This window comes from Taudactylus pleione, unplaced genomic scaffold, assembly GCF_031769625.1.
Source record: "Taudactylus pleione unplaced genomic scaffold, aTauple2 ptg000381l, whole genome shotgun sequence".
Taxonomy (NCBI): Eukaryota; Metazoa; Chordata; class Amphibia; order Anura; family Myobatrachidae; genus Taudactylus; species Taudactylus pleione.
In genome coordinates this window covers 1,723,253-2,011,610 of record NW_028284782.1, presented here as the reverse complement: position 1 = coordinate 2,011,610, position 288,358 = coordinate 1,723,253, and the positions used below count along the sequence as shown (strand labels likewise).

The 288,358-nt window shown below is 46.2% G+C and overlaps 3 protein-coding genes and 1 non-coding gene across 4 annotated transcripts in view; 2 read left to right on the top strand and 2 right to left on the bottom strand.

The window, feature by feature from the left end:
- Window positions 1-12,775, bottom strand: part of NONO (non-POU domain containing octamer binding) — a 14,380-nt gene extending 1,605 nt beyond the window's left edge. The window contains exons 1-8 of the mRNA XM_088445536.1: window positions 12,634-12,775; window positions 9,657-9,822; window positions 9,294-9,487; window positions 4,701-5,002; window positions 4,184-4,279; window positions 3,458-3,654; window positions 326-410; window positions 147-249 (exon numbers count right to left, since the gene is read on the bottom strand). Coding sequence (XP_088301662.1) covers window positions 147-249; window positions 326-410; window positions 3,458-3,654; window positions 4,184-4,279; window positions 4,701-5,002; window positions 9,294-9,487; window positions 9,657-9,816 — 1,137 coding nt within the window. The 5' untranslated portion in view covers window positions 9,817-9,822; window positions 12,634-12,775. The remainder of the gene's footprint in view (window positions 1-146; window positions 250-325; window positions 411-3,457; window positions 3,655-4,183; window positions 4,280-4,700; window positions 5,003-9,293; window positions 9,488-9,656; window positions 9,823-12,633) is intronic.
- A 65,358-nt stretch (window positions 12,776-78,133) lies between these two features.
- On the top strand, window positions 78,134-264,326 carry ZMYM3 (zinc finger MYM-type containing 3). Its single transcript, XM_088445535.1, has 25 exons — window positions 78,134-78,199; window positions 135,246-135,989; window positions 136,927-136,973; window positions 142,412-142,484; window positions 166,195-166,486; window positions 166,648-166,825; window positions 170,003-170,215; window positions 172,778-172,928; window positions 180,306-180,421; window positions 186,551-186,637; window positions 186,728-186,878; window positions 188,934-189,106; window positions 190,023-190,197; window positions 230,957-231,015; window positions 237,501-237,660; window positions 238,018-238,133; window positions 238,369-238,540; window positions 238,787-238,933; window positions 239,024-239,124; window positions 243,700-243,877; window positions 249,764-249,915; window positions 261,864-261,978; window positions 262,186-262,440; window positions 262,620-262,737; window positions 263,046-264,326. Exons 2-25 carry the CDS (start codon window positions 135,272-135,274, stop codon window positions 263,242-263,244), a joined length of 4,146 nt encoding a protein of 1,381 aa, XP_088301661.1. The 5' UTR covers window positions 78,134-78,199; window positions 135,246-135,271; the 3' UTR covers window positions 263,245-264,326.
- On the top strand, window positions 128,773-128,954 carry LOC148507810 (U2 spliceosomal RNA). Its single transcript, XR_015869663.1, has one exon. It is a non-coding gene; the product is annotated as a U2 spliceosomal RNA (small nuclear RNA).
- Window positions 264,327-265,639: 1,313 nt separating the features above from the next.
- On the bottom strand, window positions 265,640-267,095 carry LOC148507808 (gap junction alpha-3 protein-like). The gene is made up of 2 exons (XM_088445473.1): window positions 266,959-267,095; window positions 265,640-266,884 (listed from the first exon to the last, which is right to left on the bottom strand). Exon 2 carries the CDS (start codon window positions 266,859-266,861, stop codon window positions 265,809-265,811), a length of 1,053 nt encoding a protein of 350 aa, XP_088301599.1. The 5' UTR covers window positions 266,862-266,884; window positions 266,959-267,095; the 3' UTR covers window positions 265,640-265,808.
- Window positions 267,096-288,358: the final 21,263 nt, after the last annotated feature.

Below are 288,358 nucleotides of genomic sequence, written 5' to 3'. Positions count from 1 at the left end.
GATTTTAGAGTTTTGTTGCAAAGGGTGACAAGAAAAGCATCTATTCGTAAAACATTGTATGGTAAGACAGAATTGCCTAATGGCATGAAGAACCATATGCATAGCATGCTTTATTATAAGAAAAGAACAGTAACATTTTCACTCACTGTATCAGGGTAGTTGCTTTTGAAGCCCTCCTGCTGACGTCTGAGCATCTCCTCCTGTTGCCGGCGAGTCTCTTCCTCACGCCTTCTGCGTTCTTCATCATGTCTAAGAGAACACAAAGGAAAACTGCAATTATTGCTCAACTAAACAGCAGAAACCTATCTTAAGGGAGCTGCCTTACCTGAGCTCCATCTGTTTGCGTTTCTGAACATCCTGGTTGTGTAATTCCTCCAGTCTGCGCAACTCCTCCTGGCGCCTCATTAGATCTGAAGAGATAAAGAAACGTTTCTATATGTTAAAATATATATATATATATGCACATGCTCAACTGCATTGCCTGTAACACATTTCTCATTCATCTAATTGTGGGCTGGGACTGAGGAGGAGCATCTTCAAGGCAACACACTTCCTCCTTGGCTTCTGTTACTTGACTAAAGCTCTGCAGGACAAACCACATCAGCAGCTCTAGCCTCTCCTGGATCACCAGCTGCAACAAGTATTCTAGAGAGGAGTATGGTTGTCAGTATCAGTTTGTACCTTGTGTTACCTGTAGGATGTACTATGTTGCTGTGTTCACAGATTGTTTACCTTGTGCATCTGTTATGTCTGATAATGGTAGCAATTCTAGATCCAAGTCTGAAATTGTTTCATCAGTAAGGTTTTATAGGTTTGAAATGTCATTCTAAGTTAACCAGTGGACCTCATGACCCTCAACTACTAGGTCATAGTAAACAGATTCACAGCAAGATCCATCAATAGCATAGAGCAGGACTAGTTAATGATTTCCATGGAAATAAAGGATGCAGATTTGAATATTCCAAACTGAGAAGATCAAATTTATTCTCAGAGTTGTGCTTCAATCCCACCATTTTCAGTTTTGAAGCTCTGCATTTCGGTCTGGCTACAAGCCCTCAAAGGGGGTACACAAACATTGTGGTTGACACAGCAGTTCTTCTGAAGTCCACAGCTGTGATTATAAGATTGTCTAGGTAAAGTTGATAATCATAGCATAGTCTCAGACCAGGAGGCAGCATGAACACTTCCCAGAAGCTGGATTTCTGGGTGTACTCAACATAGGCATACATCGAGCATCTGGGAAGTACAAAGAGCAATGAAGGAAACTAGCAGGACCATGCGCTCTGGGCAGAAATTAATGTTCCAGCAATCTCTACACTGTTCAAAAGTAGGCATGGAAACCCAGTAGGCTGATCATTTCAGCAGGTAGTCCTACACACAGGAGAATGGTGCTTTCACCAGCATATCTTTAAGCAAGCTGAGATGGGATCAGTATAGTAACCCGGTTGAACCACAAAAACGAGTGTTACTGCTACAATACCATGGACTTACAGGCATCCTTGGTCAAAGCCCATTCAGTCCTGTGGGAGTTCCACAGGATTTATCAGTTAACTCAGATAGCAATGCTCCTTGAGCTCTAAAAAGGAGGAGCGAGGATGGGGGTGGGTCCATGAAGGTGAGTTTATTAGCGCAAGCCTAACCAAGATAGTTCAGATACTCTGAGGGGAGAGCACGGAGATAACCGTATGGCAAGCATCCAATTTTAACATTAACGGAGCACAGTCCCAAGGAATATTTGAGGAGCTACACTCATATGCACTTCTCTATCAAGCACAGATTTGTTAGATACCATGGAATCTAATTTTTGGGACTTGCAGCCCTACCCCCTATATCCCCATTCTTAGCAAAGCTAGCACCAGGATTGTAAATTCTTAACTATGTGTCAGTTGAAGCCATAATTATCTCTTAGAAAAAGAACTGCAGAATGGAAACATGGAAGATGACGGAGCTTAAACAGTTTGAAGATATCTATACCCCACGGCTCAGAGTGCAACAGACTAAGAACAGGTTATAAAGTATAAAAATGCAGTATTAAATATAGGACTGTTACAGAAAAGTGTTGTTGAAAACAGAGTAAAACAAGGATGGAATCATACAGTTGCACTTCATGTTACAGCTGGTCATACAGTTTAGAGTCACATTATGTAAAGGCAAAACTGAATATCCATATCATGGGTATACGCTACTCTTTGAAGAGCTGTCAAAATAGATCTAAATTTTTTGCATTGGGAGACAAAAACAGTGGGTTTAGGACCTGACTATTACAGATTTGGATACCAAGTAAGGAAAAAGTTAAAACTAGCCTAAGGCAGACATAACCCCCTTCTCTAGTTTATAGCTTCCTAAAAGTGGCTATTGGCCATCTCCGCAGAGAGACTTCCCAGAAACGTCCCTACAAATTTCCAGGATTTACTAAAAGTGCACAAATCCAGCGAGTTCCTATTTCATACATTAGACCTCTTAGCAGGTGAAGCACTGCAAGAAACCAAACCACAGACATGCTTCAGGTGACAGCTGATCTACAGCCACTTACATAATTAGTAAATCAACTGAGGCCAGAGTGTGTTAATTAACATCAAACATGGCCCATCTCAGTACATGTGCATTTGTGAGTGGGACTAGTTACTCCTTTGTCTAAGGCAGTTTGTATTTAAAAATCAGTGACCATTACCCCTTATAATACTTCTGGAGGGAAGTTAATTGCACTAGTAATCTGTAGATTTAACCTGACCCAGCTTCCAAACGTGAAAGTTGTTTATACAAAAATTGAGGCATCACAGTGACCACTCATCAGAATTATAAATGGAACCAAGTTCTCTATGCAAAACTAGGAAGGCTGTAATATTTACACATTTCAGAAAGTGAAAAAAGTACAACGTACAGCAGATCACACTTTCTGGGCCTGGCATGTGAGATTGCGTTTATGAAGCGCTTGCCAATTAGTTAAACTGCTGTGGTTCCAGCTCGTGAGGGGAGCCATCTTGGAAAAGCTCAGTGTTATTGCTGGTCACGTGATTCACGTCTCAAACAACCAAAGAGCAAGTTTATATTCTAAATACGTGCTGGTCTATTCCACAAGTTGCCTCCAACTGCCAGCACCTTTAATTCTAGTTTATGGACCCATACTCTACTGGTGCTTTGTGCATTTTGATATTCCATTTCAGCAGTTGTCCGGGTCAGATTGTCCGACATCCACATATTTGTTAGTCTGTACCCAATATTCTACATCTACGCCCTAACAACCTCACCTACTGCTAACCCAGAGGGCCACAATCTGCAAGTATTGCAGTGGAGCCCAAAACCATTTGCCCTGTGGATAAAACCTTTGCCCCGTTTGCTTCCCCAAAGGTGCGGTGTCAAAGAGGAGTAGACTGTCAAGATTTGAAGTCTCACGGTGCTGCGAAATATATCCTTAAAACATTTCACCTTTTAAAAACAGATTAATAGACAAGCTAACCTTGACGCATAAGCATAACTTGATGCTCATGTCTTGCTGCCTCCATCTCTATTTCCATCTTCTCCTGGGCTTCCTTAATGTTCCGGTCAACCTGATCCTGCTGCTGTTTCTCCATATCAATCAGGGCTTTCCAGCGCATAGCATATTCATACTCAAAGCTTCCAGGCTGAGCAAAGCGAGGAGATTGCTCTCGCTCCCTAGAACCAAAAGTGATTAGACAATCATTAATAACTCTTTTTGATAAGACCTCTTAAAATAGTTCATCCCTGCCATCCATTTTCCTCCTTTTTGGCTACACAGACCCAGGAATTACCTGATCATTGCAACTTCTTTAAGCAATTTGGCTACTTTCTTTATTAAAGCCCACAACTTTAGATACCGATATTAAATAATATGAAGGCAGCGTTTGAGCACAGAAACAAAAAAAACAAACAAAAAAAAACACAATCCTCAAACAGGAGAAGGCGAGAGAAAAAAGGTACTTTTTCCTATGGTAACAATGGAAATTGTGAACAACTACTAACATTGCATAAAACTTTATAGATTCAAATTGCAATGGAGCCACCAATAAGGTTAAGTAGGAAAGAAGAAAGTGTTCCCTGTCCTAAGTAAGCAATGTACAATCAGCTTCATGTTTCAAGTTACAAATCACCAGAATATCTAGTGTCACCACCAGGAAAAGTATACAATTGCATTGATATATCAGGAAGGTAATCAATGACATACTTATGGTAGGACTGAGACTTGGCAATAAGTTTCTCAGGTAAGCCTTCTTCATCATCAAGCTGCTCCATAGGCTCCACAGTTATAGGACGGGGAAACCTGCACAACAAGAACACAAACCAATGACTTTCATGTCACACCAAATTGTAGGAAGGAGAATAGAACATGGCTGTGTATCTATTACATGCAGCCAGCTGTCTCCTGATCACATCCCACAAAAAAAAAATAAAAAAATGCTTCATACACTTTATAAGGCCAACACTGTGCCTTAAAGAATAAAATATACGGCATTGTTACCAAGTGTATGTGAAGGTTACAGAAGTGCTTATAATGTAAGTGTGTATTTAGGTGCTGCCATTGCACCCTATTGTTGTAGGATAAATAAGACCTATTCATATCTATGAAAGCAGCTACATCAAAACATAAAAGTTAGTAATATTTTATAATCAGTATTAGTGGTGGTCAACTAGACTAGTCAGTGAATGTGTCACGGTAGTATAACAGGGCACCAAGTACTCACGCAGTGAGAAGATAAGAGCCATCAGCACAGCGATCTAGAGCTTTCCGAGCTGCTGGTTTAGATGCAAATTCAACAATTCCTTTGCCTGTGGGTCTTCCACGATCATCCACAATTACTATAGCTCTTTCAACTTGCCCAAATATGAAGAAGGATTCCTCCAACAACTCATTAGACACAAACTGGGGAAGATTCCGCACAGACAGAGCAGCACTGTGGCAGGCAAAACGAACACGCAGCTGTTTCCCTCGCAGAGGAAGATTATCAAGCTCTGCCTTAGCTATCTCTGCCAGCGTACGAGTTTCCTGTGGAAGACAAAATGGGAGCTTAGACCTGGTAAACTAAACTAGTTCAGTGGTTCACAACCATGTCCTCAAAGTTCACCAATAGGACATGTGATAATTGCCTGTGCTCTTCTGAGGCAGTCTAGTCACCAATGAAACTTATTTTATACGTTACTTATTTTTGCAGACTTCCTCAGGAGGTTGTATATTACAAGAAAACAGGGCTGAGAAACTCTGACAAATACAATCAGGTGCCACTTTATTAGGAACGCCTGCACAACTGCTCATTGATGCAAACATCTAACCAACTATCCATAATGCAGCAACGTATTGCATAAAAGCATGTACATATTGACAAGAGGTTCAGTTGTTGTTCAGACCAGACACCAAAATAATGTAAATAATGTGATCAGACAGTCAGGGTGGTTTAAAAAATATAAATGTGGGCAAAGGCGCAACCTCCTAAGATGTTACCAGGTGAAGCAAAATACAGTCTCATAAATTATGCAAGTTCATTGAGGATTGAAAAGTCCTTCTTCAATTTGGACAACACCAAATCCAACAGATGTATCCCTCGTAGATCACATATAAAAAGAAGAGAAGAATCGCACTATAGCGTAGTAAAATTTAATCACATGAAATATCACACATCTAAAACACAAATCCTTCACCAACATATAGAAAGCGTACCAGAGATGGCGGTGTATAATGCACACCTATTCACATATAAGCCAGTATATCCCAAAGTCTCCCGGGAAGGACCTGGAGTGGCAGTTCTTAGGTGTGTGTTCCTCGCCAAGGTGGAAATCCTCTGGTGCTATCTCTCTGTCACCAACGCGTTTCAACTCCCTTCTGGAGTCTTTTTCAAGGTGTGTTTGGTTGGTGCTAGAGCGATCTTTAAATACCCCTCACCTCCCTCTGATAGGTGGACAGAGGAGGAGGGGCTAAATAGTTGCATTCATTTATACAATCAAAAAAATATATATTATATTCCTTTCTCCAATCTAACATATAATGACTCACTGTAATGGGTCAACAATAATTAAAAATACATATTACATAAAAAATATCTCCCTCCTGGAACGCAAATCCCAACAGCGCTACGTCACTTCCTGTTTACCTTGTATTATAAATCCGGGAAGCCTTTAATAAAACATCCTTCTCTCTGTATGCTAAAAATAGCTACTCGACACCTCCACATTAAGGAGTAGCACTCGTGTACCTTCTAATATCCTGCATGGATCTAATTCAGACCCGGAAGCATGACACGCGCCTTTGATCATGAGGCGTGGAACGCATAATAACCACGTGTCCAAGAGTCGCGCTTTCGCCTCTCTTACCACGACGCAGGAGTCTACCGGAAGTCTGGCGATATATCACACGCCTCTACTTCCGAGGCGTGGAACGCAACGCTCCCCTAATCCCGGAAGTTAGTCTCAAATGCTTTCCAACATCATATAGGGATATAGAAAAAAGGCCGGAAACCATATCGCATCCCTTCATCATTCGGTATACAAAGAATAAGTTCCAAATAAATAACATAAAATTTCATAAAATGATCCTACAAAAATATTTAAAAGGCATAAAATCCTCATAGAAACCATTTTAATTCAAAATCAAATGGTTTCTATGAGGATTTTATGCCTTTTAAATATTTTTGTAGGATCATTTTATGAAATTTTATGTTATTTATTATATTTATAAGAACTGTTTATATCTAATGTAAAATATGATGTGAACTTATTCATTTATTTCCTTTATTGTTATGATTTATTGCTTTTATTTGGAACTTATTCTTTGTATACCGAATGATGAAGGGATGCGATATGGTTTCCGGCCTTTTTTCTATATCCGTATATGATGTTGGAAAGCATTTGAGACTAACTTCCGGGATTAGGGGAGCGTTGCGTTCCACGCCTGGGAAGTAGAGGCGTGTGATATATCGCCAGACTTCCGGTAGACTCCTGCGTCGTGGTAAGAGAGGCGAAAGCGCGACTCTTGGACACGTGGTTATTATGCGTTCCACGCCTCATGATCAAAGGCGCGTGTCATGCTTCCGGGTCTGAATTAGATCCATGCAGGATATTAGAAGGTACACGAGTGCTACTCCTTAATGTGGAGGTGTCGAGTAGCTATTTTTAGCATACAGAGAGAAGGATGTTTTATTAGAGGCTTCCCGGATTTATAATACAAGGTAAACAGGAAGTGACGTAGCGCTGTTGGGATTTGCGTTCCAGGAGGGAGATATTTTTTATGTAATATGTATTTTTAATTATTGTTGACCCATTACAGTGAGTCATTATATGTTAGATTGGAGAAAGGAATATAATATATATTTTTTTGATTGTATAAATGAATGCAACTATTTAGCCCCTCCTCCTCTGTCCACCTATCAGAGGGAGGTGAGGGGTATTTAAAGATCGCTCTAGCACCAACCAAACACACCTTGAAAAAGACTCCAGAAGGGAGTTGAAACGCGTTGGTGACAGAGAGATAGCACCAGAGGATTTCCACCTTGGCGAGGAACACACACCTAAGAACTGCCACTCCAGGTCCTTCCCGGGAGACTTTGGGATATACTGGCTTATATGTGAATAGGTGTGCATTATACACCGCCATCTCTGGTACGCTTTCTATATGTTGGTGAAGGATTTGTGTTTTAGATGTGTGATATTTCATGTGATTAAATTTTACTACGCTATAGTGCGATTCTTCTCTTCTTTTTATATGTGATCTACGAGGGATACATCTGTTGGATTTGGTGTTGTCCAAATTGAAGAAGGACTTTTCAATCCTCAATGAACTTGCATAATTTATGAGACTGTATTTTGCTTCACCTGGTAACATTATCTTAGGAGGTTGCGCCTTTGCCCACATTTATATTTTTTATTACTGTGTTTGAAGTGTTGTATGACCACTTCAGTGGATCGAAGAGCAGCATCCATTTATTGAAGCTCAGGTTCCCACTTAGATATTCAAACCACCCTGACTTTTAAATAACAAAGAAACTGAAGATCTCCTGGGATTTTAATGTACAGCAATAGAAACTGAAATATCCATGCATTATACCAGTGGTATGCAGAAAGCACAGTACAGGTTGAGTCTCCCATATACAAATTGCTTGGGACCAGGGGTATTTTGGATATCGGAATATTTCGTATTTTATAATATTTGCATACCATAATTAAATATCTTGGGCATGGGACACAAATATACAGACAGAATGTATTTGTGTGTTATATACAGCTTATACACACAGTCTGTAGGTAATTTTATACAATTTTCAATAATTTTGTGGCTCAAACAAAGTTTGTGTACATACATGAAATTCATTTATGTTTCATATACACAGAGCTTAAAAGGTAATTTTATACAAAATGTTTAATAATTTTGTGCCTTAAACAAAGTCTGTGTACATTGAACCATCAAAAATCAAAGATTTCATTAGCTCAGTCATGCCAAACAAAATCCGTATTTCGGAATATTTGGATATGGGAGACTCAACCTGTTTGTCAAACCTTCAAGGTGGCAGAAAACCACAGTAGAGGACCACATCAGGTTCAACTTGTGTCAGCTAAGAACAGGAAGCTAAGGCTACAGTGCATACAGGCTCAACAACACTGGAAAAATGTTGCATGGTCTGAATCAGACTCAATTTCTGCTGCAACATACATATAGTTGGGTCAGAAATTGGAATAAACCATAGAGTCATCCTGCCTTGTGCCAACAATTCATGCTGGTGTAATGGTTTGGGGAATGTATTCTTGGCACACATTAGGTCCTTTCATACCAACTGAGAATTGTTTAACTTCCAATATCTACATGAAAATTACTGCCGACTATGTGCATCCTATTATCGCAAAATTTTTCCCATAATAGCTACTTCCAGCAGGTTAACATGTCACAATCTCAAGCTGGTCGTACAAACTTTACTATAGCAGTGTCCATGAATGGCCTCCACAATCATCAGATGTCAATTCAATAGAGTACCTTAGGGATGTGGTGAGAAATCCACAAAATTAATGTACATAAAACAAATCTGCAGCAACTGTGATGCTAGGAGGTCAACATGGACCAGAATCCCTAAATTTACAGCACCTTGTGGAATCCATGGCACATAGAATTCAAACTGTTTTGGGGGCACTTTTCCCCCAGTACAAGAAAGGTGGGAGAGATCGATATATACTGTATATTATATGTATATAAACAATATATGTATGTATTAAGAGGAATTGATACTATTTTCATAAAATTGTAATGCAATAATGTCATAGGTTATAATGACACCTGCAGAGCAAATAAATAAACTCACCAGCCTGATGAAACCGAAGCCTTTGTCTTTGTGTATAAAGATCTCGCCTGCCTTGCCATATTTCTCAAACATTTTACGTAGCTCCTCTTCTGTGACATCGGGAGGCAAATTGCCCACAAAGAGGCGGCTGCGTTGAGTGAACGTCTTCTCTCCTGGCTTCCGGAAATTCTTTAAATCAATTGTCACTCCATCATCTAGGCAGGAAATGGCATTTCATAAATGAAGTCAACACAAATTTTCTATAGATTTGCTCAATAATTACAACTGTTAGGAGGAGCTCTTAAAACTGCTGTAGCTACAAAAGGTTCTGTCTTTTGCTGACAATAACATGTAAAACTGTAAACACCACAATAATACACTTACTGGGACTGGTTTGTTGTCCATTGGTAGGGGAAGGAGAGTCTGGTGCTTGCTGTTGATATTGCTGCTGATGATGCTGTTGATGATGCTGATGTTGATTATATTGAGGCTTTCTATGAGCATGGTTTTGCTGATCGGATTTAAAGCCCCTGTTCCCCTGCATTTTCAGCTACAAAAATAGATACATACAGTGAAGAAAAACTCTGAAGCATCCTGCCCCTTACCAGCACGCAATTCTTTTTCACAGAACATGGTTACAGAATTAAAAAAAAACCAGATAATTTATTTTAAAGGATTGTGAATATGCTGATCTGAAGTCCCCAAGTGGCACTTCTCTTGTTATTATTGAACATTATTTAGTTAGAAATTTTACACAACACAGAAACCAACAGAGTTGCTTCACCTAGCGTGTACCTGAAGTGCCAAATGGCTAAAATAAATAAAAAATAAATTATATATATATAAGGGTTCTATATATTTTATAGATAGATATATCTCTATCTATGCACTATAACCCTTCCCCCCCATGTTAATGATTATGTCACACACCAAATGATGGGTGGGGTGTGACAGTTATTGAGCACCCTGAAAAGTGCATCAGTTCGTGACCGCATGCGCACAGCATCCATTCACATTGACAGCAGCGCTTGTGGGCAGCCCGGCAAGTCTAAGTGCCAAACACGCCCTCATGTGTCACTAAAAGGGGGCGCATCTCAAAAGACACGCACTCTTCTTGGCCTCGCGCAGATGTTCCCTTGCTCTAGGTCTGGCGCCCCACCCAGCACTGGACCTAGAGTGAACACTACACACACATATACATACACACACACGTAGACACGCTCATCTATGCCGCAATTAGCATGCCTGCACAGCATAGACTTCAATGGGGTAATTGCCGGATGCGAGTGCTGCACTATGCGTGCACATCGCGACAACGATGACGCTGGCTACATCTGTATATATACACGCATATAGAGTGAGGGCTCTGCTGACTCATACATGGAGGGGTGGGTGAGTGGGGGGACAAAACGCTGCTTACACCCTGGCAGCTGCATTGAGGACAGAGCAGCCACCAGTGGACATTTATCTCTGCAGCCACCGGGTTGCCTCTAGCTAGGCAGCAGTGAGGGTAAGTGGGGAGGTGGAGAGAAATTCGTGGAGGACAGCAGGCTAACTTTTTTCCCCCGGCGGTTGCCCCATCCACTCTGCAGCCGCTGGGTGTTGGATCCGCGGAGCTATCTTCTCTAGCCAGGCGGCAAGGGGCTAGAAGAGGACAGAGACTGCATTTGTCTATTTGCTTGACAGCTGCTCCTTCCTATTGCAACTGCCAGGGGTGTGTGGCGCTGGGCTGTCTAGTTAGGCGGCAGGGGGTAGGGGGAGAGGTAGACAGTGGGCCATTACTATTTTTTTCCCTGGCGGCTGGTCCTTCTCCTCTACAGCCGCCGGGTGGGAGTGCGCCGTTACCAGGCTTCCCGCTTACTGCTTCCTAGCAGTGATCGGAAAAGGAGGAGGGGCGATGGGTGCAGGGGGACCAGGAGGTCCCTCAGATATGGGCGGCTGCTGGAAGTTAACTTCCAGAAAGCCGCCCACTCGACGTTGACAGGCCGTATTAGATGCGACCATGGCAGGGAAATGCCTGCCTGGTGTGGTCGCATCTGATGCGACTGTGCCACACAAGTGGCTAAAGAAAGTATTCCCGCTATGCACTAAGGGAAATTCGCAGGGACAGTGATTGCAGTAACCACTGTCCTTGCGAGTTATATCCCTGGCATTATGTGGAAATCTCATGTTTGGTAAGACTTCTCCGGGAGAAGTTGACAGTGCACACTGTCACTTTCCACCACCAGCCTGAAACCGCAGGAGAGAGATCGGAACATCTCTCTCCGGCTTGTAAGACTCCTTAGGCTTAAAGCAGTTTACACCATCTTCAGATGGTGTACACTAAAGCCGGCTACACATGGTACGATGTGTAGCCGGCGATGCGACGGCCAACATATCGGGTGGTCACCACACGCTGAGCGATTTGCTGCCCGACATGCTGGCACACCCCTCCCACCCACATAGCACTGCATGGAATCATACATCACTGCACCAGATCTCTTGTGTAGCATGAAAGATCTGGAGGAGCGATGTACAATCCCACAGGAGAGCACACTGGTAGAAATCATGCCCACACACAGAACGATATTGCAGCCATATTGTTCCAATCAGTCAGATCGGCCGCTATATCGTTCCGTGTGTGTGGGGCCCTTAACAGAACCAATCTCCTAAAAGCTTACTTTTCAGAATTTAGTACACAGAAGAGATTGTAGTTCCCATTGAATAATAGGTAGTGACGTGGAGTTGAGGGCGGAAGTGCGGTTTCATGTCCATAAAGGCCACCAAAAGAAGAAATTTGTTCTCTCTCCACGCTTCGGGCACGTTGGCTCACCACAGTTTTATATCCCCCCCCCCCCTCTAGGTCTAAGTGGATAGTAACTAGTGATGTTGGACAGTACCTGACAGAGTATATCTAATGAAGGGGGATCTATAAACTACCATTGATAATAATGGGGCCTATGATATGCAGTGCTATTAGTACATAGCAACAATTATGCAGAAACTGCAGCCTCTACATCATTTATGAAAAAAATAGCTTGATAAATAGGCCCCTAAATGTGATGGAAATGGTTTGAAAAAAACAATAAAAATTAATAACATTTTCGTCAGATATAGTAATAACTCTTCCATCGGAGCTCACATGTAAGTGATCTGATGGGAATAGCCTTAGGATTTCATACACAAGCAATCCATTCACACAGCAACCGCATCCATCTTCCCTCACAATGGCCCCCTCCTCCCCATACACTGCATGCCAGTTCTAGGCCTGGAGATGGAACCCGGACCCAGAGAGCTAGCTAGCCACACGCTAACAACCGGACGGTGCCCGCGTCTCTTTCCCGTCCCACACACAGCTGTAACCGAGACGTAACCCGTTTACCTGGCCTGATGTCCGCTACGCAGCGCCCGTTGTTCAGATTCAGCCCACGACCTCCCGCGCACCAAAGGAACCTCTTGCCCGGCGGAAAGAGACTTCAACCAAACTACAACAAGGCCAAAGCCTTTCTCCTCCTCCTATTGGTCGATGTGCCCGGGCAAGTCCTATCCTTCATCACTGTGATTGGCTTAAGAGTATATCATTCATGGCTCAAACCGACGTCGTGTATTAATTGGCCGATATGAGCGACTGTGGGTGTGGCCTGCTAGGTCGCAGTAATGTCGGAGCAGCAAGCTTGTGTGAGAGTTGACGGAAGGGAATAATAGGCACGTTAGTGCGCACGCGCCCATGGGGATCAGTCACTGGTGGAAGCGGCAGGTGGCGTCGGCGACTTGGCACAAAGCTGGTTACATGGCGGAGGTGGGGGCAGGGTGGACTGTGTAATGGCTTCTGTATATTTTCACAGCGATCGTCATTAAGTGCTGGGGGCTATTTCAGACGCTTGCGAACGTCCTTCGTCAGTACCGTCCAACTACATCTCTTATACTCCTATTCCTCTTGTTAGCAAGGTCACATTTTGCTTTTATATGAAAAAAAACAACCAATAAACCGTTGTAACCTGAGTGCTCCTTTGTATAGCAATTTCTGTTTCATTAAAATAATATTCCACCTTCTGTTTTGGAAGTGCTTTACAATGGAGATTTGAAATGCAATTGCTCTTACTACGGGGCTTGTCCAGGATGATAAATATGTCAGTAGTGATAAATGAATTTTGAACTTGCTGAAAGAAAATTGTAAAAATCAGAGCTATTCATCAATCAGCCATTCACAAAATAACTACCGACACTTCACCTTTTCCCTTGCTATTCCATTGATATTCGCAGGATTTTTTCAAACTGCATCATCTATCTAATATTTTCAACTTGCTAGTGTCCCTGCAGCCCTATCTCCCATAAGTGTACCCGCAGCCCTCTCCTAACCTGCCGGTGTTCCATTGGGCATGTAGGCTTGCGGGTACCAAGGAAGAAGGGAAGGAACTTCAAGGAAGGACGGAGGTGGTGCTGGAGAGACGAAGGCAGTGGAGACACAAGGGAGGGATGATAATTGCTGGTGGTTAAGGCTTTAACAGTAGGACGTTAGCCTTGCCCGCATTTAACATCATTTGCAGGAGTTCTGGCAGTGCTAGCCAGCCAGTAGTGCTACTACTGTACTTGCCAGCCCTGGGAGATCCTGTGTGCAGCTGGGTATGGAGACTGTGGGCAGAAGGCGGGATGGGCATGGGGGGCAGCACACTCTGGGCACACAGTGCACCCCGGAGCGCTTGGTTGCCTGCCTGGCTGCTTCTGAGTGGATATGGTATGGGCACCTGTCTGCAGCTGCTGTTCAGTGTGTGGCGGCTGGAGGGAGAATCCTGCAGGGTCTCCAGTCCAGAGAAATGCTGTGTGCAGTGGGGAAAATAGAGGCTGCAGGCAGGAGGTAGGGTGGGGGCAGCAGACTCTGGGCACACAGTGCAAACCGGTGGGCTTGGCTGCCTGCTCAGCTGCTTCTGTGTGGATATGGTCCGGGCACCAGTCTGCGCTGCTGCTCATTGTGCACCGGCTGGAGGGAAAGTCCTGCAGAATCTCCGGCCCAGAGAAATGCTGTGTGCAGTGGGGGAAAGAGTGGCTGTGGGCAAGAGGTAGGGTGGGGGCAGCAGACTGGGCACACAGTGCACCACAAAGTGCTCGGCTGCCTGCCAGGCCACTTCTGTGTGGATATGGTCCAGGGACCTGTCTCCGGCTGCTGTGCAGTGTGTGCCGGCTGGAGGGAGAGTCCTGTGGCGTCTCTAACCCTGAGGGAGATCCTGTGTGCAGTGGGGGGTGGAGGCTGTGGGAACGGGAGAGGGCAGACTCTGGGCACAGTGTACCCTGGAGCGCTTGGGTGCGTGCCCAGCCATTTCTATGTGGAGTTGGTCTGGGTACCTTGCTGTGGCTGCTGCTTGGTGTGTGCCCGTCAACAGGAGACGGGCAATGAGGGATAGATACTGTTGGTAGCAGGTTTGTGCAGGGGGCAGCAGAGTATGCACTGAGCTGGAGGCAGTGGGGAGGGATCTGAAAAGATTGTGTCGTGTAAACGGCAGCTTGCATAGATATTCAGGTGCTGTACACCATCTCAGGATGGCGTATAGTTTCACTGTCAAGTTCCAAAAAAAAGCATTTCCGGAACTTCACGAATCACATAATTTCTACGTCCCAAGTATGGGTACTGTGGAAATTATCGGGGCAGATCTGCAACCAGGAGATGTGAGTGATAGCTCCTATGTTTCAGGAATGATGAATGGCCCTCATACAAAAGTACGTGAAAATTTGAATATTCACCAGCTTATGTATAAATGAAGTGAAGATGAATAGACCCCTATATGGTGCGGAAGGCCTGTATAGTATGCACTGTTCTGCAGAAGAAATAAATTGTTACTGTGCACAAAAATGGCGAACAGCAGTTGTTTAGTCTAATACAGTGCATATCGTTATTACTAAATATAACATTTTTTTCATTTAAAAAGTTTGCTGGGCCTGATTACAAAATGAAAGGATCATAAAGTAGTTTGGACACTTGTGGTTGCCCAAATCATATTAACCAGTATTCTTAATGAGAACTCTATTTCACATTATCAGTGGCTGTGTTTTGTATCCCAGCAATACAGAACACAGTTTTTTTTTATTTATCTAACCAGGGTTCCTCTTGGATCCCCTGTGAAAACCTTGCTTCTAATGGGAGGGTTTCTCCCTATCACTGGCTGCCTTAAGCTGCTAGCAAAGGGTCCCAGTAGTATGGGAGATCTAGCTTAGCTTCTCCAGCTTTGCGGGTCTCTCATTGCTGGGTATAGGTAACACCATCTCAAGTTGACGTTACCAAGCAGCAAAAAATCTGTTTTTTTTTTAAATGCTTTTATTGAAGTCATCAGATAAATTATGATACACAAGCAAATATATTACAAAAGGTATGTCACATTCATAACAAAGAATACAAATCACTTGTGGTTTTGAAAATATAATCAAGAAATTATTGTAGTGACTTCAACTATAATAAAGGTAATATAAAGAAAACGGGTAGTAGAGGGGGGGTTGAAAGAAGAAAGAAAGGGGAAAAGAAAGAGGGGATAAGATGGGAAGGGGGATATGATCCATGCACTCCCAGGCTCAGTCTCTCTCTACTTTGCTTTTCTTGATCTTTTTTTTTTTTTTATGAAGTGTAATTTATTGGGGGATTTTGTAGGAGTAGTCTAGTTTCGTACCATTGTGTTGATTTGAAACATTTTTGTATTTGTTGTTTAATCTCAGGATTTAAAGTATCAATAAAGCTCTCCCAAATTAAGGAGAATTGTTCTGTTTTCTTTTCCTTATTGAGAGAAGAGTCAACCCAATCAATTTTGAATATATAGAATCGTTTCTCTTTGAACATGGTTAATGAAGGAGGGGTAGGAGTAATCCATTGTTGCAGGATACATTTTTTAGCTACAGCCAAAATAATTAATAATAGTTTTCTACATCCCTTAGAAACTAATTATTCCTGGAATATATCCCAACACTGCCCATTCTGGTGTTAATGGAAGCTAATTAATTAGGTCTGCAAGCACATATTGCTTCACTTCGAAACAAAATTTCTTAATGACCCTGCAGTCCCATAGGCAGTGATGCAAAGATGCCTCTAGATGGGCACATTTTGGGCACACAGAGGAGGTTGTGATACCGATAAGATGACAACATGTAGGAGAAAGATATCCCCTATAAAATAGCCTGTAAAACATTTCTCTATAGGTTGTAGCTGTCAATGTTAGGAGGGAATACTGTAAAGTGCGTAAAATATTAGCTTCCGTTAGATTTGGAAAGCAGGTCTGCCACTTAGTAATACCTGTAGAGAATGTTCCCTTAAAGTAAGGAACTCTTAATAGGCTGTAGAAAAGTGATATAGTTTTATACGGATCGCCAGCAGACAAAACGGCAGCATCTAGTTTATTATCCCAATCCAAGGGAGATAAAAAGGATAAGACTCTACTGGTATAGTGTTGTGCCTATAGAAAAGCCAAGTTACAGGATTGGAGAAAATTGTATTGTGTGTGCGCCTGTTCAAACGTTAAGGGGCGCTTAAGCAAAAAATTAGTGAAATGTCTAACTGCGGAGGCCCAGTGAATCCCATCTTCAGAAGGGGTGTGCGGCAGAAAGTCATTGTTTCCCAGCAGAGGGAGATGTAATGAGTAAGAAGCATGGAGTTTAAATTTATTACGTATCGAATGCCATGTTGACCTCGCTGACATCAGGAGTGGGTTATCTAGCAGAGGTGATGGTATATCATGCTTGGGCATATGTAAGAAGTAAACCAGGTCCAAATCAGGTAGGAACTGTCTCTAACTCATAATGAGCAAAATTATTTCTATGTAGAAACCAATCTTGGATGTATCTACAGATTGCAGCTTGATTATAAAGGAGAGTATGGGGAAAGTTAATGCCTCCCTCTTCCTTAGTGCGTTGGAAGAATTTTCAAACTAAGCTTTGGTGTTTTGTTATTCCAGATAAATTTCCGAAATGCGGCATCTATCTTTTTTATGTCAGTTAAAGTGAGAAGTATCGGGAGGACCTGTAGAGGGTACAGCAGTTTAGGGAAAATTATACATTTTTATAAGATTGGCCCTTTCTAAGTATGAAAGCTAAAAATGTTGCCAGCTTTCCGTAAAAACATTATTCATTATCGAAGTAATGTTCAAAGAGTATAAATTATGAATATTTTTGGGTAATTGTATACCCAAATAAGGTATACTAGATGACGCCCACCTCAAACTTCCTAAATTGTCTCTAGGTCTAAAAGGTCTATAACTCAAGGCTAATGCCGTAGATTTGGTAAAGTTTATTGTAAATCCAGAAATATGGCCAAATTGTTCCAATTTTTCGAATAAGGGGGTCAAACTTATTTCCGGATTTGATATAAAAAGGAGAAGATCATCCGCAAACGCCATGAGCTTTAATTCGTATTCTCCAATAAAAGCTCAGCACAACAGCGATCAGCTCTGAAGAACACGAATCAGCGGGTCAAGTGCTAGATTAAATAAGGGGTGAGAGCGGACATCCCTGTCTCATACCTCTAAACATATGTACTGTATTACCAAGAAGGCCATTGACAAGTAACCTGGTACGCGGATTCAAATAAAGATATTTGATCATGTTTATAAACAACGTCCCAAATTCCCTGGAATCCAGGATTAGGAACAGATATTCCCACAGAATTTTGTCAAAGGCCTTCTCGGCATCCAAACTCAACAGAATAGTGGAAGATCTCTGATCCGCTGGGGAGAAGGCAAAAACTGGAACCGCCGAGCGAATAGCCAATACAGGATGACGACCTTTTGTGAACCCAAGTTGATGTGGGGTAAGGAGTGTCGGCATCATATTATGTAGCCTGATCGACATTTTTTGCCAAGATTTTATAATCCTGATTAAGCAAAGTGATGGGTCTATATGAAGATAACAAGGAGGTGTTCCTATCTGGTTTAGGTATCAAGATTGTCATTGCCTCGTTAAATGAGGGATAAGCAATGTTATCTGAATAAATTTGTTGTAATAGATTAGTAAGAGTAGGTGCAATATCGTCTTTTAATATTTTATAATAATTTGCTGTAAAGCCATCAGGGCCAGGTGATTTATTCAATTTAAGCTGGGGGAGGTTGTTTACTACTACTAGGGGCATTGCTGGGAGGGAGGACTACTACTGGGGGCATTGCTGGGGGGGACTACTACTGGGGGCATTACTGGGGTGGAACTACTACTGGGGACATTGCTGGTGGGGGGACTACTACTGGGGGCATTGCTGGGGGAAGACTACTACTGGGGGCACTGCTGGGGGGTTAGTACTGGGGTCACTATTTAAGGGGGTCTACTACTGAGGGCATTATATAAGGGGCACTGCATAGGGGGATGACTACCTGGGGCACTGCATAGGGGGCACTACTGTATACTGTAAACTGTCTAGGGGGGGTGGGAGCACATTTTTTACTTTTGCACTGGGGTCCAAATTGCGTATAAATGGCCCTGTAGTTATTTTACCAAAATGCCGAGGTGTGGGGGCGACAGAAACATTTTTGGCAGGGGGGAGCACAAATTATAGTTACGCCACTGCATTAACCTACCCCAGTTCTACAAAGAGAAGACCAGCCGAGAAACTGCGATGGATTGTCTTCCGTCTCATACCAGCGAGTAAGACGAAAGAGGATTCTAGGAATACAAAACCACCAACTCCTAGGAGTGCACAGCCCAAGGGGAAAAGGGAAGAGAAATAGAGGGAAAAACAAAAACATGTAATATATAAAGAACTGCAATATCAGTAACTGCTCTACACTGTAGAGACAATTAGTATTAGAGGTCTCATACATCAAAATGATCAAACTGTAACCACATGTTATTCACGCCTCAACAAAATGAAATTGATTATATATTAGCACTGAAAGAAAAGCAATCATCCATTAGGGGGTGGATTGGTAGAAGATGTGTTCTAAGAGATTTGAAAGTGATTTCTGGCCAAAAGAGGGTCCTCAAAAAAAAATGGGTTTACCATCAGCCATGACCCTGAGCTTTGCTGGGTACAGTAAAGCAAAGCGAATATTGTTATCAAACAAATGTTTACAGATAGGGGTGAATTCTCTACGCTTCTGGGTGGCAGAGACCGAAAAATCTTGAAATATTAAGACCTTAAAGTCACTTACCATTAGTGTAAGTTGTTTCCTGTGTGCTATCAGGATGTTCACCTTATAATTTAAACATTTTGCGATCACTGGTCTAGGATTTGCATTATGGGTTTCACGTTCAGGTCCAATGCGATGTGCCCTCTCTATAGCTACCGTACCAGAAGTGGTAGGAACAGTAAGTGTATTAATAATATCTGTACTAAGGAGGTCGAACAAGTCAGATCCTCTAACATGTTCCGGAATACCAATGAACCTTAGAACATCGTCACAGACGAAATAACCTAAGTCATCTAACTTTCCATAGTCGTTATATATTGGGCCTGTTCCTCAACTGTGTTTTGAAGAGCCAAAATGGCATCTTCATTATCATTTGTATGTTGTTCAACCTCAGCAAGTCTTTTGGTATTAGACTTAAGGTGGTTTAAGATTGCGTTTATGGATGATTGTATAGCATCCAGTTTTTTATCAATTTGCAAATCCTGTGTTGAGGAAAGTACCTGAGAGGATTCTGGGATATCTTGAAAAGGAAGGCTCTCAGGGGGCGCATTTGAAAGGGATGCGGGCCCTGAAGTTGATGAATTAGATAGTGTGAAACCCTGGTAGGAGCAGGCTTGCTCAGTTGTTTCTGCGGTTTCCCCATTTTAGGTGGTTGAATTTTATTTAAATATCTGTCCATACCATGTATAGAAATATAGGCCAGAAAACTTATATTGGCCCCCTTGGATGACACTTAACGATTACATATTTGTAGTAAAACAATAGGGTAAGTTATAAAACAAATCACCTTATTCTTCTTGGCAGATATCCGTCAATTTCAGGCAGAATGTAACTGTGCTATCAATAAGTCGCCACTAGATGGCAGACCTGTATAAAATATCAGGATGATTGTAGCAGGTTATAGATCAATATTCTATGAAAATATACAACGGTCACTATTTAAAATGGAACACTTGTAAAGCCCTATAAGTTTAACAAAAAGATTGAGTGTTACATATAGACAATGTAGATTGTCATACAAATATGGCAAAAATATGCAGAGTAAATAAAGATAGCGTGTCACCTCTAAAGAGATTATTAGTGTTTAGGTTCAGATAGTTACCTTTTATATCTAATAAGTAATAACCAATTATGTCAAAACTAAATAGGGTGTCTTACACAATAATCACCATACAGTTTAGTAGCACTATCATCTGTGAAGGTGCTACTATATCTAGATGAAGCTAGTATTACCACAATTGTATAATGTTTAAGAATTGTGCTTGAGGGATAAGATTGGTAAGGGAAAAGGAGTAAAATACATCAAAGGAGAGGGTAGAGAGAAATAAATGGGAAAAATCAGCGTAATTTATAATATTACACTACCAGGAGCGAAGAACATCTGGCCGGCATTAAGTTCCACCGAGTAGCAGTCCCGCAAACCACTTCAGTGTATCAGCAGCGCAACAGGCACGGACCAGAGGAGTGCACTCCAGGAAGATCTCCACCCAGGCGATGTCCTGTTTCACACGCATAGGACTATGAGAAAGTAGGTAGTGGAATTTTGTTATAGTGCAGCAGACGTCTATTTTCTCTATAGGCACTTGCCTAGTCAAGTCTGCCTCCTCAGCGTCTCCAATTAATGTCCCCACTGAACGACAATCACAGCGGGGAGTCCCAGATTGAAGCAGCCAACAGAGGGGGGCCAAGGGATAAAAGCAGCCGTGGTAGTAGGCGGAGAGGATCAGCCCCAACACAGCGCTAAGTCCCGTCAGCTGTTCACCAGACAGCTTCCCCAGCAAGAGCCACTGGCCTCCTGTATCACCGATGAAGACCTTTGGAACACCGGCAGGATGTAGAGAACACTCCTCACATTCCGGAGAGTCAGCAGGTATATTCCTCTGAAGATGAAGGGGAGAGGCAGCAGGTAAGTACCACGCAACTATAGACAGGCAGCCGAGTAGCAAACAAACAGACCCGACATATGTCTTCCACGCATCCACATTAGACTCCTTCATAGCACCCTGCAGACTCCGCAATCCCCGTTATTAACAGCAGCAGGGAAGTGCAGTAAATAGTTGCACACCAGGAGGTATTCAGCAGCATCTCCCACACCACCAGGGTGCCGATGCAAGGAGCACTAGTTCACAAGGTGGAGAAGGCACAGCTGCATGTTCACCGTCAGTAGTTGCAGCTCTATCCACAGGCAACAGCGAGTATGGGCAACAAACAACTGTTGTCCGGCCGGACCAAGCTACGCCTGTCGCTCCGCCGAGGCACCAATGTGGGTCCGCCCGCCGGTGGAGGGGTCTCAGCCGATCTCGCACAGTAAGCCCGTCCCACAAGTGTAGGCAACCATCAAACGGAACCCAGGTGCAGTATAGGCAGGCAAAGTGATGGTGTAGGGTAATAGGAAAAAGGTGAGGGAAGCAATGAAGGGAAAGGCGTAAGCCTCGTGGCGCCAACTTCTCACTCCAACAAGGCGTTTGTAGGCCTCAATATTTCAGGCCGGATTCCGGTGGTAATATGCTGTCACGTCTGAGACTGGAGGAGAGGACGTGATGGGCCTAAGTTGGGGAAGGAAGCGGAGACGTGGGGCCTGGATATATGTTCTCCTCATCCACAGGTCTTGAGTGTTGGCGAGACCTGGGCAAAGGTGCGGAGTCTAACCCACAGGATGGTGTTCGCCAGTGACCCCCCCAATTGGGATTTGGGCTTAGCTGCACCCCGTGAGCAGGTCGCGGTCCTTTGACCAGGTACCCAAGCCCTGCAGGGATAGAGACACTACACCCGTGGCCCAGAGAGGTTATGCCTGCTTAGGCACAAAGCAATTCCTTTAACACACTGTACAGTAATACACCTTGACACGAGGATCAATAATAAGGATTACAAGTGGAGAGCGACTCACGGTTACTTGAGAATTCACCAGAGATAGAAGGCACACAGGTAGAGGTGGCATACGCTGTAGCACGGATGTTCACTGGAGACGTAAAGGCACACAGGTGGAGATGATAACGCTGCTGCACGGGTATTCACCAGGGACGTAAAGGCACACAGGTAGAGATCGTAACGCTGCTGCACGGGTATTCACCAGAGACGTTTAAGGCACACAGGTAAAGGTGGTAACGCTGCTGCACGGGTATTCACCAGAGACGTTTAAGGCACACAGGTAAAGGTGGTAACGCTGCTGCACGGGTATTCACCAGAGACGTTTAAGGCACACAGGTAAAGATGGTAACGCTGCTGCACGGGTATTCACCAACCAGAGACGTTTAAGGCACACAGGTAAAGATGGTAACACTGCTGCTGTAAGGAGAATAGGAACCTGGACCGGGAACTCACTAAAGCACGCTAGGAGACAACCGTTGTTCAGGCAATTTCCTATAACCTGTGGAACAGTTTTATACCCAGGGGAACCCTTAGACAGGTGCACAGCATCAGCTGATCACGGACCTATCAGGGAGAAGGATACAGTCACATGGGCCGACTGTCATGGCGGCGCCCATGTCCGGACTTGCGATCCCGGACACCAGCCCACCAGGAAGCCACTGCATGCGGGGAGAATACTCAGCTTCTCCCTCGCCGTCGCGCAAGCTGCCCGACCACCCAGGATGACAGGGGAAGCCGGCGGCGCGGTAAGCGGGAGCCGATCCCCGGCTGAGCCCTGACATATGCATCCGTTCAGAAAGGGGACTATACCGTCAGGTTTATTAGAGTCTCCACTGCCAGTAAATCTCCTTTATGTGGAGATAAGATCAAAGGTAATTTTGGATGAAGTTAGATTAGGCAGGAGGAAGACGGAGCTTCGGTAAAATGAGGCCATCACGATGCTCCGCCCACCGGAGGTCCAAAATCTATGCTTTTTGCTGCTTGATGAAACACTTAATTCCGTTGTCCACATGGGGAAAGTGGTAATTACAGGTAAATGGGTTAAATCTGATTTCTCTTATGGTAACCCTTTGATAAATGGCATGAAGCAGTGAAGAGGCTATTTTCCAGCATTTATTATGGAAAATAGGCTCTTGGCTGCTTCATGAATAAACACTGTGTAACAAGCTGATCTGCTCTCATGTACACAAATGGATGTATTTATTAAACAACATATAGGATCAGATTCTGAGTCACACGCAATGCAGATATATGCACAAATGGTCAATGTTTTTCAATGGCACGTGCTGTAAGTTGCTAAAAAGTCGCAAAACACTTTCATCCAATGGTGTGTATGCACAGATACGTAGTTGCAATTGAGGCACATGGTCTCGGAATTACATTGGGCGTTCCTGGGAGGTGGCTATTCAGATGCATGGAGATGTACCGTATTATGGGAGTGCCACCGGCATGTCACATAACTTGTTGCAAACTTTGATGCTTAATCGCTTACATTAGAGGCCATACCTTGCACGGGGCAGGTACATGTTTTGATGGTAGCATCTAAAGACGCACCAACCAAAATTGTTGCATCTAATTGTTGGCACAAAGTAGGTGCCTCAACCCTTGCACATTCAGATGCACACTTGTACACCAGGGGAAGAGCTTTTACTAGCATTAGCATAAAGTCACAGACACAACTACACAAAATTAGATAAAGCTATTACAACAGCAAGTGACTCAAAATCAGCCCCATGGGGTCCATACCTACCCTAGAAGGTTGAAGTTTACTGCAATGCATGGAAAAACAATTAAATATGAACAGCGCTCAATAAGTGTGCTGGAACTAGATAGTCTCCAACAGACTATATGGAAAAGAGGAGCACTTCCTCAAAATAGTAATAGAATTCACAATAGGGCTGATTCTGAGTTGGGAGCAAAGCAAAAAAAAAATCATAACTTTTCACCTTGGCAAAACTATGTAGCACTGTAGGTGGGGCAGATGTAAAATGTGCAGAGAGATTTAGATTTGGGAAGATCTTGTTAAAATGCTAATTTAAATTGCAATGTAAGAATAAAGCTGTTCAGCCTTTGTGGGCTACATGCAAAAGCAGCAAGAACTTTACCCTGTATGCAAAAATTATAAATGTATTTGCACCCCTTGCGATATAACATGGTTTGTTCCATGTTGTTTTTTTGTTTTTTCTTTGCTAAAAGGGGCCCATATATCTAGTGGAGGATTTCACCATCCCCCGATCAGACCGGAACCGCAGTGGGTGTTCTGAGTACCCAGAAACCCCCCCTGCCCGCAGATCACTTAGTGCAGTGTGGACTGCAGTGAGTGCGGTCCGCACTACACAGTAACAAACACACCGCCGCCATCGGGTACTACACTGGTACTACCCAGCGGCGGTGTGTTTGTTTTAGCAGTCAATGAGAATCAGGGAGACTCTCTTTGGCTGCTGCATCCACTGAGCGAGCCGGGTTGGAGCTCACTCATGAGTACCGCCTTTCGGCTCCCGCAGTGGGTGATGGGGAGACATCATGACGTTTCTCCCATAGTGCCGAGCGGGAGGACAGAGGAGTGGACGGTGGTGGGTGCAGGAGCGGGGATTCAGATAAGTAATCTGTGTGTGTATATTGTGTGTCATATATGTAAGATGGGCACTGCATAGGGCAGACCACTACTGAGGGCACTACATAGGGGGCACTGCATAAGGGGCACTACTGGGAGCACTGTAGACCATAGATTAGGAAGAATTGGGGGATCGGCAAATTACGGCAATCTGTCGCTAGTGTTTGGGGGCCTTTACTCCCATCTCAGAATCAGCCCCAGGATATGGCTCTTCAAGATTCTCACATCTACTGATTGTGGGCCTGATTAAGATTTGGGAATAGAGTACATACTATACAAGTATTGAGGTGATTAGCCAATAATCGGGTGATCGTCCTCATTTACTGTATAGTGTGTATGTATACTGTGAAATTCACCAGGTATTTCATTTAAATTGTATAGTGTGTAGCACAGATATTGCGGACGTGATTTTGACGAACAATCGTCCCAAATATCGGTTTGATTAAAAAAAAAATCGCATAGTGTGTACATAGTTTAAGAAAGTGCAAGTAGTACCATTTACAGACAGAAGACGGGCTTGAACTCGGATTTTTCAACCAGGGTTGGACCCAGGTGACCGCTCCTACCCCCCTTTCACACACCACCTTGGACCTGATATATTCCTCGATCTACCCCTTTCACACTGAACATGGTTCAGCCCTGCAATATATTGTGTGTCATAAGAAAGTCAGTGCCCCACAAGCTGAGCCAATCAGCACTGGTTACTGCAACCCGACTTCAAAAAACCCGGGTCACACAGTGGGCAACCTGAGTCAGACCCTGCTTAGGCCAGGGCGTCGGAGATCAGCCATCAGATGAAGGGGAGATCACGTCCTTAGCTGAGCTTGAAACACATAAAGAGATCAGTGCCTCCAGAAAGGGGGCATGGTTACCACACCCCCCATATGTATGCCCTGATCTCTTTATGGGCTCTATTTACTACAATCCGCATATTGAATGCGGATTGTAGTGTGATATTACCGAGTGAATTCGCATTGCGAATTCAGGTAATATCACAGGGATTTACTATAAATCCCTTGCAGGGACAGAGCTTGCGATAAAGCTCTGTCCCTGCGGATCCCATCCGCAATCTAGTCGTGGTATTTTCGGAAAAAATACCGCGACTAAGAGCATGCGCATGCGCCGACCGACCACCGCTACTACCCCCACCGACGCTAAGCCCCCCCCCCGGCGCTAAGCCCCGCCCCCCACGATCGTGGACCCCCGTGACCACCCCTCCCCCCCCCCCGCGACCCCCCCTCCCTTCGTTTCACTTACCTGCATCCTCCTGGCCTCCGGTGGTCTTCTCCCGGCTTCCCGATCAGGTGATCTCCCATACTGCACTGGGGCCCGATCACCTGATGACCGGGCCCCAGTGCACTGTGGGAGACCAGCTGACCGGAGAGGAGCCATCACCGGAGGCCCGATCACCGGTCCCTGGATTCAGGTAAGTGAAAAAAAAATGTTTAATTTTTTTTTTCTTTTTTTTATAGCAATCAGCTTGCGGTCTCTTTAGACCACATAGCTGATTACTGGTACCGGCTCCCGCCTCTGCTCTCCCAGTTAGAGCAGAGTGGGAGCCCGGTAACCGGGGGAGACCCTGGATAACGCCACCTCCAGGTGGCGTTATTATCACAGGGCTTCCCCCGGTATTTTTTTACAATTTATTTTTAGTAACTTGCACACAGTTCACATTTCCCATTACAATTATGGGAAATGCGATCTGCTTTACTAAAAATAAGTGATACTGGGGGTTGGAGTAGAATTTTACTAATTCTACTCCAATTGCCCTGTAATAAATACAGGTGAAACTAAAATAATGTGAAAAGGGTGTGAAAACACCCTTTTTTACTTTATTTTAGTAAAAATAATGTTAATAAATAGAGCCCTATGTGTTTCAGGTTCAGCTCATCAACCCTAACCCCCCTTCCCCTAGCCTGAACCTAACCTCCTGGGGGGGTGCCTAACCCTAAGTCCCCCCCAGGAGCCCTAACCTAACCCTCGCCCCCCATTCTACCTCTGAGGTGGGTCCCACCTACCACCCTGGCCCTGATGTCAGCCGACCCAGAGGAGCAGCTGTGTCCCTGCTGCTGAGAGGAGGCCTGAGCCGGGTGCTGATGCTGAGAGCCTGGGTCGCGGCACCTGTGACTGGGAGAAGCCTAAGCAGTGAGTCTGGGGAGGTCACGTCTGACTGCTCTGACGCCAAATGCCAATAAGGGGCACTACTATGGCATGTGTATACTCAGGGCCAGATTAACAATGGGGCGGATGGAGCTACAGCTCCAGGCCTCCACATAAAAATAGGCCCATCATCATGACAGCATGATGTTGATGGGCCGTCTGCTGTCCACAAGGTCAGCCATAAATCATAACTAGTAAAATTGTATTTCTAGTTACCTCACAAAATTAAACTTTTTTTTTTACATATGTAGGAAGACATTGGGGCTGATAGTGTAGGGTGTGTACACTCCCATATGGCACTGGCCACACCTACACAGTAATGGTCACACCTCCTCTGCTTCTAATAATAGGCCCTTGATCATTTTCAGCTCCAGGCCCATGTGGCCCTCAATCCGGCCCTGTGTATACTGTGGCATAACATAAATAAGGGACACTATTGTTAGGCATGATGTGAATAAGGGCCATTACTGTGGCATGCTGTGAACTATGGACATTACTGTGACATAATATGAACTGTGGGGACTACTGTGTACCATAATGTGAAAAAATAGCCAAAACTGTGGCATAATGCAAATTAATGGGCACTAATGTGTGGCATAATATGCATTGTGGCCATTATTGTGTAGCATAATGTGAATAAGGGGCACTACTGTGGCATAACATGAATAAAATACCCTACTGTGTGGTGTAATGTGAATATGGGGCACTACTGTGTGGCATAACAGGAAATTGTGGGCACTACTGTGTGGCTTATCTTTAATTGGTGAAATTACTTTAGTGGGTTGGATATAATATATCTAGCCCTCCATGTCCCAGTTTAATACTGCCCCATATGTTCATTTTTATTTCCCTTTAATTTGCCCCTACATGCTACCTGGCACACTTAATTGTTTTGGCCTTACTAAAAAAATCATGTTTAATCCGAGGTTTGTTCCTGTACCAGATATATTGCTGGATTAAGACATTTATCTAACGAAATCAAGAATCAGGAATCTGAATGGGTAGAGACTGAAAGAGGTAAAGCAACTTGGGAAGCATCTTCATCTTTACCACATTAATTCTCCCCAACCATGAAAGGTGCTTCAAGTGCCAATGGGAATAATCTGTTTGAATAGAAGAGATGAGGGGGGAGAAGTTGGTGGCAAAAAGTTGCAACATGTTTTTAGTAATTTTAACCCCTAGATAAGTGATATGGGAGGGATGCCAAGGGAAAGGGAACGCGACAGCAGACCTGAGATTACAGAGGTGTGAGCGGACAAATTTAAAGCCCAGGATTTTGAGAAATTAATCTTGAAATTGGACAACTGTCCAAAACGTTCACTGGATGTGAAACAATAGCTAGTAGGTCATCCGCGAATAGGGCCAGTTTGTGTTCATGTCCACCTGTTAGAATCCAGAAATATGGGGGTTAGCTCATATAGATATTGCCAATGCCTCCATGCAAAGGATGAAAATAACGGCGGCAAAAGGATAACCTTGTCGTGTGCTATTGTGTATGGAAAAATATCCAGATAGTTCACCATTGACTCTCCCACTCGCCAAAGGACAGGAATAAAGGGTCAAGATCCTATGAAGGGCTAGAGGACCCAGGGCCTGATTCAGACCCGTTCGCTGGATGCGTATGCAAATTTTTCAAAGTGACGCCACAGGAAGCGATCGCTCGCCAAGGCATAAGCACGCCCACCATGTCTTAGCGAGTGGCCACTTTGTGTATGCGTACGCCCAATCACACAGGCAGAGCCGCCCACCAGCACCACGTCATCTCCAGGAAGTGTATTAAAACATTGGTACATCGAGCACCATCGTATGTGAACGCAGTGCTTGAGGTAGCTTTACCCTACCGCAAGCATTATGAGGAAATAAGTGTAAAAAAAAAGGCAAGTGACGTGTACTATGATGCTGCCTATTATGCACGTCTCTAAAATGGCGTTGAAACACTCTGGCACGTCTGCGTTCGCATCTCCAATCCCCCGGTATTAGTGTCCTGCCCCTGTTACCACCCACAAACGGCCTCTCCTGTCACTCATTACACTGGGCTGTCTTTGCAGGGCGAGCGAGCGGTATGCGATCGCAGTGAGTAGTTCGTGCACGCGCAGAACGAAGCATGCGCATGCACATACGCAGAACATCGGGCTGCTTGCAAGCGCATGCCTACAGCGAACAGGTCTGAATCAGGCCCTATGTCGCTTGTGGACAAGCACAGACCTCGCACAGACCTCATAAAAGACCAATTGATTCCATCAAATGCTTTTTCTGCATCGGTGCAGAGTAAGATAATTGGGATCTTTGACTGAGAAGTAGCAAAATGTACCAGGTTAAGGACTTTCGTGGTATCACGTGCCTCACGACCCTTGACAAGTACAACTTGGTCATTGTGGATCAAATGAGGGATAAGGGGATTTAGCCTATTGGTTATTAATTTGGCATATAATTTAAGGTCCACATTTAATAACGAGATGGGTCTATAGCTCGGGCACAGGTAGGGGTCTTTACCTGCTTTGGGAATGACTGAGATGTGTGCTTCCAAGAATTGCTTAGAGAATTGAGATTCCACTGAGACATTGTTGAAAGCATTTAACATCACAGGGGCTAGTTTGTCTTGAAAAATCTTGTAAAAGCCTACGGTTAGGCCATCAGATCCAGGGCTTTTACCCACAGATGAAGAAGCTATAGCTAGCTCTAGTTCTCGCATGGAAAACAGATTTTCCAAAGCGAGTTTATCTGATGCGGGGATAATAGGGAAGGAAATAGAAGAGAGATCGTCTAGAACACTTTGTGAAGTAAGGGGATTAGACGAGACAGGATTAAGGTCAGGCAGGTTATAGAGGGTAGAGTAATACTGTTGGAAGCAAGAAGCAAGTTTGAAGGTCTCAACATGGGATATTCCCTTATTATCCTTAAGTGTGTGTATGAATCCAGATGCTCGCTGGGCTCTCAGCGCTCTCGCCAAAAGTCTTAACGGGTTTGTTCCCCCATTGTTAAGAGCGACTTCTACACTTTATTAAAGACGATTGGATGTTGTCCGAAAGTAATTTACTAAACGCATTGCGAGTTTGCGAAAGCTTATCATAGTCACCTGTACAGTAATCAGCTAAACTATGGTATTTAGACTAACGGGGTCCCACTAAAGTATATGTACAGTATATATACATGTCGAAGTACTTGGTGTGTTATTGTTATATTGCATTGGTCAGTTTAACCAATATTTTGTTAATGTTGAATACATTTTAAAGGTATTGTGAAATTTACTAAAACCATTACAATGAAAACCATATGCTGTTGTAAACAAACATAGATGCTTTATTTGTCATTCTAACATTGCTTCATAAATAAAATTACATCTTCAGTTGGTGCATCCAGATGTGACACCCTCCTCACCTCTCTGTGGGCTCTATTTACTACAATCCGCATATTGAATGCGGATTGTAGTGTGGTATTACCGAGTGAATTCGCATTGCGAATTCAGGCAATATCACAGGGATTTACTATAAATCCCTTGCAGGGACAGAGCTTGCGATAAAGCTCTGTCCCTGCGGATCCCATCCACACTCTAGTCGCGGTATTTTCGGAAAAAATACCGCGACTAAGAGCCCGCGCATGCGCCGCCCGACCACCGCTACTACCCCCCCACCGATGCTAAGCCCCGCCCCCCGGTGCTAAGCACCGCCCCCGCGATCACAGACCCCCCCGCGACCCCCCCCCTCTCCCTTCATTACACTTACCTGCATCCTCCTGGCCTCCGGTGATCTTCTCCTGGCTTCCCGATCAGGTGATCTCCCATACTGCACTGGGGCCCGATCACCTGATGACCGGGCCCCAGTGTACTATGGGAGACCAGCTGACCGGAGAGGAGCCATTACCGGAGGCCCGATCACCGGTCCCTGGATTCAGGTAAGTAAAAAAAAAAATTTTAATTTTTTTTACAGTAATCAGCTTGCGGTCTGATTACTGGTACCGGCTCCCGCCTCTGCTCTCCCCGAGAGTGGGAGCCCGGTAACCGGGGGAGACCCTGGATAACGCCACCTCCAGGTGGCGTTATTTTCACAGGGCTTCCCCCGGTATTTTTTTACAATTTATTTTTAGTAACTGTGGTCGGATCACATTTCCCATTACAATTATGGGAAATGCGATCTGCTTTACTAAAAATAAGTGATACTGGGGGTTGGAGTAGAATTTTACTAATTCTACTCCAATTGCCCTGTAATAACTACAGGTGAAACTAAAATAATGTGAAAAGGGTGTGAAAACACCCTTTTTCACTTTATTTTAGTAAAAATAATGTTAATAAATAGAGCCCTGTGAGAGTTAGATGAACCTGTGTTCAACAAACAAGCTAGTAAAACTGGGTAAGGTGTTAAACCACACTAAACCATACATGTTATACCTGAGTATCACACATGGACAGGTAGCCTGTGGATTTCTTTGCATGAGCAGCATCTAGGAGATCTGAGTGACAAATGGTGTGTCTGCCTTGAGAGCATAGTTATAGTTTCTCCATACATAGGTACAGTTTCTCTATCTGAGTATGGCCTGCTAGGTGAGCGGTCAAGCGTCTGTATATGCAACCACTTGGCCCAACATGCCTGTGACGCTCCCATATGACAGATCATCTCCGTGCATGCGCTAAGACACCTCCCTGTCACCACCCAGGAATGCCCACTTTATTTTTAATAAAATACTTGCTGCGTGTGTCTGAAATTAGAACTGCAACTCTGCACGGACTCAATCAGGACGCATGCGCTGTGCAACTTAGGACACTTATAGGCTCTGGACATTTCTCTTGACATCTAACTTGACGTTCTCAAGTTTTTTTTGAGGGGCTGAAAGATAAAGAGAGTAGGAGAGTTTTTAGAAGTGAGTTTTAAAAGAGATGTTGCCCATAGCAACCAACCAGATTCTAATTAACATTTAACTAGCACTTTCTAGAAGATATTAGCTAGAATCTGATTGGTTGCTATGGTCAACATCTCTTCTAAAACTCACTTCTAAAAACTCTCACTTTAGTAAATTTACCCCCTGATGTCTAAAGTAAATCCATACTTGCCAACTCTCTGTCACGCTTGCCACTGGGGTTTTGGAAGCTGAGGTCCGAGGTTGAGGAAGGAATCAGAGACGAGGGGCCTGAATGTACGGTCTCCTCATCCACAGGACTTGGACGTTAGTGAGACCCTACCAAAATTGCGGAGTCTAACCTGCGGGAGGTGTTCACCAGTGACCCCTACCAATCGGGATATGGGTTTTGCTGCACCCGGCAGGCAGGTCGCGGTCCTTTGATATGGTATCCAAGCCCCGAGGGAATGGAGAATTCCACAGATGGTGGCCCGAGGAATATGCCTCCCTAGGAGACACAACTACACAATGAATTGGTACTTGATGTATCCACTGGTAGAAGTGTGTAGGCACACTAGTTATGCTGATAGATGACTCCTTGATATGAAGTACAGGCAGAGGGGAAAGGACGCACTGTAGCTCCGGGAGGAGATGCTAGTTTGCGCACAGGTTGAGGTAGTAAACGCACTGGTGCTCTGGGAGGAGACGCTGGTTTGCGCACAAGCTGAGGTGGTAAACACACTGTTGCTCTGGGAGGAGCCGCTATTTTGCACACAGGCTTGAGATGTTAACTGCACTGCTGCACTGAGGATAGCATGGAGTTGGTTCACTGGCACAGATGGTAGTTCAAAGTTACACACAGGCTGAGGTGAGATATCGCACTGTTGTACTGAAGAGAGGCACAGAGTGGCACTCCGGCAGAGATGGTCAAACGCACTAGAGAAAACACAAAGGAAATCTCAGGGGAACCTGGAACGAGCACTTAGCTAGTAACACTAGGAAGGACAATCGTTGTACAGGCAACTTCCTGGTTTATTGGGGCAGACTATATACCCAGGGGTAGCAGCTGACAGGAGGACAGCGTCAGCTGACCCAGATCATACTACCATTGGTTGGAAGCACTGTCACATGAGAAAAGACTGTCATGGCGGCGCCCATGCCAGAAACCACAATCCCCAAGACACATGCCCGACCATGGAAGTCAGTGAGCGCCTAAGGCAGAATACTCAGTGCATCACCCGCCTCCGCATCAGGCGTCTAACCGCACAGGAAGTCAGGGGAAGCCGGCAAGGAGGTGAAAGACGTCCGATCCTAGGCTGAACCCTGTCACTCTCCCTGATTGTCAGGAAGACTCCCTGAAATAGTAGCAATCTTCCTGACTCCCTAAAGAGTCTAGCAATCTCCCTGATTGCACCTTCCACCTATTATGAAGTTGTTATATATATACACTGGGGGTGTTAGGTTTAGGGCAGTTAGCGGGGTTAGCTTTAGGTTTTGGGGGGGGAAGGTTAGAGTTAGGCACCCCTAGGGGGAGGGTTAGGGTCAGACACCACTGGGGGGGGTTAGGTTTAGGCACTAAGGGGGAGGGTTAGGTTTAGGCACGAAGGAGGGGGACTTAGGTTCAGGATTAGGGGGAGATGGATACAAACCATCGGGATGCCGCTGTCGGTATTCTGACAGGAGACATCCCGACAGCTGGCATATCATACATATTCTGATCCCTATGGCTACATGCATTTTCTGAAAAGTATCAGTGTGTTTTCATCAACAAGTAGATCTTACTAACTGCTTTGGGGCTTGTTTACATGTGGATGTAAGGCAATGTTATGACATGCCTCTCAGATGTAGCAGTACACGTGCACTTCATAGGTGTTGCTTTCACAATCTCCCTGAAAAGCTTTTTCAAAAGTAGGCAAGTAGGGGGAAAAGTCAGAGAGGGTCTGAGAGAGGATTTTTCTCTATTTATTATGAACCTGATGTTTTGAAACAAGGAGATGGGTAGCACCCTGTGAGCAGTGATCGCCTGGCTGTCTAGATGAACAGTTAGGATTTATAAGCATATACGGCAAAGGATACCATTCTGGCCCAGGTGAGAGGTAATTACCTTCATTATTCTAGTGCAGAAAACTGGGGCCATTGAGAGGACAAAAAACACTCCTAGCCCAGACTTAATTTTCTTTAGCATCCATTTGTTTGAAGTAAATGAATGCCTGGGCAGGTGTGGAGTTGCTATGATTGAAGTTATACTTGCGGTGGAGCAGTCCTTTTCCTTTGGGAAGCCTGAAGCTGGTACCATCACCTTTAGCGGAGGTGAAGACCATATCATCTGGAGTGAGAGGAATCTTTGGTTTCTATGATTGGTCAGATGGTTACTATCCCTCTATCAGAAAGAGTACTGACCCTTGTAATGTAAGGTCTTCTAGTTTGATATGTAATGGACTAGCGATCTGAGAAATATCTCCAAGCTTTGTTTTCTAGGGAAACAACAAAGAGAAATGGGAGCGGGTCTCACCAGTGACAAAAAAGTTAGATGTACTGCTGCACTCTAAAGGTATTGTCGACCTTCAATCAAAACAGAATTACAAATTTTATGAAGATGTGACGCTTCAAAAAATAAAGAGATCGCTGTGCATCTAACAGGAATGATAGTTAATCAGTTTAGAAGTAAAAAAATATATATTGTGATAAGGTCGGGGTAGCAGGTCGTCTCCTGGGATAGATGGACACCACCTTACACACGGCAGCCAGGAAACAGCACTCCAGTCGTGGATTTTCGTACAAGCTGGTTGGCGCCAGTTTTTATTGTGCAATTTCAACAATCAAATAAACAAAACATAAAATAAACCATAGCCCGGCTGGGCACTAACTAGACAGCAAATTCCCTATTTAACAGAACACTAAACAAAATCCCTGTCCACAGTACCTTCTGGATTACAGCCAACAGTGTTTCAGAGCAAGCTAACCTGCGGCCTGCTCTCCCAGGTATGAGACACTCAGCTACAACTTAACACAGCTTAAATCAGCCAGTTCCAGGTGTAACCCTGATGAGCCTGCTACCAGGCTGAAAGGCCCAAAACCTGGAGTGGCCTATGGATGAAGCCCTTCCTTTCCTCACATCCACACCCCAGGACCCAAACCGGCTTTTCCAAAAGCCGATACTCTGGTCTGTTTACAAAACAGACTTCTCCTGGGGGGTTTTAGAACACATATGCCAAAAACCTAGGACAAACGTACCTGCCATTGACCACTTTACCAGTGCTTCTATCACAATATATATTCTCATAATATCTAACATAAAGAATATCACATAATATCATATACACAATTTAATACATAATTAGTAATCACATATAATGAAATACAGAACTTCAAATATAAAACTGAGAACATTTCTAAGATTTTTTTAGTGGATATATTGCATATCATATAGGAATCATTAGTCCTTATATTTTTCTTATATTTGATATACTGTATAGTGTTAGTAAGAAGATTTTTTTTATATATATATATTAGTATGCTCCTTTCATCCAGTTTAGGAGTAATTCTTTGAGAGTTTTGTTAGTAGAGTTAGTAACTCCTTATCAACTGTACAACGTACAAAAAAGTCACATCACCTGGATAGTGGGTAGATGGGAATTTCCTTATGATGTAATCGATATTTTCCTCAGGTGAGTATCCTCTGTGACAAATCCTCTTATTGTGAAATAGACCTGCTATAGCATATAGAATATGTGATCCAGCAACCGAAAGCTGAATTTTCAGTATACCATGTCCTTTTTCCGGATTCTGGCCAGACTCAGTCAGGAGTGTTTAATAAATGCAAGCATTAGGTCTTGCCTTGTTGATATTGTTGAATACTCCTATTCATATAGCCTGATAACAGAGCCAGACAGGAAAAAAAATGGCCGATACGTTTCCTCAATTGCAAGTATTATGTCCAATGGTGCTGGATCTGTGCTTAGCGGTTGTATTCCAAACACATGGGGCTCAGTAATGCGTTTCTCCACCTCCACCTGGTATCAGCGGCTTCCTCAGACAGCTGTCTAAGGAAGCCGCTGATGCCAGTTGGAGGCGGAGCACCATTGGACATAATACTGGCAATTGAGGAGAAGTATCGGCCATTTTTTTTCCTGTCTGGCTCTGTTATCAGGCTATATGAATAGGAGTATTCAACAATATCAACAAGGCAAGATCTAATGCTTGCATTTATTAAACACTCCTGACTGAGTCCACTGGGGACACTGCATAGGGGGGACCACTACTGGGGACACTGCATAGGGGGGACCACTACTGGGGACACTGCATAGGGGGGACCACTGCTTTTCTCTGCTTGGAGGCATCCTTACTTTGGACTCTGAATCCTGTTCTTCATGACGCCTAATGTGAAACTCAGGTATACCATGTATGGTTTAGTGTGGTGTAATGGTTTAACACCTTACACAGTTTTAGTAGCTTGTTTGTTGAACACAGGTTCATCTAACTCTCACAGAGAGGTAAGGAGGGTGTCACATCTGGATGCTCCAATTGAAGATGTAATTTTATTTATGAAGCAATGTTAGAATGACAAATAAAGCATCTATGTTTGTTTACAACAGCATATGGTTTTCACTGTAATGGTTTTAATAAATTTCACAACAATACCTTTAAATGTATACAACATTAACAAACTATTGGTTAAACTGACCAATGCAATATAACAATTATAAGTTTAACACACCAAGTACTTCGACATGTATATATACTGTACATATACTTTAGTGGGACCCCGTTAGTCTAAATATCATAGTTCAGCTGATTACTGTACAGGTGGTACACTGTTGGAATGATACTCTTCCTTTTGCTGTATATAGAAAGTAAATAGCACTGTGTAGTTGCTATTAAATTACGGTTGACTGGTTAACAGTCTATTTGTGCTTGTTCCTGCCTGAAGTGAAATAGAGATGCACTTTCTTAATCTTGGCATAAAACAGAAAGCTGCCAGCAATAATCTCCTAGTAGGTCCTCAGTGAAGCCTGGCAATGGTATCAGCATCTATGCTTGGTAAGGTAGATTATTCCTATGTAGCTATCACTAGATGAAATGGGGGAGCTGAAGGAAACGTACCCTCTTTTATAATGATTTTCCGACTAATCTGCACTGGATACAGCCGGTCTCTTCTAGCAAACTGTAACATTGGTCAGTTGGTGTGTGATGGCCGGGTGGAAATCTGCAATACCTCTCCTGCTGCCTGCAATGTCCTCAGAGCTAAGGGAGCCTGTCAGGGGTGCTGCTCCATCTCACTGCTGCTCACTGCCCCTCTGTGGGTTTGTCATCCAACCACCTTCTAGGGCAGGGGTGAGGAACCTTTTTTCTGCCGAGGACCAATTTGATATATATAACATTATTCATGGGCCCGGTACAGGCCATGCCCCCTCCGTGTGACATCACACGGTGTGGTCACAATCGCCGGTGATTACAGTACTGCCCGGAGCATCCTGAGGATGCTCCGGAAAGCTGTAAAGGCAGCGGCGTGACCATCTGAGGTGTCCTAAGGACGCTCCAGGTGGCACTGCTGCATAGATTCTGGCTGCAGGGTGCCATTCTAGGCACCCTGCTAGCCAGATGAGGCTAGCAGAAAAAAGCTCTGAGGGCCACACCAAATGATTCCGCGGGCCTTATATGGCCCCCGGGCCTGAGGTTCCCCATCCCTGTTCTAGGGTAATGGTCTCTGCCTCTTAGCCGGACTAGGCCGTGCCCCTGGTCTCTGCCGCACACTCTCTGCTGCTGAGCCTGCTGGGATGGTGGTGGAGGACAGTGATCAGCCGAGACTTATAGCTTCACCCCCTGGCTTCTCCTGCTCCTTTATCCTCCTGCCGCTCCCCTCGAAGCATCTGGGGAACCACTGGGACAAGATAAAATGCACATACCATGCAGCTCTGCTCTCACCGGCAGTTACCTCACCACAGTGCAGCCACCAACTGCTGTTTTCTCTAATTCAATCCTTGAGCCTGCCACAGTACTAACTGTCCCCTAATGTCCACCACCACTGCTGTGGGGGCCAGTGCAAAAAGGTCCCTGAACCCCAAAGAAAAAAAATAACATCATAGCCTACATTAGACAATGGCAGGAGGCTCCTTATAACTTTACACTTTTGTAGGAACACCTCATCATGGTTAGGCATACAGGGTCTTAGTGGGGTGCCACACGTATTGAGTTGTGCTAGGAATTTGAAATAGAGGGTGCTGTAGCCTACATAAATCATAACTAGTGATGTGTCATAATATGCTTCACACGGCGGGAGCTCCGAGTCCGCTTGGAGGTGATTGACCACCATCTGGGGCTTGCGGTGGACTACTTGGGCAATGCTATGAAATTTGCGGCCGACCCACCATAGTCCAGCTGGTGAGGCGATGGAGGGACCTGCGTCGTCGCCAGCCAGACCTCCTGGCCCAACTGCGGGCCTTCATTGTGCGCAGTAAGGCCCTCATTCAGACCCACTCGCAAGCGCTATGCGCTTGCAAGCGGATCGATGGTGGGGCACTGCACACGCACCACGTGCACAAGAGTCGGACCGAGTGAGAAATTCACTTGATCTGGGGCTTGCTACAAACGGGGTGGCTGTTGATGTTGATCCATAGCTCGCCCGTTTTATAGGCGGGGAGGGGAGTGGCTGGACAAACAGAGGCATTCCTGAAGGTACACCTGCCGTTTGTGGGCGGCCCTACTGACATCACTCGTGATGTCAGTAGTGAGCTTCCTGCTGTATTAGAGCAGGAAGCTCACTGGGGCTTGCGGCAGACGAGACCCTACCGCAAGGGTCTCGTCGCAAGCCCGATGATTGTAATAACATGTATGGTGAAGATACTCATTTATCAAGTCTATCTTAGGGCCTGATTTAGAGCTAGTTGGATTTGCACAGCCGCACACAAGCGGCTATGCAAATCCATCCATCTCAGATGCAAATGCAGAAGGAGGTGTCAGACACCTCCTTGATGCATCTGCGTGATTCCATCGCTGTGACTGAGTTTGCAGCCTTGGATCACCATTGGAAGAATCGCGACCATCTTTTGTGATTGTTGTCCCTTTGGCCAGGCTGCAGGAGCTAAAGTTTCCCGCAGCCTGGACGGTGCCTGGTCACGCAAGAGGCCATGATTCTGCCTACATCGATGCAGACCCTGGCCTCTTCCCTCCTGGAAAATGTAGCATGCCTCCATTTCCGTGAACGGCGGCCACACACACCCTTATGCTGCAGCATGTCAATCATGCTGCTGCTTGGGGGGTATGCAAGGGTAATCGCAGGAACCATTTTGCACATGTGCATAACGTATGTTAGAACTAGGGGTGAGCGGGTTCGGATTTCTGAAATCCGAACCCCCAGATCCGAGGCAGATCCAAGTCAGGCTCGACTTTTCCCGCCTGACTCGGATCTGAAATCGAGGCAAAATGTCATCATCCCGCCTTCTGGATCTCGCGGGTTTTGGATTCTATATAAGGTACCCGCGTCGACGCCATTTTCTCACTCGGCTGTGGACAGTGAAGAGGGAGGGTGGGAGTTAGGGCTGGCTGGGCTGTGTAGTGTAGTGTAGTGCAGTGTAGTATTGTGCTGTGCTGCTGTTGTCCATAGGGGCTGCGTTCACTCCTCCAAAGTCCATAGGGGCTGGCTGTGTTGTGCTGTGCTGCTGTTGTCCATAGGGGCTGTGTCCACTCCTCCAAAGTCCATAGGGGCTGGCTGTGTTGTGCTGTGCTGCTCTTGTCCATAGGGGCTGTGTCCACTCCTCCAAAGTCCATAGGGGCTGGCTGGACTGTGTTGTGCAGTCAGTTGTCCATAGGGTCTGTGTCCACTCCAAAGTCCTGTGCAGTGTCCCAGTCCTAAAGGGGTGCTGTAGTGTTGTCCAGGGGGTGCTCTGTCCATCAGGGGTGCTCCCCCCAAATGCAAAAAAATAAATATTTTTTCTGTGTTTGCGAATTGTGTGCGCAGTAGCCGCACGTGCATCAACAAAGTAGCGCCAAGCGTGCGCCTGTGTCCCATAAGTAAAGGGCCGGCTGGCTTGTCCGTTAAAGGGTGCTGTAACCCCCAAAGTGCACTCCAAAAAAAATAAAAAAATATATTTTTTTGTGTTTGTGAATTGTGTGCGCAGTAGCCGCATGTGCATAAACAAAGTAGCGCCAAGCGTGCGCCTGTGTTATAAGTAAAGGGCCGGCTGGCTTGACTGTTAAAGGGTGCTGTAACCCCCAAAGTGCACTCCAAACCAAATAAAAAAATATTTTCTGTGTTTGTGAATTGTGTGCACTGTGGCTGCACGTGCATCAACAAAGGAGCAGCGCCAAGCTTGCGCCTGTGTCCCATAAGTAAAGGGCCGGCTGGCTTGTCCGTTAAAGGGTGCTGTAAACCCCAAAGTGCACTCCAAAAAAAATAAAAAAATATATTTTTTTGTGTTTGTGAATTGTGTGCGCAATAGCCGCACGTGCATCAACAAAGTAGCGCCAAGCGTGCGCCTGTGTCATAAGTAAAGGGCCGGCTGACTTGACCATTAAAGGGTGCAGTAACCCCCAAAGTGCACTCCAAACCAAATAAAAAAATATTTTCTGTGTTTGTGAATTGTGTGCACTGTGGCTGCACGTGCATCAACAAAGGAGCAGCGCCAAGCGTGCGCCTGTGTCCCATAAGTAAAGGGCCGGCTAGCTTGTCCGTTAAAGGGTGCTGTAAACCCCAAAGTGCACTCCAAAAAAAATAAAAAAATATATTTTTTTGTGTTTGTGAATTGTGTGCGCAATAGCCGCGCGTGCATCAACAAAGTAGCACCAAACGTGCGCCTGTGTCATAAGTAAAGGGCCGGCTGGCTTGACTGTTAAAGGGTGCTGTAACCCCCAAAGTGCACTCCAAACCAAATAAAAAATATTTTCTGTGTTTGTGAATTGTGTGCACTGTGGCTGCACGTGCATCAACAAAGGAGCAGCGCCAAGCGTGTGCCTGTGTCCCATAAGTAAAGGGCCGGCTGGCTTGTCCATTAAAGGGTGCTGTAACCCCCAAAGTGCACTCCAAAAAAAATAAAAATATATATTTTTTCTCTGTGAATTTTGTGCGCAGTAGCCGCACGTGCATCAACAAAGTAGCGCCAAGCGTGCGCCTGTGTCATAAGTAAAGGGCCGGCTGGCTTGACCGTTAAAGGGTGCTGTAACCCCCAAAGTGCACTCCAAACCAAATAAAAAAATATTTTCTGTGTTTGTGAATTGTGTGGCTGTAGCTGCACGTGCACCAACAAAGGAGCAGCACCAAGCGTGCGCCTGTGTCCCATAAGTAAAGAGCCGGCTGGCTCATTTCTTAAAGGGTGGTGTAACCCATAAAGTGCACTAGTCTCCAACAAAAATAAAAAATTATTTTCTGTGTTTGTGTGCGCCTTAGCCGCACGTATATATCAATATAACATAAATGGAGGACCAAACTTTCTCCGATAAATATAAAATAGGGAAAGATCAAGAACCACTTCCTCCTAGTGCTGAAGCTGCTGCCACTAGTCATGACATAGACGATAACATGCCATCAACGTCGTCTGCCAAGGCCGATGCCCAATGTCATAGTAGAGGGCACATACAATCCCAAATGACAAAGTTCAGGAAAATGACCTTAAAAAAAACATTTAAATCATCTGAGGAGAAACGTAAACTTGCCAATATGCCATTTACGACACGGAGTGGCAAGGAACGGCTATGGTCTTTCCCTATGTTCATGACTAGTGGTTCAGCTTCACATGACGATGGAAGCCCTCCTCCCGCTAAAAAAATCAAACGAGTTAAGCTGGCAAAAGCACAGCGAAGAACTGTGCGTTCTAAGAAGATATCACAAATCCCCAAGGAGAGTCCAAGTGTGGTGGCGGTTGCGATGCCTGACCTTCCCAGCGCTGGACGGGAAGAGGTGGCTCTTTCCACCATTTGCATGCCCCCTGCAAGTGCTGAAAGGAGCACCCACAGTCCACTTGCTGATATGCAAATTGAAGATGTCACTGTTGAAGTACAACAGGATGAGGATACTGGTGTAGCTGGCGCTGAGGAGGAAGTTGGCGAGGAAGATTCTGATGGTGATGTGGTTCGTTTAAATCAGGCTCCGGGGGAGACAGTTGTTGTCCGTGGGATGAAAAAGCCCATCACGGTCATGCCTGGGCAGAAGACCAAACATTCCACCTCTTTGGTCTGGCAAAATTTCTATCCAAATCCGGACAACAACTGTCTTGCCATATGTACCATATGTAAAGTTGAAATAAGTAGGTGTAGGGACGTTAACCACCTAGGAACATCCTCCCTTATACGGCACCCGCAGCGCGTTCATAAAAAGTTACTGTCAAGTTCAGAAACTTTGGCTAAGACCGTAAGCAGTCCAGGGACACCTAAATCCCGTTGTCCTGTTGTATCCAAGCGCCTGCAACCACACCGTCAACTCCCTCCTCTGACTGACTCTCCTATCCGGGATTCCTCCGGCGGATCCTGCATTGCTACGCCTACTGCTGCTGCTGCTGTTGCTGCTGCTGGGAGTCGTTCATCATCCCAGAGAGGAAGTAGGAACACCACTACTTTTACTAAACAATTGACCCTTCAACAGTCCTTAGTGAGGAGGATGAAGTACGACAGCAGTCATCCTGAAGCAAAACGTATAACTGAGGCCTTGACTGCTATGTTGGTGTTAGACGTGCATCCAGTATCCGCCATTAGTGCAGTGGGATTTAGACAATTGATGGAGGTAGTGTGTCCCCAGTTCCAAATACCGTCTAGATTCCACTTCACTAGGCAGGTGATACCGAGACTGTACAGAAATGTCAGAAAAAGTGTCCTCAGTGTCCTGAAAAATGCAGTTGTACCCAATGTCCACTTAACCACGGACATGTGGACAAATGGAACAGGGCAAACTAAGGACTATATGACTGTGACAGCCCACTGGGTAGATGTATCACCTTACGCAGCAACAACAGCAGCGTCACCAGTAGCAGCATCTCAGAAACGCCAGCTCGTTCCAAGGCTGGCTACGCTGTGTATCACTGGTTTCAGTAAGAGGCACACTGCCGACAACCTCTTAGAGAAACTGATGGAAATCATCGCCCAGTGGCTTACCCCACTTAGACTCTCCTGGGGATTTGTGATATCTGACAATGCCACCAATATTGTGCGGGCATTACATCTGGGCAAATTCCAGCACGTCCCATGTTTTGCTCACACAATAAACTTGGTGGTGCAGAATTTTCTGAAAAGCGACAAGGGCATGCAGGAGACGCTTTGTGTGGCCTGAAAAATTTCTGCCCACTTTCGCCATTCAGCGACTGCGTGCCGAAGACTGGAGCGCCAGCAAACACTTTTGAACCTGCCCCGCCATCACCTGAAGCAAGAATTTGTGACGCGGTGGAACTCAACCCTCTATATGCTTCAGAGGATGGAGGAGCAGCAAAAGGCCATTCAAGCCTATACATCCACCTATGACATAGGCAAAGGAGGGGGTATGCACCTGACTCTAGTGCAGTGGAGAATGATTTCAGTGTTGTGCAAGGTTCTCCAGCCCTTCGAACTTGCCACACGTGAAGTCAGTTCAGACACTGCCAGTTTGAGTCAGGTCATTCCCCTCATCAGGCTTTTGAAGAAGCAGCTGGAGAAAGTGAAGGAGGAGCTAAGACGGAGCGATTCCGCTCGGCATGTGGGACTTGTGGATGAAGCCCTTCATTCGCTTTGCCAGGATTCCAGGGTGGTCAGTCTGTTGAAATCAGACCACTACATTTTGGCCACCGTGCTCGATCCTAGGTTTAAAGCCTATGTGGTGTCTCTCTTTACGACCGACACAAGCCTGCAGAGGTGCAAAGACCTGCTGGTGAAAACACTGTCAGCTGAAGCGGAACGTGACACATCAACAGCTCCTTCTTCATTTTCACCCGCAACTAGGGCTGCCAGGAAAAAACTTAGGTATCCTAAGCAACCCGCTGGCGGTGATGCAGGGCAGGCAGGACCAAGTTTGGACATCTGGTCCGGACTGAAGGACCTGGCAACAATTTCTGACATTTCTACTGTCACTGCATATGATACTGTCACCATTGACAGAATGGTGGAGGATTACATCGGTGACAGCATCCAAGTAGGCATGTCAGACAGTCCGTACCTGTACTGGCAGGAAAAAGAGGCAATTTGGAGGCCCCTGTACAAACTGGCTCTATTTTACCTGAGTTGCCCCCCCTCCAGTGTGTACTCCGAAAGAGTGTTTAGTGCAGCCGGGAACCTTGTCAGCGAAAGGCGTAGGAGGTTGCTTCCACAAAAATGAATGATCAACTCTTCCAGGGAGACCAGCCTCCAGAACGTACAGAGGAACCTGTGGTGGTGGATTCCAGCAGGGACAAATTAATATTCTGTGAGGATGAGGATGTACACAACACTGAAGAGGGTGAGGAATCGGTGGATGAGGAGGATGAGGACGACATCTTGCCTCCGTAGAGCCAGTTTGTGCAGGGAAAGATTAATTGCCAGCTTGTTTTGTGGGGGCCCAAATGAACCAATCATTTCAGCCACAGACGTGTGGCAGACCCTGGCGCTGAAATTATTGGTTTGTTAAAGTGTGCATGTCCTGTTTATACAACATAAGGGTGGGTGAGAGGGCCCATGGACAATTCCATCTTGCACCTCTTTTTTTTCTTTGCATTATGTACTGTTTGTGGCCTAGTTTTTCAAACTGCCATCCTGTCTGCCACTGAAGTGTCACTCTTAGATGGGCCACGTGTTTGTGCCGCCCACTCGTGTCGCTTAGCATAGTCATCCAGCTACCTCGGTGCAACCTTTTGGACATAAAAACACTATTGTGAGGTGTGAGGTGTTCAGAATAGACTGGAAATGAGTGGAAATTAAGGTTATTGAGGTTAATAATAGCATAGGAGCAGAAAAACCCACAAATTCTGTGATTTTAGCTGTTTTTATGCTTTTTAAAAAAAAAAATACAGATCCAAAACACAAAACCCAGAACCCAAAACACGAAAGGGTGGTTTTGGCAAAACCAATCCAGATCCAAAACACGAAGAAAGATCCAGATCCAAAACGAAAACACGAAAAGTGGCCGGTGCACACCCCTAGTTAGAACGTAACCTCAATTGAACATATATCTCTGAGCCATGCCTTTAGTCTATAGGCAAAACACAATTTGCTTGTATTTATCACCAAGTTTCTAACATTCACAATAAGTGTTCCATATGATTATGGTGCTTAAGCTAATCAGCTACTAACTGTCATCTGTTGCTTCTGCACCATTTATCAAATGCAACAAGTTTCATTACTAATTGGGAATGTTAAAAATCAATTATAAATGAGGCCATAAGTTATGTACATGCACAAAAAAACATTCTGAACATGTGCAGAATGGGTCCAAGCAAACTTATAGCTCTTTTACACCACAACTAAAACCCAGGTTCCTGTAAATGGGGCAGCAGTCTGAATGGGGTATGTCCCAGGTCTGACCTGGTTTGGAACCTTGTGCAAAATATGACCCAGCAATTAAGTGTAAACCATGAATGTCCTAATTAACTCAAGTGATAGATTAATTTAAACAGTATGTTTTATTTTTTATGGTAATCTTTACAATACTTAATTTTGTGCCCAAGTTTCTATTTTAAGTTAGTGTTTGCATTTGTACATAAAGTGACAAGCATATTCTGATGGTGATTTTTTTTATTTTAATTTGCAGATGCAGGATGTCAGAGTGGCAAGAAACCCTGGTGGCAGAACTAAATAATATAAAAAATCATCTTGGCCACCTACAGAATTCAGTTGATAGAATTTTAAATTTATACCCCTTTTACACTGCCAGCAATAACCCGGGATATTGCACATGAGTGCTCAGCAACCCGGGTCATTGTGCTGTGTGAAAGGGCTGGGTTGATATAAGCCAGGTCGAGTGACTCAGCATTTCAACCCTGGTCACGAGAAGGGTTGAACGGCGTGTTCAACCCTGATCGTCAAGCAGTGTGAACGTGTAGCCCAGGTTGATGCGACCCAGGTCCCGTTCTCTGCATAGGAAGAGCCTGCGCTTGAAGATGATCTCATCTCCAAGCGCCGGCTCCCGATGCCGATAACATCGTGCCAGGTCGGGCCGCCAATCTGTATGGGGTCTCAACTGGGTCGCGCACGGGATGGAGCGTGAACATAATCCCGGGTGCGACGCGGTGATCTAATGGAAAAGAGGTATTATTTATCTGTTATTTTATTTTTTATTGATTTTTTTTTATAAACAATCATTAAAAAAATTGTTTCTATTTGTTAAAAATAAATAATGTTAAATTTATTATATCGTGTTGTGTGATTATTATAGGTTAGCTTAGCATAGGTTACAACAAAGGTTCTCAAACTCGCTCCTCAGTACCCCAAATAGTGCATGTTTTCCAGGTCTCCTCACAAAAACACAAGTGAAATAATTAGCTCCACCTGTGGATCTTTTAAAGCATGTCAGTGAGTAATGAATACACCTGTACACCTGCTAGGTGACCTGCAAAACATGACCTGTGTGGGGTCCTGAGGACCGAGTTTGAGAACTACTGGCTTAGAAGAAAGGATCACACAGCAAAAAAATAAAACATAATAAACACATAACTACTAGTATTGAATTAATTTAAAAAATACACTTTATTTAAAAACCAGGGCAAAATTACTAAGTGGCGGTTTGACGTCGGTTTCTATTCTATTCTAAACCCCGATGGTTTGGTGGCGGTTTCTTTTCTATTCTAAACCCCGAGGGTTTGGTGGCGGTTTCTTTTCTATTCTAAACCCCGGAGGTTTGGTGGCGGTTTTGCAGTGGTTTCTAAATGACATCCCTGTTCTATTCTATTCTAAAATGTGTTTTGACTGTGGTTTGGTGGCAGTTTTGCTTTCTGCAGATTTACTAAGGCCAAAATTGCTGCAAAACTGCCATCAAAACATATTTTAGAATAGAATAGAACAGGGATGTCATTTAGAAACCACTGCAAAACCGCCACCAAACCCCCGGGGTTTAGAATAGAATAGAAACCGCCACCAAACCCCAGGGGTTTAGAACAGAATAGAAACCGCCATCAAACCACCGGGGTTTAGAATAGAATAGAAAGCGCCGTCAAACCGCCGCTTAGTAAATTTTGCCAAGAATTTAAAAAAAAATGCGCCTTTGTACAACTAGTCTTTTAATTAGGTCATTAGCAGTAAATTACCCAGATCAAAGGGACAATTTGCTTTGATTATGTCTGCACAACAACATTGAATGTCTTGATAGAACTGGTTCAGGTCCAGGATCTGCAATCCTTTGTGATCGAGGGTGGTTGCAATTGTATTTGCGACCCTGTTTGCAATTGCGAGTGTCTACGCAAATGCGTACTATGGGTGTGTTTAAGTTCTTTCTCAATTCTGTGATTGATCACAATTTTGTGCAATCGTAGCATCTGCGATCCGTGCTGAATCAGGCCCTTTATCAGATATATCTTCCGTTCTGATAAGCTCCTGAAACATTTACATATATTTCTTTTTCTTTTGCCAACTCCTTTTTGGCTAATACCCCTTTTACACCAGAGCTAAAACCCGGGTTATTGCAAGGTAACCCAGGTAGCTCCTTGGTGTAAAAGGGGCTAGGGTTGGAATCCCGGGTCGAGTGACCCGACAATCCAACCCAGGTAACTTGCAGGGTTTAACACAGGAATGACCTGTGAAACCCTGCAGTGTAAACGGTGCGATCCGGGTCACGATTCAGTGGCGCTTGGAGATAATGTCATCTCCAAGCATTCACTTCCACGCCGGAAGAGCCGTGTCACTGCAGACCCGGCTCCGGTGTGAACGGCGCTGACTTGGGAATTTCCTCGGTCCGCGCCTGCTAAATTCCGGGTCTGATCCGGTTTGGAACCCTGTTCCAACCTCCCGGTCAGACCCGGAATTTAGGTATAAAAGCAGTATTAGTGATCCTTTATATATCAACCAGGGAAATTGGTTGCGCTGTTTGGTGACTGAATAGTAAATGCAATATAACTGCATCTACTACCTTAGGCCCCCAAAACAAGCACATTAAAAATACAGAAATAGAGAGTAGAAGTAGATGTAAATTAATGCCAGTATGGCCCGTATTCAATTTGAGCCGAGCCGCGTTAACTTAACGCGGCCCGGACAACGCTGGCTTCGCCTGTTTTCCAGGCATTAAAGTATCGCGCGAGTGTCCGCGTATCCCCGTATTCAATTTGAAAGTAGGCGAAAACGGGACCCTGCGATACTTGGATCGGCGAAAACAAATGGGAATTTTTGGGAAATAATTGTAGGACCCCCCCTAAAGATGTCCAGACATCGGGGATCACTATGGGTACCCCCGTTTTTGCCTGCAGGAGAAAGTCTGGGTTTTTAAATAGCCGCGGCTGGTGTTTTTTTTCCCGACATTGAAGAAGTGATGCAGAAGTGCATTTAGCTTTTTTTTTTCTTTTTTAAAAGTGGTCCCATCAAATTTGGGGTATATGAAAATGGGTACTAACATATTTTTAAGTCCCTAAAGGTAATTTTTAAAAATCTGCAAAAATACACCTGCCGCTACTCTGTGCAATAAAAATAACACCTGCCACATACTTGGGGACCCCACCAGTATTAATTTCATTAGTTTGGCTTTTTGTTTGACATTTTTTTTTTTTGTCACCCCCCAATTTTTTTTTTTGGGGTGTCCCGATTTTTTTTTTTTGCAACATTTAATTTAATGTGGGGCATTCCCAAAAGTACAGGCTAATTTTTCATAAGCCTGCACCCCTAAACCCCAAATCTAAACTTTATTTCACTTGCTATAGTTAATTAAAAAAATATCCCTATTTTTTAAAAATGACCCTTGACGCCATTTACGAAAAAAAACGGGAATTTTTGGGAAATATACCTGGGACCCCCCTAAAGATGTAAAGACATGGGGCATCACTATGGGTACCCCTGTTTTTGCCTGCAAAAGAAAGTCGGGTTTTTAAATAGCTTTGCCAGGTCTTTTTCCCTGCTGCGGCTATTAGAAACCCCAACTTCCTTCAGTAGTAAAAAATGGGGGTACCCATAGTGATCCCCCATGTCTACACATCTTTAGGAGGGTCCCTAGAATATTTCCCGAAAATTCCCGTGTTTTTAAAGCTGTAAAATAAATTAGTAAAAAATTACAAAAAAAATTACATATGGTCCCCCCCCAAAAGCCAAACCAACCCCAGGCTTGCCAGCCAGTGGTGGTTTCTAAGGAATGGGTATGATATACCGCTGGCCGCATGTTCGATTAGTCAGCGGCAGCCCGAGAGCGCTGGAAATCCCGATCGTGGATAGGTAAGTATAGACCAACCCTAACCCCCTAACCCTCCTTAGGGGTGCCTAACCCTAACTTCCCCCCCAAGTGCCTAACCCTAACCACCCCCTTCCCCGCTGCCTAAACCTAAGTCCCCCGGAGGGGTGCCTAACCCTCCCGGGGAGGTGCCTAACCCTAAGTCCCCCCCGGGAGCCCTAAACCTAACCCTTCCCCCCCGCTGCTGTCCACTCGCGGCGCCCGGCATCACTACGATCGTGTTGCTGGTCGCCGGTCTCGGGGAAATGCGGGCATCTACATCTAGGCATTACACCCCAAGTCGGTCAGCGCAAGCCGGTGACCTCGGGGGAGTCAGGGACCCCCCCAAAAAAGGGTCCCCCCTCTCCCAAGCACCACAGGCTTACGCTGAAGCCTGGGGCTCGTCCCCATACCCCTGGAGAGGTGGGTATGGGGGTAATAGGGGGGCCAAATAATGTAACATAATTGTACTTTACAGTGAAATTACAAGTGCCAGCATGCCTGCCATTTTGCACATGTGGAACTAAAAGTGCCAGCAGACATGCGGCACCTGTAATTTCACTGTAAAATAAATAGTTAAAAAAATACAAAACACACACACCGTGACAGTATAACTTTATTACACACACCTACCCATTCACACATACTTACCTATACCAGATGTTCGGTCCCCTTCTCCACGTAGAATATCCAAAAAACATGGCCCTGCAAATAAGAAATCATACTCACCTATATCCTGGCGCTGGTCTCCGCAGTATTCCGCGTACTTGGCAAAAACAAAAAAATGACTTTACTTTACTGCCTATTACATTGCATCGACTTAACGCCTAGGCGGAAAGTCTTTCAAATTGAATACGGAGGAAAACTAAAACAGGCAATAATGACGTCATCTGCGGTAAATTACTGTGAATCCGGACTTAACGCCTCAAATTGAATACGGCCCTATATTGTATACCAGAAACTGACCTAAATAACAAATTACATATATTAAAACATTATAAAAAAAAAATAAATTAAAGACTGACTGCAGTCAAATGTGTAACGATGTAACTATGGGCCTGATTCATAGTTGCACGCAAATATTCATATGCCGCAGGAGGTGTCTTGTGTAAACTGATGCCTCCTGCCGGTTTCTCTGATCTGCTGCTGTGTCCAAGGAAACACTGAATAGGTGGGCATGACTTAGTCAGTGCAGCTACCCTCCCAGCCACAGACTAGACTGTGCTGGCAGGGTGACTGCAGCTGCATCACCAGGCTGCAGCTCCCTGGCAATAGCCTGCCCCAGGGGCGTAACTAGCAAAAATTTGTAAGGGCCCCTATGTACCACCCAATGGTAAAACATGTTTATATATCATGTAACTTTGACAAGGAAGATGGGCCCTCCTCAGCTCTGGGCACCATAGCAGCTGCACCCCTTGCATCTATGGTAGGTACACCCATGGGCTGCCCGTTATGCCGCCCCTGTCAAGGACCATTTAAAATAATTTATTTATTTATTACCAGTTATTTATATAGTGCATACATATTCTGCAGCGCTTTACAGAGAATATCTTACCATTCACACCAGTCCATGCCCCAGTGGAGCTTACACTCTATATTCCCTATCACATGCTCACACACATACACACTAGGGTCAGTTTTGTGGGGAGCCAATTCACCTACCAGTATATTTTTGGAGTGTGGGAGGAACCCGGAGTACCCAGAGGAAACCCACGCAAGCACAGGGAGAATATCCAAACTCCACAAAATAATAAAAAAAATTGGTGTAGTTATTTATAAGGTGTACCAGCCTAGGGAAAGAAATCCAAAACACATCTATCATGTAAATCTTATAAAACTTTGGAAAGATAGAGTAACTCTGTCAGCCACCCCGGTCCCTTTGGTAACCACAGTACCTTTGGTTCCTGAAGCAACAATAGCCCAAACCCTCTGAATTATTCAACAGCATGAGGCTAAAGAATACCTGGTTAAACAACAGTCCTTAAACATGACACTCACTGAACCAGGGGTTAAGGTTAACTTAAAGCTATATAGAATACTAGAAGCCCAATGGGAATCAGTGTCCAAAGAAATGTAAAAAATGTTGGAATTAAATATAATTGAAGAGTCACATAGTGAGTGGTCAAGTCCCATTATACTCATTTTGAAACCCAACAGGAGCTTCTGCTTCTGCAATGATTTCCATAAATTGAATAGTATGTCTAAGTTTGATGCCTATCCAATGTTTGTGTGGATGAACTCATTAAAATTCCGGTAACAGCATGGTACATAACCACTCAAGACTGAGACAAAGCAAAAAAAAAAAAAAGACAGCTTTCTCTGCACCAGAAGGTCTGTTCCAATAAAAGATTATGCCATTTGAATTACATGCCACCTGCCACCTCTCAGAGGATGATGGATACAATAATAAAGCCCTATAGAGAGTATGCTGCTGCATATCTCAATGATGTAGTCTTCTATAGTCCTGATTGGCAGTCTCACTTACCCAGGGAATAAGCAATGTTGGACTCCATCCATTAGGCAGGATTGACAGCCAATCCAAAAAAAGTGTTCTTTAAAGATGGAAGAGGTGAAATATTTTGAAAGTATGTGCCTTTCTCAAGGATGACCGTACTGTTGGTAGGTCTTGAAAAGTAGCTTTTGGTATGCTCTTATTGGTTCAGAGGCCATGGACCCCACCCCTTCTTATCTGCATACAATTAGATGAGTTGGATGCTGCAATGTATCACTCATTTTGCTGTGTTAGATGATTCTTGGCATTGTAAAATTTTAAGTTTTCAGTAGAGTACAGGCCGGGAAGCCAACTGGCCAATGCAGATGCTTTGTCTAATTTTTTTTGCTTAGGGACTACAGGTGTTCTGCCCACAGGTCTATACAGGAGGGGGATATGAAACATAAACACTTGAAGGGTTGTCAGGGGGAGATAACAGGATTTTGGTACTTACCATTAAATCCCTTTCTCCGATTCCACAGGGGACACTGGAGTCTCAGGGTCTCATTCAGACCCACTCGTGAGCGCAGGACGCTCGCAAGCGGGTTGATGTTACCCCAATGCGCATGCGTACGATGGAGGGAGCTGAAGCAACTCCCTGCAGGAATAGCACAGAGCAACATAGTATCACAGGCACTGGAACAAAGAAGTTGAACAGCAGTTACTTGTTCCTGGAGTCAGACTTAAATACCCCTGGGTGGCTGATCATTGGATCAGAGGATCATCTGAGTGACCACAGGACTATAATTGGGAGAGACTAGTTAGGTGATATGAGCCAACATGGCTGCGCCCATGCCCGGCACCCCAGAAACCAGGACGCATGCATGGAAGCCCTAGCGGACCCCAGGGAGAATACTCAGTCACCACTCACCTCCACTCCCAGCGTCTGGACACCTAAGCCCAAGGACACCAGCGTAGAGGTGAGTAGCGCCAATCCCAGGCCGCATCCTGACAGTACTCCCCCCTTTTTAGGGTGGGCTCCGGACACCAAAAATGTGCACAAAATTTCCTTCCAGAAATACAAGAAAGCTTCCAAAAAACTTGAAACACCAGGACAAACTTGAAAAACTTCCACAATCTTGACTGAACCTGTCAGATATCTTCAGGAACATAAAACTTTGAGGAATGTAGAAGGTGTTGGAATATTTGCTTCCTGAAGTGATTTGCTCAAAAAAATTTTCCTTGGAGAACAAAATCAAACAAGCCATCCTCATTAATAACCTTGACCCCGAGACTCTTTGCTTTCACTCGCTTGGAGTAACTGTCACGGTAACGGCCCATAATAAGGTAGTCGATTTTACTGCATAACTTCCCAGAAACTTTGCCTCCATAGCTCTCAATTAACAACTTGGCTTCATCATTTTCCATAGACTCCAAGTATCCCGCGATCACAAAGGATAATCCCTTCAAGCATCTCTCTGTTCCCAGAGGAATTTGCTTAGTGTGAAGAACAGTAGCTGAAGAACTTTCCTTTTGCAGCAAAGTAGTTTTTACTGGTAATTCTTGGGAGAACGTACGACTAGGAAGAGCATGGTCTGATACCAAATGGTTGTCAAGGAAAGGAGTATTGTCATGCACAGGATCGAATTCAGAATCAAAATCCATGACCAAAGGAAGATCATGACTTGAAAACCTAGAGGACTCTGGAGATGGGCAGAGGGAGACACAACCAACTCTCATGGTATCATGTTGTTGGTCTCTAATAGTTCTTTGAGTCTGCTTCTTACAGACTGATTGATCCTGTACCATATGATTTTGAGAAGGGAGTACAGCGGTGTATGCAAGTTTAATATTTGAAGGTGCTGAAATAACTCTAGAATTTTTATCAGAAAATGTATCTGAAGACGGACACATAGGAGCAAATTCTTTAAGCAGAGCTGTACTGAAGGCTATTAAGTCTTGTAGAATCTGATCCTTGGACTCAATGAGTGGGTTGGCCCACTCCAAGGCTTTACCTCTAAAGTGCATAAAAAGAAACATGACGATGTTGGTGGGAGTAATACCACAAGTTGGATCGGTTCTCATTAGGGCATCATAATGCTTAAGAAATATGGTGTACTGGGACACATCATCATCGAAGGTCATGGACACTATAGCATCCTAAGTTACAGCATTCTTTTCAGGAACTGAGAAGGAACCACTTAGAGATTCCTTAATGCGATGATAGGATGATTTAGCCAAAGTTGATTGATGATCTTTTGTAGACATGACAGTGGAATCTTCCACCAAGAGTGTGTAACTTGAAATCTGCTCCTGGGGTACAGGACTTGAAACCCCCTCCTGGGGTAGGAGACTTGGGACCCCCTCTTGGGCTGCGAGACTTGGGACCCCCTCTTGGGCTGCGAGACTTGGGACCCCCTCTTGGGCTGCGAGACTTCGGACCTTCTGCTGGGGTGCGAGATTTCGGACCCCCTGCTGGGGTGTGAGACTTGGGACGCCCTGCTGGGGTGCGAGACTTTGGACCCCCTGCTGGGGTGCGAGACTTGGGACGCCCTGCTGGGGTGTGAGACTTGGGATGCCCTGCTGGGGTGCGAGACTTGAGACCCCCTGCTGGGGTGCGAGACTTGAGACCCCCTGCTGGGGTGCGAGACTTGAAAAACTCACTTGGGGTAAGGAAGTTGGGACCCATCCTGGGGCTACTGACTGGAGTCCCGTATTGGGAAAAACAGAATCCGGACTGGGACCGGAACGGGCAGAATCCGGGCTGGGACCGGAACGGGCAGAATCCGGGCTGTGACCAATAGAAATGGAATGAGTAGTGTCCCTGACTTTAGAAGGTTGAAATAGCCTCCCAATGTTTCTTAGACGAGGGTTGAAGCATCTTGTAACAGGACCCCAATAGAAAACTTGAACTTTCTTTTGCTTAGTGGACATCACCTCCTTATCTGTAACTGAAGAAACAGAAATCACTGATGGATGATGGGGAGAACTGAAAGTGCAGACATTGGGAGTCACACACTTGCCACCACTTCTCAGTGGGCGCAGAGTACAGTCCTTAAGAAAGTGATCGTCATAACCGCAATATAAACACAGATGCAGTTCCCGGCATCGCTGACGTTCAACCTCAGTAAGTTTAGGGCGCAAGAAACTTTGATGCTTTACTGTAGTTTGCTTGGAAGGGCTGTTAGTCAAGTCAGGAGTAACACTAGGAAGCTTGGGAAAAACTTGAAAAATTTTGGGACGGAGATATTGTAATTGTTCTAGAAGCCAGTAGAAACTCTTGAAAGGTTCAGGGTCACAAATATCAGATATTTGGGGAACCAGAGGACACTTGAGAGCTTCACTAGCATACACAGAAAATTTTTCATCAGTAGGGGTAATTGGAACTTCAGAACGAAGCTGTGCAGAATTCACTGTTGAACTTGTGGTGTGTCTGGGGACAAAGCAGCTAGAACCGAATGAATAACCATCATTTGACTAGAGAGTTCTTGCAGCTGCTGTCTGACGGATTGCAGAGCTGTCTCCAGTGCAGTCACACGAAAGAGTAAATCCTGAAAACCTGCATCACCCTGGAACCCAGTGGCTTGCATATTGGCTGTTCAAACTGTCACGATCCAGTGCAAATGTTCCTCTGTGGAGGATGGTGAGCCAGGGGGTTCAGTGACTATGGGAGTGACTGGACTAGGTCTCCTAGTTGCGGCCAAACCCAGGTTTGGCTAGACCTGCCCAGAGGCGCGGAGTCTAACTCACTTGGTGGTTTTCTCCAGTGACCCCTCCAATTGGGATTTGGTTTTCGCTGCACCAAGTGAGCAGGTCGCGGCCCTCTGGACAGGTACCTGGGAATGGCAGAAGACCGGAAACTATAATGAATGCTGTAATACTGGAGGTGAACCGAATGCTTGAACTCTGGAGCTGGATCTGAATACTTAGAAAACAGGGAAAGAATCTGGATGCTAGAACACCAGGCATGGACTGGAAATAGTTAAATATATTGGTGCTGATTTGCACAGACAAGATACAGAGTAGAGTGGACAAAGGCAAATACTGGGAGTGCTGGAAATGCTGGTACTGCTTTGCGCAGACAAGACACAGAGCAGAGTGGACAAAGGCAAATACTGGGAGAGTAACAGATTCTGGAGCTGATTAGCACAGTGAGACACAGAGAGAAGACAGGCATATACTGGGAAAGCTACAAAGTTGGTGCAGATTTACACAGACAAACACAGGGCTGGGAATGCTTAAAGAGGCAGCTGGGAGCTAATTAGTACTAGCAGGTAATCTGACACCTCAGTAGCACATATACAAAGACACACAGACATAGAAAAACATGGTACTAGGAGAGAACTAACTCTCAGACTGAGAATAGCAAGGAAGCTAAAGCTGGAGACTTTAGAGAACTGAGCAGGCTGAAGCAACTCTCTGCAGGAATAGCACAGAGCAACATAGTATCACAGGCACTGGAACAAAGAAGTTGAACAGCAGTTACTTGTTCCTGGAGTCAGACTTAAATACTCCTGGGTGGCTGATCATTGGATCAGAGAATCAGCTGAGTGAACACAGGACTATCATTGGGAGAGACTAGTTAGGTGATATGAGCCAAAATGGCTGCGCCCATGCCTGGCACCCCAGAAACCAGGACGCACGCATGGAAGCCCTAGCGGACCCCAGGGAGAATACTCAGTCACCACTCACCTCCACTCCCAGCGTCTGGACACCTAAGCCCAAGGACACCAGCATAGAGGTGAGTAGCAGGCAATCCCAGGCCGCATCCTGACATAGCAGAGGCGAGCGCCAACAGGGGAACCACTTTCCATGATAAAAATTTTAATTCCACTGTTTGTAAGGTTCAAATAGGGAAGATTGGAGAAAAACAGAGGACAAAATCCAAATCCAATGGGGCCGGAGGAGGTACAAACGGAGGTTGTAATCTGACAACCCCATGTAGAAAAGTCTGGACATCCAGTAATAATGCTAGTCGCTTTTGAAAGAAAATCGACAAAGCCGATACTTGAACGTTTAAAGATTCCAGATGAAGACCTGCTGCTAAACCAGCCTGTAGAAAAAGAAGCAGCCTGGCTAAGTTGAAGTCTGATGGTGGCGCACCCTTGCGTTCACACCAAACGACATATGCCTTCCATATGCGATGATAGTGCTTAGAGGTAACTTCCTTTCTAGCCCTTTACATAGTAAGAGTCACCCTGGAAGGGATACCCTTCTTTTTTAAGATAGCCGCTTCAACAGCCACGCCATCAAATGAAACCGCTTTAAGCCCTAATAAATAAACGGACCCTGTTGTAGTAGATTTTCTTGCAGAGGAACAGGCCACGGGGTCTATCAGTAGAAGACATAGGTTGGAATACCATGCCCGTCTGGGCCAGTCTGGAGCCACCAACAGAATCTTTACCCTTTCTCGTTTGATTCTTTGCAGCAGACGAGGAAGGAGTGGGAGTGGTGCAAACAGGTAGACAAACTGAAACCGCCAAGGAGCTGTTAGAGCATCCACCGCCACTACCTGTGGATCTCTTGTCCTGGATCAGTAACCTGGCAGTTGATGGTTCAGTCTCAATGCCATAAGATCGACCTGAGGGAGACCCCAATGCTGAATCAGTTGTTGGAAGACCTGCGGATTGAGCATCCACTCTCCTGGATGAATGTCCTGTCGACTGAGGTAATCGGCCTCCCAATTTTCTACCCCTGGTATGAAAATTGCTGATATTGCTACCGCATATTTCTTTGCCCAGAGAAGAATGCAGCTTACCTCCCTCATGGCGGACCGACTCTTGGTACCGCCCTGTTTGTTGATGTACGCCACAGCCGTGGCATTGTCGGATTGCACTCTGATGGCCTGGCCCTTCAACAGAGGATGTGCCACCTGAAGAGCATAGAACATGGCCCTTAGCTCCATAATGTTTATGGGCAGTATTGCCTCCAGCCGAGTCCAGCGGCCCTGAAAGTGGCTTCCCTGAGTCACTGCCCCCATCCTCTCAGACTGGCGTCTGTGGTGAGGAGAATCCATTCCCACAGGGCAAACCTCCCATAATGGATGGACTCAAAAGATGCAACCATCTTTCCCAGAAGGCAAATACACAGGTGCACTGACACCCTGCGATGACGCAGTATCAATCGCACCATGTGTTGGATGGAGGTGACTTTATCCTGCAGAATAAATACCTTCTGCTCCACTGTGTCCAAAATCATCCCTAGGAAAGGCAGACGCTGTGTAGGCTGCAGTTGAGATTTTTGGTAATTCAGGATCCATCCGTATTGCAACAGCAGACTCTGTGTTACCCGGATGTCCTGCAGTAATTGAGAGACTGACGGAGCCTTGAGGAGTAGGTCGTCCAAGTAAGGGATGATAGTAACCCCTTGTATCCGAAAGAAGGCCCATCATTACTGCCAATACCTTCGTGAACACTCTTGGTGCTTATGAAAGACGGAAAGAGAGGCCCGCACTGGGAACCGAAGGAATGCCTGAAGTGGAGGCCAAATGGGAATATGGAGATAGACATAAAGGATGCTTAAGAATACGAGAAACTTGCCCCTCTCTAGCCCTGCAATGACAGATTGCAGGAACTCCATCTTGAACTTGAAACATCTCAATCCTTATTTGCGGACTTTCAAGTTCAGAATGAGTCTCACCGAGCAGTCTGTCTTGGGAACCACAAACAAGCTGGAATAAAATCCCTGCTGGTGGATAGGGACATGCACTATTACTCGAGAAGATAGTAGCTTTTGTATTGCCTCCTGTATAACAACCCGTTTGTCCGCAGATGCCGGAAAACCGGTTGTGAAAAAACGAGGAGGAGGTTGGATCTGAAAATCCAGCTTCAACCCCTGAATAATGATGTCCCGGACCCACGCGTCCTGGCAAGACTTTATCCAAACTTCCTTAAAGTTGCAAAGGCGAGCTCCCATCCTGGGGTCCCCCAGGAGAGAAGGGAGCGCATCATGCTGGAGGCTTAACTAAAGCCTTATCCTGCTGGGAGGAGGATGCAGTGGCTCTACCCTTGCCTCTGGGACAACAGGAGATAGCGGCAGCGCCTCTGCCATGGCCTGGAATATGAAAGGACCGGCAAAGGGCTGCCTGGGGGGAGGAGCAGCAGATGGGTGATAAGTGGACTTACCACCTGTGGCTTGAGATATCCACTTATCCAGTTCCATTCCAAACAGAGCTTCTCCTGTGAATGGAAGCGCTTCCACGGCTCTCTTGGATTCCGCATCCGCCTTCCATTGTCACAGCCACAGGGCTCTGCGGGCTGAGACAGCCAAGGCCAAGGATCTAGAGGAATGACTACAAATATCCTTAGAAGCCTCTCCAAGAAAAGCAGCAGATTCTGCAATGCTACAGTGTACACTAACTTCAAGGTAGTTTCTAACTTCCTGTCAGAAGGCTCCCTTAAAGACACTGCCCCTGGAACAGGGAGCACTGTCTTTTTTGACAGACGTCACACTGAAGGAGGAGTTTCACATAAATGCCTGCTTTTTGCAGGAAAGATAAAAGCTTCCTTGAATTCTGAAACCTTTTATCAGGGTGTTTCCACGCTGAGGTAAGGATCTCGTCCAATTCCTCAGACACTGGAAAGGAGTCTTTGCTTTTTATTAAAGATAGATGGCCTAACCTCTACAGGATCACTGTCTCAACATGTAACACCTAGCGTATCACTGCAATCAGCGCCTCTACACCCTGAGATACAGGCTCCGCTCTATAAGATCCTGTACCCCCCTTCCTCTGTATCAGGCATGTCGTCCTGTTCCAGATCATCCCACATAGGGGGATCGGTATTAGTCTCTTAGCAGGGACACTAGAGGACGATGCCATGGGAGGAACCTGGGCTAACATAACCCTAGTGAGCCCTTCTACAGACCTGGCTAAAGACGGCGCCCAGTCTAGTTCAGAGAAGGCAGACCTCTGAGATCTTTCAACCTCTCTCTCCCTGTGAGAAGCTTCTAGCTCTGCAGACATTTGAGACATGACTGATGTAATTTGATCAGTCCATGAATTTTGTGTAGATGCTGCAGTCTGTGTTTCTGAAACACACTTCTCACACAACAGGGAACTGGATGATAGTCCCTGTGTAAACTTCTCTGCACAATGCTTACAAGAGAAAGTTTGTTGTACAGCCTTAGACCACTTGAAAGTCATTTGATACAGACAAACACACATGCAGAGAGACTGTTTAAAGAGATAGGGGCATTGAGGGAGATTATGCTATCAACCCCACCCAAACAGCTCTGCTTTAGAGACCAGTGCTATTAACACAATAAAATGCTGCTATTAACACAATATAATGCTGTAATCACTGTGTAAACACAGTTCAACCTGATCTTCACAAGTCTATCCCTACGGTGCATGTACAATCTGGGCAGATATGTCTGTTCTCTGCATGAGTCAGCGGCCTGTGTTTGTAAAATGGCCACCAGACTCCTTGTGGAAGCTCTGGGGCTGCTGGGAGGTAGGAGCAGAACTGTGTGTTAGGCTCCATCCCCTCCATTCTTGCTGCTGCTGTTTAAATGCCCACCTGTCATTTTCTCCTGGTCACCCTGCTACTCAGAGTGCCAGGAGTCACTAACCTTTCTGCTGCCAAATGCTGCCGGCGTTGGGGTTGCTAATGGGGGGAGCGCGACGAACGCCGCACGCAGCACGTCTGGCTACCCCTAGAGACAGTGGTTTCTGTAGCTGAAGACCCCAGCACGCGCTGCAAGCAGCAGCAAAGAGGTCTCTCTGCAGCTCCAATGAAGCAGACAGGCAGGGGCAGTATATCCAGGGGCAGTGAACTGCCTGTCTGATCCTCACGCTGATTGAGGATCCATAGATTTTTAGCAGAGAGCTCTTGTATGTGACCAGCTACCTTGGCAAAAAATATAGACTGGGCTGTAGGGGGGTATAGAGGGGGAGGAGCTAGCTACTATTCAAATTTATTAAAGTGCCAGCTCCTGGTTATCCCACATCTATACCTCACTGTACTGAGACTCCAGTGTCCCCTAGTGGATGAAGGAGAAATACAGGGTGGCCCATAAGTGTATAATAAAAAGTAAATGAGTAAGGAAATATTAATCCAGTGTCTACACATATGATATGAGAGAAGGGACCCTCCATTAATTTTGTGTAGTTAGAGCCGGACAGGCCAGGATTTACTTTTGGGGGTTATGCCAGTAAGTGCTTTGGAACAGTTATGAGGGCATTCATTGCAAATGTATCTTTGCTCATTAGTCCTTGTAACCCAAGGAGGTGCACAGGAAAATGTGTGTCGATACATTACTGTTATATGTGACAATGTTCCACAGCTGGATATTGCATAGAATTAATGAACATTCAAAGCAAATCTGAGACTAAGTTATCAAAAACCACCAATCAAGGAACAGTAGTGTGATAGTAACTGCATTTCAAGGCATAAGGAGAGTATATACTCTGGGTTCCTTAGGCAGTTATGCAGTGAGCACAAAATGCCAGCCCTTATAGTTTTATGCACACACTGGTAATTAGGATGCCACCAGGTCTTAAACCTCAGGCAGTAGGAGCTTAAGCAATTGGCTGGAGACTGCAGGGTAAATGGCTGTGGAAACAAACGTCAAGGTACAGACAGGACTGGAGCACTGAGGGTAAAAGGACGGGTCTTGACTATAGCCGCAGCAAGTGAGGCACTGGGAGGTGGACTGTATAGCACCTTGCAGTTGGAAAACATTTGCAGGCTGAGCTGGGAAGACACAATAGGAACACAGGTCTCGGGCAACAAGACAGGCACAGGTAGGTTTCAGGCATGGGTGACAGGCAAGGCTTTTGACAGGCAGGGAATCCACAAGGCCAGGCAGGGTATCACAGAAATGGGCAGAGTGTCCACAGGACATGTACAAGTACAGAGACCTGGAACACAGACCAGCGACTTACACCAGAGTATAAGCTATAATTGGCAGGGAGGAGTTTGGCTGTGGCTGCTTTTTAACAGAGAGATCCACCAATCAACTCTAGCCTGAGGAGAGACTCTAAATTACTGATTAGGAGCAGCTGCAGTGCTGCACGTCCACCTGGAAGCCTTGACAGAGGGAAGAAGCCCCAGCAGCTTCCCGGTGCCCTTGTCTCTTGGCAACTGCAGGCGCCATCTTAGCCTGGTGCACCATTTTTGTTTAAATTGAAAAAATTAGTACGCACCTTCGATCATGTTTTGATGGATGAAAACTGGTCAAATCAAAGGATTACATCTTATGTGCAGTTTAATATTCATCCAGATTGGACCAAAAGTGCAGTGCATGCAACTTCGACTGTTCTTGCGATTCTACACTAGCAGCAGCGCCGCCTCTGTGGGTGGTACAATAATTTTCTCATGACATTTTGGCCATTGAGTTTGAAGATTGGCAGTATGATTGTATAGTTGTGTATGCACGTATCGGCACTGTGGTTAGGACTTGAGGGCCTGATTCAGAACCGCTTACTAAGCTGTGAACGCACGCTACGGGCGATTATCGCATGTTTGCGCATGCGTATGCATCAAAGTACTAATGCACGAACTAGTCACTGCGTCCGGGAATCGTACGCTCATAGGGCCTGATTCAGAGCCGCTCGTAAGCAGCCGCTCGTTTGCTCCGAGCGATGTTCGCACATCTGCGCATGTGTATGGGTTTTATTACGCATGCGCGAACCAGTCAGTGCGGCCAAAAATCGTGTGCTCGCAAAATAGCGAATGCCTGCTAATTTGAGTGACAGGATGAGGCGTTTGTGGGTGGTAACAGGGGAAGGTGCTTGAAAACGGGGAGTGGAGATCCGAACGCAGGCGTGCCAAAATGGGCGTTTTAAGGGTGTGCATAATTAACAAAGCAGCGTCATCGACCACGTCACTTGCTTGTTTCTTAGCCTGAACTGTTCGCATGATTGCGGTAGGAAAATCCAACCACAAGCACTGCGAGCAGTTCAGACGCCTTTCGATGTACTCGATTAATCTAATAAATAGCGGAGATGACATATGATGCGAGCGGCCAGGGGGCGTTTTTTACAAAAAAACGTCCGCATGTTTTGTTCGCTCGTTCAGACATAGAGGCGTCAACAGACCGCAAAGAGCGAACGGTCAATTTAAATAGCCAGACCCTTTTTCTGGACGAGCGAGCGCAAATAGCGTCCGGCTCTGAATCAGGCCCATAGTACACAGACTGGACGCTATTTTGAGTGACAGATAGTGCTGTTTGTGGGTGGTAACAGGGGAAGGTGCTTGTGAACGGGGGAGTGCTGCTGCGAACGCAGGCATGTCTCGGCGTCGAAATTGAATTCTATTGGTGTGCATAATTAGCAAAGACACGTCATTGTACACGTCACTTAGTTGTATTTTAGCCTGCAGTGATCGCAGTGCTTGCGGCAGAGTAGGGTCTTCCTCAAGCGCTGCGTGCAGCTCCGATGGCTCTCGATGTATTCGATTAATCACACACTTCCTGGAGATGACGTGTACTAAGAAAGATAGGTGGGCATCTTTATACTGGCGTGCGTTCGCTCTGCCATCACTCTCTAAGGCATAGAGGGCGTCCTTCCACCAGACAGTGCGAACGCGGCATTTGCATACCCGGCCCCTTTTAGCTGCGTGAGAGCGCAGCTTAGCGTCCGGGTCTGAATGAGCTCCTCAGTTAGGGAGAGAAGACAACCGAAACATTGCATCGAAAGAGTGAGTGCAAAGGTGTGTACACTACCCAGCTTACTGGAGTGAGCAGCATCACTGAATGCTGTAATAAGAAATTGTGTGCAAATGGTGCACCACCTAGTGGGTAAATAGCATACTTGTAGAAAAAAAAAGTTTTATGGATATCCTATGGGGAAATATAATATTGGCCAGTTTTGTGTGCAGTTAAAAGATGTACTATTTTCCCATCCAAATCACATGAGAGACGAAAAGTATCTGGTTTTACCGGACATTACTTTCCAGCCTAGTGCCACTCAGCAAAACAAATGATGGGATGTCTACACCTAAGTAGCTAAGTAGCTTTGGGACTCTTCTTGTACTTCTAATTCTGGCTGTTGTAAAAAAAGAGTGCACACACTCATTGTACGAGGGGTAATTGAAAAGTTTGTGGCCTATAGTACAAGGATTTATTTGTAGGCAATTTAACTGCGTTATTTTTCAACATAATCCTCTTGTCAGAGCCGGCCCTAACCGGAATGGGAATGATATACCGCCGGCCGCACGCCGTAACTAACCCTAACCACCCTCTTCCCCGCTGCCTAAACCTAAGTCCCCCGGGGGGGGGGTGCCTAACCCTAAGTCCCCCCCGGGGGTGCCTAACCCTAACCCTCCCTCCCCCTAGCCTAACCCTAACCCTCCCGGGGGGGACTTAGGGTTAGGCACCCCCCCGGGAGCCGTAAACCTAACCCTCCCCCCCCGCGGCTGTCCGCTCGCGGCGCCCGGCATCACTACAATCGTGATGCCGGGCGCCGGTCTCCCGGCGTCAGGGAAATGTGGGCGTCTACATCTAGACGCCCGGCATTTCACCCATGCCGGGATGACAGTCGGGAAACTGGCTTCCCGATGGCTTCCCCCCTAACCAATGTTATGCCCTAGGCAAGATTTTGTCTGGTGCCCCCAGCAGAAAATACCAGGTTCTCCCCTCATAGCACCCATCTCAGCACACTGCTGTAACTAAAGAGAAACCCAGAAGGCATCCTACAGGGCAAATTCTACCCTCACAGCACTCCTCTTCCCTCATTGCACAGCACCTCTCACCCATCACAGCACATCTCACCCAGCATAGATTATAGCACAGCACCCATCAAAGCACCTCTCACCCAGCACAGATTATAGCACAGCACCCATCACAGTACTCCTCTCCCAGCACAGATTACAGCACCCCTCGCCCAGCACCGCACCCCTCACACCACAGATTACAGTACAGCACTCATCACCCCTCTCCCAGCACCCGTCACAGCACCCTTCACCCCTCAGCCAGCACAGCACTCCTCACCCAGCATGGCACAGTCAGCACCCATCACTCACAGCACAGGCATACTCCCACACCCCACCTACTCCCCATATGTCTTTATCTCCCCCCACCCATAGCAGTGTCATCAGCCCCCACTCCCCATATGTATCTGTCTCCCATTCCTCCCATAGCAGTGTCATCACCCCCCACTCCTCATATCTGTCTGCCTCCCCTCATCCAGCTGTTACCTTTATGCTGTGTGGTGGGGCAGGGTCTAGCAGCAGCTCTGTGGGTGTTGCCTGACTTCTCCTCTGCACAGCTAGATCCCCTTCCGTCCTCTTCTGCACTCTGCAGCAGCTGCTAGTCAGCGAAAGTGAAACTAAACACTTCCTGCCTATGTGAGAAGTATCCTGCTGCTGCAGCCTCCTGACTGGCCGCACCGAGTCAGCTCAAAGAGATAAAATCTACATCTGGGCTTTGGATGTCCCTAGGCATTCCAGTTGCCCCTAGGCATTTGCCTATAATGCCTGGCATTCTTTATAGTTTCTGGTCTTCTGCCATTCCCAGGTACCTGTCCAGAGGGCCGCGACCTGCTCACTTGGTGCAGCTGAAAACCAAATCCAAATTGGAGGGGTCACTGGAGAAAACCACCAAGTGAGTTAGACTCCGCGCCTCTGGGCAGGTCTAGCCAAATCTGGGTTTGGCCGCAACTAGGAGACCTAATCTAGTCACTCCCCTAGTCACCCGAACCCCTCGGCTCACCGTCCTCCACAGAGGAATTCTTGCACTGGATCGTGACACTTTATTTGCCCACAAATTTGCTTTTTTTTTTATATAAACACTGAAAATGTTGCTTGCATGGGTATTTAAACCCAACAGGTAGAGCCTCTTTTAATAAATTAACACATCTTGAAAGCTGATCTTTCTGCAAAGACAGCTTTTCGGAGCTGCGAGATACTTCCCCTAGTTCATGTAACAACACCACGTCATCTGTAAAATTGTCCCATTGAGCACGCAATAGAACGATGCAATGAACGACGGGTGTCAACTACAGATTGGGTGTACACACTATACAAAGGTCATACAGTTTGGTCGAAAGTACCAAGAGTGAACCAAATATTGTATAGTATGTACCCAGCTTTAGCCATGCTACTTAGTTTTGCCTATATGTAGATTGATTGACACATTGTGCAGTATAGAAAAGCTAAGTGGTGTTTAATCAGAAAGTGTCATACATACAGATGTGTCCTGATACACCTAGCATCTATATGCCATACTGCACGAGATTATCACAAAAAGGTGAAATCCATTGGCGCCTCAGATAGATTACATGCACTTCTTTATAGTGTTGAATGAAAAAACAGCACAACCTTAATAGGTGGTTCAGTATCCCAAAGGTGTGGTGTATATAATTTTTGCATTTTTCTTGGTTACATTTGAGGGTCAGCTCCTCATTTGGTAGCAGCAGTCATCTGAGACCCCTCTTATCCACCTTTTCATTCTTCTTTACTAAGCAGGTCCTGTGACTTAATTGGTATTAATATCACTAAACTCTAATAATTTATCCTCCTCTGTCAGTTTAGCGCCCCGATTGTGTGTTTTATTTATTTAGATTAATTGCGCATAGATATAGGTTCTTTCTATTCATAATACTGCACGAGATGCCTGGCACGACTGAGACACCATGAGAGGAATAGTGTACAGTATTTTTTTACTTAAAATTTTACATCTTATTCACATCACAGACACAGCAAAAAAACACTCAAAGTGTACTACGGATGCTGGGCTGTGACTTTAACTGCACAGGAATTAGTTTTAAAAAGTACAAAGTAGCAGATGAGGCACAACGGTAGCTGGCGTGAGAAAAGGAGACTTATGTCTTACCTGTTCTTCGACTCCATAGGGGCACAGGGACAACTCTGGCTGTAGAGGAGAGACTGGGCACCAAATGCTTAAATTAATTATCCACAAACCCAGGCTCCTCTCCTCTATACCCCGCTCCCAGGCACTGGACATCAGTTTCGTTTGCAAGCCCACGGCAGGAGCGAGGCAGAAGAGAAGGAAGGCTGGCATACATACAGAACCGAACATATCATGGAAGTATACTGTCAAAGCAGAATAATTGGCTGAGACAAGTTCAGTTTAAGATTTAATCGCGATGACGCCATCTTGCGATTGGCCGCAAGACGCCATCTTGAAAATTAGATCGCAAGACGCCATTTTGCGAATGGCCGCCTAAGCGCCATTTTAGATAAACTCACATTTTAGTACATGTGGCGATAATACTATTAGCACCATGCAATTGCATCTTTCACCATTTCTCATACACACATTAATACACACAATTGCGCTGTTAACTAGTCGCATATTAGCGAATGCATAGGACTTTGTATGAAACCGCTGTTTTATTAGCTTTATGCGCATGCATCTGCCCCAAGTTAACTAGCGTCCTTATATCAAACTCCGAATACTCACATATTACATATTCACACATAAGGTTTAATAAGCTTTAAAGTATATGATTTAAGTTGGTTCAGTTAGTTTAAATGCTGAGAAATAAAGATCTTTGATAACTAAGGTTTTATACATGCTAAACAAGTCGTGTTTGGTTTCGTACTGATGCGTACTCTTTCCACAGTATTCCGGTGTTATCGGTGGGGAGATCGCATCATGCCTTCTCGAGTTATGGATCACAGAGACTACAAGCAACAAAATGTATATTTCATGAACAACTGTTTGGATGTTACAGGGGGCGGGAAGGGAAAGACCCCCAGCTGTTAGAGGCAGGGAGAGTCTATTTGAACCAGCCTGTTAAATGCTCTGTAACAGATGCTTCTCCCCTGGGAACCAATGACATTGGCAACAAACTTCTCTATTGTCCTGTCTATTCTGGGGGGGTATAAATATGTGTGCTCAAACGCTGGGTTCTTAGTCTTCGTGCTGAATGCTGAATGACGAGGGGTCTCTTGCTGATGCCTATCTTCGGGTCCGGAAGCGCTGCATATGTATACTGTACTTGGGTCTGTATAATTCCTTTTGCGCCTAAATTGTGTCTGGATCAATTGCGTGTAACTGTCTGAACTTTTACTTGAATAACACTTGTGCTTTGGAACCACAGATTCCAGGTCTAAGTCTTTATTTACTATATGACTGCGTATGCAAATTAGTGTACAGGTACTGTGCCTGACACAGAGCCCTGTACACAGCACAAAGCTCCAGAATGTTTATAGAAAGCTGGCTCTCCTGATGTGTCCAACGGCCCTGAAAGGGAGCTGACAAGTTACAGCCCCCCAACCCCGAAGGCTAGCACCGGTGGTGAGTAGGAACCAGTTCTGGATTCAAAAAGGGCGTCCCTTGTCTAGATGAGAATGCTGGAGCCACCACAGTAGGGAGAAACGAACCTCCTGGGAGAAAATTAGAATCTGAGCCTTGAGGTTCAGATGTGACTTAATCCAACGCCTCAGAACGAGTCCATGGAGAGGCCAGGAGTGAAACTGTCCGTACTCCACCATGTCTTTAGTCAAAACTAACGACCCCAGAATTTGGATGCATGAGTGAATGGACATTTGCCGCAGACTGCGAAAGTTGCGAATTCTGGTTTGCAATGACAAGATCTTGTTTGGAGGAAGGAAGACTCTCTGAGTTCTGGAATCCAACAAGGCATCCAGGTAGAGCATCTCCTGGGATGGAGATAGCATCAACTTCTTCCAGTTAATTATCCACTCGTATGATTGAAGAAGCCGTATCGTCAGATGGATGTGATCCCTGAGCACATCTGGAGATTGTGCTAAGAGAAGCAAGTCATCCAGGTATGGTAAAATTCTGACGTTCATGCATCGTAGATGTGCTGCCATGACCTTCGTGAACACACGAGGGGCTGTGGACAGACCAAATGGCAATGCTTGAAATTGGTAGTGGTTGGTTTGTATCGCAAACCCGAGGAAACATTGGTAATTGGCTCATATAGGGATATGCAAATAAGCATCCTGTATATCCAAAGACGCCATAAAGTCCCACAGTTCCAAAGCTAAGATGATGGACTGAAGGGACCATGCAGAATTCAGGAATGCGGAGAAACTTGTTTAGATGCTTCAAATTGAAAATGGGCTGGAAGTAACTATACGGCTTCTGAACTAGAAAGAGGTTGGCGTAAAAACCTAACCCTCTCTTGGACAAGGGAAAAGGAATGACGACGCCTGAGGCGAAAAGAGAGCGAATCGACGCCTCTAGAGCTTCTGCCTTTTCTGGTTGAGCAGGAAGACCGGTAGAAAAAAACCTGGAAGGTGGACGCTGTCGAAAAATAAGGGCGTAGCCTCGAGACACGACGTCCTTGACCCAATCATCCATTGTGGTCTGAATCCACACTGCCGAAAAGTGAAGAAGCCGGCCTCTCACTCCGAGGTCCCCCGGGAAGAGGCCCACCCCATCATGCGGCAGGCTAGTCCGCTGGTTTGGCAGCTGCTTACCTCTAGGCTTTTGGAGGCAGAACCCTGTGTTCTTGGAACCGGCAGACCTCTGGCCTTACCCTGCGAATGAAAGGAATGATCAACTGAAGTTCTGGGTCTTGTAGTGGTGACAGACGGCAGGAAAGCTGATTTGTAGGATGCCAACATAGACACTATCTTGGCCAGTTCCGGACCAAATAGGATCTCACCCAAATAAGTTAGAGCTTCAAGAGCCTTCTTAGATTCTGTGTCCGCTTTCCAAGTACGCAGCCAAAGGGCTCTTCTGGCAGCAACTGCAGAAGCAGTAACCTTAGAGGTTAGAAGTCCAGAATCTATAGCTGCTTCAGAGAGATAAAAAGCCGCTTCTCTAACATGTGCAACCATAGCAACTAAGTAATTGCTAGGTAAGACCGTCCTCCAAAGAGTCTGCCCAATGGCCTACAGAATTAGCTACCCAAGCAGATGTCAGGACTGGACGAGTGAGAGCTCCTGCATTCATATAAATGGTCTTCAGGAAGTTTTCCAACTTCCTATCTGTAGAATCTTTGAGAGATGCCGTATTTGGTATAGGTAGGAGGTATAACCTAATAAGATGGGTAATATGGGCATACACCGGGGGGGGGGGAGGGATGGACGTAACTGCTCTAATAAGAGCTTCTAAATCTACAGGGGACAGATTTCCTCTGGAACAGAAGTTTCCACATCCGAAGCAATGGGGTGCTAGCCTCACCATCTGAGGAAGCTACTGAATCCGAGCCCCTGGCGGTTAATGAAGTGGGACTTTCACGTGGAGCAGGCCTATGCCGAGCCTTAATGATCTCATTTCTCTCTGCATCAAAGTGGATATACGCTTTAGAGAGCGCCAAGCTGAAAAGCACAGAGCTGATCCTTTTGGGTCTCATCCTCTACATGCTCCTACCCGTTCTCGTCCCTCCTTTACAGATGGCGAACCCATGTAGGTTAATAATATCTGTCTTTCTAAAGAAGAATGACAGAGACGCATTCAAAAGAACCTTTGTCTATAATGTGGAGACACTGGTCACCTGGTGGCTTCCTGTACCCACAAGCCGGGAAACGCCCTTTCCTAACTAGTCCCGGGGACACTCAGGAGTAATACTTCCGTCCCCAAAGCAATATGACTCTGTCTAGCCCATAGCTCTAGACATTAAGTCTAGTCCTGCATTCGTATCTGCCCTCCTGGATTCTGAGGCAGCAGAAAATTTCATGTCCTCTCGTTTAGCAGATAAATTACAAATTCCTTGCATCACCTTGGATCCTGCTATCTCCTTGACTTCTATCGGCGGTAGGCCTATTTCTAATGGAACTGTGGGCCTGATTCTGACCCGCTCGCGAGCGCTGAGCGCTCGCAAGTGGGTCGATGGTGTCCAAGTGCGCATGTACCCCGAAAGGAGGTGGTACTGTCATGACCTGTTTAGCGGCGTGGAGGTTTCCGGTGCTTACCAGTGAGGGCACTGTGGCGCGGTCCTTCTGTCGGGGTAGCTGGCATGTGGAGACTAGCATTGGCTGTACGCAGAGGTCTGCCAGTATTGGACCATCCTGGCAAGGGTATGCTGTGTCACAGGTGTCTGGGTGCCACCATGTTGTCTTTGGCCATGTGACATAGCAGGTCAATCGTCTGTAGGTCACCTGCTCTCTCTGGCCTATCATGTTCCGCTACTGGGTACTTAAGGGTGTTTGGAGCTCCCTGTAGTTGCCAGTGCAACGTGTTCACAGCGTAGCTGTGAAAGAGAGTTCTCTGCGCTCCTGTAACCTAGACTTGTGTTCTAGTGCTAGCCCTAGCTCTTTGTCGGTCTCTGGCTCCCTGCATAGCCTGCACAGCTCTGCCTAGCCTTGCTCACTGCTGAGATCAGTCCTGTGCCTTCCACCAGACTCACTCCTGCCTGAACCTGTCTCCTCAGTTAACCCACTCTTGCCTGAACCTGTCTCCTTAGTTCACGCATCACAGCATTTCCGGATCTCCATTTTAGCCAGCATCACTGCATTACTGGATATCCCCATCAGCCACTATTCAGCAAACCAGGATTTCCACTTCACTCCCACAGTTCATCTGGATTCATCTCTGCCACTGATCTGGACATTTATTACTCCCATTCACTGCAGCTCCCTTCAGCCACATATATCAGTTTGTTTATTACTGGACTTTAGTTTATCTTTATTCATGTCTACAACAGTCACATTAAACAACCCACCTTTCAGTTTAAACCTGTGTGTGCTCCTGTTTCCACCCCGGGTCCTCAACAAATACAGACTCTGATACTGACACAATTCCGGAGACCTGGCCTTACTCGGGGGTGGAAGGTCCGAAATTACTGAGTTCCAGAACTCGAGGGTAATGGGGCCAAAGGTAAACAGGCAGACTTGGTAGCCGCCAAAGTGTCCACAATTCTGTCCAAATCTGGACCAAAAAGTACCTGGCCGTTAAAGGGTAAACCTTCTAACCCTTTCTTGGACTCAGCATCCGCCCTCCAAGATCGCAACCAGAGAGAGCATCTAGCCGACACTGCAGCCGATGAAATGCGGGATGTTAGCATACTAACATCCAGAGCAGCCTCATTCACATATGTGGCTGAATCTCTGAGGAAACCTACCAGTTCCACTTGTTCACTGGTAGCTTCTACAGGCAAGGACGCCTCCAGGGCATTAGCGTAACGCTCCATTGCCCTGGCCACCAAGCATATAGCCGTAGCTGGCCTAGCCACTCCCCTGAAAGAGAATAAATTTAAGCATATTTCCACCTTCCTGTCCGTGACCTCCTTTAATGATGACATGGCATAGGGAGTGTCGCGCTTTTGACAAGGCGCATAATATGAGAATCCACCTGAGGTGGAGTTTCCCATTTAGAGAAATACTTCTCCTCGAACGGATAAGTGGTCTCCAATCTCTTCTGTGGCTGAAATCTCCTGCTTGGAGTTTTCCATGCTTCTTCCAAGTGATCAACCAGCTGACCAGACAGCGGAAAAGCTGTCACTGAACTTTTAACTTCTTTAAAGTGAGCATGTTTGGATTTGGCTGCTGGGGTATCCTCATCCCCAATATCCATGGCCACACGGACCGCACGGATGGGCCATGCACATATATTTTGGACTTGGGCTATGCCTCTCTTAGAGGGAGCTCAGATTCAGATAAGTCCTGTATTTCCCCATCATCAGTTGACACGTCATCCTGATAGTACGTAGACTGGGAAGACAGTGGCCCTCATTCAGAGGCAGTCGCTAGGGCGCGATCAATCGTATCATAAAAGAGCGAGAAAATGCAAATCAAGTGCAAAATCGCAGCACACATCGTAGGTGAGGAAACTCCCATCACAATGAAAACACACCTCCTGAGTCTCGTAAAGGGTGAGCGAGGACTACAGTCACAGAAACTTGTCGGTTGCTGGCGCCAAGCTATGTGACCATCATGGTTTTTTGGCAGAGTCAAGTTTCCACATCTGCACTTTCGATGGTTCTTTTGCCTATTTCGATGCGGATGCAAGCAGCGTGCAATCGCTTTGGTTTTTTTGTCTGTTCTTCTAATGTAAATTTTGCATGTGTTTTTTGATGTTTGGTTTAAGAAATCTGGCTATGGGCTTTATTATTTAAAAAAAAACAAAAAACAAAGCATGCTGGGATGTGCAGTACCACAAACCTAAAAAATATAAAAAAAGGGAATTATGATTATTAAATGTATTTTAAATGGTCTTGCAAACAAATGTAATATAAATATCACATACCGAGACCAACCAAATATAATGTCCTTTTAAAAAGAAAAAAAAGCCAATTAACGCAACCACTTTGCTAATATACATTGCAATGACAAACACCTGTTACTTTGTTAATTGACTCCAGACATGGGCAGAGGCAGAAACCATCGCCTGCAGTCGCAGTGCTTGAGGTAGAACCTGGGCTCACTCAAGCACTACGAGAAGTAGCATCTTAAAGGCTGCGGTATGACGTGTGCGATGACCTGCTCAGTAATTTATGCACGCCTTTAAATCTCTCTTTTTACGACAGACATGCCTGCATTCGCAGCGCCACGCCCCCGTTCACATGCACCTTCCCCTGTTACCACCCACAAATGGAACTATCTGTCAATCAGAGCTACGACCAAGTAGTGACTGACGACAGACTCCATATAGCTCGCAAGAACTGGCTTGCGCATGCGCAATGCCGACTACACGCATGCGCACATGACAAAAAATCGCTCGTTGCGATCGATCGTGCCCTAGCGACCGCCTCTGAATGAGGTCCTGTATCTCTTTCCTAACAGAATGTTGGAAAGGCTCCCCCTGTAATACCTCCGTCAGGTTTTGCACTGTATTGGAGAGTGTATTAACCCACACAGGTTCCGACTGTGTTTGGTAGGGAGTAGGTTGTAAAGGCATACCACAGCCAACAGTCTGGGCGTCCCCTGTGACGCAGATGGCATAGCAAGATGCGAAGTGTACCCCAATGGTGGGGTCACTGGTGGTGCGGCAAGCCGACCCATCAGGGTATTTAGTGCTTGTGCAAAGCAAGCCCATGGAGGCTCTTGAGAAGAGCTGGGCCCAGTAGGTAATCCTGCATTCCTGGTACACAATCCTCCCACAATAATCTCTCCCTCTCTTATTCCAGCCAAACATCTGTTGCAGGACTGTATGAGGGGTAGATCAGTCTGACCAGACTCACTGCCAGACATTATAAATGTATGTGTCAAACTCCTCAGTACAATAATCGTTTGAACTGTGAAGCAAATTAACCCCTGAGCAGCACTGTCACCGCAATGGCTAGTGAAAGAGAAAGTACAGGGATAGATATAATGGCTGACAGAGAAATACAGGCAGACAGCACTAGCACAGACACATACAATGCCAGGAAAAACCTGCACTATCATCAACTAGCTAGACCTTGTGTCTAGTAGGAATAGTGCTACATACACTGACCTGCTTAGAGGAGAGGTATGTAGAGGGGCCCAGGCACCGCAACTCTTGGTGAGACCCGCGCTTCAGCATATATAAAATGACCACCGGACTCATAGGGGGCGTGTCTGTGGGAGGAGAGCTGCCTGCAACCGCCAGACTGCAATGGAAAGGCGCTCAGTGCATCGGGGAAGGGGCCAGCTGTGCAGTATCCCTGATGGTATAGTGTCAGAGCAGGCGCAATGCCTGTTAACACACGCAGCCGCTTCCACAGGACCCCCGCCTGGGAAGCCTACAGGACTGTGATGTCAGCAGGCACCCGCCGTGGACGCCCGCTGCTTACCTTAACGTCCCCTGTGATGTCCGGCCACAGTCCTGGGCGTCTGGGGGTTTTTGCTAGCCAAAACCCCCAGACACCCGCCGCGATCCCTGGCACCATGCTAGCGTCTCAGCGCCGGCGGGGTGTCGGAGTGGACTGCCCCTGCTGACCACTCTTGTAGTTTTTAAAAGTTTTCTGGGGCTGTCAATGCAGCCCCTCTTGAAGTGACCCGACTCCATGCCGAGCACCTACGAAACTGAGGTGCCTTGGCTTGGGGGCGGGGTATAGGAGAGGGGCCCGGTGCATCCTGGGAGCACAAGTACAACTATTGAGGTGCCCGAGACTGATGTCATCGCCTATACCCCCAAGGTCTCCTGTGGAGCCCTATGGACCCTGCCGTAGAAACACTGCGGGGTCAGGGAGAGGTGCTGGCCTACTGCTAGACTAGTACGTCCATGGAGTAGCTGGGGCAGTACATGCCCTACCCCGTTACTCACTAACTACCTGTGCTGACATGGTGCTCAGAACATAATACTCCAATGCTGTGATGTGATGCATGTGGGAGTACGGAGAATAGAGGAGAATCAAGGAGGGCAAATGATTAGAAAAGAGAAGCATTAAAGAGGATAAAGGAGACTAAAAAAGTATGAAGGAGGGCAAAAGGAGGAGAATGGAGGAGGAGAATAGAGAATGATAAAGTAGGGAATAGGAGGAGAAATGTAGAGAAGAATAAATGTGGAAAAAGGAGAATAGAGAATGATGGAGTAGGAGGATAACTCCATCCCCTGGATTTTGGTACCCATTGTTTGACTAGACCTCAGTGAGCTTAGTCTATGGCTCGAATGGGTGTGGTATAAGAGATAGACAGTAATTAGATAGACACCATACTGTATGTTAGACAGTCAATAGTTAGACAGAGACAAAAGGTTGACAGGGACAAAAGTCGACAGGTATAAAAGGTCGACACAAAAATGGTCGACAATTTTTTTTTTTCAGCAATAATCTTCACCTCCCCATGGTGCCTAACCCTCCCTCCAGGTGCCTAACCCTAACCATCTGGGTAAGTGACTAACCCTAACCGTGGGGGGTAAGAGCTTAACCCTCCAGTAGGTGCCTAACCCTAAAAAATAAATAAAAATGCGTTGACTATTTTCATGTCAACCTTTTGTACCTGTCGACCTTTTTACATGTTGAACTTTAGTGTGTTTGACTTTTGTCCCTGCCTAACTATTGACTGTCAAACATTAGATTGTCTATCTAATTTCTGTTTATCTATTTTCCGGAACCCTTACACAATGTATGGGTATTGTTACGGCACGCCCTAGTAACCGCATAAACTCTTAGAACCAGGTAAGAGAGCAGCAACCTTTCCCGTAGAGATTGATACTCTCTCAGGTACTCGGGTACCCCCAGGACGTACACTCAAAGTAGTAGGAGTTTATGCAGAGGACTGGTGGCATCAGCGTGAATGGTTGAAGAATGGATCAGGCAGCAAGGAAACCTGAGCCAAGGATATCCAGGTATACTGCTAGCGGCAGTGAGATATAGGACAAGGTACTGAGATATAGGTGGTACCTCAAGAATAAACACAGGCTGCAATCCAGTTAGTGATTCTGAGATGCACCGAAAAAGTGGAAACTGCTGAGATGAGGCAAAGGCTGGAACCCAATGAAAGGTTCTGAGGTGCAGGTCATTTCTGGATACTGCTGAGAGGAAGCGCAGGCTGGTATCTAAGGCGAGTAGTGCGGTGGCTCATAACAGAAATAATGGAAGATACTGTATGTCATGCGGTTGAAGCAGAGAGAAAATACAGCTGGATTAAAATACCTTGGGCAGGTAAGTAGCTGCGTGATTCTTACTAGCATGCTCTGTGAATTGTATGTTGGTCTGTATGATGCTCTCTGTATTGTATGTCAGTCTGTAGGATGCTCTCTGTATTGGGTGATTCTCTGTGTGACGCATGGGACATTTACATAAGTTCAAGTCCGTGAACTGTTTCTATTCCACATTTTTTTTTCTGGTGTCCAAGTCTTAAAATATTTCGTTGGTAGAAAATACACACTAGAAAAAATGTCACTACAGTAAACCGTTTCTTCTTGATTTTTTAAAAACTCTGCATGATGCACTGGACTGTCACTAGGATGCTCTCAGTATTGTGTGACTCACTAAGATGGTCTCTGTATTTTATGTGAGTTATTACGATGCACTCTGTATTAAATGGTGGTCACTGAGATGCTCTATGTATTGTATTATGGTCTGTAAGATGCCCTGTATTGTACGGCAATCACTAAAATGCTCTCTGTATTGTACAGCAGTCACTAGGATGCTCTATGTATTGCATGGCAGTCAATAGGATGGTATCTGTATTGTATGACAGCAGCTTGGATGGTCTTTGTATTGTAAGGCAGTCACTTGGTTAGTCTCTATTGTGCCTGGCAGTCGCTTGGATGCTATTCATAGTTCATGGTAGCAACTTGCACTCTGTATTATATGGCAGTCACTGGCATGCTCTCTGCATTGTATAGTGGTCACTAGGATATAGTGTTGCCTAGCACGTTCTAAAGTGCTAGCCAAACCATTTGGATGATGGTCATGCCCACTATAGTGCCATGACACAGAAATTCCCAACTAGATATTGTTGGACGCTGCCAGGGGTGTTTCAAGAGAGAAGGGGGCCCCCTCCTCTTTCTGGTGGCCGGCAGCGCACTGAGCGCAGCTCCTCAGTTGTACTTTGGTCACTAGTCTGTGCCCAGTCTACAGCGAATGCGCAGGTCTCTGTGTTTTCCATACTGTGAATGCGTAAAACACAGGGAATATGGCCGTGGCTGCCATTTTCCAGGCGTTTTTTTCAGCACTGTCACTGGTGCCGACGTGGGACCCAGAGTGGTAAGTATAATATGGGTGCAAGGTGTGCCCCCTGGACCCAGGGGCCTGTGTACACTGCACACCCTGCAACCATTATAAATAAGCCCCTGGACGCCACTTATATTAGCCTAGGGCAGGGTGCTCGTCCTTAACTAAAAATGGGCATTTGAACTGTGGTATGACTAATGTTAATTTGGCATTTGCAACTAAACAATTGTGTCACAATTGTGAAATTATAATAAGCAAAGGTTCTTATTTTTAACTTTCAATGTATAAAACATTTTCATATTTGTACGATTTAATTTCATATAGTTGCTGCTGCTGAACATGTGTATTTTAAAAACTCCAAACTACCTCTACATGGGGAGCAGATGGCATGAAGGTGTCTTGAATTCCATAAAACAAGCCACATGCAAAAATAATATATGAATAGAACTATAATCAACAAGAGGCTGTTTATCCTTAACCTTGGGACAACACTTAAGTCCATTTGGGTCCCTCATCCCGCCTGTTTTGGGCAATAATAACACCAGCTCATGCCCGCGCACTCCGCATTACCAAAAAAAAAAAAAAAAAAGACAGAATACTGCGCATGCGCTCCACCCACCCGGTGGCTCTCCAGGCGCGCGACGGCGCACACATATTTCCCTCCCCTCCACCCAGAGAAACGAGCTACTAATACATTATTTTGGGCAATAAGCCCCGCCCCGGTAAGCTAGCCGCGCCCCTCAGACGCGGAAGCGCGCTCTGCTTGCTCTCAACCTGGACTCACTCTTAAAGGGACCGCTGCGGGCGCGCGCATGAGAGAGAGTGCGCGAGACAGCCCGAGACAGCGCCGCGAGGCGGAGAGAGACAGAGAGAGAGTCTCGAGGAGACCGCGGCTGCGCGAGAGACTGCAGCAGGAAAAGCGAGAGAAGCGGCAGAGGCCCGCCGCCCGGTGAGACACCCTGTACTGTGTTGGGAGGGGGGGTGTGAGACACCCCGTTAAGGTATGGTAGGGGTAGAAGCGGTAGCAGCCAGATAAGTGAAGGGTGAGGGGCTATAGGGACACCCAGCCTGTCTCTGGGGAATAGGCAGGGCACCTTGCTGTAAGGATTCGATGTAGCGGGCACAACACCCGTACGGAGGGAGGCGGACGCCCTTAGGTGGGTGGGGCAATCTGGCGAGATTCGGGCTGGGGGTTGGGGAGCTGAGCAGCAGCACATAGCAGCATGTGAGAGGAGGGTGGCACATCACCGGCTGTGAGTGGCGGGAGAGAGAGTGCCTGGTGTGCGGTAAGAGGCGGGAGGTGGCTATGTATTTCTGGGGTGGAGTGCAGGGTGCTGAACAGGCACTGCCTCGTATTTTTTGGGGTGATCGTAGCTGGTGTGGAGAGGATGTGGCTGTAGGATCAATGGGGTGGTTGGTGTAGAGCCCTTTACAGGATGAAACAGATTGGCAGGAGTGATGCACCTCAGGGCAGTGGGAAAGCTTGGGTCACACCCACAAAATAGTGGGGTGCAACTGCCATAGGAACGTTCAGTGGATTACAGTATTTAGGTGAAACATAGCAAAAGGTGGCTCTACTTGAAGATATTGGGGTTGCAAAGCTGCAATGGCAGACTGATCATGTGTTATGCATGTGTGTATGTGTATATATATATTTATTTCACTAACAAAGTCCCTAACCGCTAAGGCTGGGTACACACTAGACGACCGGCAGTCGGTTTACTTTCGCCCCGGACCGTGAAAGATTTCCTGTACACGTTAGAAGATTTAATGAACGACAGAACGATCACTTGTTCTGTCCTTCATTAAACTACACAGCCCCACGTGCGATATTGTGTGATGGGCTGTGCAGCACGGCCGATCACACAAAATTGCTTTCCACCCGCGGAAGCGTGCAATGGGGCATACACTTTTGCACAATTTGTCCCAATTTGCCTCAAAACATCAATTCTTCCAATTTGTTGTGTAGGGTATGCCCAGCCTTAACCATTTAACTGGCTAATTTGTTTCCAACCGGTTTGAAATAGTTATTTTTTTTTATTTTGAAATTAAATTTAGTTTATTTAAAAAAATGTATTTAAAGATTTTATTGGGGAAAAATAATTCCCCCATCTCCATATTGCCCAATTGTAATTGTACTACACATCCCTGCATTAACACATCCCCATTGGCATTTTCCCCATCCGTTAGTGGTAATAGGGTTCCAGACCATAGAGAAACAGTAATAAGGTTGACAATGTCTAGATAGACACCAGATGTTAGACAGTCAAAAGGTTGACACATTAAAGGTGTACATGTAAGAAGGTTGACAGGGTCAAAAGGTCGACACTTAACCCCTACTTTTAGGGTTGGGCACTTACTGAAGGGTTAGGCACTTACCTTGACGTTTAGGGTTAGGCACCAGGAGGGAGGATTAGGGTTGGGCACTTACGGAGGGTTAGGCACCAAGGGGAGGGTTAGGGTGAAGAGCTAAAAAAAAAAAAAGTGTCAACCATTTTCATGTGGACCTATTGATCCTGTCGACCATTTGTACCTGTCGACCTTTTGTCCCTGTCAACCTATTGACTAACATCTGGTGTCTATCTAGACACTGTCGACCTTTTTACTGTCTCTGTTAATCCAAACCCGTGGTAATAACTCCCTAGTGGCAAAGTCCTTCCAACCTCCAGTGTCTTCGGTACCCACCCTGGTAGGAAACCCTTCCACCACAAACCATTTATTAAGAGGGGTAGTACCACTCCCCTGTAACATTACCCTCACACCCCACTCCTCCATACCATACTACAGAGCGTGGTTCATCACCGATCATCAGTCCCCTTTGCAGCAGCTGATCTTTGCACACGCAGAGGTCAGCCAGATAGTTCCACCCCCCCCAAGCACTAAATTACCTTCCTCACACTTTTGATTCTGGCGCATGTACCCCAGAGTTCTGTTTGCTTGGGATTCTGGGGCTCGATTTCGGGAGTGTTGTTGGTCATAGACCGCAATATCACTCCCAGTGGGGCTGGAGCAGCAGAAGGAAATCCGTTATGCACATCGTGTCAGTTAAAGCCCAGCTGACCTTGCCCGGTAAGTGGTTAATGATTGCTGCTACTCCTGTATGATTATGATTCACAGCCTTTAAGGATCCAACCTGGTATAACAAACCAGAAATTGTGGAGTAAACATAGTGTGTGTAAAAAAAAAAAACTGCACCATTTTGTAGTGGAAACTCCTAGAAATAACCTGCACTTTGTTTCATCTCGATCCGTCAAGTTAAAACTGAGCAATAACAAAAACAAAACTTATTCACATCATCAATGCAAGAGATAGGTGTGGCATCATGTGTGCGACTGGTAAGGGGTGATGGGAGAGGTGCTTTGGGGCTGCGTTCACTTGAATAGGATAGGCTACATATCAGTCTGTGCACAGGGCACAGAGTGATGTTGGTGTGGGTGAAGGCGCTGCTGCCACCAGTCTGCATAGCACTACTGGTCACATAGGCCACTCCTACGACACGGACCCCTCAAATAAAAAAGTTGGCAGAGAGATTTCATTTTGGGCGAAGTCGCGGGCAACAGCTAGTATATTATAAAGTTGATATTTTTAATATTAATACCAACTTCGCTAGTTTCCCTTGTATTTTTTCTTCTGGCTGCTATTATTTGATTATGGATTACCACCTCATCCAAAGTCATGTTACATATGATGTAGTAATCAGAGAGGCTTTGGAAAGCCCCTTTCACTTCTACCCAATGACACTCTCCTTGTCACTTTAAGTGATGCCTGAGCTGTGATGACCACCTCTTCCATCTGCCAATACATGACAAGCGTGAGTCTGTGCAGTAAACTCTGTTTGTTTGCCAACCAGAGTAATGTTGAAAAGGAGATAATGATTTGTAGAGCTCAGAAAAAAATAAACACAGGTGCATGGCTATTTAAATCGATTTTTAAAGAAAATAATCTAGAATTGCTGTTTTAAAATGTCAAAATGTGTATAATTAAGAATGACAGCCATTCTATAAAGGGAATTGGTATGAAATGCTGCCGGAACTAATCTCTGTGGATGTGATACCGACGCCAGAAGACAGAACAGTGAAGATCCCCACAGGGTTAGTACTTTAACTATTCCTAGTCCTCCTAACCCTCCTTCAGGGGTGCCTAACCTCCCGCCCTACTGCCTAACCCTATCCTCCCCCCAAGGGGTACCTAAACCCCCCCCTTCCTGCACCCTAAGCCTAACCCTCCTGGGGGTGGGTGGGGGGTGCCTATCCTCCCCATTCCCTAGCATAGCCCTAACCTTCCCCTGTGGGTTGGCTAACCCGTAGTCCCCTTGGGGGTCCCTAAACTTCAGCCCCCAGGCTAAGTGTTCTACTTACCCGTCGCAGACGATCGGAATGGCGGGGCTCGGTGTTCCGGCATCGGGATTAACATAGGCGTCGGTATTTCAACGCCTATGTTAAATCCCTTGCTGGGATTACGCTGTCAGGAAGCTGGCGGTCGGCATTTCGTCCTCCGGCTTCCTGACTTCATACCCTATTAAGGCTTTCAAAACACGTGATCAGAGCAGTGAAGTACTGTACAATGGCATACAAAATGCATCGGTCTTGCTTCATGTTCTGACACTAAGCAGGAACTAGAGTGGACAAGTTGCCCATAGGAACCAATCACCTTTTGAGGTAGCCTTTTATTATTATTATTTTTATTATCCTCCTTTATTTATATGGTGCCACAAGTGCTCCGCAGTGCCTTACAAAGTACACAAAAAAATAATTTGACAACTGATAGTACAAAATAGGACGAGGACATGGATAATAAACATAAGTGACCATAACACCTAGATATGCAACAGAGCGTAACCAACCAAGTGCTAGGTGCCCTGGTGGGGGGTAAGAAGTAGGTGAAAGTAAAGTAAGGAAAAGCACAAGAGGGTAGAGGCCCTGCTCGTAAGAGCTTACATTCTAAAGGGGAGGGGCAGACAAACAGGTGTGACACAGATGGAGTAAACGGAGGGAGGAGCATGTTGCAGCAAGTACATCTATAAGTTAGAAGTTGATTGTTTGCTATGGGCAACTTCTTTACTCTTTAGAAGGCTTAATACAGATGTTCCTCAATTAACCTACTTGTTTAACAACTGCTCGGACTTACGACCAGCGCTCCGACCAGCTGGAACCCATAGTACAATGACTAAAATGTTACTCTTTTTTTTATGACATTAATTGTACTGTACAGTATGTAAGAGTTATGCAAAGTAAAACAGTTACAGTATCAAGTTTGAGTTTCCTTTAGACCATTTCTTTATTCAGAATAAATAAAAACGATTATCTCTATTAAATATATATGGCTCCTCGTTTAGTGACCAATTCGTTTAACGACCTAGTCATGGGAAAGGACTTGGTCGTTAAGTGAGGAGCATCTGTACTTCTTCCCTTTGAGTGTGGAGCCAGCAGCCCCTAGGTGTAAGTGCCAGCAATTATGCTTCATGTTTTATAGTTCCTGGGTTGAAACTTGACATGAGATGAAGACTGGTACATTGTGAGACATACTGTGGAACATTGTGAGGCATTATGGTCCATTCATTAATGGCGAACGCGCACTGTGAAGTTCAGTTGCAATTCAATTGCAAAATCGCATCGCTTTTTCAAAAGAAATTAGCATTTTTTTTGTCCACACCCCCCTGAAAAGGTAGTGAGTCTTATTGTAAGGCAAGAATGTCGGGACATAAGGCCATGTTCCAGAGAAGGACGGAATTACACAGCCGCACACAAGCGGCTGTGCAAATCCATCCATCTCGCATGCAAATGCAGAAAAAGGTGTCATGCACCGCTTTGCTACATTTGCGATCCCAGCACTGCGACTAATGTCGCTGGCTGGGATCACCATCTTTTGGTCAGTCTGGAAGCTGAAGCCTCCCGCAGCCTGGCCGTTGCCTGGTCAGACACAAAAGGCCAGGAATCAAGTGTCTGAGGAGGCGACACTTCTCCCTTTTCGGGAACGGCACCCAGGTATGCCCCTGCTCTGCCCACCAAACGCCGCAGCATGTCATTCGTGTTGCTGCTTTTGGGGGGGGGGGGGGGGGGGGGGTCTGTGAGTGAGTGAGATCGCAGAACTGGCCCTACGCAGACCCTTCAACATCGGAACATGTACGTTCATCCTCGGATGAATATATCTTTGAATCAGACCCATAATGCAGAACCTCTGGTACACCCCTCCTAATGAATAATCATGCACTGGGAGGAATTTCAATAGCATAATTTGGCCAATAAAGGTGATTTTCTCTAAAAAGCTCAATAATAGGCTAAATCATCTTGGACAGGTATGTCATGGAGTTTTATTGATGGGAGAGGGGTTTTTGAACTTGCAGATGGGAGTTAAACACGTTTATTCTGACTTTTTACAAACTTGTATAAAAATACTGCAAAATCACTGCTAGAAAGACTTTAATTTGATAAAAAAAAAAAACTTGATACCTATCATTTTTCAACCATTAGCAAAAAAAGCCATTTTACACTATTTAGAAGCCACCAGTACTTACCTTATGACCACTAACAGCCTTCTATATGGTTCTGCTCTCTTTGTTGTCACTTTTTGGGGGGGTTCAGGATGGTTCCCCACTTTTTCATGGTCTTCTCACAGTTTGCTTTTTGTACAAAATTCAAGCAACCTCATCTCAAGTAGCATAAATTGACATTTCTAATTAGATTATGCGTTTCTTGGGTGCACGCATTAGTGCAAAGTGTGCGAGTTTCATGAAACAAATTCTCAAACAAGCATCTCGGTGAATTGACCCCATACTACACACTCTAGGTTTTTTTTCGGGCAGGGTGCTGATCACTGAGGTGGGCACATTAATGATGAATACACCGCATTGCTAAATCTTAAATATACAGTAGTTGATAATAGCAACTTGGCTAGCCAGGATTCTAAAACTATCACTAGTGACTGCATGGTTCACCTGGGAGCCAATTCGATGAGGGTGGAGCTGTCCAGGTAATGGGTCTTACAGAAGTCCAGCAAGGCTGCCAGGTTGTCGAACAGCTGGTCCCTTGAAGCCATGGCCGAACAGTGAGTTGACAAAGTATTTATGTAACATCAAAAAGTAAATATTGAAGAAATATGTCTGTCCAGGCCAGCTGCAATAGTCAAATTGCGGGCACAATGTTAACTGTGTGTCTCACAATATATAACAGTAAGTGGGCTACTGCTAACCTTATAAATTTGCAAGTAACCCCTTTGATGATGGCTCTGGTGGTGGAACAATACCGTTATAATGGGAGGTCACTGAGAGAGTTTGATTTTGCAGCTGTGGATCTCAGGGGTTGGAAGTTAAACTTAATGAGCTTTGTTTCGCATATTGTCCTCAAATGCAAAAGCTGTGGGTGATGAGAGCCGAAATCACGCCAGGGATTATGACCTAGTGAAGGGTGTTCCCATTGCCTCTGGCACGCCAGATTTTATTACCCTCGGGTGGAGGTGTGGGGCTAGCCAGCATGAACAGTGGTCCCATAATGGCTACTTGGAGGTAAAAGTAGAGCCCAGATACATTTGGGTAGTTTTGAAGTCACCAGCATTCAAGGAAAACCAGTTGAAGCAGTGTCTTCCCTGTAGCTACACGGGTATGTGCCAATGCCAGACTAGCGATCCCGCTAGGCTGTCTTAGCGGGGTGCCGCACTCTGCCCGACTTCAAAACAGCAGAATGTGCCCTGCCCTTTTGGTGACACCCTGCTAAAACTTGCCTTGTGCCATCCCCACTCGCTGCCCGCAGTGTCCCACGGGTGGGAAAAATTGCAGTGCAGCGCTCACTGCTGGTGAATGCGGCATCTATTCACAGAGAGGGGGCAGCCCAGCATGTCCGTAAGTGCTAGGCACGCCCCTATGAGTGGTGAAAAGGGGTGTGTCTTAAAGACACACCCTTTTCCTAGTGGCCACGTCCCCTTTTCGGTAAACACTACAGGCCCATGGATAGCAAGTTGGTGATTGAATGAAAGCCCCTTAAGGTTCACAGCATGACGCTCTGGAATAGGGCATGGTGCACTTCTACATTTAAAAAACCTGTCAGAACGCTGCGCCCTGCTGTAATAGCTTAATGGGAACACTGGAGTTGTGTTTTCTGGATCTATTACATATGTGGTCACCTTTATTAAATAATAGTTTAATTTCAAAGTACTTTCCTTGTTGTAAATTTCTATTATACTCCGGTTACTATTAACACTTACAAGTAAACACAGGTTTGGAACGTCAAGTGATCTGATTCTCCATACTTGGGGATAACTTTGTTGCTTTTCAAATTTTTTGCAATTTTCTCATATGCTTGCATTGTGAAATACATTTTATCGTTAAGATGTAATAGAGATTGTACTTTAATATACATACACATAAAGAAATTTTAAAAAGTTAAATACATTTATTTTAATTAAATAAACTCACAATTTGCTTGGTCTGTGCCCCCCATCAAATGTTAAACTTGTTAACTAAAAAAAAGAAATTCCTTAATCATGTCTTAAATATGTTTATTCCAGGGCTCAACAAATCCTCGTCACCATGGCGACTAAGATTTTGTAAGAGCTTGGGTACTAACAAAATTAAATTGTCAAATATAAATAAATATGCTGCACTCCTTGAGTTGGTTACAGGAGTAGGTGGGGCTTGACTGTCATGTGTGTCTGCCACACTCGGTGTGGCTCCACCTCCTTCCTTCTACCTGTAAAAGATGCTGCCAAGTGCCTGGCTGGCTGGAGTCCGTTCTGTTTCCCTGTCTGCCGGCACAATGAATGAGGAGAGTGATCCCTGGGGGAGCTGGATAATACAGGAGCAGCTTGTTGATTAAATCCTGCAAACAATGATCATTGTAACATTATATACAGTAATGTTTGTCTGCTAAAACAGATGTTGTAAACTTCGCACAGTGCATGCTTGATCCACAACTGGGTTCTCTAATGAACTCAGTCTGGCTGTCTTCACTGTTCTTCATTTTCTACACTGATACCCTCCTCTAGTGTTATTGCCATGGTTGGAGTTCTAATCTCTTCTCCAGTTTCTTCTTGGGATGGAAACATGTACTGTGTGGCATACTATGAATTTGGGGCATCCTGCGTGGCATAACAGGAATTGGGGCCCTACTGCGTGGCACATTTTGAATTGGCACAAATGCTTGGCATATTATGAATTGGGGCAGGTATGGGCATGTGGTAGAATATGATGACCATTGAGGAGACGTGTGATGGTATGATGGCATGTGGGGCACTGAAGGGGTATGTGTGGTGGTTTATTCAAGTTCTATGTTTTGGTTATGGACGATATTCTGACTCCTAGATTTTACAAAAATTAGTCTAACCCTAGTTTATTCAGGTGTTAAATATATAGTTCTTGTTGCATTGCTTCCCATAGTAACTGATTGAGTTCCCACTCTGCGGCCCTTTGTGTTTTTGCATGTGTTTATAGCGGCAACTGTGGCCGTGTGTGTGTATAGCAGCAGCTGTGGCTGTGTGTGTTTAATGGTAACATTCTGATGTTGGGAAACCTTTCAGCCAGTCACCAGAAGACACATCTCCTAGTGAATAGATTCAAGGTGCGTGTACATGGGATGATTTTCTCCCCAAATAAAAATCGTCCTGTATGTCCCTGGCAGGGGTGTGCTCAGTGTTGTTAACAACACTGAGCACAACAGTGAACGAAATCAATTAAGATTTTGTTCACTGCCGGGCTCCCTCCCTCATCCTCGAACATGTTCAACCTGACATTATCATCAGGTTGGACAGGAGGTTCGGGCGATGAACGAAAACTACAAGCTGCAAACGGGAGCGCGCATTTGTGATTTTCGTTCATCATTCTACCCCAGATACTGAACGATATTTTAAACGATTTAAGGATAATGACGTCATTAACGACAAATCGTTAAAATAAATCGTCCCGTGTTTACACTCACAATTAGGTTACTTAGTGACCTATCAGAGAGTGCCTACAGTGTGTCATTGGGCTAGATTTACTAACATTGCTAAAAAGAAAAAGTTTGAATTGTGGGCCCTTGCACACATCCGTACACTTGGGCAACAGCAAATTAATCGGTAACATCGGACCCATACGCACAGTTAAGGCAGGTCAGACCTCACTCAGGAATTGCTAACTGCAGTGCACGCTATGAGACCTCAGGCTGCGTATGGCCACAAAGTGGATAATTTATACACGCCCATGCAACGGCGCTGGCACGCCTGTGTTCGCCAGAAGTCACCACCCACAAACTGCACTTCCTGTCAATCACTCTGCTCTGGGTCTGCGTAGCCTCTGCAGGCGCAGTTCCGATTGCAATTACTAGTTTGCGCACTGCGATGCATGCGCAGTGTGAATTGATCGGCCTATTGCGTGCGAATTACCAACTGCGATCCTTACTGAATCAGGCCTTATGTCCATTGCAACCAATCAGATTCTAGCTATCAATTATCCATTACATTACTTAAAATGAAAGACAAGATCTGGTTGCTCTGTGTCGAAATATGCACTTTGCCTTTTTAGAAGATGTGGTAAATCTTGTCCATAATGTATGTTTGTAGCTATGCAATCCTCTAGGTTATATGAACATTCCAACTTAACAACTGCAGTGACAATTTATCTGTGTTCCAATATTTTCAACGTTTTTCCTTTTGGTCAATTAATATATTTACCCACTTATTAAATGGCACGTTCTAAAATGCTCTTTAGATAGATCTATCTAATTTGTTAACATTTATTTATTCAGAGCCAACAAGTTCCATTTCACTTTATAGTTGAGAACAAACTAGTAATAAAACAATGTATTAATAGGCATAGAGAGCTAAGGGGGCCCTGAATGCAAGCTAAGTAGTCTGTAGAATAATAGAGGTTTAATACGCAAGGTTAAGCGCAACATATTGCATATTAGTTCAGTCTGATTGCAAAGCTAAAAAGTGGCCAGTCTGAAGTTAGACGGTTGTTTCAGTTTAGAAAGAATACATGGATGTTTTGTTTGAACTGTGTAGCGGTCTGATAATCTGGAACGATAGTTTAGGTCAGTGATTCCCAAACTGTGTGCCGCGGCTCCCTGTGGTGCCGTGGGGAGACTGGCCAGTTATTTATTTATTTTTTAGCATGGGTTGGAGAGGGGTTGGCAGCGTGGAGTGGAGGCTGGAGCGGAGTTGCGATGAGCAGTGGGAAAGCTGTCACTGTAAAGCAACAGGTAGTGAATCCTGAGGCTGCATGTTGCTGAATGGAAGTGGATAGATCCTCTTCAGTATCTGTACCCTGACCTAATCAGTTACTTTCCAACGTCATTCCCCACTATCCATGTGGACAAAGAGGGGGATTATAAACCTGTGGCGAGGGAAGCAAGCCCGTGAGGGGACAAATTTCTTCTGGTGTCCTTCATGGGCATGAAACCGCACTTCCGCCCTCACTTCACGTCACTTCCAGGTACAAATACTGAAAGGGATTTATACTTTTCCGTTGCTGAATGGGTCCTACAATGCAGTGCATTGTGGGAGATCAGACAGGAACTATCTGATATTAGGAGCGATGCTGCAGAAATTGTTGACAATCACAACTAAAGGTAAGTAGGGGAGAAACATGGAGAGGGGAAAAGGGAGAGAGAGACGGAGGGGTCAACGGGAGACAGATGGACGTGCCAGTGGGTTAGAATAGCACAGTGTTTCTCTTTAATTTTTCTCTTTTTATAAATACTTTTTGCGTGATTTTGACCCAACTACTTAAAAAACAGGGCTGCAGTGTCTGGAGTGTTGGGAATAAAAGCTGGAGTAAAGAGGGTCCCATAAGTTGTATGATGAAAGCATCTGAGGCGAGCGTAGGCAAGAAGTTTAGAGGGACGAAGGAGGCGAGACTGTGTTTGACAGTTTTTCTCTGAATTTTGTTTGTTCAGAAGTGTTATCACTGCTTGCTTGAGTAGTGACTGAGATTACAGTATTTATTTTGTATGAACCCAGTATCCACAGATATTTATATATATTTTTTTAAGACCTTTAGGCACATACACGGTGCGATTCAAAGTTGGTAAGATGTCTTGTGTATGATTGCCCTTGAAATTCTTCATACGATGTGGTCAAATGATGTACGATTGATTTTTACACTTCTATGCATCTTAGCCTATGATCGTATCACATTGTACTCAAAATATCGTACGTCTCTCTGCAAAACCATCTGATCTGCGATCCAACTAGAGGACGGCGGGGACGCGCATCGGGGTCGCATAACACACAAGAAACACCTGTTTTCATACGATGGGTCTGTACAACCCGTCGAAACTGTCCATATCGCGTAAAAAATCGTACCGTGTATGGGCGTCTTATGATTAGGTTGCAATATTTTAGAGTAGGAAGATGAGAAAAAAACACATCAACTGAAGGAAAGATCCATATATATGTGTGTGTGAGAAAAGATACATTTCAGAAGTTGTCTTTGAAGAATGTTTGGAACATCAGTCAGGGATTGAGAAGATATTTTGAAGATTGGAACATCAGAGATTCAAATAAGAACACTTTCCATTATATTTAAATATGCATAAATTTGTTACCTAAATTGGTGTCATTTTGATGTAAATGTGACTTTGGATTGATTGTTGGTGCCAGACAAGGTAGTTAGAGAAACTGTTGGTTTCCTGTGATTTTCATTCTGTACAGTTTCTAGATATTACAGAGAATAGTGCCCAGAATAAAAAAAAACATTTCTGTGGTCAAAAATAGCTTATTAATTAGAGAAGTCCGTGGACAATAGCCATATTGGTTTAAGGCGATAGTAACTCACAAAAACATGCAGTGCAACAGTGGTATGCAGAAGAGCATATATGAAAGCACAGCACATAAAACTTTGACGTGGGTATGTTACAACAGCCAAAGACCACACCTGGGTCCACTATTGTCGGATAACAGTAAACTGAGGGTACAGTGGGCACTGGCTCATCATGAGCAATCTGGCCTGCATACCTGCATTTTTTTTATTGCTGCTACCTAGAATTATCCGCTTGGGACATTTCTCCCAATATGGGGTCAGTTCAACTGGGTCATTCCACTTCAGTTCAACCAGGTGTATCCACCACCCATTTCAGATTTTTACGACATTTTTTAGTTAAGAGGATGTCAAAACTATTTCTGCCAAATATGTCAACTGTCTTTCCGTTTCTGAAATATTGATTTTTCAAGTTATTAAACTATTTACTAATCGCGGCTTATGTATTCCAGTTTATTTGAAGTGTCACGGGTGTTTATTAAAATCGCCACGAAATGTAAACCCCTAAGGTAACTCTTCCTCCCAAATCCAAAAATCCAAACCAAGTTACTTTATCTGCCATATGTTTCGAGTTGCAGCAAAAATACAAGATTTTGGAACAGAATTTAAAAACCCTAGGCTAAATCAGCAATAGATATCCCATGATTTTTAGGTGCTTAAGTATACATTACCACCACAAATCAGCATGGTACTCTGTGGAGAAAAAAAATAATTAAGTTGACGTGTGATTACTGTTCCGCATACATAATTTACACAAGAAACCATGCTGTTTAAAATCATACCATAAAAGTGAACAATAGTGAGGTAAAAATCTGAGATGGGTGCTGGACATTTCACTTTTTTGGGGGTAATCTGATGTGAAATGACCCAATTTCTTGCAAGGGGGGCGAGTTGTCGTTGCAACAGTGTGTAAATGCTGCAACGTCATCTCATCTCCCTTCCCTCGCAGCCCAATCTTGCCCCTGACTCGTGGATTTTTGTGCGCAACCCTAAGCATATAGCCACACTTATTCACAGACTTGTGGGGTGGGTCTAATTGAATAGACTCCATAGAGCTGTCCCAGTACAGACTTCCGGATTTATGACCCAGGAGTCCAAATGGTCCTTTGGATCCCTCTGTGGTGACTTGTTTGCAAATAGAAGCCCACAGGCTTTTATAGGCAAAGCCACCTATAGATATGACGTAGCCTATCAGTCAAAAGCTCTGAAAACTTTTGCTTTCCGGAGTTTAATGCATCTCATTCAATTGTATGGAGACTGCTGTGCTACTTTTTATTTAATACACATGAGGATCCATATGACTTGCAGTAGAGTTTTCGGGAGGTTTTACCACATTTTAGGATTGATGCATCCAACACTAAATCTGGACAGTTGAAGTTTGGAAAACTGTCCCCTTGTTTGATGAAACTATTTTCCTTGCGATGTGCAGATTGTAAGGGCAACATTTGGTGTATACTACTTGAATCCAAGGGTGTATAGCATTCTGTCTCCTGTCAAATCTTGGGCTATTCTGGTGGCAATATGGGGCTCTACCCAGTGCAATCATGGTGTTACAACAAAGTATATGTATGTGTAAGTATTTAATTCCATTTTAAAACAGTGTGCACTTGTGGCTGCATATCCGCACCATGTGGCTAAGATGGCTACCACCATATAGGAAAATTGATAATTTCCTGTGAAGCCATCAAAGGGAAATGCCAACCCTATGCACTTAATGTAGATTCAATATGTAATGTAGCATATACATTTTTAATACCTATTGCAGTTAGCTGTGGCATCAGAACAGTGTCTGGTAATTGCAGCACCAACAAAGTTTAAGTCCCTGCTCAAGGACTTGACAAATATTGTTTTAAAAATAATTAAATTGTTGGCTAATGTTTTAATGTATTTTACAGTTGTATATTTAATTGTTTGCACTGCTATGCTGGAATAGTTTGTCAAGCACTGCAGAACTGACTGGGCTTTAGTCCCACTGCTATCTTCTGCACTTAGAGAAACATTTTAAAATATTTGATCTATATGTCTTTGCCATTTTTATTTTTGAGATATTCTGACATAGGAAAACATGTTAATTATCCTGACATTGGTAAAAGCCTGATTTACTATTAAATTGACCAAAAACATTTCTTTAAAATGTACAATAGTCGATCTGGTGTGTCTGGGTTGATTTAATCCATATTAGACAGCAGGTAACTTGGGCACAAGGATAGTTTCTGTTATTAGAATTTCCTGTAGAATTGAGGAAATGCATGGTTTACTGTTCCTCCTACTGTTTAAATCCAAATAGATAATATTGGTTAAGTGTCGTACTGTATCATAGCATAGGGGTATCATATGGAGGTCACACCCCCCCCCCCCTGTTATTTATTCAAAGGAAGAATACAATTGACAGTTTGCTGTCATTTGAGTTGCACTCCAAATTTGGAAGGTTTTGTTTAATTACTGCCAACATATGTTGAAAGTGTTTAAAAAGGGCTTCCGTGGCTCTGAAAATTAACATGGAGGAGTGAATATAGAGGGATGTTTCTGTATGCTGTATCCTTCCTAAAACTTTCAACTAGGAAAAATTCAGTTTTTAAAGACCTTTTATTGGATCAAATAAACATCTTACTGCTTCTAAAGGCATCTGTATCTGCTTGTATCCTGTGAATGCTAGATGAGCTCCAAACAATTGAAGAGGTCAGTGGATGAAGGTGTAATGTAACAATTTTTAAAACAATGACTTTTCTTCTTTAGGGTCCATAGGGCTCCAAAGGGAGACATTGGGGTGTAGGTGGGACCTGGGGGACCCGACACCAACAGCAAAGCTTTTCAATCCCAGGATGCTCCAGTCCTTCCCCCTATACCCCGTCCACAGCCTGAGGGCAGTTCAGTTTCGTTGGTGTCCGGCAAGCAGCTGGACCACCATTATAGCAGAGGGCTGCATTAAGCAGCCCAAGCTTTAATTTTATGATTTCATTTACTTTTTATTTTTTTACCAAGCGGGCGAGCAGCACCAGACTGTCCTCCGAACGTCTGTGCTTCCGCCCCATCACCACTTCGTGGTGCTGTGAAACTAAGCCTGTGCTAGGTACTCCCGACGGGGCTCCGAGTTGGACAGGTAGCAGGCTCCCTGGACCCCAGACTGCAGCCCGGGAATCCAGGGGACAGGTAAGGTGGAACTCTGTTTGCGGGGACCCGCGTCTTAGTGCAGACTTGCCTCCTGTCTCAGGAGACAGACCGGAGACGCTGATGTGGACACTGGTTCGCCCACTACTCCACTAGACCACTGGGGCATAACGATACTGGCGCAGAGGCATATTATGAAGGGGACCCGGTGGTTAACGTCAGCCAGGGGATAAAGCGCTCTCCCTGCAACCCCTCCTCCAGCTCAGGGGTCCTTTCCCTTGCGGTCTTTGTGTTCCCTGAGCTGCTCCTCCCTCACCCTCTGCGCCCCCAGAGACGTGCGGCAGCCATTTTAGGCAAGCAGGTTTCCGGGAAAAGCTGGATTCAGTCTCCCTGTATACCTCTCCCACGGGCCAGGTCATACAGTGCTATATCCTAACAGCCACTGTGGTCTGAGTAGTTGACTTTAGTGCCCATTGCAGACATGTAATGTTTTTTTTTCTGCGTTTGTATGTGACTGTCTAGCGCTAATCTCTATTTTCTATACTGTCAGTTTATACCTGTCCCTTTTTTTCTACTATGCTCTGACATACTAAGGTATTTGGGGGTTCATTGTACCTCACATCTGCTATTTAAGTGTGAGGACTATCGCAAGCTATATAGCGCGGTTGCACACTACATTGTGCCATATTACACATACTGCAAGGTGTTCATTACACTGTATCATACTGTGTATTCTATTCTTCGGGGTCCACAGGGATACCATGGGGATATTATGGTTGGAAAACCAGGCACCAAACAGATAAAGCTTTGGCTCCCAGAATGCCCTGGGTCCTCCTCCATATACACCCCACCCCTAGCCATAGGACTTCAGTTTTTTGTTTGGTGTGGCAGGTTTCTTTTATAATGGCTCAGGCAGTCCTAAGCTTTTATTTTATATTTTACGTTGAGTTTTTTGAGTTGGCAGTACCAAGCGTCTGTATTAAGACGCATGTACTGTGACTCCATCTACCTCCGCCGGGCCACAACATCAGTAATTGTGCTGGTGATTTCGGCGGGTTGTGGATGAGTTTTGCTAGCAGCGTTTCTGCGACCTGACAATTTGCTCCCATACATCACCAGATTTTCATTCCAACTAGCCAGATTGGACAGATATCTGACAGATCATTGTATAGTATATGCCCAGTATTAGTATATTATTTCTAATAGGACCAAGCTATATAGCACTGGAATCCTACTAACGTTTGTGTTTGTATAAGTTGATTCGGTGCCTACTTGTAAGTATATTTCTACTTCAGGGTCCATAGGGGGTACACAGGGTTGACCTTGGGGTATAGCTGTATCTGGATCCACGGGCACCACGCAGTTAAAACTTTTGCTGCTCCCAGGATGCACTGGGTCCATCCTCCTCTATACCCCACCCCCGAGCCATAGGCACCTCAGTTTAAGTTGGTGCTCGGCCGGAGTCTGGTCACCCGGTGCGCAGGGGGGCTGCATTGCAACCCCTAAGCTTATTTTATTTTTTGGAGTTTTATTTAATTTTATTTTTTTACACTCTTCAGAGTGGCAGCGTGACCTTCTACTGGACGTCCAAGCTGCTGCTCCTACACCCCGCTGGCGCCGCGATGCCAGTACAGATCTGGGGATCGCGGCGGGACCCCAGAGTCTGTACTAGCTGGGCTCTGAGGAATCCCACGACTGCTGCCGAAGCACCGGGGATCAGGTAAGACATGGGTTACCGCTTGCGGTGACCCGCGGGTATATGCAGTCGGCTGCCTCCTGTCTCTGGGGACAGACCGGAGGCGCTAGCAGTGGCGGCGGGCCCCCCTCTCTGGAGGAATACCCCGTGGGACCACTAGACCACCAGGGAGTAATTGCCGGCAGCTGGGACCGGCGTCCCGGGGGTTAATTGCTAGCCAGGGGAGACTGCCTTCCCTGTCTAGCGGCTCCTCCCCTCAGCTCAACACTTCTTTCTGCTCGGGTCTAGCGATGCAGAGCTGCATTCCTCCTTTGGCCACTCCTCCTCTGAGTTCTCCGGCGGCTATCTTCCCTGGCAGCATCGCAGATATCTCAGGCAGCATGCGGACCGGTCCCCCTGTGTACCTCTCCCCTGCTAGGACAGCATACACAGCACTATAGCCCTCCCAGACACTGAATCTGCGCAGGTTGATTGTAGTGACAAGGTGCAGTGAGTATTAACTTCTGCATTGTATGTGACTTTTGCTAGTGCTGACTGTCTGTGCTTTATTTCTCATTACTGTCAGTCTATACCTATCCCTTTTCTTCTCCTATGGTCCTGGCAGGTGTGGGGGAAGGGCTTATCTCGGGCCTCACTTACATAAATTCATGTATTTGCGAGGTCGGTCACATACAGTTGGGTGCTACACGGTACCATATCTGATGGCCTGTGTGCCGCATGCTTGTGGGTGCGCCAGGAGTGTGTTACTGGACTTCCCTATTGTGTTGATATTTATATCTGTGTGTGTGTGTATGTATGTATATATGTGTGTGTGTGTGTATATATATATATATATATATATACATACATACAGTCAGGTCCATAAATATTGGGACATTGACAGAATTTTCATATTTTGTCCTCTATTCACCACCACAATGGCTTTGAAATGAAACAAACAAGATGTGCTTTAACTGCAGACTTTCTGATTTAATTTGAGGGTAATTACATCCAAATCGGGTGAACGGTGTAGGTATTACAACAGTTTCAATATGTGCCTCCCACTTTTTAAGGGGCCAAAAGTAATGGGACTATGAACTCAAAAGCTATTTCATGGACAGGTGTGGGCTATTCCCTCATTATTTAATTATTAATTAAGCAGGTAAAAGGTCTGGAGTTGATTCTAGGTGTAACATTTGCATTTGGAATCAGTTGCTGTCAACTCTCAATATGAGATCCAAAGAGCTGTCACTATCAGTGAAGCAAGCCATCATTAGGCTGAAAATTGAAAACAAACCCATCAGAGAGATTGCAAAAACATTAGGTGTGGCCAAATCAACTCTTTGGAACATTCTTAGAAAGAAAGAACGCACCGGAGAGCTCAGCAACACCAAAAGACTCGGAAGACCACGGAAAACAACTGTGGTGGATGACAAAAGAATTATTTCCCTGGTGAAGAAAAACCCCTTCACAACAGTTGGCCAAATCAAGAACACTCTCCAGGAGGTAGATGTATATGTGTCAAAGTCAACAATCAAGAGAAGACTTCACAAGAGCGAATATAGAGGGTTCACCACAAGATGCAAACCATTGGTGAGCCACAAAAACAGGAAGACCAGATTAGAGTTTGCCAAACAACATCTGAAAAAGCCATTACAGTTCTGGAACAGCATCCTATTGACAGATGAGACAAAGATCAACTTGTACCAGAGTGATGGGAAGAGAAGAGAAGAGAAGGAAAGGAACTGCTCATGATCCAAAACATACCACCTCATAAGTGAAGCATGGTGGTGGCAGTGTCATGGCGTGGGCATGTATGGCTGCCAATGGAACTGGTTCCCTTGTATTTATTGATGATGTGACTGCCGACAAAAGCAGCAGAATGAATTCTGAAGTGTTTCAGGCAATATTATATGCTCATATTCAGTCAAATGCTTCAGAACTCATTGGACAGCGCTTCACAGTGCAGATGGACAATGACCCGAAGTGTACTGCAAAAGCAACCAAAGAGTTTTTTAAGGCTAAAAAGTGGAATGTTATGCAATGGCCAGGTCAATCCCCTGACCTGAATCCGATTGATCATGCATTTCACTTGATGAAGACAAAACTGAAGGGAAAATGCCCCAAGAACAAGCAGGAACTGAAGACATTTGCAGTAGAGGCCTGGCAGAGCATCACCAGGGATGAAACCCAGCGTCTGGTGATGTCTATGCGTTCCAGACTTCAGGCTGTAATTGCCTACAAAGGATTTGCAACAAAGTATTAAAAAGTGAAAGTTAGATTTAGGATTGTTTAGTTTGTCCCATTACTTTTGGTCCCTTTAAAAAGTGGGAGGCACATATAGAAAGCGTTGTAATTCCTACACCGTTCACCTGATTTGGATGTAATTACCCTCAAATTAAATCTGAAAGTCTGCAGTTAAATCACATCTTGTTTGTTTCATTTCAAAGCCATTGTGGTGGTGAATAGAGGACAAAATATGAAAATTCTGTCAATGTCCCAATTTTTATGGACCTGACTGTATGTGTGTGTGTATATATATATATATATATATATATATATATATTATATTATAGAATCATGTCTGACGAGGAAGTTGAGAGCTCCGCAGCTCGCTCTCCTGCAGACGTAAATAAGGAGGATTTATCACCGGATATGCTGTGTGTGAGGTGCCGTCAGTTACCTGGTCCCTCTAACCCCCCAAATTCGGGACAGGACACTCCTTGGGCGGAGTTTTCTCAGGTGCTGGTTTCCAGCGCGGACCGTCTGGCAGTCTCGACTGGTCTCCCCCATAGGGGGTTGCCCCAATCAGCCATCCCCCCCCTTCGCAGGGTATACTGCAGTTATTGCAGTCTCCCCCTGGGTCTCAGACTGTTAATCCATATACGGGGTTACCTATGTATATTCAGTCTCCTCCGGTGACGCAGCAGTCCGTCATTCCCTTTCAGGGTCTCCCGCAGGCGGGTCAGCCACCATGGGTGGATGTGTTCTCTAGTTCAGTCCAGAGTTTGGCGGCCTCATCTTCAGCCTTTCAAACTATGTTACGGAGTGACAAGCCTCAGAAGGCGTCTAAACGCCCTGTTATGTCGTCCCAGTCTGCGTAACGATCAGACTCTTGGATGCGTCCTCGGATGAGGGGGAATTGCCTGAAGACTCTGACTCGGATTACCCTGTCCGTGAAGTGGAAACGAAATCTTCCATTAATGTGCTGGCATTGGTGAGGGCGGTACGGTCCATTCTTGATATAGAGGATGACGCACTGGCCCCTAAGTCCAAGTAACCAAATTTTAAGCAGGCAAAAGTGACTTCGGCTGTTTTTTCTCTATCTGATCATATGGCGGAGGTCTGGCAGTCGCCTAGTAAGGTTCCAGCCGCAGAAACGTTTAGCATCTAGTTATCCGTTTCCTGCAAGTCATTGCAAAAAGTGGGAAACCCCGCCTGCGGTGGATTCTCATGTTGCTCGCTTAATCAAGAGTGCTACCTTGCCTATGCTGTCCATTTCATCCCTAAAGGATTCCACAGACAGGAAAGTGGAGACTTGTCTAAAATCTATTTATTCTCTCTCAGGGGCGGTGGCCTGTCCGTCCATGGCCATCTCTTGGGTGGCTAAAGCCATTGAGAGCTGGGCCAATCTTCCTGTCCCAAGCACGGTGACCGCATATTCTACTCTGTCTGTAGGGCCATCGTAGGCATGCAGTCGTGGGGCCTCTGCTGAACAATTGTGCAAGGCTGCCACGTGGTCTTCTGTCCACTCTTTTCTTAGGTTTTATGCCTGATACCTCTGCCTCCTAGTATGTTTTCTTTTGGGCGACGAGTTCTCCTTTCTGCTCAGGAGCGTCCCCCACCCTAGGGTTTTTTGGACATCCCCATGGTTTCCCTGAAGAAATATAGAGTTATGGTAGACCTAACTAGATAACTCCTTTTCTTTGAGGTCCATAGGGTCCACAGGGCACCCACCCTGACGCACCTGGCTTCATTGGATGATTTTCTTTTGGTCACAGATTCCCTCATCTTCTGTAAGAGTTTTTCTGGTGTAAGATTGTTCTTCCTTCTCTTTCAGTCTCCTGCCTTTAGGCTTGTTAACTAAACTGAAGTCCTATGGCTAGGGGCTTGGTATATATGGAGGAGGACCCAGGGCATTCTGGGAGTCAAAGCTTTAGCTGTTTGGTGCCTGGTCTTCTAACCATAATATCCCCATGGTATCCCTGTGCACCCTATGGACCTTGAAGAAAAGGAGTTATCTAAGTAAGTCTACCATAACTCTATATTTCTTGTGACTGTCTGGCAGAGGAAAGAACAACAAGCAGCCTGATGTTGCTGCTCCCTCCCTGATATCTTGTAAGTTCTGGTCTGCGGTCTTAGCCACAGAGGACCTCATTCAGGATGGTCTCTGTACTGTTACACAGCCCCAAGTCCTTCAGCCCCGGTGTCTCTCCCTCAGGACCCACCCAGGACTGCCTTTTCACAAATGCTGGCAAAACTTGTGGACCAAGTACCAGTCCTTGTGGTAGCTCCCCCTATGGATGGCCACAGCAGGTACCCCCTGCAAATACTTTGCCTCCCCATGGATAGACATACTGTCTACTCTGTACAGGTTTTGGCTAATACCTCTACGGTTTTTCAGCAAATGCTGTAAAAAGATAAACCTTTACCTACTAAGCCTATGATATCTTCTAAATCCACAGTTATCGGATTCTGAGATGTCATCTGGGGAGGCAGAAGATGCAGATCTCTCACTCTGACTCTGTCTGAGGAGAAGAGGAACCACCCTCTAAACTAAATATACCTGCTCTTTTGAGTTTTTAAGACTATTCTAGAAACCGCACCTATGAAAAAACATGCACTTTTTAAGCGGCAAATTGTTGTTTTACCAGAGTTTCCTCATTCTGACCAGCTATCTGATCACATGAGTGAAGCTTGGAATATGCCCGGTAAAAGGTTTCAAATTCCAAAACTGTTCATTTCCTTTTACCCACTTCCAGTTACTTATTGTATTAAATGGGAAGTTCCCCCAACATTGGATTCTAATGTAACACGTGGTTAAAAATGCCACCTTGCCCATTCATACTGCAACCTCCTTGAAGGAGACCACAGATAGACCTATTGAAGCTTGCCAGAAATCTATATACTCTCTTAGAGGAGCTATTGCTCGTCCTGCTAGGGCTACGGCCTGGGTGGCAAAAGCCATTGAGAGTTGGGCAGAGGCCCTAGAAGAGACTTTTCCCCCTAATGTTTCGAGGGAATAGCTGTCCTACATATCTTACATTAGAGATGCAGCCTCCTAGTTAGGTGAAGCAGCTATGGATACGGCTCTCCTGGCCTCCAGTATTTCTTCCACTTCGGGAGTGACCCGCCGTATGCATTGGCTACGCTCCTGAAAAGCAGATTCAGGATCAAAACTGGCTCTAGAGTCTCTGCCCTATGCAGCAGACATCCAATTTGGTCCAGAATTTGATACAACTTTGACTACTTTGGCGACTAATAAGACTGCAAACCTTCCCTCTGCATATAATACAAAGCTGCGGACGTCGTCCTTTCGCCCTCAAGGCAAAGGCAAGGGTCAGTCCTTTCCACGGAAGCAAACATCAGCCAAGGCCTCCAAGCCTAAGGCCAAACAAGCCTGGGCTACTCGATGTCCACCTGCCAAGTCTTGAGGAAAAACCTGCAGCCTGACTGGGTGGGAGGTAGACTTCTTCAATTTGCTCAAGTTTGGCATCAAACCATGTCAGATGCCTGGGTAAGAGAAGTGGTCTCCCAAGGATACGCCCTCTACTTCCTGATGTCCCCCCCTAACTGTTCTTTTGCACAGGTCCTCCCATTGGACTCAACCAAGGCCCTGCTGCTCCAACTTGCCATTCAGTCCTTACTGAATTCAGGAGTAATAATTCGGGACCCGTCCTCACAACGGGGCAAGGGCTATTATACCCTTTTCTTAGTTCAGGAGCCCAATGGCTCTCATCAGCCTATCCTCAACCTCAAGTCTCTGAGCAAGTTTATCAGGGTGCCCAGGTTTCGTATGGAAACCCTCCGTTCCATTTTCCTAGCTATGGAGTCTGGAGATTTTATGGTTTCCCTACACATTCAGGATGCTTACCTACATGTACCTATAGCGCTTTCTCATCAACAATATCTCCGGTTTGCTACACTGCAGCAACATTACCAATTCCAGGCTCTGCCGTTTTTGGTCTCTCAACGTCCCCTCGGGTCTTTACCAAGATCATGGCAGTTATGGCGGCCTCTTTTCGTAGTCAAGGGATCAGACTGCTCCCGTACTTAGACGATCTCTTGCTGTTGGCAAGTTCCCCAGAGACTCTTTACAGCCATCCGCAGGTAACCATTGCCTTTCTACAAATGCATGGTCTGCTGATCAACTGGAAATAGTCTTCCCTGACACCCGCTGAAAGGATGGTACATTTGGTACCTCCTAGACTCTCAAATTCAGAGAAACTTCCTAACGGTGGACAAGATTTCAGCACTACAGCACAGACTATGCAGACTGCTTCACAATCGCAGAGTGTGGATTCACTCTGCAATGCAGGCCTTGGGATCAATGATGGCCACCTTCGACATGGTGGAGTTCGCCCAGTTTCACTCCAGGCCACTACAACACCTGATCCTCTCCAGGTGGAATGGGCTACCCCATCTGCTCAAATGCCAGACGATGAGCCTGTCCCTAGCCTGGTGGCTACAGACAAGCCATTTGAACCAGGGTCATCCCTTTGCATACCGGACGGGGCTCCCCTCACCACGTATGGAAGCCTCCGAGGGTGGGGCACAGTAACTGGCCAGCACTCCTTCCAGGGCCGATGGTGCTTAGTCGATGCAGTGTTGCCAATCAACATCCTGGAACTTCGAGACATCTACAGAGCTCTCTCGCTTGCTCAGAATATTCTGAAAAACAGGCCAGTACAAGTACAGTCCAACAACGCCATGGCTGTGCCCTTCCCCAATCACCAAGGGGGCACTGGTAGTCAGCAATTACAGAAGTGTCCCGCATTCTCACCTGGGCCAAACGCAATCTCCCAACCATCTCCGCAGTGTTCATTTCGGGGATTCTCAATTGGGAGGCGTATTTCCTCAGCCGTCACGACATGTATACAGGAGAATAGTCTCTAAATCCAGAGGTTTTTCAGCTTCTAGTGGACAAATGGAGTGTTCCGGAGGTGGATCTCATGGCCTCCAGACACAACAACAACTTGCCAGTTTATGGAGCCAAAACAAAAGACCCCCGACGCGGCTTTCATAGACTCATTGTCTGTGAAATGGAACTTCCATTTAGCATATCTCTTCCCTCCAATATCCCTGCTTCCTCGAGTGCTTCGAAAGTTCAGACAGGAGGGAGGCACAGTCATTTTAATAGCTCCGGCCTGACCTAGACGTCACTGGTACTCTGATCTTAAAAGGCTTTCCATAGACGTTCCTCTTGAGCTTCCTCTACGAGTAGACCTGTTTGTCTCAGGGTCCATGTCTACATCCGGACCTAGCCCCTCTGTCTTTAAAGGCTTGGGTCTTGAGACATCCCTACTAACGGCTAAGGGTTTTTCCAGCTCTGTGGTCAAGACCATGCTAAAAGCACATAAACCAGGCACAGCTAGGATTTACCACATAATATGGCATACATATTTCCAGTGGTGTGCTCCAAGAAACTATGACCCTCAGGTGTTTAAGGTTTCTAGAATTCTTGCCTTTCCTCAAGCTGGATTGTATCTAGGCCTCCTTCTAGCATATCTGAAAGTGCAGGTCTCTGCTTTGTCTATCTGGTTTCAGCGCAGAATTGCTCCTATACTGGATGTTCACACCTACATGCAGGGTGGTTTATGAATATGACCTCCCTTTGTCCCTTCTGTGGCTTCATGGGATTTGTCAGTGGTGCTCCAAACACTTTAGGAACCTCCATTCGTACCCCTGGATTCAGTGGATGTCAAATGGTTCACTGCGAAGACTGCTTCTTCTGGCTATAGCGTCTGCCCATAGGGTATAGGATTTAGGGGAGCTTTCATGTTACTCTCCCTTTTTGATATTTCATCAGGACAGGGCTGTTCTTCAAACACGTCCAGGCTTCCTTCGAAAAGTGGTTTCTCGCTTCCACCTGAATGAGGAAATTGTGGTTCTGGCCTTTTAATTCACCAGACCTCTCGACAGGTGAGACCTCTTTGGATGTGGTCCATGCTCCAAAGATGTACGTGGACCCGTACTGCTGCCATCCGGAAATTGGAATCCCTCTTTGTCCTATATGGATTCCACAAGAAGGGATGGCCAGCTAACAAACAGACTCTGGCTAGATGGATTTGCATGACTATCTCACAGGCTTACAAGCAGGCTGGCCTTTCTGTGCCGACTACAGTCTCTGCTCTTTCTACTTGCTCTGTGGGTCCCTCGTGGGCAGCCCCGGTGTGGCGCCTCAGCTGAACAGCTATGCAAGGCGGCCACCCTTTCTTAAGTCTTATGCCTCTGATACAGTTGCCTCTCAGGATGCTTTGTAGGGAGTAGGGTTATCCTATGAGCTCAAGAGCGTTCCCGCGTTTGAACAACTCTTTTGGACATCCCCAATGTCTCCCTATGGACCTTGAAGAAAAAAGGAGAGTTATGGTAAAACTTACCTTGGTTAACTCTTTCTTCGAAGTCCACAGGACACCTGCCCTGATGCTCATAACTTCTATGTGTTTTCCTCTCTTGGTCACTTGTTTCCTTCTCTATGTGAGTGTGATTCCTCAGTGTACCAGTCTTCCTTCTCTCCTATCATACTCCTGCCTTGGGCTTGTTAACAAAACTGAAGAGCCCTCAGGCTGTGGGCGGGGTATAGGGGGAAGGACCGGAGCATCCTGGGATTGAAAAGCTTTGCTGTTGGTGTCCGGTCCTCCAGGTTCCACCTACACCCCAATGTCTCCCTGTGGACCCTATGGACTTCGAAGAAATAGTTACCCAAGGTAAGTTTTGCCACAATGCTCTTTTTTTTTTTTTTTTTATTCAATCGTTTATTAGAATTATCAGATCTAAACGACAATACAACTCAGTTTCACAGTAAGTATATTATCTAATAACAATATATGAAGTCATATGGAAAAGTAAAATAATCCTGTGACATCATAATAAGAATTCTTCTACTGAATTGAAATAACTAACATCGTAATTATTCAGCAAAATCATTGAGATAGCATGGTAGTACATAAAATATAATTAAAAGTTATCTGAGGTAAAAGGGGAAGAAAGTAAAATGGGAGGAGGGGGGAATATAAGCGAGCCGGGGCTATATAATATAAAATAACAAACAAACATCGGGAGCAAAAGTAGAGGTCATGGTTTACGTAAGACCGGGGAGAGTAACCCCTTGAGAGGAGTACCAAGGAGACCATATTGAGTGAAATTTATGCACTGTATTATTCAATAAGCTAGTAGTATACTCCATTTTAGATACAAACCAGATTCTGTTTAAAAGTTCTGGTTGAGTTGGTGTATCAATTTTTTTCCAGTTCTGGTTGAGTTGGTGTATCAATTTTTTTCCAGTTACGTGCCAATTGGTATTTGGCTGCACAGGAGATATGAAGAACTAGTTTGTTAGTGTCATTAGAAACCTGAGCAACCGGGGCACAGAGTAGAAGGTTGATGGGGGGGAGAGAGAGAGAGGTAGGGCTACAGCAGATTAGATAATGGAGCGAACCATATTCCAGAATGGAATAATTTTTGGGCAGGTCCACCAGACATGAAAGAATGTTTCGACATGACCACATTGCCTCCAACAAAGGTTAGAAGTGTTGGAAAACATATGATGGAGACGTTCTGGGACTAAATACCATCTAGTGAACACTTTATATGAATTTTCTCGAATTGCCACACTAATGGAACATTTGGAGATAGCAAAACGTATTGTTTCCCAGGTGTCCTCACCTAATGGGTATCCCAAATCTGCCTCCCAAGCAAGTTCGTGTGTTGAGAGTAGGGGGGATTCCGGTGTTAGAACATAATGGTAAAGAAAGGATATAGTACCCTTGTCAGTAGGTTGGTGTATACAATATCTTTCTAAAGGATAAGGGTTTCGAGGTGAAAGAGTAGAAAATAAGGAGGTGACAAAATGGCGGATTTGTAAATATTGGTAGTGCAATGAGTTGGGAATATCGTGTTTTTCTTGGATATCACTAAATGATAGTGGGGCAGATTGTCCTATAATGTGACGGAGGCGGGTAATACCTGCTCTGGACCAGGCAGATGCCATGGTAGGTGAGAGGCCTGGTGGGAAGGACGGATTGTTCCTTATGGGGGTCTGGGGAGACGGGTATGTGGAGAGAGAGAGATTTTTATTAAGATTATCCCATATGAAGAGTGTTAAAGCTACCGTTGGTATGGAAAGGGCAGCACGAGGTCTGTGTTTGCAGGGTAACCAAGGTAAGTGCGAGTCCAAACCCACTAAAGCATTTTCAATGTCAACCCAGCGTTTGGTAAAACTAAGAGCATGCCAAGCTACCATCTGACTCAACTGAGAAGCTTTATAGTACCGTAGGAGCAGAGGTAAACCCAGACCTCCATCTGACGAACGCCTAGCTAAAATATCCCGGCGTATACGGGATCTTTTATAGTTCCATATAAATTTACAATATAGAGATTGAAGTTGGTTGAGGACTCGGGTTGGTTATCGCCACAGGTAATGTCTGAAACAAATATAGCAATTTTGGTAGAACATTCATCTTTATTGCATTGATACGCCCAATCCATGACATAAAATAGGTCTTCCATTGCAGAATATCCTGCTCAATTGACTTAAACAAGGGAGGGTAATTAGCTTTATACAGGCGATCATACGTTTTGGTAATATTGACCCCAAGATCTCGCAAACAATCTGTTCTCCAATGGAAATTAAAATTCAATTGCAACAGCCGTTTTAGACCACTTGGGAGATGAATAGGGAGAGCTTCAGATTTAGTTTGATTGATATTGTAACCTGATAGATCTCCATATAGGGACAGTTCGCAAAATAAGTTCGGGAGAGAGGTAAGTGGTTTAGTCAGAGTAAGAAGGATATCATCGGCTAATAAAGAGAGAGTATATTGAGAATCTCCAATGGTCACACCAGAAATATCAGGGTTAGCCCGTATCCTAGCCTGTGGTTCTATAATTAACGCAAAAATAAGGGGCGATAAAGGGCATCCTTGTCGGGTGCCGTTAGATATAGAGAGAGGTTCTGAGAGTACTCCACCAGCAAGAGGCAGTTGGGTTAAAGTAAAGGGATTTAATGGCTTGTGAAAAGTTACCCCTGAGACCAAAAGCAGTAAGCGTGTGCATCATAAATGACCAGGATACCCTATCAAAGGCTTTCTCCGCATCCAGAGCAAGCACAAGAGAAGGAAGTTGATTATTATTTATATAGTGGATAATGTTCATTGTACTTCTAGTATTATCGAGTGCTTGCCTAGACGGAACAAAACCCACCTTATCAGGGTGGATAAGGTTGGGTAAGCAGGGGGTTAAGCCTATTTGCAAGGATCTTAGCGAAGATTTTTAAATCTGCATTAAGTAATGAGATGGCTCGATAATTAGAGGTGATAAGAGGATCCTTATCTGGTTTGGGAATGACCGTGATGGTTGCTCTGGTGGTATAGGGGAAAAAAGTTTCACCGTTCAAAATCTGGTTGAACTTCTCAGTAAATTGTGGGATTAGGGAGGATTGGAACGTTTTGTAATAGGATATTGGGAATCCATCAGGACCGGGTGCTTTAGATGATTTTCGTGTTTTCAGGGCGATACAAGTTTCCTCTTCAGTAATGGGAAGTCCGAGTGTTTCTGCCATTTGTGGGTCAATACTGTGGAGACCACAAGAGGTCAAGTAATCTACAGTTCGAGGGTCGACATTAGGGTCTGGGTTGGCTAAATCTGAGAGGTTGTATAGTTGGCTATAACAGGTCATAAAAATAGTATTTATGGTAACTGGATCGTATTGAGAGTCCCCCTTCTCACCTTTAAGGGCTTGAATAGCAGATCTGGCTTTCCGGGACTTCAATCTGTTGGCTAGTAGTGTGTCCACCTTATTACTTTTCTCATAGAAACGCTGATTAAGCCAGCGGAGGGTTTTCTCGTTTTTTTCAGACAGAAGGGCATTAAGTTAATTTTTAGCTGCTGTGAATGTTTTAAAGAGAAGGGGTGAAGGGTTGTTTTTGTGGGAAGCTTCTAAACGTTGAACTTCCTCAGTCAAATTAGCTAATTGAAGTTTATTCCTCTTATTTCTAAATGAAGCATAACTAATTATGTGTCCGCATATAACTGATTTATGGGCTTCCCAAACTAAAGGTGAACAGGGGGATTTTGTTTTATTAATGGCAAAATAATCAGCTAGAGCGGATCTAATTTTATCTTGGAACTGCGGTATTTTAAGAAGTGTTTCATTTAAACGCCATGAATGTTTAGACGTAGGTGTTTCTAGGAGATCAAAAGCAGTTGTGAGAATCGAATGGTCCAACCACATATTGGGTAGAATAGAAGAATCGATTAAATGTCCTGAGAGTTGGGTACAACAAAGAAACAGATCAATTCTGGAATAGGTTTGATGAGGGGTGGAGAAAAAAGTATAATCCCGAGAGGAGGGGTTAAATGCACGCCAGGCGTCAAAGAGTCCCGATTCTCGTAGGTGTTTATTAAGAGATTTAGTGAGTTGGTGTGTTTGGGGGCGATTTGGAGAGTGTGATTTATCTAAATCTGGATTGAGGACAGCATTAAAATCCCCACCTACTATAAGATAACCCCTTCTTCGTTTATTTAGGGCTCAAAAAAATTATTTGAAGGAAATTTGGCCTGTTAGGGGCATATACGTTTGCTATCGTCGAATCTAAACGTCCCAGTTTACCAGTCACAATAATGAACCTGCCATCTGAGTCGGTAAAGACAGAGCTATGAACAAATGGAAGTTTGTTGTTAATCAGTATTGCTACACCATTATGTTTAGTCGGACTAGAAGAGTTAAACACAGTTGAGAAATGTTTAGATTGAAGAGACTGGTGAGATGAGGCACGGAAGTGTGTCTCCTGTAGGAGTACAATGCCAGCTTTAAGACCACGAATAGAACGAAATAGCAATGAGCGCTTCTGGGGGGTATTGAGGCCATTGACATTCATAGAAGCTAAGGTCAGAGGCATCGTAATGGATTTAAAGAGCAAGGCTAGATATGGGGGGAGTAGAAAAGAACGTAGGATCCCGACTCGCTTAAAGGGTGGGGTAAGGGAAGAAAGGGTGAGGTAAGAAAAAGAGAAGCAAGTAAGAGGTCCGAGTGTGGAATCCCCGAGTCCAGCGGAGGATAACACACACGGAAATTAGGACTTTAGAGTCCAGAGAGGCTTAAGAGGCTTAGCTCCTATAACCTCTATGAAATATGGAAATAAAAAGAAAACCGATAAAAGAAGAAAAAAATAAATAAATAAAGGTTTTTTTTTTTTTTGTTTTTTTTTAGATTGTAGTATATAAAGTAGTAAATGACTCGACTCAATGAAAATTAATCTATACAAGATTGAATAGAAACCCTCTGGGCATGTTCTAAATAAAATGAATATATTGTAAGGCCAATATGATATTATAAAAAACATATAATTAGTGCATAAATTCCTATAATAAGGATATCAAGAACAAACAAACAAAAAATTTTTTTTTAAATATTGGTTATGCTGGCCATACACGCTACAATTATCGGGGCGATCCGCCTGATATCGGCGGATCGCCCCGATAATTGTAGCGTGTGTGCGGGCGACCGAGGGTTAAATATTGCTCGGTCGGGCATGCAGGATTGTCCAGCATGCCTGTCCGATGCGATATTTACCCGGTAACTGTCGGCCGCATCGGGCAGTGTATGCCCAGCGCGGCCGACAGACAGACATTTCCTGTGTTCCTTCCTACTTAAGGAACAGGGAAATGTCTCCTCCCACGGGGGAGGAGTGCAGATGTCAGGCTATACACTGTGAGATTTCTCTCACAGTGTATGCCGGCGACATCTGCGGCTGGCAGCCGGCCAGATAAAATGTCTGTCGGTCTGACAGACATTTTATCTGGCTGTGTATGCCCAGCATTAGAAACAGAAACCAGATTTTCGAGAAAACTATGGAACCATCTTAAGATAAATGGCGGATAACTAATAGCTAACCTGAGGATAAACCACAATATACAGGTATGAATAACAAAAACATCATAGTATATAAATTCCGCAATACTAAGGAACTATATTATTGAAAAAGGATATAAATCTTCTTGAATGTTGAAATAAGGGTGTACATCAGAGATCAGTATGATTGGATAGTTATCATAAGAAACAATAAAACCTGTTAGACAGGTGTTTGTACATTTTTGATAATGAGAAAACTCAAGTGCTGTCATTAGTTGAATGAGGAGGGGGTCCAGATTCTTCAAGGTGAGTCAGTAGATGTTTACCCTCTCTAGGATCTCGGATAATTATCGCTTTGCCGTGAAGATCAATAATAAATTTAAAGGGGAACCCCCAGCGGTATCGAATTCCACGATCACATAGGGCCCTTGTTAAGTCTCTGAGTTCTCTCCGTTTAATAATTGTGGTGGGTGCAAGGTCCTGATAGAACTGGAGTTTGGTATTCTCGTATAGGATATGAAGATTGCCACAGGTTGGGGCTAGGATGGATTCTTTGTCTTTAAAGCTGAGAAATCTTATAATGACATCTCTCGGGGGATCACCCTCTCGAGGTTTGAGTCTGAGTGCTCTATGTGCCCGTTCCAAAGGTATGTGATGAGAGCCCAGGTCAGGGAGAAGAAAAGAGAATATCTTATGTAGGTAGGGTTCCAGAGAGGTTATTGATTCAGGCACATTGCGAATACAGAGATTATTTCTCCTTTCACGATTTTCGAGATCTTCATTTTTCGGGCGAAGATCAGAAAGTTCTTGAGCTATATGATCCAGGTCTCTGCAGGCTTCAGTCTGAGCTTTGTGGAGGATGTCCTGACGAGATTCAAGTTTAGACGTTCTAGAGGCCAAGTAAGAAATATCCGATTTAATTGATGAAACTGCCTTGTCAAGTTTGGTCTCCAAGGATTCTTTAAAGTCAGTGATTAGTGACCTTAGGGCTAGGATATCATCTTTGGTGGAGAGGGCGGGAGAAGAGGGCCCATCCTAGTCTTGAAGTGGAAGTGAGGGGGAAGAGGGATTTTGCAATTGTGACATTTTGTCGTTTCTTGTGAAGTGTTGAGCAATGTCGCCACTTGCTGGTTTCTAATTTCTTGAATTGGATCTGTTCATGACGGCAAGGGTGATACGCCGTTGGTGAAAATTGAGCAAGATGGTTAAAATAAAAAGGCCAGTGAGTAGATTCCCAGAGGGTATAAAATCTGGTGTTTAGGGTGCCATAAGCGAGGCGCGAAAATATCAAATGTGGCTATTGAAGGGTGATGTAAGTTTACAGATAGAGAAGTTACAACAAATTGCCACAAGAGGGAGCCAGTTCCTCAGTAATAGAAGTTATGAATTTTGGTTACTGCAGTAAGTCGAGGTAGAGCTTTTTATTTTATCTATTTATTTATTTTTTCACCCTGTCTCTAGGATTTATTTGGAGAGGTCAGTAACCTAGCTTTGGGAGCCTCACTGCTGGCTGGATATAAAGAACGGGCTCCGCGAGGACAGTAGGGGGCTGCAGTGTAGGTTGCTAGAGTGAGGGGTGCTGGAAGTGGACCAGCCAACAGCCCGAGTGACACTGGGGCGAGGAGAGCCTTGTGGTGTGCAATCCAGAGAGGGAGTAATCAGCTCCCACCTGGCAGCATTACAGTAGCAGGAGGCCAGGCACTTATGTGGTCAGACCCAGAATGGGGAAGCCACTTGAGGTGAGTCAGCCGCTGTGGGGGTTGCTGGCGTGCCGGAGTATATAGCTCCCGTTGTGGGGTGTCCCTGGGATGGAAGGAGCCGCGTAGGGCATCAGCCGGAGCAATCGGCTCTCACTCGGCGGCGGTGCAGCAGCAATGGGGCCGCTGGAGGTCTGCCGTCTGTGCTGTCAGACCTAGACTGAGGATGCTGTCACGGATGAGGTAGCCGCCACAAAGACGGACGGCACGCAGGGGGGCAGCCGGTGCACGCGACTCCCGCTGATGGGCCCAGACTACGCTGGATTGGCGGGAGTATGGGAGCAAATAAGCAGGTACTCACAGGGTAGGGGGGGAGGATATCAATCCGGCTCCAGTGCGCTCCGTGTCAGGGATCAGTGAAGGTCTCCCACCGCATGCAGAGCCAAATCCAGGTCCCGGCTGAACAGAGGGAACCAGGCAACAGTCTGCAAAGGACTTTAAAAAAGCCCTCAGACTCCGTGGCTCTAGTCCCTCGATTGAGGACAGATAGGGGTGCAAAGCAGGAGCGTCAGAATATCTCCAAGGGGTCAGAAATTGCGTGTTTCCAAGGCTTATTCAGGAGCTGCTCCTAAATGCGACCACTCTCCATGCTCGTTCATGCTCCTTTTTTTTTTTTTAATGGGTGAAGGCGTTATGTTGGGTATACACTAGACGATATGTTGTCCGATCCCGTGGATCGGAGCGCTATTTCGGTACGCCGTCTAGTGTGTACCCATTATATGCGTGCTCCCGCTGGTTGTTAGCAACATAGCCCATTGGCCCTACTGCAGGGCCGACGTTGAATGTCGCTAGCAATGCCAAGCTGCAGAATGCAACATGATACTTGGTCAACACCCTCACCCCCCCTCCTGTCGGCACTGGGTACACATCGTCTAATGCACAGGTTCTCAAACTCTGTCCTCAGGACCCCAAACAGTGCATGTTTTCCAGGTCTCCTCACAGTATCAGTGAAATAATTAGCTCAACTTGTGGATCTTTTAAAATGTCAGTGAGTAATGAATATACCTGTGCACCTGCTGGGTGGCCTGCAAAACGTGACCTGTGTGGGGTCTTGAGGAACGAGTTTGAGAATCACTGGTCTAATGTGTACCCAGCTTAAGGGATCATAGTAACGATGTTATTTTGCATGTTGGCATTTTATTTACCAATATATTTTGGTGCTATGTCCATTTCTTAAGTCAGTTTTTTTTTTTTTTTTAGTCTAATAATTTATCTTTAACACACTCCAATTTTTCTAAACATAACACCTGCAACCATTTGCCTCTTCATTTATACATTGTCCAGCTGTCCTGAGGTTGATCCCAGTGTTTCAAAATTCAAACATTCTGCCCTCTATGCAGCACAGCACTGGTCCATAGTAAGTAGACGGGGAATTAGCTGACGCCAACCAGGAGGTGTTGCAATAGTTTGACAGCACACATACGCAAAAAGTAAGTAGGTCCAGGTGCAATTGTAGGAACTTGGAGGAGCAAATAGGCTGGTAGAGGAAGCTGTTGGAGGAAGTTAAACTCCACCGATGCAGTGGAATTAGTAAATAACAGCTGGTTTCTGAACTTTGGCGATAATCCCTGTGCCCCCCCCCGGAGTGCTGAAGTAAACCTACTCAATGTCACTCCAATGGTAGTTACCCTAACTCTATTTGTATTGCATGGCGTAGTAAGGTCACGTGGTAGCAAACTGTTGTAATTTCTATGTTTACATTTTCAGTAATTGTAGACAAAGGGGTACACAAGTAGGAACATTTGATGCAGATTTTGTCCACATGTAAATTTTTGTTTACTCCAAAGTGGGTTGAGTGCACATATTATGCCTTGATGTTTGTGTCAGTACATCTACACTATCTTTTTTTTCTTTTCTCATCCTTTCGTCTTCTTTGCACTATTAGTGCCCAGTGTCTCTAAAGTTCAGAAGACCAGATTCTCTTGTTACTGAGGCTAATAAAGTCTCTTGGCTCTCAAACGAATGTCTGTTCTTCTTGTAGACTATCTTCCCCAAGACTGTCATGAAAGAGATCATTTTGGGATTCTATTATGACCGTTTATCTGTTGAAAGTCCCTAAAGGACACATAAGTTTTGAAGGTGACTATATACACCTGTAAGGTGTGCCCCCCTTTTTCACACTGACCTACAAGTCCCTTTACCCCTACATAGGTTGCGCTGAACAATATTTTGTTATGTGGTATATCTTTTTTGGCTGTTAAAGGTGACTACCAGGTTTACTGCTGCACCGCTGTGAAGTGCATAACTTTATTTTCTGTTTTCTTTTGATTTGGTGCTAGCCCGCCAGCTGTAACCGGCAGGCAGACATGGAGAGATGGCGCTGCCGAACGCGAGGCAATCTGAGCTTGCGTACTGGCAGCCAGTAAGCAGTGGCAGCTCCTGATTGGCTGCTGGTTAGCGAGCTCCGATTAGCTCACGACTGGCGACAGATTCAAATTGCGCTGTCAATGTCTGTCAATGTCTGATGCCGGTGCACCAGCTGTAATTAGCCGGCTGCCCGGCCCCAGACTGGTCCTGGCCTCGGCCCCAGCCCAGCACTTGCCTTTACTTGCTGGCCGCTCCCGCATGCTGTCTGGATCTAACTAGATCCAGCAGGTGCTGGAGTCTGGGGGCACTGCATAAGGTACACTATTAAACCTGGGTGCACTGCGTAAGGGGCCAGCCTGGGGACACTGCATAAGGGATACTATTAAATCTGGGGGCACTGCATAAGGGACCAGTCTGGAGGCACTGCATAGGGGCACTACTTCAGCCAGGGGGCAATGCATAAGGACAAAGTTAAACTACTGGGGGCATTGCATATAGGAATACTATAGAGGGCACTGTATAATGGGCACTTTTGACTGAGAGCCAGTGGGGAAGCGGCCTGAGACCTGTCGGGCTGGATTGGTAAGGGAGATACCCCTTTCCCGGCGCGCGCATAATTGCGAAGGCCCCCACGTGGCTACTTTTGGATGCCACCCGGCTGGAAAAATTTCTGGGGAGAACACTGAACTATTATCCTGTGGAATAATGTGTTATATTGGGCACTACTACTATGTGGCTTAATCTGTAAATGGGAATTACTGTGTGGTATAATACAGTAATGTATAAGGGAAACTACTTCCGTGTGACATAATGTGTATGTGTTCCCACTAGGATGCGGGAAGGGCAGGGTACAGGGGGAGCCGGCGAAGGGGGCGTGACACGCCTCCAATTTTTCACACTTGGGGGCGTGCCAAGCACTTTCTGAGGTGCTGGATTTTCCCCCAAGCTCTTCCCTTATGGTGAATAGTTGCTATGCATGATTATTCGCCATGACTTCTCCCACCCGCGGGACACTGTGGCCCGCAGGTGGGGAAGGCCATGAGCAGGTTGTTCTAGCAGGGCACCACTAAAGCAGCCTAGTGGAAACACTAAAGCCGCCATAACGATAAGTTTTCTGCGGCGAAAACTTCTCGGACCCATCGCACGAATTTGCCGCTGATCGCATGTATGGACACTCCTGTTTATTGTGCAATCCTATTACAAAACCGGTGATAACACATTCGCACAATAATTCTTACAGGGATGACCGGCGAAAAGTACAGGTGAAAATGGGGAAATCAGCCTGTACCCCCAAAAAAGTTAACTAATATTGGGTAACAGTATTGAAGTCTTTTATTGGCCATAATCAAAGTGTTTGGAGTCCTTAAATGGTGTCAAATGGCTGTTATATGAATTTTTCTATAATAGTTAAAAAAAAGATACTTTTTTTGGCCAAAGGTAATGCTCTAGTTAAATTAGGGATACATAAAATGGGGGTAAATAGCTTTTTGAGTCATTTTAGGGCACTTTTAATTAATTTATTTTTTTAAAACTACGCCTGCTGCAGTGCAATATTTAAAATACCTGCCCCATCCATACAGCCCCCCAAAATACCTAACCCACTTCTTTGAACCTATTTTCCTGCACTTTTTACTTTGGCCCAAATAAGCAAATTAAAAAAATATTTTTGCCTAATTAGGAATTCAGGGGGTGTCCCAGGTGTTCTGCACCAAATGCTGACATTTTAGGCCCAAAATGGGGATTTTGCACAACTTTTCACCTACTCAGAGATGGTGCAAACGAATTTGCGATAATTGCTATGGAAGACTTCGGACCTGCGAAAACCACAGCAAATTGGAAAGCACAATAAACATTTTTGGAGAAAAGTTTTCACAAGTGATAACCCATTTTTCAGCTAAAAGTTATCGAGGCTAATTTGATAACCCCCTATGTATAAGGGGTACTACTGTGTGGCATAACCTGAATGGGCTTTGTATGGCATAACCTGCATGGGCTCTGTGTGAGGGCAAATGTATGTGTTTTTGTACCTCTTGCTATGTGACCCCCAAAGTTCTAGTTACAAGATCTTGCTATGTGCACTGTATCAAGACTCCATGGGGGAATGTGATTGTTTTTTTTGTTTTGTTTTTTTGTGCCTGTTAGGCTTTCAATTGTTGCTCCGATCCCAAATAAGTGCCTTTGGTGCTAACATTTCTGCTTGCAGCCTCCTGAGGAGGCAAGCAGAAATGTGCTATGGGTTTAACCGCTTTACACGACTCAACGCTGTGCTTTTGGGTGCAACCAGTGCGACAATTAATGGGCGACAAAAACAATTAAATTGCTAAGTCGGGCTGTTGTAATCGTGCTGTCGTTTCTATGTCGTGTGGTGGATGAGTAGCATTACACCTGGGTTATGTATAGTGGTGGGTGGAGTCGGACACTGGCTAATTGAAAACTGCCTCCCACCCCTATATAACAGCTCCCCTTCAGTGATCGCGCTGAGCGGAAAAAAATGTGGGTCCCAGGGACCCCTCACTTTAAAAAATTGGGGTCCTACTCTACATTTTCTTGGTCCCCATCACAATTTTTGCTTTTAAACTCCCCATATGCTATGAGATCACCCCACATACATTAAAGACATAGGGCACTATGGAAATTCGGGCACCAAACACCAGGCAATATTATTGTCCATGTTAATTGAATAATCTGCAGCAGTCATTATAAGCAAAGAAACTAAGGACAGTGAGCTTCCAAAATATAAGTACATTTTTAAGCATACAGAACATTTTCTACTTCAGGGTCCATAGGGTATCCACAGGATACCTTGGGTATAGGCGATGGCGGCAGACATCCAGGCACCACAGAGTTAAATTTTCAGCCTCCTAGGATGCACTGGGGTCCTTCTCCTATACCCCGCCCCCGAGCCTCAGGCCACTCAGTTTTCGTCGGTGCCTGGCCGGACCAGTAGCACCGTACAGAGGGGGGTCTTTTTTAAGGCCCCTGAATATTTCTTCGCAGCTGTGGCTGCACAACTAGAGGGCTCCAGCATAGGACAGTCAGTATTGACGTCCATGCTGTCACTCCTACACCCCGCCGGTACCGATCCGAGGATGCTGGTAGGTAGCTGGGGTCACAGCTAGCGGTGATCCCGGCTACCTGTACTGTGGCCGGATGCACGGGGAACAAGGTAAGCGGCGGGGCACCCGCCGGTAACACAGTCCTGTTTGGTCCCCAGGCAGGGGGCTCCCTGGGGACCGGCTGCGCGTGGGGACAGGTACGGATCCTGCGCCTTCCACTAGACCACCAGGGACAGCGGACCGCAGCATGTGCGGTACAGCGTGGCGTCCCAGGGGTTAATAGCAGGCCAGGGGAGGACGCCTTCCCTGTCTCACAGCCGGCGTCTCCCCCGCTGCACAGTGCCATTCCACAGCGGTCTGAGTGGGCTGTGTCAGCGCTCCTCCCCCGGGCCCGCCTTCTCTCTGTTCCTCGGTGGCCATTTTCTCACTACATGTGCTGGGAATGACAAACGCTGCTGGAAGCTGTTACAGGTGCCATTGCGGTCCGGGTCCCCCGCATACCTCTCCTTCAATTAAGGTCAGTGTATGCAGCACTGTTTCCTACCAGGCTCTGGTCTGTGTAGTTGATTGCAGTGCTTGTAATGCAGGATGTTATCTGTGCATTGTATGTGACTTAAATGCTAGCGCTGTGTACTTTCATTTCTGACTGTCAGCCTTTTTCCTATCCCTGTTCTTCTTCTACAGCCCTTGCGGTGCGGTGTTGCAGGGTGTTTATTACCTCACAGTAAACGTGGTTTTTCTGTGTGGGAGGTCACATACGCTCCGTTCACACTCCTCATGTCTGAAAGTGAACGAGGATATCCTCTTCCAGCTATAATGTACTGATATCATGTGCAGTTAGCGGAGGGATATGTAGACGCTGAGGGTTTATGGAGGGCATGTTGTATTATATATCACGCCCCATTTCTGTCACTGTGCCTGCACAAAAAAGGGGACCTACCTCGGCTGGCTAAGATCCTTACAGCCCTTGTGGGCAACGCCCCCTGTGTTTCCCCATAGGGGTTATCGCAGCCTGTGGTAGTCTCATCACATGCAGGGGTCCCTGGACAGTTGATGGTACCCCAGTGTATCCTGTTTTTCGCCCCCCCAGGTCTCGCAGGAGCCTGTGTGGGTGAATTTATTGTCCAGATGGTATAGCACCTGATGGACGTTTTACAGGGGGAGTCACCATTTCGGCCTTCTAAACGGCCTTCTAAACGGCCTTTCGGGTCTCAGATGGGTAAGACATGACGTCTGATGACGGTGACATTATTGACTTTTTCAGACACGAGCCCCTTAGTGCAAAGGAGGCGTAGTCTTGGTCTAAAGTCTATATACCTGGCCTTATACGGGCAGTCCGTGCGGCTTTGGTTATTACATATCCCCCGTGGCTAAATCCAAATATGCCTTCTTTAAGGATAAGGGTGTTGCCACTGTAATTCCTCTATCTGGTCAGGTGGATCATTTAGAGGAGGCGTGGAAAATCCGGGTAAGCGGTTCCAGCCTCAAAAACGGTTGACCTTTTGCATACCCCTTTTGCGGATAATTACTTTTCCGAATGGGAGTTACCTTTTACGGGTAGATTCTCATGTTACACGCCTAGTGAGGAGTGCTACGTTGCCCATGCCCTCCAGGTCCTCTTTGAAGGAGGTTCCAGATTGCAAGGTGCAAATATATCTAAAATCCAATATTCCCTTGCTGGAGGGGCTTCCAGGCCGGCTATGGCCGTGTGCTGGGGGGCCAGAGCCATGGAACGCTGAGTAGGTAACTGGATCTCTGCACACTGACTCTCCAGCAGAGCAGGTGGATAGTGGCAAATTCTCAGAGACTTTGCCACGTTCATAATGAGACGGTCTTACATATAGCCTACTCCTTTCCAGAATCTCCTCGGCAGCAGTAGCGGCTTGCCGCTCCCTGTGGTTGCGCTCTTGGAAAGCGGACGCAGATTCCATTTGGAATGCTTTGCCTTTTACGGAACAAGTCCTGTTTGCCCCTCGTCTGGACGCACTTGTGGCCCTGCAGGCAGCAGCTACGTCTGCGTGTCTGCCATCGGCTACAGTCCCATCAGGGTCTGGGCTTTGTCTTTTTCGGCCCTGTGAGGCCAGGGTAAGTCTGAAATACAGCTTTCCAAGACAGTTAGTAGCCAGGAAATCTGCTCAGCCATAAGAACAGGCTTGGAGTGCAAGACGTCCTACTCCCAAGTTGGACTCTAAGCCTTCAGCCTCACGGGACTGGCCTCCTCTCGGGAGCCCCCAGAGTTGGATGCCGGCTTCTCCAGTTCGCCCAGTGCTGGTGTCTGACCACCACGGACACTGGGGTAAGAGAAGTATTTTCTTGAAGGTATGTCCTCTCCTCCCGGTAAAAGCCTCCCAGACGGTTTTTCGTTACAGGTCTTCTGTCAGTTCAGGACACGGCCCTGTAACTTTTGAGGCTGTTACACTCTATGCTCCAGGCAGGAGTAATAGTACCTATTCCGTTGCCCCAAAGGGGAACGAGGTATTACTCCATCCTCTTTCTGGTACAGACACCTAATGAGTCTTACCAGGACATTCTCAACCTCGAATCCTTCAACAAATTCTTGAGGGTTCCTCGGTTCTGGAGGGGGACCCTGCATTCCATCATTCAATGGAGCCTGGGAATTTTGTGGTGTCGTTGGATATATTCAGGGTGACTACCTGAATATCCCTCTTTTCTTAGCACACCAGTGTTTTCCTCAGGTTTGCAGTGGTCGATAAGCATTTCCAGTTTCTGGCATTGCCCCTTGGTCTGGCCTCCGCGCCTCACGGAGGCCAGACCCTTTACCAGGGTCATGGTAGTTATGGCAGCCCACCTGCGGATGCAGGGGGTCCGCTTGTTACCCTATCCGGGTGACCTCCTGTTGTTACCACGGTCTCCAGAGATACTTCAGTGCCATATGCAACGGACAATATCTGTGTTGCTACGTTAGGGCTGACTGATAAACTGGAAATGGTCCTCTCTGATTCTTCACAGGGGATGCTCCATATCCCAACATCTGAGGATCTTTGTGATTGAGGGAAAGATCTCTGCATTACAGGCAAAGGTACGCAGTTGCCTGCAGAGTCGCCGAGTGTCTATTCAGTTGGCCATGTGGTTCCTGGGTTCCAGGGTGTCGATGTTCGACATAGTGGAGAGTACCCAGCTTCACTCTAAACCTCTGAAAAACTTGATCCTCTCCGGATGGGATGGGTTGCCCCATAGGATAAAGTCAATAGGCTTTCCCCGGAGGTTTGTCTCTCTCTGGCCTGGTGGCTGCCGAAAGCTCACCTACACAAGGGGCACTCCCTTTGGGATTGCGGACAGGGTCCTTCTGACGACGGACGCCGGTATCCGTGGCTGGGAAGCAGTGACGGGTCCACACTTGTTACAGGGCAGGTGGACACCAGTAGTTTTTGCGCTTCCCATAAACATCTGAGAACTCTGAGCAGTATTCAAGGTTCTCCAGCATGCAGGACAGGTCCTCCACGGAAATACCGTGCAGGTACAGTCTGACAACGGATATAGCCTTGAGTGGAAGGCTATATCCCTGCCGTCATCGGCAGTGTTCATTCAGGAATCCTCAGATGGAAAGCAGGCTTTCTCAGCCGTCAAGACGTGCATTCAGGGAAATGTCCTCTTTATCAGGAGGTGTTCAATCTTCTTGTGAACAAGTGGAGCCTTTCAGAGATGAGACTCTTCTGATAGACGTAGGTAGGTCCAGTGGACCTTCCAAGTTGTGTACCTCGTCCCTCCGTTATCCCTTCTTCCTCCAGTAATAGCAAGAAGGAGGCACGCTCCTGCTGATAGCTCCAGCGTAGGCCAGATGGCACTATTACTCAGATCTTCGGAGCCTCTCAGTTAACACTCCGAAGCTGTTGCCTCTACGCCCGGACCTGTTGTCTCAGGATCCTGGCTGATACCCAGACCTGGGTTGTCTGTCCTTGACGGTGTGGCGGTGGAGACTGCCCTCTTAAGGTCTAGGAGTTTTTCCAGCTCTATAGTTAACAGGGGCTCTGTTCATGCTAAGAGCTCGGAAGCTTTTATCTGCAAGAATTTACCATTAGGTATGGTATACTTTGTTTCAGTTGTCGCCCTAGAGGCTAGGCTCCTCGGGTATTCCGGATATCCAGAGGTTGGCTTTCCTACAAGTGGGCTTAGATAACGGTCTTCGCCTTGCTTACCTGAAGGTGCAGGTTTCTGCCCTGTTAGTATGGTTTCAGTGTAGGATTGCTACTCTTCCTGATGTCCGCACCTTTGTGCAGGGTGTACGTTATATTCAGCATCCCTTTGTTCCACCTGTGGCTCCTTGGGATTTGGCTGTGGTCCTTAGGGCTCTCTGAGGACCGCCATTTGATCCACTGGGCTCAGTGGATTTCAAATGGCTTACGGCTAGGACTGTATTCCTTCTGGCTCTTAATTTGGCCAGTAGGATCTCAGAATGGAAGGCTCTGTCATGTAGACCTACCTTTTTCTCATCTTTCCTAGGAACAGGGCAGTGCTTGCCTTTACTTCCCCAGTCCTTTCTGCTGGTGAGGCCTCTTTGGATGTGGTACGGGCGCTAAGAATTTTAGTTGAACGTACCAGTCCATTTAGGAAATCAGACTCTCGGTTTTGTCCTTTCTGGTTTCCATAAAAAGGGTTGGCCTGCCACTACGCTAACTTTGGCAGGATGGATTCACAGGTCTTCCTGTTCCATCCTCTATTAAAGCTCTTCCACTAGGTCTGTGGGTCCTTCGTGGGCAGCTCGACGTGGCGCCTCAGCGGTGATTGGCAGCCACGTGGTCATCTGTCCATATTTTTGTAAGGTATTATGCTTTTGATACCTTCGCCTCTCAGGATGCTTCCTTCGGGCGGCGGATTCTCCTTACAGCACAGGAGCGTCCCCACCCTTAAAGGATACTGCTTTGGGACATCCCCAAGGTATCCTGTGGATACCCTATGGACCCTGAAGTAGAAAATATGAGATATGGTAAGAACTTACCCTTGTTATCTCTATTTCTACGAAGTCCATAGGGTTCCACAGGACTCCCGCCCTGTCGCACCTGTACTGCAGATGGGCTTTGATCTGGTCACCGGTTTCTCCGTCTCCTTCTGGTGAGAATGTGATTCTTGTGTGTTCCAGACTGTCTTCTCTCTCTTTTTTGCTCCTGCTCCGGCCAATGGCTTGTTACGAAACTGAGTGGCCTGAGGCTCGGGGGCGGGGTATAGGAGAGGGACCCCAGTGCGTCCTGGGAGGCTGAAAATTTAACTCTGTGGTGCCTGGATGTCTGCCGCCATCGCCTATACCCAAGGTATCCTGTGGAACCCTATGGACTTCGTAGAAATAGAGATAACAAGGGTAAGTTCTTACCATATCTCATATTTTCACAGATAGAATGACTTAAATTTATACAGCATACCCTTCAAATCCATGCCAGTAGCCGAGGTTTTCTACATATATTACTTTTAAAGAAACCTTTACATCCCTCACAGGTGAAAACCCAGATAATTTGGGGTATCTCTTCTGCATCCCGTTAGTGTCATCATTGGGATCTCCCCAGCCACCTGGGCCACTGAGAGGTGGGGGCAGCAGATACTCTTTACCCGGGCCCGCCAAGGACCAGGATCCTGCAGCCTCTCTCCCCAGCACACGATCGCACTCGCACCCCCTCCAGATCTAGCACCCCATTATTTTTTTTATGATTTGTAAGGAGGCAGCCTGGCCACACACCACCCCAAGTACCGGGACCCGACAGCAACGTTGGAAGCTCTGCAGACACAATTTCCATAACAGCACCCAAATCAATAAAGCATATGAAATTAGCACAGACTATAAGCCCTTGAAAGTGATTTTTAAAAGACACCGTCATTTTATCCTAATTACCTTTACAAGTACATTTTTATGCAGTGAGAAAAAACTTAGTTCAAATTGATGTATGTAAAGGTTTTTGTAGTGCAACACCACACTGAAAATGTAATAAAAGGGTACTCTTAGTGAATTGCTGTGGGAACAGAGACTGATCATCAGGGTGAGTGCAAAATGTATGAAGTGTGTGTGACTAATAATGTGTTTTATGTGTCAGTGGTATCTGTGCCATAACTGTATGTGGGGGGCTGTATGATTGGGGATTGATGCCCCTACGATGTGTCGTAGGTGGGAATCCTACATGATCTGTGGGGTATTAGATGGCTCTGGGAGAAGAGGACACTGTGTAACTTAAATTGAGAGTATGCGAGGCCCCCAGGGGGTACAGTTACATGCTGAAGCCCTTTCTGCTCGCCCAGTGCTCCGGCTGGAGTGCGGCTAATGGAAGCAGAGTACCGTAGCCCCTACTAACATGTGACACCAGAGTGGAGTGTATCACAAAGGTCTCATCCCTGTCCTGAGTGCGGCTGACGGGAGTGGAGAGGGCGGAAAGCCATGGCCCCTACTAACGTGACACCCGGGAGGAGTGTATCACAGAGGCCTCAGTGTGGCCGACAGGAATGGAGAGGGTGGAGGCTAGAGCCGAGGCCCCTACTAACGCGACACCCGGGAGGAGTGTATCACCGAGGTCTCAGGCGGCGTCCTGAGAGCGGCCGACGGGAGTGAAGAGGGCGGAGAGCTAGGGTCACTCCTACCTTGTCATACCCGAGAGGAGGGAAGGATGGAGGTATCAGGTGGCGATTGGGTTAGGAGTCGCTGCCACTGATGTGATTGGTTAGGGAGACACTAGTGCGTCCTCCAGGACCCGGACACTTTTAAAATATGAGTCCCTCTCTGCCTGTAGAGCGTAAAAACGCACTATAGCACGTATTTTGCGAACACTGATCCCCCCCCCCCCTACACTACTCCCAGCTTCACTAACAATCTCCCTGACTACTCCCAGCATTAATAACAAATCCCCACTACTCCCAGCATTAATAACAACCCCCCCACTACTCCCAGCATTAATAACACCCCCCCCACTACTCCCTGCATTAATAACAGCCCCCCACTACTCCCTACATTAACAACCCCCACTACTCCCTGCATTAACAACCCCCACTACTCCCTGCATTAACAACCCCCACTACTCCCTGCATTAACAACCCCCACTACTCCCAGCATTAACAACCCCCACTACTCCCAGCATTAATAACACCCCCCCACTACTCCCAGCATTAATAACACCCCCCACTACTCCCAGCATTAATAACATCCCCCCCACTACTCCCAGCATTAATAACATCCCCCCCACTACTCCCAGCATTAATAACATCCCCCCCACTACTCCCAGCATTAATAACACCCTCCACACTACTCCCAGCATTAATAACAACCCCCCACTACTCCCTGCATTAATAACATCCCCCCCACTACTCCCAGCATTAATAACACCCTCCACACTACTCCCAGCATTAATAACAACCCCCCACTACTCCCTGCATTAATAAAACCCCACCACTACTCCCTGCATTAATAACATCTCCCCCCCACTACTCCCTGCATTAATAAAAACAAGTACCTTCAAATCGGGGGGGCCTCCAGGACCAGATGCAGTGTTCGGGCCGGGGGCCCCCGGGACCAGTCTTCACGACGAGGGGGGGTGGGTGCGGGGCCGAGTCTTCATGCCGGGTAGACCACCGGGACCAGTCTGCACACCGGGGGCCGGGCACATCAGCAGACAGCTGCACCATCCCACGGCACTCATAGCAGCCCTTGAAAATAGCACTGTCATACAAACCTTGCGCCGAGCGTGAGCCAATCAGAGCTCGCAGACCGGCAACCACCGCTGATTGGCTGCCGGTCTGCGAGCTCCAATTGGCTCACGACCGGCGCCTATTTGACAGCGGCGCTTTTAGCTACAGTATGTGTGCAGGGCGACTGGGTCGTGTCCCCGGAGATGCGCTGTACTGCGGCCATTCCTGACAGGGATTGACAGCGGCACAGCGCGTCCCCAGGGACCCGGCTCTTTTACAAAAGTGAGTGCCACCATTTTGATATAAAAGCATGCTAAAACTGTTGCAGGGCATCCTGGGAACTGTAGTTCCACAGCAGCTGGAGGGCCAAAGGTTGAAGACCCATGTCCTAGCTTTTAGTTTTCTTTATTTTAAGGTTTTGTATTTGGGTGCTTAGTTTCTGGTGACAGTCGACAAGCACCCCCCTGAGTGGGGGTTATTTAAGATTAGGTGGTTTGTGTGACCCTGTATCCCACTCTAAAGACGGAGAGACTCTCCAAACTACCATGTCCCTGTGTCTCTCTCCATTCCAGACCCACATCTGAGGGGACCGCAGGCAAAATGGTAAGATTTACTGCAAAGTTAAAAATCTTGTTGCCGATATACTGCTTCCCTGCATACTGCTTTTGAGGTGATTGGCCACGGCTTGTAATTGCTCACAGTTCCTGTAGAGCCAGCTTGTCTCACACCTCCATGGGCTGATCAGCTCAACACTGCTTCAATCCTCAGTTACAGAAGCAGCAACATGCATCTGCTTTTAAAGGAGGGGGTTTGCTGGTTCCAGGACACCGCTGCACGTGCAGGTGCACAGTGGTGACGTCATCAGGCAAGGCCACAAGTAGTTTCCAGACCGGAGACTAAGATAGGTGGCCGGAATCAATAGAGCACCGTGGCACAAGAGCGAGTGGTGTCTAACATTGAGCGCGCCAGATACTATTTGACAGTAGTGAGTAGACGCCGCTGCACGTGTAGTCGCGCAGCGGTGACGTCATCAGGCTGGGCCGTGGACGCCGGAGGCTATGATTACAGGTGTCCTGAATTACCAGGACCTGGCGGCTGGCCATGCCTCCACTCCCCGAGGTATTTATTTAGTTTTAAATACAGGCTGCTGTAAAGCCACAGCCGCTGAGGTGCGTTAGAAGTGACAGCAGGCTCTGGGGGTTGGAACCCTGACCAGCTAAGCAGTTTACTGGGATTTTTAACCTGGTGTTATGGGCTTATATAAATATAAGCATAGTTACTGAACTGTTGTCACTGATATTCAGGCAGTAACATACAGGGGGGTGTGTGACTTTTTTTTTTTTTGGTTTATTGGCAAAGAATTCGGTATTAAGGGCCATCGGTTTTTTTTTGCATTTAAATCAAATGGATGAATAGAATTCTTCATTCACCACTGTCTTTTCTATTCATTCAGGGCTACACTTTTTCTATGAGAATTTTAGGTAGCTATTTGTTTGGAGTAGACTTGTCTTTTTTTTTTTTCTCAGTATGGATAAGTCAGTCAAGGGTTGTAAGAAACAAGTCCCTGTTTATATTTGTATAAAATGTGAGAATAAAATTGGCAAAAGGTACGGACCAAGGGTCGCTCTGTGTTGGTTGTTCACAGGGGGTTTCATTATCGGGATGTTCGGCTGAAAAGTCGGTGATGCCTGATAGGGCGGACGCCATAGGTGAATTACGTCACTTTAAGAAAAAATATGGTACCCTGTGCTCAAGCTCCCCCATTGGCTGATCCATCATTAGAGCACCAAAATATGGGACGATGTCTCGCTCAGGTGGCAAACGCTCTAAATAAAATGGCACCAGGGCAGCAGGGGCCACAGCTGTTAAAAAGCAGTCACACTCTATAGATTTTTGGCTTCTTCACAGGAAGTAGGGGAATTGGATTATGACTGAGAGGCCACCTCAAACTGGGAGGGTGACTCCGTCAGATTCAGGAGTTTCTATGTTGATAGATGCTATCAGGGACACTCTGCAGTTACAGGAGGCAGCTATGCCAGAGACTAGTGCAGTTTTTTCTTTAAACGTAAGAAAAAACATGTTTTGGTTTTCCCAGAATGCTCTCATTTTGAGGAAATATTAAAAGAAGCCTGGTTAAAACTGGATTCAAAATTTCGTATTCCGAAAAAATATAAGCGTCTTTATCCTTTTTCAGAAGAGGATACCAAACAATTGGATGTTCCACCCATGGTGGTTGCTCCTATTGCTAGGTTGGTCAGGAATATGGTTATTCTCACAACTCAGTCTGTGGGGTTGATTCAAATGTTTTTTTGGGCGTGATAATTAATGAGCACCCAATTTGCAATTCAATTGTTCTTGGTGCTCGTTAATTATCGCCCTCTTCACCGCCTAAAAGACGAGGTTTAGCCATCTAAAACAGCTAAACCCGTCTTAGTTTCTGGTTAGGGTGCGCTAACGCGCCCTAACCAGGGTGTTTCAGACACATTTCTGCTCGCACACTCTTGAGTGCGTGCACAAATGCCGGCGGCTATTGAATTACTCTGTCGGGCATCTTAAAAAAAAATAAAAAGCCGGCAGAACATTTGAATCGCCCTGCAACTCTTAAAGCACCTATGAATCGAAAGAATGAGGATGTTATAAAATCTTTATTCACCTAGTCAGGAGTATCGCTGTGACCAATTCTGGCCAGCACCTGGGTGGTAAAGGTTATCGGTCCTTGGATAAATCAGATGATTACTGGTTTTAAATCAAGGGATGAATCTGAAGCTAACTCCTTAACTGATTAGATTTCGGAAGCTCTAACCTATATAAGTGACGCTTTATTAGATAATCCTGATCTGCTTCTGCCAGGCGTTCGCTATGAGTTAAACATGGAAGGCAGATATAAAATCAAAACATGCTTTAGGGGCATTGCCTTTTGAAGGAAGTTCTTTGTTTGTTTGGTCCAGAGTTAACCAAAATTATATCTTCGGTTACAGGAGGAAAAAGCCCTTTCCTTCATGTAAATACACCTAGAACTAAAACTCCTAGGTTTCGTTCATTTCGGAATGAAGGCAGAGGAAGCTTCCAGGCTTTCCGAGGAGTGTTTAAAGGTCCCCAAAGAGGGACCTTTAGTGGACGAGGTGCCCTCGTCACCAGTTGGCCGGCTGCTAAGCCAGCATTTAACATGACTGTCATGGGATTCGGTCCCGTCCTCTGGTGGGAGGTCACTTACTCAAGTTCCGGGAAAATTGGATTCTTTTCGATCCGGATTTGTAAGTTGAATAGTCACCAGGAAGTAGATATATATGGGTTCGGGATATGGCTCTCCTTGGGGGGGGATAAGATATAGAAATATATAGCGGCCTTAAACCACTCTGGTCATTTTACCATATACGGACCAAAAGAGATGAAGAAATATATAGGTGATTGTTTTTTTGGCGATACCCCTATTAGTGTAAAGAGATAATCAAATGTCTACTAGTGTGTATAACATGGGTATAGGAACACATGAAACAAATATGTAATCCAATAAAAAGACTATTTACTTCGGGAAGTATCCTCTGTGAGGGAATAAAAACAAAACTCAATAAAACATACAAAGATTACCCTTATATAAGGGAATAAAAATACTTATACAGGTTGAGTCTCCCATATCCAAATGTTCTGAAATACGGAATATTCCGAAATACGGAATAATTTTGGCATGAATGAGATAATGAAACCTGTTGTTTTTTGATGGTTCAATGTACACAAACTTTGTCTAAGGCACAACTGATTGAAAATATTGTATAAAATGACCTGCTGGCTCTGTGTATAAGGTGTATATAACACATTAATGCATTCTGTGTGTATATTGGGGTCCCATTCAAAAGATATTTCATTATGATATGCAAATATTCCAATATACAGAATATTCCGTTATCCAAAATACCCCTGGTCCCAAGCATTTTGGGACTTGTACCAATAATGTAACAGCAAAAGGTCAAATTACCCTATTTAAAGGAAATAAAATTAATCCACAAATTCTGAATAAAACATGGATTATCAGTGCAAATAAACAAATATGCTTAATACCATCAGTAAAAACATGGGGCCCTTTGACCATCCGGACCTCGGAACTCAGAATGATTATTTCAAGAGTATAGAGATATGGGTCCCAATGCTTTTTTGAAGTAGATCAGTTCCAGGATTCACACGATACACAGCTTCCAACACGTTTCGACTTGATGTTGGTCTTTATCCAGGCATCCCTTGATAAAGACCCAGGTGGGGTCGAAACGTCTTGGCTTACCATATTTGTTTCATGTGTTTCTATACCCATGTTATACGCACTAGTAGACATTTGATTATATCTCTACACTAATAGGGGTTAGCGCCAAAAAAAATCACCTATGTATATATTCCTGAATAGTCACAGGGGTTAAATTTTTTATTTGGAGTGGCCTGTTCCAAAAGATCTTTTCCACTCCCTCTCCCTGTGGATGGTTGCAGAAAGGCAGCTCTCTTGCAGGGAATTTCTGCCCTTTCCGACTCCGGAGTAATTATTCAGATTCCAGTACTACAGGAAGGCCTGGGTTTCTACTCCAATCTTTCTCTTTCATCCACTAGGGGACACTGGAGTTGCTTACGCCGGGGTATAGAGGCGTAGATAACTGGAGCTGGCACTTTAAATAATTCAGAAGTGTGAAGCTCCTCCCCCTCTATCCCCCATCAGCCCTCAGGTTAGAAAATGTGCCCTTGGAGCTGGACACTACATGCTGTGCTCCAGCAATACATTTGAATTTTATTTTATTTAGGCGGGAGCTCAATTTAGGCCTACAGTTAGCGCCTGGGTTAACAAAGCTGCAACTTGCTGGGCAGATGATTATAGTCCAAAGGGGGAGGAGCTCTGAGTTACGTCTACTGGCAGAACACATCCGTGAGTCTGCAGTGTTCCTGGGCGAGGCTTCCAGGGAGATCAGTCAGATCAGTACTCGCATATCCGCTTCTGGTATTTCTGCCCGCAGAGCTCTCTGGTTCTCCCAGGAGAACTTAAACTGGACCCTCATTTAATTCCTTTCATGCACCACTGCCCTTTCGTGGTAGAGCCAAGTTGCTTCCACACAAGCAAGGGGTAACAGAGGTAGAGATTGCCCACATGCAGCTGCATGGTGACAGGAATAGAATCCAGCTGAGAAACAGGTGGCATGACTGTTTTCCGTCCCACATTGTATCTCCTGCAGTGAGAGCTCACTAACAGACATTCACACAGGACCAGGATTCTGCGGGACGGTATCCAGCCTCTACAAAGCTAGACGGAGCTAGTTCCGGTTCCAGTATATCAATTAGGTGGTGGGGGGGGGGTTTACTCAAACCTCTTTGTGATGAATCAGACAGGCCCATCTTAACTCTGAGATCCTTAAATGTATCTGACGATGTATAGTTTCAATATGCAGTCACTTCAGTCTGTCATTGCGAGCTTGGAACCAGAGGAGTTCCTAATTTCCTTGGATGTGAAAGATGCTTATTTCCTTGTCCCCATTTGGGAACCGCACTTCCTGCATTATGCAACCTTGAAAGATCGCTTCTCGGCCTTTTGGCTAAGATCAAAGGTAGTATCTGTTCTTATCAGTCTAATATCTCATTCGGCCCCTGTCTGGGTGCCATATATTAAATGGATTGTTAGAACAGGGAGATGGAAGAAGAGCTTGCTTTGCGCATTGACCTGGTTTTGGAATACTTCCAAGAACGGTGCACACTTCGGTCGTCGGGAGTGAACATAGGGCGTCATTCAGACCCGCTCGCGAGGGAAGTTCGCTCGCAAGCGGGTCGATGTTTGGAGAATGCGCACGACGGAGGGAGCTCCGTCGTGCGCATGCGCGAGACCCGGCGAGCGACGAGAAATACGTCGCTCGGGGTCTCGCACCAAAGGGGGCGTGCTGTCGATGGTGAGTCACAGCACGCCCCCTTTGGTGGGCGTGCTGGGGGCGTGGCTGCCAGACGGAGGCGTTCCCATGGGAACGCCTACCGTCTGAGTCCGGCCCCACTGACATCAGTAATGATGTCAGTGGGAGTGACTTTGGCTCTGATAGAGCCAAAATCACTCCTGGGCTTGCGGCAGCGAGACCCTACCGCAGGGTCTCGTCGCAAGCCCGATGGTCGCGATGGTCTTTGACCATCGCAACCATCATCATGGACGCTCGCTATAGCTGTGGGTGGTAACCCACAGCTATGCGAGCGTCCATGAGGACGCTCCAAAAACAGGTAGGAGGGCCCTGATTCAGAGCGAGCGCTCTGGTCAGAGCGTTCAGCTCTGAATCAGGCCCATAATTCTTCATTTGGACTACCTGTTAATCAAGGTTCCATTGGAATATCTTCTCTTACACTTCTCTGTCATATTAGACTTTAATACTAACGGTTGGATAATCAATTTCAAGAGTCCAGAGACTCCAGTTTATGGGGATGATCCGGTATACGGTATTACACAGGATTCAGCAAGCCCTTAGATTGAAGAGGGTGTCCTTGCTTCTTTGTCTGTGTCTCTTGGGGAAGATGGTAGCTGCTTTCAAGGCACTACAATTCGGACGATTCCACTTCCGAGTGTTCCAACCAGACCTGCTATCACAGGGGTCAGGATCTCACCTGAATCTACATCGACTAATCAGTTTGGCTCAGGCCACTAGGGTAGCTCCCCTCTGGTGGGTACAATCCCAATCGGAGTATGGAATTGTATAATAGTGACAACGGACGCCAGTCTCCGAGAGTGGGAGCAGTGGCCCTCAACTATCATTTCAGGGTCAATGGTCCACACAAGAAAGACAGTGGCCCATAAATGGGTCAGAACTCAGTTAGAAACGCGACGGCCGTCACTTACATCAACTGCCAGGGAGAAACTAAAGTGGCATAGCCATGTGGGAAGTCTTTCAGATTCCCTGGCGGGCCGTGAGTCAGTCAGTAATTCTGTAGGCAGAATAGCCAGGATAGCCATCCTGAAGCATGGAAGCTTCACCCAGACGTGTTCCATGCATTAGTACATCAATGAGATCGTTCTCAAGTAGACTTCATGGCGTCTAGTTTGAATCATCAGCTCCCAGCATACATGTCAAGTACTCAGGACCCGCAGGCGAAGGCTGTCGACACACTCACAATTCCGTCAAACTACGACATTTACCTGTTTTCTCCGATCCCTCTAATTCGTCATCTAAAGAGAAAGAAACTCAAGTCGGCCTTAGACTTTCTTGGGGCTACAAACTGGCCTCGGAGAAGTTGGTTCTCGGATCTTCGGTCCCTCCTATCAGATGTCCCGTGACCTCTTCCTTTACGCCTGGGTCTTCTTCAGTGTCTTTTTCATACACCCCAGATTAGCGCAATTACGTTTTACTGGGTGGCTCTTGAAAATGATATCTTAAGACACGGACGCGTCCCAGACTCTGTTATCCTATCTAGGCTTCGCGACAGGAACCTGGTTTTGGCTGCACATTATCATTGTACCTGGCGTTCTTCTATAACAGGGTGTATAGGTGAAGACCTTCTGTCTAGGACTTCCGGTTTTCCTGTTTTTTCTCCAAACCGGATTAAAGTCAGGCCTGCGCTTTGGGATTTTTAAAGGTGTAGGTTTTTTCTGCTGCTTCCATTTTCTTTCAGTGCAAGTTGGCCCCCATACCTGTCGTGCTGACGTTCTTCAGGAAGATTTGAGTGTGCAGCCACCTTTTTTGTACCACTTATAGCTCCCTGGGACTTAAATTTGGTACTTTTATATCTTCAGTTTTCAATCTTGGAACCTATTTAGGTTAGTATTTGTCTGGGAAGACTGTCCTCCTCCTAGTTTTGGCTCGCAGAGTTTCGGAATTGGAGGCTCTGTCCTATAAGCTGCCTTACCTTGTGTTTTCATGTTGATGGGGCGGAACTCAGGATGGTAGCGGCTTTCCTTCCTACGTCGGTGTCTGCTTTCCACATAAACCAGCCTATTGTGGTGCCTTTTTTGATAAAGGACTCGGGTGTTTCCTCTACTCTTGATGTGGTTTGAGCTTGCCGCATCTGTGTTGCTCAGATGGCTTCTTCCGCTAGATCAAGTTGCTTTTTGTCCTCCATGATGCTGTTTGGAGGGTCGACAAGCATCCAAACAGACATTGGCTCATTGGATCAGACTGACTATCAGTCAGGCTTATGGTCGTCTGCATCCTGTGTCCATTCGACTATTTACACATGTTCTGTGGGTGTGTCGTGGGAGCCTGGGAGGTGTGCCTCCACTTACAATTGTGCCATACGGACACTTGGTTGTTGGTTCACCCTTTCTAACTTTTTACGGGTTGATACAATTGCGGCTTCTGCATCAAGTTTTGGCCGCCTTGTTCTGCAGGTTCCTCAGAGCGCTCCCGCCCTTGGGGTAAACTTTGGGACGTCCCCAGCGTGTAAGCACCTCCAGTGTCCCCTAGTGGATGAAAGAGAAAATGGGATTTTTGTACTTACCGGTAAATCCTCTTCTCTGATTCCACAGGGGACACTGGACGCCCACTCAGCACTCTTTGCCTGCCAGTTCAGTTAGTTTCATATGTTGTAGGGCTTTGTTGTTGTGTGGTGATCTCTCCTTTTCACTCCTGTTGTTCTCCATCTCCTCGGTCTTAATTTTCTAAACTGAGGGCTGATAGAGGGGGAGGAGCTTCACACTTCTGAATTATTTAAGGTGCCAGCTCCAGTTATCCACGCCTCTATACCCCAGTGTAAGCATCTCCAGTGTCCCCTGTGGAATCAGAGAAAAGGATTTACCGGTAAGTACCAAAATCCCAATTTTCCTAGTAGACAAACTAGTGGTCATTCTAGCCCATTCTCAACCTCAGGGGGTTAAATGCTCATCTTCACTTGGAGAAATTCAAGATGGAGTCAATAAGGTCATTAATTTGTTCTATGGAGGAAGATTTTCTGGCCTACATTAGATATCAAGGATGCCTACCTCCATATTCCTATATGGAGTGGTCGTCAACATCTTATGCGGTTTGCAGTGGGGCATTGGCATTTTCAGTTTCAGGTCCTGCCATTCGGTTTGGCCACCACCCCCAGAGTATTTACAAAGGTTGTGGCACACAATATCCCTCCTCAGGAGAGGGGGGATAAATGTGTTTGCTTATCTGGATGATTTGTTGCTAAGGGCTCCCTCAATAGCTCTATTGCAACAACATATTCAGATTACAATAGGCATGCTCCAGAGATTCGACTGGATCATCAACTTTCCCGAATCAAATTTTAATTCTATCTCCGATAATGGTATTTTTGGGTTTTCAGAGTGTTTCTTCCGCAGGCAAAGATCCAGGATCTGCAATCCCGAATAACGACCATTTTACAGATTTCTCATCTCTCTGTTCTAAGGGCTACGCAGATATTGGGGAAAATGGCAGCTTCATTCGAAAGCTGTTCCTTTTGCCAGATTTCACGCCCGACCTACAGAACCAATTGCTTCATCGATAGGTGAAACCAGACCCTCGATTAAACAGTCAAATGTTCAGATTATCACCGCAGACCTGGCAGTCTCTTCGGTGGTGGCTACAGGATGCAAAATAAGGCTTGCCAATTGTCAGTAAAGGACTGGACCATTGTCCCCACAGATTCCAGCTTAACAGGCAGGGGGGGTGGTGGTTTTGGACAGACACTTACAAGGTCTTTGGTCTGTCCAGGAGACCACTCTTTCTATCAATATACTGGAACTAAGGGCAATTTGATAGCATTGAGCTTGATTCAATGTATATCTAAAGAGTTTGCCAGTACGAATCCAATCAGGCAATGCCACAGCAGTTGCTTACATAATCAAGCAGGGTGGCGCACACAGCTGGCTAGCAATGAGGAGGTTTACCACATGCTTCATTGGGCAGAAAATTGGGTTCCAGCTATTTCAGCAGTTTCATTCCTGGGGTGGACAACTGGGAGGTAGACTTCTTAAGTCACCACAGTGTGCACCCAGGAGAATGAGAATTACACCAGGAGGTGTTAGCAGAAATAGTTGCCAGATGGGGATCTTCAGACATAGATCTAATGGCTTTCCGTCTCAACAAGAAGCTTCCAAGGTATGGATCTCTGACCCAGGATCCTCGGGCATCTCTGGTGGATGCCATGACAGCACTTTGGGTGTTCCAGCTGGGATACATCTTTCCTCCTCTGGTAATGTTACCAAGGGTAATTCAGCGGATTCGATACTATGCAGGGCTTGTCATTCTGGTGGCTCCAGACTGGCCATGCCGTTATTGGTACCCAGTTCTTCAGAACATGTTGGCAGATTTTCAGTATCGTCTGCCTCTGTGTCCAGATCTGTTGCTTCAGGGTCCATGCCGTCACCCCAATTTGCATCACTTGGCTTTGATGGCATGGTTCTTGAATCCAAAATTCTGAGGGCCAAGGGGTTCTCAGAGTCTGTGGTGAAAACCATGATATATGCTTGTAAACCAGTTACTACCCATGGGATCTATCATCGGATATGGAAGATATATATTTCTTGGTGTGAACTAGTTCAAACCGAAAAAGTTCCAAGTGTCTCGCCTCTACTCTTTTCTGCAAGAGGGGTTGGTTAAGGGTCTGAGATTGTCCTCTCTTAAGGGTCAAATTTCAGCCTTATCGATCCTGTTTCAAGGAAATTGTCCACCATTCCAGAAGTTCAGACCTTCTTACAGGGGTTCTTCGCATGCAGCCTCCTTATTTCCAACCGGTTCCTCCTTGAGACTTGAATTTCGTTTTGGAGGCACTCCAAAAGGCACCATTCGAGCCTTTGGAGTCTGTGGAATTGTGATATCTCACTCTGAAGGTTGTTTTTCTTTTAGCCATTGCCTCGGCCACAAGGGTACCTGAATTAGCGGCTCTTTCCTGTAAAGCTCTGCTCATTATTTTTCATGAAGATAGGAAGGTTTAGTGTTTAACACTACCCTTTCTGCCAAAGGGGGTATCTGCATTCCACATTAACCAAGATATTGTCCTTCTGGCCTTTTGCCAGAATCTAGTGACTAGTGAAGCTCCTTCCTTAGCACTGTTGGATGTGGTACGTGCGTTACTGCGTCTTTGAGGTGTACGGAATCCTTGTTGGTGTTGATTGATGCACCAAAAAGAGGCTGGCCTGACTAAAAGGGTCCAGTGCTAAATGGGTCACTTCTGCCATTAGGCAAGCATATTTATCCTCAAGTGTGACGGGCTCACTCGACTCGTGCTGTCTGAGCCTCTTGGGCTGTACGGCATGGTGCTTCGGTTGAGCAGCTCTGCAAAGCAGCTACCTGGTCATCTGTACACCCTTTCACAAAATTTCACCGCTTCCATACATTTGGCGCAAGGGCTGCCAGTGCTGGGTGAAAAATTCTTAGAGCGGTCGGTTCCAACACCCCCCCCATAAATGGCTTGCCTTGGCATATCGCCCAGACGTAAGGCATCACCCAGATGGAAGATAAAGGAAATACGATTTGTACTCACCGTAAAATCTCTTCCTTTGAGTCCATCTGGGGGATGCCAAGGACCCTCCCTTGTATGATTTATTTATTTTTTCTTCATACTAGATGCCTGTTGTTCTCTGGTTTCTCGGTTCTTTCCGTGGCTCTCCCTCGGCTTTGATAAACATTATACGGAGCTTATGGTAGGAGGGGTTATATAGGGGGTGTTAGCCAGTTTTCAATTAGCTAGTGTCTGACTCCAACCACCACTATACATAACCCAGATGTAAGGCATCCCCCAGATGTACTCCAAGGAAGAGATTTTACTGTGAGTAAAAATCGTATTTTTGTGCAAGAGAAGGATCAAATTCTATTTTGAAAAATGGTTTGCAAGAGCTGTTTTATCTTTATTTTTCTTAGATGATATTCGTTCTATCTTGGATGATGTCTTTTAACCATGTTGTCATTCTTTAGTATATGCCATTTTCTAAATGGTATTTGGTTGAGTGTGCTGTATGATTGTATTTAGAAATCTGTGCAGTTGTATGGTAAATGTTACATTGTATTGCTTTTTGGCATTGTCTGCTATCGGTTAATAATAATAATTATTAGCAATACCCTATATATTTATTTTTATTTTATTTTTTTTTCTTCCAGGTAGAAAACCTCTCTTCTCCTTTTTCATGGAACCTACCAAGTTCCCTGACACCAACAAGCCTCTAAGTGGAGACCTTCTGACTGAAAGTACACTCGGAGCATCGGATATTGCACCCGTTTGCCAACAGTCTACAGAGTCCACAAATATGGAGGGTGATGAGAGCAAAGAACCCGACAGTCCGAAAGTGGAGGATGAGAGTGCAGATAGCCAGCCACCATCAGAAGTCCTGACTGAAGAAAAGGAGACCAAAGCAAACACAAAGGTCAAAGGAGACTTAAAGGGAGTGATTAAGGAAAAACATTCTGAGACAGATCCTCAAACTGAAAATTCTCCCGAAGACTCATTGGGTACTGAAAGCAAGGATGATGTTGTTTTTGTTGCAGCAAGAATGAGTAAGAAAGACCTAGAGCGTTCAAAGGGACGGAAGTCACAGCGTATAGAAGAAAATGGGGATCCATGCCAAATGACTGCTGAAGCTGGAAAGAACACAAACTGCTTACCAGAAGATAAAGCTGCCGGTGAACCACCTGAGACACAGGCAGACCCACCACAACCTAGTCAAACTGTCCCAAGGAGAATGAGGCTGCGGCCTACACTGAAGCCTCGTACTTCTGTACCCATTAATATAGACCGCAATGTAAGCACTGATTCAGAAACAGGTGTGCAGCATAAAGATACATCTAATCCAGACCATTCATCTGAAAGGAATATGGAGACAGAAACCAGCTCCAAACCCACTTCCGGTGTGTAAATGACAAATGTGACTTCTCTATCCTTTTTAATAGATGCATATTCTAGAATAGCTTTTTGTCATGTCTTAACACATAGTGGCCAGTTTTAATATTAGTCACTCGAATACATGTTGCTCAAATAAGTTTGCACCAATTTGGGCTATTTCTTGAGAACGCCATATAAAAAGTATCGTCATTAGTAATGTTAGTCATTGCAGGCTGTGTGATTCTTTCCAGTAAACCATTGCATTACTGACAAGTCTGATATCTTGAGAGGTGCTTTCATATCAGTTACCCGCTATGGAGTTACTTGTAACCTGTTTTCTAATTAGAATAAAACATTTTTCAAAATGCATCTATTTTTGCCATCATATCAAATGAGCGGAAACTTAAACTGCTCTTTTACCTTTTTGGAGATTGGCCAAATATATGTATAGGCTAGGAAAGTAATTTTCTAGTAAGTTATAAAAGTAAATAGCTAGAGATGTCCTTTGTCTTCAGCTTGACCCTAATGATTTAGTACAGCGGTGCTCAACTTCTTTTAGCTGGGAACCCACATGCATACATAGTTTATATTTTATTATTTGAGCAACATATTGTTACTTTGCGTCTTTTATCAGACTATAGCCCACTCCTCTTCACATGCTGTTAAAAAAACATTGTTATTTAGCAAATACTGCCATGATGCCTTATTTGTTCCCGTGGAAGCATAGCACCAGCTAAAATCTCTCTTGTGCTTTTGAAATCTATCTTAATATTTCACAAGCAAACTAGATCTTTTTGGAAAAGCTACTTCAATAACGTTTTTAAATTGTTTTGGCTTCTGTGATGCCATAATGTATGAAAAAACACACAGAATGGTTTCATTAATATTACATTGTGTAAGACCTAAAGCTGTTAGACATGTTTGTGTAACTGGGATATTCTCAGCATATGAATTGCTTTACAGGTGATGGCCAAGAAGAAAAGGTTTCTGAACAAGAGAAAACCGCAGTGGTAAGAAGATTTTATTTCTTCCAACAGTTTATCACTTAAATAATACATATAATAAAGGAGCAGCTCTCAATACATTGGTCAATCACAGTGGGTGCTATACAGTATGTGCCAGTTTTGGAAAACTTCTCTCTAATTGAGAACCACCCACCCAGAAAGAGTTTTAAAATACGCTAGTATCTTCTTTGTTGTAGTTACAGCATTATCTTAGGTGAACACTCTGAGAAAAGTGTTAAAGTGCTTTGGGAATCTACTGTGAAATCAGACCTTTTTATTTATTTTTCATTAACAACCCTTTTTATGCCAGGGGTGTGTGCACGTTTTGTACCTCGTGCCTATAACGCTCGATGTTCCAGCTGCATGGACAGGTGGCATGGAGTGGGCTTGCTGGCTACCCCATATCCTACTAAACTGCAAGCTCACATTTGTTGTTACGTGCACTAGAGCAGCAGTGCACGTAGCATACCTCACCAACTGCCAGCCCGTGGGACAATGGATCAGGACGGTGGGACTGTCCCTCCAAAATTAAGACAGTTGGAATGGTTTGTTAGCCATTTTTCCTTAATCCATTATGGGAAACTGGAGCTCAAGACACTGGGGTATAGACGGTGGTTGAGTAGAGCATGGAACTTTAGTGTAAAAGTGTGACTGGCTCCTCCCCCTCCATGCCCCATAAGCCCCAGTTTTAGAAGTGTTCCGGAGAGAGCCAGTGCACATTGTGGATGTCTCCAGCACTTTTGTTAATAGTTTTAAATCGTTTTAAGTCTGCCTGGGTATTGGCCACCCCCCCAGCCCAGCTTCCCGCTGCAGTAGTGGGGTAAGTAGAACCACCGCGCCTGAGTAGCAGGAGCAGAGGACGTTATCGCTGGGCTTGTGACAGCACTGTGTTGACTCTTCACCGCTACTAAGAGCGGTTGTGAGGGTGGGGGACACCATAGCGTTCCTGCCCTTCAACAACTGCTTTGGGACAGCCCCAATGTCTCCATGTGGAGCCCTATGGACCCTGAAGAAGAAAAGGAGAGGGTAAAACTTACCTTGGTTAACTTTCTTTCTTCGAAGTCCACAGGGCACCTGCCTTGACGCTCCTAGCTTCTATGGGTTTCTTCTCCTGGTCACTTGTTTCCTTCTCTGTGTGAGAGTGTGATTCTTCAGTGTTCCAGTCTTCCTTCTCTCCTATCCTGCTCCTGTCTTGGGCTTGTTAACAAAACTGCAGTGCCCGCAGGCAGGGGCGCCGAGAGGGGGGGGGGGGGAGCGGGTACAGATTGCCCGGGCCCGGGCTTCCTGAGGGGCCCGACGGGGGCCTGGGTCCGACGCCGCCCCCCCCTCCCTCACAGAAGACCAGCACACAGCGTGTGCTGAGCTGCAGTTGGAGACTGCTCGTGGCTGCTGAGCAGCAGCCACAGCAGTCTCCTATGCCTGTGCGGGCGAAGCGGCGCTGCAAATCTTCTTTTTTTTTTTTTTCCCGGCAAGGGGGCGTGGCCACGCCTCCCGAGATTAGGCCACGCCCCCTATTACCGGGGCCCGCCTTGGCTCTCGGCGGCCCTGCCTGCAAGCTGTGGGCGGGGTATAGGGGGACGGACCAGAGCATCCTGGGATTGAAACTCTTTGCTATTGGTGTCCGGTCCTCCAGGTCCCACCTACACCCCAATGTCTCCCTGTGGACCCTATGGACTTCGAAGAGCGTTAACGAAGGTAAGTTTTACCATAACTCTCCTTTTTTCTGTCGTTAATGGGGGACACTGGAAACCTTGGGTATTGAGTGGAGCTCAGGAGCCTACACAAGAGTTAAACTTCCTCCTCCCCAATACCCCACCTCCAGCCCAGGTAGACTGTTTTTTCTTTGGTGCCCAAGGTAGAGGTGCAATGAGAGAGCGGCAGGTCACTGGTGCCGGCCAGATAGGGGAGAAGCCTTCCCTGTTCTCTCCTCCCCCATCCTTTGGCGCTAAACCTGTCCTAGGCAGCCCATCAAAGGCTCCTCTCCCCTCCCTCTCTCCCATGCCGAGCGGACATATTACTTCACAGCTCTGCCTCCCGGTTTGCAGAGAGAATCTCTTGCTCCCCTATACCTCACTCTATTGGTGTCAAGTTATAAATTATCCCCTTCTTCACCTATTGATGCTGGTTGCTGGGACTCGGGACCTGATTCAGAGATGGACGGATTTGCAGAGCCGCACACAAGCAGCTGTGCAAATCCGGCAGTATCCGATGCAAATGTAGAAGGAGGTATCAGACACCTACTTGCTGCATTTGCGATCCCAGCACTGCGACCGACATCGCAGTCTGGGACCTTCATTGCAACCGATGGTCACGATGATTGCTCCTGTGGTCAGACTGCGGAAGCTGAAGCTTCCTGCAGCCTGACTGGGTGCTGTTCACTTAAGACGCCAGGAATCTGTGTCCACCGAAGCAGACCCTGGCCTTTCATTTCCTGGAACATGCACGCCCCCGTTCCGTAGGATGAACGTGCTGAATCAATCAGGCCCTAAGGGCCAATCTCTTACTGAGCACTTGAATGTACTGTGTGCCTGTATTTAACGAACTGCTAATTACTACATGCCCTGCTAATAGACTTTTATCTATTTGTTATTTTTTTTGATCAGTACCGATTCACTACAGTGGTGTTTAACAGATTCTGATAGCTTTTAACTAACTGCAGTTTACGGTTTACTTAATGTACAGTTAGTGGTTTTTATTTTTCTTATTCTGTGCCTATTAATTACGTAGTCACCGTTTTGTGCTTAGGCCTCACAGTTCTGTGGTTCCACAGGACCACTTATTTATTTGTGGTCTTATCATTCACTACCACTTAGTTTACTGTGGGTTTGTGTGTTCATTTGTTATCTGTACAATTTTGTCTTTTAAGGGAACCTCATCAAAGGTATCCCAGGAGAGGCTTGCTGCGAAGATTCCCCTGTCTTTAGCCATGCGGGAGCTGACACCTCAGTTGGCAGCCTCTTGTCTCCCTCCACAGGTATCTACGAGGGAGAGCCAACCTACTACAGCCTGGTTCGCTATAGCGGAACCCCATCCTCCTGTTTCAGAACCAGCCTTCACAATTTATCTCAATCCGCCTGGTTCAAGTCTCTGCCTCTCTACAGAGCGTGCTGGGCCTCCTGGAGGAATAGCTCCCCTCTCCATTCTCTACGATTCTCTACTCCTCGGACCTTACGGATGAGGTCTCGCAGGTTTCTGAGGGGACTCTGCCTTGCTCCTGATGAGCGTTTGGCCCTGGTTAAAGCAGTCCGCTCGGCTTTACACATCAAAGATTCAGAAATCTCGACCACCTCTGAGGTGCCACTCTATTCAAACGACAGAAAAAAGAGCCAACAGTGGCTCCTCTCTCTGCTCAGTTGTAAGATCTCCTGACTGAGGCCTGGTCGCACCCAAATAAAAAATTCCTCCTGTCCACATGACTTTTGTCCTTTTATCCACTCACACAAGGGGATAGGAAAACACTTCCTATTCCATATGTGGCCTCCCTCAGGGACCCTGCAGACAGGAAATAAGAAAATTACCTGAAGTCAATATTTACTAATTCAGGAGCGGTCTTGTGTCCAGCCTTGGCTTGGGTAGCTAAAGCCATATGCCAATGGACTGACTCTTTTGTACAACAGGCACCGCTGAGGTACCAAAAGCTTGGAACCGTGCTGGAGATCACCCTAATTGTTCAGTGGGTGGAACGCTTCCTTCCCACCCTGTTTGCGGTTTACATTCTGGGTGTCCAGAGCCTGGGAGGCAGACTTTCTCAGCAGACTTACACTTGGGAGAGCAATCCCTTCATCAACAGGTGTTCCAGATCCTAATCTGCTTGGGTTGACTGATAATCAACAAGAAGCTTCCCCACTGTGGGTCCCTCACCAGGGATGTGGGTGCCTTCTTGGTGGACACTCTCGCTGTTCTGTGGATTATTCCCCTGGTGTACCTTTTTCATCCAATTACTCTCCTTTCGCAGGTCCTTCACAAACTGAATTTGGAAGGGATCACTGCCATTCTGGTAGCATCAAACTGGCTGTGAAGGGCCTGGTACGCAGACCTCCATTGCCTGTACATTCCCACCCCCCCACCCCCCTTCCTGTGGCAGCTACCGCCGGAATTATTCTTGCAGGGCCCTTGTCTTCCGCAGGTTATTAGGACCATGCTTGCGCAGAAAACCCTCCTCCACGGGGGTCTATTATAGAGTTTGGTACGCATATTTTGAATGGAGTTCTGCCCAAGGTCGGGATCCCCTTCTTTTTCGTCTGTCGAGATTTCTGGCTTTCTTGCAGGCAGGCCTGGATCTTGGTCTTTGCCTCCTTGATGGTGCAGGTGTTGGCTCTCTGGGGGAGGAGGAGCCTGTGCTGCAGCCATAATGAAGTTCCACTCAATATCCATGGTTTCCAGTGCCATCCATAGGTAAGACAAATTCCCCTTTTGTGCTGGGTGATATTGTGATCACCAGACAGCAGCTTCTAATAAGCCACATAATTTGAAAGGGGATTCCACATTTATGGATGTAATTATTGGTGTGATAGGGCATGTAGTGTCTACCCCCGTATAATGGAAAATTCTTTTTTACCATAGTTAGGGAAATATTGTCCGGTGATCACTAGACAATTGCTACTAGTGGGCCACATCATTTGAAAGAGCGGACTCCTTTCTCACAAGTGTGGCTGTTCACACAGTTACCGGTGTCATTGGGATGTGCGGGCACTTAGTGCCCTTCCCGCATATATACGGAAAACATATATATTTTTCATAGTGCAGCATAACATTGTCTGGTGATTACCAGACAATAACTAGTAGGAGGTCACATCATTTAAAAGACGACCTCCCCCCTTCTTTCAAATATGAATGCCCCTGATCTTACGGATGGTAGGTTTGGCGGAGGTTTTTCCCCATTCCTGGATAACATTATGTGCAGGGGTTAATGCCTGGTGTCATTGGGATGTGCGGGCACTTAGTGCCCTTCCCGCATATATACGGAAAACATATATAATTTTCATAGTGCAGCATAACATTGTCTGGTGATTACCAGACAATAACTAGTAGGAGGTCACATAATTTAGAAGACAACCCCCCCCTTCTTTCAAATATGAATGCCCCTGATCTTATGAATGGTAAATTTGGGGGAGGTTTTTCCCCATTCCTGGATAACATTCAGTGCAGGGATTAATGCCTGGTGATCACACTGATCTCCAGGTATACATTTCTATGGGGGCTCAAAGTGTGCCCACTTTATTTATTCTATGAAGGTGTGGGAGCTAGTGGAACTTTTTTTATTTATTTTAATTTTTTTACAGTTAAGAGCCATCTACACACATATAATATCACCTCTTTTGTCCTATTGTACAGCAATATTGCCGATTTTGAAGTAATAATCTAATCACAGTATTAAGTGAATTATTTTTATTTTCAAAAATACACAAAGATTTAAGAGTTTGTTTTATTATAATTTTTTTCAGGAGCAGAAACGCAGTGAGCGAGCTCGCCGTTCTGATACACTTAGGGCTGAGGGCTTGGCTTCCTCTGAAAGCAGTAAGTATTTTCCTAATGATAATGTAGTGTCTGTTATGACAGTAAATTTTACAGATTCCAAAAATGTACTGGTAGATTAATTGGCTCCCAACAAAAAATAACCCTAGTTTGTATGTGTGTACATATGGTAGGGAACATAGATTGTAAGCTCCATTGGGGCAGGGACCGATATGAACGGACAAATTTTCTCTGTAAAGCGCTGTGGAATATATGTGCGCTATATAAATAACTGGTAATAAATACAGATAACTGTAAGTTTACAGTATTGGTAGTGTGCTACTTGCTTTTGTTTCTTCTATTGGTGTGATTGGCTAGCACAGTGAATGTGCACTGGTCACTGAAGAATCTCATATAATGGGAATCCACACTCTTGCTTCAGCCATGAGGAACACTGGGATGATGAATAGGGGGGTATAGGGTGGAGCCTGGACACTAAACTGTTTTTCTTTACCAGCAGCACAGGGTCCTTTTCCCCTATACCCCATTCACTGAGCTCCGATAGACCAGTTTAGTTTGGTGCTCTGGACAGGGCAGAGCACAGGGAGGTTGCTGCTAAGCAGCCTCTTTTATTTGAACTTCTTTTCAGTCTTGTCATAAACTCCCTCACCGCCACTCCACCCCACCCTGTCACTCCGGCCGGCCTGCTGACGACCGGGTCAGCGTCATCAGCCAGCTCCTGCATACCATTCAGAGCACAGCCAGACAGTGTAGGAGGCGGTGCGGCAGGTGGGGCCAGGTATTTTCCAAACTTCCACTAGATCACCAGGGATATTAGGTAATGGGGCACTGTAGGTTATTTTTCCTGGGGTTTTTTGACACGACGACTGTTAGCGTGTCCCCTGTCCTAGGATCCCCACCAAGAGGGTTTCTCCACCTCCTCTTTTCTCCCCTTCCTGCGAGCCAAATGGACATCTTATGCCACAGAGTTGGCTGAGAGGGACACAGACTGGCTCTTACCTCCCCACTATCTCGCTCCTGGAGCCAAGTTGTAGTTATCTGCTACTACCACTCAGCCTATGACTCGGAGTAAGAGGACTCTTCTGACCTCGAAGGGGCACGATCAGTTACCTCAGCGATGGAAATCACTTCTATCCCAGATAAGTCTCAGTGCCCGGTAGATGTTGACGCTATAGTCAAATCCGTAAAGTCAGTTCTACATATTAAGGATTCCAACACAGCATCTCCAACAGAGGTGCCACTTTTTAAACATTGGAAGGACACTGCAGTATTTCCTGCCTTGTCACAATTGGAGGACCTCCTACCAGAGGCCTGGCTTCACCAAAACCAGCGCTTTCTAATCTCAAAGCGCATTTTCAGCTTCTACCCTCTCCCATTTACTAATAGGGCAAAATGGGAAACTCCACCTCCAGTGGATGCTCATATTGCCAGGCTAGTCGTGTTCTACTTTACGTATTACAGACACTGCCTATCTTAAGTACCCCACTTTTAGATTTTAGAAAGTTCTCCAACTTTTCTATCTATGCTAATGCAAGGGCTGTTGTACGTCCAGCCTTTGCTTCTACTTGGGTTGCCAAGGCCTTGCACCGCTGGGCGGACTTCCCTGAAGGAGGATGCCATAAAGGCACTAACAGGTCTAAATTGCTCTCCAGGTTGGATCTAATTCGGGAAGCCAGTATGTATCTGGGCGATGCGGATATTCAATCGGATCTACTCATCTGATATCTGCTACCTTGGTGGCCGTTAGATGAGCCCTTTGGCTACAATCCTGGAGGGCGGACTCAAGTTCCAAGAAGGCACTAAAAGCTGTGTCTCATTCGGGTGAGGTCTTTTTCGGCCCATATCTAGATAGGATGGCGGCCACAGTAGCAGTGTCTAAGACAGCCTTCCTGCCTTACGCGGCTCCCAAGTCTCGGCCTACCTCCTTTTGGTCCTTTCTTCCGCAAGGGAAAGTGAAGGGCAGGCCTATTCCAGATCTCAGTGTTTCTCCTCATAACCTTCCAAGCCCCGAGGCCGCCAGTCCTGGGTTACCCAACTCCTAAGACTGCAGACAGCAAGCCAGCCAGCCGCATGATAGAGGGGGGATTTTCTTCTGTGGGCAGCCATCTTCTGCTTTTCTCGGACACTACTTTTGACTTTTTGTTAAGGGGCGTTGGTTTCTGAGGGTACACCCTTATGTTTTGACTATGGCATCACACTTTTCCACAAGTCTACCCTCAAATCCAGGAAAGGCAGAGACCTTACAGACCTCAATTCTGTCTCTTTTGGCTGCTCGGATTTTACAACAATCTTTTCTTGGTTCTAAAGCCGGACAGCTCTTTTCGCCCTATTCCCAACATCAAGTCCCTCAACCCATGCCTCAAGGTTACCAAGTTGTGGATGGAGTAATTTCGCTCTATCCTGCTGACTTTGGAACCAGGGGACTTTATGGGCTCCCTGGATGTTCTGAATGCATACTTTCATGTGCCTATCCGGGAGCACCATCAGGGGTTCCTCAGGTTTGTGGTCAGGGCGAACAATTATCAGCTTCGGGCCTTAACTTTTGTGCTTTCAGCAGCGCCAAGAATCTTCACAAAGATTATGGCTGTGATGGAGACTTAAAGGAACGTGCATTCTCCCATATCTGGACGTCTTCTCCAGAGGTCCTTCAGGAACACCTTCGTTTCACAATGGAGGTTCTTCAGTCACATGGCTGGCTGATAAATTGGCGAAAATCATCTATGATTCCGTCTCAAGATATGATTCATGTGGGAGCTCTGCTCAATTCCCGGGCTCAGTGTTTCTTACTTCCCGGATACGAGATTGGGGCCCTTCTTTGTCAACGTAGGGTTTCAATACACTCTTACATGCAGGTGTTGGGAACTCTGGTCTCCACCTTCCGACACTATGGAGTATGCGTAGTTCCACTCCAGAGCCCTTCAACTGGAGATGTTCTCCCGGTGGAACCACTCCTACCTTCGGCCTCAGAGGATCCTGCTCTCCTGGAGGTGCGCTACACTCTAACTTTGTGGCTCCAGTCCGCACACTTAGACAAAGGACATCCCTTTTGGGTTCTCATGTCCAGCGCGGTAACAGGTCATCATTCCATCCAGAGCTGCTGGACAGCACAGGAAGCAAGGCTTCCATTCAACTTCCTGTAGCTCCGGGCCATTTACAGGGCTCTTTACCAGTCAGGGTTATTCCTTCTTCACTGACAATGCAACAGCTGTAGCATACATAAATCACCAGGGGGTGCTCACAGCAGGAGAGCCATGTGGGAAGTCAGCCACATCCACCAATGGGCCAATGCTACCTTCTGGGACTGTCGGCGCTTCACATCCAAACTGGGAGGCTGACTTTTTAAGATGTACATTCGGGGGAATGGTTTCTGCACCCAGATGTTTCTCTTGTTAGTCGTTGGGGCTCGTCCGGACATAGACCCTGATGACTTTGCGCCACAATCACAAGCTGCCTCGCTATTGCTCCCACATGAGAGATCCATGAGCTTTTCTGGTGGACGCCTTGACGTTTCTGTCAGAGTTTCCTCTCCTATACTTGTTTCCTCCGATAACCATATCATCTCTGGTCTTGCAGAAGATATTATGCCGTCTTCCACTTCGGCCAGACCTACTGTCGCAAGGTGCCTTTCTTTATCCGGACCTGGACTGCCTCGCTTTGAAGGGGTGGCTCTTGAAAGGTCCTTCTTAAGAGCTTAAAGGCTTCTCGTGTCGAGTGATACCGTACCCTTCTTAATGCCCGTAAGCCTTCTTCCGCCAGAATTTACCTTCGGGTATGCAAGACTTATTTTAGCTGCTGTTCTTAATGAGGTTTTAATCCTCAATCCTTCAGTAGTTCTCAAAGTTGATCAGGAATGGACCTGGGCCTTTGCCTTTCCTCTCAAGGTCCCAATTTCTGCCCTTTTGATTCTTTTCCAAAAGAAGATTGCTCTGCTGCCTGATGTTCAGACTTTCTTGCAGGGCGTTTTCCACCTACAACTTCCATTGCTCCTCCGGTGGCTTCCTAGGTCCTTTCTTTCGGGCCTCAGGCCCTCCAGGGGGCTCCCTTTGAACCGTTAGAGACAGTGGAACTTCAGTGGCTCACTTTAAAGGCCATCTTCCTTCTTGCCATAGCCTTGGCCCGTATGGTCTCGGACCTTGATGCTTTATCCTTTCATTTTCCGTTCCTGGTATTCCACTCTTGACAGGGAGGCTCTGCATACTCACCTCGGTTACGTACCTAAGGTAGTCTCACGTTTTCATATAAACCAGACTGTGGTTCCTACTTTCTCCAGTTCGGGGTCTCCCCCAGGCCAGTCTTCCTTAGACTTGGTCCGAACACTTTGACATACTTTGACTCTTTATTTGACCTTTACGATTTCAACAGGCGTGGCTGGCCGACTACCAAACAGACTTTGGCCGCAGGCTGCTCTTTACCATCGAACATGCTTGCTGTCTCATGAACCGTCAGATTCCGGCCTCCGTCCGTGCCTTTTCCACTAGGGTGGTCGGGGGTTTCCTGGGCAGCCCAGCGTGGTGCTTCAGGGGAACAGCTTTGCAAAGCTGCCACGTGGTCTTCTGTCCATACGTTTATTCTGTTCTACCAGTTTGACACCATTGCCTCTCCAGATACAAGTTTTGGTCGAATGGATCCAGGAGCAGCACACGAGTGTTCCCTTCCTTGAGGGGGACAGCTTTGGGACATCCCACAGTCATAATCCCAGTGTCCCTCGTGGCTGAAGGGGAAAAAGGGGGATTTTTGTCCATACCCGTTAAATCCTTTTTTTCTTTTGAGCGCTGGCAGACACAGGGCACGCACCATCAAACGCTCCTGCTTGTGCTGTTTCTTAAAATCTAATGTGTGTAAACGCGCTGTCACAAGGCAGCTGGTAAACAGGATAGTCAGTCCCTAAATACAGGTGTGTATATATATATATATATATGTGTGTGTGTGTATGTATGTGTGTGTGTGTGTGTGTATGTATGTATATATATATATATATATATATATATATATATATTATAACCAGCGCTATAAAAGATGGACGGTGTAGTATAGCAAGAACACATTAATTTATTAAAAAGCAACAGGTATGTATCTCAAGAATGACAAATTTAAAAAGTGAATATCTGCTCCTGTGTAATAGTCAGCTGGACCTAGGACAACCTCCAATAAGTCCCAAGTAATGAAGTTAGATTGAAGGCAACACTCATTTACCATAAAGTGGCATCACAACCATCAGCACCGTCCGTATCATCCAAAGTGCAAAACTTTGTAGGTTGTAGAAGGAATCCACTTGGTGTAATTTCAGCGATTGCCAATGGATCCAAGGAGGAATAAAGTGAATTCCAAATAGTAGTCAAGTTGTTGTACAGGAATGCAGAAAGGGTCTTAACGCGTTTCACTGGGCAAAACAAACCACCCACAAACCACCCAGTTTCTTCAGGAGTACGTCCATTAGTATCCACCTTTATAATCATAGGTGATTAGCCAAATGGTTGCAATTGAGATCAATTAATTACATTATGTGTGTATGTATGTGTGTGTGTGTGTATATATATATATGTGTATGTATGTATGTATATATATATATATATTACACACACATTAATCTCTTGAGTGTGTGGTGTGTATTCTGGTATATTCCCTCTTCTCTACTCTTTCCTCGACTCCCAGTCCTTGGGCTTATTAACTGAACTGGTCTATCGGTGCTCATTGGGCGGGCTGTAGGGGAAAGGTAGCCTGTGTTGATGGGAAAGAAAAAATTAACAGTTTGGTGCCCAGGCTCTGCTGCTCCACTTTATACACCACCATCCTCATCCCAGTGTCCCCCATTGGTTTGGAAAAAAGGATTTAACAGTGAAGGACAAAAATCCCCTTTTCACCTTAAAATAATATAATGCGCTAGTCCCCTAATCTTTCTTGATGCCCTTGTGCCTGTAATAGTTGTAATAGTAGTAACTACGTAAAGCATGGTTCCAAGACTCCCATACAGCCAGGACCTCAGCGGATCACTTTCAGTGCTGCTCAGATCTCTTCAGAGCAAAATAAATCTGAGGTTATGAAGAATGCAATAGGTGTTCTAACTTAGAAGCACCTAAAAAGGACAAAGCTTAAAGAGCTAATCTGTATGAATGTAATAATTGTGTATTACTGAGCGGAAAAATTTACATTGCTAATGTGTGTCTGCTCAACCAAATATATTCACCATGCTCGCTTCACTTGGTATGTAGCAGATTGCCATGTTAGAATGGAGGAATTTCTCTTAAGCACAAAGAATTTGAATGCCTGCTTTGCAAATGTGCCTATGCAAAAATACACTGTTAGGTTTATTTATTTACATGTAAGGACTAGTTATATCACGGTAACTCAGTTGCCAGCAGAAACCACTTTTTGACCTGTATGAGATCTCATTCGGACATTTATAGGGGTATTCAATTTGGAGAGAAAATTTCCAATCTGCGATAAATTCTAATGTAAAAAAGTTTAAAAATAGGGAAATAGGTACAGGGCTATTCTGCAAGTATGCGGAAGGTGTTTTCTAGAATAGGCTATTAGTGGCGGGTGCATTTTTGCAGAATTTTTTTAAAATTACCTTAGGGACATAAAAATATGCTAGTATCCATTTTCATGTACCCCAAATTTGATGGGACCACTTAAAACGAACAAAATAACCTAAGTCCTCTTCTGCATCACTTCTTCAATGTCGAGAAAAAAACACATGCCGTAGCTATTTAAAACCCCGACTTTCATTTGCAGGCTAAAACGGGGGTACCCATAGTAATCCCCATGTTTTGAAAGCTTTAGGGTGGTCCTACAATTCCAGGTAAATCCCGTTTTTTCTACTTCAGGGTCCATAGGGGGTCCACCTGGTTGACCTTGGGGTATAGCTGGATCTGGATCCACAGGCACCACGCAGTTAAAGCTTTTGCTGCTCCCAGGATGCACTTGGGTCCATCCTCCCCAATACCCGGCCCCCGAGCCACAGGCACCTCAGTTTTAGTTGGTGCCTGGCCGGAGTCGGGTCACCCTGGCGTGGTGGGGCTGCATATGCGGCCCCTAAGCTTTTTTATTTTTTTACAAAGAAAATATTTATTTATTTTTACTTCTTCAGAGCGGCAGCATCAGACTGTCCATCTGGACGTCCACGCTGCCGCTCCAACATGCCCGCTGGCGCTGCGACGCCAGTACTGATCTGGGGATCGCAGCGGGACCCCGGAGTCAGTACTAGCATGTCTCCGGGACCTCCCACAGACTGCTGCCGGAGTCACGGGGACAGGTAAGCCGATGCGCTGCCAGCTTGTAAGGCAGTCTCTCACCGCCGGTCTCTGGGGTCAGACCAGCGGCGCTAGTAGCTGCTATAGCCCTTCCAGACACTGAATCTGGGAGGTTGATTGTAGCGAAAGGTGCAGTGAGTATTATCTTCCTGCATGGTATGTGACTTTTGCTAGTACTGCCTGTCTGTGCTAATTTTCTGCTGTCTGTCATCTTATACCTATCCCTTTCCTTCTCCTACGGCCCGGCAGGTGTGTGGGGGAAGGGCGTTTTTCTGTGTACCTCACTTGTATAAATCAAAGTATTTGTGAGGTCAGTCACATACAGTGGTGTGCTACTCAGTAGCATTTTGTGGGCTGTTTGTGTTGCATACTTGGGATGGCGCAGGTGTTATACGCCTCACCTCTTCTCGGTGATACATATTTATTACAAATTTGTGTCATGTCTGATGAGGTGATTGAACTCTCCATGGCTCCTGTGTTGTTTTCCTGCCGACGCTGTTCGGCAGGTGTTGATAGGGAGGATTTATCACAGGATGGTCTGTGCGGGCGGTGCCAGCTAGTGCCTGGCCCCTCTAAACCCCCTATGGCGCAGGATCCTCCTTGGGCAATGTTTTAGCTGGTGCTGGCGTCAATCGCGGACCGTTTAGCGGTCCCAACTGCAGTCCCTACTTATGCGTTGCCCCAGCCTAACATCCCCCATTCCACGGGTGTTCCGCATTTATTGCAGTCTTCCCCCGGGTCTCAGACTGTGGGTCCTTATTCGGGGTTGCCTGTGTACATACAGGTTCCCTCAGTGACGCAGCAGTCCATGGTACCCTCAGGCGGTTCCTCCACCCTGGGTGGATGTACTCTCCAGCTGTGTTCAGAGTCTGGCAGCCTCGTCTTCGGCTTTTCAGTCGATGTTACAAAGTGACATGCCCCCAAAGGTGCCCAAGTGTCCCGTTACGGCTTCACTGGCTGCGCAGTTAACAGACACGGACGTGTCTTCAGATGACTGAGAAGTACATGAGGACACTGACTCGGATGCCATGGCCCAGGAAGTGGAGACTAAGTCCTTCATTAATGTGCCGGCATTGGTTAGGGCGGTGCGGGCCATCCTTCACATAGAGGAGGATGCACCGGCTCCTAGGTCGAAGTATCCTAATTTTAAAAAGGCTAACTTAACTTCAAATGTTTTTCCCCTGTCTGACCAATTCACGTTTCATGTGGCGGGGGCCTGGCAGTCGCCCAGTAAGAGATTCCAACCACAGAAACTGTTGGCATCCAACTATCCTTTTCCTGAGGCTCATTGCAGGAAATGGGAAACCCCACCTGCGGTGGATTCCCATGTAACCCGCTTAATTAAAAGCACTTTATTGCCGTTACCATCTGTCTCCTCTCTGAAGGATCACACGGACAGGAAAGTGGAGACTTGTTTAAAGTCTATCTACTCTCTCTCAGGGGCAGTGGTCCGTCCATGGCCATCTCTTGGGTGGCTAAAGCTGTTGAGAGCTGGGCCAACGCTTTAGAGGATACTTTTCCAGACGATGCCCCGGATATCCAGAGAGCGTTAATAGGACAGATGAGAGATGCGGCTTCCTATATTGGGGAAGCATCGTTAGATGCCAGCATGCTGACCTCTAGGGTTTTGATGGAAGCTGTGTCTGCTCGTCGGTCCTTGTGGCTGCGGTCCTGGAGAGCTGACGCAGACTCTAAAAAGGGCCTGGGGGCCTTACCTTTTAATGGGGAGTTGCTATTTGGTCCAGACTTAATAGTGGATACTCTGGCTAAATCCAAGTCAGCCTTCCTCCCTTCGGCTTCAGCACCTGCTAAGGTGAGGAGCTCCGCTTTTCTGTCCTTCCGGGTTCAGGGTAAGGCCAAAGGTCAGTCCTTCCCGAGGCAGTCGGCGACCAAGACCGCCTCTAAGCCCAAGAAGCAGCCTGGAGTGCCAGGCGCCCTTCTTCCAAGCAGGAAAATAAACCTGCCTGATGGGACGGGCCTCCCACTGGGGGACCCCAGAGTGGGAGGCCGACTTCAATTTGCCCAGTGCTGGCACAATACCACCATGGATGCCTGGGTTCGAGAAGTGGTCTCCCAGGGGTACGCCCTGTCATTTTGGCACAGACCGCCCCACAAGTTTTTCTGCACGAGTCCTTCTCAGGACAAAACCAAAGCTTTGCAGATTCAGGAAGCTATAGAGTCCTTGCTGAAAGCAGGGGTCATTGTTCCCGTTCCTCAATCACGAGGGACGGGCTACTACTCTGTTCTGGTGCAGAAACCAAATGGTTCTCATCGCCCTATCCTAAATTTGAAGTCTCTGAACAAATTCCTCAGAGTTCCCAAATTCAGGATGGAAACGTTACATTCCATCATTCTGGCGATGGAACCTGGGGATTACATGGTCTCCCTGGATATCCTGGATGCCTCCCTCCATGTTCCGATAGCACCTTCGCACCAGCGGTATCTGAGGTTCGCTATCCTACAGCATCACTATCAGTTTCGGGCACTACCCTTTGGCCTCTCCACGGCACCAAGGGTATTCACCAAAGTGATGGCGATCATGGCCGCACATCTTCGGAGCCAGAATGTACGGCTGCTGCCGTTTCTAGACAACCTCCTTTTGCTGGCGAGCTCTCCGGAGGTACTGCTTCAACATTCTCCACCTGGCAATCGCTTGTCTGCAAGCGCACGGGTGGTTGATAAATTGGAGAAAGTCCTCCCTGATTCCATTACAGCGGATGGTTCATTTGGGAGCCCTGCTAGATTCTCGTCAGCAAAGGATCTTCCTGACTCCGGAAAAGGTCTCCTCCCTACAGCTGCGGATACACAGTTGCCTGAGCAGTTGCCACCTGTCGGTCCGTTTGGCAATGAGAGTTCTGGGGTCCATGGTGTCGGCATTCGACATGTTGGAATTTGCCCATTTCCTTTCCAGGCCCCTGCAGGGGCTGATTCTATCGGAATGGAACGGGTTACCTCACCGGATCCGCTCTCAGATGCTGGTGTTGTCCCCGGAGGTTTGGCAGTCTTTGGCTTGGTGGCTTCAGACAGCTGATCTGGTCGAGGGGCGCCGATTTTGGATCCCGGACTGGGTCCTGCTCACAACAGATGCCAGTCTCCAGGGTTGGGGGGCAGTGACAGGCTCGTTGTAACTTCAGGGACGTTGGACTGAGGAAGAAGCACTTCTCCCCATCAACATCCTGGAACTGCGGGCTGTGTACAGGGCCCTGCAGTCAGGCACCGCTCTTCAAGGAAGGGCGGTTCAAATTCAATCCGACAACGCCACCACGGTGGCGTACATCAACCACCAGGGAGGAACTCTGTCAGGCTGCGATATCGGAGGTGTCTCGCATCCTTGCTTGGGCGGAGTGCCACATTCCAGCAATCTCTGTGGTTTTCATCCCAGAAGTCCTCAGTTGGGAGGCGGACTTACTCAGCCGTCACGACATGCATCCTGGCGAATGGTCGCTTCACCCAGAGGTGTTTCAGCTACTCGTGGACAGATGGGGGCTGCCGGAGCTGGACTTGATGGCCTCCCGTCACAATCACAAGTTGCCAGTGTACGGGTCAAGGACAAGAGACGCAGGCACATGTCTGGTAGACGCGCTGTCGGTGAAATGGACGTTTCAACTGGCGTATCTGTTTCCTCCGATATCCTTGCTGCCTCGGGTCCTGCGGAAATTCAAGCAGGACAGCGGCACGCTCGTGCTGGTGGCTCCGGCGTGGCCCAGACGTCCTTGGTACTCGGATCTGAGGAGCCTCTCCATCGACGTTCCATACCTTCTTCCTCAGCGTCAGGACCTATTGTCTCAAGGGCCCTGCCTTTACCCGGAACTGGGTCGACTGTCTTTGACGGCGTGGCTATTGAGACAGCCGTCTTAAGGTCTCGGGGCTTCTCGGGTTCGGTTATTAGTACCATGCTCAGGGCACGCAAGCCTGCTTCCGCATGGATTTACCACAGGGTGTGGCGCACTTACTTTCCAAGGTGTTGTCTGAATCCAGCCTCCCTTCGTGTCTCCTGTGGCTCCTTGGGACTTGGCGGTGCTTCATCGGGTCCTGCAGGGTCCTCCTTTTGAGCATCTTGAAACTGTTTGAAAACTGTTTTTCTCCTGGCAATTGCTTCTGTCAGGAGGGTGTCAGAATTGGGGGTACTTTCATGTCGTCCCCCTTTTCTGATTTTTCACCAGGACAGAGCGGTGCTTCGCACTCGTCCTGAGCTTTTGCCTAAAGTGGTTTTGAAGTTCCACATCAATCAGGAACTTGTTGTGCCAGCTTTTCAGTCACCTGATCTTTCAGCTGGTGAGGCTTCCTTGGATGTAGTCCGTGCTCTCAGAATTTATGTGGACCGGACTTAGGAAGTCTGATTCATTGTTTGTCCTCTTTGGTTCTCACAGGAGGGGTTGGCCTGGCAACAAACAAATGTTAGCCCGTTGGCTTTGTTCTGTTATTTGTGAGGCTTATGCACAGGACTTTTTACCTGTTCCAGCCTCTGTTCAGGCTCATTCCACTCGTTCTGTGGGTCCTTCTTGGGCTGCTAGACGTGGCGCCTCTGCTGTTCAGCTATGTAAGGCGGCCACCTGGTCTTCCATTCAGACGTTTTTGAGGTTCTATGCGTTTGAAACCTTTGCCTCTCAGGATGCATCCTTCGGGCCCCGGTTCTCCTTTCTGCAGAGGAGCGTCCCCGCCCTTAGTTGAACTGCTTTGGGACATCCCCAAGGTCAACCCTGTGGACCCCCATGGACCCTGAAGTAGAAAACGAGAGGTGGTAAGAACTTACCTTTGTTATCTCTGTTTCTACGAAGTCCATAGGGTCCACAGGGCACCCGCCCTCACGCAACTGGTTTCATATGGGCTGTGTGGCTGGTCACCGGTTTTCAGTCTCCCATTTCTGTGAGTGTGGTCTCTTGTGTGTGCCAGTCTTCCTTCTCTCTGTTTAGTCCCCTGCTCCGACCTTGGCTGCTTACCAACTGAGGTGCCCGTGGCTCGGGGGCAGGGTATGATGGAGGATGGACCCAAGTGCATCCTGGGAGCAGCAAAAGCTTTAACTGCGTGGTGCCCGTGGATCCAGATCCAGCTATACCCCAAGGTCAACCCTGTGGACCCTATGGACTTCGTAGAAACAGAGATAACAAAGGTAAGTTCTTACCATATCTCTTGTTTTTTCGCCAATCCTATTTCGCCGGCTCCCGTTTTCCTAGCTTTTTAATTGAAAAGGGGATAAAGCAGGCGCGCGCCCGATACTTTATCCCAGGAAAATCAGCGATGTGGAGCGAAAAGTCCAGCACAGACTTTTCGCTCCAAATTGAATACCCCTGATAGGTGGCAATTTTAATTGTTTTTTTTTTATGTTGTGGTAATTAATGGGCGCCCAACTTTGCAAGTCAATTGTTTTGGACGCCCATTAATTATCACGCTCTTCATGGGTAGTTTAGACCGGGTTTAGCCACATACTCCCGTTTGGGCCCCCAAAACCAGGATTTATCACACATTTCTGCTCGCCTCTTCAGGAAGAGGCGAGCAGAAATGCCGGCGGCTCTTCGCGGTCTAACGAAGCAACAAATGAATTTCTCCGTTGGGTGCATGGCACTACCAGCCGCCGGCGAAAACAATTGAATCACCCACTTAGAATGAGGGAAAAGTTTCTGTTTGCTGAAGTTAAGTGGGTAATACTTTTGAACACATTAAATGGCAATGTAAGAAAAACTGTAAACAGTGTTTTCTACATTAACTATACCTATCCGTATAAATTAGGTTTGGTGGCACTTCAACATAGAGAAAAAAAATAATGAGATGAGTACCACTGTTTGCAAATATCTAAGCTTTAGACCAATGGTGGGGAACCTTTTTTCTGCTGAGGGCCATTTTGATATATATAACATTATTTGCGGGCCCAGTGCTGGCCATTCCCCTTCCGTGTGACATCACCCGGGCGGTACCACAATCGCCAGCTTTAAGGGCAGAGTTGTGACTGTCTGAAGCATCCTAAGGACGCTCCAGGTGGCACTGCTGCGTAGATTCTGACTGCAGGGTGCCATTATAGACACCCTGCTAGCCAGATGAAGCTAGCAGGAAAATGCTCAGAGGGCCAAACCAAATGATTCTGCCGGCCTTATACGGCCCCCGGGCCTGAGGTTCCCCATCCCTGCTTTAGACAATATGTATAATATAATAATACCAAAACCACCTTAACTAAAGTATTGCTGTGACTGACAAAATGCGTGAACCAATTAACTTACAGCCATACAGAGCTTGGTACAGTTATTTTCAAATCCTTATTTGTACTGTATTAACTGTGATCAAGCTGTTGTAGTTTTGTTAACCAAATGTGTTCGCTTTGGGAAGAAAGGGTTAATGACAGTGATGGGCATTTCCGTAATGCAAAATATGAGTGCATGCAATGCTTGCTTATGTTTCTGCTAGGCTGCATTTTAGTATGCACTATCACCAGTCTATGGAAACGCAAACCTAAAAGTGTTCTGCGTATGATTATATATGTAGCCAAATTTAAAGTCTATAAGTATAAATTGATTTGAAGCAATAAGTTCTCACATTCAGGAGTATACTAAGGTATAGGAGGACCTATTTTATCTTTAACTTTTTTTCCCAGAAAGTACAAAATTTAAATATTTGCTGCTGCTCTCGTGGCAATATCCTGCCTATAGACATTTACTCAGTTTTTTTTTTTGCTAAGATCATGTGTAGACCATGTGTAAATTTACCTGTCCACAAAAGTGACTTTAAAAGTATTCCTGGTAGGTAAGGCTCAGTCACTGGGTCTATCAAGGGGCCATGGTCCTAACAATCTGGGCCGGCAGGAATTATATGCGACCTACGTGGTCAGCATAACTGAGCATAAGGCAAATTACAGTATTGGCACTTCACTGCTTAAAGAGCTTTCGGGTAGGCATGAAGATTTTTTTTTACAAATCTTTCCAAAAGGCTGTAGCACCTTTTTAGTGGGCAATATTTATTTATTCAGCGCTATGTCACCATGAAGGAGGTGTGGACTGGAAGCTGTCTTAAGATTTTTCAGTTTACACCTCATGTGGAAGCTTCTCATTATGGTACCTCTATGGGCTCAGAGGAAGTAGAAACGTGTCTAGTTCTCTTTGGCTATGCCTGATCTCACTGTGTCCAACCCATGGGTGCGTAACCGCATTTGCTGAGTCTACAGAATATGATTTTTCAGACCTATAGCTGAACAGAGTCTTCTTGCTCCAGGTTCACTTGTTTTGTAGAAGAGTATTTCATTGTCTGTCATGGGTCTCTGGTTATGGTGATCATATCTAATTGGGCCTCTTTTTTGATACTGTGCTCCTTACTCAACAAAAGATTTTCTTGCTCCTATAGCTATCTAAGCTCATCTGACTTCTGACCAACCCACAAAGTTCTAGTTATGCTCTTGCATGCAAACAGGCTCTGGATTTAAAAAGAACATGCACGAGTCATTAAGTTTTCTCTCTGAAGTTAAAAGGATACTTTTGTAGCTTTCTCATAGGTTTTTGGCACACTGCCAATTTCCACTGGAGCCAGCCCTGTAACCTTTGTAATTTACGAGTGTCCCCAATTGTAGGGATTCTGTGGCCCTGACGAAGTTCGAATCTAGGCAGAAACCTAATCCTGTTCAAACTATACCACCATGCCAAATTTGGTGGACCTAAGTCAAAAACTCTAGCCGTTCATACATGACAAACCGATGGACAGACACGCTTTCTCACTTATTATATAGATTAAACTTTAAAAAAAAAATAATTCTGTTTTCATTATACTATACTGGCACTTAACTCACTTAGTGGACATTTTTTTGGAATACGCTATCTTAATGTTGTGTCGTGTACACTTTTTTTAACTTTTTTATTCGTTTTATTTTTGTAAGTATTTTTTTATTGTAGTTCTCCATATTTTATATATAATATGTAATCTTTGTTGCAAAATTCACCCTGATGCACAATAAATAAGAGGATATGCGTAACTTTTTATAACCATTGTGTAAATATTAGACAGGATTGTTGTACAAGTTGGTATTCAATGTTATAACATAACCATTACGAAACATACCGTGTTTCCCCGATAATAAGACACTGTCTTATTTTTTTTTTTGTTCAAAAAAACACCATAGGGCTTATTTTCGGGGTAGGTCTTATATTAATTATCATTGACAGCAGTGCCCCTTATGCAGGCCCCCTTGTAGAAGTGCCCCTTATGCAGGGCACCCCCTTGTAGAAGTGCCCCTTATGCACGGCCCCTTGTAGAAGTGCCCCTTATGCAGGCCACCCCCTTGCAGGCCCTCTTGTAGAAGTGCCCCTTATGCAGGCCCCCCCCTTGCAGGCCCCCTTGTAGAAGTGACCCTTATGCAGGCTCCCCCCTTGCAGGCCCCCTTGTAGAAGTGACCCTTATGCAGGCCCCCCTGTAGCAGTGTCCCTTATTGCAGTGCACTTACCTGACTCGCCGCCGTCCGGGATGTTGCTCTCACTTGCACGCTGACTGGATCTAACATGATCCAGCAGGCACGGCCGCACAGGATCCTCAGCGCGCGGGTGACGTGATGACGTCACCCGCGCACTGCATGACTGGGAACGCTGGTCTCTGCAGCGTTCCCAGCTCAAAATGAGATTCAGGTAGGTCTTATTTTCGGGGTAGGGCTTAATTTGGACAGGGTTACAAAATTAAGGGTAGGGCTTATTTTCGGGGTAGGTCTTATTATCGGGGAAACACGGTAGTACCTTGTTGTATTAATCAATAAAAGCTTTTAGATCTAAAATAAACTGGTAGTGTTGTTTGTTAACCATGCATCTGGAGGCAATAGAGGCTCGTTACCTATGTGACTGACCTGCACACAGGCCTGACCTTTATTCCATTGAACACCTTTGGAATGAATTGAAACTTCAGCTGCGAGCCAGGCTTTATGGCCCAACATCAGATTACTATGGAGTCTTTTGGTGATTATATGAGGTGTTAATTAGTCTGATTTCATGTATAATTTATGTAGGTACTGCATAAAAGAATTACTGATATTGAAGTTGGTATGTGGCCAGCAAAAAAGGCTTGGCTCAAGTATAAGAAAAACCTGAGGATTTATGTAATTGTAGGTCAGTAGTGGACAAATAAATGTTTCAAAAATATTTGTTTTCATTTTAGTTGAGGGATATTTGTAAATTTCTCCTATTGCCTAAAGCTGCCTGTTTTTTTTTATTTTTTATTTTGTATAATCTATTTTTAACTGTGCTTGTGATAAAAGGGAACTTTCTAGAATCGTTTTTTCCTGTTTTTATTGAAGCAAAGATACCTCATTTAGACCAAAAATATGTATTAAAGCTATTGTGTAGCAATTGAGATCAAGAATGGTTTTAAAAAAGGCATTTAATATTCCCCCTCAAACCTCTTTAGAGATCTTCCAAAAAATAAATTAGGTCTTCCTTATGTTTTATAATGTCATCTAGAAATTCCATTGAGTTGTGTTTAAGATACTGTTGGAAATGTTCTGAATTCTATAAATATGATGGAAATCTCCAGAAACTATAATTAGGCCGTACAAGGGGTAACTGGACACGAAGTGAAATCTGGGCATGATCAGATATGCTAATTTTCCCAACTTACGCCTCTGTCACTTCAGAAATTAAAGAATCCTCCACTGAGAAATAATCAGTTAGTGGAAAGGATATGTGAATACCTGTGTAAAAAGTGGGGGATATATCCATAGTGTCCATGAATTGCATTGGTTAGACTGTGTTTCCACAATTCTGAATGTTTGTGTTTTGGAAATGCGGATTTGTCAGCTTCAGCTGGGTACACATCTTTGCGTTGCCCGGCTGATCAGGTAAATGCTTCGATGAGCTGAGCAGTTTGCATCCAGCTTGACACCCTGTGAGCCCCGTAGACACTGTGCTAGAAATAGCTTGGTGTGTACAGGCTTCTATGGGATCAGGATTTGAGGCCGATAAATATTGAACGGAGCATAAGGTGCGGTCTCCTGATTCCGGCCGTTGCAGGTGCGTTGTAAGCCGTTTATTGGCTAATGGTGCATACACACGATCAGATTTTTTCTTCAGATATGGACGATAACGATTTAAAAATCGTTCAGTCGTTCATATCTGAAGGAAAATCGTTCATATCTGACAAGCCTGAACGATGGACGATCAACGATGCGCGTTCCCGTTTGTCAGATAACGATATCTGACATTTGATGGGTTTGCAGTCAGACTTGGACGATTCCATTCATTTTAATGCAGTCAAAAATCGTTCAATCGTTCAAATCGTTCAAAACTTTGGTCAAATCGTTCAAATCGTCCGATCGTTCAGTCGTTCATCTGACAAATCTGACAAGTCTGACAAATCTGACCGTGTGTACGCTCCATAACTGTCCTGCATACACCCCTATGCAATAATCGATATCGGGTGATCAAGCCGAGGTTTGTATAGGTTTGTACCCAGCATAAGAGATTTGTAGTGTACTAGGTTAGTCAACTGAGAAATGTATTCTAAGAAGTCTTTTAAGTTTAGGAGTGTATAGTGTTTAATAAGGAGTGTATAGAGTTTTATATCAAATTTCTTTAATATTCTAGTTTTGTTGTTTACTTAAAATAAAGTGACCATTGAGATTAGGGATTCTGTTTATAATTGTGTAGGGTAGTTTTTTTTGCTAATAATATAGCCACCCCTCTAGCCTTGATTTTGTACACGACTGATATACACTCTTTAATCCACTTTAAACTTGGAGTGAAATCCTCTCCAATCCTCCTATGGGTCTCTTGTGCGTTGTTTTCATCTTTTATGAGCATTTGTTAATTTTAGATTCTATAGAGGGTGAGGATTATGGTGTGTGTTTTAACACCAACCCTCGACATCCCGATCGTCCTCGGACGGGTAATTACAACACTTACCCCTGGGGATGGGGGGGGGTTCGATTGGGGGACTTAGGATTAGGCACCCCTCGGGGAAGGTAAGGCTAGTGGAAGTGAGGGTTAGGTTTAGGCACTAGGGGGGGAGGGTAGGGCTAGACACCCTCCCCAGGAGTGTTAGGTCTAGGGTGCAGGGAGGGACGGTTAGGTTTAGGCACCCCTGGGGGGAGGGTTAGGGTTAGGCAGGTTAGGGGGAGGTTAGGCAACCCTAAAGGAGGGTTAGGAGGGGAGGGTTAGGTTACTTACCTGCCGCTGTTGGTATTTGATCCGGCGATACATAACTTCTGATCAAAGCTTATGGAAGACTCTCACAGATAAGCAAGCTGGATGTTTCTCCAAAATAGAGGGTTGCATTTGGTATCTCCTGTGGTTTGTCTGTCTCTCCTGATGTAATAGTATTATACCTATTTCAAGGTGAAAAATGTAGACGAGTCAAAAAATTTTGCTGTCATTCACAAAAAATACTCTATGGCAGAGGATCCCAAACTCTGCCATTACAGTCCAGGTTTTAAGGATATCCGTGCTTGAGCACAGGTGACTGACTTAGCACCTCAGTCAATTTGATTTAAGCATCTGAACTCAAGCATGGATATCTTTAAAACCTGGACTGGCGGTGTTTTTGGAATCTCTGCTCTAAGAAAAAAAATGTTAAAGTAAATAGGAGTAAAAAGGTAGACGAGAGGAAGGCGGAAGTTGGTCACCCACAATAAGGGAGGAAAAATTACGTAAAAAAGAAGACACTAGAAGAATTTGATTGCATCCCTAACTAATCAGTCAGTAAGTTTTGAATCTTAACATAGCTACCAATGGCTAGAAAGGAATGACAGCATAATGGTGCATACACACGATCAGATTTTTTCTTCAGATATGGACGATAACGATTTAAAAATCGTTCAGTCGTTCATATCTGATGAAAAATCGTTCATATCTGACATGCCTGAACGATGGACGATCAACGATGCGCGTTCCCGTTTGTCAGATAACGATATCTGACATCTGATGGGTTTGCAGTCAGACTTGGACGATTCCATTCATTTTAATGCAGGTAAAAATCGTTCAATCGTTCAAATCGTCCAAATCGTTCAAAACTTTGGTCAAATCGTCCAAATCGTTTAATCGTTTAATCGTTCAGTCGTTCATCTGACAAATCTGACAAGTCTGACAAATCTGACCGTGTGTACGCTCCATAAGAGGGCAGCCACTAAATTTGTCAAACCTCGATATGGTACTGTTACTGTGGCTCCAGAGTCCTACATGTCAATATGGTATTAATATGGGTAGTTGAGGCCCAATGGGAAGTATATTGGTACCGTAGTATTGTACCTTAGTTTAATGTCCCTGGAGCTTAATATTGCAAAAATTCCTACTTTAATTTATCTGAAAACAAGGCAGACCCAATGTGCCCACAAACGGGTTTATAATAGTATGGACTGGAATTTTAAACAATTTGGAAAGTCAATGCAGCACCACTGATTGGAGTCTTTGGTGTAAATAGATTCCAACAGCATAGGCTTAGTAATAACTTTTACTGTTGGATGTTTCTAGGATTGAATACAGGAAATTATTTGTGTTACATACACCTCCAGATAAGTCTGAGCTACTTGGGACTCTAATGGCATTTATTTAAAAAAGGTAAACTAAACTTTTTTTGATTGGTGGAAAATATGTACAGGATGATTTTTCCAATTGATGTGTTTTAAATATGCCTTCTTGTATGTTCGTAAATACCTTTTAAGCACACTCTTAGCAAGCATACAAATGGCCTTTTAAAAAAAAGAATAGCTATAATATTTACTGCTAGTGATTCTCATCGCTACTCAATTGAATTATCAGATTATTTGATTTCAGTAAATTAGTTTTAGGTGGCTAGTTTGGCAATTTCACATTGTGATTGAGTCTCTGGAAGTTACAATTATGCATGCAATACCTGGTGAATACAATTATTTGTAATGGTATCATTCTACTGTAGATTCTAATTCTTTTGATGGTTTAATTTGTTACTTCATCTCCTGGGCTTGTTTGTGTTATGAATCGTATGCTATTAGCTGGTTTATATTGTAAGTTATGTCTTTATATAATAGAACTTGAGTTTTTAAATAACTGCAACAAAATAAAATGTATAGGATATCTCTGTTTTAAGGGTAGATGGTCAGTGCTAGCTCTTTTATTTTCACCTGTAAAAAGATTTATATTTTTTATAAGGTTATATAAATGCATGGCTTGTGCAAAAATAGATACCTGGCAATATCAGATCACTGCATTAGACTTGAATTCACTTTAAGAAATAAGAAAGGCTCTTATCTTTATCTGTATTTCACCACACATTGGGGTAGATGTTTGAAGCAGTGAAAACAGTGGAGAAGTTTGCCATTGGCAACCAATCAGCTTTGAGGTTGCATTTATCAAATACAATCTATAAAATGTGGATTATAATGTGATCGCGCTAAAAATAACTCAAAAGCAGCTCTATAAGGTAAAGTATATAAAATTGATAATAAGAGCGCTAGTGATGTACAATGTAAATGAAATAGTTTGTGAATAAAATATTTAAAATAAAACTAAAAATAAAATAAAAGAATTAAAGTAAAATAAGCATCAAAATAATAAGAAGTTAATATTAAACCAAAAATAGAAAGAAGGAAAGAGAATTGACATACAACATTGATCGTTTATAGCTCTTTTGAGAAAAATTAGTGGAGACCTTGTGGGATGTGTGTCAATTATATCCAGGGGATCACATACTAGCTTTCCCTACCTCTATCCTTGGATGGGAGTGGCAGCTGAGTCCTGTTGGTATGGTTCCAGCGGCAGTGTGATCCCCGCTGATGGTAGCTGTCGACTTTCCTTCCCGGCGTCACTAGCCTCTGCTGACTGCTGGTGATAGCGTCCCTTGTACGGCCCGCGGACGGCAATGGCTCCCGGCTGATGGATAACTGTCGGCGGTTTTTCCAGGCGTGACTGGCCTCGACTGGCCGTAGGTGATGACGTCACTTGTAGAGGCCGCGTGTAATATGCGGACAACGCCGCTGAGTGTAGGATTGTTCCTGGTGATCTCCACTGGCAGCATCCAATGCGTTTCGTGCGATAATCGATTTTGAACTTAATGCATTTTTATAATTTTATAAAAAAAAAGCATAAGCATTCTTACTGAGAAGTGGTACTTCATAAATAGGTCATGTTCATTTTTTTATTCATTATTTTATTTTCATTCGATTTATTTATATCATGTTGGGAGTGCCATCCATGGACAGGTGTGTATGTGTATATATATGTGTGTGTATGTATATATATATATATATATATATATATTTATTTATATATATTTATATTTATATTGAAATGGCCGGTTTCTCATGCGGTTACCGCTATCTTTCACCCACTTCCGGTTTTGTGATTTGGACTGTGTTGCCATTTTAAATGACCACTTATGGTGTTGACCATTTGACTGCTGAAGTTGGGATTGTTGGTAAAATGAATACATGGCATTGTAAAGGCGGGTATCCACTAGACGATATGCTCCATGAGCGATATCGTCTAGCCCAGTGTTTCTCAAACTCTGTCCTCAGGACCCCACACAGTTCACATAGTTTTACATGTCACCTAGCAGCTGCACATGTATATTCATTATTCACTGACACATTTTAGAAGATTGTGAAGAGACCTGGAAAACATGCGCCGTTTGTGGTCCTGAGAACAGAGTTTGAGAACCTGTGGTCTAGTGTTTCCCCGTCAGTGATGTGCTCGACATTGAGCACGCACACTGAACGATATATCGTTCAGTGACATCACTCTCCCTCATCCCCGTACTTGCAGAACCTGACAATATCGTCAGGTTGCCCTGCAAGTACGGGAGATGATAGATGTCGTCAACGACCATCGGGAGAACGCATCGCTTGTCATTGTCTGCATATCCACTGCACGATATTGCAGACGTTTAACAATATCGTTACCGTTCAAATCGTCCAGTTTATCGTATTGTGTAGTAGATATGCAGTTAAGATCAAAGTAATGGATTCACTCCTAGAAGATGTATCACTTGCAGAAACTTTACCTGGATAGTGTCAAATATTTTCATAGCGAAATAGAAAGTACATGATTACTGCCATCAATAAACATTATAGTATGCATAAACATATTGGTGGAGGTAAGAGATCTAAAAGTATGCATTCCATTAAACATGTTCTGGAAAATTTACTATAAAAGGAGTCTTTGGGGCAAAGTTACGGAAATCTGTTCCTATTATATTTTGTTACGCTTCCTACAGATTTGCAAATACTATATCTGATACATTGTAAGGCTAAAATATATAAAAACCAGAAGGCGCTAAAACTTCCGTCGACGTTCTTGAATAATGACTCTCTTGATCTTAGTCCTTGTGTCGTATGGAATATTTCTTCTTTATCCCAAAGTTGGTAATGGAATATTTAGATACAGTCTTTCTTTAACCATATGTGTATTTTCGTAGGTCTGCAAAAAAAACCCTCACCGAGGAAAACACCCAACACAGAAGGCCAAACGGCCATATATTAGTTTAAATACCAATAATTTTATTTTTTTTGTTTGTAAAAATATGAATAAAATCCTTACATAAAATAGCCAGTCAATCGTTTACACCTTTGAGGGAATGCTGACAATACGCCCACTAACACCCTTGGGTGTGAGCTCAAATAGTGGGGTCCACTCAGAGGTATTAAGATATGACTGCTTTCAATAACCCTATGTGTTTCGTCCTACGCAGAGGACTTCATCAGGGGTAATCAGGAAAACAATCATAAACTGAAATCAGACAGTAATTGACAGCTCATCTTGCTGAGGATAATGAAATGCAATCCAGAGTTGGCCCCAATACAGCAACATATACGTCATGTCACTCTCACTGAGACTGGACGTGTATGTTGCAGCCATCTGTGTTGGGTGTTTTCCTTGGTGAGCGGGTTTTTTTGCAGACCTACGAAAATTCACATATGGTTAAAGAAAGACTATCTAAATATTCCATTACCAACTTTGGGATAAAGAAGAAATATTCCATATGACACAAAAACTAAGATCAAGAGTGTCATTCAAGAACTTCGACGGAAGTTCTAGCGCCTTCTGGTTTTTGTCTGTATGTTATGGTTTTTGGTACCCACTATCAAGGGTACTACTGAGAAGAGCTGCTGAATTATCTAGCCTGAGTACAGGGTATTGTATTGTGTGTGCATGTATGGATATATATATATATGTGTGTGTGTGTGTGTGTGTGTATATGTGTATATATATATATATATATATATATATGTATATATATATATATATATATATGTAGAGAGAGATAAATTTATATATAGAGAGAGAGATAAATATATATAGAGAGAGACATATATAAATATATATACAGAGAGACATATATAAATATATATACAGAGAGACATATAAATATATATACAGAGAGAGAGAGATATAAATATATATAGAGAGATGTGTGTGTGTATGTATGTATGTGTGTATATATATATATATATATATATATATATTATAATATAATTTTTTTTTTTTTTCTGAATCATCCTCTATTTGGAGATGGGATGACACATTGTTGATCTGAAGTTGCAAGCCTGATTAACATAATTGTCTCTTGTTATACAGTGCAGATTTCTGATGAGGATTCAGATGCTATGGTGGATGACCCAAATGATGAGGACTTTGTTCCCTTTCGCTCAAGGCGTCCAACACGCATGTCTTTGCGTAACCAGTTGCCTCCACGACCACCCAAGCCAGCTCTCACAAAGATGACCTGTGCTCACTGCCGCACTCCCTTGCAGAAGGGACAGACCGCCTATCAGCGCAAAGGGCTGCCTCAACTTTTCTGCTCTTCCTCTTGTCTTACCACCTTCTCTAAAAAACCTCTTTGCAAGAAGATCTGCACTTTCTGCAAGAAGTAAGTGACACAGAGTTTGGATGAGTTTATGGAAGCGTTTGCATCAATCTTATTTTAGTTTGCTGACCTTGACTATTTCCCTACCTTGTTCATGTTGTCCCTCCATTGTTTTCTTTTACTGTGCTGGGTGCCGCCCTGTTTATGTGCCGTATACATTTTAGGGATATTCGTACCTCTAAAGATTCTGTGGTTGCCCAAACTGGAGCTGGAGGATCATTCCAGGAATTTTGTTCATCTGCCTGTCTTTCCCTCTTTGAGGCTCAGCAACGATCTGGCTCCCACAGTTCAACAAATGTTCCTGATATCATAAAATGCAGCATCTGTCACAAGAGTGGAGAGGTGAGAATCTAACCTGTAAAGCCAACAAGATTTTTTGACCTTTGAATATACACATGCACAATCTTTCTTTGCTGTTAAGACAGAGGGGTTAATTTTTCAGCTTTCCTGTGGAATTTTAAAGCCACTGCTTAGTAAATTTACCCCAGAGTCTCTGCTACTTTTATGTCTACAGGTGGCAGGGGAACAGCGTTACTCTTGGTATATCCTTGCTGTAGAATGTCTGGTCACAAACTCTTGATATTTTTAAACGCCTGTGTAAAGTTTAGCTAGTGCATTTTAGCTTCCAGGTGGATGAGGGAGAGAATGCTGTAGACTACATAATTAATTGCATTTGGTGTATTACACCACATTAGTTCGCATTGCAAAGTGACCACTCTGTGTTCTGTATTACTCCCAGAATTTATGAATCCAGTTTGATCTTGATCTCAAATCTTTCTTGATGATCATTCAGCATTCTACTCGATCCCTATCTATTCTGCATAAACTTAATTTAAGTCATTGGCCAAAACCCTCCTATGTGTAGATTATATAATAATGATGGTTTTCATTGACTGATTTCCCTGCTTTAATCATATTAGCTTTTTTTTTTACATTTTGCCTTTATTTGGGTATAGTACACCCAGTTCAAAACAATATATTTATTTTCCATTGAGAAACTGCAGATCCACTCATTGCATTTTCATCTGTATGTAGAATTGAAGAATGGTACAAAATTACCTCAAAATATGTGTAAGTTAGGGCAGCATAATCACACTAGCTTTTGTGGTTCTTGATTATTTTTGTGTACTGCAAAATTCATAATGATGTAGGCAGAATGTGTAAGGGGGTAAGTAAGCTGTTTGTTAGAAATATTGGGGCTCTGACTAAGAGCAACTTTTTTTCTTAATCTTCATCTCTTGCTCTCTGGATTTTCACTGGTTTGTAATGGGCAGTTAGAACAAACACAGATTTTTTTTTAAGGCTACTGTGTGCTGGTATCATCCTGTAGGCAATGTCTTAAGGTGGGTACACACCTGACAGATATACAGTGCATCCGGAAAGTATTCACAGCGTGTCACTTTTTCCACATTTTATGTTACCGCCTTATTTCAAAATTGAATAAATTCATTTTTGTCCTCAAAATTCTACACACAATACCCCATAATGACAATGTGTAAAAAGTTTTTGTGAGATTTTTGCAAATTTAATAATAATAAAAAAAAACCCCTAAGAAATCACATGTACATAAGTATTCACAGCCTTTGCTCAATACTTTGTTGATGCACTTTTGGCAGCAATTACAGCTTCAAGTGTTTTTGAATATGATGCCACAAGCTTGGCACACCAATCTTTGGGCAGTTTCGCCCATTCCTCTTTGCAGCACCTCTCCAGCTCCATCAGGTTGGATGGGAAGTGTCGGTGCACAGCCATTTTCAGATCTCTCCAGAGATGTTCAATCAGATTCAAGTCTGGGCTCTGGCTGGGCCTCTCAAGGACATTCACAGAGTTGTCCTGAAGCCACTCCTTCGATATCTTGGGTTTGTGCTTAGGGTCGTTTTCCTGCTGAAAGATGAAACGTCTCCCCAGTCTGAGGTCAAGAGCACTCTGGAGCAGGTTTTCATCCAGGATGTCTGTACATTGCTGCATTCATCTTTCCCTCTATCCTGACTAGTCTTTCCAGTTCCTGTCGCTGAAAAACATCCCCACAGAATGATGCTGTCACCACCATGCTTCACTGTAGGGATGGTATTGGCCTGGTGATGAGCAGTGCCTGGTTTCCTCCAAACAGAACGCATTTACGCCAAAGAGTTCAATCTTTGTCTCTCATGGTCTGAGAGTCCTTCAGGTGCATTTTGGCAAACTCCAGGCAGGCTGCCATGTGCTTTTTACTACGGAGTGGCTTCCGTCTGGCCACTCTACCATACAGGCCTGATTGGTGGATTGCTGCAGAGAATGTTGTCCTTCTGGAAGGTTCTCGTCTCTCCACAGAGGAATGCTGCAGCTCTGACAGAGTGACAATCGGGTTCTTGGTCACCTCCCTGACTAGGGCCCTTATCCCCCGATCGCTCAGTTTAGATGTACAGCCAACTCTAGGAAGAGTCCTGGTGGTTCCGAACTTCTTTATTTTATGGATGATGGAGACCACTGTGCTCATTGGGACCTTCAAAGCAGCAGATATTTTTCTGTACCCTTCCCCAGATTTGTGCCTCAAGACAATCCTGTCTCGGAGGTCTACAGACAATTCCTTGGGCTTCATGCTTGGTTTGTGCCCTGACATGCACTGTCAAGTGTGGAACCTTTATATAGACAGGTGTATGCCTTTCGAAATCATATCCAATCAACTGAATTTACCACAGGTGGACTCCAATTAAGCTGCAGGAACATCTCAAGGATGATCAGTGGAAACAGGATGCACCTGAGCTCAATTTTGAGCTTCATGGCAAAGGCCGTAAATACTTATGTACATGTGATTTCTTGTTTTTTTTTTTGTTTTTTTTATTATTTTATTTTTATTCTATTTGGAAAGATCTCAAAAAAACCTTTATGGGGTATTGTGTATAGAACTTTGAGGACAAAAATTAATTTATTCCATTCTGAAATAAGGCTGTAACATAACAAAATGTGGAAAAAGTGACGCGCAGTGAATACTTTCCGGCTGCACTGTATCTGCAGATCGAGTGAGCTGCAGATATATGTGCGGATGATGATCGTTCATACACACTGAACGGCCATCATCTGCTAGTGACCTCGGGTTGGGACCCGGCTGCCGGGATGCGTGTTGGGGGGTGTCCTGTCCCCCTACTCACGGCTGCTGTGTGTGTGCGCGGGCGGTCTGCAGACCTATCTGTCCATCGGCTGTGCAGCACAGCCAATGCGATACGTCTGTGAACTAAGACGCATCGCGAGTACACACTGGCCGATGGGCAGCAGATATATTGGCCGATCAATTGATCGGCCAATGCATCTGTCAGTGTGTACCCAGCATTATCCATTTGTATGTATTCGTGAGGAAAGGGCTACAGGTGACAAGGTAGTGTGGAACTGGAAATTATGTATTAGGAGGGAGAAGGGTGCTCAGCAGCACATATTATCAATGGCAGGTACCTTTCTACACTTATGTAGAATTATTGTAATATCCAGTTTTTATATAACACTAAAGTTCATGCATCAAATAGTTTGTTTTTTTTTTCCTTAAAGATTCAACATGAAGTCAGTAATGGCAGCGTCGTTCACAGACTGTGTAGTGATACCTGTTTTACCAAATTCCGAGCCACCAAAGGCCTGAAAACAAACTGCTGCGACAACTGTGGCATTTACATCTACAACAAAGGTCTGCCACTGGAATACCTGTTCCATGAGGGACAACAGAAACGCTTCTGTAATGCAGCCTGTCTAACTAACTATAAGAAGGTGAGTGCAGGTTTCTAGTGCATTAACAAAGTCATGTTTATTTGTTCTGCCTCTAGTTAGAATAGGCATATTTGTATTACTGATAAGGGTGTTCAATCAAATTCTCGTAAAGATATACTTATATTGAACAAGCTCATCAGAACAGACATTGTCCACCATCTCTTGGAAGTAGCCAGAAGAAGCTCCCAATATCCTCTTCATCTGCGGGGAAGTAGGTGCAGGGTTTACTGTGGGCTCTTTCCTTTCTCTGGCCTGTGTCTTTAGAGCGCACATCCTCCTGGGCAGCTGTCCTCTCCTACTTACCTCATTCTTTCTGTCTGGTATGGAGAGTATGTGCATGACCATGCCTGGTAAAGGCACAGTGGCAAAATGCTTTGCCTGCTCCAGATGTCAATACAGGTTTTGCCCAGCCTGGTGTGAAAGCACAGTGCTTGGTAAGGAGTGGAAGATTTAGTATGTACTATCAGGCTGACTTTAGGGACAGTGAGAAATCGAAGTGTTTAATGATCTTCTTTACAATATTTGGACTAATGCGAGTCCTATATCTACGACCAGGGCCTCTGTCCTCGGCACAATCACCAAGTTGAAATGTTTTTGTTTGTTTTTAAAACTTTTAACGGAGCCGCTGCCCACGATTAAGCCCCGCCCCTGTATTTGGCTCCGGCCCCTTATTCTGCTGCTGGCCTGCTGCCACTGAAGTAAGCAGCAGTAATGTATATATCTAATGTATATATGTACATATATAATGTGTGTATGTGTGTGTATATATATATATATATATATATATATATGTGTGTGTGTATATATTTACACACACGCGCACAAATATATATATATATGCCTGCCTGCCTGATGTGTCTATATATGCACATATACACACACGCACAAGCATACATCGTGCTGCCTGCCTGATGTGTGTCTAATAAATATATCTCTTGCATACACAGCAATGCACTTCAGCGCAGGTAATCCTATAGATCTCCAGATAAAATTTCAGGATGTATTTGCTGCTTTATCCTTAAATTTCCTCTTGCCAGGAGGATCCCAGAATTTCTAAAATATGCAGATAGTAGGAATAGCGCACTCGTGAGAATAGTATAAAAAGTATAATTTTACTTGTAATAATGCTCACATGCATCAAGGTTAAGAACTTTGTACATAGCCCAGTAATCGGCTCTTCTCAGATGGCAGATCTTAGTCGCCACTGCTATAGGAGCCTCTGGGTCAGCCCTGCTTCTGGAGATAGCAGATGGCTTCAACGTCTCACAGCAGTTTAGACCACGCCCAACCGGTTTGAGAAGAGCTGATTACTGGGCTATGTACAAAGTTCTTAACCTTGATGTATGTGAGCATTATTACAAGTAAAATTATACTTTTTATACTATTTTCATTAGTGCGTTATTCCTACTATCTGCATCTATATATACATATATATATATATATATGTGTGTGTATGTATGTAAAAGGTGTGTGTATGTATGTGTATACATACATGAATGATGAACTTTCATCGATCGAGGCCCCCCACACTTTTGTTGACAGGTTGCCCCCACAGTCCTTAATCCGGCCCTGTCTATGGTTCCAATTCCCCATTTTGCATATCCATGATCCAAACCGCGGATTGGCGATCCGTCAGCTGGTTGGGGAAATTCAACATGTAAAAAAATCCCAGACTTGCCGATTCCGTCCATTTTCGGGTTGGGATTGAGATTGTTCAACATGTTGAATTTCCCCGGTGTTGGCAGAACAGGGAATTGTGGCAATTTCTCTCAGATATGTGTCCTTTAAGCCTACTCGCTCAGGTTTTCCACAGTTTGTGGTCACTTGATCTTCTCCCTAGTGAGAATACGTTTGTGTGAATGCTCCCATAGCTCACCTATCTAAGACCACCACCATTCCGATTGTGAACACTGCTACCTCACACAATAGCATGGATAGGAAACATTGGGCCACCCTGAAGATGGTTTACACTGCTAAATGGGCCTCCCATAACCAGCCTAATTTAGTGGTTCCCAAACTTGGTCCTTACGGCACCCTAACAGTTCAGCTTTTACATATATCCATGCTTAAGAACAGGTGCCCTGATTAGTCAGTGTGATTATACCATCTGTGCACAAGCATGGATATCCTTAAAACCTGGACATATAAGGGTGCTTTGAGGGCGGAGCATGGTAAGCCCTAGTTTAAGGAATGAAACTTGGCAGACCAAAATCAGATTTTCTTACTCTGGTGGAGCAATATCTATGAAGCCTCCAAATAATTGCGGAAAGCCTCCATTGATATGTGGAAAGCCGCCAGAGTTACAATATTAGCCGTGGTAGTCTTGTCACTGACAGCCTGTACTTGGACATGGGAATTACTTTTTAATTAATTTACAAATTGTTAGTACATTCTCTATCAAGGTTTAAAAACAAATTGCTGAAACAAAGCAGAAGCCCCAATGTAGGTAACAGTTCATTCAGGCATAAATCATTCCTTGATGTGTAGCTTGTGATGTGGTTAACTTTTTGGTTTCATGAAGCTCTGTGTAATGTCTTAAAATTTATTTTTTTATTTTCACAGAAAAATACAAAGGTTTTCCCATGTATGTATTGCAAGACACTGTGTAAGAACTTTGAAATGCTTTCCAACGTGGACAAGAATAACCGTGTGGGTCTCTTCTGTTCCGTTTGCTGTATTACCTCACACAAGGTCAAACAATCTGGGCTGACAGGTGAGAGCTGTGTCTGAATGATATGGTATTCTTTCTTTATTCAGGTTTTATCAAGCCACTATCCCAAATTACTTTCAAATGATCCCATACAACTTCTAATGATAGTAAATCACGGTCTTAGTTCCTCAGAGTATTATGCTCTGGATGTTTTATTAGATCTTGACTGCAGCCATAAGTGCACATGTTCTGAGCAAGATGAATGCAGATGATGTACAGTAAATGAGCCAGTGTGGATTATTGCGTTATACAATGTTTTCATACTGTAGCAGATCTGTGAATGCATTTTGCACCAAAGTGGCTATTATTTTAAATTGGTGGGGGTGAAGCCAGTATTTGGACATTAGCTGTGTAGCAGAGCTTTTTTTCTAGTGACTGGTAAGAAATCAGTTGTAATAGGTGAAGTCCAGTATAGCTGGTGACATTCTCTAATGTGTGTATATTATGAGTTCTGTAGGACACAGGATAAATAGTGTGGTTTTTGTTCAGAAATGAACTCCAAGGTTGTCCTTGTATATTCTAACTGTGGCGTTCACAAATATGTTTGCAAACTAGTTACAAATTTAGAGACTTTACATTAACCGCCTCTTACTTTTGGTATATTCCTCATGTTCTGTATGGCCATTAATAATTACTATCAACATGGTGACTGCTTTCCAGAGTGCTTCGTTTTGTGGCTCCTGCTGTCAATAAGCTCTAAGGCAGGGCCGTAGCTAGTGCTGTGCGGTCTGTGCCGTCTCGCAGGGCACGGGGGAGGGGGCACTGTAGCTGCCCCATGGCACTAGCACTGCTGCAGAGGGACATTCCGGGCAGGCATCCCTCAGCTGGAAGCGTGTGCTATGCTTCCCGGAGTCGGCGGCCCTGCCCTCTTGGCATGACTTCATGATATCACGTGTTTATGGTGCGAAGCAGGCACAGGGCGCACTGCCATCCTGTTATGGTGCTGTTCTAAGGGGTTAAGTCTTGGGACCATACTACGGCGATGCATCCAGCACCTGCCTGTCCAACAATCCAGGATTTTTGGGAAAGAGAAGGAAAAGGTGGCAGGGGTGGCTGCATTTATGTTATATAAGAAAAGTCAAGTGAAGCAGGCCCGTGCTCCTGATTTAATTGAACTGGAGAGTTGTAGTTTATGCTAGTTTACAGCCAGCCACTTAATACAGTTCGTGTCACCCTGACTTGTCTTATTTATTGAAAAGGTTGCAGGTTTTTTTTGAAGTTTAAAAATACAATGTTGCTACCTCTCCTCCCGATATATAACAGAGAATGTCCCTTTGCAGTGTGCCACTGATCTCCATTTGTGAGGGTTAAGACACAGTATTTTGCACTTCATGTTTGAGGTGAAACAATGCCCAGGAAGACTACATAGGACCCCTGTGCTGGTTTTTTTTTTCTTTCCTAATCATGCGTGCCAGTCTACCACAACTCCAAGTTTGGCTCCACTTTCCTCAACAGGAATGCTTCTGGCATTTGACTCGTGAAGATTTTCAGACTATCCGGTTATCAATGCAGGTTTTAAGCACACACGCATATACAAGTGTCACACATCAAATTAATCAGCACAGACAACTGGTGAGTTCTAGTCGCATCATATTGTGACTTAGACACATTTTCGACACAAAAAGCAAGCCCGAAGCGAGCAGTGTTACACGGGACCTGACTGGTTACTCACGCCAGGCATATCGCGCTGCATGGTGTATTTGAGGCATGATGAGCAAAGACACATCTGTATGTTATTAAACCTTAAAAATTGGAAATGGCACTTTTATTCACAAAATATATTTCTCCTTCATCCATTAGGGGACATTGGAGTCTCAGTACAATGGGGTATAGATGTGTGAAAACCGGGAGCTGGCACTTTAATAAATATAAATAGAAGCTAGCTCCTCCCCCTCTATACCCCCCAACAGGTCAGTCTTACTTTGTGCCCAAGGGAGCTGGTACTACTCCTTCAGGGCTCTCCAACAAGGTGCAGATCCACGATCAGCATGAGGATCAGACAGGAAACTCCTCCCCCTGTCTGTCTGCGGCGTTGGAGCTGCCGGTGAGACCCTACCGCAGCTGCTTGTGGTGTGTGCTGGGGTCTTCAGCTACAGAGACCACTGTCTCTGGAGGATACCTAGATGCGCTGCGTGCGGCGCACGTCACGGTTCCAGTTGGCCTTTTCGTTACCGGCAGCATTTGGCAGCCTCCAGGTACGTGAGCCTGGCTCCCTGAGTAGCTGGGTTGCCAGGTCTCTTGTTAGACGGGGAGTGTTTGTACAGCCCGCTCAGCGGGTGCCATAGCGCTGCTTATTCCCCGGCGCTTCCAGAAGGAGGCTGGTGGTCATTCTAGAGCTGCTGTTGAACGCTGAAATAACAGCATGGAGACTGTCTCACCTACCCTGGTTATGTGAGTGCAACAGTGGGGTTAGGTGATGTAAGGCGCACAATACTTACTGCTATCACTGTGATTGCAGAGCGCTTCTTGGTCATTGTACCAGCGCTAGTTGGGCAGGGTTGGAGCTTCTACCTCTATACTCTTATCTCCTTTTCTATATCAGTCTCTTCCATTCCACTGTCCCCAACACTCGGGGTGTGTGTGGTGGGGGCAGGGGGCGGAGCGGGGCAGTGTTGCTTGTTGTAACATGACTTCAAGATGGTCTAAGGCTCCTCAGAAGTCTTTTTCCTGCAAAGATTGTGCAGAGAAATTTATACAGGGACAGTCTTCTAGTTCCCTGTTGTGTGAAAGATGTGTTTCAGACTCCTGCTTCACCTCGGCAGCAACCTACTTGGGCTGAGCAATTCACATCCGTTATGTCACATTTGTCTACGGAGCTGGAAGCTTCTCGCAGGGAAAGAGAGGTTTCCAGATCTCAGACATCGGACCTCACTGAGCCAGATTGGGCTCGTTCTCTAGCGAAGTCTGTAGAGGGTCTCACTAAGGCTATGACGGCCCAGGTTTCTTCCCTGGGCACATACAGATTCCTGCTAAGAGACTGCTTCTAACTCCCTTTAGGTGGGATGAATCGGAAGATGAGGATATGCCGGCTCTAGAGGAGGGTGAGTTTCAAGAACCCGTAGAGGAACAGGCCCCAGAGGAGGCGGAGCCTTTATCTCAGGGGGTAGAGGCATTGATTACAACTATCCGCCAAGTGTTAAATGTTGAGGATGTGGACCCAGTTTCTACTAGGCCGTCTATATTTAATAAAAAACAGACAGGCTGCAACCTTTCCAGCATCAGAGGAACTGGATGATATACTGTACTTACCACTGCATGGAAACACCCGGATAAAAAGTTACAAGTCTCACATAAGATTCTACTCTATTATCCTTTTCCTACAGCTAGCAGGAAGTTATGTGAGATTCCGCCTTCAGTGGATCGGTGTCTCATCTCTGTCCAAGAAAACGGTTCTCCTGGTTCCAGGAGCGGTTTCCTTAAAGGAATCTTCCGACAGAAAGTTGGAAAATACCTTGAAGTCCATTTACACAGTAGCTGGGGTGACCCTTTGCCCTGCGCTGGTAAACTGCTCGGGCAACAAGGCTGTTGAAGCATGGGCTACACAGCTTTCTGAGGTCTGGGCTCCCGGCTGAAAATCTTATTCCTTTGGCGGAACAGATTGCTTAGTCAGCTGCTTTCCTTGGGGAAGCATCTAAAGATGTATGTAATCTTTCCTCAAGATCCTCAGCTTTGGCAATCTCGGCCCTCAGAGCCCTTTGGCTGCGACAATGACAAGCTGATGCGGAGTCAAAGAGAAAAGTGGGAGCACTTCCTTTCACGGGGGAACTTCTGTTTGGGTCGGAACTGGATAAGTGGATTTCTCTGGCCACGTGGTAAGTCCACTAATCTCGCCTCCGCTGCTCCACCTCCTCGAAAACCTTCTACGGGACTGTCCTTTCATGTCCCTGGAAGATTCAGTGGCCGTTCCAGAGGGGGTCCTTCTATCTCCTGTGGCTCCAGAGGGAGAACCACTGCATCCTCGTCTCACCTGGGGGGGATCCCAGGGTGGGAGCTAGTCTTCAAGATTTCAAGGAAGAATGGATCCTATCTTGTCAGGACGCCTGGGTCCGGGACAGCATTGTTCAGGGGTTGAAGCTCGATTTCCAGCTCCAACTTCCTCCTCGATTTTTCACAACCGGTTTACCAGTGGCCGAAGACAAGCGGGTAGTGATTCAGGAAGCTATAGACAAGCTTCTGTTTTCTCGGGTGTTGGTACACGTTCCAATCCATCAGAGTGGACAGGGATTTTACTCCAGCTTGTTTGTAGTTCCCAAGCCGGACTGTTCGGTAAGACCCATTCTGAACCAGAAGAATCTCAATCCTTATCTGCGTGCTTTCAAGTTCAAGATGGAGTCTCTTCAAACTGTTATTGCGGGGCTTGAGAAGAACTAATTTCTCGTGTCCCTGGACATAAAGGATGCCTGCCTCCACATCCCCATTTGGCCACCTCACCAGGCGTTCCTTCGGTTCGTGGTGCGAGACTCTCATTTTCAATTTCAGGCCTTGCCCTTCAGTCTTTCTTCAGCTCCAAGAGTTTTCACAAAGGTCATGGCTGTATTGATGGCCCTCATTCGGTATTCAAGAAATGACTATCGTCCCTTATTTGGACGATCTCCTACTGAAAGCTTCTTCCAGGCCCCAATTGTTACATATTGGTAACAGTCTCCTCATAAGACACTAGTTGGATCCTGAATTTTCCGAAATCTCACCTGCAGCCTACTCAGAGGCTTCTATTTTTGGGAATGATTGTGGACACGGTAGTACAGAAGGTTTTCCTTCCTCAAGAAAAGGTATCCTCCATTCAACAGATGGTACGACTGATCCTATAACATCAGTGAGTGTCAGTGCATCTGTGCATACGACTCCTCGAGAAGATGGCTGCGACTTTCGAGGCAATACCATACGGACTGTTCCACTCTAGGCCTTTCCAATTGGACCGCCTCCCTCAGTGGACAGGCTTCCATGTGGTCCTTCACAAACGAGTCCGATTGGCACCCATAGCTCGGACGTCTCTACTTTGATGGCTGAATTCCTGTCACCTATTAGCAGGCAAGCGGTTTGGAGTGTGGGATTGGATTCTCCTCACCACGGACGCAAGCCTGAGAGGGTGGGGGGCAGTGACTCTGGGACAACACTTTCAGGACCGCTGCTCTCCGTTGGAAGCTGTTCTGCACATAAACACTCTAGAATTAAGGGCAGTGTTCTATGCTCTACAGTTAGCACATCCTCTGTTGCGGGGTGAAGCAGTCAGAGTACAGTCGGACAGCGCTACGGCTGTGGCGTACATAAACAGGCAGGGCGGCACCAGAAGTCTGGCGGCCGTGAGGGAGATAAGCCGCTTTCTATTTTGGGCAGAGGAATTTGCAGTGGCAATATCAGCGATTTTCATCCCAGTTGTAGAAAATTGGAAGGCAGACTGTCTGTCGCCAGGACATTCATCAAGCGGAATGGTGTTCAGGTGTTCCAGCAGCTGGTTCAGCGATGGGGTCTTCCTCAAATCGATCTGATGGCGTCAAGGTTAAGCTATCAACTGCCTCTTTACTGCTCGCGAACAAGAGATACGCAGGCGGTGGCAGTAGATGCACTAACAACTCCTTGGCAGTACCAGTTTGTTTACCTCTTTCCACCAATCCCTCTCCTTCCTCGTCTTCTACAACGAATCGAGAGAGGGGGTCAAAGTTCTATTGGTGGCTCCAGATTGGCCCAGAAGGGCGTGGTATTCCAATCTACGTCTGCTGCTGCTTCGTTTTACGGCGTGGTTATTGAAAGGGCTATCTTGAGAAAGAAAGGGATTCCTTCCATCGTGATTCCTACCATGTTACGGGCTAGAAAGGAGGTAACTTCCAAGCATTACTACCGTATTTGGAAGGCGTACGTCTCGTGGTGTGAATGCCGGGGTTCGTCCCCGACACAGTTCAGGGTATCCAGGCTCCTTCTCTTTCTGCAGGCCGGATTTTCAGCGGGCCTTCATCTTGGATCTCTGAAGGTTCAAGTTTCGGCGCTTTCTATTTTCTTCCAAAGGAAACTAGTGTTGTTGCCGGACGTTTAGACCTTCACCCGCAGTCTCACGCACGGTAGTGACGTCGGTCTCACTGTGCGGACATGGCATGAGCGCGAGGGCTGCTGTTGGAAGCTGAGGGGACCGGTGCCCTACATCGGACAGTACCTTCCAGATAAGCTGCCTTGTCTATGTGTCACATTTCTACTGAGCTACCAAAAGAATATATCGCAATCTTCGTGCAGACATCAGGGTGAGAAACTGTGTCTCCTTTTCTAACTTACAATATGGACATTTCAACAATCCATCAGCAGGTATATAAATCACTATAAGTTTGCATAAGAGCGGTGTTTGTCAGCAGAGATTTGGATATTTAAAGGTTACATTTTATCATTGCTGTCATTGCAATACATTTACTCTGTGCAATATTTTTTATTTGTTTTTGCCTGGACCCATGCAACATTGTGTATATTTTAATCATGTCAATCGTTATTTAAATTTGATTGTGTATGGGATGGTTTAAATATTCACTAATTGGTTAAGTGCAGTTCCTCTGTATAACTTTCACTATTTCTAATATCCTGTTAAGTCTGCAGAGACTTAATTGGAACAGCAGTTAACAAACTAATTTATGACTAGTACCAACAATAGACAGGAATAATTAGCGCCTATTGTTTTTTTGTTTTTTTAAATCTGGTTGAACTATATTCTACACCTATGTATACATATGCATAGTAGGGTACATTTTTGTCTGATGCCATTTAACCTACGAATATGTTTTTGGACAGTTGGAGGCAACTAGAGTACCCAAATGAAACTGCACAAACATGGGGAAAACCTAAAAACTCTGCACAGATGATGTCTTTGTGCAAACTACTGAACCCATGACCCCAGCGTTTAATCACCAATACTAACCACTATGCCATCCAGCCTAATCTGACAGTCTATGTACTGTCAGCATGGTAATGAGGTTGCAGAGGAGCAAAGCCTAAAAGACTAAATCAAGGATTCTTGAAAAAAGGTGTGAAACCTAGTAAATGATGCAAGTTACATGTGCAGTTATTTGGCTTCTAGAATATTGAATCATGTGCCACATTCAGTGCACACTTACCGCGTTATGGACTTTGAAACGTCTGTAGTCTCCAGTGCTAAAGGATGACCTATTAACGCTGAATGGTGGTTGCTATAAAGTAAAAATAGAGAAATAATTTGTATGGAAAGATGCTTGGTAAAGAAATACTATAATCATAATATAAGATATATGATGTGCATCACAAACTAAGGTACACTATTAGGGCATAATATGGATTTGTTCAAGGCTGATAAAAGTTGCTCAGATTTACATTTTACTTTATCTTATTGCATCTTCACAGTGACGTCATTTTGTTTTCTCTCCCCTTCAGGCCCGGCTCGACCCTGCAGTCTATGCAGACGCAGTCTCTCAGAACCAGCATATTACAACAAGACAGAACGAGTTCTTTACCAATTCTGCAGTCCCAGCTGCTGGACCACTTTCCAGGTAGGCTTATCAAGAATATCAAGAAATATATTAATCCTATATAAAGAGGCTTTCTTTTGTCTTCAGTTTTGTAGAAAAGCAGCTCCCTTTTGATCCTGTGCTAAGTGCTTGTCAGAAAGACTTGGCTGCAGCTGTATGGCACACTTATGGTACTGCCGGACTTGCATTTTTTTTATTCGTAGTCCCAAAGGACTATGTACAAAAATGTGAGAGTCCGAGGTGATATTGGGCTGCTAGGGGGGAGGTAAATTGCAGGGACATTGCAAGTGTTTCTATGCTGTTGCTATGCCAATTCTCTCCCCCTTCGTGGCTAATTGGAGTAAGCCCTCAGAGCCTCTTTCGAGGCCGGACAAGCACTGTAGCACTGAGAAGGTTCTGAATCTGACTTTTCCTCTCAGGAGTAAGGGGGAAGTTTGACAATAGTAAAACGTTATAAAAGATTTCAAACTTTTCTAGTAGGATTTTGTCCTGTTAACTTTGTGGATCGGGAAAAATGTTGATGCTGTTACAGCCAGGCATTTCAAAACCTATGTCTCTGAAAATCTATATAGGGAAACTGGTTCAACATGGGGCATAGAGTGTGCAGAACTAAAGCTTGGCTACTTCATATCGAATTGTAAAATTTGCACCATGGTCTGCCTGGGAGTGAAGTTTTTTACAAATGCACCCTGGAAATGGGCGCTGTTCTCTAGGGTTTTATTTTACTTTATTACTCAGTGAGGTAGCTGAGGAAGAAGCATCCTCATTCACTGGCACACGCAAAGCTGTGCTATCTGCTGGATGCCTGGAGCGGAGTTATTGTGGTTGGTAACTCTACCTGCCTGCTCCCTTCATGGGATAGCCTCCAGGAACAGTGTGCTACCAGCACCATTAGGCTGTCGGAACTAGCATCAGACCACGCCACCGGGGTGCTTTGTTAATGTTAGTACTTTTTTCACCTCTGAAAAGGGGGGAGCAGGTTATTTTAATAGAGGTTCCCTCTCCCTGAGGCAAGTCTGCCAAAAGTCACAAACAGGAGCAAGACACTGCTCTACATATTGGGTTTGTTTTGCATTCCATAGCCTCCCTGAATTTATTCTCGGCACTGTGTATCTATTTTGCAGTGCACAATCGCAATTATGCTGTATAGCAGCTGTCCTCTCTATCTCCCCTCATCATTTCAATCAGATCTGAAGGAGGAAGTTGTGCGGAAGATCCTGCTTGCCACAGATTGGTTGAAAAGCAGTCCAGCGTGGCATCCTATATTAAGAAAGGACCTTCTATCCCAAGAACCGTTCCTTTAACAAAATTTGCAATCTGTTTTATCGACATGGCTTTTTAAAGTCATTCTTTATTTCATAGTTTACTGCTATTGATTCAGGCTAGGAATCCTTCATCAGACAAAATTTATCAGATTGTTAAATAAAAAATAAATTTATATATTTTTTTTTTTTTTGCCATAAGCAGGATGCACTCACCAGGGATTCTCTTTAAAGTTTCAAAGGTAAAAACCTACTTTATTAATCACATCAGGATTCCAAGTTTGTCATGTCGACGTTTCGACCATAGCCATCTTATATACTTATACTAATCCATTCTATCGCTCCACCCCCACCATCCCTCCAGGACCGGATGTGACACTCGCGGGACGGAACACGATTAATACTACTTTATATTGCTGTAACCATGCAGCTTACAATGGCCTACTTTGAGGACAGCTTCCAACATCTCAAGCGCACCTATGCGGCAACTAGGGAACCCACAACAAATGATTTAATCCATACACGCGAGCCCGAGCTTCCGGAATGCGTTCCAGCAATGCCAGAAGCCGTGCGTTCCAGCACCTCCTGTGCGTCACTTCCGGCGGGCGTGCCATTTCACCCGGGAACGCAGACCTCGACCGAGCGTTCCACGCTGTTACCTAATGCTCTTTGGTTCTCCTGTGTGACAACCAATACTGGAAGTCACTTTTTTATCAATACAATTTGCATATAATGTGCATCATTACCCACAGTAAAGAACTTTTCAATACTAATCAATCCTATTAAGGAGTAAATTAAACCACCTATAATCAGCTTGCTACATATTTCATACATTCATACCCACATGTGTGCATTTATCCACCTCTATAGGTACATTGAAAAGATGGCTCTGGGAGCATGGCACCAAATATACACATTTAGCAATGTAAAATTCATGAAAAAGTGCAAAACAATCACCCAAATAAAACAAAAAAACATTATTCAAGTAATACAATGGGCATTTGAGAAAACAAATTAAAAAAAATAATAATTTTTATATGAAGTGATTCAGATGATTATATTAATTTAACCCCTTTGGGACCATTGTCTCCAGCCTGTGGATCCAATAAGATTCCTTCTTAAGCAGCAAGAGCCATGGTCTCCGCCTCTTCTAGGTGCGTCCTTGTCGTCTAGAGAGGCAAAAAACTTGTTCACCTCCATGCTGTGGATCACCGATCTCAGACGTTCAGAAAATGATGCGCCCACAGTCTGGTGTTCAAGGCACGAAGATTCAGAATCTGCCAGAAGGAGCCGTTCAGATTCCGAACAAGGAATAGGTATAATCGCAGCTTCTGTTCCATGCCGAAACCGCAGAAATAACCCCTTCCAAGAAGAGAGAAATTACAGCCTGGTCCAAGGCCACCCTTTTTTCTAGACCCAAAGGGAGAGCGGTGGCGAAAAAATGCAGTGGCGGCGGGCACAGTGTTCGATGACTTAACCTCTGGAAACTAAGCACCCAGGCGTTCAAGGACAACTCCACCTACCGGTCCCTGACCTGCAGCTGGACTGGGTGGGGAGAGACCCCATCAGGTGCTAGGTTTTCCCTGACCCTCAGCTCCTGAGTGCCTCTTGGCACCAGAAAATCTGCCCCTAGGGACCAAACCCATGCCAGTGAAAAAGCAGCCTTGGGCCGACTGACCTCTAGTGAATGCTTCACCTCGAAGAAAGGAAGAGCGAAAAGCCTAATAACACGGACCCCTGCTGTTTTGATTCAACCACAGGAAGTGCTTCCCCCCCCCCCCCCCCTGGTAGCTCAGACCCGAAAAGGGAAGAAATTCCAATGAATGCTTGGATTCGCTGTTTGCAGACTGTAGTAGCTGAAACTCTGGAGGCTACCTGAGTGCCATCCTGGACGGCCGCACATACATTCAGCTGCACCTCGAAACTGTTCCGCCAAGTCCAGTAATGCATCCCTGGACAAATCACTCTGAAGTCCTGAAACAAGTGTCGGCCCAGGTCTCCATTGCACGAGCCGCCGAGGCCAGCTAAGGGTAATGACCCCTGACCACTAAAAATGGACTTAAGACAACTAATAGAGCAGGAAGTGCACTACTGACATCACACGTGATATTAGTAGGGCCGCCCACAAATGGCAGGTGTTCCTTCGGGAACGCCTCCGTTTGTGCAACAACCCCCCCGACCCGCCTACAAAACGGGGCGAGCTGTCGATCAACATCGACAGTCGCCCCGTTTTGCTGCGAGCCCCGAGCGAGTGAAGTTCTCACTTGCTCTGGGGCTCGTGCACTGCCCGACCATCGACCCGCTTGCGAGCGTGTCTGAATAAGGCCCTAAGGTTTGAATAAAAAGTGTGCGGGTAGTTAAAAAGCCATAAGCAGCCACCTTATGTCTTTATAAGGAATATTTCATGTAACAACTTTATTTCAACGGGCACATACATAAAGGAAAACTGTTGTAATCCATTAAATAATAAAGCCTATTTTTTTTGTTGGTTGTGTATTTTACCTTGAATAGTATATGCTTTATATAAGCTAAAGCAAGCTGTCCAATCACTTTTTGTGTTTTGTCTCCTGGTTATTTAGTGCTTAGAAATTAATACAAAACTATTCAGTAATATTTAGTTCTGCCTGTTGTAACTACTAGAATTGATCACAAGGTGGCAGTAGTAGTTGTGTGGAAGTCTGCTATTCATACTGCATCATAAGTCTGGCCTTACACCTTTCCACTGCATGGAGTTTACTCAATATATGCTCAGTAATATCAAGTTTATTTACACTTTCTGCTGGTAATTTATTTTATTTTTAGCCAGAAAATGATTTATAATATATTTGGGGATTGCAAAACTTCATTGGTTATATTAAAATAATATATAGTTTCCCTGTCATCCACTAGGGGACACTAGAGGCTTAGTACACTGGGTATAGAGGCGTGGATAGTTGGAGCTGGCACTTGATAATTTAGAAGTGTGAAGCTCCTCCCCCTTTATACCCCACCAGCCCTTCAGTTTAGAAGAAAGTGCCTGGTCACTACATGCTGTGCTCCAGTAGTATTCTTTAAAAAAAATATTATTATTTTTTTCTCTTTAACAACTAATAGGGACCCTTCGCCTCCTCTCTGAAAGGTGTGGGTCCTGGTCCCTGGCGACCTGACTTAGTCAAGCTTGAGTGCACAGGGCTTCTGTTGAAAGCACCTCACAGCTCCTCACTGCCGGAAGCAGCACAGATGACCGTGTCCTCCTTCAGTGGATGCAAGGGGAGCACCGTGAGTATAAAACCCAGCTGTGCATAAATGTGTTGGAACTCAGAGCAATTTACAACGCTCTGCTGGAAGCTGCACACTTACTAAGATCTAATCCGGTGAGAGTTCAGTCGGACAACGCGACGGCTGTCGCTTATATCAATCGATAGGGCAGAATTCGAAGTCGCATGGCGATGCGAGAAGTCACCCGGATTCTCAGGTGGGTTGAGAGTCAATTAGGGATCCTGTCGGCGGTGTTCATCCTGGGAGTGGACAACTGGGAAGCAAATGCTTCACCCAGGCGTATTCCAAGCCTTGGCCAGTCGTTGGGGTCGGCCTCAGGTGGACCTCATGGCATCTCGATTGAACCATCAGCTGCCAAGATACGTTTCCAGAACTCGGGATCTGGTGGCAGTGGACGCACTAACCGTTCCATGGAACTACGACATGGTTTACCTATTTCCTCCAACTTCCTCGTCTACTAAAGCGGATATAACACCACGAGTCGGCCTCGGTCATTCTCGTGGCACCGGACTGGCCTCAGAGGAGTTGGTTCTCGGACCTTCAGACTCTCTTAGCAGACGACCCATGGCCCCTACCACTTTGTCCGGACCTCCTGCAACAGGGTCCTTTCTTGCACCCCAACCTAGCGCAGTTGCGTTTAATGGGGTGGCTGTTGAGGCCGCTATCTTGAGACACAAAGGCATCCCAGAATCGGTTATCCCCACTATGCTTCGTGCCAGGAAACCTGTTATGGCTGTGCATTACCACCGCATTTGGCGGTCTTACGTGGCATGGTGTAACAGTCGTGGCCTTCAGTCTAGGACATTTTGTTTATCCAGTGTTGTTTTTTCTTCAAACGGGGCTAGATGCTGGTCTCGGTTTGGGGTCCTTGAAGGTGAAGAGATCTGCCCTTTCTATGGTCTTTCAACACAAATTGGCCCTCATACCTGAGGTGCAGACCACCTTTTGTTCCTCCTACAGCTCCCTGGGACCTGAATTTGGTTCTTATGTTTCTTCAGCCTTCCCCGTTTGAGCCGCTTGATGAGGTAGATATTAAGTATTTGGCTTGGCCGCCTTGTTCTGCAGGCTCCTCAGAGTGCTCCCGCCCGTGGGGAAATTTTTGGGACGTCCCCTAGTGGATGACAGAGAAAATGGGATTTTGGTACTTACCGGTAAATCCTTTTCTCTGATTCCACAGGGGACACTGGACGCCCACCTCAGCGCTCTTCACCTGCTTGTTTGACTGGTTCTCTGTGTTTGTATGGTTCTGTTTTTTGTGTGGTTTTCACTTCTCTTTGCTCCTCTTGTTCTCCATCTCCTCTCTGTCTTCATTTTTCTAAACTGAGGGCTGGTGGGGTATAGAGGGGGAGGAGCTTAACACTTCTAAATTATTTAAAGTGCCAGCTCCAACTATCCACGCCTCTATACCCAGTGTACGAAGCCTCCAGTGTCCTCTGTGGAATATGAGAAAAGGATTAACCTGTAACTACCAAAATCACACTTTCACTTCAGTTGCCTTGAATGCAGACCTTTTCTCTAAATTCTGCAGTCTTGTCTGACTGGTCACTCGTTTAATTTTACAATGCTTTTTGTAGCAATTAATGCTGATATATATGTCAACTTAGAAGTGTATGATGTGTGTGTCTTCCAGCGTACCAGTCCGGAGGGTGGGATCCATCTCAACTGTCATTATTGTCACAACATGTTTACTGGAAAACCAGAGATCTTGGATTGGCAGGTGAGGACATGCGGCATAACCATGAAGGTATTGGGTCAGTGGAATAATCATTCATCCCCAGCAATGTAAACTGTGTGTGTTTCTCTACAGGACCATGTGTACCAATTCTGCTGTAAAGATTGTTGTGATAATTATAAGCGACTCCACGGAGTTGTGTCTCAATGTGAATATTGTAAGCAAGAGAAACTACTCCATGAGAAGATCCGGTTCTCTGGGGTGGAGAAGAACTTTTGTAGTGAAGGTAAGCAAACAAAACACTGCTCAGTATATCTGAGTCCACTGCAGTATTTATTTGGTTAATTTACATATTGAATTAATATATGTATGTAGCTGAATGTTTTGAGTGTATAGTTTTTCAAATGCTTATTAAATTGTATCTATTTGTTTAAATATGTTTGAGCTCTAATCAATGTTAAAGGGAAGTTATCCAATGCAAGAGGCAGTATCCTTCAGTAGAGCTATACACAGGATAGGCAGGACAGTGGATTAGAAAAGCTGCCTGCTACTCTGTTCTATAAACGTACTGCTCTTTCATATTCTTTTTCCTGTGAACTTCATAGAAGGCAGCAGCCCCATGCAATGTGGAGGGGGGGGGGGGGTGCTATATTATACCCATCCATCTACTCCCTCACTGCTGCCCCAGCGGATCTACAGCAGTCACCTTAGATGATGGGAGGCATACTGTGGCTGTGCCTTCTCTGATCCATGTGCTTCAGTCACTGGGCAAAAAAGTATACTAACTCCAAGTTAGCACCAAGTCTTTCTGACTACTCTATGGACCGCATGGGCCTGAGAAGCGGGGATAGGCACAGCCTACCCCATAGTGACTTTGGTCACGGTTTGTTTTGATCCAGAGTTTTTAACAAAGAACTGTGACTAAGCTGCTTTTTGTTTGTGTCCAGTCCAGGTGTTTCAGAGAGTCAAGGGTTATACTCCAAGCTCCTTTGTGGTGCTCATGGTATTTGGTGGTTTATGACAGTGGTCAAAAGTTGGGCACACACTTGTAGATATATCGAAGAATCTATATCGGTAGCGCGTTGGCGGGTGTATACACCCGATATATTTGTGAATAACTTTGTTCAGACATATCCGGTCGGCTCTTTAGCATGCCAATACAAATATATTGGTGCATGTGTGCATGGGCTACCGACCAACCATACACTGGTGCAGGGCCTGCCGACACTGTCCTCTCAACTCGGTGGGCAAATTTAAGTGCCCACCCAGTTGCGATGTGTGGCCAGACCTAATGAGCGGCAGATTGGTAGGTTTGTATAGCTTACCAAATTTGCCGCTCAGTCAGCGCATCGGCTGCCTGCAACCGTTGTCGGGTATGTGTGCAGCCGGCTTAACTCTAAAGGCTATCTGGCAAATCCCCCACTTGGGCACACTGCAGAATGCTGTCCTGTGTTCATTAAACCAGTGTCATGTGCAGCTTTTCAGCACCATCGGACTTCTGAGGCCACTTTGTCTCCCTGTGGTGGTAGAATGAGCCTCATCACCTAATGTCAGGTAGACTCTTCTCAACTTAACTTGACAAGTTGTCACTACCAATGCCAGACTACTGTGATGGTACTTCATGATTGCTTTCAAGGGATGTTCATTTCTTTCTTGTGTCTTGGAGCTTTCTGTAATTTACCTACAGGGTGCAGAACTGGGAGACAGGCTTTTTCAGGGAGAGTGGGGTCCCAAACAATTGCTTCCAGGGTTTTGCAAATTTTTGAGGGTCCTTAGAAATATGCTAGTGTTGGCCTCTATGATACCAGGTCTTGGGACAGCATATGTACTTCACAGATGAGATTGTGGTTCTGTAGCTTTTCTTAGTAGTTTCTCAACGCTGATCTTGCAAATGCTTTAAGAAGTTGGATTTGACGGGGTTTGTGTGTTGTGCGTAGCTGTTGAGGCCATAACCTTTAGCTACCATTGCTCTACTGAATCTATTCTAAAGAATGTTCATTGTGCAGAAACCTCTTTCAACTTATACTGTACAGTTTGCAAACTCATTTTGTTTTTTTGTGTTTACCTGTTTTCCTCATGTTGTGATGAAATGGCCTAGCTAAGCTACAGGTAAACTGAGTGGAGATGGTTTATATGGACAAGGTTTTTTTTTTTTTCTTATAAATCCAGCATCCTCTCTCTACATGCTTACACATGGTATGTCCACATAGAACCACTGGAGAATAAGTTTTAGCAGTAAGTTCGAAATCACTTTCATAGTCTAATTATTTTGGTCCTGATTTTAGAAATTTTCTGTCTGTTTATTAGAGGTTCTATTTATTTGTTTTTCCTTTGTGTACAGGTTGTGTGCTGCTATACAAGCAGGACTTTACCAAGAATCTTGGCCTGTGCTGTATAACCTGTACATACTGCTCTCAGACCTGTCAACGTGCTGTCACTGAAGAGCTGGATGGCAGCACTTGGGATTTCTGTAGTGAAGACTGCAAGAGCAAGTATTTGCTATGGTACTTCAAGGTACAGCACAAAATAAGAGATGCCTTCACTTTGGGGTGTTTAAGAAGCATGTTTAATGTTTTTTAGCATAATGATAGTTATGCGCACAAGGAAGAAAAATAATGCCTTTAGGTTTTTATATTTTTAATACTTGTGGGGGGCAGTGTTTTTGGATTAGGCTTTGATTTATTTGCATTACTGAGACATGTCTATTCTTTGTGGATACAAACAAAAGGGTTATTATGTTTTGGTGATTGCCTTTAGCACAAGGAATGTGGGTTTTTGTTTGTTTGTTTGTTTTTTTTGGAGTTTGCCAGCTTCTTTATACAGGCCTTAGTTTGATAACACAGCCCATCCAAAAAGTAAAATTCAGTTGCCAAGGATATTTAGACAAATTTAGGGTATTTTGGGGTTGTGGAATTCAATAATGAAAATAGTTTTTTCAAATTGTGTCTAGGTCATGAGATAATGAATTTTGGGATTATATCTGAACATTCTAAAAGTTGAGACGCGCGAATATTCTAAATGTTTCCCCCTCCTTATATAAGTGATTATTCAGCCAGCAGTTATCAGTTGTCTATTTAATGTTTCTTCTTTCTCATCCGTGTATCTTAAAAATTAGAGCCAATCTAGCAAAACCGATGTCCTATTCTGAATCAGCACCACAAAGTTACCCCAAAATCGCTCTAATATGATTGGCAATAAGATGAGTGCTGATCATTGTAATTTAATGTGTATTCAAAAGGGACCAGGTACTAATATAGTGTAACTAATGTAATATAAAGGTTATTTGAAAGAAAGGGATTATCTCTTGGCATAACAATATTGCTCTAGCTAAAATTATTTTTTTAGTTAACATGAAATAATTTTGGAGTTTAGTCAAAATTATGCTGATTTTCAACCTGTCTTTTTGTGTGAAACTGTCATTTCTGTTTAGGTAGCACGATGTCACGCCTGCAAACGTCAGGGGAAATTGGTAGAAACCATTCACTGGCGTGGGGAAATTAAACATTTCTGCAATCAACAATGTCTGTTACGTTTCTACAACCAACAAAACCAGCCCAACCTAGACACACAGAAAGGGCCGGAAAGCCTGCTTCACAGTAAGAAAAGTATGTGTAGTAGAAGTGTCACTTGATGTACATGATCTTCCTCACTTGGTGAATACATAGAATATATTATTTGCCAGCCATCTTAAGGGCACAAAACACATCAGGAGTCAAATCCCATCTATAGCTGTCAGTGCATATCAAACATGAGTTAATTTTCCTGCCAAATAGGGTCTGCATGAAAGTTTTATCAGACATGAGGTGTAGGCAACTCAAATGCTGGTCAATATTCTTTGTTTTCTTATCTCAGGAATAATCTCAGTTGGGTTATACCCCCAAGGTCCACAGGGTTGACCTTGGGGGTATAGTTGGATCTGGATTCACGGGCACCACGCAGTTAAAGCTTTTGCTGCTCCCAGGATGCACTGGGTCCATCCTCCTCTATACCCCGCCTCCGAGCCACAGGCACCTCGGTTTTAGTTGGTGCCCGGCCAGTGTTGGGTCACCCTAAGCTTATTTTTAGAGGTTTTTTTTAATAAAATTTTTTATTTTTAACCGACTCTTCAGAGCGGCAGCATCAGACTGTCCTTTGGACGTCCAAGCTGCTGCTCCTACACCCCGCTGGCGCCGCAACGCCAGTACAGATCTGGGGATCGTGGCGGGACCCCAGAGTCTGTACTAGCTGGGCTCTGGGGACTCCCACGACTGCTGCCGGAGCGCCGGGGATCAGGTAAGACGCGGGTCACTGCTTGCGGTGACCCGCGTGTTTATGCAGTCGCATGCCTCCGGTCTCCGGAGGCGGTAGCAGTGGCGGCGGGCTCCCCCTCTCCGGAGGAATACCCCACTAGATCACCAGGGAATAATGCCGGCAGCGGGAGCCAGCGTACCTGGGGTTAATTGCTAGCCAGGGGAGGGGGCCTTCCCTTGTCGAGCGTCTCCTCCCCTCAGCTCAGCGCACCTTTCTGCTTGGGTCTGGCGACGCTGAGCTGCATTCCTCCTGCGGCCACTCCTCCTCTGAGATCTCTGGCGGCCATCTTCCCTGGCAGCATCGCAGATCTCACAGGCAGCGCGTGGACCGATCCCCCTGTGTACCTCTCCCCTGCAAGGACAGCGTACACAGCACTATAGCCCTCCATAGGTGCAGTGACTATTAACTTTCTGCATTGTATGTGACTTTTGCTAGTGCTGACTGTCTGTGCTTTTTTTTTCTAATTACTGTCAGTCTATACCAGGGGTTCCCAACCACAGGCCTCAAGGCACATTAACAGTCCAGGTTTTAAGGTTTGCCATACTTGAGCACAGATGACTTAATTAGTACCTCAGTTATTTTGATTTAACCATCTGTGCTTTAGCATGGATATCACTAAAACCAGGACTGTTAGTGTGCCTTGAGGACCGAGGTTGGGATCACTGGTCTATACCTATCCCTTTCCTTCTCCTACGGCCCTGCAGGTGTGTGGGGGAAGGGCTTTTCTCGGGCATCACTTATATAAATTCATGTATTTGTGAGGTCGGTCACATAGTTGTGTGCTACACGGTGCCATATCTGTGGGCTTGTGTGCTGCATACTTGTGGGTGCGCAGGCGTCAAACACCGAGCTACCCTATTGTGTTATATATATTTGTATAATATATATTTTTTCATGTCTGATGAGGAAGTTGAGCCCTCCTCGGCTCCTACTTTGTTCTCCTGCAGACGCTGCGTCGCAGGAGTAGATAAGGAAGTTACCTGGTCTCTCTAACCCCCCAATTTCGCAGGACCTTCCTTGGGTGATGGTCTTGGCTTCCCTCACGGACCGTCTGGCGGTCCCGACTGCTCTCCCCCATAGGGGTTTGCCCCAACCAGCCATCCCCCATTCCCAGGGTATACCACATTTATTGTAGTCTCCCCCTGGGTCTCAGACTGTTAGTCCATATACGGGGATACCTAGTGTTCACTCTAGCTCCGGCGGCAGGCAGGGCGCCGGAGCTAGAGAAGGCACTTCCGCGCACCCGAAAAGGGGGTGTAGCCATTGAAAAGGGGGCGTGTCTATAAGACGCCCTCCAGAAGGAGGGCAGGGCGCAGCGCTCCGCTAAAACATCCTAGCTTACCTATGTATATCCAGTCTCCTCCAGTGACACAGCAGTCTGTTATTCCCTTTCAGGGTCTCCCTCAGGCGGGTCAGCCACCATGGGTGGATGTGTTCTCCAGTTCAGTCCAGAGTTTGGCGGCCTCATCTTCGGCCTTTCAAACTAAGCCTCAGAAGGCATCTAAACGCCCTGTTATGTCATCCCAGTCTGTGCAAATATCAGACTCTGAGGCGTCCTCGGATTATGGGGAATTGCTTGAGGACTCTGACTCTGATTCCCCTGTCCGGGAGGTGGAAACTAAGTCTTCCATTAATGTGCCGGCATTGGTTAGGGTGGTGTGGTCCATTCTTGTTAAAGAGGATGACGCACCCTCTCCTAAGTCCAAGTATCCAAATTTCAAACAGACAAAAGTGACTTTGGCTGTTTTTCCCCTATCTGACCAGCTGACTGATCATATGGCAGAGGCCTGGCAGTCACCTTGTAAGAGGTTCCAGCTGCAGAAATGTTTAGCGTCTAGTTATCCGTTTCCTGCAGATCATTGCAAAAAGTGGGAAACCCCGCCCGCGGTGGATTCTCATGTTACTCGCTTAATCAAAAGCGCTACCTTGCCTTTGCCGTCCATTTCATCCCTAAAGGATCCCACAGACAGGAAAGTGGAGACTTGTTTAAAATCTATCTATTCTCTCTCAGGGGCGGTGGCCCGTCCGTCCATGGCCATCTCTTGGGTGGCTAAGGCCATTGAGAGCTGGGCCAATGTACTGGAAGATACTTTTCCAGAGGATGCTCCGGAAATGCGGAGAACTTTAGTGGGACAGATGAGGATGCAGCTTCCTATATTGGAGAAGCGTCCTTGGATGCTAGTCTTCTGACATCCAAAGTATCAGCTGTAGCGGTGTCTGCTCTCTGGTCTTTGTGGCTGCGGATTCCATGAAAAGCCTGGAGGCCTTACCTTTTAATGGGGAGATGATATTTGGACCAGACCTGGACAAAATTGTGGATACCCTGGCTAAGTCTAAGTCAGCTTTTCTACCTTCGGCAGCTGCACCTTCTAAGGCTAGGACCTCTGCAATTCAGTCCTTTCTTACTCAGGGAAAGTCCAAGGGACAGTCCTTCCCGAGGCAGTCGGCGACAAAGGCCGCCCCTAAGCCTAAGAAACGAGCGTGGAGTGCTAGACGCCCTTCTTCCAAGCCGGAGGATAAACCTTCTGCCTGATGGGACGGGCCTCTCTCTGGTGGATCCCAGAGTGGGAAGCCGACTTCTCCAATTCGCCCAGTGCGGGTACAACACCTCAACGGATACCTTGGTTCGAGAAGTGGTCTCTCAGGGGTACGCCCTCTCCTTTCGTCACAGACCTCCCCATCAGTTCTTCTGCACGAGTCTTTCTCAGGACAAGACCAAGGCCTTGCAGATTCAGGAAGCAATAGAGTCCTTGCTGAAAGCAGGGGTCATTGTTCCCGTTCCGCCTTCTCAACGCGGGACGGGTTACTAGTCTACTCTTTCTGGTGCAGAAACCCAATGGGTCTCATCGGCCTATACTCAATTTAAAGTTGCTGAACAAGTTTCTCAGAGTTCCCAAATTCAGGATGGAAACTTTGCGTTACATTATTCTGGCTATGGAACCTTGGGGACTACATGGTCCCCCTGGACATCCAGGACGCCTACTTTCATGTTCCTGTAGCGCCTACACACCAACGGTATCTGAGGTTTGCTATACGTCAACACCACTACCAGTTTCAGGCTCTGCCCTTTTGCCTCTCCACGGCTCCAAGGGAATTCTCCAAAATTATGGCGGTCATGGCCGCCCATCTACGGAGCCAGGGTATACGGCTTATGCCGTATCTGGACGACCTCCTATTGTTGGCAAGCTCTCTGGAGGTACTGCTACATCATCTACACCTGACGATCGCTTGTCTGCAAGCGCACGGGTCGCTGTTAAATTGGAAGAAGTCCTCCCTGATTCCATCACAACGGATGGTTCATTTGTGAGTCTTGCTGGATTCTCATCAGCAAAAGATGTTTCTGACTCCGGGAAAGATTTCCTCCTTACAACTGCGGGTGCGCAGTTGCCTGAAGAGTTGCTGAGGGTCTGTTCACTCAGCAATGAGGGTTCTGGGTTCCATGGTGTCTGCATTTGACATGGTTCCATTCCAGGCCCCTGCAGGGGCTGACTCTATCCAAATGGAAAGGGTTACCACACCGGAACAGGACTCGGATGCTGGTATTTTCTCCGGAGGTGCACCTGTCGCTATCTTGGTGGCTTCAGACATCTCATCTCTCCAAGGGTTGCCCCTTTTAGATCCTCGACTGGGTTCTGCTCATGACAGATGCCAGTCTCCGGGGTTTTGGGGCAGTGACAGGTCCACTTTCACTTCAGGGCCGATGCAGAAGAAGCGGTTCTCCCCATCAACATTCTGGAACTTCGGGCCATGTACAGGGCCTTCCAGTTGTCCGGTCACGCTCTTCAAGGAAGGGCCGTGCAAGTTCAATCCGATAACGCCACCATGGTGGTGTACATCAACCATCAAGGGGGACTCTCAGTCGAGCAGCGATGTCAGAGGTGTCACGCATCCTGTCTTGGGCCGAGTGCCACCTTCCGGCCATCTCGGCAGTCTTCATTCCGTGAGTCCTCTATTTGTTAGTCTGACTTCCTCAGCCGTCACAACGTGCATCCCGGGGAATGGTTGCTTCACCCAGCGGTATTTCACCTACTCGTGGACAGGTGGGGACTGCCGGAGGTGGACCTCATGGCCTCCCGTCACAATCACAAGCTACCCATGTACGGGTAAAGGACAAGAGACGCCGACGCAAGCCTGGTGGACGCGCCGTCATTGAAATGGACATTTCAGCTGGCGTATCTATTCCCTCCGATATCCCTGCTGCCTCGGGTCCTTCGGAAATTCAAACAGGATGGTGGCACGCTTTTGTTGGTGGCTCCGGCTTGGCCCAGATGTCCTTGGTACTCTGATCTTCGGAGCCTCTTCATCGACGCTCCGTTCCTTCTGCCTCAACATCGGGACCTGTTGTCTCAGGGGCCCTGCCTTTACCCAGATCTGGGTTGTCTGTCTTTGACGGCGTGGCTCTTGAGACATCAGTCTTAAGGTCCTGGGGTTTTTCCAGCTCTGTCATCAGCACGATGCTTCAGGCGCGCAAGCCTGCTTCCGCCAGGATTTACCAGGGAGTGTGGCATTCTTATTTTCAGTGGTGAGAGTCCAGAAACTACGATCCGCAGGCGTTTTGTGTTTCTAGGGTTTTGGCATTTCTTCAGTCTGGTTTGGAACTAGGCTTACACCTAGCTGCTTTGAAAGTTCATGTGTCTGCACTATCTGTGTGGTTCCAGCGTAGGATCACTACTCTGCCAGATGTCCGCACCTTTTTCCAGGGTGTTCTCAGGATTCAGCCTCCCTTTCTTCCCCCTGTGGCTCCTTGGGATTTGGACCTCTTGAATCGGTGGAACTAAAGTGGTTGATGGTTAAAACTGTTTTTCTCCTGGCAATTGCTTCAGCCAGGAGGGTGTCAGAATTGGGGGCGCTTTCCTGTCGTTCTCCTTTTTATGATATTTCATCAGGACAGGGCGGTTCTCTGCACTCACCCTGGTTTTCTTCCTAAGGTGGTGTCTAAGTTCCACTTTAATCAGGAAATTGTTGTGCCGATATTTCAGTCACCTGATCTCTCGGCTGGTGAGGCTTCCTTAGATGTGGTCCGTGCTCTCATAGTTTATGTAGACTGGACTAGTTCCATTCGGAAGTCTCTTTGGTTTACACAAGAGGGGTTGGCCTGCCAGCAAACAAACTTTAGCCCGTTGGCTTCGTTTGGTTATTTGTGAGGCTTATGCACAGGAAGGTTTGCCTGTTCCGGCCTCTGTTAAGGCTCATTCTACTTTCTGTGTGTCCCTCGTGGGCTGCTGGCCGTGGCGCCTCGGCTGTTCAGCTATGTAAGGCGGCCACTTGGTCTTCCATCCAGACCTTCTAAGGTTCTATGCGTTTGACACCTTCACCTCTCAGGATGCATCCTTTGCCTCTCAGGATGCATCCTTCGGGCGCCGGACTCTCCTTTCAGCACAGGAGCGTCCCCGCCCTTAGTTGAACTGCTTTGGGACATCTCCAAGGTCAACTCTGTGGACCCCCTATGGACCCTGAAGTAGAAAACAAGAGATGGGGTAAGAACTTACCTTTATCTGTTTCTACGAAGTCCATAGGGTCCACACCTGGCTTCATATGGGCTATGTGGCTGGTCACCGGTTTTCCGTCTCCCTTTCTATGAGTATTGTTCTTGTGTGTTCCAGTCTTCCTTCTCTCTGTTTTTTCCTCCTCCTGCCTTGGCTACTTACCAACTGAGGTGCCTGTGGCTCGGGGGCGGGTATAGAGAAGGATGGATCCAGTGCATCCTGGGAGCAGCAAAGGCTTTAACTGCGTGGTGCCCGTGGATCCAGATGCAGCTTTACCCCCAAGGTCAAACCTGTGGACCCTATGGACTTCGTAGAAAGAGATAACAAAGGTAAGTTCTTACCATATCTCTTGTTTAATAATGTTTCATAATTAATAACTAATAACTTATTTTCTACTTCAGGGTCCATAGGGGGTCCACAGGGTTGACCTTGGGTATAGCTGGATCTGGATCCACGGGCACCACGCAGTTAAATCTTTGCTGCTCCCAGGACGCACTTGGGTCCGTCCTCCTCTATACCCCACCCCCGGCCACAGGCACCTCAGTTTTAGTTGGTGCCTGGCCGGAGTCGGGTCACCCTGCGCAGTGGGGCTGCATAAGCAGCCCCTAAGCTTTATTTATTTATTTATTTTTTAAAAAAAGATAGAAGATTTATTATTTTTTACTCTTCAGAGCGGCAGCAAGGGACTGTCCATCTGGACGTCCACGCTGCCGCTCCACCAGCCCCGCTGGCACTGCGATGCCGGTACTGATCCGGGGATCGCAGCGGGACCCCGGAGTCAGTACTAGCGTGGCTCCGGGACCTCCCAAGGACTGCTGCCGGACTGAAGGGGCCAGGTAAGCCGCGTGCAGCGCTTCGCGCTGTGCGCGGGGATTATGCAGTCTTGTAGCCGCCGGTCTCTGGGGACAGACCGGCGGCGCTAGTAGCGGCGGCGGGCTCCCCCCTCTGTGGAATACCCCGCGTGTCTGCTGACCCGGCGGGGAACCGGCTTCCCTGGGGGTTTCATACTAGCAGGGGAGGCAGCCTTCCCTGCTTCAGCGCTCCTCCCCTCAGCCCAGCGCGCCTTCTCTCATGTGTGCTGGCGTCGCTGGGCTGTTATCTCCTGGCCACTCCTTCTCCGTGCTCTCCGGCGGCCATCTTCAGGCAGCATCGCAGAGCTCCCAGGCAGGCTTATGGTGCATACACACGATCAGATTTTTTCTTCAGATATGGACGATAACGATTTAAAAATCGTTCAGTCGTTCATATCTGATGGAAAATCGTTCATATCTGACATGCCTGAACGATGGACGATCAACGATGCGCGTTCCCGTTTGTCAGATAACGATATCTGACATCTGATGGGTTTGCAGTCAGACTTGGACGATTCCATTCATTTTAATGCAGTCAAAAATCGTTCAATCGTTCAAATCGTTCAAAACTTTGGTCAAATCGTCCAAATCGTTCAAATCGTTTAATCGTTCGGTCGTTCATCTGACAAATCTGACAAGTCTGACAAATCTGACCGTGTGTACGCTCCTTTACAGTGGACCAGTCCCCTGCGTACCTCTTCCCTGATCAGGACGGTGTTCGCAGCGCTATAGCCCTCCCAGACACTGAATCTGGGAGGTTGATTGTAGCGGAAGGTGCAGTGAGTACTATCTCTGCATGGTATGTGACTTTTTGCTAGTGCTGCTGTCTGTGCTTATTTCTACTTACTGTCAACTTTTTACCTATCCCTTTCCTTCTCCTACGGCCCACAGGTGCGTGGGGGAGGGGTGTTCTTTCTGTGTACCTCACTTATATAAATCTACGTATTTGTGAGGTCCGTCACATACTGCGGTGTGCTCCTCAGTACCATATTGTGGGCTGTTTGGGTTGCATACTTGGGAGTGCGTGGGTGTTATACGCCTTACCTCGTTTCGGTGATACGCTTTTATTGCGAAAAGTTTGTGTCATGTCTGATGAGGAGAATGTGCGCTCCGAGGCTCCTGTGCTGTTTTCCTGCGGACGCTGTTCGGCAGGGGTTGACGGGGCAGATTTGTCTCAAGACGGTCTGTGCGGGCGGTGCCAGCTGGTACCTGGTCCCTCTAAACCCCCGGTGGCGCAGGATCCTCCGTGGGCGATGTTTACGCAAGTCCTGGCATCGATCGCGGACTGGCTTGCGGTCCCGGCTGCGGCCCCTTCTAGGGCGTTGCCCCAGGCTACCATCCCCCGTTCCCCGGGTGTGACGCGTCTGGTGCAGTCTCCTCCCGGGTCTCAGACTGTGGGTCCCTTATGCGGGTTTGCCTGTATACGTGCAATCCCCTACGGTGCCGCAGCAGTCGATGGTACCTTTTATGGGGTATCCTCAGGCGGCACCCTCTACTTGGGTGGACGTTCTCTCCAGCTCTGTTCAGAGCCTGGCGGCTTCGTCATCGGCCTTTCAATCTATGTTGCACAGTGATTTGCCCCCACGGGCGTCCAAGCGACCCGTTCCGGCTTCACTGGTGACTCAGTTCACGGACACGGACGTGTCTTCGGATGACGGGGAGAACCATGAAGACTCTGACTCGGAGGCCGGGGCCCAGGAGGTGGAGGCTAAGTCCTCCATCAATGTGCCGGCGTTGGTTAGGGCGGTGCGGGCCATCCTTCATATTGAGGAGGATGTGCCGGCTCCCAGGTCGAAGTACCCTAACTTTAAAAAGGCCAAGGTGACTTTGACGGTTTTTCCCCTGTCTGACCAGTTAACGGATCATATGGCAGGCGCCTGGCAGTTGCCCAGCAAGAGGTTCCAACCGCAGAAGCAGTTGGCTTCGAACTATCCGTTTCCGGAGGCTCATTGCAGGAAGTGGGAAACTTCGCCTGCGGTGGATTCCCACGTTACCCGCTTGATTAAAAGCGCTACTCTGCCTTTGCCGTCAATCTCCTCCCTGAAAGATCCCACGGACAGGAAAGTGGAGACTTGTTTAAAGTCTATCTACTCTCTCTCGGGGGCAGTGGCCCGTCCGTCCATGGCCATCTCTTGGGTGGCTAAGGCCATCGAGAGCTGGGCCAATGCTTTGGAGGATACCTTTCTGGAGGATTCTCCGGAGATCCAGAGAGCGTTGATAGGCCAAATGAGGGATGCGGCTTCCTACATTGGAGAAGCACCGTTAGATGCAAGCCTACTGACCTCTCGGGTGTCGGCTGCAGCGGTGTTGGCACGTTGGTCCTTGTGGCTGAGATCTTGGAGAGCTGACGCTGATTCCAAGAAGGGACTGGAGGCCTTACCTTTTAATGGGGAGTTGCTTTTTGGTCCAGACTTGGACAAAATTGTAGACACTCTGGCTAAGTCAAAGTCAGCCTTTCTCCCTTCGGCTTCTGCACCTACCAAGGTACGGAGCTCTGCCTTTCGGTCCTTTTGGGTTCAGGGCAAGGCCAAAGGTCAGTCCTTCCCGAGGCAGTCGACGTCCAAGGCCGCTTCTAAGCCCAAGAAGCAGGCCTGGAATGCCAGGCGTCCTTCCAAACAGGAAGATAAACCTTCTGCCTGATGGGACGGGCCTCCCTCTGGGGGACCCCAGAGTGGGAGGCCGACTTCTTCTATTTGCCCAGTGCTGGCACAATACCACCACGGAGTCCTGGGTTCGAGAAGTGGTCTCCCAGGGGTACGCCCTGTCTTTTCGGCACAGACCGCCCCACCAGTTTTTCTGCACGAGTCCTTCTCAGGATACGACCAAGTCTTTACAGATTCAGTAAGCTATAGAGTCCTTGCTGACAGCAGGGGTCATTGTTGCCGTTCCTCAATTACAACGAGGGACGGGGTACTATTCTTCTCTGTTTCTGGTGCGGAAACCCAATGGTTCTCATCGCCCTATCCTCAACTTGAAGTCTCTGAACAAATTCCTCAGAGTTCCCAAGTTCTGGATGGAAACGTTACGTTCCATCATTCTGGCGATGGAACCGGGGGATTACATGGTGTCCCTGGATATCCAGGACGCCTACCTCCATGTTCCGATAGCACCTTCGCACCAGCGGTATCTGAGGTTCGCTATCCTTCAACACCATTACCAGTTCCGGGCGCTTCCCTTTGGTCTCTCCACGGCACCGAGGGTGTTCATGAAGATTATGGCGGTCATGGCCGCACATCTTCGGAACCAGAATGTACGGCTACTACCGTATCTGGACGACCTCCTGTTGCTGGCGAGTTCCCCGGAGGTACTGCTTCAACATCTCCACTTGACGGTCGCTTGCCTGCAAGCGCACGGGTGGCTGATAAATTGGAAAAAGTCCTCCCTGATTCCATCTCAGCGGATGGTTCATTTGGGAGCCCTGCTGGATTCTCGTCAGCAAAGGATCTTCCTGACCCCGGAGAAGGTCTCCTCCCTGCAGCTGAGGATACACAGTAGCCTGAGCAGTTGCCGCTTGTCGGTCCATTCGGCTATGAGGGTTTTGGGCTCCATGATGTCAACATTCGACATGGTGGAATTTGCCCAGTTCCATTCCCGGCCCCTGCAGGGGCTGATTCTATCGGAATGGAACGGGTTACCTCACCGGATCCGCTCTCAGTTGCTGGTGTTGTCCACGGAGGTTCGGCAGTCTTTGGCTTGGTGGCTTCAGACAGCTCATCTGGTCGAGGGTCGCCCCTTTTGGATCCCGGACTGGATCCTGCTCATGACGGATGCCAGTCTTCGGGGTTGGGGGGCAGTGACAGGCTCGTTGTCACTTCAGGGTCGTTGGTCTGCGGAAGAAGCTCTTCTTCCCATCAACATTCTGGAACTGCGGGCAGTTTATCGGGCCCTGCAGTCGTCCGGTCCCGCTCTTCACGGAAGGGCGGTTCAGGTGCAGTCCGACAACGCCACCACGGTGGCGTATATCAACCACCAAGGAGGAACTCGCAGTCGGGCAGCGATGTCGGAGGTGTCTCGCATCCTTGCTTGGGCGGAGTGTCACATTCCAGCGATCTCGGCAGTCTTCATTCCCGGAGTCCTCAATTGGGAGGCGGACTTCCTCAGCCGTCACGACGTGCATCCCGGGGAATGGTCGCTTCACCCAGAGGTGTTTCAGCTACTCGTGGACAGGTGGGGGCTGCCGGAGCTGGACTTGATGGCCTCCCGTCACAATCACAAGTTGCCCGTTTACGGGTCAAGGACAAGAGACGCAGGCGCCAGTCTGGTAGACGCGCTGTCGGTGAAATGGACGTTTCACCTGGTTTATCTGTTTCCTCCGATATCCTTACTTCCTCGGGTTGTGCGGAAATTCAAGCAGGACGGCGGCACGCTCGTGCTGGTTGCTCCGGCGTGGCCCAGACGTCCTTGGTACTCCGATCTGAGGTGTCTCTCCATCGACGCTCAGTACCTTCTTCCTCAGCGTCGGGACCTGTTGTCTCAAGGGCCCTGCCTTTACCCGGATCTGGGTCGGCTGTATTTGACGGCGTGGCTCTTGAGACAGCCGTCTTGAGGTCTAGGGGTTTCTCCAGTGCGGTCATTGGTACCATGCTTAGGGCACGCAAGCCTGCCTCCGCGCGGATTTACCACAGGGTGTGGCGCACTTACTTTCAGTGGTGTGAATCCAGAAACTATGATCCTCAGGTGTTCCGGGTTTCCAGAATCTTGGAGTTCCTTCAATCAGGTTTGGACCTCGGCTTACGCCTGGCCTCTCTGAAGGTTCATGTGTCTGCTTTGTACGTGTGGTTTCAGTGACGGATTGCTACACTACCGGATGTTCACACCTTTTTTCCAGGGTGTTCTCAGGATCCAGCCTCCCTTCGTGCCTACTGTGGCTCCTTGGGACTTGGCGGTGGTGCTACGGGTCTTGCAGGGTCCTCCTTTTGAGCCTCTTGAGGTGGTGGACCTCAAGTGGCTGACGTTCAAGACCGTTTTTCTCCTAGCAATTGCTTCTGCCAGGAGGGTGTCAGAGTTGGGGGCGCTTTCCTGTCGCCCCCCTTTTCTGATTTTTCATCAAGACAGAGCGGTGCTCCGCACTCGTCCTGAGTTTTTGCCCAAAGTGGTCTCAAAGTTCCACATTAATCAGGAACTTGTTGTGCCAGCTTTTCAGTCACCTGATCTTTCAGCTGGTGAGGCTTCCTTCGATGTAGTCCGGGCACTTAGAATCTATGTGGATCGGACTGCTTCGGTTAGGAAGTCGGATTCTTTGTTTGTCCTCTTCGGTTTTCACAAGAGGGGTTGGCCTGCCAACAAGCAAACGTTAGCCCGTTGGCTTCGTTCCGTTATTTGTGAGGCTTATGCACAGGAGGGTTTACCTGTGCCAGCCTCTGTTAAGGCTCATTCCACTCGTTCTGTGGGTCCCTCTTGGGCTGCTAGACGTGGCGCCTCCGCTGTTCAGCTGTGTAAGACGGCCACTTGGTCTTCAATTCAAACGTTTTTGAGGTTCTATGCATTTGACACCTTCGCCTCTCAGGATGCATCCTTTGGGCGCCGGGTACTCCTTTCAGCACAGGAGTGTCCCCGCCCTTAGTTGAACTGCTTTGGGACATCCCCAAGGTCAACCCTGTGGACCCCCTATGGACCCTGAAGTAGAAAACAAGAGATATGGTAAGAACTTACCTTTGTTATCTCTGTTTCTACGAAGTCCATAGGGTCCACAGGACGCCCGCCCTGACGCACCTGGCTTCAAATGGGCAGTGTGGCTGGTCACCGGTTTTCCGTCTCCCATTTCTGTGAGTATGGTTTCTTCTGTGTTCCAGTCTACCTTCTCTCTGTTTAGTCTCCTCCGGCCTTAGCTGCTTACCAACTGAGGTGCCTGTGGCCGGGGGCGGGGTATAGAGGAGGACGGACCCAAGTGCATCCTGGGAGCAGCAAAGCTTTAACTGCGTGGTGCCCGTGGATCCAGATCCAGCTATACCCAAGGTCAACCCTGTGGACCCTATGGACTTCGTAGAAACAGAGATAACAAAGGTAAGTTCTTACCATATCTCTTGTTATTAGAAATTGACCCGACAGCTCAGTCGTCTGACTGAGGTGAGCAATAACTAGTCTGGACGGGCCAGGGGACGAAGCCGGCAGACAGTTTATTTCATAAAAAATGTAGCGTGGACGGAACTTCGGCCGGCCAGTTTGAGAGCCTGTGGGTCTACAGCTCCATCCGCCCAATTGTTAGTTCGGCCATGGTAGAAACAAGTAATTTGACTATTATCTTTTGAACTAAGCCTAAAATTGCCCAAATCATTGTTCCAAAATGCTAAACACAGCCTTCAAGACTTGAAAACACGTAATAATTCACACAAGTCCCGTGCATGACTTTCAATTGTCCCGTGCATCACAAGGTTTAAAAAAAATCCAAAAATTTCACAGTTGAATTATTTCATTTATACCAAAGCAATCTCCTGAAGTATATTTAAATAGCAAATGCATTTAACAAGCATGTACCCATTCACACTTCACAGAATTATTCATTACATTCTGTTAAGGTAAAAATTTCATTTTCTTTGAGTCCCGTGCATCACATGCTTTTAAATTTGTTTTCTTTTTAAACTGATCTGTTAAGAAATAGTTATATGAAAACTTAATTACTTAGTAGCAATGCCTTACCCTATAACTTAAGACCCACGAAAATCTTGGTATTTTGGCGAAGTTTGTCGTTTGAAATTGTGTAGCTGTCCCCGTGCATCACCAGGAGAATCGCCCTATACCCTTTTAATAGGTTACTCACTCACTAAGGTTATACCCAGGAAATATACCTTTAAATCATTAGGTAATTCTATTCAAAAAAGATTGCACACAAGTATGTAGTGAAGTAAAAGTATATTTTTTTCATTAACAATTGATCCTTAATAATGTTCACATATATTATAAAACAGTTTTATATTGTAAAATATAATCCAATATTATAATATATATATTATATATGGATGTAAGCAATGCAAGAAATAGTGAGAGGCAAGTGCTATTTAAAAAAACAAAAAAAAACAAACGTTAAGATGGCTGCCAGAAAGCATTGGGGGGAAGACGTGTGTGTGTGTGTGTGTAATATGATGTATGTTTATAGGGAATAAGCGTTATTCATGCACTGACAAATCTGAGATTTATGATTGAGAGTACATTCCAGATTTTATCTAAAATAACACTTAAGGCGGATATACACTTGCCAATTAAAAAGAGCAATTGAATGATAACAATATTGTTCAATCGCTCATTAATCGTGCATGAATCGGACACTAAAATGTCGGAAACGACCAGCGATGCGCGCTCCCGCTGGTCGTTTTCGACATCCATAATCACCCGAACATGCTGGTCAATCTGCCGATTAACTACAGATTGGCTATGTTCAGGGATGAGGGAGAGTGTCTGCACTGAACGACATATCGTTCAGTGTAGGCACTACAGGGGATCAGGAACGACTGTACGATTACGATGTCGTAATCATACGGTCTTTCCCTAGTCAGGTAGTGGATGCAGTGGCTAGCTGGCAACTTTCAGCCTGGGGGGCAAACCAGAGCAAGTGGCACTGCTTTTCTACCGGTGAGTGCAATTTTAAAAATGGGCATGACAGTAATGTTGGGGGTGTGTACCACAGTAAACTACTACATGCCTGATTTTTGAACCTATATGGTACACATCATAATTACCTTTATTTACTTCAATGACATTGAATAGGAATGGGCATGAAATACCGCCGGCCGCATAGCCGGCGGTTCGATTCCCGTCAGCGGCAGCCCGACATGAGCAGAGTTTGAAGCAGCGGAAGCCCGACAGCGCTGGAAATCCCGATCGTGGATAGGTGAGTATCTACTAACCTAACCCCCCTAACCCTAACCCTCCTTAGGGATGCCTAACCCTAACTTCCCCCCCAAGTGCCTAACCCTAACCACCCCCTTCCCCGCTGCCTAAACCTAAGTCCCCAAGGGGGGTGCCTAACCCTAAGTCCACCCCGGGGGTGCCTAACCCTCAATCCCCCTAGCCTAACCCTCCCGGGGGGGTGCCTAACCCTAAGTCCCCCCCCCGGGAGCCCTAAACCCCCTGGGACAGCGGACCGCAGCAGTGCGGTAGCGCTGCGGCGTCCCAGGGGGTTAAATGCATGCCAGGGGAGCGCGCCTTCCCTGTCTCACAGCCGGCGCCTCCCCCGCTGCACACAGCCCTCTCTGCACGCTGCCGACTGGTCCTGTGGCAGCGCTCCTCCCCCAGGCCAGCCTCCTCTCTGCTCCTCGGAGGCCATCTTCTCCAGAACGCATGGTGAACGCTGCTGGAAGCGCTGGACGGAAGCATCGTGGTCTGGGTCCCCCCGCATACCTCTCCTCCGCTGTGGTCAGGTCTGTGTATGCAGCGCTGTGTCCTACCAGGCACTGTGTCTGCGTAGTTGAGTGATCAGCGCTGTTAGTGCAGGAATTGATTTTCTTTGCATTGTATGTGACTGTGCTAGCGCTGCTGCCTGTAACTTTTCTCTAAACTGTCAGCTTTATTACTGTCCCTGTTCTTTCTGCTAAGCCCTTGCGGTGCAGTGCTGCAGGGTGGTCTCTCGCCTATTTAAGTTATAATTGGTGAGAGAGGTCACATACGTGGTGCCATGTCCGAAAGTGATTTTCCCCTCCGGCTACAGTGTACTACGTGTAAAGTACCGTTAGCGGAGGGGGAGGGTAGCGCGGAGGGCCTTTGCCGGCAGTGTTTGTCCATGGCGCGGCCTCTTACGGTTACAGCACCGGTACAGGAGCCGCCCTGGGCTTGTTTCGCTCAGGCGCTTACAGCCTTAGTGGGCCAGTTAGCTCGCAGCCCGCGTTTACACCGATGGGTTTATCCCAGCAGTTAGTGGTGTCGTCACCCTATGCAGGGTTTCCCACGACAATTGGTGGTACCCCACAGTCTCCCTATTTCCCCGCTCCCGGTTTCTCAGGAGCCAGCGTGGGTTAACTCCCTGACGAGTTCTGTACAGCACTTGTCGGATGTGTTGCAAGGGGAGTCTGTGATGCGGCCGCATAAACGGCCGGTGGCGTCTGTCGGCTCCTTATGAGGATGACGAGGGGACGTCTGATGATGGGGAGATTCTGGATCCTTACGATCAGGAACCTCTCCATACTAAGGACGCTGATGCTAAGTCCAAAGTATATATTCCTGGACTTATTCGGGCAGTCCGCACAGCCTTGGTGATTGAGGGCGAAGTTCCCCCAGCGGCTAAATCTAAGTATGCCTTTTTCAAAGATGTGAAGGGCGATGCCACAGTCTTTCCTCTTTCGGGTCAGTTGGTGGACCATTTAGAGGAGGCGTGGAAACAGCCTGGCAAAAGATACCAGCCGCAGAGACGCCTGGCGGTGGCTTATCCGTTCGCGGATAATTATTTTGCTAAGTGGGAATCCCCTCCACAGGTGAATTCTCACGTGACCTGTCTTGTCCGTAGTGCCACATTGCCGATGCCATCTATGTCCTCCCTTAAGGATGCTACGGACCGCAAGGTGGAGATCTGCCTGAAGTCCGCTTAATCCCTTGCGGGGGGGGGGCAGCACGGCCGGCTATGGCCATTTGCTGGGTTGCCAGAGCGATGGAGCGCTGGGCGGATTCATTAGAGGCTTCTTTTGATTCCGACTGTCCGGCCGAACAGGCGGAGTTGATTGGTAATCTCCGTGATTCGGCCACTTATATCAACGAGGCGGCCCTAGACATTAGTACTCTGGTGTCTAGAATTTCTTCAGCAGTGGTGGCTGCTCGTCGCACCTTGTGGCTGCGATCCTGGAAGGCGGACGCAGATTCCAAAAAGGCTCTGGAGGCGTTGCCGTTTACCGGAGAAGTTCTCTTCGGTCCGGATCTGGATAAGATTGTGGCCACGCTGGCGGCAGCCAAATCGGCTTGTCTCCCGTTGGCCGCTGCTCCTTCTGGTTCTGGACCATCGTCCTTTCGGTCATCTAGGGCCCAGGGCAGGCCCAAACCACAGTCGTTTCCTCGACAGGCTGGCCCTAAGAAATCGGCCAAGCCCCGGAAGCAGGCATGGAGTACCAGACGTCCGGCCCCCAAGCCAGATGACAAGCCTGCGGCCTGACGGTCCGGGCCTCCCTTTGGGGGATCCCAGGGTGGGAGGCCGCCTGCTGCAGTTCGCCCAGTGTTGGTCGGCCACTACGACAGACACTTGGGTTCTGGAGGTGGTTTCCCACGGATACGCCCTCTCCTTCCGGCACAGACCCCCGGCTCGATTCTTCACCACGGGTCTACCGTCCGACCGGAACAAGGCTACGGAGCTGCGGAAGGTATTGCACACTATGCTCCAGGCTGGAGTTATAGTGCCTGTTCCATTCTCCCAGAGGGGCCAGGGTTTCTATTCAAATCTATTTTTGGTACAGAAATCCAATGGGTCGTATCGTCCGATTCTCAACCTCAAAGCACTCAACAAGTCTTTGTGGGTTCCGAAGTTTCGGATGGAGACCCTACGGTCCATCATTCTGGCGCTGGAACCTGGGGACTACATGGTGTCATTGGACATACAGGACGCTTACCTGCATGTCCCTATTCTTTTGCGCCATCAACAGTTCCTCAGGTTTGCAATCCGCAGCGACCACTTCCAGTTTCGGGCGTTACCTTTTGGCCTGGCGACAGCACCACGTGTTTTCACCAAGGTGATGGCGGTCATGGCGGCTTCTCTGCGGATGCAGGGAGTCCGCATGTTGCCGTACTTGGACGACCTGTTATCGGTGGCAGGATCTCCAGAGCTCCTGTTACGCCACTTGGACCTGACCATTGCACTGCTGCAACGGCACGGCTGGCTAATCAACTGGCAGAAGTCCACTCTAATCCCGTCTCGGAGGATTCTGCATCTTGGAGCCTTATTGGACTCGGGACAGCGAAGGATCTTCGTGACGGAGGACAAGATCTCTGCTTTACAGTCAAGGGTGCGCAGTTGTCTGCACGGCCGCCGGAGCAGTTTCGGGTCCACACTTGTTCTAGGGCAGGTGGACGCCGACAGTAGCGGAGCTTCCAATAAATATCTTGGAACTCCGTGCGGTCTTCAATGCTCTCCAGCAGACACATCGGTTTCTCCAGGGTCACCCGGTGCAGGTCCAGTCGGACAATGCTACCACCGTGGCCTACATAAACAGGCAAGGAGGAACTCGCAGTCGGGCGGCTCTCGTAGAGGTCTCTCGGATCCTGGTTTGGGCGGAGCGCAATCTTCCGGCCATATCAGCGGTCTTCATCCCGGGAGTGCTAAATTGGGAGGCGGACTTTCTAAGTCGCCAGGACGTTCATCTGGGGGAATGGTCCCTGCACCCGGACGTTTTTCAACTGCTGGTGGACAGGTGGGGTCTTCCAGAGATCAACCTCATGGCGTCCCGGCACAACACCAAGTTGCCGGTGTACGGGTCTCGCACAAGAGACGAAGGGGCGTCTCTGGTGGATGCTCTGTCCGTCCGGTGGACGTTCCGGTTCGCATACCTGTTCCCTCCGGTCTCCCTTCCACGGGTAATCCGGAAATTCAAACAGGAAGGAGGGATGCTCCTGTTGATAGCTCCCGCGTGGCCCAGACGGCACTGGTTCTCAGACCTTCAGGGTCTGTCCGTGGACAGTCCTCTGCGGTTGCCGCTACGACCGGACCTTCTGTCTCGGGGTCCTTGTCTTCACCCGGACCTGACTCGGCTGTCTTTGACGGCGTGGCTGTTGAGACGGCCATGCTGAGGTCCCGGGGGTTTTCCAGCTCTGTGGTGCGTACCATGTTGCGAGCTCGGAAACCGTCTTCCGCGAGGATATACCATCGCGTGTGGCATACGTTCTTCCAGTGGTGTCGACCGAGAGGTTATGCACCGCGGGAGTTTCGTCTGTCTCGGATTCTCGCCTTCCTGCAAGCGGGACTAGATCATTGGCTTCGCCTTGCTTCTTTGAAGGTACAGGTTTCGGCCCTATCTGTCTGGTTTCACCGTAGGATTGCTACAATCCCGGATGTGCGCACCTTTATGCAAGGTGTTCTCCGCATTCAGCCGCCCTATGTTCCACCTGTGGCGCCTTGGGATTTGGCTGTGGTCCTGAGGGCTCTCCAATGACCGCCGTTTGAACCACTGGGCTCAGTGGATCTTAAATGGCTAACAGCTAAGACTGTTTTCCTTCTGGCTATTGCTTCGGCCAGACTTGTTTCTGAGTTAGGGGCTCTTTCTTGTAGACCCCCTTTCTTGGTTTTTCATGGGAACAGGGCAGTGCTCCGCACTCGGCCCGAGTTTCTTCCCAAAGTTGTTTCCCAGTTTCATGTTAACGAGGAAATCGTTGTTCCGGCCTTTAACTCACCGGGTCTTTCCGTGAGTGAGGCCTCTTTGGATGTTGTGCGGGCCTTAAGGACTTATGTTGACCGCACTTCTTCGTTTAGGAAGTCGGACGCTTTGTTTGTCCTCTATGGCTTCCGTAAAAAGGGTTGGCCTGCTTCAAAGCAAACTTTGGCAGCCTGGATCCGTATGGCTATTTCTGAAGCTTATCTTCATGAAGGCCTGCCGGTTCCTCCTTCTGTGAAGGCTCATTCCACTAGGTCTGTGGGTCCTTCGTGGGTCCATGGGAACATCTACCGTCTGAAGCCGGCCCCACTGACATCACTAGTGATGTCAGTGGGAGTGATTTTGGCTCTGATAGAGCCAAAATCACTCCAGGACTTGTGGCTGGGAATCCCTACCGCAGGGTTTCCGTCGCAAGTCCGATGGTCGCGACCATCTTTTTGGACGCTCGTATATGCTGTGGGTGGTCACCCACAGCTATACGAGCGTCCAGGAGGACTCTCCATTTTAATGGAGGAGGGCCCTGATTCAGAGCGAGCGCTCTGGTCAGAGCGTCCGGCTCTGAATCAGGCCCTTAGTCAGCACACAGTCACACTAGTCACACACACACAGTCACACTTAGGACCTCATTCAGAGCCGCTCACAAAATGTGAGCAGTCGCTCTGAATGAGGGCGGCCGCATTTTTTTTTTCGCCGGCCTCCTGGCCGCTCGCTAAGCTGTAGGTTGCCACCCACAGCTTTTTTAGCGAGTGACCAGGAGACCATCTCGACCATTGGGGCTTGCAACGAGACATTTGAGGTAGGGTTTCGTCTGCCGCAAGCCCCAGAGAGCTTTCGGCACTAACAGAGCCGGAAGCTGTCCACTGACATAACTCGTGATGTCAGTGGGGCCGCCCCCAAACGGCAGGTGTTCGCATGGGAACGCCTCCGTTTGGCCAGCCACCCCTCCCCGGCCCGCCTACCAAACGGTTCAAGCTGTCGATCACCATCGACAGCTGCCCCGTTTGTAGCGAGCCCCTGAGCGAGAGATCTCACTCTTGCTCTGGGGCTTGCGCACGCGCAGTGCGGCCGCTGCACGTGGACAGGGCACAACATTGACCCGCTTGCGAGCGCTCAAGCGTTTGCGAGCCGGTCTGAATGAGACCCTTAGTCAGCACACACACACATACAGTCACACTTAGTCAGCACACATACAGTTACACTTAGCACACACACATAGTCACACTTAGTCAGCACACACATATTTTAAATAACAAAACACCACAAAGTTTATGCCACTGTGACACCCTTCACTTCCCTGGTATGGGTGTAGAAGACAGGAAGCAGGCACTCCTCATCTCTGCCCTCTCTCCTCCATGGGTGTGATAAAATATTTTTTATCATTCTTATTCAGCTCCTCTTTAGGCTCTTCCCACTCCCCCGATAGGCCACGCCCCCTTTTTCATTCTCCAGCCTCTTGTAATTGTGGGTAGGGAAACCTTGCTCCCCATTGGTCGACAGCGGCCATCTTTTTGTAGCCTGACATGGGGGCAGCCATTTTGTGTTAGCCCCTGTTACTTGAATCGGCTCTCTCTCTGGGCAGCAGCACGGGAGCCGTAGCATCGCATTCTCTGCCTGCCTGCCAGTGACTGCCGACCCTGACGCACTAGAATTGTCCCGGCCCAGGGGGCAGATGGCACCCTGCCCCCCGGCCCAGCCTGCCACTGAGTGGATGCGCACCCTTAGGGATGTGTGTGTCTTCATGGTTGTGTGTAAGAGCGAGAGATCTATAGATATGCAGAGTGAGATATAGCTAGGTCTGGGATGTGTGGGGGATGGGCGAAGCACATGATTTCTTTGTTTGGCTACATGGCCTAGACTCCATCTTGGAATGAATTGTTTCTACTTCAGGGTCCATAGGGGGTCCACAGGGTTGACCTTGGGGGTATAGGTTGGGAACCAAATCCGGGCACCACGCAGTTAAAGCTTTTAGCTCCCAGGATGCACTTGGGTCCACTCTCCCTATAACCCCACCCCCCAGCCAGAGGCACCTCAGTTTAAGTTGGTGCCCGGCCGGAGTTGGGTCACCGTTACTGCAGGGGGGCTGCTTAGCAGCCCCTAAGCTTAAAAGAGTTTTATTTTATTATTTTTTACTACTCTTCAGAGCGGCAGCATCAGACTGTCCAATGGACGTCTGAGCTGCCGCTCCTACACCCCGCCGGCGCTGCGACGCCAGTACAGATCTGGGGATCGCAGCGGGACCCCAGAGTCTGTACTAGCCGGGCTCTGGAGGAATCCCTGGGCTGCTGCCGGATCGACGGGGACAGGTAAGTCGCGTGGTCACCGCTTGCGGTGATCCACGTGTGAATATGCAGCCTTATGCCTCCGGTCTCTGGGGACAGACCGGAGGCGCTAGCGGTGGCGGCGGGCTCCCCCTCCATGGAGGCATACCCCGCGTGTCCACAGCCCACCAGGGATTATAGCGGGAGCCGGCATCCCGGGGGGTTAATTGCTAGCCAGGGGAGGAAGCCTTCCCTGTCTAGCGGCTCCTCCCCTCAGCTCAGCGCGCCTTTCAATAATACAGTCTGGCGTCGCTGAGCTGCTTCCTCCGCGGGCCACGCTTCTTCTGAGGTCTCCAGTGGCCATTTTCTCTCTGTGGTGCTGCAGAACTCTTAGGATGACAGTGAGCCCAGTCCCCCTGCGTACCTGGCCATTTGGGTGAGTGTACACAGCGCTATAGCCTTCCCAGACACTGAATCTGGGCAGTTGAATGTAGCGACATTGTGCAGTATATTATATGTCATGCTTATGTATGTATATATATTTTTCTGCATTGTATGTGACTTTTGCTAGTGCTGACTGTCTGCTTTTTCTCTCACCTGTCAGTGTATATCTATCCCTTTTCTTTATCTGCCCTAATACAGGTGTACCTGGGGTGGTTCTGAGACCTCACATATATATATTTGTTAATATCTGTGAGGTTTGTCACATACTGTTGCGTGCTGCACGTTGCCATATTTTAGATGGAACTGTGAGTTGCATACGCTGATAATGGGTCCCTGCAGCTAATCTTAGCGTCAGTCAGGACCGGTATGGCGCTGCTTAATATTTCCGTCAAGATAGTCAGATATATCTGACCAGGAGATTGCACACGATACTGCACCCATTATTGCTATCCTGCAAGTCATAGCCTGCAGGAATTAGTGCGGAGGATTTTAACTCAGAAAGGTTTATGTATGCGGCACCATCTGGCGCCGGGCCCCTTGCACGACCCCCTTAAAGGGCGGTTTATTTCTCAGGATCCTCTCCTTTGAGGATCGCCGGGCGGGCCCCATTGTCGTCACTCGCTTGGAGTTACTTCACCATACTGCCCTTTTGAACTCGGGGTATCTCGCAATTTCTTGCAATTTACCCCTGTGCAACAGACTGTCGCTCCCCGCCGGGGTTTTTCACAGTACATGAATTACCTCCGATACCACATCGGTCTGTCATTCCCCTTGCAGGGATTACCACAACGGCCACCCTGGTGGATGTTGTTTTATAGAAATACTAATTGGCGTGATATACGTCCTGTGGTTACTGACCAGTGACTCTGCCGTGAACTGGATGGTATATTCGGCTCTTTCCCTCTCACATGGGGGGAGCCGATTTCAAGTATTATTATCCCTGCTTTGGGGCTGGTAGCCAGGTTCATTCTGGATATAGAGAATGTCGATCCTGCACCTGTATCATACATCTCCCGTTTTCTGCCCAGAGGGTGGATCTCATAGCGGGAGTCTGGCTGTCGCCAGATACGAGGAGTCACAAAGGCCTCCTGTTTCCCATTCCCTGAGGGTCCTCACAAGTAATGGAAATCCCCTTCTGGGATGGATTTGTATGTTAATCATCGGGTTACAGGCATTAATACGCCTCCCATCCCGGCCTGGACGGATTTTACGGATCCGTAGGTGGTAACTTTGCCTGAATTCAATGTACTCGTTTTCAGGGCCTGTTGCCCGTCCTACCATGGCCATCGCATGGTGATGCTTTTGTGACGTTTTTCCCCTCCAACACGTCCTGAGGTTCAAATATCTTTTGCCGCTCACATAAAATATGCAGTGGTCATATGTGGGATTACCTCATCGGATGCCGGTCTTCTACCTTTCAGGGTTTCGGCGGCGTCTGTATCCGCCGCAGTACCCTATGGCTGCGTTATGGGAAAGCAGAGGTGCACACTCCTTCCATGGGGAAGATCTTGTTTGGTCCTGACCTTGACAAGATCGTTGCATCATTGGCAGTATCACTAATGGGGAGATACCGTCTTTAGCTACTCCCACTACATTCGGACTAACTCTGTTAAGTCTTTTTGTCCTCAGGGTCAGCCTAAAGGCCTGTTTTTTCCTAGGCTGTCGGCCTCCATGGGGGCCACCATATCCAGTACCGAGCAGTCCTGGACTTCCGGACGACCCTGTTTCTACACCTGAGGATATACCCTCAGCCTGACGGGACAGGTCTACATCTGGGGAATTTCCAGAGTGAGGTACTGATTCTCAACGGCCTCTCATTGCTCAGGCAGCCTCCTCACAGGCATTGTTACACGGGCCCTTCTTCAGACCTGATCAGGGCCTTACAATCCCAGAAAGCTATACAGTCTTTGTGGTAAGCAGAGCTATTTCGGCCAACCTCACTATCTCAGTGAGGGACTGGTTGTTCTACTTTCTTTCTGGGGCGGTGACCGACTGGTCCTCATTTGCCTATACTCTGTCTCAAATCCCTGAATCAGATTCCAACGGTGCCTGGACTCAGGTGGAATCGTCCATGCTCCATCATCCGACGTTTGGAACCTGGGGATTTTAGGGTATATCTGAGTATTCAGGATACGTACCTACGGGTACGTACAGAGCCATCTCATCAGCATGGGTTCAGGTTTGCTGTGCCACAGCAACACTTGTAAGTTTCGGGCTCTGCCTTTTGGGACTGTCCTCAACTCCACCGGGGTTTACCAGCCTTATGGATTTTCTGACAGTTCACCTGTTCAGGGTATCCGAATGCTCCTTTCTCTGGACGGTCTCCTGCTTTTAGCAGGATCACCAAGGTACTTTACCGCCAGGTCAGGATAACCGTGGCTTCTTCTCGGCACAGATAATTAGTCAACGGAGAAAAAGTCCTCCCTACATCCCTCACAGGGTTTTCTTCATCTGGGAGCACTGCTGGATTCTCAGACTCTGAGAATTTTTCTGGCGTAAGACAAGATCTCCACTCTTCAACTTGGAGTGTGCGGATATCTACGCATTCGACATATGTCATTACTCTTTGTGATGCGCGGTCTACCAGAGTGTCTACCTTTTGGTAGGGTGGAATGTGCTCAGTTCCATTCCAGACCTTGCCATAATTGACTCCCCTCCAGATGGATCGAGTTTTTCCCATCGGATCGCTGTTCGAACGATGATACTTTCTCTGGAGGCGAGTTGGTCTCTGTCCGGGTGGCTATGGCCATCTCGTCCAGGGTGTTCTTTGCTACAGACAGTGTCTGGTCCGCATTCGTTTCGGGGCAGTTGGACGTCTGTCGTTTCTGTCCTGCCACTTAACTTGTTGATACTTTAGGCTGTCTTGGACCTTCACTCTGGCCTAACCCATATGTCACGGTAAACCTGAATAGGTTCAGTCCGACAGTGTCACAACAGTGACTTCCATCTAGGCAACACTGGTAGTTGGGTGGCAATGTCAGGTATGTCATCCATTCTGACATAGTCCAAGGGTCTTCTCCTGGCCAACTCTGCAGTGTTTATTCCCGGAGCTCTCCATTGGGAAGCGGGCTTCCTCAGCTGTTGCGACGTGCATCCCGGGGACTAGTCTCTTCTCCAAGAGAGGTTTCAACTCCTGGTGAGCAGAGGGGGCCTCCCTGAGGGGATTGATCCTCATGGCCTTCTGACTTGATCACACATTACCGGTGTTACAGTCCAGCTCCAGGAGTACTGAAGCTACCTTCAGTGACTCTTTGTCAGTGAAGTGGTCCTTCCACTTTGTGTACCTGTGTCCTCCGGTCTCCCTTCTTCCTCGAGGTCTTCGGAAGTTTAATTCGAGACGGAGGGGTTTTCCTTCTGGGGGCTCCAGTTCGTCCCAGACATCACTGGTACTGAGATTTTCGGAGTCTCCTCATCGATACTCCGTTCCTACTGCTTCACTATCTGGACCTGTTGTCTCAGGGTCCTTGTTTTTCCCTGGACCTGGATCGTTTGTCTTTGACTGCGCCCCTACTGTGGTCCTAGGGCTTCCCTGGCTCTGTCTTCATTGAGATGTTTAGAGCAGATAGGCCAGACTTTGCTGGGATCTGCCACGGACTGTGGCATACATAATTCTTATGGTATCGTACCTGTCGATACGATCCTCCGGTGTCCAGGATTTTCAGATATTCTGGCATTCCTTCCGGCTGGCTTGGGTTTCACCCTTGGCCTGGCCTTCCTGACAGTGCGGATCTCTACACTGTCGGTATGGTTAAGATATGGAATTGCTCCGCTCTGGTATCCAGTTCATCCTTTGGAGTGTTTTCTGGATTATGCCTCCACTTGTCCTCCCTAGGGACTCCTGGGGAGTTAGTAGTGGTTCTTTGTTCCGTCCGGGGACAGTCAATGGAACTGCTGGTTGTGATAGCCATTACATGGTCTATTGTTTAAGCTCTCTCTCTCTCAGGGTGTTTAAATCAACCAGGAGAGTGTCTGAATTGGGAGCTTTCTCATGTGGCTCCCTCTTCTGGAGGGCATCAGGTCAGGGTGTGAGTTGCTCTCGCCATGTATTTCTTCTTAGAGTGGTTTTTAGGTTCCATATTATTCTGGAACTTATGGTACGGCCATTCAGTCCCCAGTCTTCTCGGCTGGTGTGGCCTCATTGACTGTGGTCCGGCCTCTTTGGCTTTATATGATCCGTTCAAGTTCCTTATGGTAATCGGACTCCTTATTGGTGGTCTGCGGTTTCTGGTTTTCACAGGAAACGATGGCCGGCCTATAATGAAATGTTGGCTGGATGGCCTCGTATGTCTTCCTCAGGGGCCTACCCATAGGTAGGCATTTCTGTCGTTGAGGCTTGTTTTTTCTCGGGTCATGTAACCCTCGTGGGCGGCTCGTTGTGGCGCCTCGGCTGTTTTGCCTTACTAGGTGTCCACGTGGTCTTCTGTCCAAACCTTTTTTTAAGGTTCTAGGCATTGGTTTCCTTTGCCTCTCAGGATGCTTCCTTTTTGGCGACGGATTCTCCTCTCAGCACAGGAGCGTCCCCACCCTTGGTTGAACTGCTTTGGGACATCCCCAAGGTCAACCCTGTGGACCCCCTGATGCACCTGGCTTCATATGGGCTGTGTTACTGGTCACCGGTTTCCCGTCTCCTTTTCTGTGAGTATGGTTCTAGAGTGTTCCAGTTTTCTCTCTCTTTTTCTCTCCTCCTCCGGCCTTTGGCTACTTACAAACTGAGGTGCCTCTGGCTGGGGGGTGGGGTTATAGGGAGAGTGGACCCAAGTGCATCCTGGGAGCTAAAAGCTTTAACTGCGTGGTGCCCGGATTTGGTTCCCAACCTATACCCCCAAGGTCAACCCTGTGGACCCTATGGACTTCGTAGAAACAGAGATAACAAAGGTAAGTTCTTACCATATCTCTTGTTTTCTAAATAAACAAAGGACCAAGGCGCTTCTTTGAGTTAAAAATCCCAAATATCTCCTAACGACTGAATGAGATAGTCAGCCTCATAAAGAAAAAACTACAATGTATATAAAAGCAGTCGTGGGGATAATCTTAAACATTCAAGTCAATCCACCAAGTTATGAACCTAAACGGTTTTTATTAAAAAAGGTAAATCACACAAAGGGTCTAACATGTACTGCAATAAAAGTAGAACAATGCCTATTTCAATTAGTATAAAACAGTTTTGACAACCTGCAACAATTGTATAACAGTGCAGATATTGTATTAATTATATGATCCCCTGTTGTTTAAAGGGCAAACATGGCAGGATATCCAGAGGTAATGAAAAAACGGGCTCCAACATGTGGTAGATTGAAGCAAATGAGGCGGGGGGAAAGAAAGGGGAAAGTTGGTATACCCAATACCTCCTTGGTATTGCGCTCAACCTCAGAGTGACAGGGAGCGACTTGGTTATTGAACACGGGGTTGTTAACCAGTGTTGTAAGGTGAAAAGTACCTCCGTCTAGTCCTGTCTGCTTCGGCAGAATATCTGGACTGAATAGATGAAATATTCCTCCGTGTTGTCCCGTCTGCTCCGGCAGGAGTGGTGGACAATTCCCAGGTGCTCCCCAAAGCGTACCTTCTGCTCCTGTTTTATTAGGGCAGTGCCGTCAGGTGAAAAAACGGTCTCCGACCTCTCAGCTCGCGCCGGCTCAAATGAATGTGCAGGCACGGACGTGAAGGTAATCACCTGATGTCTGCATGGCAGCTGACCTACGGAGGTTCTGGTTGAAGGGGGAGCCAGATGCTGTGATGGGGCAACAATATAAACTGGATCCTGACAGTCCCAAGGTGTATACAACAGCATACAATAGCAATACAACAATGTATTGTTTCTATACTACCATCACAAAGCATTTTCTTATGGCCCACTCCAAGCTGTTGTATTTAAACTCCCATGTTACTACAGTTAAATCCATCCCCAAATACTGATTAAAGCCTAGGATTATAGCTATAACATGTCACATTATACAAATGTCATAAAGTGAGTGTGTAACCATTTAGGGGTGTTGCAGAGTCACTGACCTGTGTGAGCCTGGCTTAGCTGCAATTTGTGTCGGCATCTTCACTAAAGGATTCTTCGGATAAAAAGATTGAAGCATGTCTTAAAACGATCTTTTCATCATCTAGAGCCGTTACTCGTCCAGCTATGGCTGGAGTCTGGGTAGCCAAAGCTGTTGAAGAATGGATGGGAGCATTGGAAAATTCTCTACCACATGCTACCAGAGAGCAGATGATGTATATCTCCCATTTACGGGAAGCGGCTTTCTATCTGGTAGGAGCTGCTGTAGATGCTGGAATTTTAGCTCCTAAAGCATCAGCAGCTTCAATAGTGGCACGCAGGGCCCTTTGGTTAAGATCCTGGAAAGCTGGGGGGCGTGGCCTGGCACAGCATGGAGTAGCAGCACGTCGCTGTAACTCCCGACGAGATCCGAGTAAATATCCTGTTCCCCTGGTGGTCTAGTGCTGGCTATTTACCTGGGGGTGTATGAACTCCCGCTGAAGCCTCCGGTGTCTGGTGCGGGCGCGTTCGGCGCTCCAGGAGGCACCTTTGTGTCTCGGACTGCTGGGGCCTGTGACGCGGTGAGGTCTGTGCCTCCTCTCTCCTGGCTGAATCCCTCTGATCGGCGGGACCCGCTGGCGCGCTGTTGCGCTGCTCCTCTCCCTCTCAGTTGCCGCGCGCTGTCTGGAGTCTCTGCGCTCCTTAATCTTGACAGTGGGTGTTCTCCGCTGCTGGTGCCTCTCCGCTGGTCCTTGGATTGGTAAGCTCGTCTTTGGGTGCCATTTCAGACGGCTCCTAGGTCACCTGGTGCTGTGTTCCTCCATTACAACTCCCCTGTTTTGCTGGGCTGCTCTGACCATTGTTACTTTGGGCACATATAGTGATTCTTTCACTTAGGGTGGAATTATCAGTTGTTATTAGCACTGCCTGACTGCCCACATATTAAGTTACATCATGGGGAAAACTAGCAATGCTGCTGGAGCGGCTGCTAAACTAGAAAAGTTCGCTAGAAATTCTCAGGTGCATCAACCGTCTGGTCAGGGTGCTCTTCATCCCCCGTCGCCTTTGCCTGTCGAGGGTGACACGGATTCTAATGATACATCACACTCTACTCAGCAGATCCTACAGGCAATATCCACATCCGAACAACGAGTTACCGATAAAATTGGTCAGGTGCAGATCGATGTGTCTTTATTACGTCAGGACATGCAAAAAATAAGAGAGAGAGTCGGCGAAACTGAGCACCGTATTTCCGACCTAGAGGACATCACCATGCCCCTAAAACATAAAGTGGAGGATTTGTCTTCGCAAGTAGTATCTATCCAGGCCAAACTTTCGGATGTGGAGGGGCGCCTCAGGCGCAATAATATCCGTATTGTTGGGCTCCCTGAGCGGGCTGAGGGCTCGACGCCTGAGAAATTCCTCGAGGACTGGCTAATTCATCTATTTTCTCGTGAGGCGTTCAGTCCACAGTTTGCTGTGGAACGTGCCCATAGACTTTCTTTCAGGCCTCCTCTACCGGGTGCTCCTGCCAGAACCTTCATTGCCCGCTTACTACACTTTAAAGACCGGGACACTGCTCTTCGATTGGCCCGCACCAGTGGTCCACTTCAATTTGAAAATCAATCAGTCTCATTCTTTCCTGATTTCGCACTGGAGGTGCAGAAGAGTCGTTCACAGTTCCTACAAGTCAAACGCAAATTCCGTGACTGTAATATTCAGTACTCTATGCTATTCCCTGCTAGATTGCGGGTAGTACATGATAATAACACCCATTTTTTTGCTAATCCTAAGGAGGCGGAATCCTGGCTGGAACGTCAGCCCCGTGTTCCTCGCTGAAAGGAATTAATGCTTGCAAATATTAATGTCCATATTTTGTAATGGTTTGATTTTTTTTTTTTTTCCAGTGTGACTCTGGGGAAGAAAAAATTTATATATAGATGTCTGTCTCCACCAGGGGACCAATTACGTTTATTTTTTCTTAGGGAGTTCCTTGCTGAATATAGCAGTAGGATATATTTCCTATTCCCTAATAACTCAAGCTCTAAATTGAAGTATACTGGTTAGTTAGTTAATTAGTTAGGTGGGGGGGGAGTTTAGGGCATGGGAACTAGGTATGCCTTAGGTTTTCGAGGTTATACAGGGAGGGTTAGGGAGGGGGTGGATGTTTGTTTATTTCTTTTTTTTTTTGCTATCATCACGTTGTAATGTCTCTGCTTTTTTGAATGTGATATGTTGTTCGTTGCTGCCCTGCCGGCTAGATGCACACGGGCTCGTTTCTTTGTTTCATCGCTCTCTCAGTATTGTTCCCCATTAATGATCCCTGCTGCGCCATCCTATATCTGTCGAGATGTATAACTCATGGCTACGTCTGTAGGTGATTTACGTATATTGGGTTGGAATGTCCGAGGCCTGAACGATAAAGTCAAGCGCTCTCTTGTTCTGACGCAAATTAAGAAATACCAGGCTGAAATTGTATGTCTCTCTGAGACTCACTTATATGGTAGTAAGGTATTGGCCCTTAAAAAGCCTTGGATAGGTCACATGTACCACTCTACTTTCTCAAATAATGCAAGAGGAGTCTCGGTCCTTATTAGTAAATCAATACGTTTTAATTTGAAATCCAGCCAGATTGATACCCAAGGTAGATATGTCTTTATGCGCGCTGTTGTTAATTGTGTTCATCTTCATATACTAGCGATTTACATCCCTCCTCCATATAGCAATAATGTTATGCGACAGGCTGCTTTGTTTGTTGCTCAATCTCCTGATACCCCTGTGATCTGTGTGGGGGACTTTAATAATGTTGTAGATCGTCGGTTGGACAGGTGGAGGGAGAGTACTGATTTGATGCTGCCCTCTCCCACTCCATTCGCCAATCTTATAGCTGAATTGGGTTGGATTGATGCTTGGCGTAGTAGAAATCTGAATGCCACTCAATATTCATGTCATTCTACCTCCTATCAGACACTGTCCCGAATTGATTTAGCTTTGTTGTCCTCTAATATTCTGCCCATGGTAAGCGATATAAAATATTTGTCTAGGGGTACCTCAGATCATTCTCCTATTTTACTTGCTATAAACATGTCTCAAGATAGAGGGGTGCGGTTTTGGAAATTACATCCATTCTGGCTATCTATGATGGGAGCTGGCTCTGAACTGGTTGCGGCATGGGAGGAGTTCCAGATAGATAATTTCCAATGTCCAAATCCAGGTATTAGGCACGATGCTTTCAAAGCTTACATGCGAGGCTCGTTTATTAGACGGGTATCTGAGATTAAAAAGTATAGTAGGGGGGAGGGGTCTCGTCTTGAGCTCTTGTGCTCACAGCTGGAGGGTCAATATGTCCTCTCTTGATTACCATGTGATCGTGAATTGTGGTTGAGTACACAGAGGGAGTGGACAGAATACTTATTTGACAGGTCTAGACGTAGACTTCTCTTCTCTAGACACAATCAGTATTTTCAGTCGGAGATTGGGGGTAGATATTTAGCCTCTTTAGCTAAGGCAGACTCCCATATTGGCACTGTACAGTGTATTAGAGATTCTGGAGACCAGTTACGCTACTCTGGTGTCGATATTTCAAAGGTATTTCATGACTACTATTCTTCCCTATATGCCTCCAGAGTTTCCTATTCCCCAGATCAACTTCGGGAATATTTGGATTGTGTTACTCTACCGAAACTATCTCAAGAGGCTATCACATGTTTAGATGCACCATTCACTTTGGAGGAGATAGAGTTGGCTGTGTCTTCCCTTCCTGCTTCTAAGGCTCCGGGCAGTGATGGGATTCCTGTAGAAGTGTATAGGAAATTTAAAGATTTTTTTAATCCCTATTTATTAAATTTATTCAACTTATTATTTGACTATGGAGCTATCCCCCCGTCTATGTGTGAGGCTATTATTGTAGTACTAGCTAAGCCGGGGAAGGACCTTACTCTCTCTGAATCCTATCGTCCTATCTCATTATTATCTACAGATGTTAAAATATTAGCTAAATTGTTAGCCACTCGCCTAAATTTATTTATCACTTCACTTATACACCCTGTTCAAACTGGGTTCATGCCGGGGAAGTCTACGGTTCAAAATCTCCGTAGATTATTCTCTCATTTGCAGAGAAAAGATATGCTTGGGGAGGGGGCTGTGGTGGTGTCTTTGGATGCCGCCAAGGCCTTCGACTCAATAGAATGTGGTTTTGTGTGTTCAGTACTTCATAAGTTTGCCTTTGGTCCCCGTTTTATAAAATGGATTCAGCTTCTGTATTCTTCTCCGGCAGCTAGGGTATCTGTGAATGGCCATATGTCAGATGCATTTCCCCTGATGAGGGGGACTCGTCAGGGATGCCCTCTTATCACCTGCTCTTTTCGCTATGGCCATTCAGCCTTTAGCCTGTATGCTTAGGGCGGATCCTGATGTCCGAGGAATTAGGTCAGGTGTGGCAGAGGATATAGTGGCCCTATATGCAGATGATATGCTCCTCTTTCTGGAGGACTATGCACACTCATTGGAATCAGTTTCACGTATTATTAGTGTGTTTGGCGACTTTTCGGGGTTACATATTAATTGGGATAAGTCCAATATTTTTCCCATATCTGGATGTATCCCTGTACAGAAACATTTACCTTGCCCCCTGCAGTGGACCCTAAGGTTTAAATATTTGGGTGTATGGATTACTCCATTGGCATCAGATTATATCTCACAAAATATAGACCCCATAACCACTAATTTTAAAGCAAAAATCCACGTTTGGAAAAAATTACCTCTGTCAGTATTGGGGCGTATAAACTTGTTTAAAATGTCTATCCAGCCCAAGTATCTATACATCTTACAGCATTCTCCAGTTTATTTACCTAAAAGGGTGTTCAGTAGTATTGATAGTATTATTATATCTTTCATCTGGGGTTGTCGTACTGCTCGTGTTTCTATGAAAACCCTTTGTAAAAATAAAACCTCTGGGGGCTTAGGTCTTCCTAATCTCCGGTTTTACTACTTTGCTGCCCAGTTAGTACATTTATCTGAGTGGATATCTGATACCTCCAGTTTGACGTTACAGGGTTTCTTGACTGAACGGGTGGGATTCTCTTTTACCCCTTTGTTATTTTTACTATCAGGCATGTCCACCTCTAGATTGCCCCCTCTATTGCGACAAGCTATGCTGATTTGGCGATATACCCATACTCTGTTTGAATGGTCTGGGACAGACGCGGACTCCCCCCTCTGGTTTAACAGTTCTTATGCTGAATTGTTCAAACTGTCTAATGACAATTTGTGGCTTTTAAGGGGTATTAAATCTATAGGTCAGTTATATGAGAATGGTCATCTTAAATCATTTTCACAATTACAAACTGAATTTGCTGTCCCCAATGTAGCCTTATTTAGGTATTTACAGTTACGACATGCTGTGCAGGCGCAGTTTACTGGCGCTGCTCCTATACTATCTCCATCTCCTGTTAAAACTCTACTTTCTGCCTTGGGGTCTAGGGGTAAGGTATCCTGTATTTACGCGACTCTTAATAATAAATTAAACCCAGAGTTGCTTGCTCCCCCCAGGCTGAAGTGGGAAGTTGACTTTGGCCCCATCTCCGATGAGCACTGGCTACAGATCTTGGGTTCAATTAGTTATACTACTCCATGTATTAGGTATCAACAGGTGCATTATTACGTATTACACAGAGTATACCGTACACCTGTATCCCTGCACCGAGCTGGACTTAGAATGGACTCACTTTGTCCTAGATGTCAGGAAGAGAGTGCTGGTTTCTGGCACTTATTATGGAGCTGTCCATTAGTAAATGAATTTTGGAGGCAGGTATGGGGAGATATTTTGGTTACGGAACCTTCTCTGCCAGACTTTAGTCCTGTGACTTGTTTGTTCGGACTGGATTTGGAAGAAACGCACTCCCCAGTACTCTATCGATATGTTATGTGTCTCTCCACAATGGCTAAAGTGATTGTGGCCCGCACGTGGTTTACAACTGTCTTCCCCGTTCTACATAAGTGGAGAGCGTTGGTGATTGTTGTAATCAGACATGAAAGACATATGTTTAGTTCCCGCAATGCTATGAATACATATCACAAAAAATGGGACAGATGGTGTCACTCAGAATTGGGCAGAGCGAATGAGGCAGAAACTGACGTATAAATATACTGATTGGAGTCGAGTTGTATCTGGCTTACCTTGGGTTGTAGTGAATTTATAAATGTATTCCCAATATTCTACTAATTAAATTGTTATACTGATGTGAAGTTATGTAATAACCTGTTTTTTTTTTGTTGTTTTTTATATTGTTTTCTGGCAATTTGTACATTGCATGTTACGATGCAACAGTTGCATTCGTAATCATTTATAACCTTTTTGTCGGCACAAAATAATCACACATGTCATGTTTGCTTATATGGTGTCTGTTTCAATAGTTTTCTTCTCTGTTTGTTGTGACGGTGTGGTCTATTGCAGTCTACTCACGACTGTGTTTCAATATAATGATGATGCTATTTTATTTTTGTTTTTGTTTGAATGTTATGTTTAATGAAAACTTTCAATAAAAAACACCTGATTTAAAAAAAAAAAAAGATCCTGGAAAGCTGATACAGGATCAAAGAGGGATCTAGAAGTCTTACCTTTCTATGGAAAGTTACTTTTTGGAGCAGAGTTGGATAAAATAATAGCTACTCCTGCAGTTTCAAAGTCAGCAGGTCTGCTATCTACAGCGACTATAAAGTTTAGGCAGGTTTCTATTGAGTCCTTCCGTTCTCAGGTACGAGCAAGGGAACAGCCTTCCTCTAAGACGTTTAGTTTTTGCAAAATAATCTAAGAGGTCTGGCACGGCAAGTTGTCCAGCATCTAAACCGGACGACAAACCCTCTGCCTGATTGGGCCGGCCTCCTCCCGGGGGAGTCCATGGTGGGTGTTCGACGACTTCAGTTTGCGGATTGTTAGCGTCAAACAACAACAGATGCCTGGGTCTGAGAAGAGGTCTCTCGGGGGTATGCCCTCACTTTCAGGAGGCATCCTCCCCAGAAGTTTTTTTGCAGAGAACCTCCAGCAGATACGGAAAAGGCTTTGGCCCTTCAGGAAGCCATTCACTCCCAGCTGCAGGCAGGGGTAATAGTCCCCCCGGTTCCTGTGTCTCAACAGGGAAAGGGTTATTATTCCAATCTATTTCTGGTTCAAAAACCGAATGGGGCTTATCACCCTATACTAAATCTAAAAACCCTCAACAGGTTTATCCATGTACCCAAGTTTTGTATGGGGACTCTCCGATAAGTTATTTTGGAAATGGAGCCGGGGGATTACATGGTTTCCCTGGACATTCAGGATGCATATCTGCATGTTCTTATTATACCATCCCACCAGCAATTTTTACGGTTTCCCTCTTTGTCCTACAGCAACATTACCAATTTCAGGCTCTACCCTTTGGCCTATCTACGGCTCCCTGGGTATGTACCAAAATAATGGCAGTCATGACAGCCTATCTCAGGTGTCGGGGAGTCAGAATTCTGCCATATCTGGATGACCTTCTGATAATGGCACAGACTCCGGTTGTTTTATGAAACCATCTTTAGCTGACCATAGCCTGCTTACAAAAGCACGGCTGGATCATCAATTGGAAGAAATCACTTTCTCCAACACAGCAGATGGTACATTTGGGAGCTCTTCTGGATTCTCTGGCACAGACAGTTCTGCCAGAGGACAAGATCGTGACCCTATTGTTGGGAATACGCCAGCTGCTTCACAAGCGAAGGGTTTCCATTCTGTTAGCAATGGAGGTCCTGGGTTCAATGGTATCCACCTTCGACATGGTGGGGTATGCTCTGTTCCATTCCAGGCCTTTGCATTGCAAGATTTATTCTCTCCAAATGGAACGGACAGTATCATCGAATAAAGTCCAAGAGGATCCTTCTTACTCCAGAGGTTCGTTACTCCCTCCTGTGGTGGCTGAGAAAGGATCATCTGAACAAAGGGCTCCCATTCTGAATTCCAAATTGGGTGCTGCTCACCAAAGACACCAGTCTTCGCCGGATGGGGAGCAGTGACAGCACGTCACACCTTTGAGACAAAATGGACATTTCAGGAAAGTCATCTGCCAATAAACTTTCTGGAACTATGATCAGTTTACAAAGCACTGGTCATGGCACACGACCTGCTGCAGGGCATGCCGATCCAGATCCAGTCCGACAATGCGACAACAGTGGCCTACCTCAATCATCAGGGAGGTACAAGAAGTTACGCAGCCATGAAAGAGGTGACAAGGATTCTGATTTAGGCAGAAAGTAATCTTCCGGCAATATTTATACCGGGAGTACTCTATTGAAAAGCAGACTTCCTAAGTCACCAGGACATGCACACCAGAGAGTGGTCTCTCCATCTGGTAAGTCACCAGGACATACACACCAGAGAGTGGTCTCTCCATCTGGGAGTGTTTCATCTCCTGGTAAACAAATGGGGTCTACCACAGATAGATCTCATGGCATCCCGTCACAACCACAAGGTCTCCAGGTTTCTGGTCCAGAGACCCATGAGAAACCTTTGTGGACGCATTGGCAGTAAGATGGGGCTGGCGTATCTCTTTTCTCCGATTTCCCTCCTCCCAAGAGTCCTCAGGAAATTCAAGCAGGAAGGTGGAACAGTAATACTGGTGGCTCCGGCTTGGCCAAGATGTCTTTGGTTCACAGACATACAGAATCTGCCAATAGACAGTCTGTATGCTCTTCCTCTATGGTAGGATCTGCTAACGCAGGGTCCCTGCCGGCATCCGGATTTACCTCGTCTGGCTTTGACGACGTGGCTCTTGAATCTTCCATCCTAAGAGCAAAAGGTTTTTCCAGGTCTGTAATTCAAACGATGCTTAGGGCACAGAAGCCTGCCTCTGCCCGCATATATTACATAGTTTGATATTCTTTTGGTCAACGGTGTTCCCACAGAAAGTATGATCCTAAGGTTTTCAGGATTTCCAGAATACTGGCTTTCCTCCAGGCAGGTCTAGACCGTGTTCTCCGCCTGGCTACTTTGAGAATGCAGGTTTCTGTACTGTCAGTCTGGTTCCAGAGGAAGATTGCTTCAATACCAGATGGTAGAATTTTTTTCCAAGGAGTTCTGCGAGTTCAGCCTCATTTTATTCAACCGCTAGCACTGTGATATTTGTCTTTTGGTTCTTAAGGGGCTACAAGCTCCTCCATTTGAACCTCGAGACTCTGTGGATTTGAAGTGGTTGACAGCGAAGACACTTTTTTTTTTTACTTCTCGCTTTCTCTTCTCCTCGCAGAGTCTCTGATTTGGCAGCGCTTTCTTGTTGCTCTCCATTTTTGATTTTTCACCAGGATAAAGCTGTTCTTCGTACAAGGGAGGGTTCCCTTCCTAAGGTAGTGTCCCGTTTTCATATAACTTAAGAAATTGTCTTTCCAGCTTTTCAGGCTCCAGATCTTTCTGCAGGTGAAGCCTCCCTGGATGTAGTTCGTGCTCTCTGTATCTATGTGGAGCACACAAACTCTGTTAGAAAATCAGATGCTCTTTTTGTATTATATGGTTTTCACAAACGAGGATAGCCAATTAATAAGCAGACTCTGGCAAGATTGCTACGGATGACTATCTCTCAGATGTACACACAGGCTGATCTACCTGTCCCAAGCACTGTGGCAGCACATTCTACTCTGTCTGTAGGGCTATCATGGGCATTTAGTCGTGGTGCCTCTGCTGAACAATTGTGCAATCTCTAAAATAATTAGTAGGTGGGTTTAAGGCGCTTGAGACCCAAAAGAATGTGATCAACCAAAATGTATTGGTATTACAGTGTAAATATGGCAATTTTATTTGTCACACTAACCGTAGCATATATAACAACACAATAGACTTTCCTTAAAAATGCAGATGAACAATGCATGAATCAATATAGACGATAAGTCCTGTTTTCATAGTCTCTCACCCTTTATCGTTTCTGCTGTAGGCTTTAGCAAAACAAACATGAAGGTCCTTCCTCAGGCTCGGCAGTGTTCACTCCAGGAGTCCTCAACTGGGAAGCGGACTTCCTAAGTCGTCAGGACATACACGCTGGAGAATGGGCTCTCCATCCGCATGTCTTTCAACTCTTTGTAGACAAATGGGGCCTGCTAGACGTAGGCCTCATGTCACAACCACAAGGTCCCCAGGTATGGGTCAAGGAACAGAGACCCCTCAGCTGCCTTTGTGGACCCTCTTTCCTCTGATCTCCCTCCTGAGGGTGTTTGAAAATTCAAGCAATAAGGCGGCACAGTGATACAATTAGCCCCAGCCTGGCCCAGGCGACATTGGTTCACCAACCTACAGAGTCTCTCCATAGACATTCCGTTTCCACTTCCTCTACAGCAGGACCTGTTGATGCAGGGCCCTTGCCTGCACCCGGACATACCTAGTCAGTCTTGAGTCTTCTTTCTTAAGAGCCAAGGGTTTCTCTCACTCTGTGGTCTAGATGAAACTCAGGGCACGTAAGCCTGCCTCCGTACTCTTACTTCCAATGGTGCTCCCCCAGAGGTTGTGGCCCTACAATTTTTAGGGTATCCCGGGTGCTTGCCTTTCTACAGGCTGGGTTAGACCTTGGTCTCCACCTGGCCTACCTTAGAGTGCAGGTATCTGCTCTTTTAATCTGGTTCCAGTGAAGGATTCCTCCCCTGTCTGATGTCAGATAATTTTTCAGGGTGTCCTCCGCATTCAACCTTCTTTTGTCTTTTCGGTGGCTCCCTGGGATTTGTCCTTGGTTCTCAGTGCTCTTCAGGCTCCTCCGTTTGAACCTCTGGACTCAAAAGACCTCAAATGGCTGACAGCGAAGACACTTTCTCCTCGCTATCTCCTCTGCAACCAGTATCTGATTTACAGCTCTCTCCTGTCGCTCCCCATTTTTGATCTTTCATGCGGACAGAGCTGTCCTCCGTACCAGGGCTGGCTACCACCCTAAAGTGGTGTATCTGTTCCATTTGAATGAAGAGATTGTGGTTCCGGCCTTCCAGTCCTCTGATCTTTCTGCAGGTGAAGCTTCCTTGGATGTGGTTCGTGCTCTTTGGATCTACGTGGATCGTTCCAATTCCTTGAGGAAATCAGATTCTCTTTTTGTGTTGTATGGCTTTCACAAGCTAGGCTGGCCAGCTAACAAACACACTGTGGCTTTGCATGACAATCTCTCAGGCCTACACGCAAGCCGATATTCATGTTCCAAACAGGGTTACAGCTCATTCTACTTGGTCTGTGGGACCCTCGTGGGGGCTTCGACGTGGAGCTTTTGCTGAACAATTGTGCAAGGTGGCCACGTGGTCTTCCGTCCACACCTTTCTCTGGTTTTTCGCCTTTGATACCTTTGCCTCTCAGGATGCTTCCTTTGTGCGTCGGATTCTCCTTTCTGCTCAGGAGTGTCCCCACCCTTAGGGAAACTGCTATGGGACATCCCTGTGGATCCCTCCTATGGACTCTGAAGAAAAAATTTCGAGTTATGGTAGACTTCCCTTTTGTTAACTTTATTTCTTTGAAGTCCATAGGAACCAAAGGGCACCCACCCTGACGCTCCTGGCCTCAATGGGTTTTTTTCTCTCTTGATCACTGATTGATCATTCATCTTCTGGGGTAGTGTTTCTTGAGAGTTATGGTCTCCTCTTTCCTGCTCCTGCCTTGGGCTTGTTTACAAAACTGTTTACCTGTGGGGGGTGGGGTGTATGTGGAGGAGGACCGATGCATCCTGGGAGCTAAAGCTTAACCGTTTGGTGCCCGGATCACTCCAACCACACACCCCATGGTATCCCTGTCTTGAAGAAAGAGTAAACACAGGTAAGTCTATTATAACTCTTAATTTTCTCAATTTCTGGTTTCCAAACCACAGTTCTGCCTTTGTGCCTGGCAAGAAGCTATACAATTCTGTTGCTAATGCCATTAAGGAAACAGGGTTGAACATATTTAAACAACATCCTGGTGATAGGAAGGTCGTAGCATGCTGTCAGTTCACTACGCAATGGAAGAAATAACATTTAAACAAGAGCTTTGCTGGATTCTGTAGGATAAACGAATCCAACTTTCTTGCCATAAGTTGTATCCACATTTGGCATCCATGAGACTGGTTGTTTTTACCCACAAAGAGCGAATGAAAAGGTGAAGAAACGGCAGTCTATATATTTGCTCAGGAAAGAGGATCTTAGGAATATAGAAAGCTTATTCTTGATTCAACAACTCCTCAGAAGGGTCATGCCCATTCCAAGCAAACACGGTGGCAACCTCTTTAGCAAAAAGTAGTAAGGGTTCTGTGACGGAGCTTTGCAAGGCAGCAAGCTGATACTATTGTATGGATATAATATTTCCATTCTCTCAGTTTAGTAGACTTGTCCTCCACACAGCCACTTAAATACACTATTGAATATGCTTTAATTGTGACTTTCTTATGAGGTCCCCGCTACCATATTGCTTGGTTAAATCTTACCCTAATGGCTGCCATGAAGGATTGAATCGGAAAACAGCTCATTATATTTACCGATTTAATTATAATTTACTTGAAATATTCCATGACAGCCCATGTTCTTTGAGATGTTTTTAGAGGCAACTGAGGCACATGGGAATTGGAGCAGCTGCATTATACACTGTCCTTTTGGGGTGTTTTAATTTCCACAAGTGTTTGTCTCTGTCCTCAATTGGCTTTGGAGAAAATGACTGAATGTAAAGTTTATAAGTTCTAACTTTGTAGAGCTAAAGATACACTAAATGATGTGTGGAAAAAAATGCCTTTTTATCTCACTCACTGATGTTTAATTTTTTTTTATTTTACTTTACAGGTCAAAATATTGGATCCAAAACACCTACAAATTCCCAGCAAAAAACAAATGTCGACACGGTAAGTGGAAATCGGATAATAGAGGTCACTTGAGGCAAAAGGAAAAAAAAAGTTGACAAGCAGAAAATAATTCAGAACTTTCTACTTCAGGGTCCATAGGGTATCCACAGGATACCTTGGGGTATAGGTGTGACGTCAGTCGCTGGGCACCATAGAGTTAAGCTTTTCAGCCTCCCAGGATGCACTAGGGTCCCCCTCCTATACCCCGCCCCAAGGCACCTCAGTTTAGTTTGGTGCCCGGCCGGCGTCGGGTGCACCTGTCGGAGTGGGGGCTAGAAGAGCCCCTGAAGCTTTCTTCAGTGCAGCTGTGGCTGCACATCTGGATGTACAGCATGGACAGTCAGTCCTGACGTCCATGCTGTCTTCCCTACACCCCCGCCGGTACCAGAACGCCGGTACCGATCCGGGGATGCTGGTAAGCATCTGGGGTCACAGCTAGCGGTGACCCCAGATGTTCCGGACCATGGCCGGATCCAAGGGGGACAAAGGTAAGCAGCGGGGTCCCGCGGTGGGTCCCCGCTGGTCACATGGTCCTAAGTCCCCAGGCAGGGGGCTCCCTGGGGACTGGCTGCAGCGTGGAGCCAGGCGACCAACCTGCGCTTTCCACTACCCCCTGGGACAGCGGACCGCAGCAGAGCGGTAGCACTGCGGCGTCCCAGGGGTTAAATGCATGCCAGGGGAGCGCGCCTTCCCTGTCTCACAGCCGGCGCCTCCCCCGCTGCACACAGCCCTCTCTGCATGCTGCCGACTGGTCCTGTGGCAGCGCTCCTCCCCCAGGCCAGCCTCCTCTCTGCTCCTTGGCGGCCATCTTCTGCAGAATGCATGGTGAACGCTGCTGGAAGCGCTGGACGGAAGCATCGTGGTCTGGGTCCCCCCGCATACCTCTCCTCCGCTGTGGCTCAGGTCTTTGTATGCAGCGCTGTGTCCTACCAGGCCCTGTGTCTGTGTAGTTGAGTGATCAGCGCTGTTAGTGCAGGAATTGTTATTTCTCTGCATTGTATGTGACTGTGCTAGCGCTGCCTGTAACTTTTCTTCTCTAAACTGTCAGCTTTATTACTGTCCCTGTTCTTTCTGCTAAAGCCCTTGCGGTGCGGTGCTGCAGGGTGGTCTCTCGCCTATTTAATACTTAATTGGTGAGAGAGGTCACATACGTGGTGCCATCATGTCTGAAAGTGATTTTCCCCTCCGGCTACAGTGTACCACGTGCAAAGTACCGTTAGCGGAGGGGGAGGGTAGCGCGGAGGGCCTTTGCCGGCAGTGTTTGTCCATGGCGCGGCCTATTACGGTTACAGCACCGGTACAGGAGCCGCCCTGGGCTTGTTTCGCTCAGGCGTTAACAGCTTTAGTGGGCCAGTTAGCTCCGCTGCCCGCGTTTACTCCGATGGGTTTGTCCCAGCAGTCTGTGGTGTCGTCACCCATGCAGGGGTTCCCACGACAATTGGTGGTACCCCACAGTCTCCCTATTTCCCCGCTCCCGGGTTCTCAGGAGCCAGCGTGGGTTAACTCCCTGACGAGTTCTGTACAGCACTTGTCGGATGTGTTGCAAGGGGAGTCTGTGATGCGGCCTCATAAAAGGCCGGTGGCGTCTCTGTCCGCTCCTTATGAGGATGACGAAGGGACGTCTGATGATGGGGAGATTCTGGATCCTTACGATCAGGAACCTCTCCATACTAGGGACGCTGATGCTAAGTCCAAAGTATATATTCCTGGACTTATTCGGGCGGTCCGCACAGCCTTGGTGATTGAGGACGAAGTTCCCCCAGCGGCTAAATCTAAGTATGCCTTTTTCAAAGATGTGAAGGGCGATGCCACAGTCTTTCCTCTTTCGGGTCAGTTGGTGGACCATTTAGAGGAGGCGTGGAAACAACCTGGCAAAAGATACCTGCCGCAGAAACGCCTGGTGGTGGCTTATCCGTTCGCGGATAATTATTTTGCTAAGTGGGAATCCCCTCCACAGGTGGATTCTCACGTGACCCGTCTTGTCCGTAGTGCCACATTGCCGATGCCATCCATGTCCTCCCTTAAGGATGCTACGGACCGCAAGGTAGAAATCTGCCTGAAGTCTGCTTATTCCCTTGCAGGGGGGGCAGCACGGCCGGCTATGGCCATTTGCTGGGTTGCCAGAGCGATGGAGCGCTGGGCGGATTCATTAGAGGCTTCTTTTGAATCCGACTGTCCGGCCGAACAGGCGGAGTTGATTGGCAATCTCCGTGATTCGGCCACCTACATCAACGAGGCGGCTCTAGACATTAGTACTCTGGTGTCTAGAATTTCTTCAGCAGCGGTAGCTGCTCGTCGCACCTTGTGGCTGCGATCCTGGAAGGCGGACGCAGATTCCAAGAAAGGTCTGGAAGCGTTGCCGTTTACCGGAGAAGTTCTCTTCGGTCCGGATCTGGATAAGATTGTGGCCACGCTGGCGGCAGCCAAATCTGCTTGTCTCCCGTCGGCCGCTGCACATTCTGGTTCGGGACCATCGTCCTTTCGGTCATCTAGGGCCCAGGGCAGGCCCAAACCACAGTCGTTTCCTCGACAGGCTGGCCCTAAGAAATCGGTCAAGCCCCGTAAGCAGGCATGGAGTACCAGACGTCCGGCCCCCAAGCCAGATGACAAGCCTGCGGCCTGACGGTCCGGGCCTCCCTTTGGGGGATCCCAGGGTGGGAGGCCGCCTGCTACAGTTCGCCCAGTGTTGGTCGACCACTACGACAGACACTTGGGTTCTGGAGGTGGTTTTCCACGGATACGCCCTCTCCTTCCGGCACAGACCCCCGGCTCGCTTCTTCACCACGGGTCTACCATCAGACCGGAACAAGGCTACGGAGCTGCGGAAGGTATTGCACACTATGCTCCAGGCTGGAGTTATAGTGCCTGTTCCATTCTCCCAGAGGGGCCAGGGTTTCTATTCAAATCTATTTTTGGTACAGAAACCCAATGGGTCATATCGTCCGATTCTCAACCTCAAAGCACTCAACAAATCTTTGCGGGTCCCGAAGTTTCGGATGGAGACCCTACGGTCCATCATTCTGGCGCTGGAACCTGGGGACTACATGGTGTCATTGGACATACAGGACGCTTACCTGCATGTCCCTATTCTTTTGCGCCATCAACAGTTCCTCAGGTTTGCAATCCGCAGCGACCACTTCCAGTTTCGGGCGTTACCTTTTGGCCTGGCAACAGCACCACGTGTTTTCACCAAGGTGATGGCGGTCATGGCGGCTTCTCTGCGGCTGCAGGGAGTCCGCATGTTGCCGTATTTGGACGACCTGTTATTGGTGGCAGGATCTCCAGAGCTCCTGTTACGCCACTTGGACCTGACCATTGCACTGCTGCAACGGCACGGCTGGCTAATCAACTGGCAGAAGTCCACTCTAATCCCGTCTCGGAGGATTCTGCATCTTGGAGCCTTATTGGACTCGGGACAGCAAAGGATCTTCGTGACGGAGGACAAGATCTCTGCTTTACAGTCAAGGGTGCGCAGTTGCCTGCACAGCCGCCGGGTGTCCTTACACTCGGCGATGAGGTTACTGGGCTCCATGGTGTCGGTGTTCGACATGGTGGAATACGCCCAGTTTCACTCCAGACCTCTGCAGCACCTGATCCTGTCCAAATGGAACGGGCTGCCTCAGTGTCTGAAGTCCCAGACGATTGTGCTCACCCAGGAGGTTCGCCTGTCCCTTGCGTGGTGGTTACAGACGACCCACCTCAACAAGGGACGTCCGTTCTGGGTTCCAAATTGGGTCCTGTTGACAACGGACGCCAGTCTTCGGGGCTGGGGATCAGTTTCGGGTCCACACTTGTTCCAGGGCAGGTGGACGCCGACAGAAGCGGAGCTTCCAATAAATATCTTGGAACTCCGTGCGGTCTTCAATGCTCTCCAGCAGGCACAGCGGTTTCTCCAGGGTCGCCCGGTGCAGGTCCAGTCGGACAACGCTACCACCGTGGCCTACATAAACAGGCAAGGAGGAACTCGCAGTCGGGCGGCTCTCGTAGAGGTCTCTCGGATCCTGGTTTGGGCGGAGCGCAATCTTCCGGCCATATCAGCGGTCTTCATCCCGGGAGTGCTAAATTGGGAGGCGGACTTTCTAAGTCGCCAGGACGTTCATCCGGGGGAATGGTCCCTGCACCCGGACGTTTTTCAACTACTGGTGGACAGGTGGGGTCTTCCAGAAATCGACCTCATGGCGTCCCGGCACAACAACAAGTTGCCGGTGTACGGGTCTCGCACAAGAGACGAAGGGGCGTCTCTGGTGGATGCTCTGTCCGTCCGGTGGACGTTCCGGTTCGCATACCTGTTCCCTCCGGTCTCCCTTCTTCCACGGGTAATCCGGAAATTCAAACAGGAAGGAGGGACGCTCCTGTTGATAGCTCCCGCGTGGCCCAGACGGCACTGGTTCTCAGACCTTCAGGGTCTGTCCGTGGACAGTCCTCTGCGGTTGCCGCTACGACCGGACCTTCTGTCTCAGGGTCCTTGCCTTCACCCGGACCTGACTCTGCTGTCTTTGACCGCGTGGCTGTTGAGACGGCCATGCTGAGGTCCCGGGGGTTTTCCAGCTCTGTGGTGCGTACCATGTTACGAGCTCGGAAACCGTCTTCCGCGAGGATATACCATCGCGTGTGGCATACGTTCTTCCAGTGGTGTCGACCGAGAGGTTATGCACCGCGGGAGTTTCGTCTGTCTCGGATTCTCGCCTTCCTGCAAGCGGGACTAGATCATGGGCTTCGCCTTGCTTCTTTGAAGGTACAGGTTTCGGCCCTATCTGTCTGGTTTCACCGTAGGATTGCTACAATCCCGGATGTGCGCACCTTTATGCAGGGTGTTCTCCGCATTCAGCCGCCCTTTGTTCCACCTGTGGCGCCTTGGGATTTGGCTGTGGTCCTGAGGGCTCTCCAAGGACCGCCGTTTGAACCACTGGGCTCACAGCTAAGACTGTTTTCCTTCTGGCCATTGCTTCGGCCAGACGTGTTTCTGAGTTAGGGGCTCTTTCTTGTAGACCCCCTTTCTTGGTTTTTCATGGGAACAGGGCAGTGCTCCGCACTCGGCCCGAGTTTCTTCCCAAAGTTGTTTCCCAGTTTCATGTTAACGAGGAAATAGTTGTTCCGGCCTTTAACTCACCGGGTCTTTCCGTGGGTGAGGCCTCTTTGGATGTTGTGCGGGCCTTAAGGACTTATGTTGACCGCACTTCTTCGTTTAGGAAGTCGGACGCTTTGTTTGTCCTCTATGGCTTCCGTAAAAAGGGTTGGCCTGCTTCAAAGCAAACTTTTGCAGCCTGGATCCGTATGGCTATTTCTGAAGCTTATCTTCATGAAGGCCTACCGGTCCCTCCTTCTCTGAAGGTTCATTCCACTAGGTCTGTGGGTCCTTCGTGGGCAGCTCGACGTGGTGCCTCGGCAGTTCAGATCTGCAAGGCTGCTACATGGTCCTCTGTCCATACCTTCGTGAGGTATTACAGGTTTGACACCTTCGCCTCTCAGGATGCTTCCTTCGGGCGGCGGATTCTCCTTTCTGCACAGGAGCGTCCCCACCCTTAAAGGATACTGCTTTGGGACATCCCCAAGGTATCCTGTGGATACCCTATGGACCCTGAAGTAGAAAATATGAGATATGGTAAGAACTTACCCTTGTTATCTCTATTTCTACGAAGTCCATAGGGTTCCACAGGACTCCCGCCCTGTCGCACCTGTGCTGCAGATGGGCTTTGCTCTGGTCACCGGTTTTCCGTCTCCCTCTGGTGAGAATGTGATTCTTGTATGTGTCCAGATCTTTTTTCTCTCTCTTCCTTCTCCTCCTCCGGCCTATGGCTTGATAACTAACTGAGGTGCCTTGGCTCGGGGGCGGGGTATAGGAGGGGGACCCTAGTGCATCCTGGGAGGCTGAAAAGCTTAACTCTATGGTGCCCAGCGACTGACGTCACACCTATACCCCAAGGTATCCTGTGGAACCCTATGGACTTCGTAGAAATAGAGATAACAAGGGTAAGTTCTTACCATATCTCATATTTTTTTTTTTTTTCCCATAATTTTTTTGTGTTTTCAAAATACCTCTTAAATATGTGTAAGAGAATAACCTGGTTGACCCAAGTAACTTTTATATTAAGTTATTTTCACAGCAGATTCATGGCATAAAGAACATTGGTTTGGTCATAAAGGATTGAATAGAGCAGTCATGTACACACAGTAAATACTAGATCATTACACTTTGGAGCACGCTAAAATTATTTATTTTTTGGAAGACTGTAAAGTAATAGATATAGAACTTCTTATTGTGAAAAAAAAAATCTAAGGTTGTACCTCATGGTGTAAGAGGGATTATAACAGTGTTAAAAAAAAGTTACATCTCTAAAAAGTCCAGCTTTCAAATTTGATCCCTAAAAATAAAACAAATGATAATCCCTTTGTGCTAAATGTAAACCTTGATAATTGTGTGAATGTCTTAGGACTGTGTGCACATTTTTAGAAGTGTTTTGTGAAAATTTGTATTATCCTTTTAGGCTTCACCAAAAGCACACTCTCCACAGGCTGCCTCCGCTCCTCCTCCCCCACCAAGTCCCTCTGTACCTCGCAAAAACAAAGCTGCCATGTGCAAGCCGTTGATGCAGAATCGTGGGGTGTCCTGTAGGGTTGAAATGAAAAGCAAAGATTGTCAAACAGGTGAGTGTATACAGTTAAACAAAATGTTCAGATCTCAAAATATGCAGCCACGTACAAGAAATCAAGAGAGTAAAGGAGTCTACATACTGTTACTGATGGACAGTGTTTTGGATCCAAGTCATCGTATTGTCTAATATAGGAAGTCACCTTTTCTAAGCTGCTTAATATTTGTTAGAGCATAGCACCATGAACACACCCCAGTGTTTCTATCTTTAATAACATCAATTATCTGCCCACAGCATTCAGTTCAATATGTACACACATATTATTATAATGGCTTATACTGTAGGAGCTGCCTCTTTTCTGTTAAGCATATAGAGAAAACATTTTAATTATTTGTATCTTTTCCTGCTGTAGAGGAGGATTGGAGACCGCAGGTCATAGTATTGCCTATTCCTGTGCCCATATTTGTGCCAATACCCATGAACTTATACTCTCAGAAAGTGCCTGTTCCTTTCTCTATGCCCTTTCCGGTGAGTTCTTTTTTATTTTGCTCACATTCATTGCTTTTTAACATCTATGCTTTTTTTCTGCCTCTTTTGTGGGAATTTCGTTTTCCCACTTCCACGTTGTGCTTTTAGTTTTGACTGTTAAATACATAACATTTTGGTATCCGGTTTTTGTGCCTGCAAATCATAATTGAGTTTCCTCTCCTGCCCTTTATTACCATTAGGGTAGAGATTTATCGCCTTGCTTGTTTTGCACTAGGTGCCTGTACCCCTGCTGCTGCCTACCACTCTGGAGAACACGGATAAGATTGTAGAAACAATTGAGGAACTGAAAGTGAAAATTCCATCCAACCCATTAGAAGCTGATATTCTGGCCATGGCGGAGATGATTGCAGAAGCAGAAGAGCTTGACAAGTCTTCTGATTTGTGCGGTATGACTTGAAGCTAAAATGAAACAGAATGTGGTGTGTTTAATGCCTGCAACATTTTTTTTTTTTGCGAAAAATTAAAATGTTATGGAGAAAAATGAATAAAATTATTTCAAAATAACTTTTAAAGTTTTTTTTTTTTGTTTGTTTAACATATACAGAAGTGAAACTTGTAAAGGTGTGCAGCTGTTAAAGAATTTTTTTTGTAGGTTTTGAAATATTACATTTTAATAACCATCTCTTCTTCAGAGCTTTCCAGTGATCAGAGTGCGGAGGGCCTTTTGGAAGATTGTGATTTATTTGGGCAAACACGGGATGATGTACTTGCAATGGCTGTTAAGATGGCAAATGTTCTGGAGGAACCTGGACAAGACCTAGAGGCTGACTACCCTAAAAGTAAGCTTTCCTTTTAATGAAATGCATGTAATGAGTATTAGTTGGTCCATGACCGGTTTACACCTAATGTCATATTGCTTCCATATGTAGATTCTGCGGATATTAATCAGAGTGTGGATTTTCTGTTTGACTGTGGTCTGGTGGGTTCAGACGATGCATCTGAGCAAGATGCTTCCCGGATTTTAAGGAAAGTGAGTATTTACACTAAACACATTTACATAAGAAAAGTAGGATGCTTGAGGTTTACTTTTCTTTCCTCCATGGGGAACACAGGGATCACAGGGTATAGGTAAGCTTGCAGTCTGCACACCAAACTGTTAATTTTTTTTTCCCAGCAGCACAGGTTCCCTCTCTTCTATACTCCGCCTCCAGCACTAGAGGACCAGTTTATCGTTTGGTGCCCAAGGCGTAGGCACGATTTTTATAGGTGCTGCTATTAGGCAGCATCATTTTATTTTCCTTTTTGTTTCTTTCACTTTTATTTTCAGAACCGGCAGTGAGTCAGCGTTTGAGATGCCCTCACTGCCACTCAAACGATCCCCAACGCCCGGAACACTGGCGACTGGGTCTGTTACCCCGGCCTTGCTCCAGCACACAGAGGGGGAGCTGCAGCTGGGTGCATTGGGGGCAGGTAAGGCGGCTCTCTGCTTGTACTGAGCGGCTGATGCCAACCGTGAGGGCGACCACCGGCGGTACTGACAGTGGGGGCAAGTCGTCTCCATGCCCCCACTATACCACCAGGGCAGATACTGGGAATGGGGAACTATTAATCAGTGGTGTCAATGTCCCTGGGGGTTAAGTCAGAAGGGGGAGGATAGCCTTCCGAATTGGCTTCTCCTCCAACCCTTGGCACATCCCCTCATGCAGGACACCCGCCATTATGTAATCTCCTCCCCTCTCTCCTCCCTCCCTGCAATGCTGGGCAGCCATTTTTACACCAGGGCCCCTGCCTCCCTGTATACCTCATTCCAGCCAGTCAGGCTATAATTAAGGTCCTTCCTACCCTGTCGGGGCTTGGTTGTTGAGCAATAAATGCCCATTCTCTTACGCACTGAATGTTTTCTGTGTGCATGTTTGTTTTCAAAAGTGTATAGGAGTACTTTGTTTGTATAACACTCTTTCACTTCTGTCCCTCTCTTCTTTCATTGTTTTCTATATAGGGATTTTCTATACTGACTTTTTGCTTTTTATCCACTGTATTTTCTGTTGAAATTTTAGTGATTGAAATACCACGTCTGTATCCTGGTGAACACCTATTTGTTTATATTGTGTCCACTCTACCATTAGTACTAACCCCATAGCATGGCTTATTAGTTTATCCGTGGTGCGATATTATTCAGTGCTCTACCCCTTGACACAACTGTTTACCACTAAACTTTTGTGTGTGGGGACACCCCTGGAATGCGCTATCATGTCTTCCAAGGGTTAGTCTGCTACACCTCCCATGGAGGTTGGTGCTGTTGTGCTAGGCAGTTGCAGAAACTGTTCTGTAGCTCTCTCCCCTCAGGTGCCATAATGGTTCATGTGGCCAGTGTTTCTGTTGTTGGCAGCCTCGACTTCTTCTCAGGAGCTGGCATGGTCTTCCACACTTCACAGATTATGTTGCAGCTCATAAACCACTTTGCAACTACTAGGCCTACACTCCCTGCTAGCCTTGAGTTCAAATCTTTTGTCAGTCTGTTCAGGGTCTGGTGCAGATGACTGCTTCTCTCCAACAGATGCTAGATTGCCCGTCCAAGCGTAAGCATTCCAGACTGGACACTTCTACACCACGTTCTGGTTATGACTCTTACTCAGATGTTTCCTCAGACCAGGAAGATGACGTCTGTCGATTCAGACATGGAGACCTCCTCTTTTAAGGAGGACTCCCAATCACAGGTAGATGATGAAGCCTTAATCAAGGTGACGAAATCCGCACTTCAGTTAAGGATACTGACCAAACCTCTAAGTCACATGCCCTTTATTTAAGCGCCAAAAAAAAATCAGTGTCTGTTTTTCCTCCTTCTGCTAAGTTAGAGTACCTCCTGGTGGAGGTGTGGGCTCACCCCAGTAAGCGTTTCTTGATTTCTAAGCGCAATTCCACATTTTGTCCCATTCCAGTTGCTGACCGAGCTAAATAGGATGGACAGATCATACCGCCCCATTCTCATCCTGAAATCGCTGAACAGGTATTTCCATGTTCCGCATTGAATCTCTGCGTTCCATAACCCGGGGATTTCATTGCATCTTTGGACATCCAGGATACCTACTTACAGATATCCATCAGGCAATGCCTTCAGCGCTTTCTCGGGTTTGTGGTAATGGAGGAACATTTCCAATTTCTGGCTTTTGGTCTTTCAACAGCTGGTATTTCACGAAGAATATGGCAGTCACGGCAGTGTTTCTCAGAAGCAGGGGGTCCGCAATACTACCTTGGATATGGACAATCTGTTTATTCTGATACAAAACCCAGAGGTATCTCCGTCTTGTGGTGGATCTTCTCCAAACATGGTTGGATAATCAAATGCCGGAAAGCCCCCAGGAGATGCTTCAGTTAGGAGCCTTATTGGACACCTCGGTTCAGAGGGTTTTCCTCCCGTTGGATATACTCCTGTACTTGCAAGCCAAAGTTCTGGTCCTCCTGGGGCAGCAGCGGGTGTCCATTCATGGTTGCATGCAGGTCTTTGGCACTGTAGTCACTACATTCGAGATGGTGGAGGATACTCTGTTTCACTCATGTTCTCTGCAACTAGAGATTCTGGCCAGATGGAACAAGTCCCATCTACACCTCAAGTCTCAGATGATAATTCTATTGAGAGGTACGTTACTCCTTATGTGATGTTTCCACCGCTGTAATTTCACAAGGGCTGCCCATTCTGGATTCAGGACTTGGTCCTACTCACCACAGTCGCCAGTATTCGGGGGTGGGGGCGATGACTGAGTCATCAGACCTTTTAGGGGGCAGTAAATGGCTCAGGAGAGCTTACTTCCCATCAACCTCCTGGAGATTTCAGCGGTCTACAAGGCTTTGTCAGGTGAAATACCTTCTTCTGTACAAGCCATTCAAAATGCTTTCAGACAACGTGACTGAGGTTGCCTACATAAACCATCAAGGCGGCACCCGAAGTCAAAGCGCAATGGAGGAGGTGCAACGGATCCTTCAGTGGGCAGAATGTCACATTCTGGCTCTTTCGGCTGTTTACATTCCAGGAGTCCAAAATTGGGAGGCAGATTTGCTCAGCCGCCAGGACATTCACGCAGGCGAGTGGGCCCTCCATCCAAGGTCCTTCAGTCACTGGTTCGTCACCGTCCTGACATCGACATAATGGCCTCCCGTCACAACCACAAGCTTGATTCTGCAGGTTGGGTGCGCATGACTTGGTACATCAACGGGGGTGGCTCTTGAGACATCAATTCTAAGGGCCAAGGGTTTTTATCCGCAGTCATTTAAAACCCTGCTTAATGCCAGATAACTTTCTTTGGCTCGCATCTGTTATAGAATCTGGAAGACTTACTTTGAATGGTGTTCGGCACAGGGTTTTAATCCCCGCTCTTTCTGCCTGTTGAGGATCCTGTCCTTACAAGTAGGATTGGATTTTTGGCCTTTCTTTCATCAATCTAGGTTTCGGTCCTTTTTCAACGCAAGGTGGTGGTATTGCCAGATGTGCAAACTTTATTCCAGGGTGTGCTACATCTTCAGCTTCTATTTGTTCAGCCTGTGGCTCTTGTTATCGGTGCTTCGGGCCCTCCAAGACCCCCCTTTGAGCCCTTGGTGGATCTTCTTTGTCTTACATGAAATACAGGTTTCCTTCTAGCCATTGCGTCGGCCCATTGAGTTTCAGAATCGAGTGCTTTGTCTTGCCGCTGCCCCGTCCTGATTGTCCATCATGATGGGGCAGTCCTTTGCACACACCTTGGTAATTTTCCAAAGGTAATTTCCTGGTTTACATCTACCAAGATGGTTTCTGCTTGTCACCTACCGGATTGTTTTACATAGCAGGCCTCTAGATGTAGTGAGGGCCCTCCATATTTATGTCAACAGGATGAGGGATTTGAGTTGTTCAGATTCCCTTTTTGTATTATAGAACTACCCGCCAGGCCTACACTTCGTCGGATCTTCCTGCCCCAACTTTGATATGGGCTCATTGCACTAGGGCGGCCTGTACTTTTTAAACCAGCACGGCGTGGCGCTTCCGAGTAACAATGTTGTAAGGTGCCCACCTTAATTTTACGTTCTATGCTTTTGATATCTCTGCCTCTGTGGTTTCGGGCAAAGGTTTCTTAGCGCAGCACAGGAGCATCCTGCCCTTAAGGGGGCAGCTTTAGGATGTCCCAACGTGATCCCTGTGTCCCCCAGAAAATCCAAGGAGATTTTTGTCCTTGTAAAATCATTGTCTCGGACTCTGTGGGGGGGGACATGGCGCCCTCCCTGACGCATCTGGCTTGCAGGGTTTTCCTCTATAATTACCGGTTCCTCTTCTCGCCTGTTGTGTGTTGAGTTGTGTGTGTACCAGTCTTCATTCTCCTTGCTCTTTCTCCATTCCTTGGGCTTGTTAACTTAACTCGTTCTCTTTTGCTGGAGGCCGGGTATAGGATAGAAGGGGGGCCTGTGCTGCTAGGAAAAAGAAATGAACAGTTTGGTGCCCAGGATCCAGATCACCAGCGATCACGGTCTACCATGGAGTCGGAGAAAAAGATTATACAGGTAAGGACAAAAATCCTTTTCTCCTGTATTTTAGCGACTATATGAAATAACTGGATATTGTGTTTTTTATCTACACTCACAGCAGGGTCCCAAGCGTATGCTTCTGTCAGAAAGAGAAAGCTGTTCTCGGGACTCTCTCCTCAGTCAACGCAGCAGCACCAACCTTAGCTTTACGTATGGTGTAAATGCCTGGAAATCCTGGGTGCAGCGAAAGTATGAAGGGGGTGAGCCAAGCAAATCCGAAGAAATACGTTTTGGGCGTAAGTAGAACCGGAAACTAACAAATTGGTTGATTGTATTTTATTTTACCTTATCTAATTTTTCTTGCATTTGCTTTGACCATTGAAGTTTCAATGTTACCAAGACATAGTGCAAGCAGCTATTTTGTTGGATGAACCAATAATTGAGAATAGTTTTGTCAATTCATTAGGAATTATTGATTTCACTAGGACATAAAGAACTTTTAGTGCCTCATGCCTCAGTGATGTCACTAGTTGATGTAGTTAGCAATTATAGAATGCAAAGAAGTTTTGGCAGCAGCGTTCAAGACAATGCAAACAAAGTAACATAGATACATAGGGCCTCATTTATCAACGAGTTTTATCATTCACAACGAGTGATAAAACTCTGCTTATGTTATATGGTGCTCCAGCCAATCAGCTCCCATCTGTCATTTTTAAAACAGATAGAAACATAAAATTTGACGGCAGATAAGAACCACTTGGCCCATCTAGTCTGCCCCTTTTCATTTATTTATCCTTTTTGCAACTTCAACCCTATTTGCTCCTTAAGGATATTCTTATGCCTATCCCAAGCATTTTTAAATTGTTGCACCGTCTTGGCTTCAACCACAACAGATGGGAGGCTATTTCACTTATCCACTAATCTTTCTGTGAAGTAATTTTTCTTCAAATTTCCTCTGAGCCGACCTCCCCCCAGTCTCAGTGCATGTCTTCGTGTTCTTGTACATCTCTTCCTATGAAGAATGCTTCCCTCCTGTACCTTGTTAAAACCCTTCATGTATTTGAAAGTTTCTATCATGTTCCCCCTTTCCCTTCTCTGTTCCAAACTATACATATTAAAATCTTTTAATCTTTCTGGGTAAGTTCTGTGCTGTAGGTCATTAACCATTTTAGTTACCCTTCTTTGTACCGTCTTTAATGTATCTATAGCCTTTTGGAGATATGGCCTCCAGAACTGAACACAGTATTCTAGATGAGGCCATATCAAAGACCTATACAGTGACACTATCACTTTTTTTTCCTGCTACTGATTCCTCTCCCTATGCAACCAAGCATCTGACTTGCCTTCCTCAATGCTTTGGTGCATTGCTTTCCTGTCTTCAAGTCATCTGACATGGTGACTCCTAAATCCCTTTCCTCCTCTGTATTTTCCATTATAGTGTCCTTCATACTATATTTAGCTGTTAGGTTATTGAGACCCAAGTGCATGATTTTGCTTTTTTTTTTACATTAAACTGTAGTTGCCATGTTCTTGCCCATTCCTCTAGTCTACCAATGTGCTCAGTCATTTGTTTTACCCCTCTTGGTGTGTCTACCCTGTTACATACTTTTGTGTCATCTGTAAAAAGGCATAGGTTCCCTTCAATACCATTTGCAATATCACCAACATAGATATTGAAAAGCACTGGCCCAAGTACAGAACCCTGGGGTACTCCACTGGTAACCTTTCCCTCCTGTGAATACACTCCATTTACTACAGCTCTCTGTTTTCTATCCTGCAACCAAGATGTTATCCATTCAACAGTCATAGAATCCAATCCCAAGCTTTCTAGTTATCATTCTGCGATGCGGGAACGTGTCAAAAACCTTACTAAAGTCTAGATAAGCTACATCTATGGCTCCCCCTTGATCTATTACTTTTGTCACCCAGTCAAAAAAGTCAATAAGATTTGTTTGGCATGAACTGCCCTGAGTAAATGCATGCTGTTTGGGATCCTGTAAACATTTTAGATATTCCATCACTCTTTCTTTTCCCACTACTAATGTAAGGTTTACTGGACTGTAGTTACTTGTTTCTTATTTGCTTCCACTTTTGTACAGTGGTATTATTATATTTTCTCTTTCCAGTCCTCTGGAATCACTCCTGATACTAGCGACTGGTTGAATAATTCTGTTAATGGTATTACCAGGACCGCTTTAAGCTCTTTTAGTATCCTTGGATGTATCCCATCCGGCCCATTGATTTATCCACTTTCAGTTTTGAGAGTTCTGTTAGGACCCTCTCCTGTGTAAATTAAATTTCATATACCTCATTTTTATGAATGCCTCTGCAACATAACTGTGGCCCTTCTCCCCTCTCCGTCTGTAGTGAATACTGAACAAAAATAATTATTTAGATCTGCTATTTCATTGTCTCCCTCGATCATGTACTCACTCTGTCTTAAGTCTTGTTCCTCCTTTTGACTTCCTCCTTTCACTTTTATATACTTAAAAAAAAAGTGTTGCTCCCTTTATTTAGTGACTGGGCCATTTTCTCCTCAGCTTCTGCCTTTGCACGCCTAATCACCTTCTTGGCCTCCTTCCTTCTGGCAAGATACAACTCTTTGTCGTCGTTATTATTTTGAGTCGGCTTATATTTCCTAAAAGCCATCTTTTTTAATTTCACACTAGTTAAAGCCTCTTTTGTAAAGCACACTGGCTTCCTTTTCCTGGTGCTTTTCATAACCCTTTTAATACAAAGGTCTGTAGCCTTTAGTATTGCATTTTTTTTTACCCACCTCTCCTGCGCAGTTGGGAGCTAATGAGCTAGAGCACCATGATCATACGAAATGAGTTTTATCACTCGTGAATAATAAAACTTGTTGAGGCCCGTAGTTACATTTATAGGCATAGTTAATGTTACTAGTGTATACTTTTTAGCTTGGTTTGTGAAACTAAAGGGAGGGATGAAGCGTGGAGGGAGCTTACATTCTAAAGTAGAGGGAAGTAGTAATGGCATTGGGGAGATACAAGGGGCTAAGAAGGTAGGATGGAAAGAATAGTTCAAGCACATGTCTGGTAGGCTGAGCTGAAAACGTTTTGAGGGAGTATTTTGAAGCAGTGTAGGTTGGGGTAAGAGTCTGATGGCGCAAGGGACAAAGTTCCATAGGTTTAGGGCAGTGCAGAAGAAGTCTTAAAGACAGGTGGTTATCAGTGGGGAGGAGAGGTGGCGGTGACTGGAGAGGGCAAAAGCTTTGTAGCTGAGATTGAAGAGTTTAAACCAAGGGTTTGCATCATGCGGCCCTCCAGCTGATGTGGAGATGCTGCTGGACTGATCTTTGTTTCACACCATTTTGTTTCAGCTATCACCTCCACTAGCTCTCTATCCTGTCCAGAATTCAGTTTAAACCAGTGTTCAACATGCGGCACTTAAGCTGCTGTGGAACTAGAGATCCCCGCATGCCCTGCCACAGTTTTAGTATGTCCAAATAGCAAACCTTTGGCACGGCATGCTAAGAGGTGTAGTTGCACAGCAGCTTGAGGGCAGCATGTTGAATACCCCTGGTTAAAACTGAATTCTGTACAAGATAGGGAGCCAGTGGAGTTACTGGCTGAAACAGAATGGTGTGAAACACACATCAGACTAGCAGGAACTTTAAGGAGAGAGGAGGGTGAAAGGAAGACCTGAGAGAAGAAAGTTGCAGTAGTTAATACCGAGAGACAATTGGTGATTGCGCTGAGACAAAAAATAGTTCAGGACCCATCACTTTAAAAAAGTGGAGTCCTACCTCATAGTTTCTGGGTCCCATTGGAATGTAAGGCTTTGTGTAATTTCTAAAACGAGCAGAAATAAAGAGAAAAACAGTAGTTTAGTCCAACATTGTGCTCTACTACTACGAATAAACTGAAGTGCCAGAAGTCATGGGATAGATGACTAGAATAGTGTAAGACCCCCTCTAGCTCGGGCGAAGTGCAGCAACTCGACATGGTATCCATTCCATAACTGTAAGGGCAGGATCTTAGGTGCGAATGGACCTCTACATCACGTCCCATAAATGCTCGATTGAGTTCATGTCGGGCGAACATGGTGGCCAACAACCATTCCTCAACTCTCTAGAATGCTCCTTGAACCAATTCTGGACAACTTGGGACTCATAACATGGTGCATTATCTTGCTGGAATACTCCATCGTGGGGGTACATGAATGGCTGCAAATGATCATCAAGCAATGCAACATAGTGGACGGACACAACCTATTCTCGTGAACACACCCCAGTCCTTTTATAGAACCACCACCAGCCTGTACAATGCCTTGTTGACAACTGGGGTCCATGGCTTCATGGGGTCTGTGCCACACCGGAACCCTACCATCAGCCCGAAACAACTAGAACCGTGACTCACCGGACCACACCACGTGTTGCCAGTCCTCCAGGGTCCAATAAGCGAAATCACAAGCCCAGCTCAGGCGCTGTGTCCGATGTCATATTGTTAGCAGGTGCACTCTGGTGGGTCTTTTGCTCCCATATCCCATAGAAGCTAAAGAATGATGCACTGACCTGTTGGATATGCGTCTGGTTCCTCCAGCATTGAACGTGGATGTGGTTTGCGCTAGTGTCGCTTGTCAACTTCGGAAATGCAATGATCCATTCGTCGGGCACCCACTATCATACCCTATTTGAACTCCGATATGCCATGAGCAGCCTGGCCGGTGTTCACACTGAATTGTGAGATGTCAGATTTCAGCTGATGTAAGTATGGGCATTTCCAAGACTGCACAGTACAGTGATGCCGCCTACCCATTACCTTTACATACACTGGAGTGCCAAAAGTCGGATAGCAGTATGTTTTAGAAAAAAAAATTCAAGGCTTGGAATGGAGTTGCGGCATGGACTGGAGATTAATAATAATAATAATCTAAAGTTTGTTCCGTCTCCTACATTCACGCGCAACTGTAAGTATATAGTGAGTGAGGGTGGGATAGAGCAAGGGGCGGAGCAGCAGTGGTGGAGTATTGGGTGGACTGAGGTCACCAGAGATTTATGCTGATTCTAATACACTAGTATTAGTAATAATGCTCCATAGACTGCCCTACTTGACATGAGACCTCCCCACAGAGGGGCATATTCAATTAGGCGCAGGGTAAAGCTCTGGGTTTCACGCCCAAAACTAATTATCTGGCATTTTGCCTGTGTGGTAAAACCTGTGGAAACGCTTGGTAACACACAGATCCCGCATAAAGTTCTGTAATCTTTTGGTTTCCCCGCTCTTGAAACCCCAGAAACTGCATGCAACGCTGATTTTTTTTATTTTTTTTTTCCCTCACAGCCTCAAGGGCTGTGAGGAGAAATCAATGTTACGCGCTAGGATGCAGGACCTAATTGGATATTCACCAGAGCCTTTAAATGCTCCTCAGACCTTCTTTAGGTGCTAACCATCCCTCTCTCCCCGTCCCCCATGTCTTTTTAGCAGCAGCCCCCCTCCCCAGCCATTTTCTTCTTTAGATGTGAGTGAAGGGAGTAGAGAAGTCGTTTGTGGTCAGTGGTGTTACATGCTGCAGAGAGGTCAAAAAAAGAATGCTGTAATAGAGAAGTGACCTTTTGGATTTATCAGAGAGATGGTCATGGATGACTAGGGCAGGTGTTTTTTTTTTTTTTTTTAATATCTGTGGGGGAGAAAACCGTATTGAGATTGGCAAAGACTAGTTATTGGAAAGAAAGGTAGAGAGGCGGTTTTATGGAAGCCCCTCTAGTTGTGGAGGTGGGGCTAAGAGGGTTTTTTGAGGATGGGAACACAAGGGCATGTTTGAAGGAGGAGTAGATAATGCCAGTAGAAAGGGAAAGGTTAATAAAGGTGGCTGAGGTGTTGGCAGAAGTTAGGATAGGAGTGTGAGAGAGGATGGGGAGAACAGACCACAAGGAGGAAGCGGATGGGGGGGAAAGGGGCAGGAGTGTCAGGAGGAGATTACCTGTCTGATAGATTTTATTTGGATGTGAAGAAATAGGCAAAGTCTGCTGCAAAGAGTTTTAGTGAGTTTAGACTGGATACTGCTTCAACCCATAAAATGACTGCTTCAACTGTATGTATGCAAGAGGTACTCTCTCTAGATTACATTATTATTCTCCCATTTATTTTGCTGCTGTTTTCTTAGCTTAATGGTCATTTGTCCCTTTTTCCATCCTTTTTTTTTTTTTTTTTTTTGTTCAGCTAAACCTATGCGTATAAAAGAGGACATATTAGCCTGCACAGCTGCAGAGCTAAACTATGGTTTAGCACAGTTTGTAAAAGAGATAACACGACCAAACGGAGAGCGCTATGAGCCAGACAGTATATACTACCTGTGTCTGGGCATCCAGCAGGTGAGAGCACTATTTGCTGAATTTCTAATATTTTACCTATGTTGCCTGCTTTTGTCATTTGAAACTACATACACTAGAGGTTTCCAAACTCTGTCCTCAAGGCTCCCTAACAGTCCAGGTTTTAAGGATAATTAGTTATGGTAGACTTACCTTAATACCTCCTTTTCTTCAAGGTCCATAGGGTCCACAGGGATGTCAGGGGGGATAATGTGGTTGGAGAGATCCAGGCACCAAACAGTTAAAGCTTTCAGCTCCCAGGATGCCTCGGGTCCTCCTCCATTTATACCACAGGCCTTCAGTTTTGTTAAGAAGCCTCCACGCAGGAGAAGGAAGAGCAATCGTACACCAGAAACACACTTACACAAAATGAGAATCTGTGACTGAAAGAAAAAATTACTCAATGCAGCCAGGTGCGTCAGGGTGGGTGCCCTGTGGACCCTATAGACCTCAAAGAAAAGGAGTTATCAAGGTAAGTCTACCAATAACTCTAATTTTCTTCTTCAGGGTCCTTAGGGATCCACGGGGATGTCCTAAAGCAGTTCCCCTAGGGTGGGGGATGCTCCTGAGCAGAAAGAACTAATCGCCCAAAGGAAGCATCCTGAGAGGCAAAAGTATAAAAGGCATAGAACCTAAGAAAGTGTGGACAGAAGACCACCTGGCTGCCTTACACAACTGTTCAACAGAGGCACCACAATTAAATGCCCACGATGGCCCTACAGACTGAGTAGAATGTGCTGTCACCGTGCTTGGGACAGGGTTATCAGCCTGTGTACACCTGAGAGATAGTCATGCATAGCCATCTTGCCAGAGTCTGCTTGTTGGCTTGCTATCCTCATTTGTGAAAACCATATAGTACAAAAAGAGCATCTGATTTTCTAACAGAATTTGTGTGCGCCACATAAATACGGAGGGAACGAACTACATCCAGGGAGGCTTCACCTACAGAAACATCTGGAGCCTTAAAAGCTGGAACTACAATTTCTACATTTAAAATGGAAATGGGACACTACCTTAGGAAGGTAACCCTCGCTTGTACGAAAAACAGCTCTATCTGGTGAAAAAATTTAAATGGGGAGCGACAAGAGTGTTGCCAAATCAGAGACTCTGCGTGCAGAAGAGATAGCGAGGAGAAAGTGTCTTTGCTGTCAACCATTTAAAGTCTTCAAAGTCCAGAGGTTCAAATGGGGGAGATTTTAGCCCCTTAAGAACCAAAGACAAATCTGACGGTGCTACCGGTGGAACAAAAGGAGTCTGAACTCTCAGAACTCCATGGAAAAAAAATAAAAAATTCTAACATCTGGTAATGAAGCAATGTTTCTCTGGAACCAGACTGCTAGTGCAAAAACCTGCATTCTCAAAGTGGCCAGGCGGAGACCCCAGTCTAAACCTGCCTGGAGAAAAGCCAGTACCCTGGAAATCCTAAACACTTTAGGATCATACTTTCTATGGGAACACCATTGACCAAAAGGATGCCAAACTCTGTAATAGATGAAGACAGAGGTAGGCTTCGTGCCCTAAGCATAGTTTGAATTACAAAACTGGAAGAACCTTTTGCGCTCAAGATGGAAGATTTAAGAGCCACGCCGTCAAAGCCAGACGAGGCCACCAGTATTACTGTTCCCCCTTCCTGCTTGAATTTCCTGATCACTCTTGGGAGGAGAGAAACCTGAGGAAAGATATGCCAGCTTGAAGTCCCATCTTAAAGCCAGTGGGTCCACAAAGGCTGCTGATGGGTCTCTGGACCAGGATCTGGTAGACCCCATTTGTTTACCAGGAGCTGAAACACTCCCAGATGGAGAGACCACTCTCCGGCATCTATGTCCTGACAATTTAGGGAGTCTGCTTCCCTATAGAGTACTTCCGGTATGAATATGGCCGGAAGATGACGTTCTGCCCAATTCAGAACCTTTTTGCTCCTCTCTTTTATGGCTGCATAACTTGTGCCTCCCTGATGGTTGGCCACTATAATCGTGTTTTCGGACTGGATCTGGACCGGCCTGCCCTGGAGCAGGTCCTGTGCCACGACGAATGCTTTGTTTACTGTTCACAATACCAGAATGTTTATTGGCATATGACTATCTTGTTTTGTCAATCTTCCCTGAAAGGTGTGATGACCTGTCACTGCCCCCCATTTGCAAAGACTGGTGTCCCCGTGGTGAGAAGCACCCAATTTGGAATCCAGAATGGGTGCTCTTTGTTTAGATGATTCTTTTTTAGCCACCACAGTAGGGAGTGACGAACCTCTGGAGTGAGAAGGATCCTCTGGGACCTTATTAGATGATACGGTCCGTTCCACTTGGAGATAATAAATTTTTGCAGAGGCCTGGAACTGAGCATAACCCACCATGTCGAAGGTGAATACCATTGATCCCAGGACCTGCATCGCTGATAGAACGGATACCCTTTGTTTGGGTAGTAGTTTGCGTACTCTCAATGATAGGGCCGCAATCTTGTCCTCTGATAGAAATACTCTTTGGCGCTGAGAGTCCAGAAGTGCTCCCAGATGTACCATCTGCTGTGTTGGAGAAAGAGAGGATTTCTTCCAATTAATGATCCAGCCGTGCTTTTGTAGGTAGGCTATGGTCAGCTGAAGATGGTGTTGTAAAACAACTGGAGTTTGTGCCAATATCAGAAGGTGTCTGTGAGGGGTAAAGTAAGATCTATGAAATATGTTAAGAAACATTTCTTGATACTGCGCCGCAGGCAATAGTCTACATGAAGTACGCAGATTATCAAGCAAAGTCTCACAAGTTAGTAAGGGGAAGGAGGAATGCCACTGGCTTCCCGAGTTAACTTGTTCATGGTCCATCTGCTTTCTTAATATAGTATAGTGTAACATTATAGCCTTTTTAGCCGAAGGGGGGGGGATCGTAAAATACAATCAATAGTATTTTGCCAGTCCGAGTCAGTTTCTCGTATTCTTATCTTCAGGCTGGAATAGACCTAGGCTTCCACCTAGCATCTCTGAAAGTGCAGGGCTCTGCTTTGTCTATCTGGTTTCAGTCGAGAATTGCTCCTATAACAGATGTTCACACCTTCATGCAAGGTGTTCTATGTATACAACCTCCCTTTGTCCTTCCTATGGCTCCATGGGATTTGTCAGTGGTGCTCAAAGCACTTCAGGAGCCTCCATTCGAACCCCTGGAACCAGTGGATGTCAAATGGCTCACTGCGAAGACTTTCTTCTGGCTATAGCGTCTGCCCATAGGGTATAGGATTTAGGGGAGCTTTCATGTCACTCTCCCTTTTTGATATTTCATCAGGACAGGGCTGTTCTTCAAACACGCCCAGGCTTCCTTCGAAAAGTGGTTTCTCGCTTCCACCTGAATGAGGAAATTGTGGTTCTGGCCTTTTAATTCTCCAGACCTCTCGACAGGTGAGACCTCTTTGGATGTGGTCCATGCTGCAAAGATGTACGTGGACCGTACTGCTTCCATCCGGAAATTGGAATCCCTTTTTGTCCTATATGGATTCCATAAGAAGAGTTGGCCAGCTAACAAACAGACTCAGGGCAGATGGATTCGCATGACTATCTCGCAGACTTAAACGCAGACGGGCCTTCCTGTACCGACTACAGTCTCTGCTCATTCTACTTGCTCTGTGGGTCCCTCGTAGGCAACCCGGCGTGGCGCCTCAGCTGAACAACTATGCAAGGCGGCCACCTGGTAGTCTTCTGTTCACACCTTTTGGGTGTAGGGTTCTCCTATCAGCTCAGGAGCGTTCTCGCCCATGAACAACATCTCAATTGTCTCCCTGTGGAGTCCTATGGGCCCTGAAGAAGAAAAGTGATGGTAAAACTTACCTTCGTAAACTCTATTTCTTCAAAGTCCATAGTGTCCACAGGGCACCTGCCCTGACATACTTTGCTTATATGGGCTTCTCCTCTTGGTCACTCGTTTCCTTCTCTGCGTGAGAGTATGATTCCTCAATTTACCAGTCTTCCTTCTCTTCTGTCCTGCTCCTGCCTTAGGCTTGTTAACAAAACTGAAGTGCCCTCGGGCTGTGGGTGGGGTATAGGGGGAAGGACCGGAGTATCCTGGGATTGAAAAGCTTTGCTGTTGGTGTCCAGTCCTCCAGGTCCCACCTACACCTCAATGTCTCCCTCTGGACTTCGAAGGAAGAGAGTTAACGAAGGTAAGTTTTACCATAACTCTCCTTTTTTGATTTAACCATCTGTGCTAAACCATGGACCTCCCTAAAACCTGGACCGTTAGGGTGCCTTGAGGACCGAGTTTGTGAACCTCTGACATAAACAGTTTTAAATTACTGTCTGCATAGATTTTTATATCAAATAAATGATTTAAAATTAATATTTGTAATATGCTGTGTATAAATCAGGAAGTTTAGATAAATTGTTTGTTTGCCTGAATTCATCCAGTTTACAATGTGTTCCATCCATTTATTGGCAGCTGATTACCTTTATTCACTGGGTTTTGATTCTTACACAGGTTTGTGCTAACATAGTATTTTCAATATTTAGAAAAGCTTGTTTCACACTTGTTAGCGCTCTTCTGTAAAGAATCTTATAGTCTGATGTGAAGGACCGCTGTACTGAAACATAGAAAAGTAGATCTATTTCTGCTACATCCATGTGATAACATGCAGATAAGCCAATGTTTTAGGACCATATAATGCTATGAAAATTAGAGAGCTGGTAAGAACTTACCTTTGTTATCTCTCTTTCTACGAAGTCCATAGGGTCCACAGGGAGACCATGGGGGTATAGATCATGATGGCAGTCATCCAGGCACCATGCAGTTAAAATTTTCTCCCAGGATGCACTGGGTCTCCCTCCTATCTCCCGCTCCCGGGCCAGAGGCACCTTAGTTTTGTAGCAAGCCAAAGGCTGGAGGAGGATAATGGAGAAGAAAGTCTGGAACACTCAAGAATCACATTCTCACACAGAAGGAGATGGAAAACCGGTGACCAGAGCGAAGCCCATCTGAAGCACAGGTGCATCAGGGTGGGTGCCCTATGGACTTCATAGAAAGAGAGATAACAAAGTTCTTACCATATCTCTCATTTTCTACTTCAGGGTCCATAGGCTCCACAGGGAGACCTTGGGGATGTCCCAAAGCAGCCCCTTTAAGGTTGGGGACACTCCTGTGCAGAAAGGAGAATCTGCTGCCCAAAGGAAGCATCCTGAGAGGCAAAGATATCAAATGCATAATACCTCAGAAAGGTCTGGACAGAAGACCATGTGGCCGCCTTACAAAGCTGAACAGCCGAGGCGCCACGGCGAGCCGCCCATGAAGGTCCTAGAGACCGAGTAGAATGAGGACAAACAAGGAGTTTGACTTCTGAAAGCAACTGGTACGGTCCACATAATTCCTGAGGGCACGGACCACATCCAATGAGGCCTCACCTGCCGAGAGGTCCGGAGAATTAAAGGCCAGCACAATTTCCTCAATGTGGAAACTAGAAACCACCTTAGGATGGAACCCAGGGCGAGTCCGAAGCACCGCCCTGTCCTGGTGAAAGACAAGAAATGGGGAACAGCAAAATAGAGCCCCCAAGTCTGACACTCTTCTGGCGGAAGCTATAGCCAAAATAAAAACAGTCTTACCAGTAAGCCATTTGAGATCCACTGAGTCCAGGGGTTCAAATGGAGGGCCCTAAGAACAAAAGCCAAATTCCAAGGCGCCACAGGAGGGACATAGGGAGGCTGAATGCGAGTAGGAAAGTGCGGATATCAGGAAGAGGAGCAATCCTTCGCTGGAACCATACTGAAAGAGCAGACACATGCACCTTCAGTGAGGCAAGGCGGAGACCAAGATCCAACCCCGCCTGCAGGAAAGCCAAAAACTCTGGACATACGAAATATCTGGGGGTCGTAAACCTTTGGGACGACACCATTGAAAGTAGGTGGGCCACACCCTGTGGTAAATCCTGGCAGAGGCTGGTTTACGCGCTCTGAGCATGGTGTTAACCACAGAGCCAGAAAAATTCCTTGGTCCTTAGGAGGGATGTGTCAAGTGCCACGCCGTCAAGACAGATGACCCAAGTCCGGGTAAAGGCAAGGACCCTGACCCTGAGACAACAGGTCCGGACATTAAGGCAACAGCAACGGAGTGTCTATGGAGAGACTCTGAAGAGCTGAGTACCAGTGATGTATGGGTCACGCTGGAGCCACCAGCAGGACAGTGCCTCCTTCTTGTTTGAACTTCCGAAGTTCCCGAGGAAGAAAGGCAATTGGAGGAAACAGGTATCAAACTGGAAGGCCCACTTGACTGACAGAGAGACTACCAAGAGAGCCTTGGCATCTCTTTTCCTGGACCCGTACACTGATTGTGTCGGGAGGCCATGAGGTCCACGTCCGGAAGGCCCCACTTGTTCACTAGGAGCTGAAACACTTCTTGGTTAAGAGATCATTTCCCGGGATGCACATCGTGACAGCTGAGGAAGTCTGCTTCCCAATTGAGAACTCCTGGAATGAACACTGCCAATATGGCTGGGAGATGACCTTCCGCCCATGTCAGAGTGCATGACACCTCATGTCATTGCCGCCTGACCTCGAGTTCCTCCTTGATGGTTGATGTAAGCCATGGTCGTGGCATTGTCTGACTGAACTTGCAAGGGCTTACCATGAAGTATGAGTCTGGCTTGTTGCAGGGCCCTGAAGACCGCCTGACGTACTAATATGTTGATTGATAGGGCAGATTCCTCTGCTGACCACCATCCCCGTAATGTGTGGACCAGTCACTGCGCCCCCAACCCTAGAGGCTGGCGTCCGTTGTCAAAAGGATCCAGACCGGAATTCAAAAGGGGCGCACCCTGGCGAGGTGGCCCGTCTGCAGCCACCAAGCAAGAGACAGATGCACCTCCGGAGAGAGCACCATGGTTATGAGTCTTTATCTGATGGGGTAATCCGTCATACCTGGAGAGGATCAATTTTTGCAGAGGCTGGGAATTAAACTGGGCATAGTTCACCATGTCGAACGTCGACACCAAAGGACCCAGTAACTGCATCGCTGAGTGGATGGACTCTTGGCGACTGTGGAGGCATCTGCGTCTGCAAAGTGGAGACCCTTTCCGTAGACAGAAAGATCTGCTGCTGTTGAATCCAACTTTTTTCCAATTGATTAAACCACCCGTTCATCTGTAACATAGATATAGTCAGCTGTAGGTGGTGGTGAAATCCCTCTGGAGACCCTGCCCACAGTAAATGGTCGTCCAGGTATGGTAACAGGCAGATTCCCTGCAGCCGCAGATGGGCTGCCATAACTTTGGTAAACACCCGAGGTGTAGTAGACCAAAAGGCAGAGCCTGAAACCCGTTAGGCTGAGGGTTTATCCTCTGACTTGGAAGCAGGACTTCTTGTGCACCAGGCCTGTTTGTTAGGTTTGACAGCCCTACTGGAAACTGACGACCTTGGGAAGGCCTGACCTGTGAGTTAACCGTGAGGACGTAAGGATTGAAAGGAGAAGGTACAAGGCTTCGCTGAAGCCACAGCTGAAGGCATAAACGCAGAATTAACTGCTGCCAACGCGTCCAGAATCCTGTCCATGTCAGGACCGAACAATACTTCTCCAGTCTATGGGGAAGCATTGTAGGCCTTTCTTGGAAACGGCCTCTGCCGTTCAAGAACGCCACCACAGGAAACGGCGAGCTGCCACAGCTGCAGCAGAGACACTGGAAGTCACGAGACTGATATCCAGAGTAGCCTTCCCAATATGTGTGGCTGTATCTCTGATGTTACCAACCAAAAAAAAAAAAAAAACCTCTGAGGCCTCAGAAACATTTGAGGGAAGGTATGTAAACTTCCGGCAAACCTCCACCTTCCTAACCTTCAGGGAAGAAATGGAAGGCATAGGTAACGTTGCACTTGTAATTAACCATATTACATGGCCACTGCAGGGTATGAGTTCCATTACCGTGCAAGTAACTTCAGGAAATGGAAAACACGCAGTCAAACGTCCCTGAGGTTGATACCTCTTACCGGACGTTCGCCAGGCCGTAGCCCTGCTGTCAAGTAAATGATCCGATAAAGGGAATTCCGCAGTAGTAGCCTTTTATTTGTACAAACAGGGCCTGCTTGAACAGAGGAACTAGTTCGACATCCTCTATGACCCAGACGGCTCTGACAGTTCACACCAAAACAGAAATAGTAACCCCAAACCGAGTCTCCATCTCCAGTGGAGGGGACTCAGGGTTAGAGACATCCGTAATCTCTCAGTCATCAGATGACCTATCAGAGATGTGTGTGGATTATGCTGACACCAGAGGATGTCTAGATGGCTAAGCGGCTTTCTCCTCCTGCAACAAGTCTGTAGAGCAGTAGAGGTAGCCACCATCTACCCCTGGCGGGGGCACAGGAGGAATCTGCATAGCAGTAATCTGTTGTGGCAATCCCTGTGAGGGAAAAAAAGACTGCTGTGGTAACCCTATTGAGGGGAAAGCAGCTGGCACCGCTAAGCGGCCCGTAATTGTAGCCAGGACCTGAGATAAAAGGAAGCCCTTTATATAGGGGTTCCTGCACAGGGACCGGGACATTAGAAGGCCTGGTGGATTGTACCACCTAATCCATCCTGTACCATCTCCTCCTCACATAAACCTGCAGCACATGATCTGTAAAATAGCAGAGTGGGTACAGCAGAGCGCACATTATTGTCCCTCCCAGACGTAGCTGTAGAGCAATATCGCACACAATACAGCATTGAGTGTTAATGCCACCACTAAGTATACAGTGCATCTGGAAAGTATTCACAGCGCTTTACTTTTTCCACATTTTGTTATGTTACAGCCTTATTCCAAAATGGAATAAATTAATTTTTATCCTCCAAATTCTACACACAATACCTCATAATGACAACATGTAATAAGTTTTTTTTGAGATTCTTGCAAATTTAATAAAGAAAAAAAACCTAAGAAATCACATGTACATAAGTATTCACGGCCTTTGCTCAATACTTTGTTGATGCACCTTTGGCAGCAATTACAGCCTCAAGTCTTTTTGAATATGATGCCACAAGCTTGGCACACCTATCTTTGGGCAGTTTTACCCATTCCTCTTTGCAGCACCTCTCCAGCTCCATCAGGTTGGATGGGAAGCGTCGGTGCACAGCCATTTTCAGATCTCTCCAGAGATGTTCAATCGGATTTAAGTCTGGGCTCTGGCTAGGCCACTCAAGGACATGCACAGAGTTGTCCTGAAGCCACTCCTTTGATATCTTGGCTGTGTGCTTAGGCTCGTTGTCCTGCTGAAAGATGGACCGTCGCCCCAGTCTGAGGTCAAGACTGCCCTGGAGCAGGTTTTTATCCAGGATGTCTATGTACATTGCTGCATTCATCTTTCCCTCTATCCTGATTAGTCTCCCAGTTCCTGCCACTGAAAAACATCCCCAGAGCATGATGCTGCCACCACCATGCTTCACTGTAGGGATGGTATTGGCCTGGTGATGAGCGGTGCCTGGTTTCCTCCAAACATAACGCCTGGCATTGATGCCAAAGAGTTCAATCTGTTTCATCAGACCAGAGAATTTAGTTTCTCATGGTCTGGGAGTACTTCAGGTGCATTTTTGCAAACTCCAGGCAGGCTGCCGTGTGCTTTTTATTAAGGAGTGGCTTTTGTCTGGCCACTCTACCATAGAGGTCTTATTTGTGGATTTCTGTAGAGATGGTTCTCCTCTCTCCACAGAGGAATGCTGTAGCTCTGACAGTGTGACTATCGGGTTCCTGGTCACCTCCCTGACTAGGGCCCTTCTCCCCCGATCGCTCAGTTTAGACAGCCGGCCAACTCTAGGAAGAGTCCCAGTAGTTCCGAATTTCTTCCATTTATGGATGATGGAGGCCACCGTGCTCATTGGGACCTTCAAAGCAGCAGATATTTTCTATACCCTTCCCCAGATTTGTGCCTCGAGACAATCCTGTCTCGGAGGTCTACAGACAATTCCTTGGACTTCATGCTTTGTTTGTGCTCTGACATGCACTATCAAGTGTGGGACCTTACATAGACAGGTGTATGGACATGATTTTGATAGGCAATCAACTGAATTTACCACAGGTGGACTCCAATTAAGCTGCAGGAACATCTCAAGGATGATCAGTGGAAACAGGATGCACCTGAGCTCAATTTTGTGCTTCATGGCAAAGGCTGTAAATACGTATGTACATGTGATTTCTTAGTAGTTTTTTTTTTTTTTTTATTAAATTTGCGCAAAACTCCAAAAAATCTTTTTACACGTGGTCATTATGAGGTAGTGGGCCAGATGTACTAAGCTCTGAAATGTGATAAAGTGGAGAGTGATAAACTTCCAGCCACTCAGCTCCCAATTGTCATGTTACAGGCTGTGTTTCAAAAATGACAGTTGGGAGCTGATTGGCTGGTGGTTTATCACTCTCCACTTTATCACTTTTCAGAGCTTAGTACATCTGGCCCATTGTGTGTAGAATTTTGAGGACAAAAATGAATTTATTCCATTTTGGAATAAGGCTGTAATATAACAAAACGTGGAAAAAGTGAAGTGCTGTGAATACTTTCCGGATGCACTGTATATACATGATACTAGGTAGGAAGGTAAATTACTGGACGCTTGGGCAAGCTGTAGGAGCCGACTGCCCAGATATGGCAGAGTGCAGCGTACAACAGTATGTGACAAATCACAGATACCTAGCTTTATATATGTGAGATATCAGAAACACCCTGACTACACCTGTAAGCAGGGCATGAATTAGAGAGAGAGCCATTTGGAAGAAATGACAGTTTGTGTCTATTTTTTTCACAAACTGTCAGTACCAGACAGGCAGCGCTAGCATAAGTCACATACCATGCAGAAATGAACCTGCACTATAATCAACTACGCAGACTCAGTGTCTGGTAGGCAATAGTGCTGCATACTCTGACCCAAAAAGGGAGAGGTATGCAGGGGGACCAGGCACATGCTGGCCAGAGAGAACTGCGACATTGCCATCCAAGAATATGGCCGTCGGAGACCTCAGAGGTGGCGTGGACCGAGGAGGAGAGCAGCTCAGCGTAGCCAGACCGCAGTGGAAAGGCGCGCTTTAGCTGAGAGGAGGAGCCGACTGTTAGACGGGGAAGGCAGCCTCCCCTGGCCAATGTTTAACCCCTGAGACGCTGGAGCATTTCAGTTATCCCTCCAGCCTGGTGGCCTAGTGGAAGCGCAGGACTCAGTGCCTGGCTCCACATGCTGTCGTCCCCAGCCCTGGGGAGAAAGGACTGCATGTCGGCGGGTTACCTTAGTCCCCGTAGTGCCTGGCCGCAGTCCAGGGAACCTCCGGGGTCCCTGCTAGCCGAGACCCGTCGGGATCCTCGGGTCCATACCGGCGTCTCGGCACCGGAAGCGTGGACATCCCCTGGACTGTCCGCTCTTTAAGAAAACTACTTTAAAACTAATAAAATCTTCAGGGGCTGTGTTAACAGCCCCACCGCGTGCAGTGACCCGACTCCGGCCGGGCACCCAACGAAACTGAGGTGCCTCTGGGTCGGGGTTTGGTTTAGGAGGGAGATCCAGTGCATCCTGGGAGAAAATTTTAACTGCGTGGTGCCCGGATGACTCCCATTATCACCTATACCCCCAAGGTCTCCCTGTGCAGCCTATATACCCTGAAGTAGAAATACTGTTTAAATTGTACCCTTTTGACTCTTAGCTGCTGTGTAAGTAACATGTCCCAGAAGTCTGTTGTTTTAGACATACTGTATATAGCTTTATTCAGAATTGATAGTCCTACATTATATGCAGGGAGCCAAAAAGTTTGCCAATATTAACCTGACTTTCCACACAAGAATTGGAAGATCAAATGTAAAGTGTCCGGTATAGAATAGTTTGTGTTTGAAAATGCTGATTTTCAGGATATCAATAAAACAATGTGAAATGGATTTATGTTTCCTTAAAATTCTTTCTATATATTATCACTTGGCATACCCATGTCAGATGCATTACCTTTGTGTCTTTCCTCTGAATTATTAATTTCACTGTTATTTTTTACAGTATCTCCTGGAAAATAACCGAATGGTGAACATATTCACTGACCTGTATTACCTGACCTTCGTTCAAGAGTTGAATAAGATACTGACTTCGTGGCACCGCAGCTTGACGCCCAGTAGTAAGAAATGGGGAATAATGCCGTGAATCATACAGCGATAGGGGCTCTTCCTGGCACACAGACTTAATATGTGGGGTGGTAACTTAGACTATTACAAATATTGGAGGGTGGGAACTGGATTACAATTGCCACTAGTGGAGCTTCTGTGCAAGTATGTAGATTGGTGAGGTCTTATAAGGTTTCTACCTGACATTTGCCAAATTTCAGGGCTGATTTTCTCACGTGTGGAAGAAGAACATCTGTGGGACTGTAAACAGCTGGGCGTGTACTCTCCCTATGTGCTACTGAACACGCTCATGTTCTTTAATACCAAGTTCTTTGGCCTGCGCACCGCAGAAGAACATATGCAGCTGTCATTTACCAGTATTGTTAGACATTCCCGAAAGTGCACTACCAGCAGGGGAACCTCGAAAATAGTGAGCATCAGATACTACCCTCCTGTACGGCAAAAGAAAGGAAGAGGTATTTATATACATCACAATGTAAACCTTCTCCTTTTTGCTTACTTACTGTCATCTTAAGATGTTCCCTGGTTCCTAAAATGCTTATGTTGTAGTCTAATTATTGTCTTGCCTCCGTCTCCATTCAGTGTTTTTCAGCATACTTGAGAATAACTTTGTTTTGTGCCTCTGTCCTTCAAGAAAGCTCAGGTAAAAGAAAGCGTGAAGATGACCAGCCGCCATTACTGGAACAGCATGAGAATAAGATGAATCCTTTACGCTGCCCTGTCAAGTTCTACGAATTTTACCTTTCCAAATGGTATGACCACTTCAAAGTATTATGTCCCTAGAATAGTTTAATTGTAGCTTTTTCACAAACAGAATTGTTTTTTCCCTTTTTAAATATTGACATTCACCTCCTCATACACCTTGCATTCAACACCCATCAATCTCCACTTCCCTATCACACACACTGTGATGCCTCACTCCTTACACTGTGTTTTTTCCTAACCTTCTATTGTTCCCTGTGATATTCAGAGCATTTCCTGCACATACACATAATTCGTAGTCCTATGCACCTTAATCTTACATATTACACCAACTGACTTCTCTTTCTGTGATCTACAGTCCTGAGAATCTTCGAAACCGAACTGACGTATTCTACCTGCAGCCTGAGCGTTCATGTGTGGCCGAATCTCCCCTATGGTACTCTGTTATCCCTATGGACAAAAGCATGCTACAGAGTATGCTGAGCCGTATCTTAGCTGTGAGGGAGGTGTATGAGGAACAACTACGAGGGGGCAGTATTGGCGAAGACACTGACTAAATGGATTTGGGGATGGGGCGGATGATTACAAGACACGATGGAGTTCTGTAAGCTCTCTATCCCTTGCAATCTGAACTTGAAGACCGATGGACAGGTTCAGGGACTTCAGTTTGGTGACTCATGTACTGCAGACTGGAGCACAGAAAGTGCTGGACACTCTTTACCTTCACACCATCTTGAAAGCTTTATGTTGCAGAGTAACTTAGCAATGTGCTATCCTCACATCCTCTTCATCATTGGAGGGCCAGTGAGCAGAAGGGTGGGATTTGGTGACTTGTGTGTTTTTCAGATTCTCTAATGTGGGAGTGAATCACATGCAATTGGACTAGGGGCCAGTAGGACCAGCATCATGGAGGACAAAGTATCATCCAATCCATTGTAGTTTATCCTGCTTCTAACATACACACAATCACACCTGTGAATGCACTTAATGACACCTTACATATCTGTTTCCTGTCAGTTTTCAGTTGATGTTTTTTTCTATACATCTGTTCTAATATATAAACTCCTCAAGTAAATTATATAGGTTTTTACTGACCTCTTCTGCAAACCTTGCAGCTGATCACATAGAGCTTCTGCAGCTGGCATAGTACACAGTTACATTAATTCTGTCTAATATTAATTGTGTGTACACTGTCTACATTGGATTAACTTTTATTTTGTGATTGTCACTGACCAGCAGGTGTCCTTGTACCATTACGTTTCATTACATTTTGTTTGTTTTTTGAGAAGAGTAAAGATAGTGCTGCTAATTTCAGTCTTCGTGCTGGGACAACCTGAACCATCATCTTACATGTCTTCATGTCCTCAGAGGTGACCAGTCCTGTGCCCCAGGCCCTTTGTGTTCTAGGTATATTTCTGTGGATGACACTTATTTTCTCTTCTCGTTTTTTTTTTTTTTAATTTTTCATTTTTTTTTTTTTTAACCTGTTCAATGGTTCGGCTGCTTTTCAGATATGTACATACTGTTTTTATGCGTGTGCTTTTAGCACCCGCCCCATGTTCTCACCCATCATGTGCCAGGTCCTGGCAGAGCCCTGTTTATGGGGAAGTTTCATTGCAAATAAAATGATTTTAATTTCCTTCATGAGTGGTTTTAAGACCCCTGTGTCAGTGTATGATAGTGTACGTTATTAACTGAACAGTCTCAATGAAAGCCAGTGATTATTTTTGCTTGAAAAGTGTCTGCCGTCTTTCATGTACAAGGGTAATGTATTTTCTTCTCTCTCAGGCATTAGTGAGTGCTATCAACTGCTTTTATTTGCTTCCTTGGCACATTTTGTAACTGCTCTATGCCTGGTCTTCCACCCCCTGGTATCTGTAGACCCCTGTATGTATACAGCTGCTGTCATCACACATACTTCTCCCAGAATAGACTTCAGAACAAGCAATACTATGAGCTTAACAAAGAAAGAACTATACAAATGCACTGTTCAGGTGCTAAGATTGTCTCTGAAATATTCATGGGAGCTCATGAAGAACTATGTAGGTTTCATATCTGTAATCTGCAGTAACACCGTGTAAATCTGACTCGTTCTTTCCAAATAGAATTTTAAGAGGTTGTATGTTTTTTTACCATGTAATTGTGCAAATATTTGTTTCTTAGAACATAATCGTATACACTGCCTTTTACACACATGGCCTCTCCCATCCACACCTGACACTCAGAGCTATTTCATTTACCAAGCAGATCATGCCAGAAGTCTAAGATATTTTACCATAGATCCAAACTGCGCTCAAATCTGATGGTTACAAAACACATCATTAACAAACGGGCAATTGTTTCTGACAGCGACTGTTCGTATTTTATTATTAATGCAGATAACTTATTTTTCATGCAGTGGAGTAGTGATTAGATGAAAATAAATGGAATTACATTTTCTCTAGTAATATTAAAAATACTCTTACATCACACTTATATGAAGTTTGCAGTATTATGGAACATGGAGGACTTGGCAGCAATTATATTTCAATGAAAAAATATTCTATGAAGCTCCCTATTGCATTATTTCTATTTTTTCCTAAATAATATAAGATCCTGTGGATGTAGCTGTGTGTAGTGTAAGCCAAGGAAGCAGCTCTGACACTGCGTTTTACTCACTGGATTTAGCGCTGTGGAGCTTTATCCTGGCAATCGCTTAGATCGTTTCTTGATTTGTAATAGCGTTTTTTTTTTTTTTTCAACATAATAAGACAATTACATTTTTTTATTTTTTTTTTCATTTTACAATATTTTTACAGTTTTAAATGTTAATTTTTTTTGGTCTGAGTAGTGGTAGCTTGTTACCTCTACATTAGTTTGTTAGTATACCCATGTGCCTGTCTGCAATTATATACACATGCTGTAATACTGTACTTGCGGAACTACAATGACTGTGACTCATTTGACCAGAATTTTTATTTTGAATGAATTTCATAAATATTTAAATAGAATTTACGGTGAGTCTGTTTAGAAATAATTTCACTTTCTGTCCCATTTAATCAGTGATGTCACATGCTGAAGATATGAAATCTGCAATGTTTGTGGCATTTAATACCACCCTAATGTTCACACCTATTCACCTTCACACAGCAAGCACTCCGGGCCGTGACCTGGTGCTACTTTGCCTACTTTGTCTGCTTTGTATCCTCTGCTGATCAGCATTGTCCAGATCACTTCCGCTCTCTGATGCTACATTCAGCTCCGCAATACCATTGCGCTCCACAGCCCGGTTATCTCTGTTTTGTTTTGTGGCAGTCTGGCTGCTTTCTATGGCAGATGGGGTGCTCTTGCTGGAGGAGAGGGGAAATGGGAGAGAGGGCCTAAAGCTTGACCTTTTCTCTGAAGGAGAGTAGTGGGGATAATGTGGTATAATGTGGCTATGAGTGATGCTTCCAGTCTTTGATGGTAATTTAGGCCCTGACTCACAGTGAGAGCCTGCCAGGCCTTGTCTGCACTTGGTAAATCCCAAATAATAAATCTCAATCAGGTTGAGCAGCAGCGACAAACATGCAACAACCAACATGAACAAAATAAATATGGTCTTTTCCGTGGGACGTGCAATGTAACAATTAACGGTGTTAGGGCATGGCCAGCGGCTACAGGTGTAGAGTGGCTGCAGCTGAAATCCATATAGAAAATATTGCGCCACAATAAATCCTACCTCAAACAATGTCTTGAAGAGAACATTAAATACGTATGTACGTAGAAGTGCACCTCGCAGCCGTACTTTGCCCATGTCATCTTTGATTGGTGGTTTTGTCGGTTCGAGTAGCAGCTGTTTATCTCCCTTGCTTTGACGTAATTTTTCCTTTTGTTTCTGCTTTTCCTCTAAGCGTACCAGGTGCAAGATATGTCCTAGATAAATGAGGGTTGGGGTTGAAACAAAGATAATTTGGAGTACCCAAAAGCGAATGTGTGAAATGGGAAATGTTCTGTCGTAACACACATTCTGACACCCAGGTTGTTTAGTATCACAGGTGAAGCCAGACAGTTCGTCCCCCCAAACTTTCTCTGCTGCTGTTCCTAAGACCAGTATCCGGAAAATGAACAGTACTGTTAACCAGACTTTGCCCACGACAGTGGAATGTTCCTGTGCTTTCTCAAGAAGTTTCCCTAGCAAGTTCCAGTCTCCCATTTGAACATTGGTCACATCTCACCCTGGAAAAGAAGTAAAACAGTCAGTGGTTGTTGCTGACTCACATTCTTTATAACCATTAATCAGTGTTACTTACCTATAAGCACAGCTTAAGAGTTGGTGACTGTATTTATCCCAAACAGTAGATCTGCTCTTTGCATTTATGTAATAACATCTTATGCCTTGGGGGTCTTTCTGTCGGTCCACCTTCTGAGTATTGGCCTCAGGCCTCTCAGCGTCCCTGAACAACCCCTCCCCCTTGTGTATTACTTGTTATTTTTAGCGTTTTTTTTTTTTTCTAAATATACTTGCACTGAGCTGTGGAATTTGTGAGCCTCTTCCTTGTGCACGTCACAAGTATCGGCTTTATTTTGCTAACACTGTCAAGGAAGCTGACTGGGCATGCATGTGTTGGTGGTTTGTCAGTCAGTAGCTTTACCAGCTGTGCCTCTTTTATTGTGTTCCCTAATTATGGAAGCAGCAACAGGTCTGCCTACAGGACATGTTTTGTGCTGTCATGTTCAAAATTGTTCCGTTAGCATTTTTTTTTTTTTTTAGATAGTTATACATCCTTACTGATCTATGTCTTACTCCTTTCATCTATGGTCTCTGATTTTCACATCTGGTTTCTTTACTCAGAGATTGTAAGTTGCTGAAATGGATCGCTTCATATAATGTACAGTGGAAGAATGTCAAATGGTTAAATGTTTAGTAAATTATGAAGTTTGAAGGCAATTGTTTCCTTTAATCTCTGTATAATTATCAGATATTTTTCTTTTAGTGTGTTTCTCAACCACAAGCCTCAAGTTTTCCTAACAGGTCGTATTATGAGGATTTCTGTCTACAACGTTCTCCCCTGAACGTGTTGCCAGCCGGGTGTCATCAAGAACTAGCCGGGAGGGGGCCTTCGCAATCCTTTGAAATCCTGACCTTGTTGCAATTTAAACTTTATGAACATTTTATATAACATCTATGTTTCTTAGAGGCCCAGTTGTCTGCATCTTTTTCATAAAGTCTGTAGGATCTGGTCCCTCTAGTGAAATCCGCATCAGATTATTTAGTGTGCTCTGCTTCATGCAATTCCTAAAACAGATTTTCTACTTCAGGGTCCATAGGGTTCCACAGGATATCTTGGAGTATAGGCGATGGCGGTAGTCATCAGGCACCTCAGTTAATTTTCATCTCCCAGGATGCACTGGGGTCCCTCTCCTATACCCCGCTCCTGAGCCAAGGCACCTTCAGTTTTGTAGGTGCCCGGCACAGAGTCGGGTCACTGTCAGAGGGGAGCTGCTTTAAACAGCCCTTGAAGTTTTTCTTGGAGCAGTAGACGTTGCAGACTTTGAGCGGATAGCACAAGACAGTCCTGTCGGATGTCCTTGCTACCGCTCCTTCACCCCACCGGGCCAGGACGCTGGTACAGATCCGGGGATCCTGGTGGGGATTCCGGGGTCTCAGCTAGCGGAGGAACCCCGGACTGTGACCGGATGTACAGGGGTCTCAGGTAAGCGGCGGCTCCCGCCGATGCACTGTCATTTTGTCTCCAGGGTAGGGGGCTCCCTGGGGACTGCCTACAGCGGGGCCAGGTACTGAGTCCTGCGCTGCCCACTGGTCCACCAGGGACACAGGGCTTGAGCAGTTGTGGCGCTCCAGCGTCCCAGGGGTTAATTGCAGCCCTGGGAAGAGCGCCTGCCCTGTCTCACAGCCGGCGCCTCCCCTGCTGCACAGTGCCTTTCCACAGCGGTCTGGTGGGCTGTGTCAGCGCTTCTTCCCAGGACCCGCCTCAGCTCCTCGTCGGCCATTTTCTCTGGAAAGTGTGAAAGACGCTGATTGCGGTTTTCAAGGCGGCATCGTGGTCCGGGTCCCCCGCATACCTCTCCTCCGGTGGCAGGTCAGAATATGCAGCACTTTTTTCTACCAGACTCTGTGTCTGCGTAGTTGATCATTGTGCCATTAGTGCATCTCTACATTGTATGTGACTATATGCTAGCGCTGTCTGACTGTGTCTTTTATTGTAACTGTCAGCCATTTTACTATCCCTGTTCTTCTCTATTCCAAGCCCTTGCGGCGCAGTACTGTCGGGCTGCAAAGTTACCTCCATTAATATTGTGTTTCCTGTGTGGTGCATCACATGCATCCTGTACACGTTCATTACTATGTCTGGGAGTGAGGATTCTGCACTATGATGTCCAGGTCCCCCTATTCTGTACAAAGTGCAGAGGGAGGATTGGGGAGGGGGAGGTAGTCACTATGTGCTTTGGGTCATGTTATTTCATGACCGCTTAATGTAGCTGTCACTGCGCAGGAAACTGTGGGCTTGTTTAGCTCAAAAGCTGACAGCCATTGTGGAGCATTTGGTGCCCCCCCTCTGCGTTTCCCCATTTGGGGTTCTCGTAGCAGGTGGTCCCATCTCCCATACAGGGGTTCCCCCGGCAGATGATGGTGCCTCAGTACCTCCCTCAGCAGTTAACCACCTACACAGGTCTCCCCAGAGCCTGTTTGGGGGAACTCTGTCCTTCACAGTGCAAAACCTGTCGGACAATTTTATAGGGGGAATCTCCGCTGCTGCCACTTATATGGCATTTGCTGTCACCCCAGTCTACTCATTAGGAAATGAGGTATCATCAGATGACTGTGAGTTGCCTGACTTGTCTGACACTGAGCCCCCGCCCAGAGAGGCTGAGTTTAAATCAAAGATTGGTATTCCTGGCCTAATATGGGCCCGAGTGGCTGTGGAAATTGAGGAGAGATCCCCCTGCAGCCAAGTCCACATATGCCTTTTGGTGACGCCACAGTATTTCCTCTCTGGTCAGTTAATGGATCATTTGGAGGAAGTGTGGAAATTGCCTGGTACAGGGTTCCAGCCTCTAGTGAAGAGTGCGACCTTACCTATGCCGTCCATGTCCTCCTTGAGGGACGTTACGGATCATAAGGTGAAATTTTGTTTGAAATCTATAGACTCCCTTGCTGGAGGGACTTCCAGGCGGGACATAGAATGGTGAGCAGATGCTTTGGAGGCATCCTTTCCCCCAGATGCTTCCAGTGAGCAAATTGTGTTTGTAGGCAATCTCAGAGACCACGGCACACATTAATGAAGCAGCTTTGGATGTGAGCCTACTTTCCTCTAAAACTTACACGAAAGTGGTGTCAGTACGCCACTCCTGGTGTTTCCGCTCTTGGAGAGCTGATGCTGAATCCAAGAAGGGCTTAGAATGTCTACCTTATAATGGTAGGTTTTCTTTGGCCTTGATTTAGAAACATAATGGATACACTGGTGGCAAAATTTGCATGTCTACCTTTCGGCCCTATCGTCCCCAGGGTTAGCCTAAGGAGTCCTTTCCGAGACCCTCAGGGGCCAAGAAGGCTGGTAAGCTCAAGAAACAGGCTTGGAGCACCAGACGTCCGGCTGCCAAACCTGACTTTAAACCCTCAGCTGATGGGACGGGCCTCCCCTGGGGGGGATCCTAAGGCAGGAGACCGACTTCTGAAATATGCCCAGTGCTGGTGTCAGACTACCACAGGCACTCTGGTACGGGAAGTGGTTCTCACTGGTAGGCCCTCTCCTTCCGCAGAAGGCCGCCTCATCAGTTTTTCACACAGGCTTTCATTCAAGTCAAGGCCTTAAGAGATCCAGAAGGTTGTGCTCCAATCAGGGGTAATAGTGTCTGTCCCGTTACCCATAAGGTGGATGGGTTACTATTCCAACCTCTTTCTGGTACAAAAAACAAATGGTTCCTACCGTCCTATCCTCAACCTCTAGTGCCTAAACAAATTTCTCTAGGTACCCCGGTTCAGGATGGAAACCCTACGTTCCATTATATTAGCTATGGAACCTGGGAAACTTCATGGTGTCTCTGGATATTCAGGATGCCTACCTGCATGTCCCCATTGCCACAGCTCATCAGCGCTTTCTCAGATTTACTGTACTAGTCCACCCTTACCAGTTTCAGGCTCTGCAGTTGGCCTCTCTACAGCACCGTAGGTATTTACCAAGGTAATGGCGGTCCACCTGCAGATACAGGGGCTTCGCCTGCTACCCTACCTGGACAACCTTCTACTGTTAGCAGGGTCTCCAGAAGTTCTCAGCAGCCATCTGCAACTGACATTATCAGTGTTGCAGACCCACGGCTGCCTGATAAATTGGAAGAAGTCCTCCCTAACGCCATCCCAGAGGATGATCTATCTGGGTGCACTGTTTTACTCTAAACAGCAGGGAATCTTGTTGATGGTAATGAAGTTCTCTGTGCTATAGACAAGGTTACGCACTTGTCTCCAAGGTCGCCGAGTGTCCATTCACTCAACGATGTAATTACTGGGTTCCATGGTGTCGACGTGCGACATGGTGGAGTATGCTTAGTTACACTCCAAGACCTCTGCAGAGGTTGATTCTCTCCAGGAGGGCTGGTTTGCCCCGTCGGTTAAAGACACAGATAACGGTGCTTTCTCCGGAGGTGCGACTGTCTCTAACTTGGTTACAGACGTCTTATCTCAACAAGGGCTGCCCACTTTGGATCCCAGACTGGGTCCTTCTCACGACGGAAGCCTCTCTTTGGGGCTGGGGCGCTGTGACGGGTCCACATGTCTTTCAGGGACGGTGGATGTCAGCTGCCCTCCCGATCAATATCTTGGAACTTCCGACAGTGTTCAGGGCACTGCAACAAGCAAGACTCATTTTGCACGGAAAGCTTGCATGAACAGTCAAGGAGGATCTCAGTCAGGCGGCCCTGCAAGAGGTATCGCATTTCTGATTTGGAAGGCAATCTCCCAGCCATCTCGGCAGTGTTCATCCCCGGAGTCCTCAACTGGGAAGCGGACTTCCTCAGCTGGCACGATGTGCATCCAGGGGGAAGGGTCCCTTCACCTGGACGTATTTCAGATCCCAGTGGACAGTGGGGCCTTCCAGAAGTAGACCTTATGGCCTCCATACACAACGCAAACAGCTGGTGCATGGGTTCAGAACAAGAAAAGCTGAGTCTCTCCGGGTGGATGCTTTGTCGGTACGGTGGACCTTCCAGTTTGCGTACCTGTTCCTCCGTTCTCCCTTCTTCCTCGAGTGCTTCGAAAGTTCAAGCTAGACGGGGGTACAATCCTGCTGGTGGCTCCAGCATGGCCCAGACGTCACTGGTACTCGGATCTTCGGAGTCTCTCAGTTGACACTCCATTGCTGATACCTCAACGTCCGAACCTGTTGTCTCAGGGTCCTTGTCTTTACCCGGATTATGGTCATCTGTCTCTGACGACGTGGCTCTGGAAACATCCCTCCTAGGGGTTAAGGGGTTCTCCAGTTCTGTGGTGAACACCATGTTCAGAGCTTGGAAACCCATTTTTGCCAGGATTTCCCACAAAGGTTGGGCATACCTAGTTGAAGGGTGTCGCCCCAGGCGGTGCGAGCACCAGGTATTTTGGATATCCAGGGTTCTGGTTTTTCTACAGGTGGGCTTGGATAAGGGTCTCCGCCTCGCCTCCTTGAAGGTGCATGCTACCCCACTGTCAGTGTGGTTTCAGCGTAGGATTGCTCCGCTTCCTGATATCCACACCTTTTATGCAAGGTGTCCTTTTGGCATTCAGCCTCCCTTTGTCCCTCCAGTGGCCCCTTGGGATTTGGCTGTGGTCCTTAGGGCTCTCCATAGACCCTCCATTTGACCCCCTGGGCTCAGTGGACTTCAAGTGGCTTCAGCTAGAAGGGGGTCAGGTTTGGGGGGCTCTCATTTGTCGCCCTCCTTTTCTGGTTTTTCACAGAAACAGGGCGGCGTTTAGGGCTCGCCCTGGATTCCTTCCTAAGGTGGTGTCTTGTTTCCACATTAACGTGGAAATTATAGTACAGGCCTTCATCTCACCAGACCTTTCAGTAGGTGAGGCCTCATTGGGTGTGGTACGAGCTCTCCGTATTTCCGTGGACCATACCAGTTCCTTTCGGAAGTCAGACTCCTTGTTTGTCCTCTATGGTTACCATAAGAAGGAATGTCCTGCCAACAACCAGATGTTGGCAAGGTGGATTCGCATGGCGATCTCTGGAGCTTACACTCATGAGGGCATTCCAGGGCCGCCCTCTGTTACTGCTCGTTCTACTCTCTGTGGGTCCCTTGTGGGCAGCTCGCCGTGGCGCCTCGACTGTTTAGCTTTGTAAGGCGGCCACGTGGTCATCTGTCCATACCTTTGTAAGGTATTATGCGTTTGATATCTTCGCCTCTCAGGATGCTTACTTTGGGCAGCGGATTCTCCTTTCCGCACAGGAGCGTCCCCACCCTTGAAGGTACTGCTTTGGGACATCCCTAAGGTATCCTGTGGATACCCTATGGACCCTGAAGTAGAAAATAAGGGATGGTAAGAACTTACCCTTGTTATCTCTATTTCTACGAAGTCCATAGTGTTCCACAGGACTCCCACCCTGTCGCACCTGTGCTGTGATGGACTTTGTTCTGGTCAACGGGTTTTCGTCTCTTTTCTGGTGAGACACTGATTCTTGTGTGTTCCAGACTTTCTTCTCTTTGTTCTCCTCTGGCCTATGGCTTGTTACGTAACTGAAGGTGCCTTGGCTCGGGGCGGGGTATAGGAGAGGGACCCCAGTGCATCCTGGGAGATGAAAATTAACTGAGGTGTCGGAATAGGCATATGATCTCTTGATAATTTCTGATACTCACAAAAGGTGTCCCCCAGCTTCATAGCAGTCTCTTGCTAGGTGGATGTATTCCCCCATCATCAGGCTTACACTCACAGCCAGTCCTGTCAATTCTAAGCAGTGTCAGCTGCAGGTACCGAGCTTCAGCTGAGCAGCTAGTGCCTTTTACTGTTCATACAGTCTCCAGATTCTGTAAGTTTTATGTGTTTGCATCCAGTGATGTCAGTTTTGGAAAGAAGGTACTTTGCATTGCTTCCACTGACCATACCCACCATTAGAGGCAAATCTGAGATGTCCCCAACATTTTGCTTATGTCCACCCCCACCCATTCCCTCACCATTAGAGAACCAAAAAGAAAACTTTTTCTTTACCTTAAATCATTTTCTCTGAATCCATTGGAAGCCACTTGGCACTGTGGCTTTCTTTACGCTCTCGCTCTTTGATGTTTTAGAATGGGTATAAGGGAGCGTAGCATGTACTAGTGTATTAGATGTTTAAGTGCCCACACTACTAATGCACCCACTATACCCCAACATTTTACCCAATGGAATCAAATAAATGGATTTAACACAAGTAAAAAAAAAAAAAAATCCTCTCTCTTTTAGGACATCACAATAGTACAGATGTACACTTCGTTCAGTATCTCAAGACAGTGGACGCAAAGTAGATGGAATGGTTTGTGGAACCACCACTTTATTGCATATTAATTACTATTTTAGAGGGTATATGACCAAGCTCAGCAATCAGGTGTGCTCTGATAACGCTAGTAATATCAATCTGCACTAAACTCATATGCTAGCCACCTTCTAGTCACTAATCTTAATTCATCCTGCCACACCACTCTGGAAAGGCTGGATCAATCAGTGGTCATTGTACAGAGGAGCACAGTCCTAGTTGATGAAGACTTGAGTATTTCCCTATGTTAGGGAAGTGCAATATCTTTCTATTTTACTCTCTAGCCTAGCACAAGGCATGTGACATTCACTCACACTTTAGGGAGCAGCATGGTAGTACAGATTGGTTTTCTTTTTCAGTGTGCGATATGTCTTTGTCGGGCTTCAACACCTAAGAGAAGGTCTGGTAGGCTCCCAAACTTGGTGGTCCTCCCATTATGTCCGTTGGATCACTTCTTCAATACCTGTAAACATGTACCTAACACTGTCTGGACAACATCTTCCTTCTTATCCGTCGAGAACTTGTCTCGTCCATTACAGAACTTTTGAGGAAAGTTGAAGGTCTGCATGTGCCTTGTTTTTCTGCTGATCACATTTCCTCCTTTGTTGGAAATTAGGTTTCTAGGTACTGTTTCAGCTGACTAACTGGAGTACCTACACCTTGAGTGGAGAGGTAAATGAAGCTAGGGCTGCCATGATACTCTGCCATTACAGTCCAGGTTTAAGGATATCCATGCTTGAGTCTATATGCTTAAATCAAATTGACTGAGGTGCTAATAAGTGACCTCTACTCAAGCATGGATAGCCTTAAAACATGGACTGTAATTGCAGAGTTTGGGAATCTCTGCTCTGTACTATTTATCCCTAGATGTCTGGTATCTTTTTCTCTATATTGTAAATGTATGGTACATAGGAATTGAGTATGGGTAAAGTGTAACTTCTGCAAAGCACAGGCATATTGGAATAACAACTGATGTATATATGAAGCATACACTTAAACAGCCCATACACGGTGCAATAAATCAGCCAATCCAACGGATTGGTACTTTTTGGCTGCTATATCGCACCCTGTATGGGCATGATACCGGACAGAGCGTGCACCCGTGGGGTCGGACATTGCACCCCCAGATCTTACTGCAGGTTCAGTCGATCTGGGGATGCGATGTGCGATCTCATGCAGCGCTGTGGGGGAGGGGGAGCCGATCTCACCATGGGGGGGGGGACCGCCCGATATGGCGGACGTCGGATCGATCCCCTGTCATGTCGCACGGTGCATATCGCACCGTGTATGGTCGGCTTTAAAGAGCTCCTAGATCAGGTGAACTGAAATCTTGATTATTTCATCAGCTGATAATTTTCATTGTAATGACTGTTTAATACTCTTGCAGAATTGTTTTATAATTTTTTTGGTACATATTAATCTAAACACTTTTGTTGCTGAATGAGACATCTGTAAAACTGCAGATGTTAATTTACATATTCACCTTCAGCACAGATTGTACTAAAGGTGTAAAAATGAAAACCTATAAATGTAAAAAAAAATTCTTTTGAGTGCGGTTAGTTTCTGTACAGAAGTGGTCAATCTTCTATACCTGACTTAATGGACACGATTATAGATAATTGTTACAATAAGAGATTTCCAAATTCGCTGATTTTGTATAGGTATTGACTGACAATTATTTGACAGCCATTTTTGTCATAATTTACTAATATATCTTGTTTTTAAACTATACTACAATTTTATACACACTATAAAAATTATATATTTCTTCAGGGTCCATAGGGCTCCACAAGGAGAAAATGGGGTGTAGGTGGTACCTGGAGGACCAGACACCAACAGCAAAGCTTTTTCCTGTCCCAGGATGCTTCGGTCCTTCCCCCTATAACCCCCCCACAGCCTGAGGGCAACTCCGTTTTGTTGGTGTCTGGCAGGAGCTGGACTACTGTTATAACATTGGGGCAGCTATTAAGCAACCAAAGCTTTATTTTTATGATTTTAGTCATATTTTCACTTTTACTAAGTGCAGCAGCGCTAGACAGTCCTCTGGACATCTGCACTGCTGCTCCATCACGTCCGTGGCGACGCAACACCAGCCCTTGGTTAGGTACTCTCGGCGGGACTCCGGGGGGACCTAACTAGCAGGGCTCATTGGACCCTAGAATGCAGCCGTGACTCAAGGGGACAGGTAAAGCGGATCCCCGTTTGCGGGGACCCGCGTCTATGCGCACTCTTGCCTCCGGTCTCAGGAGACAGACCAGAGGCGCTGATGTGGACACCGGTCCGCCCGGGCTCCACTAGACCACCAGGGCATTACAATACTGGTGCAGGGCACAGATTAAGACCAGGGACCCGGTGGCTGATGTCAGCATAGGGGAGAAGGCGCTCTCCCTGCGGCCCCTCCCCCGGCTCAGGGCGCCATTCCACTTTGGTCTTGCCGTCCCTGAGCTGCTCCTTCCTCACTATCTGCCCCCTCAGAGTCACGGCAGCCATTTTCTGCATTCAGGATTCCGGGAATGCTGGGTCCAGTCTCCTTGTATACCTCTTCCAAGGGCCAGGTCATACAGTGCTACTTCCTACCAGCCACTGCGGTCTGTGTAGTTGAATTTAGTGCCCACTGCAGTTATATTGTATACTCTGCATTGTATGTGACTTGTGCTAGTGCTGCTGTCTGTTTATTTTTCTCAAACTGTCAGCTTATACCTTTCCCTTTCATTATAACCCTAGAATACTAAGGTATAGGAGCAGTGGTGGCGAACCCTGGCACTCGAGCTGCTGTGGGACTACATATAACAGCATGCCCTGCCGCAGTGTTAGCCTTCCCTAATAGAAAAACTCTGGCAGTGGTCCCGGTGGTAGCTCCCCTTATGGGTTGGCCACACCAGGTACTCCCTGCGAATCCTTTGCCTCCCCATGGGTAGATATACTTTCTATATCAGGGCAGAGTCTAGCAGCTACCTCCTACAGCCTTTAATACAAATGCTGGGGAAAAAAAAGAGACCCTTACCTAGTAAAGCTACTGATCGTGATGTTATCTTCCCAGTCCACCCAGCTTTCAGATTCTGAGTTATCATCTAGGGAGGCAGAAGACGCAGACCTCTCTCACTCTGAAAAGGAGCACCCCTCTAAATTGAATATACCAGCACTTGTAAGAGCTTAAAAATCTATTCAAATAGAAGAGAGAGAACCCACTCCTAGGGCAAAAAAGACAATATTTAAGCTACAGAAGGTAGTTTTGCCAGAGTTTCCTCACTTGGATCAACTATCTGATCATGTGTGAAGCATGGACTACACCTAGTAAAAAGTTTCAGCTACCTAAAGGTTTGATTTCCTTTTACCCTCTTCCAGCTACTGATTGCACTAAATGGGAAGTTCCCCCGTAGTGGATTCCCACTTGACATGCCTAGTTAAAAACGCTACGTTACCTATCCACACTGCAACCTCCTTAAAGGAGACTAGGGATAGAAGGATGGAAACTTGCCTGAAGTCTATATACTCTCTTACAGGAGCTATTACTTGTCCTGCCAGGGCTACGGCCTGGGTGGCAAAAGCCATTGAGAGATGGGCAGAGGCCCTAGAAGATAAATTTCCCTCTGATGCTTCCAAGGAATAGCTGTCACATCTCGCATTAGAGATGCAGCCTCCTATTTAGAGGAGGTGGCTTTGGATACATGCCTCCTAGCTTCCAAGGCATCTGCTACTTCTGTGGTAACCCGCTGTATTATTTGACTTCGCTCATGGAAAGCGGATTTGGACTCTAAAAAGGCTTTGTAGTCTCTGCCTTATTCTGGGGAGATCCTGTTTGGCCCAGAATTGGACAAGATTGTGACTACCTTGGCAGATTCCAAGACTGCGTTCCTGTCCTCTGCATCTATTACGAAGCCTCTGATGTCATCCTTTTGGTCCCCTCGTACCCAAGGAAAAGCAAAAGGTCATCCTTTCCACGGCAGTCTGCATCCACAAAGGCCTCCAAGCCTAGGACCAAACAGGCCTGGGCTACTAGACGTCCACCTACCAAATCTGAGGACATGCCCTCAGTCTGACAGGGCGGGCCTCTCACGGGGGACTCCCAGGGCGGGGGGGGTGACTTCTTCAGTTTGCCCTGTTCTGGCGTCAGACCACTTCAGCCGCCTGGGTAAGCAAAGTGGTCTCCCACGAATATGCCCTCTCATTCCTGAGGCGGCCCTCCAGCAGTTCTTTTGCACAGGACCTCCATTGGACCCAAGCAAAGCCCTGCTCCTCCATAAGGCCATTCAGTCCTTACTACTCTCGGGGGGTAATAATTCCTGTCCCCTCACCACAGAGAGGGAAGAGCAATTATTCTACCCTTTTCTTGGTTCAAAAGCCCAACGGGTCTCATTGGCCTACCCTCAAGTCTCTGAACAAATTTATCAAGGTGCCCAGGCTTCATATGGAAAGCCTGCACTTTGTCCTGACTATGGAGTTGTGTCCCTGGACATTCAGGATGCTTACCTTCATGTACCTATACTGCCTTCTCATCAGTAGTATCTCTGGTTTACTGTACTAAAGCAACATTGCCAATTTCAAGCACTGCCTTTTTGGCTTTCTACGGCTCCTCGTTTCTTTATTAAATTTTATTTATAGGGCGCCACAAGTGGTCCGCAGTGCCGTACATACAGTAAAGGATAAACAGAACATTGCATTACAATACAGTAACCAAAATATAAACAGAACACAAGTAACAATTAGCAACACAATTCTCCATACACAGTACAGCTCTGAAGGTGAAGGCTGTCATAGTAGAAGTGCTAGAGAAGAAAGCTGTGAGACTGGGAGGAAGACCCTGCTCCTAGAAGCTTACAATCTAGGGGAAGGGGGAGACTGACAGATGACATGAGGCATGAGTGTGTAGAGGGGGACCTGAGTGCAGGAAGTAAGCAGGGTAGAGATGGCTGAGGCGGGTGCGACAGAGACCTGGTAACATGGTTATGTGGTGGAAGGGTATGCTTTGATGAACAGGTGGGTTTTTAGTGCACGTTTGAAGCTCTGCAAGGTTGGGGAGAGCCTAATTGAGCGAGGGAGCTCTTTCCAATGGAGGGGGGCTGCATGAAGTTACCAGGGTGGAGGAGAGGTAAGTCATTGGAAAGACCAGAGTGGGCGGGAGGGAGTATGTAAGGAGATGAGGTTGGAGATGTAGGGAGCAGTGGAGTTAGGGCCTTGTATGTGAAGGTGAGGAGTTTGAAGAGGATTCTGTAGGGGAATGGGAGCCAGTGCAGGTTTTGGCAGAGGGGAGCAGCAGAAGAGGAACGGCGGGAAAGGAAGATAAGTCTAGCTGCAGCATTGAGAATAGACTGGAGGGGGGCAAGATGGCAATGTGGGAGGCCAGTAAGGAGAAGGTTGCAGTAGTCAAGCCGAGAAATGATTAGTGAATGAATAATCAGTTTGGTAGCATTCTGGGAGAGGAAAGGCCTAATGTGAGCGATGTTGCATAGCTGGAACAGACAGGATTGAGCCAGAGATTGAATGTGGGGGGTGAAGGAGAGGGTGGAGTCAAGGGTGACACCCAAACAGCGAAGTTGGGGGACAGGAGAGATGATTGTGTTGTCAACAGTGATAGCCAGATTGGTTGGAGTGGAGACTCTATTAGGCGGAAAATTGATGAGTTCGGTTTTGTCCATGTTGAGCTTCAGAGAGGACTCGGACATCCAGGAAGAGATGGTGGAGAGGCAGCTGGAAACCTGAGAGAGGACAGAAGGAGAGTTCAGGAGAGGAGAGGTATAGTTGCGTGTCATTGGCATAGAGGTGGTATTGGAGGCCGAAGGAGTTCATGAATTCTCCTAGTGTAGAGGTGTACAGGGAGAAGAGCAGTGGGCCCAAGACAGAACCCTGCAGAACACCCAACGGGAAGGGGGGGGGTGGAGCCAGAGGCAGACACAGAAGGAGCAGTTGGTGAGGTAAGAGGTGAACCAGGCATGGACGGTGTTAGAGATGCCAAAGGTCTGAAGGGTGCGGAGGAGAGAGTGATCCACGGTGTCAAATGCTGCAGAGAGAGGTCCAGGAGGATCAGCAGAGAGAAGTGGCCCATGGATTTGGCTGCAAGCAGGTCATTGGTGACTTTTTGGCAAGGGCAGTTTCAGTGGAGTGAAGTGGGCGAAAGCCAGATTGAAGAGGATCAAGGATGGAGTTGTCAGAGAGATAACTGGTGTTGCGGCTGTAGACAAGCCACTCAAGTAGTTTGGAGGCAAAATGGAGAAGAGAAATGGGGCGGTAATTGGCGGGTGAGGATGGGCCGAGGTTGGGTTTTTTAAGAATAGGTGTGACAAGAGCATGTTTGAATGATGAGAAAAAGATGCCGGTGGAGAGAAGTTGAAAAGGTGAGCAAGGTGAGAGCAGGCGGTGGAGGAGAGGGAGCGTAGAAGGCGAGAAGGGAGGGGGGCGGGAGGGGAAAAGATGAGGCAGTGGACCTCGTCGCCTGTGGTGGAGCTAAAGGAGCACAAGGTGGGGTGGCCGGGAGGTACGGATGGTGGGGGAGGTGGGGTTGCAGCAAAGAGATTGAAGGAAATACTGTGACGAATTGCCTCAATTTTGGAAGAGAAGAAGGAGGCAAAGTCAAATGCTGTGAGGGAGGATGGGAGAGGGGATGAAGGAGAGTGTTGAAAGTACCAAAGTGGCGGCGGGGATTGGAGGATTGAGAGGAGATGAGCGACTGGAAGAAGGATTGCTTGGTAAGGGAGAGGGCTGAGCTGTAGGAAGAGAGGACAAACTTGAAGTGAAGGAAGTCCGCCAGAGAGCCTATTTCCTCCAGAGGCACTCTGCTCTGCATGAGCACTTTTGGAGAAATCGGGTCAGTTTGGAGTGCCAGGGTTGGGGTTTGGACTGATGGAGGGGGACAGAGGAGGTGGGGGCAACAGAGTCAAGTGCAGAAGTGAGGGTGATGTTGTAGAAGGAGGCCGCCTGGTTAGTGCAGGCCATGGTTGAGAGAGGAGAGTATCAAGTGATGAAAACAGGACAGCAGGGTCGAGAGTCTCAAGATTGCGTCTGGTGATGGCTTTGGGTGAGGGGAGGAGTGGAAGAGTTGAGAAAGTGAAGGAGAGCAGATGGTGGTCAGAGAGGGGGAAGGGAGCGTTAGAGAAGTCAGAGAGAGCGAACAGATGGGTGAAGACAAGGTCAAGGGAGTGGCCGAGACAGTGGGTAGCAGTGGAGGTCCATTGAGAAAGTCCAAAGGAGGAGGAGAGGGCAAGAAGATTGGTGGATGCAGGATTTGTGATGTCAATAGGGATGTTAAAGTCACCAAGGATTATAGAGGGACGGTCAGCAGAGAGGAAGTGGGGAAGCCAGGCAGCAAAGTTGTCAAGGAATTGGGTGGGGGAGCCTGGGGGACGGTAGATGACTGCAACACAGAGATTAATGGGGTAGAAGAGACTGATAGTGTACCTCAAAGGTGAAGAAAGAAAGGGGAGGGCTCAGGTGGGATAATGCGAGGATGCCCACTCTGCCACCTTGTCGGTTGTCAGGTCTGACAGAGTGGGTGAAGGCGAGGCCCCCATAGGAGAGCGTAGCGGGGGAGGCAGTGTCATAGGAGGAGAGCCAGATTTCAGTGATGGCGAGAAGATTTATAGAGTGGGAAATAAAGAGGTCGTGGATAGCAGGCAGTTTATTGCAGACTGATCTGGTGTTCCAGAGAGCACAGGAGAATGGGAGGGAGGGGATGGGGGATATGTGAATGAGATTGTCTGGGTTGTGGGTGAGGGCATGTGGGCTAGATCTAAGGGGAAGGTGTAAGCCGGTGGATATGGTTGGTATGGGGCAGGGGTGAGGAGGCATGGTGGCTGACTCAGGGTGGAGGGAGAGCAAAGGATGACAAGAGAGCAAGTAGGAGGTGAGCAGGAAAGCACAGCAGAGGATGCAGCTAATTAGAGGGGAGGCAGACAATTAGGAAGTGTGATATGGCTGTGAAAGAGAGTAGGTAAATAGTGATGGAGGAATAAAAGTCAAATGAAGAATAGTAAATAATACACTGGTAAGAAGTACATATAGACAGAGTAATCATGTATATTATAAAGCAAAATTACATTGTTTGGGATGTGAATTCAGAGGTTTCTCAAAAACTGAAATTTCAATGCAAAAAGCTGCAGCTGAGGAGAAAGGTTTTGCAGTGTCCAAACCAGAGAGTTCAGTGCAGGTTATGCAGAGTTAGGTTTGATGATTGTGTTGACTCACTCTGTAGCTTGAATGTAGTCCATCTGTGTTCGTGTTGGCTTACAGTGTGTTTTCCATCTGTTTTCCTTCGGTTTAACGCCAGTCTAACGCTAACGCCTCACAGCCTACACTGAACTAAAAAAATTTTGGCTACAAACGTGTGCATCCTGATTACCCCCACCCCCTTAGAAACAGCCCATCACGCCAAGCAGAAGGTGCTAATCAAATCTGTGCATAGTGGAGGTCAGTATACCACTCTAATTCCCTTTATAAAAACATATTACAAGTTTAAAACAACTTACAGCAACTAATATCAATTTACCTATGCAATGTAATAACTGCTATGATATAAAAACAGATTTGTTGCATCTGTTTGGAGTAGTTACCTATGCAATATAATAGCTGCTATGCTATAAAAACATAGACTTGTTGCATCTGGTTGGAGTAGTTACCTGTGGGATGAAAGATGGCAGTGTCACTTAAAAGCTAGCAAGAACGCCGGTCTAACGCTAATATTGATTTTAAATGCTCAATACACTTTAGAACTGAACACTTCAGATACTGGACACCCTAACGGCCTCACAGCCTACACTGATCTTTACCAAGATCATGGCAGTGATGGTGGCTTATCTTCGTCAGGGGATTAGACTGCTCCCATACTTGGACGATCTCTTGCTCTTAGCAAGCTCCCAAGAAATTCTTCACCACCATCTACAAGTAACCATTGCCTTTCTACAAATGTACGGTTGACTGATAAACTGGAAAAAGTCTTCCCTGACCCCTTCTCGAAGATATGTACATCTGGGTGCCTTCCTGGACTCTCAGGCTCAGAGAATCTTCTTGACAGCAGACAAAATGCGCAGATTACTCCACAGTTATCGAGTGTCAATTCACTCTGCAATGCAGACCTTGGGATCCATGGTGTCCACCTTCGAAATGGTGAAGTCCGCTCAATTTCACTCCAGGCCCCTAGAACACCTGATCCTCTCAGGTGGAACGGGCTGCCTCATCTCATCAGATCCCAGATGATGGGCCTCTCTCCGGAGGTTCGCCTGTCCCTATCCTGGTGGCTGCAAATGTCCCATCTAAACAAGGGTTGACCCTTTTGGATCCCGGACTGGGCACTCTTCACAACGGATGCAAGGCTCCATGGGTGGGGCGCAGTGTCCATCCATCACTCCTTCCAGGGGCGCTGGACTCCAGCTGAGGTGGTCTTACCCATCAACGTACAGAAACTCCAAGCCATTTACAAAGTCCTCTCTCTGGCTCAGGATATTCTTCAGGGCAAGCCTGTACAAGTACAGTCCGACAGCACCATGGAAGTGACCTACCTCACTCGAAGGAGGCACTCGAAGTCTGTCAGCAATGGCAGAAGTTCTCACATGGGCCAAACGCCATCTCCACAGTGTTCATCCCGGGGACTCTCAATTGGAAGGCAGATTTCCTCAGCCGTCACAACGTGCATGCGGGGGAGTGGTCTCTCAATCCAGAAATTTTTCAACTCCTGTGGACAAATGGGGTTTACCGGACGTGGACCTCATGGCCTCCCAACACAAACTTCCAGTGTGCAGGGCCAGGACAAGGGACCCTGATGCAGCCTTCGTGGACGCATTATCTGTGAAGCGGACATTTCATTTGGCATACCTCTTTCCTCCGGTCTCCCTCCTGCCTCGAGTTCATCGGAAGTTCAAGCAGGAAGGGAGCACAGTCCTGTTGGTAGCTTCGTCTTGGCTCAGACGCCTTTGGTACTCCGATCTTCAAAGTCTCGCCATAGACGTTCCTCTCCAACTTCCTCTCCTGCCAGACCTGCTGTCTTAGGGTCTCTGTCTACATCTGGGCCTGCCCCGTCTCTTTAACGGCTTGGCTCTTGAGATATCCCTCCTAAGGTCTAAAGGGTTTTCTGTAGTCCAGACCATGCTCAGAGCGCTTAAACCGACCTCTGACAGAATTTATCACGGAGTGTGGCATACATATTTCCAGTGGTGTGTTACTAGAAAGTATGACCCTCTGGATTTTAGGATTTTTAGAATCCTTGCTTTTCTTAAAGCTGGATTGGATCTCGGACTCCGCCTAGCCTCTCTGAAGATGCACTTCTCTGCTCTGTCAATCTGGTTCCAGCACAGAATCGCTCCTCTACCGGATGTTCACACCTTCCTGCAAGGTGTTCTACATATACAAACCACCCTTTGTCCCTCTGGTGGCTCTGTGGCATTGCAGTACACACATGTAATGGGCACTAGTACAGATAAGTCCTAGATAAATTTATACAATGTGTCAGTATTAGGGATGTTAGGGACCCACCTGTTGATGAGGTCACCGTGAAGTGGTAGGTGGGCAAACATCTTTGGCCAAACGTGTACTAAGAACCTCTATATAACACCATGTTAATTGATAGTTTATTATATATTTTCTATATATATTATTCTTAGTACTTAGAGTGTGCATCAGCTTCCCCCCTTTTTTCTGCAATAGAACTACAGGTCTCAGCATGGCAGCACCTCTGATAATGTTGTAATTAGGTTGTGCAGCTCATCCCCCCCCCCTTTTTTTTTTTGGCTCTGTGGGATTTGTCAGTAGTTCTCCACGCACTTCAGGAACCTCCATTCGGAGCCCTGGATTCAGTAAATGTCAAATAGCTCACTGCAAAGACTCTAAGAACGCACCCTGGCTTCCTTTCCAAGTTGGTCTTTCGTTTCCACCTCAACTAGCAAATTGTTGTTCCAGCCTTTCAATCACCAGACCTCTCGGCAGCTGAGGTGAGGCCTCTTTTTGGATGTGGACCGTGCGCTGAAGATCTACGTGGACCGTACTAGTTCCATCAGGAAATCAGATTCCCTCTTCATCCTATGTGGATTCCATATGAAGGGATGGCCAGCTAACAAACAGACTCTGGCCAGATGGCTTCACATAACTATCTCACAGATTTACACCCAGACTGGCCTTCCTGTGCCGGCTACAGCCTCTGCTCATTCTACTTGCTCTGTGGGTCCCTTGTGGGCAGCCTGCCGTGGTGCATCTGCTGAACAACTATGCAAGGTGGCCACGTGGTCTTCTGTCCACACCTTTCTTAGGTTCTATGCCTTAAATACATTTGCCAGGATACTTCCTTCGGTCGCCGGTTTCTCTCAGCTCAGGAGCGTCCCCGCCCTTGAACAACTGCTTTGAGACATCCCCATTGTCGCCCTATGGACCCTAAAGAAGAAAAGGAGAGTTATGGTAAATCTTACCCTTGTTAACTCTTTCTTTGAAGTCCATATGGTCCACAGGGCACCTGCCCTGACTCATCTGGCTTCTATGGGTTTTTTCTCCTGGTCACTTGTTTACTTCTCTGTGTGAGAGTGTGATTCTTCTGTGTACCAGTCTTCCTTCTCTCCTATCCTGCTCCTGCCTTGGGCTTGTTGACAAAACTGAGTTGCCTTCAGGCTGTGGGCGGGGTATAGGGGGAAGGACTTTGGCCCTCATTCAGAGGCTGTCGCTAGAAGCGAGCGCTCTCTCTGAATGAGGGCGGCCGCTTCACTTTTCACCCACAGCTTTAGCGACCGACCAGGTTGATGGTCGCGATGATCAAGACAATCGCGACCATCGGGGCTTGTGACGAGACCCTAAGGTTGGGTCTCGGCAACCGCAAGCCCCAGGGAGCTTCCTGCTCTGATCGAGCAGGAAGCTCCCCACTGACATCACTGCTGATGTCAGTGTGGCCGCCCACAAACAGGCATGCGTTCCGTCAGGGACGCCTCCGTTTGTCTAGCCACCGCCCCGCCTACAAAACGGGGCGAGCTGTCGATCAACGTCAACAGCCGCCCCTTTTATAGTGAGCTCCGTAGAGAGAGTTTCTCTCTCGCTCCGGGGCTTGCGCAGTGCGAGTGCGCAGGGCCTTAACATCGACCCATTACGAGCGCTCAGCGCTTGCAACCGGGTCTGATTGAGACCCTTTGTCCCCCTGCGGATCCTATGGACTTCGAAGAAAGAGAGTTAACAAGGGTAAGTTTTTTTTACAATCACTTTTTTTTTTTTAAGGGCTTAATATATTAAAAGTTAAGTTTAAATATATAAATAATACAAGTAATTAATTTCAAGTGCCCCAGAAAAAGAATTCTGTCTTTTTGCCTCTAAGCAATTAAAATAACGAATGTTTCAGATGAGTAAGTGGAGCACCCTTCCTTTTATGAAGAGGTAAATTAAACTAGGGAAAATTATTATTATGCTGCACAAACCTTCAGCTTTTGTAAATCTGGTGTCACTTCCTGCTCTGGATTCTGTCAACGTTATCTTCATGGTGGTTTTTTCATCCCTCCACATTCAGTATATACAAAACCAAATTTGACCTCCAATGCTTCCTTTTCATAAAGCCATTCAGTCACCTAGATTTTTTTTTTATCTCAGGCCAGCTTCTTTAAATGAGTTGATGTCTGTGTAATGAATGACTCCAGACACTTTTACCTCTTTGTACTTTGGTGCAATTACCCATGCATGTTTTTAGTGATGGTAATCCTTCAGCTGTGGATGTTCCATTTCTGCTCTTGTCTAGGAGCAGAACGATTTCCCTAGTAGATGCAGCATGATTTAAGGATCCCTAGCTAAGAGATTATACAGAATTTTAAAAGGCCTATTTTCCAGCTTTGATTGAGTGCTTAGGTCAGCCCTTGCAACTGTTTGAATGGAACTACTTTTGAGGGATTGCAAAACGGCATTAGAGGGCAGAACTGATGCAGCTTGCCTGTAATTTTGTCGACACATGCTACATGCAGATCACAGCTTTGACTTTTCAAAATTGATGGCTCTCAGACACAAACCTTGGTTGGTGGACAGTACTTCCAAAAGATCCCCCTCTGCGCTGCAATTTTCAGTGAAAGCCCTCTTCTGACCAAATCTGTCTCATATCTATCTATCTGTACCTACAATATCTATCTATCTCATATCTATCTATATCTACCTACAGTCTCTATTTCTCATCTCTATCTATCTCATCTCTATCATGTCTATCTCATATCTATCTATTATATCTTGTATACAAATTATATGAGTCAGTGTAGCATAAACTTTCCCAGGTTTTTTTTTTGTTCTTTACAATATTCATTGTGGGTGCCAGGATGGGGGGGTAGATGGAGCCTATTTAATGCTCTCTTCTCTTATTCCCTCCAAGAAAGAATGTAGATAATAGACCTGCACTATGAAAGTAGTTCTAGCTCAATATGGCAGGAAATATACTTTAAAACACTTAAATGGTGTTGGGCTAATGTTCATATATATATATATATATATATATATATATAAAACTTGACATGTCAGAAATAAAGAACCAGGACGCCAATCTAATATCTAATCAAAAATTATATATATGTTTATATATATATGTGTGTATATATATATATATATATATATATATATATATAAATAATACAAAATCATGTATAGACAATAGGTTTTAATGAAGACCAAGAATAAAAAACCTTTATGTAAATGTATAAATTACTGCTGACTGGTCAGTATAAAAAGTAAATCAACCTTGCTTAAAATATTTATCTCAAGATCACAGTTCTCACAGGACTTATATATTGAGTCTTTCAGTCCTGAGTAATCAGACTTTCATGTCTGTGACAACAGAGGTTTTGGTATAATAGCTGTGTTTTGTAGCGATGGAATAAAGAGTCCTGGTTTGCAAGCAAGGAACCTGATGTTCCCAGCTTCTGCAGCTCTGGAGACAATAATTCAGTCAGCTTGTGACCGCCTTTGTTTTTAGCTGCTAGCTCAGGCCTGATGAAAAGGACTTTATAGGTGCATACAACCTGGGCGATAAAGTGGACGACCGAACGATAACGTTATCATTCAGTCATTAACCATTTTTTACACCAAAACGAACGATAACGATGATGCGCGTTCCCGCGGGTCGTTCGTCATTGTCGTTCATCGGGCAAACATGCAGGCCAACCTGACGATATCGTCAAGTTGCTGCATGTTGGGGAATGAGGGAGAGAGTCGGGCGCTGAACGATATCGTTAATGATATCATTCAGCAGGTGTACTCAATGTCATGAACGACATTGAGCACA

Bases quoted from the DNA above. Each gene is read 5' to 3' on its own strand.
- ZMYM3 (XM_088445535.1), top strand. From the start codon at position 135,272: ATGGAACCTACCAAGTTCCCTGACACCAACAAGCCTCTAAGTGGAGAC. The intron at 166,826-170,002 runs GTGAGAATCTAA...TTTTCCTTAAAG, and splicing joins TCTGTCACAAGAGTGGAGAG to ATTCAACATGAAGTCAGTAA. The intron at 237,661-238,017 runs GTGAGTGTATAC...TTCCTGCTGTAG, and splicing joins AAGCAAAGATTGTCAAACAG to AGGAGGATTGGAGACCGCAG.
- LOC148507808 (XM_088445473.1), bottom strand. From the start codon at position 266,861: ATGGGAGACTGGAACTTGCTAGGGAAACTTCTTGAGAAAGCACAGGAA.